At 37.5% G+C, this 288,358-nt stretch overlaps 11 protein-coding genes and 3 non-coding genes across 23 annotated transcripts in view; 8 read left to right on the top strand and 6 right to left on the bottom strand.

Moving 5' to 3' along the window:
* Positions 1 to 19, top strand: part of LOC125806260 (small nucleolar RNA U13) — a 96-nt gene extending 77 nt beyond the window's left edge. The window contains exon 1 of the small nucleolar RNA XR_007441546.1: positions 1 to 19. This exon is cut by the window's left edge and continues 77 nt beyond it. This is a non-coding gene — a small nucleolar RNA (small nucleolar RNA U13).
* Positions 20 to 2,040: 2,021 nt separating this feature from the next.
* LOC125806262 (small nucleolar RNA U13) lies at positions 2,041 to 2,139 on the top strand. The gene has a single exon (XR_007441548.1). It is a non-coding gene; the product is annotated as a small nucleolar RNA U13 (small nucleolar RNA).
* A 474-nt stretch (positions 2,140 to 2,613) lies between these two features.
* Positions 2,614 to 2,712, top strand: LOC125806261 (small nucleolar RNA U13). The gene has a single exon (XR_007441547.1). It is a non-coding gene; the product is annotated as a small nucleolar RNA U13 (small nucleolar RNA).
* A 1,408-nt stretch (positions 2,713 to 4,120) lies between these two features.
* Positions 4,121 to 10,389, top strand: mak16 (MAK16 homolog (S. cerevisiae)). The gene is made up of 10 exons (XM_007229340.4): positions 4,121 to 4,315; positions 4,651 to 4,700; positions 4,842 to 4,951; positions 5,997 to 6,061; positions 7,151 to 7,302; positions 7,587 to 7,641; positions 7,742 to 7,816; positions 7,957 to 8,070; positions 8,388 to 8,453; positions 9,872 to 10,389. The coding sequence occupies exons 1-10, from the start codon at positions 4,301 to 4,303 to the stop codon at positions 10,097 to 10,099; spliced, it is 930 nt and encodes a 309-aa protein (XP_007229402.2). The 5' UTR covers positions 4,121 to 4,300; the 3' UTR covers positions 10,100 to 10,389.
* Positions 10,390 to 14,072: 3,683 nt separating this feature from the next.
* Positions 14,073 to 15,964, top strand: LOC103046271 (uncharacterized). 2 transcript variants are annotated; one of them, XM_007229341.4, is made up of 3 exons: positions 14,073 to 14,341; positions 14,435 to 14,557; positions 15,639 to 15,964. In XM_007229341.4, exons 1-3 carry the CDS (start codon positions 14,126 to 14,128, stop codon positions 15,738 to 15,740), a joined length of 441 nt encoding a protein of 146 aa, XP_007229403.2. In that variant the 5' UTR covers positions 14,073 to 14,125; the 3' UTR covers positions 15,741 to 15,964. The 2 variants fall into 2 exon arrangements, with proteins under 2 accessions (XP_007229403.2, XP_007229404.2); XM_007229342.4 differs by having other exon boundaries at positions 14,077 to 14,341; positions 14,435 to 14,551.
* A 4,299-nt stretch (positions 15,965 to 20,263) lies between these two features.
* On the bottom strand, positions 20,264 to 25,785 carry tti2 (TELO2 interacting protein 2). The gene is made up of 7 exons (XM_007229343.4): positions 24,710 to 25,785; positions 22,763 to 22,949; positions 22,560 to 22,652; positions 22,036 to 22,220; positions 21,796 to 21,939; positions 21,541 to 21,697; positions 20,264 to 20,585 (listed from the first exon to the last, which is right to left on the bottom strand). Exons 1-7 carry the CDS (start codon positions 25,357 to 25,359, stop codon positions 20,499 to 20,501), a joined length of 1,503 nt encoding a protein of 500 aa, XP_007229405.3. The 5' UTR covers positions 25,360 to 25,785; the 3' UTR covers positions 20,264 to 20,498.
* Positions 25,786 to 26,769: 984 nt separating this feature from the next.
* LOC103028146 (chromaffin granule amine transporter) lies at positions 26,770 to 45,070 on the bottom strand. The gene is made up of 16 exons (XM_022670500.2): positions 44,887 to 45,070; positions 42,559 to 42,688; positions 40,587 to 40,923; positions 39,401 to 39,459; positions 39,134 to 39,217; positions 38,741 to 38,833; positions 38,432 to 38,521; positions 38,277 to 38,320; positions 37,355 to 37,415; positions 36,988 to 37,083; positions 36,279 to 36,357; positions 35,204 to 35,255; positions 34,437 to 34,500; positions 34,231 to 34,350; positions 32,187 to 32,320; positions 26,770 to 30,905 (listed from the first exon to the last, which is right to left on the bottom strand). Exons 2-16 carry the CDS (start codon positions 42,671 to 42,673, stop codon positions 30,801 to 30,803), a joined length of 1,533 nt encoding a protein of 510 aa, XP_022526221.1. The 5' UTR covers positions 42,674 to 42,688; positions 44,887 to 45,070; the 3' UTR covers positions 26,770 to 30,800.
* A 4,858-nt stretch (positions 45,071 to 49,928) lies between these two features.
* Positions 49,929 to 54,951, top strand: LOC103029092 (dickkopf-related protein 4-like). The gene is made up of 4 exons (XM_007229372.4): positions 49,929 to 50,357; positions 52,883 to 52,984; positions 53,629 to 53,713; positions 53,828 to 54,951. Exons 1-4 carry the CDS (start codon positions 50,253 to 50,255, stop codon positions 54,055 to 54,057), a joined length of 522 nt encoding a protein of 173 aa, XP_007229434.2. The 5' UTR covers positions 49,929 to 50,252; the 3' UTR covers positions 54,058 to 54,951.
* A 1,826-nt stretch (positions 54,952 to 56,777) lies between these two features.
* ppiaa (peptidylprolyl isomerase Aa (cyclophilin A)) lies at positions 56,778 to 61,173 on the bottom strand. The gene is made up of 5 exons (XM_007229345.4): positions 60,994 to 61,173; positions 58,484 to 58,514; positions 58,303 to 58,391; positions 57,946 to 58,118; positions 56,778 to 57,172 (listed from the first exon to the last, which is right to left on the bottom strand). The coding sequence occupies exons 1-5, from the start codon at positions 61,060 to 61,062 to the stop codon at positions 57,040 to 57,042; spliced, it is 495 nt and encodes a 164-aa protein (XP_007229407.2). The 5' UTR covers positions 61,063 to 61,173; the 3' UTR covers positions 56,778 to 57,039.
* Positions 61,174 to 65,534: 4,361 nt separating this feature from the next.
* ogdha (oxoglutarate dehydrogenase a) lies at positions 65,535 to 105,235 on the bottom strand. Of its 5 annotated transcripts, XM_049486007.1 has the most exons (25): positions 105,124 to 105,235; positions 101,709 to 102,141; positions 95,272 to 95,460; positions 92,897 to 92,999; positions 86,021 to 86,065; positions 84,274 to 84,324; positions 78,460 to 78,575; positions 77,089 to 77,243; positions 76,725 to 76,871; positions 75,688 to 75,778; positions 75,401 to 75,580; positions 74,409 to 74,537; positions 73,957 to 74,136; positions 73,701 to 73,853; positions 72,116 to 72,218; positions 71,804 to 71,932; positions 71,332 to 71,482; positions 71,045 to 71,172; positions 70,176 to 70,354; positions 69,497 to 69,568; positions 69,188 to 69,313; positions 68,993 to 69,065; positions 68,655 to 68,818; positions 68,124 to 68,278; positions 65,535 to 67,249 (listed from the first exon to the last, which is right to left on the bottom strand). In XM_049486007.1, the coding sequence occupies exons 2-25, from the start codon at positions 101,931 to 101,933 to the stop codon at positions 67,129 to 67,131; spliced, it is 3,165 nt and encodes a 1,054-aa protein (XP_049341964.1). In that variant the 5' UTR covers positions 101,934 to 102,141; positions 105,124 to 105,235; the 3' UTR covers positions 65,535 to 67,128. The 5 variants fall into 5 exon arrangements, with proteins under 5 accessions (XP_049341964.1, XP_022526222.1, XP_022526224.1 ...); XM_022670501.2 differs by lacking the exon at positions 84,274 to 84,324; XM_022670503.2 differs by lacking the exons at positions 84,274 to 84,324; positions 86,021 to 86,065; positions 92,897 to 92,999 and adding an exon at positions 93,329 to 93,422.
* Positions 105,236 to 107,210: 1,975 nt separating this feature from the next.
* adam9 (ADAM metallopeptidase domain 9) lies at positions 107,211 to 163,693 on the bottom strand. Of its 2 annotated transcripts, XM_007229346.3 has the most exons (23): positions 163,264 to 163,693; positions 156,244 to 156,344; positions 150,979 to 151,037; positions 144,193 to 144,271; positions 130,982 to 131,058; positions 126,006 to 126,228; positions 125,778 to 125,843; positions 123,988 to 124,059; positions 122,997 to 123,166; positions 122,815 to 122,896; positions 122,549 to 122,682; positions 122,251 to 122,422; positions 121,084 to 121,176; positions 120,740 to 120,935; positions 118,750 to 118,855; positions 117,791 to 117,977; positions 117,275 to 117,355; positions 117,050 to 117,155; positions 116,081 to 116,222; positions 115,786 to 115,867; positions 114,085 to 114,114; positions 111,833 to 111,909; positions 107,211 to 110,687 (listed from the first exon to the last, which is right to left on the bottom strand). In XM_007229346.3, exons 1-23 carry the CDS (start codon positions 163,343 to 163,345, stop codon positions 110,627 to 110,629), a joined length of 2,478 nt encoding a protein of 825 aa, XP_007229408.2. In that variant the 5' UTR covers positions 163,346 to 163,693; the 3' UTR covers positions 107,211 to 110,626. The 2 variants fall into 2 exon arrangements, with proteins under 2 accessions (XP_007229408.2, XP_015459852.2); XM_015604366.3 differs by lacking the exon at positions 114,085 to 114,114.
* Positions 163,694 to 165,547: 1,854 nt separating this feature from the next.
* Positions 165,548 to 170,182, top strand: nudt18 (nudix (nucleoside diphosphate linked moiety X)-type motif 18). The gene is made up of 4 exons (XM_007229348.4): positions 165,548 to 165,765; positions 165,902 to 166,151; positions 167,498 to 167,711; positions 168,927 to 170,182. The coding sequence occupies exons 2-4, from the start codon at positions 165,993 to 165,995 to the stop codon at positions 169,559 to 169,561; spliced, it is 1,008 nt and encodes a 335-aa protein (XP_007229410.3). The 5' UTR covers positions 165,548 to 165,765; positions 165,902 to 165,992; the 3' UTR covers positions 169,562 to 170,182.
* A 727-nt stretch (positions 170,183 to 170,909) lies between these two features.
* On the bottom strand, positions 170,910 to 184,627 carry fhip2b (FHF complex subunit HOOK interacting protein 2B). The gene is made up of 17 exons (XM_007229347.4): positions 184,404 to 184,627; positions 181,976 to 182,054; positions 181,000 to 181,169; positions 180,699 to 180,803; positions 179,916 to 180,035; positions 179,599 to 179,778; positions 178,591 to 178,787; positions 178,053 to 178,176; positions 177,595 to 177,671; positions 177,072 to 177,270; positions 176,628 to 176,791; positions 176,401 to 176,523; positions 175,028 to 175,118; positions 174,758 to 174,901; positions 174,504 to 174,644; positions 172,882 to 172,982; positions 170,910 to 172,507 (listed from the first exon to the last, which is right to left on the bottom strand). The coding sequence occupies exons 1-17, from the start codon at positions 184,452 to 184,454 to the stop codon at positions 172,381 to 172,383; spliced, it is 2,193 nt and encodes a 730-aa protein (XP_007229409.3). The 5' UTR covers positions 184,455 to 184,627; the 3' UTR covers positions 170,910 to 172,380.
* Positions 184,628 to 202,624: 17,997 nt separating this feature from the next.
* On the top strand, positions 202,625 to 282,740 carry kcnip3a (Kv channel interacting protein 3a, calsenilin). Of its 4 annotated transcripts, none has more exons than XM_007229357.3 (9): positions 202,625 to 202,758; positions 234,525 to 234,699; positions 278,873 to 278,997; positions 279,312 to 279,381; positions 279,499 to 279,569; positions 279,736 to 279,843; positions 280,097 to 280,201; positions 280,302 to 280,364; positions 282,281 to 282,740. In XM_007229357.3, the coding sequence occupies exons 1-9, from the start codon at positions 202,753 to 202,755 to the stop codon at positions 282,326 to 282,328; spliced, it is 771 nt and encodes a 256-aa protein (XP_007229419.3). In that variant the 5' UTR covers positions 202,625 to 202,752; the 3' UTR covers positions 282,329 to 282,740. The 4 variants fall into 4 exon arrangements, with proteins under 4 accessions (XP_007229419.3, XP_049341921.1, XP_007229421.3 ...); XM_049485964.1 differs by having other exon boundaries at positions 234,525 to 234,704; positions 278,875 to 278,997; XM_007229359.3 differs by lacking the exons at positions 202,625 to 202,758; positions 234,525 to 234,699 and adding an exon at positions 263,077 to 263,902.
* The last annotated feature ends 5,618 nt before the right edge of the window (positions 282,741 to 288,358 follow it).

Below are 288,358 nucleotides of genomic sequence, written 5' to 3'. Positions count from 1 at the left end.
ACGCATAAACCGTCTGACTGGACTGGACATATAAACGTGTGTTTTTGAATAGTGTGAAAGTCATGAGATAATACATTATTCATGAAATTTTTCTTTTGAAGTTGTTTGTTTTTGAGATGTTTGCGTATCAGACTTAAGTAATTTCTTATAAAATGTTTAGGGTCTTTGTTTGTGTGATAATTAATTTCCTTATATATAATGAAATCATAGGAACATGATGAAATTGGTCAATTAAATTACCATTAATATACATTAATTAATTAAGTTTTGATTTATCTGTCTAACATTTAAAAAAGTTACTTTGTATTTTGCTATTATGAACACAACTTTTACATAACACTAGTCAGCTAACCCTCATTCAGAGTCATGATGCCTGAGACCGTGTCTGTTATAAGAAAGCTCTATGTTTTTATGATCTTTCCAGTTCATACAAATGATGATTGGTTTATTCACAGTTGTTGTGACATGCGTGGCTTTTCTTGTTGCGCAAAACGCATAAACCATCTGACTGGACTTGGAAGTTAAACTTGTTTTTTTATATACTGTTCATAAGAAAAAAAGGGGGTTATGAAGCACTTTCTGTTCCTGTTAACTTTTGTTGGTAGAACTGCTTGAAATCCAGTGTATTTCATTTATTTTATAGATGGTGAGATCTCTGCCCAATTGTTTGTTAAACAGGTTTAAAAGACAATGAATACACAAAGATATCTTAAGTTTTAATAAACTTGTGTAGCATTATAAAAGTTACTTTTTATTGTGCTTATATGAACACAAACTTTACATGATACTACTCAGCTCACCCTCATTCAGAATCCTGATGTCTGAGACTGTGTCTGTTTTAAAAAGTCCTACATCTTTATGATCTTTCCAGTTCATTCAAATGATGATTGGTTTGTTCACAGCTACTGTTGTGAGCTGTGTGGTCTTTCTTGTTATGCACAACCCATAAACCGTCTGATTTGACAGGCTATCTAAATACAGTTTATAGGTGATATGAAAGTAATAAAAAATAAGATTTTCTTTGTTATTTTAAAAGTTTATGCAAATTATACAGGCAAAAATATTGTCTGTTTAGTGTGAAATAATTTATTCTGAAAGGGTATAAGTACTATATTGTTGTAATTCTGTATATATGCCAGCTGTGATTGAATATTTTGATACTGTTTTGCAGCTATTTACAATAAAACTAAATCTTTGCATTATTGTTTGATAATTTTTAATGTTGACATCGTAGTAATATAATATAGATTTAATGACAATTAAATGACAATAAATGACAATTAATAAATATATAACTAAAGTTTAAAATTGTTGGTGTAAGATGTTAAAGGTTTTTTTCTTTTGAACAATTTTGAACAAACTATATATAAATCTAGTCAGCTCACCCTTATTCAGAGTCCTGATGCCTGAGACTGTGTCTGTTATAAGAAAGTCCTAGATCTTTATGATCTTTCCAGTTCATTGAAATGATGATGGGTTTGTTCACAGCTTCTGTTGTGAGATGCGTGGCCTTTCTTGTTACGCACAACGCACAAACTATCTGATTTGACAGACTACCAAAATACAGTTTTTAGGTGATATAAAACTAATAAAAAGTAGATTTTCTTTGTTATTTTAAAAGTTCATGCAAATTATACAGGTAAAAATGTTGTCTGTTTAGTGTGAAATAATTTATTCTGAAAGGGTATAATACTATATTGTTGTAATTCTGTATATATGCCAGCTGTGATTGAATATTGTGATGCTGTTTTGCAGCTATTTACAATAAAACTAAATCTTTCCATTATTGTTTGATAATTTTTAATGTTGACATCGTAGTAATATAATATAGATTTAATGGGGCTCTTGACTTGACTAAATGAAAATAAATGACAATTAATAAATATATTACTAAAGTTTGAAATTGTTGGTGTAAGACGTAAAAGGTTTTTTTCTTTTAAACAATTTTGAACAAACTATATATAAAACTAGTCAGCTCACCCTCATTCAGAGTCCTGATGTCTGAGACTGTGTCTGGTGTAAGAACGCTCCACTTTTATGATCTTTCCTGTTCATTAAAATGATGATGGGTTTGTTCACAGCTACTGTTGTGAGATGCGTGGCCTTTCTTGTTACGCACAACGCATAAACCGTCTGATTTGACAGGCTGCCTAAATACAGTTCTTAGGGGTTATAAAAATAATAAAAAGTATTGTTTTTTGTTATTTAAAAACTTCATGTGAACTATCCAGGTGAACATATTGTCTGTTTAGTGTGAAGTCATTTTTTCTGAAAGGGTATAAGTACTACATTGTAGTAATCCTGTATATATGCCAGCTGGGATTGAAAATTTTGATACAGCTATTTACTATAAAACTAAATATTTGCATTATTGTTTGATAATTTTTAATGTTGACATCGTAGTATTATAATATAGATTTAATGACAATAAATAAAAATAAATGACCATTAATAAATATATAACTAAAGGTTGAAATTGTTGGTGTAAGATGTTAAAGGTTTTTTTCTTTTGAACAATTTTAAACAAACTATATATAAAACTAGTCAGCTCACCCTCATTCAGAGTCCTGATGCCTGAGACTGTGTCTAGTGTAAGAAAGCTCCACCTTTATGATCTTTCCAGTTCATTAAAATGATGATGGGTTTGTTCACAGCTACTGTTGTGAGATGCGTGGCCTTTCTTGTTACGCACAACACATAAACCGTCTGATTTGACAGGCTGTCTAAATACAGTTTTTAGGTGATATTAAAGTGATCAAAAGTAGTTTTCTTTATTTTTTTTATAATGCCTGAGACTGTGATGATTGGTTTATTCACAGCTACTGTTGTGAGATGCGTGGCCTTTCTTGTTATGCACAACGCATAAACCATCTGACTGGGTTGGAAAGTTATGCTCTTAATATTTGTAGTGTAACGTCAGAGGAAAGCGTAGCTTTGTTTTGTAAAATGTTAGTTTAAAAGGTTGTGTAAATGTGAAATTGTAAGAAATAAGTATGAAATGTTACATTATAAATTTAATTTAACGAGTATAAAAGCGTTATGAAGAATTTGTATTCTATAGTAAAAATCTATATGAAACTAAGCTGTTAAAACTGAACCCCATCAAACCGGTTTATGGAGAGATAACCGTGCTGACCGCTAGAGGGAGCCCGCGAGTGAGTTCTCAATGAATGGGTATAAATAGAGCTAAACGGCTAAAAACTCAAAATAAAAAGAGTAATTACCTACTAATCAGGAACATTCCTATAATTTCTTAGAGTAGAATGAAGTGTTTTGCTATGAAGGTAAGGAAAGTGTATCTATATGTTTTCGTTTTTCACAGTAAACTGGTTTTAGGCAGTAAAGGCGCTGCATTACTGTTCCTGTGAGCTGATTGGTTGGTGAGCTGATGGTGGAGTTAATGCCAGAGCAAGTTAAAACTGGTTATAATAATGTTTAAAAAATTTGTCTGTTAGGGAAGTATCCAAAAACTAAAATTGTGACTTGCTAAAATGTTTGTCTGATATAGACAAAAACCTTTTGCTAAATGCTAAAGTTCAAAAACTTTTGTCTAAACTTTGGCTGGTAGAGAAGTGTCCAAAAGCCTTTGACTAAATTGTGGAATACCAATACTTTGGATCATAGAGAAGTGTCCAAAAACTTTGTCTGAATTCTAAAGCCCAAAAACTTTTGGCTAAACTTTGGCTGACAGAGCAGTGTCCAAAAACTTTTGGCTAAATGATGGAATATCTATACTTTGGCAGATAGTAAAATGTCCAAAGACGTTTGTCTTAATTCTAAAGTCCAAACATTTTAGCTAAACTTTTAGCTGTCTAAAAACCTTTGGCTAAATGGTGGAATTACGTTTGGTGATAGAGCTGAGTCCAAAAACGCCTGGTTAAATATAGGTAAAAAAAAAAGGCCTTTTCAAGCCTAAAAATGCCTGTACGAAAACCGTACAATATATCGCTCCAAAAAGACAAGCAACCCTTACGGCTGTGACACGAGAAACGTTTAATTTATTTTAATTTTTTTTAAATCGATTTCATGATTAATGGAGTGACTGGAATTTTTACAGAAGCTGCAGCCATCAGAGATTTAACACATTAAGTGAACACTCTGCTCTCTACAGGCTCTCTGGCATAACTTCCGGAAGTATCGCGAGAGTGCACGTTCTCGAAGATGGTGGCTGGTCTACACGTGTGTCTGCTCCCGGTATAGTAAAGTTAGAGTTTTAGATACGTTTCAGGTCTTTATTGATTAGAGATCGGACCGGATTTAACACTGATACCGATAAAAGCGCCTTAAAGCAGGAGGCAGAATGCAGCACGACGATGTGAGTATCGAGAGTCTTCACGCGCTTTAAAAACACCAGATAGAGAACAGCCTGGTTAACTAGCTTAGCTAGCCTAGCTAGTGTTCTCCAGTTAATTAGCTAGTGTTAGTTCTTTTTAAACGCTTCATATAAAGGATAAGTTAATTAAATGTTTGTTTGAACGTGTTTGTGGGAGTAATGACTGTGTGGGGCGTGTAGCTGCTGGATCCAGGTTAATCTTTATGTTGCTTATGTTAAGCTGTATTGGCTCTACTAGCTTCTGTAGCTAGTTATGTCAAACAGATAGAGCTAAACTACCCATCTCTACCTGTAAATAAAACCCTGCTCATTTACAGGTGATATGGGATCTTATAGGCCCTAAGCAGTTCTGCTCCTATAAAGTCAAGTAAGTACAATTAAACTTCTGTTTTTTAATAAATAGAAATGTGGAATAACAAAGTGTATAAATTATTCCCTGAGTTTCTGTCCTGTGTTTATTTTAAAACATACTCATACTGATTATACTCATTTTTCTAAATCTCTACAGAACAAAGACTGGTCATTTCTGCCGGAATGAATATAACATCACTGGAACATGCAACCGCCAGTCATGCCCACTGGCCAACAGTCAATATGCCACCATCAGAGAAGAGAAAGGTATTGACTTAACTAACAACATTAAGTGTTCATAGCTGATAGTATTGATCTAATTATAGTAGTATATTCTATCGTAGGGGTGGGCCATATGACACTTGTGTGACACCCACATATGTGGGTCCCACATGCAACCTAGGGGCTACGTTCTGGCTCACATTAAAATCCACATTACTCAAATCCGATTTTTTTTGCTCAGATTGGATTTGGCTATCTTGACATTTTACATTACAAATTTGACCTGTATCTGTGTGTAATGTGAATGAATCTGTCCCGGAACCATCTCACATGCGCACACTGATACGTGTTTAAACGTCGCCTTCTTCACCACCAAAAAAAAAGTCAAATTTGAGAGATGACTCATAGCTTTATAAAGGTGAAATGGATGCATTAGTAGCAGCTCAAATGTGGAGCATCTTTCTTGAGTGGAGAGTAAACAGTTGGTCTGAAGTACATGCTCAAGACGAGGAGGTGAAAAAAAATCTTGCTTTTGCTGTTTTTGCAGCTATAGCTGCATCAAGAGATGTGTGGGTACCAATGAGAAGTACGTAGCGCATGCGTTGCAATTTGACCGTTCACATTCATGTCGCATGTCTGTGGATTGCATACGTATTCCATGTAGGACTACATATAAAAGTGATTCAAATTTGATTTGAAAAAATAAATAAATAAACTCATTTGGCACATTCATACAGCCATAAAAAATCTGATCTGAGCCACATTGAGCAAAAAATCTTATTTGAGTCACTTCAGCCTGGTAATGTGAACGTAGTCATGGTCATAACCCTTTGAATACCAGTTGGAATACCCATACAGATCCCACATAGGCATTTAATTTGGGATAGGGTATGTTAGGGTATGTCAGCTGGATAACCAGTATACCCATGCTTAACATTGCTGGTTGACCACTATGAGCAGAATCACCAAATATTACATTTATTTACTATGCTGATTAAAATGTCTGGAGAAATCTCATGATATTCAGTTTCATCTATATTATATATCAGATTTATCTATATCGTTTGCCCTGTTCTTGTCTGTGTTTTAGGCCAGTGTTTTCTCTACATGAAAGTTATTGAAAGAGCAGCCTTCCCAGCTCGCATGTGGGAAAAGGTAAGACTCCTTCATATGTATGTTTTTTCCCTAAAATTTCAGCAAATTAGACTAATTGTGGCCGTTTTTTAAGTGCTTTAAAATTGTTTTCTCATGCCAACCCTACACCAAAATGATTTTCAAGTGATTTCAGCAATTTCAGTATAAAATCACGAGTCGAGTTGCGGTCACGTCATCTTGATCGTTCAGTGTAAGGTGGTCATGAATAAAACTTCGGCAATGGCACGGACGCCACGGTTCTCCTAGAGTGTACAAAGAGTGTCTCTTTGATGTGTCTTCCCATTTATAATAATAATAATAAAAAACAATAAAATGATTTCAGAAAGAATCTAGTTGCAAATAAATGGCTGTGACTTGTCTTTAGATTTGAGAGGGTGTCAGACTTTAGTCTTTTAAAATACTTTTTAGTCTTTTCGAAGTCGTCTAGTGTATGGTTAGCATTAGGCATCAACACTGCTGTATGATGGAAGAGGTTTGGGGGTCCAGAGGCATATAAGCAGTGCAATGGTTGGAGAACAAGTGTCATGTTGGATGCTCTTTCTAAAAGTTAAGGTGTTCTTAACACTAAAAGCATTTTCACACACATAGTTTGTTTGCGACAGAGATTTATGCATTTGTGCATATCTGTAGTAATTATTTGTGCAATATACCAGGTTCAGCTGCACCAGCAGAATGCTGAATAAGTAGTTTAGGTCAAACCTGTGTAGTACACATTATTATTGCGTCAGATAAGGTAAGATTACACAAGATCACTAAAACAAACCAATCCTGTGTTTCTTTTGGGATCTGACAAATATGTGGGATCACGTCCTCTCAAGTGTCTCGATGCTGATGACATCCAGAGTATCCAGGTCCATATTTCCTACTGCTTCTGTGATATACACTTAAGAGTGTAGCTTACACAGGCTGTTAGTTTTTTATATGTTTTTTCATGGTATAGTTGTTTTGGAGCTGTAAGCTCTTAACGAACTAAACTGCTTTGTGATCATTCCATAATGGGTTATTCAGTTATCTAATTCACTTCATGCCTTATGAACATCTTTTAATGTGCTCTTAACTGCAAGTTATAGCTTTGATATTTTGTTTCAGGTGAAACTGAGTAAGAACTACGAGAAGGCCCTTCAAGAAATAGATGAGAATCTCATCTATTGGCCATTTTACATTCGACACAAGTGTAAACAGCGCTTCACTAAGATCACACAGTACCTTATCCGCATCCGCAAACTTACACTGAAGAGACAGTGAGTACATCACCATCTGTTCACCTCTGTTTGTTTTTCCAGTTCATTTTTATTCCTACACTTTTATAAAAGCAAAATTGTCTCTTTTTAAAGAACTATGTTTGTGATACTTTATACTATTATACATAATTATCTTTAACTTGGTTGTTATTAACTTCAGGATATTGGTTCTACGAACCTTTAAAAATATAAAAAATACCACAGACATCTCTATGTGTAGTTTTAGGATTGTAGGTTGATCTTTTGTTTAATGTAATACAACTCTTCGTTTCATTTATTTGCAGGAGAAAACTGGTTCCACTGAGCAGGAAAGTAGAAAGGAGAGAAAAAAGGAGGGAGGTTTGTAAATGATATTTAATTTGTTTGTTTTCTTATGTCATTATTTCATCCATCTGGTCATAGTAACAAAAGCCTTCATATTGTGTGATTTTCATTATAGGAAAAAGCTCTTATCGCTGCTCAGCTAGACAACGCCATAGAGAAAGAGCTGCTGGAAAGGTTAAAACAGGGCACGGTAAGTTAAGCTGCTTAAATAAAATAACTATTGATTTATTCAAATTGTAAAATTTTATCTTTTAACATGCTTTCAATAGAAATTAAATGGGATATTTCATGAGCAGAGCAGTTTGAATGACGTTCTTTTCTTGTTTTCAGTATGGGGACATCTACAACTTCCCTGTCCATGCTTTTGATAAAGCTATGGAGAAGCAGGATGAGGACAGCGAGACAGAAGAAGAAGAAGATCAGGAAGGGGAGGAGGAAGATGAGGTAAACAGTTGGGGGAATGTCTTTGACCTTTTTACTAATTAATTGAACACTCACGAAGCATGAAGGGGACACAGTGCAGTTGCTGGGAGAATAATGATAAGGCAGCAGGGTTTATTTTTAGAGTACATTATTGCACATTGAAGTGTCTTGTAGTTTTTGCAAATTAAATACTAATGTTCTGTAGCTGCTCATGAGACTCATATCAAAAATATCTGATGAGTTGAGCTGAATTAAATGAAAAAATAATGTGACACAAATTAAGTCCCATTGGTGCTCTGGCTTTTATAATGACCTGATGAATTACGTTGTGTCTGCAGGAGGCTGGGAAGAGAGAATTTGTTGAAGGGGATGAGTTTGAAGAAAGTGACCTCAGTGATTTTGAGGTAAGTCGATTGAGTCTTCACATATGTTGGAACTAGACTTTGTTTTGTATTGTGTCTATTATGTATAAGATATGTGTAGAACACTATTTATAAAGTATTGTATCAGAAATGATGATGGGTTCATACGGTCATGGAAAAACCTGGAAAAGTCATGGAATATGAAAAATAGAAATTTCAAGGTCTGGAGCTCTCAGGCTCTGAAACACATCTTATTATTTAATATTATGTGTCAGATTCATTTAAGGCCTACTATAATAAATTTTGATTATAGCTTTAGTTGAGTTTTGTTTTTTATTGTCCATGTCTGCACTGATGTTTTAAAAATCGTATGGTCATGAAAATTTGCTTTAAAGGCATGGAAAAGTCATGAAATAAATCATGGAAATTTATTGGTTAAAAAGTGTATGAACTCTGAATTTAAAATTATGTGATTGGTCAGGATAGTTAAATGTACACAGTAGTGCTGAGCAGTATAAATATATAAAGAAAATAATCCAATATGTTCTAAATATCTATCTAGATAGATATTTGTATCTGTATGTCTTATTTTATATTATTATTTTTTTTTTATTATTCTTCTTGTAAATATTATTCTTTGCACATTGGTGGGAATCTGCCCCCAAGTTTTGCACTCACATGTACACCTGTACTCTGTGACGTGACAATAAGAATCTTGAATCTTGATTATGATATTACATTTACATACATGTATACAGAATTTTTGGCCAAAAATGGAAAAATTATGTTCTGCCTAAATAAGTGATAGAATCTCATTTATACCGAAAGGTTGTGTGCTTTTAATGTCTGCTGAGATGTTAAGTTTAAAATATTTTTATATAATATATTAGTTTTTTTATTGATTTTTTTTTTTTTTTTTTTAAGATTTTTCATTGAAATGCAAAACAAAAATATATTTAGGATATTTAATTAAGACAGTTATGGGACAGGCAGTGTCAAAATTAATGTAAATAATAATATTAAAGTGTTTATCAGTTTTATCCAGATATTTTTATTTTAGTGCATCCCATTGTACACATATCTATATGTATGTATTTATTATATGTTACATGGGGGCCATGTTTAAAGCCCATTTCCACAGTTTTATTAGTTTTTCTGTATGGCGATCATGCCACTAAATCATAACATATTTCAATTGATTGGTCAGATCCTGGATGTGCACATGTGCACAAAATAGAAAGCACTGCTTAAGAAAGAAAACATCATAAATATAATGTTTATATATCAATACCTAAACTGTAGATCCATACTGTCTTAACATTATGTGAAACATAACCTCACCCAGCACTAGTACACATTAAAACATCATTTGCATATTGCGATCTACTGAAGTATTACTGTGTTGCTGTATTGTGAACCTGGTTTTGAGAGCACAAAATGAACTGAATCTTGTTTTGCAGGATATGAACAACCTCCAGGCCAGTGGTGATGAAGACGAAGAGAGCGAGGAAGAGGAGGAGGAGGAATCAGAAGAAGAGATGGAAGAAGAAATAGAAGAGGAGAAAAAGGCTCCTGCCAAGTCTAAAGGAAAGACCCCACTCAAGGGACCAGTGAGAAAGAAACGAGCTTACGTGGAGATTGAGTATGAGCAGGAGACAGAGCCAGCCTCCAAGAACAAAGCATCATAGAGACTAAAGCAGGACATGTACAAGATCAACATGCTGTGGCAACCCCAGCAGTTCACAGACTTTGGGTGAAATCTGCGATTCATGCAGGCCAAGTTCACTGACAGTCAGCCGATATTTTTTATAACCTGTTAATCAGAAGATGATACATGTGTTTTTTCTGAATGGACAGATTTCTCTGTATCTATGCTGTTGTTAAGCATAAAATGTTCTGTGAAGAACACTGGTCAATGTAAACCTACCAGTCCAGCAGTAATAAAAAAAAACAGCTACACTGTTTGTGCCTCAAACAAGCAAGTTGTAAAATATGATTATTGCAAAAGAGACGTGGATTAGTCTTTTTTTTTTTTCTTTCCCCAAACATGACCACTATATATAAATCATTTTACCAAATACTACACATATAAAAGATGTTCTAATCAATAATGTGTTCACCTGTAATTCTGTATAACAGCACAACAGCTTTGCATGTGTTCAGAGTGTGAAATTCACAGTAGCCATGAATGGGGAAAGGTGCTCAGATTAACAGTACACTAACACACCTATATGAAAGTATGGGCTATATGACATTTTAAGGTGACTGTACTGTTTTAAAAAATATCTTGTAGTGTATTATACTATTTTGTGGCCTCCACATATTAAGCTGTGTGTACCAAAAGACATAGAACAGAAACTAGTGTGTTGTTACATGGCTTGCACACCTGTGAGATATGTGTGTGGGGACTTGAAAGTTGATACGATTCCTGTGAGAGTTGCTTGTCTGATCGCATGGACAATTCTAGCCAGATACCGTCGGTCAAAATGACCACCAAAATACCACCAACTGCTCTGTTATGAGCATGCTGGGCAGTGTTCAAACTCAGTCACAAGTTAATACCTCACCACAGCTTTGTTCCCAAACCATCCCTTTAATGAAAAGCTTACATAATGCTATTCCATGAGATTTGATATGACCGTGTTCTTGCCCACATATTTTTTATGATTTAACCTTGCTAAAACATGAATCTTGAGAACAGGGACAACGGATGAAAAATAGCCTTTAGGCTAATTCTGGTGCATTTACAGTAATGTTAATTACTGTACACTGTACCTGTTAAATAAACTATTAAAATAAATTCTGCTGACAGCTAAGTTTAAATTAAACATATACAGTGCTGGTGAGCAAGCTCCTGATAGGCATATTGAATATGGTATTTAATTTAGCTCATGCTGGTTGACTAAGTTGGTTGTACTGGTCATATTAGTCAACCAGCATGGTCAAGCTTCATCATGCTGCTTGTCCAGTTGGGTAATGGATGACCATACTTGTAGATTGATCAAACCATTAAACTCAAATATACCCTTTCCTAGATAAGGTGCCCATGTCGGATTTGCATGGGTAGCCCAATTGGCATTCAGAAAGTTTTGTCCATGAGTTGGTTCCATGTTGGCCCCACATATGATGTCAGTGATGGGCCCAATCAGGGTCAGTAATAGGACCAGGAGTGGTCCATCTGGGTTGTACAGGTGCTGGTCAACAAATTAGAATAATTTGAAATAGTGCAATCATGAAATTCTTTGAATTCATTTTTTGTGCAGAAAGCAAATCAGGTGTTCACCGCACCTGTCCTACTCGTTAGATTAATCACAGAACTCGTTACCTGGTAAAAAAATTGCTCAGCTGAGCTTTCCAAAAGGCCCATTTAGGCCATTTAACTGTGACACTGTTGTTTTATTGAATTAGAATAATGGAGAAACCGTTTCATTGAATTAGAATAATTTTTATTATAATTACAATCATCACTTTCTCAGTATTTTGTGGCTGCCCCCTTGGCTTGTATGACTGCCTGAAGTCTCCGCGGCATCGATTTGACCAGCTTGTCGCAAGTTTCCGCACTCACAGCTTCCCAGGCAGTGGCGATGTTCTGCTTCAGTTGGTCCAGCGTAGTAGGCTTTCTGTCGCAAATTTTCCGCTTGACGATGGCCCAAAGGTTTTCAATGACATTGAGGTCAGGCGAGTTGGCCGGCCATGCCAAAACTTCAAGCTGTTTTTTAGTGAACCAATCTTTGGTCGACTTTGCCGCATGAGCCGGTGCAAGATCCTGTTGAAATATGAAGTCTTCTTCGCCGAACTGTTCCTCAACAGTCGGAATCAGGAACGTTTCCAGAACATCTTGATATACGGCAGGATTGACAGTCTTCTTGAGGAAGCAGAGTTTCCCTACACCTCGAGCGGACATGCATCCCCAGACCATAACGCTCTGGGGAAACTTGACGGATCTTTTCACGCACTCGTGGCTGTAGGTTTTGCCACCACGACGCCAGACACGAGGACCTTGGTCACCGAAGGAGATGCAGAAGCGTGATTCGTCACTGAAGACCACTTTCTGCCAGTCTTCAGCAGTCCACTCGCCGTGTTCTTTGGCCCACTTCAGCCGTTTCTCCATTTGTTTCTTGTTCAGCATCGGTTTTACTGCTGGAACGAGAGATTTGAAGCCGAGTTCGCGCAGACGACGGTAAGTGGTTGATCTGGAGACGTCAGCGCCGGTCTGCTTGTTCCACAAGTCGGTGAGCTCGGAAGTGGACTTGAACCGGTTGCTGACTGCGATCTTTCTCAGCTGCTTGTTGTCGCGAGCAGAAGTTTTTCGGACGCCGGAACAGTTGGTGCGCTTGCTGCAGTTTTTCTTGAGAGCTTTGCAGACGGAAGACTGGCTGATGCCGAGCTGCTCAGCAATTTTAGTTTGGGTCAAGCCTTGTTGGCGAAGGGCTTGAATTTGAGCCACTATTCCGGTTGAGAGGTCGCGCTGCTTACCCATGATTGATTTTACAACTTAGAAATTCTACTCAACCCTGACTTTATACTGCACAGTGAACACTCTTCACAGAAAACAAAAATTCGAGCATTTATTCTAATTCAATGAAACGGTTTCTCCATTATTCTAATTCAATAAAACAACAGTGTCACAGTTAAATGGCCTAAATGGGCCTTTTGGAAAGCTCAGCTGAGCAATTTTTTTTCCAGGTAACGAGTTCTGTGATTAGTCTAACGAGTAGGACAGGTGCAGTGAACACCTGATTTGCTTTCTGCACAAAAAATGCATTCAAAGAATTTCATGATTGCACTATTTCAAATTATTCTAATTCGTTGACCAGCACCTGTATACGACTCATGGGGCCTATGAGATCTTGAGGTGGGCTGTAAAGATGGGGCAAATTTTGGAAACGTACTAACCTACTCAGAGCCCAGGCCCACCTCAAGCTCACTTAGACTAATTTCCACCCATGTGAGCTCCACATGTTGATGTGGATGTTGGTCAAAATCTGAACTTTTCAAATAACATTAACAAGTTCAGCTAGCCATGCTGTGAAGTGACGTGTCCAAGGGTTAAAAAATGGATCTTTAAAAGTGCTCTTTAGAGTGGGTATATTCTCTGCCCTTTTTATGAGTCTAAATTTCCTCATTCTTAAAGTGACAGTCCCTAAGTTTTGGTAAAAATGTAATTGCACTGAGCATGCTAAATAATACTTTTAAAACATAAGTTGTGATGCGTTCTCTTTTGAGAGTGGATGAATCTAGTGATTTTAATGAGGATTATTTTCCACTCTCCTTTATCTTGCCAGCTCTCTTCAGTTCTAATTGTGCATTTCTCCATGTTTGTAGGCTTGTAGCTATTCAAAGGTAAAATCAATGTGTTAGTATGTCGAGTATATTTTGCAGAGGAAGAGGAGGCTTGTGCTAGTCTTCACCCTCCTGGTGTTGGGGGCATTCACTAGTGATAAAGGGAGTCCTAATGAGCGGGTTGGGTAATTGGTTGTGTAAATTGGAGAGAAAAAAATCAGATTTTCACATGCATTAGTGTCTTTTCCATGCCTTAATAAATCGTGGCGACGCATTTTTTTTAACATGATGTCACAATAGGGGCTCCGTGTTGGTTGTGGATGTTTCCGTTATTTTGTCCAGTCTCTGTAGTCTCACCGGCGGAGGGCAGCAGAGCGCTGATAGGCTGCTTTTACGTAGAAGAAAACGAAGCACTCGTTTTTTTTATCAACATGGAGAAACTAACAGCGTTTGAACGAGGCCAGATAGTGGGAGCTTTAAGTACAGGAGCCTCGGTGGTAAAAACCGCAGAATTACTCAATGTGCCCAAAGACGTGGTCTCGCAGGTCATGGCGGCCTATTCTAAACACGGGCAGTCCGCGCTGGTGGAGCTGGTGAAGAAGAAGCCGCAGCACAGACACAAGAAACCTCCTCCCACTCAGATCGCTGTAAGTTCCCGGGCTCCGTGCTCTCTCTCTCTCTCTCTCTCTGTATTTATGGTGACCCTGACTGAGACCGCTGCTGCTGTTCTGTGTGTTCAGTGTGGAGACATCAGCATCGGCACCAGCCCAATCCAAGCCCTGGAGAAAGCCCTGGCTCTGGAGAAACAGGCTGCAGGAGACGAGGACGATGATGAGGATGAAGATATGGATGATGAGGTAAAGGTTGGTGGTGTCCTGCTGTATCTTCCTTTTAATGTGTCTTTTAATGTTATTTTGTATTGGTTCAAGTGCAACTTTGCTTTGTTTCTGTTCTCTAAAAACACTTCTTTCACTTTTTGAAACAAGCTGACTTCTAGCCACACATACAACTCTGGAAAAAATAATTTCAGTTTCTAAATCAGTATCTCTGATTTTGCTATGTATAGGTATATGTTTGAGTAAAATTAACATTGTTGTTTTATTCTATAAACTACAAAACAATTCTCCCAAATTCCATTTTTTCAATGTAGAGCATTTATTTGCAGAAAATGAGAAATTACTAAAATAACAAAAAAGATGCAGAGCTTTCAGACCTCAAATAATGCAAAGAAAACAAGTTAATATTCATAAAGTTTTAAGAGTTCAGAAATCAATATTTTGTGGAATAACCTTGGTTTTTAATCAAGGTTTTACATGTATCTTGACATGTTCTCCTCTTGATTGGCTTTTGCATTTTGTCTCTTTCGGAACTACACATTATAACAGCTGTACCAAAACATTTTAATTTTCAATGAAACTGCCCCCCCAAAAAACTGTCAATGCAGATGACTTGAGTAGGGGTGTGCTATATCACAAACACAATATTAACTCAAAAATATTGTGCTATTATTTTAGGATCATATGGGCCATCATGGTACAACTGTTGTTTGTAGCAAAAGAAAAAATCACACTCTCATTTCCTTTTAAATATCTACTAGAGACAAATTATATCTTATATTTATTTTACTTCGGCCCTGGGTATATGTAGTGCATTATGAGTATCGTGACATGTTGGATCATTGTTACACTGTTACAATCTGTTAAAAAAATAAATTCCTAGACCATATAGCACTTATATCAATACTGGAATTATATTGTATCGACTAAAATTTAAACATGTACCAGGATAGAAAGTTTGCCCATATCATCCAGCCCTAGATGAGAGTCCAAATAAGAAAAATGAATGTGGAAAAATGCTGGGGAAAATGACACATTTTTATGGGTTTATCAGTGTATCTCTGCTGTTCAAAAAGAAGTGGCACTAATCAAATCACACTTTTCACAGGATTTAAACATCAAAACTATCAATGAAGACGAAGATGATGATGAAGATGAGGGTTCCAGTGAGGAACAAAGTGAATCACACAAAGTTGAAGGAGAGCCTTAAATGTTCAGTTCTGCATGTTTTGGTTAGAGAAGCTGATATTGTGAAGTTCAACTCTCACAATAGTGCTGGTAATAACTGTGCTTTTATGTGTTTTAATTTTTTTTTACATAATACCCTCTGTGACATGGGACCTCTTTTGTATCATTTTGAAACGGTTCATTTTGAGTTGTGATTAAATAAAATATTGCTTAACAAAATTCTGTAATAAACAGTATTTGTATCTTGCCCTGTTCAATGAAAGCTAAAGGACAGTGTGTCCACATGTGTGAGGTCTTTTGCATTGAAGGTGCGTGTGATTTCTGCCAGAATCACTTGAATCTTCGCGAACAAAATGCTGCTGGACACATCATTACCACTTGCTGCATTCTCCACTGCGACATATTCATGGTACACGGGGATCGAGGAATGTTAAATGCCTGCACAACTTCAGAAATAGAATGTTCCATCCCCCTGGCACCCACAGTCAACTAAAACTCGGATAATCCAATAAGCAATGCTATGAGCACTCTGGATAATGTTTAACCTCACTCCCAAGCCATCCCCTGAGGAAACACGACTAATTTACACACTGCTATGCCATGACTCATGTGAGTGTTCTGTGAAAGAATTGATTTACAGATTCTTATACATTGATCAGCCATAACATTTACTTGCCTAATATTGTGTGGGTCCTTATCATTCTACCACAACTGCTCTTGAAACACTGGGGTATGGACTCCACACAACCTCTGAAGATGTCCTGTGGTATTTGGCTCATTAATGTGAGTGTACAAGAGCTTAGCCCATCTATTAAAAATCACTAGGTTAAATGAACATTGATTCAATCTAAGAATTTTAATATTAACTGATGCCTATTACGCATTGTTAAGTAAATTTGTTTTAAGGTTGTTTTTTTCCCATCATCAACCTTAAAATATGTAATATAACTGAAAAAGTAAAGTTTATTCAATGTTCTTCGCTGACAGTGTTGTATACACTGCTGGAGTACCCTCAGCTAAGCTGATCTAAAAAGGCAGCTCTTACTGTGAGTTTGTTCTTTTAAGGAAGCTTTTTAACCCAGAAGGTGTAACCACTTTTTGGGAGTGTGGGTAGTGTTTATGTGGGTCAAATTAAAATGAAAGGACAAACAGTTTTTAATACTTTTTATATTCCTTTCTTTTCTGAATCTCTCTCTTCTTCTCCCCTTCCCTCCCCCCCCCCAGCTCTACTCATCAACACAGTCAGAAACACTGCCTAATCAAATCACAATTCTGACTAACATCTGAACTTAAATAAAAACGTTACACAAACACATTGCATGAACTGTCATTTCATAACCTAAGCCAAACATTACTGTGCTAGTGTTGTATGTGTCACAAATCCTTTAAAAGATGTCATTACAGCAAGTTGTCAACCATTTTAAGTCATAAAGGCCCTGTGACACACACGTACTGAACATCCTGGGAGCATCACCATCACAGGACAGTGTGTCAATATGTTTTTTTAACATCTGACTTTTCGTCCATCTGACTTTATTTACAGAATGTAGGAGTGCTTGAGATAAAACTTTGTCCGTTTAAAAAAATCACATAATTTAATTTATAATTTAATTTTACACCAGGATTTTAATCTTAGTCACAATAAGAAAAAACATGAATGCTTACTAATTTTTTGTTTGATTCAGTATTGAATTTGATATTAATTTTCAGAAATGGGTCTGGGTTCCTATGGATTAGGAACGTTGTTGTGAAGAACACATGTCTGTTCTCGGTATTGAGAAACGCCCACATGTTCACTATTCGTTGGAAGTGCCCTTTAAATATTACAACAGTCTGCCGGTGGGGGCGGCAGAGCGCTGCTGGACCGCCGGACAGAAACAGCAGCGGCAGCGGCGACACACGAAGAACCAGACTGGCGAACATGAAGCAGCTTACGGAGTTCGAGAGGGGCCTGATAGTCGGAGCCCGGATGGCGGGGGCTTCTGTTACCAGGACCGCCGAGTTACTGAATGTATCTAGGGGGACCGTGTCTAAAGTCCTGACCGCGTACGCTAAATACGGACAGACCGCATCGGCGAAGAGCAACTGCGGCCGCAAATCCAAACTGACGGACTCGGAAAGACAGGCTCTCATAAGAATCGTCGCCGAGAAGCACAAAAACAACCCGAGCAAAAAAGCGACCACCATTGATATCACCTCAGAACTGAACCAGAACCGCTGCGACCCGGTCTCCACCAGAACTGTGCGGCGGGAGCTCGGGAAGGTGCTGGAGAGGTTAAAAGAGGGTCTGGTAAGTTTACATTCTCCCAACAAAACCATATTTTTGGGTTACAACCTGTAACTAGCTGTCAGCTAGCCTTAACTAACTAGGTAGTTAGGTAGTTTAATTGGCTTCCTACTTGAATTTTTCGTTCCACCTTAATAACTGACTCAGTTACTCTAGCAACACTCCGCCCCCTCAGTCACCGCAATGGAACCGATGCACTATTTTAAGGTGGAGCGGGAATTTACAAAGGAAACAAACCTAAACCCCCCTTTCGTAAACTAATCTATCAGTGTAACGTTAGCTGATTGTAACTTGTTTGTTTTGTTTTTCTCGCTTGGGTTAAGTGTGGAGACCTCCCCATTCACTCCTTCGACACGACTCTGCATGTAGAGAGACATGGTGATGAAGAAGCTGCTGATGATGAAGTGATGGATGAGGTAAAGGTGAGTGATCCCATGACATTTTAATACATGTGGTGGGGTCGTGAATGGGTTTAGTTTAAGACCTCTTGAATGTACAGTATCAGTCAAACATTTCTGACACACCCCTTCTCATTTACTGTCTCTTTCTGTATTTTCTACATTGTATATTAATATTAAAGACATCAAAACTATGAAGGAACCCATATTGCTGTCCAACGAAAAACAAGTATCTTAGTTTTTTAAATAAATAATAATTTGAAAACCAACTGTCCCGTATACTCTGACAAAATTTCCTGATAAACAGATAAAGTGAAATACTTCAAAATGATTTGAAAAACTCTTTTTATGTGGACTTACATTGAAAGTGTAAAAGTTTTTTTCTCTCTCTTGCAAATTTGCTGTTTTGGAGATAGTTTTCCTTTTTTAATGGACAAAGACTATACACAGCTCTGGGGAAAAAAAAAACACCCTTTAAAATTTTAGAGTTTCTGTGATTTTACCAAATTGAAAACCTCTGGAATATAATCAAGCTGAAATGAGGAAAACATGCCAAGTGTGATTAAAAACCAGGGTTCTTCCATACAGCCTCACAGTGTTACCTGGATAATTACAGAAATTATCTTTACAGCACACGTGTTTAAACCTGTGAACACATCTGAAACTAGGCTTTAAAACCCACAGACTCCGTTTGGGTTATATAGCTAACTGAATCCTTTATTTTGCAGGATATGAGCATCTTAAAGGTTCGTGGGAATGGAGGCACCAGCCAGGATGAGACCACATTTACAAAAACTGAAAGATTTCACTTGGCGGACCACTGCTGAAGAAACAAGCTTATGAAAGAAGGTTTCTAATGGACTAAAGCAGATTGGCCACACCAGGACCATTTGCGGCCTTCCCTCAGACTTTAGGAGGACTGTCCAGCTCTGTGTCCACATTTTTTTGACACAATCTCACTGGTACGTTATCCAAATGATATGTGCTCTGGAAGGCCTGTGTTTCTTTAAGAATGTATAGCTTTATCTTTACCTGTGCTGCTGCTGCTTGGCATAGGAAAGTTCATTTTTGTGTTCTTGTCATTGAAGCGAATAAGCACGGACTGTTATAAGAACGGTTATAAGACAGTATCTCAAGACTTTTTGTAATGATCAGAATGTACTGATATCTATTAGTTCTGTGTATTGCATTTTTGTTTCTGCCCTTTTAAATGTTTCTTTAGTCACCTTACAGTATTCAGCAGAGTAAGTGCCTAAGCTGTCACATACTGAAGAACTGTTGGTTGTTTAGGATTAGACTTGAATTTTTGTTACATGACTGACTTGTCTAAACAAGACTTTTATGACAGAGTGAACGAAAGTAGAAGAACACCTGTCACAATGTTGTTTTTTTGACAATATCCCAGAAATAATAGCAATTAACAATATCATTGTCATTTTAAGACCTTTTTTCTACAGGTGGCGTTATACAATAAAATAAAATATACTGGATAATATTGAGGTCAGCAAATATTATTGAAGTGTCTGTGTATTGTATGATAAGTCTATAACAATTATTGTGAAAAGCAGAATGTTGTTAATAGCATGTCTGTGGGCTCCAACACTTCAAAGACTTTAAAACTCCTTCCAAACACCCTGGTTCATGCCTTACACAGGACAGTTTCTACCACGCACCATCTGCTGTTTCAGAAGATCTCTACTCCAGGATTCCTGCAGTTGCTTCAGAATTGACAGCTTTATTTGTATGTGTTGTCTTAATTGTTAATGTCTGCCTATGTTTGGTCATTGCTGATTAAAAATTGTAATTACTGTGGAACAATTAATTTAACAATAAATAAATTTAAATAATTGAATTCAGAGATAACTGATGAACACATTTTATTTACCTCATATTACATTTGTACCAATATGATTCATATAAAAATATTCTGTAATACTTATATTTTAACATAAAAAAAGAAAAAGTCTATTTTCCATTCTCACCCATCCTTCAGAGCACCAGGCTCAGTAGAGCAATAGCCCAAGGCAAAATGCGTGCATCCATAGCACATTCAGAGATGCCTGCTGGCTGACTATTCTGGTATGGTGCACTTATCTCAAACACCTTGAGCTGCTCCAAGGTTCTGTATGCACTTCAGGACACTGTCAGAAACACAGCTACTGTCCACATCCTTTAGCAACACCTGTAAGGCAAAATAAGAATAGTGTAATTCACTTTTACTCTACTTCTAAAAATTCACAGTTCTAGTGCCTCCTCATAAACAGTACACATGCATCTGTTTGACAAGATGATGAGGGGGAGGGGGGAGGGGGGCAGGCAGAATCTGAAGTTCAAGAGGCATTCTGACCAGGCGGTACAGTAATATTACAGGATTTAATATGACTTGATGCAGCCATACACAGTTCAGGAGCAAAGGTTTGTGGAGCTCCAATAAAGCTTTATAATGCAGTGGCCATAAGTGGAAAGACAGAGCATGAGTCTAAGGGAAAATTGCTGCATAATGTTATTTTACAACAATATTTTAGGTGCACATGGACTGGGAGAGGTAGATTGAGTATGTCTGGTCAAGGGAAAAAAAATCAAGAACACTCTAAATTAAGACTTCTACACCTTTTAAAACCACAGTATACATACAACTTCAGTCTGTTAAAAGTGCCTTATTAATATTGCCGTAAATTAGCTAGAAATGCCTTGTTTGGCCAGTGAGCTCATCAGCTTGATCAGTTAAAGCAATGCTAGCATCCTACTGTCAATACGCTAGCCCAATTGGTATTAAATAAAAAAGGTAACACACAGGTAGGTTTTAACTGTCTTTCTGTAACACATCTTGCTGCTACTGACAAAAGTAGATGAGAGTTATTTGTGTCTGCGTTCATGTGAAAGAAGAGTTTTAACTCATTAAAATACCAGATATATTACCATGTAAGGCTAAAATACTATAATTGCAGTGACTACAATTTAAATGAGGAGTTTTTCTTTAAGGTATAGATGTGTGTATGTCTATAATGCTTGGACCTGGAATTGTTATTGGGTTAACTCCATTTACTCACTTTCAACTAAAGACTAGAGTGCCCTCTAATGTTTCTGTTCAACAGAAGAGCTCTAAACAAACAGCCCAACCAAGAAATGAGACCTACCAGCAGTTTACCCTGTGAGCAATGGTCCAGCAGTAGCAGGCAGCGTGAAGCTCTGGTCATGAGCTCCTCCCTGAGCTCAGGAGCCAGTGGCTCTGATGAAATATCTACAAGGAACCTCAGCAAACTCTTACTTAGAACATCCATCCTGCACTCCATCCTGAGGAGACAAAAATGAACAATTCAGTCATTTTTAGGCCTGTACTCACAATTAAATGGTCCCCACGGTTTTAAACAGTTATCTTTAAATTAAATAACCTTGGCCAGGCAGTCTTTATTGTTCTTTCTAAAACTTCCAGTGTGCTCAGCCTGGCCTTCTCTTCTGGACCATCGGACACCTCCAGATACCCCACAATGACCCTCTCCAGCCTCTTCAGATGGCGAGCGATTCCTATACCCATCCTACACAAGCAAGAACAGCACATTTCCAGTCAATGCAAACAACAAATGCTACTGTACTGTACTATTAGAATTACACACCATTAATCTAGACCTCACTTTTCAATAAACAGAAGGAGGCTGCTGGCATAGATCCGGCGCAGTGCCAGCTTGTGTTCCATTTCCATGTGTGTTAAAATGAGACGGAAAACATCGTCAAAGTGGTTAGGCTTCCTTGGTGGTCCTGATTGGACATGGGGCTTTTCAAGGACTGACAGCAAATCTACCATACAGGGCAGAACCACCTGCAAGACAAGACATACAAAAAGGTTGAAAAGCCTTGTTAATAGAATGTAGTGAAACTAAGACCAAATCATTTGACTAAAATATGGAGTAAAATGCTTTCCAGTAATGTTGAGTTTGGAATAGGGCTCGACGATATGGCCAAAATGTATAGCACAATATATTTCAGGTTTATACAATGTATTTCTGATATTGACTTTCTTAATATAAAATGGAGATAACGTTACAAAAATGACTGTTGTTGTAAAAATGTGTATTTAATAAACATATCACTGTTGCTGACAACATTTTCTATTGCAATATAAATATAGCTTGGAGTATACCATTAGTTAATTTCATACCTGTATAAGTGGTGCATCAGATGTGTACAGGTGATTAAATAGGGCATGGTATAGTACCTGAGCCCTGTTGAATTGCCTAAGGTCAGCGGCAGGCTGGAGAAAAAGAGAAATAAATATGTTTCTTTATGACATATGCATGTGTGTCTGATTTCCTCTTCCTGATTTGCTGTTTTTATGTTTTCTTGAAATTTGACACTACTTACCACATTAAGTACAATGTGGTGAAGACAGTGTACTCCCAGTATTTTGTTGTCTGTTCTGTAATCATCAGATATAAGCAGAGAGGGAGGGAAGACCTTCTCCAAGTAGTCAGCTAACCATGGGCGTCTGACCTGAACCAGCACCCAGGAGAACACATGCTTGACAGCCTGGTTGCGCTTCCAGATGTCCCTACAAGCAAAGAAAAACATCAAATTTCCCTGAAATGTGATTAATAAGGGGGAAGTTTATTGTGTCAGCAAAGCACTGGCTGACTCTCCACTCCTTGAAGACATACCTATTTAAAGGAATACACAGAAATGCTACTGCTGCCAAGTGTGACTACCTGCTGTGCTAATGGTATGAATGCTAAAGGGAACTTTAAAGGTCTTATTCCATTCAATTTAAAATGTCTATTTGTGATCTGAATAAATGCCATGTGAGCAGTTTTTGTAAAGAAAAGTGCTCCTGTGATCCTTTATATCGCTGCTTTAGTCTGGTGGAGAAGTGGAGGGGAGAAATGATAGGATTTTGGCTCTTGCTCTTGAATATTCATACATGCAAAAATATTGCCTCTGATTGGCTAACAACACTGTGAGGCCGTGAGAGACAACAGTTAGAAACGTTTTAAAATAGACATTTAGACACTAATAACAGTATTTGCAATGTCATTACATAACAATGCATTACATTTGGTAGACACTTTTGTCGAAGCGACTTACAATAGTAAAAAAGTAATAGCAGTTAAAGGTAAAAAAACATCTTTAGATAGGGCCTAATGAAGGTAAAAGGGAAATATTGGGATGGAGGAGTGAAGGAGGGGAAGAAGGAAATGAGGTTAGAAGTAGTTAGTGTTTTAGAGGTGTAGGAGAGTAAGTGCTCTTTGAAGAGCTCTGCCTTCAGGAGATTCTTAAAGATAGCGAGAGATTCTCCTGATCTGGTAGTGGAAGGTAGTTAGTTTGAGGTGTTAGGAGAGTATGTGCTCTTTGAAGAGCTCTGTCTTCAGGAGTTTCTTAAAGATAGCGAGAGATTCTTCTGATCTGGTAGTGGAAGGTAGTTTATTCCACCATTGGGGAACTCTGTATGAGAACAGTCTGGATTGCTTTGTGTGAATGTTTGGCAAAGCGAGCTGACGTTCATTGGAGGAGCACAGCGGCCGGGAGGTAACGTACGCCTTCAGGAGTGAGTGCAGGTAGGAAGGAGCCTGTTCTGTCATCACCTATGTTACTTTACAACATATGCTAAGTGAGGTTCAGACACTGAACTAGTCTTAGAGTCTCTGTAAAATGTGAAATCCACCGGAGATCCTATGTAAACCTAGTTTCTTACACAAAGGTAAATGGACCAGTGGGTAGTCCAGTCGCATTTTAATGCAATTTTCAAAATGAGATAATTGAGACTGTACATCATATAGACGTTTTCAGAGGGAATCTCAGTAGATAATACTTGTGCTCCTGTCAGAATCCTGTAAAGAACTCTTCTATGTGGCAGTAATTTTCATGTTTTACATTTTTCCTTAAAGCTGATGTCTGTAATTTTTTGGATTTAGGGCCCTCTCTGGTGAGAATGGGTAATTGCACCGAGCATGTGAAAGAATCTTTTTAAAGTAAAACTGACCCGGATCATCTTTTAGAGGTTGTACATGTGACGTAACTCCCGCAAAAAGTATTCTGTCTGTTCTCCATTCAGAAATGCTTCTGCTTTCAGTTTAGAAACAAAATAACACAGACTGCCACTTTAAAAAAAATAGAAGGGGGTTACATGTGTATCAATGTTTAATTAAAAAGCTGAATGTAAGGTTAAAATTGCATTATTTATATTTAATATTATAATTGAATGTCATATATTTGAAGAATGTCGAGGGATTTTTTTCCAATATTGCCCAGCCCTATGGTCTATATAAATATACAGGTCTATTTGCAGGTAATACAGATAGATTTCGTCGCACTCACTTGGTCAGCTCTGGCTGCAGCGTGTCCAGAATCGGACCCAGCATTCCTGTTTGATCTCCATCAGTCTCTTTACCACACAGCAGCTCCAGCAGTGACCCGCTGCCTGTTGCTCTGACTGTTGAGTTGAGCAGCTTCAGAGCGCATGTTCTGGAAACCTCGCTGGTCCAGGGCTGGAGTTGCAGGTGTGTGATGGAGAAAACACAAAGTGTGGGTCCAAGAGCGCGAAGGAGAGCCCTGCCGGTACCTGAAACTGCAGAGTCGCTGGAACGGACAGCCTCTCCAAGCTGAGCGGTGAGAGCCAGCAGCACAGACCCTACAGCCTCAGCTTTAGGAGGGATCTGCTCGTAGCTGCTGGCGGGTAAAACCCCGCTGTCAGAGTCACACACAGGCAGAGCGGCGTATTCAGTGAAGCAGCCCACCACCTCCACATAGGCTGCCCGAAAATCTGAGCTCCACTCCGGGAAGAGCCAGCGCAGCTCCCGGCCCTGCAGGAGCTCCAGCGTTGTCTTCAGAAGACTCGGCTTTACTGACTCTTCAGCCACAAAGCGCTGACGGGTCTGAGACAAAACCCTGATAACAGAATTAGCTCCGCTGCTGTTCTCAGACCCTTCAGCGAGACTGAGGTCTTTAAGAGTATGAGCCAGCTCCATTTCTGTGATGTTTTATATCTATCTGGGTTAGTTATTAGCGATTTTAGACATTAATCTATTAGCAAATGTAGACTAGTCTTATAGCTTTGAAAACAATTTAATGAAGAATTTGGTCCTCGCACTACACAAAATGTTTTTTTTTCTCACAGATTTCGTTGTGCGCACTACCTAGACGTTTGAGACACATCCTTGCACACTCACCGCGGTCTCGCTTGGATTCCAAGGACTTTCTAGAGCGTAATGTTTGATTGCAGGCATTTTATCTTCGCATCTACACTAAGAGCGGTGCAGTACGTTGATTGCAGGGGTTTAGCTCAGCTATTGTACAGTAAACTTGAGCCTGAGTGTAAATGTAATAGCAGCACTCTTCATCCAGGCACCTTCCAGCAGAGTTTCAGTGTGCAGCTATAAAATAAGTCTTACCAGAAACGTCAGCCACACGCCGCAGGTTCTGTTACCGTCGAGATCTTCTAAGCTAACTGTAGGCCAGTGTTAATGTCGTGTTGACGAATAATACTTTTTGTCATAGTTTTCACCAACGAACCTTTTTTCCAGACGAAAACGAGGTGATAACTAAATAAAAACAACATAAAATGATAAAACGATTTAAAAAATTAAGTGGCATTTTTTTCGTCAACGAATAAAAATGATTCAGTTATAAAATGTATGGTTTTTTTTTGTGTTACAGCAGGATTGTACCCTCCACAATATTTAAAGTCAAGTACACACAATAATAATTATATAAAAAAACATTTATGTACTGCTCAATTACTTTTTTTTAACTAAATTTTGGATCAATATTGAAAAAGGGTCTGAGCTATTATGGGGTAAACAAACAGAATAAATAAAAGGTAAATAAATATGTTGTGTAAAATACGGTAAATCGCATTTCACATTCAAACATTAATAAATTACACAACTGGATAATTAATATTTTATTTTGTATACGTGTATAATCCAAAGAAGTAATGAAAAAGTGTTTACATTTACACCATTTACATTTTAAGCAACTACATTGTAGATTAGTTGACTATATTCTTATAATTAGTCGACTTAAATTAGACAAAAACTAAAAACGTTTCAGATGACTAAATTATGACTTAAACTAAATTAAATCAAACATTGCTGTAAAAATTAACACTGCTCTAGACTATATTGCTATGAAGCCATAGAGTGCTTAATAAAACCATAACCCACGGCCAAACTTAATTGCCGACCCCTGCCATAACCCTTTCTGGATGAACACATATAAAACAGCCATGACCAGGGCTACACAGTATTGGATTTTTTTTATGAAAATGACAATGTAATATATGACTGAAATGTGATGTATATTGTGATGTTTAAAAAATACAGACATATTCAACAAGTCAGTAATCCAATGTATGATATGCTAATAATGGATGTGGATGTGGATGAATACTTTATTGATCCGGAATAAAAAAAAATAAGGCATCTAGTAGCTGCAAACAACATACCTTCTACATCCATGTTTACATTCTACGTCCTGCAGTCTGACTACTGTGCATATAAACACTATGATGCTGATACTAAAACAAAGTATTGTGCAGCCGTAGTGACAAGGAAAATGTCACCAGCTTCATAAATTTGAAATTTGAGACTGGACTGCTGTTCGGAAACCACTTGTATCAACAGAGAATGACTAAAGGGAATCTTCAGACAGACTAAATAAATTCCTATCTTGAGATTTACAGGAATATTTGAAAAAAGGAAAACTTCTTTGGGTGCTATTTACACAGTGGCAAATTTAAGAATTCAAGGGTTCTTACATTAAAAAAATAAAATAAAATAAAATTGTCTGGTAATAAACAGCTACATTTTAAACAAACTACATTTTAAAAATAATAACTTATTATCAAAATAAATGCTAATCACCAGTAGTAGTAGTAGTTGTCTTCTGCCAGCAGCCAGTAGTGTCACATTTGTGTCCCTTGTGCAATAAAGACAGAAATAATCTCTTGAGGAGCCATCTTTCACCTTCGCTGTGCATCTGGAAACCAGTTTTAACCTGAATGTGTGTAAGCTACTACTGGAGAAAGGAAATGAATGCCTTCAAGGCACAATGCCGGTTGCCATCTGTTAAACATGGGGGTGGATCCATCATGAGACATCAGGCCATCTGGTAGGAGGCATGTTGATTAAATGCCCATTGCTGTAAATGAGGGAACAGGTCATTTCCATGACAAGGTACACAGTTTTACGTGCACCTTTTTTCTATTTATTCACATATTTTTAGAAAGTAATACTCTTATAGCCCCTCTTAATACCTTTAAATATGGTTTTACAAACATCCAGACTAATACAAAACAATCATTTTTAGTTTAATTTATTATATTTTATAATTTTATACTTGCAATTAATGTCGGTGTTATAGGAATAGTATTATTTCATTGTACAGAAACCAAAGGGACACATTGTAAATAAAAATCTCAATCTGCAATCATGATTATGCTTTCTGTGGCTTCTAGGTAGAAGCAGCCAGGTGGCACTTACACTTGTTAGAACATCAGGAAGAGAACTGAAGACGTAAGGCTTATGTTTAACCATCAACATACAGTAACAGACTTCCCAAGTCTCCCGGACGGTGCAGGAGTCTACTGCATATCAATAACGAATCACTGATGCCCACAAGTCAGATAAAATCTCCCAGAATCTAGAACAAGTGGCCCAAGAGTGAAAACAAATGCACACGCAGGGGACGCAGACTTTTTCCATGTGTGAAAGAGAGGGAGAAAGAGAGAAAGGCACTCCACCTTGTATGCATATATTTATGTAGTGCATTCGAAACAAAGAGGGTTCTGATTGGCCTGTTATCTGCAAAAAAACCTGTGAGACAGCCAATTAGTTTTAGTGTGTGGGCTTTGTTTTTTACCCCTCTTAAATGTGATGCAATCAGTGAGTAAGACAAGGAGCATCATGGCTCCCATTAAAACTCATTTCACCTCTGACTACTCTAAAGTATATCCATGCCTGGTAAAAGTAAAAAAAAACAAAACAATGAAAGTCTTGCCTGCTGTGTGTTTTTTTTTTTTTTTTGGCAAGGGATGGGGGTAGGGTCCAAGTCCAGGTTACCTCCATAAACATAAATTTGTTTCTGAAACTGACAGAAATTTGGAACTGACATAGAATGCAGTCAAAAATGTTTACATTTGAAAGAAAAACTGTTAGATCTTATTCTTCACTCTCTGTCTGCAGTAATTCCTGATCCTGCCTCTAGGAGGCCTAATGGTCTGCATGTTAGAATGTCTACAATTTGTTAAAGTAGTCTTTGCAGTGCTTTGTACCCTCAAAGAGGGTCTGTAAAAGCTTTGTACCTCTACCTGTGCGAGGGCTGACCTATTTGTGAAGACAAGATGTTTGTGCATACAAAGCTTTTAATAATTATGGAGGATTGAAAAGAGTTTATTAAAGCTGCACTGCAAACAGTGTTTAGTCACATCTGTCACTCCCTTTGTCCATCACATCCTTTCTGTTATTACAGGGTGTAAGATCTGTTTGATGCCTATCTGCAGGAAGGGGAGCGTCATCCTTGGACTGAGTGCTTTGATTGAGAGGATATTGGATTTCATCATCAAACCACCAGCATCCTGAACAATGCGGCTTGTATTGGCAAAATAAACATTTCGTTAAAAATAGCGCTGGGCAGACAAAAGACTGATGGTTTGCTGAGCTGTAGATAAAGGAGATTCATACTATGCAAAGGTTGGATAGATTCTGATCAAGATATGACAAATCCATTCTCCACCAGGCCAGCCCATACTAAGCTCAGTTTCAGCTCATTTTAAAACACTGCAGCTCCGCACACTTTTATTTCTTTAATGGTACTTGTATTTTACTTAATAATGTTAATAATGTTTGAATGATGTTTTATTTATGCTTCATTCTTATTTTATTTTTTATTTCCATTTTATCGTTATTTTTTACATGTTTTTTTATTTAACTTCTCTTTCTATTTTTCAATTTGTAAAGCACTTCAAATGACTATTATGTATAAACAGTGCTATATAAATAAACTTGCCTTGCCTAATATGGAGGCAACTTTCAAAACCTGATTTGTACCAGTCCTTTAAGCTTCAGCTATGGCTCAGCTGTCCGAGCACCCAGATGGTGAAACTAACAACTAACCCTGTTTAAGACTGTCTTTAAATACCTAACAAAACCCATCTGTGGTTTTTAAGCACTTAACTGAGCACTAATTTCACACTGAATAAAGGTTTTTGCAATTAATGTCTTATATCTTCATATATTGATTTATTTGTTATGGAGAAATATATATAAAAAACTATAGCTGATTGGCCTGAGATGTTGAAGAAACTACTTAAAATAAGGTTTTGATTTTTTTATGGAATTAGTTACAATTATTTTCTTGTTTTCTTGAAAATTTGAAGGGTTTGCCACAATAATATATATACAGCTCTGGAAAATTTAAGAGACCACTTCAGTTTCTTAATCTGTTTCTCTGATTTTGCTATTTAAAGGTATATGTTTAAGTAAAATGAACATTGTTATTTTATTCTAAAAACTACAGGCAACATTTCTCCCAAATTCCAAATAAAAATATTGTAATTTAGAGCATTTATTTGCAGAAAATGAGAAATGGCTGAAGATGCAGAGCTTTCAGATCTCAAATAATGCAAAGAAAACAAGTTCATATTCATAAAGTTTTAAGAGTTCAGAAATCAATATTTGGTGGAATAACCCTGGATTTAATTACAGTTCAATGCCACCCCTTGTGCTAAAATTCAAGCAGTTCAGCTTGGTTTGATGGTTGTGGTTACTTATCTTCCTCTTGATTTTATTCCAGAGGTTTTCAATTTGGGAAAATCAAAGAAACTCATAATTTTTAAGTGGTCTATATATATTATACAGATTTTGACTAAATATGAATAAATTGTTGGTTATTTACTTCAGAGTAACTAAATATTTAAAACTAATTGCGTAATCCTTTTGCCTAAATATTGCTGGTGAATTTGAAGACATAATGGATTTGTGATAAATTTGACTAAATATGTTAATATACAGTAACAACATTCATATATGCTATATCTACCATGCACCCCACTTACCATTACATGGTCACATGACCATAAATACATGTGGAACAGCAGAACAAAAGAAGACTGCTGCATTTTTAATAAAGTGTACTAGACCCAAACCCTTATTAAAACTATAACTAAACCAATGTATGCTGTTAAACAAAGTTTTTATTTCAGTCAAACCCATCCAGAATGTGCAGCAAAGCATTGTTATGCTTATTTTCGTACAGTGAAATCAAGAATCATGAAAATGACTATCAACACAGAGAATAAAAAATAGAGCCAAAAGGAAAAATTGCGCTTTCCCATTTAATACAGTTTAGGAATGAGAGTGTTTGTGTGTGTGTGTGTGTGTGTGTGTGTGTGTGTGTGTGTGTGTGTGTGTTACTCCGTGTCTTCCTCGCTGTCATCACTCAGTGGGAACTCCCTGCACTCACGCTGTGTGTTGTAGCTTTTCACTGCCATGGGACACTCCTGGTTTATAATGGCCTGGAGAAACACACACAACATCAAAAACCAATAGAAGATAACTATATTTCCAAAGTGAGACACATTTGTTAGCATTTATTTATATGTATCTTCACATTAGACTCTTTCTAACAAAGTAGTGGACCCACTATTTTAACACACTGTTAAAATATCAACAAAAATGTAACCAATAAAACGGATCATACAGGAGCAGCCACAATCATTCAGCCGTAGCCATTGTGCACATTACATGGCATGCTGGGGATTGCAGTGTACGAGCCTGAGAAACTTCCAAATATTCTAGGAATAGCAAAATAATTTGGCCTTTGACACATGGGCTCTAGGGTGATGAAGCTTCAAGCAATACATCTGGGATGAGTGTAAGGCCTTCCCCATAGAAAAGAAGCTGTCACTGCATCAAACAGGGACAAACTGTGTATTATTAAATCTCAACAATGATCCAGGGGTTCATAGACATACAGAATTATGATAAACTGAGATAAACTGGTGCTGTTTGTGGATGGTGTGGTGGGTGGATGCCAGTGTTTCAGGGTGCCTCCGTGTCTATGTTACCTTCTGGCTCTCTTCCATTAGTTAGGCTGTTTTATTCAGATCTGTCGGAGTCATTATCCACACTCTGATAATGTTGCACACTGTCTGTTCTCTATAAATCCATTCAAGACTAATTTCATCTCTCTGCCTTTCTCCAAGTTACTGACTGCCCACCTGTCTAGCCCGATTGTCCGGCCCAATACAGATGGATGTTTGACCCTCAGACTTTCGTGTCTCTCTGTCCAGCCAGACTGATGGAAGTTTCTGGAAGTCAGGATCACTCTATCTGCTTCCATTGCTGGTATTGCTATACATCTGAATATATTAGACCTATGTGGATGTAAAATATTTTTTAAACATTAATTTAAAGGCTGTCTGACCAGTGGTAGGTTGGTCCCCCTTTTTATGTGAGTCTTGGGCATCCCAAGGTTTCTTTCTCCTTTCTTTCTCCTCTGTGGGAGTTTTTACTTGCCTCTGTTGCTCACTGAGGGTTCTCTATTGTATGTAAAATGATTTGCCTGGTCTCTATCCTGCAATCATATTTCTGTGAAGCTGCTTTGTGAAATTATTAGTTGTAAAAAGCACCATACAAATACATTTGATTTGATTTGATTTGATTTGATATTATTACTCTCAATTTTAGAAGACATGTTAGTGTGTGGGTGTCTATAAACATTTGAACACACATAATGTATTTAATGTAAATCAGCAATATGCAAACATTTTCAATTATAATTGTGTGTGCATTACCATCTTCTCTTCCCGGACAGCAGGGTTTTTGAGGAAGTAGCACAAGGGGGCATAAAGAATGTTGACAATTCCGATCATCACCATAAGGTATGGGAAGCCAATCACTCTAACAATGGCGCCCCCTGTAGATGGGCCTGCAGGAACGGCACAATAAAGGTGAAAAGGTCAATTAATATGATCAAACTTTCTAGACAAGCTTATGCTAGTTGAAAATGACACATTTTCACCAAATAAAGCACAAATGTGGATTTGATTTCTGCTGGAATTGCTTATCGTTTTACAGGGATGGTTCTAGCCAGACACGACTTCTATGGCATATTCCATATATACAGCTCCAGAAAATTTTGCTATTTCTAGGTATATGTTTGAGTAAAATAAACATTTTAAAACATTAAAAACATGTTTTTTAATCCCAGTTTTCATGCATCTTGGCATGTGTTGTAGAAAAGAAAATGAAAGGTGGGCTACCCCCACCTCTCGTCCGGGGTACAACTCCCCTAAGTGTTCGTTTGATAGAGTCGTAGACAGGTGGAGTGAAGTTGAAAGCAAACCAAGTATTTATTACTGAATTCAGGAGAACCAATACATACAAGACAGTTAACAGCCGTCCCAGTAAAAGTTCTGACCCCCCTCTAATCTGACTCCATGTTTATACCCAAAATGACGTGAAACCTGTTGATGAGGCGTTGCTAAAATCATCTCATGTTAGCATGCGTAATTTCACGTGTTAGCACTCAAGTTTCACAGGTCTGACCGGACCACTAGTGTTTGACCTTGACTGTGTTCTTCCAGGATGGAACATCATGGCACTATCTGTGTGTGTGCGTCACCCCCCGCCTTGAAGCAGAGGTTTTTAGGGAGGCACTCACTCACCAAAAGGCCGCTTTGATCTAAGAGCCTCTTCTGTAGCAATTTAGCCCCGTACCGAGCTTACCAGACGAAATCATACAGAGTGTACCAGCCGATGATTGATGGCCGTTAGTTAGGGTCATGCAGTGAACGAAATGCTTCAAGCATGAGCTACGCAATAGTCACTCCATAGATTTCATATGTTATATGTTAATGTGTTAGTAACGCGTGATTAGTCCGCCATATAATAGGTCCTATGTGTTAGTATACGCCTTATGTATCATGTGGATTAATTTGTCATAATAAGGTTGGTGTTAGTCACATGCCTGATCAAACAATGTTTTACTATATATGTAAAGAATATATTGTGATTATTGGTTAATCTTTTATATAAATGCGTGTAAAATACACTGTGAGTAATAAAAATGATCAAACACAATGTGAGTATTGGTTATGCATATAGAATACAAGGTTTCACACAATGATTATGTAATTATAGATACTAAGATAAGTAATCATAACTGAAAGATATTTGTCAATACACTCAAGGTAAAATAAACAGTTACTCTTCACATGTTAATTCCACCAGTCTTACGCATTGCTTTTGGATAACGTTATTCCACTCCTGGTGCAACAATTTAAGTAGTTCAGCTTGGTTTGATGGCTTGTGGTCATCCATTATCCTCTTGATTATATTCCAGAGGTTTTCAGTTTGGTAAAATCAAAGAAGCAAATCATTTCTAAGTGGTCTTATTTTTTCCACAGCTGGATATACAGATGTGACATTGTGGATTGATGACAACTTTGGAAATTAAATGTCCCATCCATCTGACACCCACTAGCGGGCCTCCGTCAAATTACAATAATTCATATTATTGCCATAAGCACACTGGCCAGAGTTCAGCCTCACTCACAAGATAACACCTCACAACTATACAGGTGTGGGCATTACCAAGTCATCACCTGAGGTAACATTAGTCACTATACAATTTGATATATATCACTATAAAATACCATGACTTCACAGTCACTTCACTTTTCACACTGAACTGTATTGAAGTATAATTAAACATACACAAACAAAATGCATAGATTTTGCCATTGTCCACCACTTTTACTAAATAAATAATACACATAAAGTCTGTTATGCAGAAACATATTATTTTAAGAGTTAATATTCAATAAACATAATTACCTATAGCAAATCCCATACAAAGTGCCACATCTGCTATAGCATAAACACTTCCATAAACAGAACTGTGTCTGATATCCACCAGGTAACCCATTATTGCCATCATAGACGAGTCTACCATTCCTAAAAAACACAAACAGAGAGACAGAGCCTTAGTCACATATAATTGGTACAATAACAGCACTTCATTCATTAACAGCAATAGTTACCAATGGCGAATCCCAGTCCTCCATTGGGGCCAATTAGGCCATAGATATTACTGGCCAAGGGAACCTGCAACATATACACATTACATATATTTTACCAACATGATCAACATTATTGATACAAACAGCACTGTTTTCTTATTGAATGTATGAAAGACCGTGAAAAGAAATCTTAAATCTTGATGTTTGTCCATTGTTTAGTTTGTAGACAACAATATGTCATAGGTGGGACATATTGAGCTAACAAGCTAACAGGCTAAAGCTAGCACTCAGGCTAAACACACGCACAGTCCCACACAGACTCACACACACAACGAGTCTCCCTCTCTCCACCTCTCACACACCCACACACACACACACACACACAGTTAGCACCCCTCTTTCTCCACCTCACACACACACAAACAAACACACAGCGAGCTACCCTCTCTCTCCACCACACTCACACACACAACAAGCTCTCTCCAAGTCACGCACACACATTTTTGGTCGGCAGCTGCAAAATAAATTACTAAAGTAACTTTGTAAGGAACTTAGTTACTTTTAAAATCTTCCTTTAAAATAATTTTTAAAGAAGTAATCAGTACTCAGATTACTTTTTCAAAGTAACTATGCCATCACTGGGTACAGCACAAAAATCGCTAAAGCAGACATCCGACACTAGACCTGTCTTGTCTGGTTGACTACATGTGACTGCATTAGATTGTGGAAATCTAATTTTTTGATCAAACCATTGCTGCAGAGAAGAGACTTTTGAGGCTGGTACTCACACAGATAAGACTGATGCCAACAATGAACATTCCAATCATGGAACACAACCACCTAGTGAAGGGCAGAAATATATACATATTAATGGATATATAACTGTCAACAACTGTCAACATCAAATTGTAGGATCATCATAACACTTCTCAAAGTGTTTATCTTTTCTCAAGAGCATCATACCCTACCTAGGATACGTAGTAAGAATAATACAGTTTTTCTGGATTGTTAACACACAGTTTCTGGTACTTGTACACAATGACCACAACATGTAACTTATGCACCAACCCCTTGAACCAGTTCTGCTAAACTACAAGCACAATTCCTGCTTTACACTCAAAATGCAGTTCTAAAACATACATTTTCAAAACAATACATACACAATTTTCTGCATTTGGCACAATTTTCATGAAGAAAATCTCTTGTTTTCACAAGGAATACACTGTTATTCAAAATAGGTGTGCAATCAGAGCTTTAGCAGACCGAAACAGAGGACAGGATGTAGCATAGTTTTTTGTTTACTGTAACTTTATACAATAAATTCTTCTGTTGGTTTTTTATGTAAATCTCTGCATTTTTGTGTTGGTTGCATTGTACACTGTGCACATTGTTTTTGTTTGAAAAATAAAATATATTTTTATTGTGCATTTGTGTGTTATACAGTATAAAAACAATATTATGAAATATTTTACAAAGCACTTATGTATTTACTGTCTGTGGTAAGTATAACACTGAACAACAAATTGACTAAGTCATTGTGATGAATGGAGAATGGTGTTTTACACTGAGCACATCAGTGTTCAACCGATTCTTTTGATTGTCTGTTCATATGATGGTTTGTGTGTGTCATCTGAACACAAAATAGCCTTTTGTTTAGAGATAAAGTTGATTTGAATGTAATGTTTCATTTTGCAGGAGAATTGAAGGGTTTTGCCCATTGTGTGTGTGTTGGATTTGTGTGTAGAGTTCTGAGAATATGAGGTATGTTTTCAGAAAATGTGTGTAAACAATCCAGAAAAACTGTAAAATAAATACATACAATATGTGCATAAATTCTGAAATTAACGAAAAAACTGATCATACCTGCCCATTTTATTGGCCAGTAGGCCAAACAGGTTGGTCCCAATCAGATAAGACACACTTGCTGGTAGAAAAGCCACACCTGTAATATCAGCACCTTCATCAGTGAGCTTCAGCAGTTTAGTAGGTATATTTAGAAAACAGCTAAACCAATGAAGCAGATGGGGAACACACTCTAACCCAACTTTTAATGTCATCAATGTATGTCAAAAACCCTTCAGCATCCATTTCCAGACATATCAGCTCTTCATCATCAGGTGACCAAGCCACATAAAAGACATAACTGAGGTAATATCCTGAGGCACTGACGTCTTGGCAGGGTCATACAGACGTCTGGCGTCATATAATCTGCTTTGCTTTCTTTTAAGTGTAACATGCTTGTGATAAGTAGCATGTCTTTTGGATTCATTTCCATAGACTTGTTTCTAAACTTAGTGTGCATCTTTTCAGCTCCACTGACCATATAGAAACATGTTGTAGTCCTATAATTACAGAGTGTAGTCCTTCTTTTTTCCTGTATACTTTATTATCCTCCTTAAAACTGTTCTTTAATGGTCAGGACAATGGTCCTGTGGGGTTCTGATCAATGTAGACCAGGGTGGAAAAAGGACAATAAGAACTTCAAAGTGCTCCTATATGCTTTGTAAAGGAGTTGGTCATAATACTGTGACCTGACTGTGTAGTTACTCAGTTGAGGGGAAGAAATGCTTACCAAGCTGCCATTTTTGTGAACACATGGTCTGCATCATCCATATGGGGAGAGTGGGCTCTAAGATGGCCACGCCCATGTTGGCGAAGCACAAGGACCCTGGGATTCCATATAGATACAACACAATCATTATGTAAATAAATATATCACAATCCGACACTCAAATACATTTAAGATGGACCCCAAAAAGCACAAAAAAAGTCATTATATGTGTACAGTGATCAGCCATAACCGTAATTAAAACCACCTGCATTATACTTTATGCAACCCCCTTGTGCTGTTAAAACAGATCTAGATTCCAAAAAAAATGCAATCTTGTGGAGATATACTAAACAAGGCTGATTATTTACAGTAATACACACTCTCACACCTGCACTGATGAGAATATAAGGGTCTTTCAGCAGAGTTAGCAGTGGTGTGCCCTCCACACTCTGAAAAAAAAATAATAATAATAATCGCATCACATAAATCACCTAAAATGTTATAATTAAATGTGCAACGTTTTAAAAAAGTCTTTGTTGTCACAGAGATTACTGCCTTTTTAACCCTTAATTTTCTCTTAATTGTGCAATTAAATGTTCCAGTAAGTGGAATGTGCTTGTAGAATGTGACTTATAATCGTTGGAAAGAGCAAAAACGGTGGTTATAATCTTCTCTGTTGTGTTCAGAACCACACTGCTGGGGATATAAAAGAAGTATGGTAGGAATCAAAAGTTTACAGAGCAGGAGCTGCGGACCTCTCACCTCCTTGTCTGTGATTGGTCAGAAGAATTTGTTTGGCCAATCAGTTTATAATGTTGCTTTACTCTGTCATAATTCGTTTGTATAAAGAAATCTCAACTCCATTTGTCGATTGCCGCTTTATCGCTTGTCGTGTACAAAGCCCGCCCTCCGGTAGGAAATGAATGGTCACCTGTCACAAGCTTGTGAATGTCTACATCTGTACTGGATCAGATGTCTGTTCTGGGATTTTATTTTCCACAAATCACAGTGTTGCATGTGCACTGAGAATATACCATAGAAGGCATTACTACCCACAGTGGACAGTGGTAAAGGTAACGGTAATGATTGTGACAACATCTGGCTAGAATTGTCCATGCGAACAGACAAGTAACTCTGGTAGAAATCACATTGACATACAGTACAATACAGGAGCCTCTACATTTATATCCCACAGGTCAGTGCAGCATTCTTTAGGTTTTATAGGACATGGCAAAAATCATGGGAAACAATACTTGGCCCTTGTCTCATATGTAGCATATTAGTGTAGAATGTAATATGAAAGTGCTTACCCCTGGAGAGATCTTAGATGGCTGGAGAATACAAAGCTGGAGTGCTGTGTTTGAAAAACATTCCAAAAAAGTAAGTCTAATTCCATTGATCACATTTTTAATCATAGCCAGTCAATGATAATTGGCATCATTTCAGCTGTAATATTTGAACTCACCTCCATCAAATAGAGCCAGGAAGGCCAGGATGAGGAAAGGAGAGCTTTTACCCACAAACTCATACATCACACTTCCAAATGGAGCACCAACTGGAAAACACACACACACACATTTGTGATTTAATAATAGTAAGTAAGTGTTTTTATGAATTTGTAACTTCAATAATTATCAGTTATTGTGACACATTTCCTCACACATGGCAAAGAACAAAAAGCTCATTCATTTAAAAACAATTATCTTCTGCCTATTGGCTTTCATTGTACTGCTATTGTATTGTTTTAATAGCTTCTACCAGGTCAGTCACTCACTCAGCACACCCATGGCCAGTCCTCCCAGTGCTATACCCATTGCGATCCCTCTTTCCTCATCATCTGTGTACACACTGGCCAGCATGCCCAATCCTAGAGTGTCACACACACATGCACTATGTTATTATAAAAAGTCAGGCATTACATTGCATTTTCACATTTTTATTTAATATTTTCTTATTTCTACATACTCACATTATATAAATTATAATAACGTTTAATAACAAAACTAAATGTCCAAAAGTGTTGACCAAATCTCAAAACAAATACTTTGCCAGACAATAAACAGAAATAATTTAAACAGTAAATAATTTATGTTTATAATACATTAATTAATCATTCTTTAATGTATATATGTTACAGTACTTAAGAAGACATTCATATACACAGTACCTGCAACAGAAGAGAATGAGGAGCCAATGCCCTGGAGTGAACGAGCAAAAAACAGCAAAGCATATGTTCCTGAGAAAGCAAACACTGAAAGAAACAGAGAGAGATTCTGAGCCAAACTCATAATATTTAAAATTAAAATGCACATTTAACATGTTAACCTATTATTATTAGTTTATTATTAGTTTTATAGCTAATAGAAATTTTGTAAACAAATGTTGTAGATAAATGCAAACATAATCATTATGACTGTAGCCAAGATCTACTTACTTATTGTGGAGACAAACATAATAATAAACCCAGCAAACATTGGTATATGGTATCCAATCCTGGAAATAAAATTTAGTATTCAATATCATAGTATTTAAAGACATTGTTGTTAGTATTGTAAAATAAGTACATTTGTTCATTATTGTATCACAATAACCCGCTTGAAATTTCTAAAAAATATTTCACACAATAGTATAAATTAAAAAACTAGACGTTCTAGAATATTGTAATTAGGAATGAACTGTTTAGAATCAACTGAACTGAGTAGAAATTTCTAAAGAGGATATATAGCTTTGGAAAAAAAGAAGAGACAATTTCAATTTCTAAATCAGTTTCTCTGATTTCTCTGGTTGGACAATGAAACTGAAACACCTGGTTTAAGACTACAATAATTTATTGTCCCGACGGACAGTTCTGGTGGAAACAGGAGAGTTGAGGTGCACACTAAATTCTGCCGTGATTTGGGCAGCTGTGGTTTTATCTTTTTTGGATACAATCCGGGTTAGCACCCGAACATCCCTTTCAGACAGCATCCTCTTGCATCCACAGTTAATCCTGTTAGATGTGGTTTGTCCTTCTTGGTATGCTGACATTACCCTGGATACTGTGGTTCTTGATACATCACACAGACTTGCTGTCTTGGTCACAGATGCGCCAGCAAGACGTGCACCAACAATCTGCCCTTTGTGAACCTTCACACTCTGCTCTTACTGTTGTAATGTGCAATTAAAAATTGGCCACCAGGCTGGTCCAATTTACACAATGACAGGTGTTTCAGTTTCATTGTCCAACCCCTGTATATGTTTGAGTAAAATGAACATTGTTGTTTTATTCTATAATGTTCTATGAGAACATTTCTCCCAAATTTCAAATAATAATTTTGTCATTTAGAGCATTTATTTGCAGAAAATGGGAAATGGTTTTCAGACCTCTAATAATGCAAAGAAAACAAGTTCATATTCATAAAGTTTTAAGATGTATGTGGGAGAGCATAAAACATTGTCATTAAGAATGAACATAATGAGCACAAAATTATATATGAGCAATGTAAATGTTTTTAAAAAATGTAGTATTTTTTTGATGAACATTTTAGAATAATTTGATTTTATAGCATTGTAGAATAGATTGACTTTAGCAGAACCTCTATAATGAGCATTCTAGAGTATTTGTATTGTAGATTATGCACCTGTTGGTCAGAGGACCCACAAACGGGTTGACCAAAAGCTGCACCAGAGCTTTGGATGCAAACAGAAGTCCCACTCTGACATTTTCCTCATCCAGAAACTCTGTGTCATCTTTGCAGTCCGATTTATTTCCCTTCAGGCCAGTTTCAGGCGGAGAGGGGGTGGATGGGTCGCTCAGGTTGCTAGGGGACTCTGTGAGGGTGTAGGCTGTGTTATCGTATAGAGAGAGAATAGAGGAGAAGGCTGGTTGTTCTGTGCTGGAGGAAGGGAGGGATGAGGTGGAGGAGAGGACACTCTTCGGGTGTTCCACTGTGTATAGGAAGGTAGGGACGATGGGAACTGGAAAACATAAGAGGAAGTGTTGATCATAATGAACAACAACCAAATCTGACAGATTTTTATCAGACTGTAGTTGGATTGAGACAAACCTTGAGATTTAAACAGATTACAAGCAGACTAACACATAATTTTATCAGGTTTCAATCAGAATGAGACAAAGTGAGACTTAAATAACTAAAATTAACCTATAGTCAGATTGAGACATAATTTGATTTGGTTGCGGTTGGATTTAGATAAAATCTTAATTTTATCAGGCTACAGTCAGATTGAGACAATTTTATCAGGCTATAGTCAGAATAAGAGATAATTTTACTTGGTTACAGTCAGATTGAGACATAATTTTATCAGGCTACATTCAGACTGAGACATAATTTTATTAGATTACAGTCAGATTGAGATATAATTTTAATAGGTTACAGTCAGATTTAGATATCATTGTATTAGGTTGCAGTCAGATTGAGACATAATTGTATCAGGCTACAGTTGGACTGAGACATAATTTTATCAGGCTACAGTCAGATTGAGACATAATTTTAAAAGGTTAAAGTCAGATTTAGACATAATTTTATCAGGCTACATTCAGACTAAGACATAATTTTATCAGGCTACATTTAGACTGAGACCTAATTTTTTTTAGGCTGCAGTCAGACTGAGACATAATTTTATCAGCCTACAGTTGGATTTAGACATAATTCATTACGTTACAGTCAGATTGAGACAATTTTATTAGGCTACACTCAGACAGGCATAATTTTATCAAGCTACAGTTCTATTGAGACATAATTTTATTAGGCTACAGTCAGATTAAAACAATTTTGTTAGGTTACAGTCAGATTAACACATACTTTTATCAGTCTACAGTAAAACAGAGACATAATTTTTATCAGTCTACATCATTTTTATCAGTATATCTCAGATTGAGATAATTTTATCAAGCTACAGTCGGATTAGGACATCATTTTATCAGGCTACAGTTGGATTAAGACATAATTTTATTAGGCTACAGCTGGAGTGAGACAATTTTATCAGGCTACAGTTGGATTTACAATAGTTGGTGACAATAAAGGCAATTCTATTCTATTCTATTTAGAATCTACATGTTGTGGTGTGCATCAAACTGAGATAAAACCTTATCAGATTACTATCCGTGTGTGTGTGAGTGTAAGCAGCAGAGGTCAGAATATGAGCAGGCAGGTAAATGCCATGGTCAGATGCTTTGCAGGGTCAGTTTCCTGAGCTTGATGGTTCATCAATCGAAAACAAAGTTCAAAAGAAGAAAATGTTAAATGGTAAAACAAGGAATGTAATTGGTATAATGATTACATATAATTTTTTATATAATTTATAATATATAATAATGTAGCAAAGATAATTCCATTGGTTTTGGATTTGTCTCAAAATGTTTTAAAGGGTGTATAAAAATACAAAAAGATTCCGTATTACTGTGCGGCTTTCAGTTAGACAGTTTCAGAGTCAGATAGTACTATGGGATATAGGAAAAATTTGGGGAGCTTTTTTTTTTTTTTTTGCAAAATTGTAGTCAATTTGTCATGCAATGCTTTCAAATACATGACAATGATTACTTATTTCCCTTATTTCCAAAACACCTGTGAACACAGAAGCCCATACACTCACCCACAACAGTCAGCAGCATGTTATCAAGTAGCAGGGCTACACAGACCACCACGAGCACCAGCCGGGGGGAGCCCCTGCTCTGCCTGATCCACTCCATAGGGTTCATCACAGCCATATCCAAAACCAGTTACTGCACACACAAACACACAACTGTGTATTTACACACAACAATCCTTTATGAAACAACAGTGTTTATGCATTTGAGGAAATAATTAAAGCACTTTTCAGTGGTCATTTTTTGAGGGGTGGGGAGGGTAAGAGATGGTTATTTAGTTCAGGATGTACATTGTGTTCCAGAGAAGTCATTATACAAGCATGTGATTGAGTTTCTGCAATAGGATTACAGCTGTTTCAGGACAGGCAAACGACTTTACTTCTTCTACCTACTGGATTCTGTTTTTTTCTTACAATTGCATTCATTGTGTTGTACACTGTTAGGCAAAAGTCTTAATGTCTCAAATGTTTCTTAGACAGAAAATACTCACTCACAAAATGTTCACTGAGAACAATAAAAACAGAGATAAAGAGACCTGAATCTTTCATCTTTAAAAAAAAAAAAAAGATCTGTGTCTGTTCTTCCACTATAAGAAAACGACTCAGCTCTGTGGGTCTTTCAGAATATGAAGCTGATCATGATACTCTCACTGAAAAACTTCTTAGAAAAGTAAAAGCTGCTGCTGCTCAAAAATCTAAATACATTAATTATTGAAGTTACACTTATATAGTGCCTTTTTAGAAACCCAAAGACGCTTTACAAACATGTCTGCACCCTGTCTATTTGGCTATTTTTAAGCTGTACACTCTATTGTATACTGCTAAATGCTAATTTCTTCATTAATTTCATTCAGCCTATACTACTACCATATTGATTTCAGTATGTTTTCCTTTTGGTTGTTAAGGGGCTAATCCTGGCAACATGCTCCATTCACACACACACACAAAAGCAAGCAGACATAAGGTGGTCCTTAATTTGTCAAATCAACACCCTTTCACACAAAGCAGCAGCCGTGGAAGGATCACAGTGTCAACACCAATTACTTCTCACTTCAGCCGTTACATTTAGCAAACACACACCCCACACACACACAAAAGCACTGCCTCACACAAGAGGCTAAGCTAACCGCTAAAAACATACACTTTTAAAAGAGCTAGTCAACAGGGTCAGATTACTGTTTATAAAAAAGGCAGATGTTTACAGTTAGTAAATTGACTTTTTTATAATCAGGTTAAAATTTTGCTCAGTAATGCCAGTTAACTTTAGCTTTTTTTTAATCACTGACGTCACAATTAGCACTTAGCCTTTATGGTCTGAGGTAAACCTTCTATGTCCAGAGATAATACAACTGGTGTCATCAAAAAGCTTACACTTATAACCACATAAACAAAGTCAAATAAGTGTACAATACAGCTTTTACCCTGTAAATTACAATGTTTTACACAACTTTCATTTTAATTATTATTATTTAATAATCGTAGTATTATTTATTGTGATATACCTAAGCTTGATTCAACAGTAGACACAAGTGGACATATGAAAATGTTGTCATATGATATCACTTAAGATGTCTATTATGGATATGCTAATTATCTTTTTTTCAGTCTCCCGAATTCATGTAAAAATTGTGTTATATATTGTATTATAATTCTAAAAGGTATGTTTAAAAAAAACAACAACAACAACAACATCAGCACATCAGCAAGAATATACCATACCCACAGTAAAGCATGGTGGTGGTTGCATAATGATGTGTAGCTGCCAGAACCTGGGCTTTAATCAAGAAAATCATTAACAGCTTTAAATAAAAGTTAATTCTGGGGCAAGAACGTGTTGTCTGGTGTCTGTTAGAAATGTCAACAACCCAAAAAAACAACCCAAATATTACAATATGTTATTTTTAAAAATGTACACAGAAGTTTTGGCAGTGTCAATTTAACATAAATTTTATTGCTCACTTAACTTGTTAATGTAATACTAATAGTGTTGATTTAACATTGCCCAAATCCTTCTTAACGTTAGAAAAGATTTTATTCCTAGTGATATTGGTTCATATCTATTGGTCCATTCAACATGAATTTTGGACACAATGTAAAGAGAGTCTGTTAGATTCATTGTATGGCAAAAACTGATATATTGAAAAATTAAGTGTGTGCATATGAAAGTACAAAAAACTACCACTGATTCTAAATCAATAAACAATAAATAAACTAGCTAGCTCTACTGAAACAAATCTCAGAATAATTTAATTCAAAAACACTGCCACAGTAATGCACTGAGTAAAACCTCCAGTTCTGTGGCAGTGGTCAACAGGATATCTGAAGTGGTCTTACCTCCAGCTGCATGATCTGGCTGTGTGTGAGGCAGAGAGAAAGTGGAGAGTGTGTGTGTCCAGGGCAGGTGTGCTGTGAGCTAGTGGGCGGTTAGTAGTCAGTTGTCTGGCTGTATATGTGTGTTCTGTTCAGAGTGGGAGGAGGTGTCTGTGTCCACTATTCTCAATCTGAATGTCCCAGCAAGAGATAGCTCTTAATAGGTCCTAAACACACACACACGCACGCACACACCACACACAATGCGTCAGAGAGAGAGTAATTGTTACATCTGCTGCTCTTTATTGGTTGGCGGATGACCTGAAGGCTTCTGTTGGTAACAGTTTATCTTTAATATCACATTCAACCTTAGACACACACACACACATACACACAAACACTCACTTAAGCAGCTGCTTTTCCAGTGCCTGCGTGTGCTTTGCAAATAACTCTAAATGTGTATATTTGTGTTTCAGGTGTGTTTCAGTGATGGAAAAATCAGCCTTTAAAAAAAGAAATTGAATCAAAAAGAGAAACATAAAAACATAAAAATATAAAATTTTTCTTTCAATATTTTTAAATCTTATTTATTATTATTATTATTATTATTATTATTTAATAAGTGTGGTTTTATTTAATGTACCATACCAGAGCTCGATTCAGTTGTTGTCATATGATATTGTTTAAAATTTCTATTATGGAAAACCATTTGAAAATTGTGTTATGACTTTATCAATATAATTCCAAAAAGGTACATCAGCAAAAATATACCATACCCACAGTGAAGCATGGTGGTGGTTGTGTCAAGAGGTGTAGCTGCCAGAACCTTGGTTTTAATTAAGTAAATCACAAACAGCTTTAAATTCTAGTTGATTTGGGGCCAAAAACTCCTTTTTTGTTGTCTGGTGTCTGCTAAAAATGCCAACAACCTAAAACTCCACAAAAAGAAATGTATGACAATACATTAAAAAAAAAAAAGAAAATCCAAATTTTGGAATTGTACAGTCAGACTCCACACCTGAATAGAGCTAGAAATCTATGGGGGACCTGAGTGAGGAGGGCTTTTAAAAACACTGGAAATAAAACACTGGGTTTTAAGTTCTCTGTGGCTTGAACATCAACATAGGGTTTTGTCGTCTGAATGCTGCAATGAGCCATTTCCTTTTTGCTGTTGGCTTAATCCATTCAGCCAGTGAGACACATTGGAAAATGTTACATGACTCAACAAAGTTCACCTTTAGCCTTTGCCATTTCAACTAGAAAAATGGCAAAGGCTAGAACACATGTATATAAATTTAATAAAACATTAGTTATTGGTAGTTTTTTTTTTGGTACATTATTTATTTTGTTACATTATTGTTATTTTATACTAAGACTACTGGTAAGTTACTTTTGTTCACAAAAGAGACAAACATTTACATATTTCTTTTGTTTTTGCTGAATGTTTGAAACGGTTATATATATTTTTTTGAAGTATAATATTCTTAAAATAAAAAATATATTTAGTGCTAATCGCAAATATACCCTGAAACATTGTGATATTATTTTCAGGCAATATCACTCACCCCTAATATGAATATATCTTACATTAGTTAAAAAAAAAACATTTAGAGACAGTAAGCTTCAAAACTTCAAAGGTTTGGATTTCATGGCCATTGTTAAGGACATATTTTATTGGAAGTACTTCTCAACTAAACAAGCTGTGTGTGTGCATGTATCCAAATGGATGGATTAGAAAGGGGTGGCCACAATATTTGGACATATAGTGCATGAAAAAAATAACACACAATACACTATCATGTGTACTATCATGCACTTTACATTGCACAAAAGCGCACACACATACACACACACTTCATTCAGTTGGAACACACACCCTCATGCACGTTCTATCTGATGGACGTTGGCTGTTTCATGCAACAGCCTCAAGGCTCTCTCTAGAGTCTCTCTTCATCCATCACCTGCTCTCTGTGCTCAGAGTGTACTTTATCTACACACACACACACCGACTCAAACAATCAGCTCTGCATGAGCACACATAAATACTGGGCTTCCACACCACACAGAAGCTGGTGATGGCCATGTTGGCAGTGAAGGCTATATCAAGGCCCGACTGTGTCTAAGCCTTTTCTCACTCTTCTAAACGGAGGACGGACTGTTCCTATCATGACTGTAAATCAGTTAATCCTCCTCTCTCTTTGAAGAAGTCTCTATTTGTTCTGTTTGAACAAGTGCTTGTAGAAACGGGACACGTGTGTAATTGCTGCTAACCCTACTGGGCTGCAGGCCGGAAAGCCCAACATTTAATGCACGTTTGATCAGGAAATGAGCGGAAACTTCCTTTAGTGAACAATGATGCTTTTCATCTCGCCACGAAAAAGCATTGTGCCAAAAAAGAGGAAGAGGAGACTTACAGGCAGATGTAGCAGCTTTAATGAGACCTGCAGCTGTATTACATCATTTTAACAAGCCCTTTATGTGTGTTTTTATCTGTTTATGAGTTTTTGAGTTTTGTAAATCTCTTTGTCTTAGGACAGAATGTTTTTTGTCTGTTAAAACACTACAGGTTATGTACATCTCCAGAATCTATGTCGAGTGTGACGGATAGTCCTGCACTAGGCCCGCTGTCTGTATGGACAAAAAAAACATTAGAATAAACCCAAATAAACATAAAGTCAGTGGTCACTGAGTGTGTTTATACCTGTAATTAACTCTATATAATATAATAACCACAAATAAGATGATGATATTGATGGTGATGATACTGATGATGATAAAGATGAAGCTGGTGATGATGAACATAATGATGATGCTGATGATGATGAAGAAGATGATGGTGAAGATGGTGATTATGCTGACGATGAAGATGATGGTGATAATGATGAAGATGATGCTGATAATGATGATGATGAAAATGGTGATGATGCTGATGATGAAGACAATGATGATAATAATGATGAAGATGATAATGATCATGAAGATAGTGATGATGATAATGATGGTGATGATGATGAAGATGATTCTAATGAAGATGGTGATAATGGTGTGTCCTGGTGGCAGCTGCTGTAGAGCAGGGGCAGGTCTAATCTCACAGGCAATTACTGAGCTGAGTAAAGTGCAGAAGATGATGTTGCTGCTGCTGATGATAAAGATGATAATGGTGATGATGATAAAGATGGTGACGAAGATGATGATGAATATGGTGATGATAATGATGAACATGATAATGATGATGAAGATGATGCTAATGATAATGAAGATGCTGATGATGAAGACGATAAAGATGATGAAGATAATAAAGACGGTGATGATGATGATAATGATGAAGATGAGGATAAAGATGATGAAGGTAATGAAAATGTTGATGATGAAGATGGTGATGATGATGATGATGATAATGATTATGATGGTGATCATGATAAGGAAGATGGTGATGATGATGAATATGATGTTGTTTAAGATAATGAAGATGAAGATGATGGTGATAATTGCTGTTTATTGCTGTGTCCTGGTGGAGCAGGGGCAGGTCTAATCTCACAGGTAATTACTGAGCTGAGTAAAGTGCAGAAGATGATGATGATGGTGATGATGATGAAGATGATAATGAAGATGGTAATGATGATGATCGTGATGATGATGATGATGATGATAAAGATGATGGTGATAATTGCTGTTTATTGCTGTGTCCTGGTGGCAGCTGCTGTAGAGCAGGGGCAGGTCTAATCTCACAGGTTATTACTAAGCTAAGTAAGTGCAGAAGATGATGATGCTGCTGCTGATGAAGATGATAATGATGATGGTGATAATGAAGATGATGTTGATTAAGATAATGATGATGAAGATAATGATGAAGATGATGATGAAGATGATGCTGATGAAGATAATGATGATGAAGATAATGATGAAGATGATGATGATGAAGATGATAGTGATAATGGTGATAATTGCTGTTTATTGCTGTCTCCTGGTGGCAGCTGCTGTAGAGCAGGGGCAGGTCTAATCTCACAGGAAATTACTGAGCTGAGTAAAGTGCAGAAGATGATAATGCTGCTGATGATGATGAAAATGATGATGTAGATGATAATAATGATGAAGATGATAAAAAATAGTAATGATAATGATGATGAAGATGATAATGCTGATGAAGATGATGCTAATGATGAAGATAGTGATGATGATGAAGATGATGTTGCTAGTGATGAAGATGATGAAGATGATGAGAAAGATAATGTTGAAAATTGTGATAATGAAGATGGTGATTATGAAGATAATGAAGATGGTGAAAATGATAGTGATGATGATTTTAATGTTGATCGTGATAATGAAGATAGTGATGATAATGAAGATGATGTTGATTAAGATAATGATGATGAAGATAATGATAAAGATGATGGTGATAATTGCTGTATATTGCTGTGTCCTGGTGGAAGCTGCTGTAGAGCAGGGGCAGGGCTAATCTCACAGGTAATTACTGAGCTGAGTAAAGTGCAGAAGATGATGATGATGATGAAGATGATAATGAAGATGGTAATGATGATCGTGATGATGATGGTGATAAAGGTGATAATTGCTGTTTATTTCTGTGTCCTGGTGGTAGCTGCTGTAGAGCAGGGGCAGGTCTAATGTCACAGGTAATTACTGAGCTACTTAAGTGAGGCTGAGTAAAGTGCAGAAGAGGATAATGATGATGATGATGATGGTGATGATGATGATAATAAAGATGATAATGATGATAATGGGGATGAAGATGGTGAAGATGATGATGAAGAAGAAAATGATGATGAAGAAATTGATGATAGTGATGATGCTGATGATGATAAAGATGGTGAAGATGAGGATAGTGATGATGAAGATAATAGTGATAATGGTGATAATCACTGTTTATTGCAGTGTCCTGTTGGAAGCTGCTGTAGAGCAGGGGCAGGTCTAATCTCGCAGGTAATTACTGAGCTGAGTAAAGTGCAGAAGGCCAGGCGCGCGCGGGGCCGCTTTAGTGTTTTTTCCCCTCAGTCCCGCGCGCTAAAGGAGCAGGTAATCTCTTCCGGCGCAGGAAGCGTCCCCACATCCGAGCCCACTGATGCGGTTAACCCGCGGGCTGCGTTCAAAGCGCGGCGGAGTTTAGATCAAAACAGGCGCTGGAGGAGGACATGTGTAGAAGAAGGTCGGTGATGATGAGGGTATCTTTTCATCCAACCCGCGCGGGTAATTACCTCTTTAGCACGCGGGCCGCCGCGGTGTGTATAAATACAGAGCGCGCGCTCAGCAGCAGCAGCAGCAGCAGGAGACACTGATGAATGAAGACACGCCGCTGTGACCCTGCTCTGCTGTATAACACTGTGACATTTACTGAGCAGAGCTGAGACTGCAGTGTGTAGATCTGAGGGTCAGACATGTGGACGCTGTTCTGTGCTCTTTTCCTCGCCGTGACCTCCGCTGTTCACTGCCTGGACTCCAACATCATCCGCTCCTCTAAAGAAATCATGGATTCTCCGCAGGTAAACTAACATCTACATATATTTATTACCGTACACACCGGATAATAAGTCGTTTTCCAGACAGGAATGAAGCCTAATCTTGTACTACACAACATTTTTAATAGGTATTTATTTAGGTATAATAATATAATAATAATAGGTATAAAAGGAAGAGCAAGAGTTGCCTTTGTTGCACAGCTTATCAAGATCACAAGTTATTCAGAGTTACCAGCCAGTATTACCAGAGAATTTTGACTTTTAAGTTACTACATAATCATTATGTGTTCCTTTATAGGCTGGATGATTCAGTATAAATTAACATTCATGTAGGGAAAATAAATAAAAAACATTGAATGACAAGGTGTGTTCAAACTTTAAGCAGACTGGTATTGTATATGTAATTTGTATTTTTTTTGTGGTGCATTGATTGTGCATAGAAGATGTCAATAATTGATTTAATCTTACTAAAAATCAGAAGTTTTCAGGCACTTTCTCAAGTTCTGGTGTAGTTTGATCCCACATTTGAAAGTGACCCCACACAAGGAAAATTGGATTGCATTCAAAAACAATTACTTATGGTAGATATGTACATAAATGCAATAATTAATGCATTATTCTTTACCCAAAAGAGAGCTTAGCCCAACCAGAATTTTATGCCTATTAGGTAATGTTAGATAAAACAACATTTATCTAACATTACCTAATAGGCATAAAATTCTGGTTGGGCTAAGCTCTCTTTTGGGTGAAAGGTGCTTCCCACTCATAATAATATTAATATAATAAATACTTTTATGTTTAATTATATCCCTTTCTACAGTGTAGATCACAGTACAGGCAATAAGCATAGCAATATACAAATATAAATATATGCAATGTACATATTTAATGCAAGAAAAGTTTAATGCAATATAATACTACATATAATGCATATAATGTGAAATCAATGTAAAAAATTATGTACACAAATAGATCTATTCTGAAATCGGAGATCAATGTTCTTTTAAAGTATTAGCGATGGAAATTTAACCATTGATTCTACGTCCATTTACTACCTGGATAAGCAGATGCCCTTATACAGAGTGACTTAAAAACCTGCCAAATACAAATGTTTGGATAATAAGATGCACAACGCTCATATAAGTACACTTCCTTTAAATGTCAAAGTACAGCGGAGAGCATAAAGTCATGAGTAGCCAGTAGCAAAAAAAAAAAAAGGGCACCTACTTTATGACAGGAGGCCCCATCAATTCACAAACACTTTGCTCCAGCAATGATCAATCAGAGGAGCATCTAAATGGGCACTTCATAACGTGCTCTCTCCTGTAGGAGAAACCCACACAGCACTGCATTCTATTATCTCTACTGGAAAAGGCACCCCTTGTGTCACTGTCTAGAGGGGTAGCACAGAAGGCAACTCATAGCGGAAGTTTGTCCAAATTATCTCGATCTAGAGGGCACACAATTAAAATTTATTGTAAGAATGTGCACCCTAGAAGGCACTTAATTACTTTCTTTCACACTAGGAAACTTTGGGCCCTATCTTAAACCCTTGTGCAAGGTGCGTCTCGATGCTCATTGCTATCTTATACCTTGCCAACAGTCTATTTTCGCACTTTGTACCTGCATCTTTTAAATAGCAATAGTGCTTGAAAATATATCTACACTGATGGGTTTGGTGGTCTTAAAATGTGGTGTGTTCAGCTATATTTTGACATATTGCTATCTTGGCAACAGAAAACACAGGTGCACCACTGACTAAAAGAAAACCTAGGTTTTGATTGCTATCTTGTCAGTCAATAAACTGTCAACACAGACGTGTGCCCAATGTGTATACACCCCCACTTGTTACGCAGACATGGACACTGCACCATTGAAATAGCAATCCGACAAATTTTAGGTGCATCTGGCTCTTCAAGGGAATGGCAAGTAACACGCTGATGGATTCACCCAAAACACGTGATTAATTAAGAGAATTAGTACATGCCTCTCAAAAGTACTTTACCCATCTTTATGATAGCAAAGACACACTTACAAGGCCTGAATTATGTTGCACAGTGCGCTGTTTTTATTTTACTATTTAAAATACTTTAAATATATTGACTAAAAACATACTATTTCCCCCATTAATATACTTAATATATTATTATTAGAAAACATTATCATTGTGGAGGTAATTATTTATTCATTATTTACCATATGCTCTTGCTGTTTTACCTGTTCTTGGCCTTAGCGTGAATTCTGAAACCACTACCAGAGTGTGTATTAGAAGGTCTCACAAATCACAGAGACGTGTGCAGATGCGCAAGTGCACGTTCTCTAGGATTTATTACTTTTTCATTTCTTTTAATTATTATTTTCATGTATTTTTACTCTGAGCTGGACCCCACTGTAATATAATAGTTGGCTTTCTGTCAGACCCCTGTGAATCAGCATGTAAATAGTAATTAAATCCATTTTTAAATGCAGTCTGCTTCTGAAACACTATAATTCTCAGGCTTTCTCTGTGTCCTCTGACTGAACTATTGAGTTTTTTCACCTTTCCACAGACAGCGCCCACCTCACAGAGGGAGACTGTAGATGTGAGCGCCCATAACACCATGAGACGGAGGCAGAATCGACAAGACAGAGTGGAGTGCTCTCTGGAACAGGTCAGTGCAGAATAATTAAATCCCCTTGGTTACTGTGCTCTCTTTGACCACTCGTTTGGTGGGGTTGATCTAGGAGAACAGCTTTAATAGCTTTGAGAACAGTTTTTGATGACCCTTCTGCTTTTTGGCAGGTTTTAGTTTAGGATTCTGGGGGAATGGCTTAAACGTAACTTGCTCGATTAATTGGACCTGATATGGAGATAGATATGCACATTGGTGATCTAATCTGACCTGTGAAAAAATACTTGTATAGGACTAAACTACATTTTGAATGGTCTATAAGAGGGTTTATTAACCTTTTTATTGTACAAAATATTTCACCCCCTAAGTTAAGTTAAGGCAGGTTTATTTGTATAGCACCTTTCATACACTGGCAATATATTAGTATGTAAAATATTTTCTGTAACAGACCTGTATCCTGTGTAAGGATTTAAGAATGGGAGTACTGGTAATGTGTTGATTGGCATACTGTGAGTCTGCTGAGAAGGGCCTAGGGCCCGAAACAGTTTCGTTAATCTGAGTCTAATAAATATATTGAATATATTTATATATATTGAATGCTGCCCAATTTTCACATATTGGATCTCTTTACCCACTTTTACCCTTTATAACTCTCCCACTCTCTCTGTTCTCTCTATTTTAAGGTAAATGAATGCAGAGGGTCAAAAAAGAGACCGAGTCAGAGTGGTAAGATTAAGCTGTCCCCAGTAGACACCAGCAGGAGCAAAGGTAAGGACTCAGCTACTGCAGAAATGGTAAATGTGTTTATTTTTATTATAATATTGTAAGTAATTATAATACTGTAAGTGTAACAGAACTCTGTTCTTTCTTTCTGGTCATCAGTTCCCGAGATGGGTGAGTGTCTGCGATCACGTGACTGTGAGGAGGGCCTATGCTGTGCTCAGTATCTTACCGGACGGCGGTGCCAGCGTATTCCCAAAGAAGGAGAAGTCTGTCTTTTGCGGGGCCGATCCAAAAAGAGGCGAAACCTGGACCGATGTGACTGTGAAGCAAAGCTGCACTGCAGAGCTCAGAAACAGAGCGTGCGGGGACAGGGGGTCTGTCACGCTTAACCCTTTCACACCAGGGACTTTTTGAGATACGGAGAACAAATCTAATTCCAATCTAATATCAAATACACAGTCGCTTCCCAATAGTATTAGCTAGAGGGCGCTCAGGAGACTGCAAATACAGCCCCATTTTTTTTTTTATTAATTAAATGAACATATATATATATATTTTCGCAGTAGCTTAGATTTCTAGATTTGCACTAAGGCTGGGTGCAGCAGCATAAGCATTAGCAGCTAACCGCTTGTGCTTGCTGTGGTTAGTGGCTTAACGCCACCCGACAGCGCTACACTGAGGAACCCTGATGTTCCAGTAAGCCGGGGCGATATTAACTAGCGGTTCGACTCACGTAGCTTGTTTTGACATGAAAAACATGCAGGCTTCAGACCAATAATACTGGCTCAGAACAGTGAAAGAGCTAGCGCTTAGCGCATAATACTTATGTTGCTTCAGCAGTGCTAGCTGCGGTTAGCAGCGGAGTGCGGACGATAATACTCACCTTTGAACAGAAAAAAGCTAGCGGTTAGCGGCTAATACTGCTTCAGGCTCGGTGCTGGAGAACTAAACTGAAACTCCTGTATAATGCTGTACTTCAGCCGAGTGCCTTTACTGCTCCTTACAACCTGACGGGCAAAATTCATACATAAGGCACACATTTAAGTATTTTAGGTGCGTCTTACAGTGTGAGAAATACGCCATATATATTTATACATATCCACTTATTCAATCCACAGCAGTAGCCCCACCCATTTACACATTAAAGAGGTCATTTACATATAACAGTCATAACGGCACAGTAACAAAAAAGGTATTTTTAACTATAATGGATAAAAGAAGATTGAAATAGTGTTGTGTAGGAATAAATGATAACTGTAATTGATTCATAAACCCACACATTATAATAGTATGTGGACCTCAGGGAAAAAAATAAAAACAAGATTATAGGACCCTTATGTAATATATTTTGGCAATTAGGCTCAAATCAATTAATTTACATTTTTTATTTTATGAGATTAGCTTGATATGAAATATTAAAATTAATATTTTTTTATATATTACTTGTCAATAAGTGTGTAGTTTGATGTTTTATATACTTCTCTTTGTCATAATAAACGAATGTAGTTCCTATGAGAAAATGTTAATGTTTCTTGTGTATGCTGGATTGTATGTTTTATTTTATTTTTAAGTATTTGAAATGTACAGAAAAATACAGCACACTTAAACTTACTTCTACTAAACAGAGGCCTCTAGTGGTGATTTGTATCAAATGCAGACACTTCCGCACTGATCACAAGTTTTAATAGCATGTCCTCTAGTGGTGGTTTATAGGACTTACATATTCTATTCCAGTAGTATTTCAGCAGGGCGCCTTATTGGGGTTAGTTATATTTATGCACTTCGCCCCCTGCTGGTGGTGCCTCAAAGGACCTACACGTTTTTTGGCAAAGGTATTCCAATATCAAGCCCTTTAGCCTACAGGAGCTTTTCTACAGAATACACTTTTGTACCCCTGGACTTAAGGTGTCCTCTTGTGGTTATTTAAAATAGTTACAGGCTCATTCATTAGAAATAAAGAAAAGGACCTCTAGTGATCAATTTCAGTTTTATGCAGACCTAGTGCCTTCTAGTGGTGATTTAAAGCAAATACAGGTATCTTCTCTAGCATTTAAAATCAACCCCACCCAAAGCACTGCTCCTTCAGCTGCAGAGGCCTCTTTCTGGCAGACTGAAGAACAGGTCAAGCTTTTTTTGATCAGCTCAAACTGGAAAGGTAATGCTCACTGGTCTGTTGCCGTTTAGCAACCAGTGTCCTGAGAACACCTTTTTCTCTAATGCACTCGATATTTCACAGCAGTTTCATGCTTAGTAATCCCCACTGGGTTGATCAATTAGCACCATCTATTAAAAATGCATTAGTGCAACCACTTCCCTGCTGGAGGACACACCCTGTAGAAAGATGACTACACTGGCAGATGGGAAGTAGACTCTAGATGTTAAGCCTTTTAGAAACATTTAGTTAAAGTGCTTGAAGCAGACCTGTCTAAAGCTCATGAAAAATGGCATCCCCATCACCCGACTACTTCCAACAAGAAACCAGTTTGCTAAATAAAGAAACAAAATGTAAGGTGCAAATGTAGTGAAATGAATCACTGCATTGTAAAACGTACCAGGCCTGTGGTGTGCACGTCTTTAAGCGATTGGCCCACCCAAAAGAAAGAAAAAGAAAAAAGAAAGTGGCCTCTCTGGCGGCTTAAAGACGAGGTGACTCAACGCCCATTCCTTTCAGTACGTAGGTTACTCTAGTTCATTAAGGGTTGGTTTCCACACCCAGATTAAGGAAAAGCACGACAACTGGAAACTTAACACTAGAGTCACCACTAACACCATGCAAGATTTAGTGAAATTATAATTAACTGCACCACAGCAACACTACAGCTTAAGGTGCCAAATTTAATTAGCAAAACCTCAGTTGTGTCAGAGAGTAGCAAACTAGACCACACATCTGCCTCACATCAGGTGTGCAGTGTGGGGGATTCCAAGCATGTTCTGCTCAGCCAACATATTGTTAAGTAGCTCAACAACAAACAAAAGCTTAAGAAATTAAGTAGAAAGGGACAAACTTTACAATCTTCATGTTAAAAACATGCTTATTAATTTTAAACAACGTCTAGCACTGATCAACCCACCCATTCCCAGCTTTTAAAAATGAGCAAATACAGCAAAGTACTTGTTCCCCTTTATTTTCAGATTTTGATACACAAACCTTAAAGCCCACAGGCTTCTATTTGCAAATGAAAAAAAAAACAAACGAACAAATGAACTGATCGAAAAGGCAACTCGTCAAAAAGGGACAAACGGGTTTAAATGGGTTTTAAGGATGGGTAAAGGGAGCAAAACTGGAAAGGAATGTTGCTGTTCCAACCAGGATTAGGATGGACTAGATCATGATCTGAAGGAGAGGGGTTTGGGACGGGGAGAAGGGAAGTCTACAGCTGACCGCTGTTGGCAACGGTGATCTTGGCACTGGTTTTGCCGCTGCTGGAACCATAGCCCTCCACCTTCTTGATAATGTCTAAGCCCTCCACAACCTGGCCAAAGACCACGTGCTTACCATCCAGCCTGAGGGAGAGAGTAAAAAGTTTTAAGTCAGTTTACATATCAGCTAGAACAGACCCACACAACCAAACATCATGTACTTTATTGTCTGGTACAAAGTATATTGGCTCAGTATACTGTTAATCATTATGAGTTGGTCAGCTGCAATACTAGGACTGAGGTAAGCACATTATACAAGAAGCCCTTCATCAAATCAATAGCACTGGTGAATGCTGCAAGGAGTGCAATTTGTAACATTTGTGTCAAGGGTACTGACATTTCTACACCAATGCTTTAAAATACTGCAAGACACCATTTGTAAAATGTTTGACTATCAGCAGTCATTTGGGTTTTGAGCACAAGATCAGCACTTCTAAAACTCTGCTCAACCAGGTTCATTACAAAGATAGAAGCAGGCTTTAAAGCAGTGCAGTTTGTGAAATTTTACATAAAGTGCTTAACATAACTTTTTGTCCATTACAACACAAGAGCCAAGTAACATGAATCAAAGCTACTTATGTCAGACTACCCAACCGAGAACTATATGCAACAATATCTAGATTTCAAATTTGAAAAAAATTCTAAATAATCAGGTCCAGACTTCATGGAGCTGCAAAAGTCATGGCATGACTAAACTTTACATATTGCAGGAAAGGTCTGGGTAATGTCTAGTGCAACTGATCATTTGTGTTTACATATACACTTGTGTAATATTCACAAGAGTTCTGGGTTACTGGGCATGTATAAAGGATCTCGAATCACAGTAATAAAGTTAGAATTAGGGGGTTAAAACTGACCAAGAGGTGAGTGCTGTGCAGATGAAAAACTGGGAACCGTTGGTGTTGGGTCCAGCATTTGCCATGGACAGGCAGCCAGCACCAGTGTGTTTCAGGTTGAAGTTCTCATCCTCAAACTTGTGGCCATAGATGGATTTGCCACCAGTTCCATTGTGATTTGTGAAGTCACCACCCTGACCATAAAACAAAGATTAATGCAAGTAACACTGGAGAAAGTCAAACTAACAACTGCTAACCTAAACAGCTTTGAATTATTTTGTTCATGATAAAAAATGGCTTCATTTTTTTTAATAGTGGCCTCTGCTTCTCTTCAACAGCCAACACACTGATAACAATAAGCAGATAATGTCTTTGTACCTGGCACATGAAGCCGGGGATGACTCGGTGGAAAGTGGAACCCTTGTAGCCAAAGCCAGGCTGTCCTGTGCACAGTTGCCTGAAGTTCTCTGGAAACAGAAGTCAGTTAGTATGAAACTTGCATGTCATGAACAATCATAACAGTTAAATCGGCCACTCAGTGTTTTAATTAAAGTCTTACCTGCTGTTCTGGGGACAACATCAGCTCTCAGCTGTTGAGAGAAAAGAAAAGAAAAAAAAAAAAAAACCACAAGACCAACATGAGATCATATTCAAAACCAACCAAAAAGCTTGGAGCATTAACAGGGATAGGGACATTCAATCAGGGCTCAAAGCTATGAGCTAAACGAAGATGGGCAATATAAGGAGGGGAACATGAACATAGGGTAAGGGTGGGTCCTGGGGAAGTGAGGGCATGGGAGAAGAAGGAGAAGGAGTCGGATAGGAACAGCTGCAAGGATGGCATGCACACCTGCTGGTGCAACAGAAGCACACTGGTGCAAAAAAAAAAAAAAAAAAAAGCCAAGACCAACTGGTAATTGGGCAACAAAATAAATGTTTGCATGTAGCAGAGATACATAATTTTATATCATTTTATTTAATTAGCTTGCGAAAAATGGTTAAACGTTGCTTCAACAAGGGGGGAAATTGAGAAAAAATATGAAAGTAAAATATATATTGCTATTAAAAGTTATAGCAGGAAAACCAGATGACCATGTGCTCAGTTAGGGAACATTTCCACTCAACAAAAAAAATAAAACCCTTTATATTTTCAGCCTATTTTCCCTAATTAAAGTGTTCTAAAAATAATTTAAAAACTACTTTAGTTAGAGAAAATAACAGTGATAAACCGGCTCGGTTTTATGCCCCCTGTTCCCGCGCGCCCAGCAGATTTCTCCGCAGCCCCTCCCCCACCCACCGGCCGCCTCAGAACTTTCCAGAAACAGATCTCCACCGACGTCCCAACCGCTTTTCCCCGACTTTTAAGACACGAATACGACTACAACGACCGTATTTTTCTCAGTCGTAGGTTATAGTTAAACCAGCTGTAAGATTAACGCATCCTGTTCCCGGCCGGCGCCTGCAAACAAAGGGAAAAGGGGTGGCCGCGCGCGGACTGCGCTTTTTCTACAGCAGTAGCGAGGCAGGTTTCAGCTCAAAGAACAGCCTAGCTAGATTACAACGGCATATCATGCACCTAGGTCCCCTAATGCTTTGTTTAACTGCGTTTTTGAACAGATATGCTTCAAATTGTGTGAGCAGTCAGGCTGGACGGTCTGTAGACGTTGCATGGTTTGTTCTAGTGTTCAGTTCCAGTCCCTCTTTATGCGCACATTATAGCCTAGCTGGGTTTTATTCCGCTCACCGAAAGCAGGGCTACTACACTAGCTAGCAACGCACACTACAGGCACAAACACTGCGTCAAAAGCTCGCAAGACAACGCCAATTTTGTTTTGCGGCGTTTCCTTAAACCTGTTCAAAATGGCGCCCGGCTCTGCAAACATGTGAGCCCGATGAGCACACTTCGTAATCTCACTCCTCGAGCGGCGCTATGCATGACCGAGATTGGTGCACCGTGTAACCCCATCCTTCATCTAACCAGCTCTGCCTTAAGATAGGTTACTGCAACTCAGGGCAGGGCTTTACCTAACCTAAGCTAACAGCTTCACTGAATCCTGAACAGCAGCAGCAGACATTTTTGGCCAGTGCGAGGTTAAGATTAGTTTAGTTTAGTAAGTGTGGGTGTGAAAAAAGGGAGTTAAAATATGCAGGGTTGCCAGGTCCAACAAAAATATCCTGTCCAAAGTCAGTCCATAACCCGCCCTTCAGAAGCTTACACTAGACCAACATATAAATCTCTTACCTTCGAAGCAAATGGCAAAAATACTACGAGACTTGGTATTTTGTGTAGGAGAACTATTAATATTGCTATTTACCTTAAAAATATTATTGTAACATTAATGTTTAGTTATTTTATAACAGTTCCACATCCCAGTCAAGAACATTTAATAGTGACACTCATTTAACGTTACGTTCCTGCCCCTCCTGAACTTTTCTCTCCTCTAATTTTATTCCCTCGCCTGGTGATTTCTGGTTGCATTTTGATAGTTTGACTTTTTTGGAGGACGCGTTCATTTTCAAATAAGCCACCCCGAATTTTCACCCGCGAATGGATTTTCAAATAACCGCAATTTGGCGGAAAAACCGCAAACCTGGCAACTCTGAAGCTAGGTTAACTAAGCTGACTAGTATGCATTTAATTTAGGAAGCAAAACTGCATCTAAAGCAAGTTAATAAAGGTCAATAAGTTGGACGGCTAACTAACAGCTACACGTGTTTGGCTTGGTATTCCAAGTCCACAAGTAAAATGGGGACAGATAAACCACCTGGGTGAACTAAGCTAGCTAAAATAAATTAAAAAAAAGGCTACACAGCAGTAATAAATTAATCTGAAGGGCTAATGACAGTTCATAGCCCATAACCGTTAACGATAATCAGCATCCCAGTTCAAGGTTATGTCACACACAGGCTGAGAATGCTGAGGAACAGGCCCGGAGACGATTGAATGAATATGCAGCGTGCTCACACACCCGAGTGGAAAATTACAGTCAGTCATTTCCTCGTGCTCCTGCAGTCAATGGAAGCCAGAGCCGCGCACATCGATCCCACCCTGCTGAACTCAAAACTCACCTCCATGACCACTCTGCCCATCGGCTTGCCGTCCGCGGCGATGTCGAAGAAAACTTTAGGGTTGGCCATGGCGCTTCTGTGTTCTGGAGGTGTTCTGATGAGGTTCGACTCTGAGCCCTTTGTCTCGCCCGGACGGTCGGTGTGGTCTTGGAATGGAGGAGAGAGAAAATCCGCCTGTTGGTCTTTATATGAAGCACAGCGTGGGCGGGACTATAGCCACTCCCAGCCAATGAGCGCGCTGAAACGCGTTCGGAGACGCCGGTGACAGCCAATGGGATTCCGCATTAGCGGCTTCCTCACCGACCCAGCCTTGAGGAAACGCGGTTTTAAGGGTGTGTGCTTGTGTTATTGATGGTAAAAAGCACCAATTGAAAGAAAGACGCGGTGCACAATGAAGCCCGTCAGCACACACACACAGCGGGGGACTAGCTTTTAAATAAAAATCAATGATTTAACAATTTTTAATTACTGTTATTATGAAGCTCTGTTTTATATATAAATATTCGCACAACAATAAATCACATTCAGAGGCAGAATCAAGCAGAATTTCTCTTTAAACTAGGGGTGGGACAATAGATATTCACATTTAAGCTACGTTCACATTACCAGGCTAAAGTGACTCAAATGTGGCGCAAATCAAAATTTTTTCATGGCTGTGTGAACGTGCCAAATCCGTTTTTTTCCCCCCAAATCAGATTTAAGCCACTTTGTCTCCGTTCACAATACAAGCCACCATACCTGTCAAGTTTTGGACTTAAAAATAAGGGAATTTTTCCGCCGCCCCAACAGCCCAACCGAGGTGAACTGCTTACAGACTACAGTTAGACTATCGAAATCTGATAGTCTACCTTTGTTGACACTGAAATGCTGTGGAAGTTCCTACATATGTAACTAATTCTTTTTATACAGCCGAATTGAAAACTCTTTTCTAGATATTTACATAAAATCTTCTCTTTTTTGGCAGGAATGCACTCTCTTATATGATATATATATATATATATATATATTTTTTTTATTTATTTATTTTATTATTGTTGTTAAATTGAAGGGTGCACAAATTACCAAAAAGGATATATTCCATAAGTAAATAATAGTCCTAAGGGGCTACACAATTAATAATCTTTCATTAATACTTCTTTCTATTGATCAGTCCAGTCCTAATCAGTTCAGTTAAATTCAGCCCTCTTCACATTTTCTCTCTCTCCAGCTCAACCATCTCTTCTACCCCTTCTAAAAAATAAATTACACCACAATACTTGAGATTTAAACAAATTCTAACAAACCCTAAAACTAGCCCTGAACTAATAAAATAGAGTTTGGAAATGAAATAGTTATTGGCTGATCAGGCACATCAGGGCAGGGCATTATATATATGTAGATTTTTCTCAAACCCTGACCATCTATCTAGCTCATTCTAAAGTTAAGCTAACTGAGTCACTAGCTGTATTTTATTAAACACACAGTGGGTTTAATTTATGTTTTGATTCAGAGAAGAGTCTTTTTAAACAGCTATCAGAAACAATCTCATCACAGTTTACATGGTTATTTACCTTTCTTTTAGAAAAATCTCTGTATATCCAGATTAGTTTAAACGTCAGCTGCTCCGACTAGCTGCCTGAACTCACAGCGAGGGAGGGAGGGGGGTGGGGCTTCCCCACACTAAACTGCGCTCCGCAAAACCGATTGTCTGTTTCTTCTGAAAGGCGGGACTTTCTCCTTGAACCGGCACCGCGATTGGTTACATAGCGGTCAGTGCCCTGTCGCCTGTGGTCTACATTTTTTTATTTAATATAATACGGGAAATTTACGGGAAAATCCTAATACGGGAGGACGGCGGGAAAGAGGAGTAAAATACGGTAGTTTCCCGGCCAAAACGGGAGACTTGACAGGTATGCAAGCCACATTGCTCAAATCATACCTGTCAAGTCTCCCGTTTTGGCCGGGAAACTACCGTATTTTACTCCTCTTTCCCGCCGTCCTCCCGTATTAGTATTTTCCCGTAAATTTCCCGTATTTTATTAAAATAAAAAAATATATATTATTGAGGATACAGGGCACTGACCGCTCTGTGTCTCTTAACCAATCGTGGAGCCGGTTCAAGGAGAAAGTGCCGCCTTTCAGGAGAAACAGCCAATCAGTTTGCAAGGAGGGTTAGTGTGGGGAAGCCCCGCCCTCCTCGCTGTGAGTTCAGGCAGCTAGTTGGAGCTGCTGATGTTAAAACATACATGCAGCGATTTTTCTAAAAGAAAGGTAACGGTAGTCTAATCATGGAAACTGTGATGAGATTTTTCTGATAGCTGCTTAAAAATACTCCGAAATAAAACACACAGATTAAACCTTTTAAAATAAAAAAAATTACAGCTTGTGACTCAGTTTAACTAGAAATGTGGAGAGGACAGACATTAACTGAACTGATCAGGGGTGGAGTGATCAAAAGGAAGAAGTATTAATTAAAAATTATTGTGTAGGCCCCTTAGGACTAATTTTTACTGATGGAATATATCTGGTCCATGTCCTTTTAGTAAAAGCTCATAATACCATTTTTAGGTCACCAACAGTCATTTTGCAGAATTTGTGCACTCTTTGTTCAATTTTAAATCCATTAAATAAATAAAAAATATATCATATAAAAGAGTGCATTTATTACAAAAAAGACATGAAATCTTAAATTAAAAAAAAGATATAGAAAAGGGTTTTTAATTTGGCTGTATTAAAAGAATATGTAGGAATGTCCACAGCATGTTCAGATTCTGATAATCTAATTGTAGTGTGTAAGTGGTTCACATGTGGTTATTTTAGATTTTTTTTTTTGTTTTAAAATGTAAGAGATACTGAACCTTCGTTGGGCTGGTGGGACGGCTTTAAGCGGACAGAGGAAAATATCCCTTATTTTTAAATCTAAAACTTGAATCTAAATCAGATTTGGCTATCTTGAGGATTCACATTTACAAATGTAAGTGACCTGTATCTGTGTGTAATGTGAACGTATCTGTCCCTGCTACACCGTACATGCGCACATTGATATGTGTATAAACGTTGCCTGCTTCATAAACAACAAAAAAACGTCATGTTTGAGAGACGACTCATAGCTTTACAAAGCTGAAATGAATGCATTAGCAGCTCATACATGAAGCTGGTCTGAAGTACATGCTCAGGTCGAGGAGAAAAAAAGACTAGGCGGTTTGCTTTTGCTGTTTTTGCAGCTATAGCTGCACAGCTGCACCAAGAGATGTGTGGGTACACGAAAGAAGCATGTAGCACACGTGTAAAAGCAAAAAAAAAAAAAAATACACAAATTCCAATTTGACAGTTCACATTCATGTCACATGGATCAGATATGTATTTGATTTATGACCACAAAAAAAAACCATGAAAAAATCTGATCTAAGCCACATTGAGCAAAAAAACTCAAAAACAATTAGAATTCATGTGTCATTTGCTCGTACCCACACATCTCTTAATGCAGCTATAGCTGCAAGAACAGCAAATGCAAGCTGCCTGGCCTTTTTTTTTTACCTCTTCGACCTGAACATGTACTTCAGTACTTTACACTCGAGCAAAAGGTGCTCCATATATATGAGCTGCTTTTCAGAATTCCTTTTATTCAAATTTTAAAAACCATGCATCATTTTCATTCCACTTCACAATGATGTGCTTTTATGTGTTGGTCTATCACATAAAATCTTAATGATATACATTTACAAAGTTCACCTGTCAAAAGTTTAGACACACCATGGTAGTTAAACATTAAAGACATGAATACAATTTGGAGACACACATGGAATTACATAGTAAACGAAAAAACATTTTTGGCCTCCACAATCCCCTGACCTGAACCCTACTAATATAAATGATTGGAGATGAGCTGGAGCACAGAATGGAGGAAAAGCAGCAGCTATTGTTCAGCACTTCTAGGAACTCCTTTAAGATGCTAAGGCAACTACGCAACTTTACCTCATGAAGACACTGAGAAGATACCAAGATTGTGCAAATCTGCTATCAAGTCAGATTGTTAAACTTTGATTCCAACATGACTGGATACGTTTCTTAGCCTGACTCCTGTCTGAATAATCAGCATCCCTTACGTTTCAGACACAGCAACTGACTTTGAGATCTAAGTACAACATATGCAATAAGTATCTCAATTAACCTGTTGAAGGAGAACCTAAAAAATCTGACACTGTTTATTAACACTGCAGATTCAATAAGAGCTCTGTGCTAGATAACATTTTTGGAGAACATTAGGTGTAGTAAAAATACATAGTTGGGAGAAGTGCTAGCCCTCCCTGAGAAGTAAATCTGTAATGTAATTTAATTCTGCCTATAGGTTTAACTCTCTGTTGCTCCACCCTCTGCTAAAACAGAAGGTCTTGCTTGGTTCTGCCTCTGAACTGCTGTTGTCCCACCCCATGCTGAAATAGAGATTCTGCTTGGTTCTGCCTCTGAATTTGACTTCTTGTCCCACCCCCTGCGGAGGGATAGAGAATAACCATCTTCATAAAGCAGGGCCTATGTCTATAAAAAAATTACAACCTCCAGAGTTTTGAGAAGATAATGTGTTTATTGAATGAAGATAAACAAGGACAGGATTCTCAGTTCCCTAAAATAAAAATAAATAAAATCATCCACTTTCTCCTTGAGAAAGAGACAAGCATGATGCTGTTTCCTGTATTTTCTTTTGTAGCGCAATCCCAAACCAACATGAATCACTGTGAATTCAGTCTTGCCGGTTACCTAAAGACATTATTCCTACAATCAGAGCAGAGGTGCGTTTTCTTTATTTTTTGGCACATGGGATGTCAGAAGAAAACCAAAAGAAATGAAGTTTAGGCAGAGGAGAGGGGGGGTGTCTTAGTGTGCACATTGAGAATACACTCAAAAAACAGGACAAGGCAGCTCTCTCAATCTTCTGCCCACTGCCCTTCTGTATGCTTTTCCATTATTCTTTAACCTCCAAAAATTCCTTTTGTGCGAACATGTTTATATAAATACAATGAATTATACAATGAAAAGAACCGTTTCTGAGGAACATTTTTTTTGCCGGGGAACAGTGCAAAGACACAGGAAATTTGTCAGCTTATCCGTATCCTGCTGTACAACGTCACTTAAGAATGAAACATCCTGAGTGTGACCATGCCATTTTTTTTCTCCCTTATTACAAGTGTACAGAAACCACATTCCAATCAGTCGACTACCTGGATGTAAATAATAATAAAGCAAAAGCAAAAGAAAGAATAATAACCACAATAAAACCACAGAAGAAAAAAAACAGAACTTAAAGCCTTTCATAAAAGAAATTTGGATGTAATTAGCTCAGAGCTAGCATAATAACCCTAGACCAACAGAGCGATCGCAACAAAAATTGAGAGATCTTTCATCACCATGTTGTTTGTAAATTGATTTGACTGTTAGCTAACTTAGAAAACTCCACTCATACAATACAAATTCAATTGGGGACTTGAATAATTTCCATGTTTAACCATCTGTCACAAAATCCTGACTAGCTTTAGCCTCATATATGGAAAAAGCAACATGAAAACCAAGGAGGAAATCACCACTGTCCACAAAAAAAAAAAAAAAAAAAAAAAAAAAGTTGTACAATATTCAGAGTTGAAATTTCATAATCAGGAGTAATGAAAGCTTTGACAAGCTGTGCTTTGGTTGCCCGTCTGTAAAATCTGTGATAACTGTTAGGATATATGCTAGTTTGTGCGGTCATTTGTGACTTGGCTTATTGAAGAGGAAAAAAAAAGTCTGGTTGTAAAGACTGGAGATGACAGTAGATTGCAGGGACGCTACAGTAGAGAGAATGGATTTAGCCTAACAATAGCGAGTCCAGAAAGGTAACAAGCAACTGTTAGCTTGTGTGTCTGTGTGTGTGTGCGCACTTTTGTTTGAGTGTGTGTGCTGAGGACGGAAAGAGTGCTTTTATGCATTTGGAGAACTACCTTTTGTTTCTTGGCCCGAAGTCAGAGTGTGTGTGTGACAGATGAAGTGGGTGTGGGTTTGAAAAGCAGTGTTTTGGACAGGGCACAGGCACAATAATGAGAACTGATCTGGAGGACTGATGAGGATGTTTGCGGGCATGCGCTGGACAACGACAAATTTTCTAGGGTTTCATTTGCAAGGGCAGAACTAAACGTGATCTTTGAAGGCGTCCAAATTGAAGGCAGTGTCCAGGAAACGCTTCAGCTCCATCAGATGGGAATTCTTGCTTCCAGTGGCAGGAGCAGCGGCAGGTTCACGACCGGCGTACCTATACACGTACAGAAAAATATTAATAAATAAATACAATACAAAAAAAATAAAAATCAGTGAACATCTCTAAACACACTTCTTAAACATATTTTCTGCAGTTGGGGAAGTCAGTTTGGCACCAGAAGGTAGCTTCTGTAGAAGTTAAAAAGGCCTAAAGCTAGCTATTTTCACACTGTGCTATTCTGTTAAAGGTCTCATTCCATCGTTTTTTCCCCCATTCATTTTTTAAATGTCTAGTTTTGGTCTCTAGTATGAATGAATGCCATGTGAGCCATTTTTGTTTGTGCTCATGTTTTTGAATAGCCCTGCTTTAGGTAACAGAATTAGAGGTCTCTGAAGAAAGACAGGATTTCATCTTTTGCGCATGAATATTTATACATGCAAACATATCGGCTCTGATTGGCTAACAGCACTGCAGCAGAAAACGTGACCTGAATATAATGGCCCCTTAGGAGTTAGGAGTTATTGCAAAAAAAAAAAAAAAAAAAATTGTTGTACTTATGAGAAGTCTTAGTAATGCTAATCTACCCTGGACAACACTAGGCTGGACTAGGCAGCTGTGCTACGCCAAAAAAACAAAACAAAAAAAAACAGAGCTTATTTATTCACTATAAACTGTCCAAAACAAAAAACACAATGTGCTTTATTCTTACATAAAACAAAAGTATACTAAACAGGCTTCTAAAAACACATTTTACACCCAAACCAGAGTCATAAATTTACAATTAACACATGAATTAACAACCACAGTAAGTGAATTTCATGGCGCCTTCATGCAGTAGTTCTATATATTTTTGTTTGTCTTCTGTTTATTGATGTGTGATTGATATAATCCTTGAATATATATAATGGCGAGGATTGTGTGCATTTACCAGACAGGCTTGACACGATCAATAGTGGTACGCATGCGGGGCTTCACATAGTCGTAGTAACCCTGATTCTTATGCTCCTCCTGGCACCAGACCAGGTCAGCATTGGGGTACTTCTCAGTCTCAGCCTTGACCAGATCGAAGGGGAATGGAGACAGCTGTGGACAGAGAACCAGAGATCATTTATAATGAAGATCCTCACAGTATTCTTACAGCCAGAGCAAACTCGTCGCTCTCTGGTAGGGACACAGATTTTCATTAGGGATCAATATTGTCTTTACTAGCACAAGATAATATCGCACTCTGAATTACTGTAGCAATGAACCACATTTGCCCATATTGCTAGCACCATCATCTATCTACTGGATGAGGAAACAATGGCAGGTGTTGTATTCTAGTTAATGCAAAATCTTTAGCCTTATCTGGTTCAAAAAGATAAAACAACTAACAAATCACCATAGTGTGTATTATTAAAATATGGAATATTGCTGCATTCTAAAAAGGCATGATTTACTGAAGACATATGTGCAGTACCTGCTCGATGCGAGCGATGGCCACAGTATCCTCCATATTGCGAGTTTTGCGTTCACGAGTGAGCTCATAGTAGACTTTTCCTGTGCAGAAGATCAGACGCTTCACCTCAGACGGGTTCTGGGCTGCAGAGCCCTCCTCCACAATCAGACGCTGGAAATGGGTGCCTGCCAAAACACATACATTTAATATACCAATAAATTACTACCTTGCTTCTAAACCCTCCTATCAGACTTTAAAGTGCTCTTATATGATAAAAAGAGATGACAAAATTGTGTACAAAGAGGTGGTTGTAATAAAGTGGTTGGCCATTGCAGACAGATATAGAAAGCATCTCTTACCTGGCAGCATGAGGTCAAAGTTGGACTTGGCCTCCGGGTGGCGCAGCAAAGATTTGGGAGTGAAAACAATGAGCTACAGAAGAAGAATAGAGAGGCATAATTATTCAAATGTCTAAAAGTACAAGACTGCACTTTGCTCATGTAGACTCATGTACTCTAAGCATATGCTTGATTGTGAACATAATCTAAACTTACAGGCTTCCTGAAAGGCTGCAGGATCTGCCTCCTCAGGACATGGAAATAATTGGCAGGAGTGGAGCAGTTCACCACAATCCAGTTACAGTCATACAGCTGACGCACTGCAAAGTCATCTGTGATTTTCTGCAAACAGAATTTAAAACCTCTTAGATCTAGTCAGAGAGAGGTACAACAGCTCCTTCTGGTGGTGAGGGACAGGTTAGCTGTTCTAAATAGCACAAAAGTACCACACCACCAAGATCTGCAATACATGGACAACATCGAAAACAACAAGAAAAAAGGGTGAAGAAAAAAGGGTAATCTTACAGGGAAAACATCAGGATCATCGTTGCACATCTGCAGGAACCGTTCAGGACGGGCAGAAGAGTGCTCAGGACCCTATGAGAGAGAAAAAGTGATAGAAAGAGAGCAAAAAAATGCGAGACATAAAGAGAACAGTCCTGTCAGAACAAAACATCAGGTGTCCATTTTTGTTGCTTTTTACTTTTTGATATTTTGTCAAATCTGGCAGTTGTTATTTACTTTTAACAATCAAAATCTCACAATGAATGGACCAACAGAAATGTGCCTAATAAAATCTTTTCTACTGGCCTTCATTTTTCATTTTAAATTTTGATAGCAATGTTAATTTGTTAATTGATTCCAATTGTGCTTTCATGACAGTTCTAATTCCATGTCATTTTTGTTTGTTTGTTTGCGTTTTGTGCCATATCAGCAACATATTGGTTATTTTATGGCATTGAAAATGTTCGTAACTTGAGCATCACAGATTTAAATCAGCTTCTTCATATGAAGGACTTACAGAAAATTAAGAATTCCATTTTCAAGTAATTTTGATAATATAAATCTTGTATAATGTATTTGCTTCATAAAGAAGTTAATTACTCTTACTCTCTACAATGCTTTTCTTTTAAACTACATTAAAAAAAACTGTAAATCTTGTTTAAAATGATACAGGGATGAATTGTGGGTTCAGTAGTCTCACCATGCCCTCCATTCCATGTGGCAGCAGCAGGACGATGCCATTCTGGCGGACCCACTTGGCCTGACCAGGGCAGATGAACTGGTCAATTATACATTGGGCTGTGTTGTGAAAGTCTCCAAACTGGGCCTCCCAGAGAACCAGAGCATTTGGGCTGGCCATGGCAAAGCCCAACTCAAACCCTGAGAGAGACACAGAAAGAGATAAGAAGGTAAAAATGAAAGAAGCGAGAGAAAAAAAAGAAAACAGGAAAAAGTGTGCCTTCCTGGTTAGTTTAATTCAATTATGAGGATAGGTGTTTTTTTAGTACATTCATTCAAACTCAACCCAACCCTGTAAAGTGATCCAAAACACCTTGTGGTGTATATACATATATATATACAAACCTAACATGAAGTTAGAATATAAAACTAACAAAAGACTAAAGGACCTGGACTGATCTTCACTGTACAGGAAAGGCGTATTACTAGATTTGGAGCATTGCTAGGATTCAATGACAAAACGAACGTCAGCGAGGTCAGAATGTTACTAATAACTACTTAACCTCATCACACACTCCCAACTCATCCCAAAAGTACTGAATAGAGCACCATTATTCCAGAGAACACATTAACACTGCTAAATACTGGGGATTTTTATAACCCTCTAGCTCACACCTGGAACTAGACACAGTGACAAAAGGTTCATATTTACTATAAAAGCTAGATGTGTGTATTTGCATCTGTATCAACAATGGGTGCAACTTAAAAGCATTATAACGGGTGTCCACAAACAGCAGAAACAGTCCTTTTTGCACTAGTGATAAAATGAGCATGAAAGCGGTCAGTACAGAAGTATGAGTATATGTGCAGCAGAATGCAGAGAATACAGACCCAGCACTCCATATTCAGACAGTGAGCTGTTGCAGACAGTGTAGGGAGCCTGGTTGGGGGCAACGTGGTTCATGGGGATACAGGTCCTCTTATCCACGTTCTGGTCGTGGAGGACATGGTGACGGTGACTGAGAGACAACAGAAAAAAGCAAGTAAATTTAAAATGTGATCGATTTACATATGGTCTTTAATGTAGATTAATTGGGTCTAAATACCACAGGTTTCTGTAGCTCCAAACTTTGATTATTTAAATGTAACTTGTGAACCACTTCGAGAGTAAAAATCACCTGAAGGTTCCCCTCTCCACGTCTTGGCCACTAAGGCGGACATGGATGCCCTCTTTGAGCAAAGAGCCAAAGGCCATGTACTCTCCCAGAGCCCAGTCCACTGTCCGGTTCTTGATCATCTCACCACGACCTTTCAGAATTCGACTCAAACCTGAGAGGGATAGAGTGAGAAGGAGTGAGAGAGAGCGGGGTTCAGTGTTTCTTTTATTAGCATCTATAGCAATGAATAAACTGCAGCTTTTTGAATGATGTGTGTGTTTGTTTAGCTTCATAAAGAATATCTTGTTTGTAAAAGAGGTGTGTGCATGTAAAGAATGTTTATACCTTGAAAAGGTTCTTCCTTCACTCACAGCTTTGGCAAACATTGTTCATTCAAAAAATACCTGAGGGTTCTTAGGTGTGCACATTTTGACTTGAGTTTCATATTTCTGCATTCTGTTAGACAAGTACTGCAAACGGAAGGATTATGTACCTCCATGAATGGTAAAGTCTTCCACAGGTACGGACGATGCCACCTGTCCAATATGTGCAAGCTCCTCTTCAGTCAGTCCAGTAGAAGGGCAGCTCATGCTCTTGGGCTGACCGTCCAGAGTGAAAAAACCTGGGCAGAAACACAGTCAGGCTCCCAAACAGGAATTAAGCCTAGCCTTGGACATCAACATGTTTTAATGGAGCTTTTCTATTAAACAGAAATTATATTCTACAACTAGTCTCAATAGTTGTCATTACTTTGTTATACTTTTAGTTTTTAAAAGTTTCAAAATTCCACCTCAGACACACATACCGGGCCAGGGGGAGTCCAGCCAGTGCTTAATGTGAAGGATCTTCTCGTCCTTGGAGCGTGCGTGAGCCTCCTCACAGATTTTGTCATATTTAGCAATCTCCTCCTGCATACATCCACAGGGGTGACGTGATCAGTGGTGCACACAAGACATGCATCAATACACAACATGTCACAATACATTAAAAACACCAGCCTTTAGGCTTAAGCCCCATTCAGATGGGATTAGTTTCTCAGGGGGTCCTCTTTAATTTTATTCCGTTCCGGAACGACCATGTATTTGTTTTTCACAGACGTCCCCCTTCTGTCCAGATAGGGCTTTAGAAAAAGCAAAAAGTCCAATTCATTCAACTTTACATGGCAAAGCTGACATGGTTATAGATTAAGGAAAGACCAAGGTCACAAGAAATGCTATTCACTTAAGAAACGTATTGAAATATTAATGACCCTAGTCAATTTAGTTCATGATCTGAATAAATTAAATTCCACTCTAGGCATTCCATATCCAAGGCATGTCCACCCCCAGCCACCCTCCATTTTATGTTTTGTTGCTATTGTGTCCATGGTTTTAATGAAGGTGCTAAAAAACTGAACATATTATTATTAAGTATTAAAATATTCTTATTACATAATGAGTTTATTATATGTATTTGGTAAATATGGTTCATATTTATTTTAAAGTGGCAGTCCGTATTATTTTGTTTCTAAACTAAAAGCAGGAATCATTTCTGCTTGAAGAAGAGACAAAATATTGTGTTTAATGGTATCAGTGTGCTGGAACGACCATCCCTGCTAAGCATAATATATTCATTCTAAAAACTGGGGTGTCGGGTAACTTTTCGCGGGAGTTCTTCTGATCACATCCCACGTCTTTACGTACTTTCGTCACACGTTCAGCCTCTAAAAGAGAATCCAGCTCCGTTTTACTAAAAGTGTATAGCTGAAGTGAAGTTTCTGACTGAGCACAATCTCTCTCTCTGACTGAACATAACCTGGAATCGGATTCATCCGCTCTGAAAGGAGACCGCATCACACCCACCCAGTTCAAAATGATTCTTCCACATGCTCGATGCAATTACTCATTTTTACCAGAGAGGGCCCTCCATCCCAAAGCTTAGACATCAGCTTTAATACAAATATTTAGATAAAGTAACGATTAGATAAACAGCTTCTGCTCCAAAAAATACATTATCCAAACTCTTTACATAACCACAAATTCGTCAAAAACTATACATTTTTTTCTTCTATTGGAAGGCTCTGCAACATTTGACTTTTCCAATGTGAAATATTTGATTTAATAGTTTTTGCCCAGTACATTGCTATTAAACAAGTTTCCTCTCGACTCAGGTATATTAATTAAAGAATTACATATTACAGATTAGATTTTTCAGTTCTCAGCTTTAGGACTGAAAAAATTAACAATTTTATCTACATTAAAATTATGCTTCAGTTCTTCACATTATAAGCATTTAGTGGATAAAGATCTTGGATTTTTATCAGTAGCTTATGCTCTTACCGGCAGGCTGGGTTTACATTTATTATTTATAATCATTATTATAAAGGGTGTGTCCTGGCAGTGTGAGCTGACCTCGTACTCCTGGCGGGTGACCACACCCTCAGCAATGAGTTTCTCTGCATATTTCTGCAGCACGGGCTTCTGCTTCTTGATCTGCTTGTACATCAGTGGCTGGGTGAACATGGGCTCATCCATCTCATTATGACCATTACGACGATAAGACACCTGCGCAAGAGGGGAGAGGGGACAGGTTGTTCATGTACTGTCCATTGCAGCATATTGATGTAAGAGTATGTTAAAGGGTGGGACAAAACACAAAAATACTCACCAGGTCGACCACAACGTCCTTGTGGAAAGTGGCTCTCCATTCAGCTGCTACATTACAGACGTACATGACAGCTTCTGGGTCGTCCGCATTAACGTGGAAGATGGGGGCGTTAACCACACGGGCGACATCAGTGGGGTACGGAGAGGAGCGTGCCATACGGGGGTCAGTGGTAAAGCCAATCTGTGAGTGAGAGAGAAAGATATGAATATATTTTTATAATGTGTGCGTAAGAGAAAAAGGGGTGAAAGTGAATATTTCCAGGACATTTTATTTACTATACAATACTCGTCGATTTCCCAGACAGGGGTTAACCCAAGACATCGATTACATTTTTCTTTCAATGGAAATTTCCTTTTAAAAATCTGTGTAGTCCAAGACTCGGCCTAATCGTTGTCTGGGAAAAAGCCCAAAACATATTAATGTAATATGTATGTATGTATGTATGTGGGTACCTGGTTGTTGGCAACCACGTGCACTGTGCCGTGGGTAGTGTATGAAGGTAGATCACTCAAATGGAACGTTTCGTAGACGATGCCCTGTCCAGCAAACGCTGCATCACCATGGAGTAGAATAGACATCACCTAAACACATACAGAGAATCAAAATCCACACACAAGGCAAATAAAAACACAAAACAAATGATAATAAAATAAAAATACATTGTAGTCAATTGACCACAAAATTGTATATGTGCTGTTACTGACAATGCAAATCAGTCATTAGTTTTTTTGTATATTTTGTCCATATTTCTTAATTTCTTAATTCTTAAACAGACCGACGGAAAAGCTCCAAAAATTACGACATAAATTTTTTTCTGAAAATCATGAAGGTTTTCTTAAGTAAAGTTGCTTTGTAAAAAAATCTTGCACAACATACATTTTCTTAATAACATTTACTTATTCACAACTATAAAACAAAAACCTGTATATTGTTCTGTACTGAATTAATTGTCAGAAACTAAAAAAGAAATTTAAGAATAACATAAAAATTGTATGAAATATCAGAGCCTTTTTAAATGCATTTCAAACGAAAATCTTGCCTTCAACAGCTCATGTACAGGAGAGCAAAACACACAGACAATGGAACAATACCAGTATCTGCAGATATTTATTACATTTTTTAAACTGTTAATAAACTATAAATAAAATATCTAAACTTTAAACAATTGTGCATTTTTAAATCATACGCAAATTGAACATTTTTCCATAACGCTTCTTATAAACTTTTATGTATCTGTATCCACAAATCTGTGTATAAAACATACCAAATGTTTCTTCACCTTTACATATTTGTGCTTTTTAACCATAATTTGTAATTATGAATACCACCGAATTTACTCGAAAATAGGTACGTTTAACACAGAAATAGAAAAAAAAATAATAAAAAAAACAAGACAAAAGCAAACAGAAGTGTTTCAGTCAAAGCTGATGAATGCCTTTCTCACCCTGTTGCCATCAGTGTCTCCACAGTAGAACTGCTCTGCTTTGGTCTTGCCCTGCACCACAGGGTTCACAGCCTCTAAATGCGACGGGTTGGCCACCAGAGACAGTGTGATGTTCCGGTCCGTCACACGATTGATCCTCCTGTGATACATCCCCAAGTGATACTTCACATCTCCTGAGCCCTGACACAGATACAAATTTAAATAGACAGTAAATATTGTGATAAACTCAGTCAGTACAGCTGTAACTGTAAATGTATGCAACTGAAAACAAAGCTTTTGCTTTTTACCTCATCAGCAGCCTCCAATTTAGAGTCAAACTGGCAGAAAATCTGCTCCAGCTCCTTCCTGATCACATTGGCCAGCACATTCAGACGCCCTCTGAAGACACAAACACCAGGGTTCATACACTCTTTAACCATATACAACCAATACATTTGCATGATTTTTCCAAGCCTTCGCGGCAAATTTTCATGACCATACAATCTTTAAAATATCAGTGCAGACATGAACGATAAAACAAAAAATCATGTCAAGATTTTTTTAGTAGGCCTAAATCTTACTTAAAATGTAGTTAAAAAAAAAACATTTCTTTAAGCAATGCTTCAACGAAAAAGGTGTCAAATCCTGAGAGCTCTATTGTGTATAACTGAATTAACTGAGCTGATTCCATACACTACCAAGCATTTCTAGTTTAACCTGTAAACACTGGTTCATACTTTTATCAAAAAACATGATATAGAATCTTTAGTTTGAAACTTGAATCAATTTTTGGTAACACTTTACTTGGATGGTCCATTTGATGGCCTCTTTGATGCTCAACTGACTTTCAACTAACATTCAACTACATGTCTATTAAATGCAAATGAACTGAAAAGTGAAAGTAAATGATTCTCTATTGAATATAACCCTACATTCAACTCTAATCCAAACGCTTATCTTAATATTTTAGGATTGGGTTTAGGGTTAGATTTTAAGCTTAGGTTAAGGTTAGGGTAAGGGTTAGGTGTAGGGTTACTTTTTATGGTTGATTAAGGGTTAAGATTAGGGTTAGGTTCTATTTTAAATAATTTACATTTAACATAGGGTTAAGTTAAATTTAATGGACATTCAATTCAGTGTTAGTTGAATGTCTGTTGAGCATCAACAAGGCCATAAAATGGACCATGCAAGTAAAGTGTTACCCAATTTTTAAATAATGTCATTTGGCAGATATCTGGCTGTTGGGGGACATGTTGGCTGGGATTTCTAAACATGCTACCCAAAGAAAGAGAGAAAGAGATGGCCATTACAGCAGTAAAAAAAGCCTTAACATTGTGGATCTTACCTGTGAGGCATGCCCATGATTACGTTCTCCACACCATTTGCACTGGACCTATCGATGATGGTTTTGAGTGCTGGGATGAGGCTCTCACATCCCTCCAGCCCAAAACGCTTCTCAGAGGACCACTTCCTTTGCAGAAACTCCTCAAACCTGACAGACACAAAAGAACAAAAGCAAACATATACCAGATATCAGCATAAGATGGATGGCCTTTAGGATCCTTGAGTACAAAGTAGGAACATGTGCTTCAGCAAATTTGTCTGTGATCAAACATGCATGCCTGTGTAACCATTTAAAATACAAATGTATGTATTTGAGTAAGTGCTGTTGGGGTGTGTGTGTGTGTGTGTGTGTGTGTGTATCCTACCTGGTCGAGCGAACCATACGGGCCAGCAGTGTTCTTTTCTCCTCCAGGCTGAACTGCATGGCTCCAGGCGTCTCAAACTTCTGCCGAATCCACTGGCACTGCTCCAGATCATTGATGAACATAAACTCTACGCCTATGTGCTGGCAGTATGACATCTGAGACAAAGAGCAACAGCAAGCCATTAGTGTAATAACTATCTATATACAGTGACTTGCTAAAGTATTCATAGCCGTTGAACATTTTCACATTTTGTCACCTTACAATGACAAAGTTAAATTTAATTGAAATTTTAGGTGACCAATACACAGCAGCACATAATTCTAAAGTGGAAGGAAAATGACAGATGGTTTTAATCAAATACAAATCTGGAAAAATGAGACAGCCCCCTTATATCAATACTTACAGAGTCATTGTTCTCTGCAATTATAGTTGTAAGTCTTTGGGGTATGAGATTTTTCCCATTCCTCTTTTACAAAATACCTCAAGCTCAGCGAGGTTGGATGAAAAGCCTCTGTACCCAGCAATTTTATGTCTTGCCACAGATGCTCAATGGGATTTAGGTTAGACAGACAAATTCTGAAAACCATGTATCATTTTTGCTCACTTTACATTGATGTGCTATTTTGGTTGGTACAGTACAGGCCAAAAAGTTTGGACACACCTTCTCATTTAAATGCTAAACTTTTGGCCTGTACTGTATATCACTTAAAATCTCAATAAAATACATTTTTGTGGTTGTAAGGTGACAAAATGAGAAAAAGTTAAATACTTTAGCAAGCCACTGTAGCTAGTAGCCAATTAGCAAGCTAACTTCATAACTCTTCTAGCTTGTAGCTAACTCCACAGCTAACTCCACAGCCAGGGAAAACCCTTGTTGGTAATTCTCTAAACCAACCCAACTCCACAACACTTTCCCCAAACCACCCTCACCTAGCTTTAACTCCTAAAATAACAACCCTAATTAACTCCCTGACTAACTAACACTCCTTTGTTATGTTTCACAGGCTGAAGAATAATCTTAAGTTTTTGCATCCTCTTGATAAGAGTAATATACATATAAACACATACATATACACATTATTATAGACAATCATCAAACTAGAAAAAGCAGCAAAGTCCCATTAGCTTTTGCTGTTTGCCAACACACATTATTCTGGCTATACAGACCTGGAGTGATATACTTTAATAGGTAAAATACCGTAATGGGTACTGTTTAATTCATGTTCCTCTCTTTACCTCATCTTAACATTTATTGCAAATGTCTGAAACTTGAAAAACCAATTGGGCAAAAAAAAATTACAGCCCATCACTGGCTGTAATTTAATAATGTGCACCCTAAGTAGAAGTCTCTATGCATTTCCTCCCCCTCACCTCCAGGCGGCGGATGATTTCCCGCAGCGGCAGCGCGCTCTCCGTGCCCCCGATGAAGGTGGTGGTGGGCAGCCGGAACACTTTATCTAGGTCTGACTCATCCAGGCCATAAAAGCCTGAAGGCCAGAGTCAGGCCACAGGACAAGCATAGGAGAGGAGGAGTGGGGAGAGGAGAGAAAGAGAGAGGGGGGAGGGGAGGAAAAAGGGGCACAGCAGCCGTGAGGATGACAGAAAGCGAGAAAGGAAGACATGAATGGTGAGAAGAAGCAAAAAGATCAGAAAATGATACAAAAAATGACAGAGACAAGCATGAAGATAAACAGCAACAGAGAGAGAGAGAGAGAGAGAGAGAGAGAGAGAGAGAAAGAGAGAGTGAGAGAGAGAAAGGAGGGGGGGAACATAACCAAGTGAGTGGAGGCATGTGATGAATATAAACAAACAGCATGAGCAAACATTCAAAACATTCCATACAGTGATATGATGGAAGTGATATGGGTTAGAAAGATATTTTATTATAATTAAAAAAGAAACATTAGCAAGCCAAAGCCACAAGTGTTTGAATGGGATATTCAGGGTTAGCATACAAACGGATGGGGGAGAGCAGATTAAAAGAAATGGACAGAAAAGGAAAAAATAAAGTAAAAAAGGGGAAAGGAGGGTGGGTTATAAAATAAGCACGACAGTGAGAAGAATTTGGGGAGGTCGAAATATAACAATAAGGAAAGAAAAAGAAAAACAAGAAGGTTAACATTGTTATCATCAGTTCACTTTGATTGGGTTATTAGTGTTAATATGTCTGGCTGAAGCAGCTTAGCGCTGAGGTGTTGATTGTGTGCAATTATATGAAGCGAAAATTCAGCTAAGTTAAAGCTTTATGAACGAGATGTAAAATGGTGGTGCTTTTAGTGAACTAAATTCATTATTTAAAAAAAAAAATCCTGCAAAAGGTTCTTTTAGAAACACCACACCACGCTTTGCTTTATTGCACTAATGCAAAAAAGGGTTTATATAGCTCAGGTAAAAATAAATAAATTACTAAATAAATAAATAAATAAATAAATAAATAAAAAAGAGGCCACATAAAAAATGAAGTTTCTTTGATTTTACCAAACTGAAAACCTCTGGAATAATCAAGAGGAAGATGGACAAGCCATCAAACCAAGCTGAACTACTGCATCAGGAGTGGCATAAAGTTATCCAAAAGAAGTGTGTAAGACTGGTGGAGGAGAACATGCCAAGATGCATTAAAACTGATTAAAAACCAGGGTTATACCACCAAACATTAATTTCTGAACTCTTAAGAATTTATGAATACGAACTTGTTTTCTTTGCATTATTTGAGGTCTAAAAGCTCTGCATCTTTTTTGTTGTAATTAGTGATGGGACGATACACTTTTTTCAGCTCCGATCCGATACCGATATAAAACTGATATAAGATTGCCGATACCGATACAAATACTGATACTTTTAGTTTATTAATAGTACTATGATTAAGGTTAAATAATGATGCTGAAACAGACCACACAGCCCTTTTAAGAGTATCCACAGGTGCATTTGATGTAAATGCATTCAAGTGTCATTTATTTGACACACTTCATATGCAATTACACAATAGTTTCCTTTCAAATAATATGTTTGAATTTTTATTAAATATAAAAAAAAGTAAAATACGTTAAATATTAAATTCAGGGCATTTTTTGCAACGGTTGTGCAGGAGACTTTTATTTTGACAGGTAGCGTAGAGGATTAGCTGCAATAGCTAACGGCTAACTGGCGATGCTAACTGTATTTCCGAGCTAAATTAATAACTGTTTTTTAATAACAGATTGATTTCTTAGTGCTGGTTAGGGTTGGTAGGATCTGTGGTTTGATATTAGATGTGGATTATGGCTGTAGTTCCCTTAAGATAGTTATTTATTACATTCACAATGCCAGAATGATTTTGCTAGCTAGGCTAACAGACTGCAGATCTTAATGGAGATGGCTAACGGCTAAGTGGCAATGCTAACTGTATATCCGAACTAAATTAATGACTGTTTTTAATAACAGATGGGTGTGTTTGTGCTGGTTAGTGTTTGTAGATGCTGTGGTTTTATAGGATATGTGGATTATGAATATAGTTTACTCCAGTCTGTAGTTCATACCTTCACAACACCGGAATGCAGCTGCTGTCAGTTCAATGCTAGCTAGGCTAACAGACTGCTGGTGTTAATCTGTTTACCTCTCAGACGCACAGCGTTTCCAAAGTGAAAACTCTCCAGATAATGGACTTTTTTTGTAGATAAACAGCTAAAGTTACTCAGTCAGCCGCAGACTGAAGCTGCTGGGGGTTCAGGGTAAACTGTTAAACTGGAATCCTGATCAGGGATGCGTTTTGTGTTAACGTTATGGCGGATTTATTGTTCAGCTCAAGCTTTGGACTGGAATATGGATCAGTAAGTGGATCGGCAGCGCCCGCCCGATATCCGATTCGTCGGATTACATCAATATCGGCCCCGATACCGATATTGTATCGGATCGGTCCCATCTCTAGTTGTAATATCAAAATCAGAGTAACTGAGTGAGAGACCACTTTAGTTTCTGAATGTTGTTTCAATTTAAAAAATGTGCTGTGAAGTTCCTTTAAATTTGCTATTCTCTTGAACCACCAAACAAAAAAAAGTTGTAGAGGATACATAAAAACAATCAGATCAATGTTAAGCCATTTAAATGTTTGGACAAAATCACTTTTACACCATTATTCCAGCATTATTATTGAGAAGAGTGAAGAAAAATGTGTGATGCAGAAAGCGTTAAATCTTTCACCAAATGGACACTGCTCTTGTTGGTATTATGGAATGTATTGCATGGGAAAGAAAGCAGCAGTCATGCACCATAGTGCGCATGAAGGGAATGCTGGGAAAGGGACATTTAACCCAATGACACTAATAAACAAATGCAGACTTTTGTTTTAGTCAACTTCAAGATGAGAGAAAGAGCAAGAGAAAGAGAATGAGAGAGAAAAGGTGAGATATAGGCCTGTGTGTTGGTGTATGTTCGTGCAACTGGGAAAACTGACAGAAGTGATTATAACTCACCATGTCCCAGACCAGAAAAACAGCAATAGCCATTCAAAAGCCATTGCAACCAAGACGTAAACCTGGCCATTCAACGCAACAGTATTTAGAGTAGAAACGTCTTCAGCTCAAACAAGAAAAATCTCATCCGCTCTTTATTAGAAACGATGGAGGAAGAAACCTCATTTATTAAAAGCAAAAAAAAGGACCTATCCGTCTGAAGCCAAAAGCACTGCTCAGTGACTTTTTATACCTTACTGCAGGCAAACAGCCACATACTTGTACTGCTTCAACATCCTGAGAATTGCACACATACACACATTCATAATTCACAGTTCATCTATGTTTCCACTGGAGAGCACAGTAACATATAACAGTTTGTACTAGTTTACTATTACAAAATGTATTTTTCTTATTATCATTGTCTACATTTTAGAAAAAAATTGAGAATACTGTTTAGCTGGCTGGGGCATCCAGAAGAAACACTAAACTCTTTAAATATCTTAATTACAACTACCTTTTTTTTTTAAAGGGGGTTACTCTAAAATAATGTACAATTCAGACTAGTGTTGTCACAATACCAAAATTACAACTTTTAATACAATACCTGCCTAAATACTGATACTTAAACGATATCTTAGAAAAATAGAAAAAATAGAACATCAGGAAAAGTAATGGAATAACAGATAAGTGAACTTCAAATTAAAAATTCAAATTATTTTATTAATAGACAAAAAACACTATGAATGTGATATTTATTCAGTGTTTGCTATCTGTTGAGCACAACCTTACAGTCGGAAAACACTTTTAACTTAATGAATCAAAATAAATAAACTGCATTATATTATATCGAAGCTGCTGAGTTATTTAACATATCTGCACAAAAATAAATAATTATCTGTTGCAGCAGCTGAGCTTTATGTCCATGTTATTTAAAAAAATAAACATATCCTCTTTTCTCTCACTGACTTATTTTCTGGACAGGTCTTTTGCCACTTTACACATATCTGAACAAAGATAAAATAGTTCTCTGTTGCAGCAGCTGAGCTTTATGGTCAAGATATGAGGGGAAAAAACGTGTTGTCTTCTTTTTTTTCTCACTGACTAATTTTCTGGACAGTTCTTTGGCCACCTCAAGGTTCTAAGCCAGGAACATAAGCGTGTCAATGTGCCCACGACGTTCCCTGACTGTCAGATGTGTATGCCAAATAATTACATCTTTTGTTTTGTGTGTGTAGTTTTTCTACAAGCTGAGGACCGTCCACAAAATTGTTCATATTAGCAGCTATGCTACGCGTTCTCTTTTGACTGAGAGGAGAGGCCAGCGCTGGAGTGCTGCGCGCGCACACCGCCCCCTTGTGGCACTTTTGAAATACCGCTCTTATTTTAAAACAGCACCAGTACTAAATGAATGGGGTTTTGTACCTGTTTTTAATCACACAATATCGAGATACTTTTTTAGTATTGATATATCGTCCAGTGCTAATTCAGACATGTGTTTTTTTTAAATATAGTTTAATAAGGAATTAAAACTTTTAGGAAACATAAATATACCTTTAAGAAAAGCAAAAATTAGGGCTGTGTATTGGCACAACCTTGCCAATATGATATGAACCAAGAAAAAGGGCTTATGATTTACTAAATTATATCCTGATATATTGCGCTATTCTAAGCAAGGTGATATATTGCGAATATTTTTAATCAACTTTTTTTTTTTTGTCACAGAACAAAAAGCAGATATAGTACTGTTTTTAAAAGAAAAGTTAACTTTTTATGCAATTATAACAGTGGGCTCTAACAACAGAGTACAACACTGCTATCTGGTATGCTGTTTAGGGGTGGGCAATATGGACCTAAAATAATATCATGATATTGCATGTCATTTTTGCAATAACAATACTCTTGGCATACTACTGAAAAAATATATATATTATTGAATACAATAGAATATGGCACACCCCTAATTTAGATATTAAAAAATATTTTTTTTTATCAGATATGTAAGACAATGAACCAGAATGCCTAAATACTAATAATGCTCTCCATATTTCTCCATATATCCAAGTATATGAATGATATTGGACAGATATAATCTGTCTCTAGTAGATTTATTATAGGAAATGAGAACAGTGTGAATTTTTCTTTTTTGCTGAAAACAGGGTATAATATTTTTTGAATATCTTAAACATGTTGGTGATATTATTGCATACGATACGATATGGCACCCCCCTAATGCTGGTATGTAGTATTCAGCTTGCAGCTTTGTAATGATTTTGTATGAGTAATTTTATTTATTTAGTCTGTAACTGATTTACTTAAATTTTGAAAAGAAATTTTTTTGATGGTACTGTACCCTCCAGTTCGAATACCAAATCCCAACAACTCATGCTAAAGAATATTTTCTGAGCTATCTGATCAGCTGATCAGGTTGTGTAAGACTAGAAAACTAACATAGAACTAGAAGAAAATGTGCCTTGAGAGGGTGTGTATAAAAGAGAGCACGAAAGCGGAAGAACAGACTGACAGGGTCATTCACACCCCAACACAGAGTTCTAAAGGCAAACAAAAGGCCAACATATATGCCAAGTCAGGAACCAGCACTGAGCATTTACGGTCCAGGCAGATCGAGACGTCCGTCTGTGTTGTTAAGCTTTTGAAACACTGTTAATGAGCAGTTCCTCCAAACCAGGCACTGATTAAACCACAGTGCGTTTTAAGAACACACAGACTCGCTCTAGTTACAAGTGTATTAATTTACCCCTTTTTATGGCTTGAGAAATTTCAGTAAAGTGAGATTTGCAGTCAGACTCTGCAAAGCAAAGCAAAAAAGAGGAGAGTAAACACATGAAACACAGAAGAATTAGTCATTCATTCTTTTGCAGCAGTGAGTTTTGCTACTTTACAAGATTTTTAAGACTTTTAATTCTGGTTTAAAAATCTGACCACAAACAAATGAGAGTAAATCAGGGTTTAGTTGTTAGCCAGAAAACAAAAGCACCCTACAAATCTTTATTAATTTAAAGGGACATGTGATCTTATGTTTATCTTAGGGGACTGTTTCAGAGACAGGGATTAAACCTAGTCCTTGACCACACATCATTTAGAATGCAGATTATTTATTAAAAGAAAAATATAGTCAACAACTAAGGCCCCATGCACACAAATCTGGATATTTTTAAAAACAGCGTTTTTTGTCTACATTTTAAAAAATATCTTCATCCACACGGAAACGCCATACCACTTAAAAATGCTGAAATGAATATGAGATTCTCTAGACATTCAGAAGTTTTCTTGTTCCACTCCTCAGTAACAACTACTTAATTTTAAACCAGGTGCTCATTCCAGGCCTGGTCCAGAATATCTGTTCATGGTAAAGTTTGTACCTCCAGACAGGAGGATCAGAAAAAACTGCACACAGCGTATTTTGGTGCCTCTGTTGTAGTAGATTATGTGAGAGTAACATTAAATTAAGGTGTAAACATGTTATTAATCCAAAAATCAGAGAGAGAACAGAACCAATCCAGGTCATGTCCATGTTTCAGGCTCATTCTGAACAGGCTAAGGTAATGTAAATAAAAAGCACACAGGCGCAGAATCGCTGTGTGTAGTCAGCGTTTTCAGAAAGCTTTGTTTTCCCCATCCACGCGGCTCTGCTGATAGCGGAGTTTTAAAAAATCTCCACCTTGAAAGGTGTTTTTGAAAAGCACCGTTTTCATGTGCATGGAAGGCCAAAACCAAGACAAAAATCTCTTCTTTTTTTTTTTAAATATCCGGATTTGTGTAACGAGGCCTGAGCTTAATCCCAGTCAAGGAAACAGACCCATAATGTAATAAGTTGAGAAAATTAAAACGACTTTTAATTTGAAAAAACAAAAACAAAAAAACAAACAAACAAAAAAAAACACATGATGGTCTCCAATCATCATCTTCAGAGATATCAACTGAAATTTATAAGATACAAAGAAACACACAACATCACGAGCTGAGCTTTAAATGAAGACTTGGCTCAGCAGCACACCAGTGGCCACTACACTAAAGCTCCATTTGCAAACAACAAGGAAAAGCAGCAAATCACAGGCACTAAATCAAGGGTCTACAGAGTTGTGCTTATAATCATATAGACTGTCCTCGGGAATCAAAGCCAGCATACTAACACTCACCAGGGATGCTAAAAAGACTCATTTCAATCAGGTAAGGTGAAAACATTTAGTGAGCATACACATGTACAACTTTCAGCTTCTGTTTAGTCAGAATCTGATATTTTCCAGGCGCTCTGGACTGTGTGTTGTAGAAGTTTCACACTGAAGTGAACATGTTCAGCTCACAGAGATGTTTCCACCTTACAAGCAAATCAAAGGGGCACAACATATGCAAGGGCAGCTGACTAACTGAAACCTACTTCCAAAAAACAACTACATCCCAGAAAAGCAAAAAAAGTAAGAGAGCGATAGAAAGTGAGAGGGGGGAGATCGACAGACACAGTGCTGCCTGTTCTTGAAGCCTACCTCCAACCGTTAGAACACTCAGACGCTCCTTAAAATGTGTGAGGTCTGCAGAAGCAGTAACAGGGAAGAAAGATCCGGAAGAGGTTAGAGAAGTACATCATATGAGACACCTAAACTTCATATTGCCAGGTATGTACAGTCATGTAAAAATTGAGGACTCCACATAAAAAACCTTTGCTTTGAACATATTTAAATTTGAACAATACTGAGAGCCGAAGAGTCATAACTAATATACAACTGAGAAAAATACATCTAAAAATTATTTATAAAACAATTTACAGAATTCACAATTTATCAGCTGCAGATGATCAGAATTTGGTGACCATATTTTTCACACTATAGGGCGCACTTAAACTCCTTTCATTTTTCCAAAAATCGTCAGTGCACGTTTTAATACGTTGAGCCTTATGTATGAATTTTACCAGTCAGGTTGTAAGGAGCTGTAAAGCCACTCCACTAAAGTACAAAGTAATAAAGTTTTATTCAAAAAATTCAGTTTAATTTTAATGTCTCCAGAACTGGAACTGGTGTCCAATAATCTTAAAATATCATTATAGGACCTAGAGGCAGCTCCTGAGTTACTATATTAAAGTATCAGAGCATCTGCATATATATATATTTTTTAAATATAGATTTCTTATTTATATTTCCACAATCTCTCAATAATGTTCAAATAAAGATCAAATGTCCCTATGTTTGTATTTATTAAAGATTTTCATGAGGTGTCCTAATTTTTTCACACGATCTGGTACCACAGGCACTGATGAACATCAACTCATTATAAAATACGGATAAAGCACTCTACAGCCAAATAACAGCAAAAGCAATCCTGATTTTTGATTGATTAAGTGAGGGCAATGCCTCAGTCTTCCTGGCTAATGGCTACAACTGTAACCACACCCGATTTCTACAAATCACACCAGGCACCACATCACAAAGCAAAGCTCGCCAAAAGGCCCACAAAAGAAAAACACAAGCTACAACCAAAACACAAATCAAGGCCTTAAGCCCTGCCATAGCATAGCACCCATTACAGCTAACATGACTGTGCAAGATAGAGCTCTTATTTAAACACAAAACACAGCTGCTAATGCTAGTTTTCTCCAAAGCCCAGAACTGCCTCTCTGTGGAATAAACTGGTGAAAAAACAAAATCAGATATTTTAGATGTTCTAAAAGTTGCCTCCTTTGTTTTGCTCTGCAGATTTAAAGCACCACACACACTCCTCAAAATGTGTGGAAATGAATCTTCCTCTCTGTGCTTTTGCCAGATGTCAGTGCATGGGCATAGCTAATTTTAATATACTATCAACAAGATTCGACTGATTGTTTGGGATTTTTTATTTTGGGTTTTGAATAGGGCTGTCAACGTTAAAGCGTTAACGCACGCGATTAATTTGAAAGAATGTACACATTATTATTTCTTTAATACAATTAATTACGCCACCAAGTCTGACCCCACCTTCTGCCGTAATCTGCACCGTACAAGGTGGGAACTTTTTTTTTTTCCTGGAGGGTTCGCTTTTGGTGAGAACGTGATATGGTCTGGAGCTGACCTAGCTAACAAACATACTTCTAATTGAGGTAAACTGCTGATAAGGTGCAGTTTAATCTGATATGATAGCCAGATAACATACTGCTATGAACGAATGCTTCATGCTGTTTACACACTAAGAGCGCGGTTTGTGCGGTGTTATCAGCGTAGCTACGCATGTGCCCGCGTGCTTGGCACCCATTGAAAACACCAGTTTGGTCTTTTTAAAATCCAGACCATAGAAGCAAACTACAGGTTAAAAAACACGTTTATACACAGCAAATTAAGTTCTAATTCAGAAAACCTTATTAACAATAAGGGAAAAAAAGTTCCTCTATCAAATGTATCATGCATTCTTTATTTCAGTGCCCCACACTTGCTTTAACTCCCCTCAAACATACAAGTATATACTAGTACTTTAATTGACACCACAAATAACAATATATTTGCATTTAACATTTCTTCCATTCATTCTTTTGTTTACATTTAAATATCCAATATTAAAAACCTGCGTCTTAAGAACAAATGTGATTATAATTGCAGTTAACCACAGAACATTTTTATGATTAATCAGATTCAATTTTTTAATCGATTGACACCACTAGTTTTGAATAATGTTTTTTTTATTCAATAACATTAGCCAAAATAAATATTATAAATGCCCATATTTCAAATAAATTATTATATATAAAATACATATACATATGTAATATTCTATGATATTGTAGTAGTATATTAACAAATTCTATGTCCATTGCACTGACATCTGGCAAAAGCACAACCAAGATTTTAAAGTGTCAAAAAAAAAAAAAAAAACACAATGAAGTAAGTCTATTACAGATTTCTAAACATCTTCATACAGTCTGGGAAGAGTGTGTGATAAGCAACATTTAAACACCAAAAAAACATGCAAACAAGGTTGTTCACCAATCTGTTCACCACATGCTGCCTGGGTCTCCACACTGGGTGTACCCATACTCGTTAAACTGTCGTTCCCTGCTAAATGTAGGAAGCACTGCCCACACAAACACACTCCGACACAGCCGAGCTAAAATCCCTTTCCTGCCCACATGCCCTATATGCAAAAACAGGCTCTGCCAAATGAACAAAAGGGCATCTGCTATGGACGCAGATTGAAGGCTTGTACTGCAGAAGAACGGGACTACACACAAAATAAATTAAAGAAATTCATATTCAAAAGTATCAATTATAATTATATTGTCCATGTTTTGCAAAAACCTTGCATCTCCAAAATGGTGGTAACTTTACAGGAAAACAAAAAACCTTCTGAACTTTTAATGGAAATGAATATGTATTACAAGTATTTTTGTAGCTTTCCTATTGGTCCATTTATCCTAACCATTTGTTTTACACTATGTCAAAGTGAAAAACAGCTAAAATGGAGACACAAGGTTTTTGCATAACAGCAATGAAATTAAATGTATACTCAACGTTAGCTTAAGGTTTAGGAGGTTTCAATTTCCACTGGAAGATCACATCTACAGGTGCTGGTCAACGAATTTGAATAATTTGAAATAGTGCAATCATGAAATTCTTTGAATGCATTTTTTGTGCAGAAAGCAAATCAGGTGTTCACCGCACCTGTCCTACTCGTTAGACTAATCACAGAACTCGTTACCTGGAAAAAAATTTGCTCAGCTGAGCTTTCCAAAAGGCCCATTTAGGCCATTTAACTGTGACACTGCTGTTTTATTGAATTAGAATAATGGAGAAACCGTTTCATTGAATTAGAATAAATGCTCGAATTTTTGTTTTCTGTGAAGAGTGTTCACTGTGCAGTATAAAGTCAGGGTTGAGTAGAATTTGTAAGTTGTAAAATCAATCATGGGTAAGCAGCGCGACCTCTCAACTGGAACAGTGGCTCAAATTCAAGCCCTTCGCCAACAAGGCTTGACCCAAACTAAAATTGCTGAGCAGCTCGGCATCAGCCAGTCTTCCGTCTGCAAAGCTCTCAAGAAAAACTGCAGCAAGCGCACCAACTGTTCCGGCGTCCGAAAAACTTCTGCTCGCGACAACAAGCAGCTGAGAAAGATCGCAGTCAGCAACCGGTTCAAGTCCACTTCCGAGCTCACCGACTTGTGGAACAAGCAGACCGGCGCTGACATCTCCAGATCAACCATTTACCGTCGTCTGCGCGAACTCGGCTTCAAATCTCGCGTTCCAGCAGTAAAACCGATGCTGAACAAGAAACAAATGGAGAAACGGCTGAAGTGGGCCAAAGAACACGGCGAGTGGACTGCTGAAGACTGGCAGAAAGTGGTCTTCAGTGACGAATCACGCTTCTGCATCTCCTTCGGTGACCAAGGTCCTCGTGTCTGGCGTCGTGGCGGCGAAACCTACAACCAGGAGTGCGTGAAAAGATCCGTCAAGTTTCCCCAGAGCGTTATGGTCTGGGGATGCATGTCCGCTCGAGGTGTAGGGAAACTCTGCTTCCTCAAGAAGACTGTCAATGCTGCCGTATATCAAGATGTTCCGGCTCATGCGACAAAGTCGACCAAAGATTGGTTCACTAAAAAACAGCTTGAAGTTTTGGCATGGCCGGCCAACTCGCCTGACCTCAATGTCATTGAAAACCTTTGGGCCATCGTCAAGCGGAAAATTTGCGACAGAAAGCCTACTATGCTGGACCAACTGAAGCAGAACATCGCCACTGCCTGGGAAGCTGTGAGTGAGGAAACTTGCGACAAGCTGGTCAAATCGATGCCGCGGAGACTTCAGGCAGTCATACAAGCCAAGGGGGCAGCCACAAAATACTGAGAAAGTGATGATTGTAATTATAATAAAAATTATTCTAATTCAATGAAACGGTTTCTCCATTATTCTAATTCAATAAAACAACAGTGTCACAGTTAAATGGCCTAAATGGGCCTTTTGGAAAGCTCAGCTGAGCAATTTTTTTTCCAGGTAACGAGTTCTGTGATTAGTCTAACGAGTAGGACAGGTGCGGTGAACACCTGATTTGCTTTCTGCACAAAAAATGCATTCAAAGAATTTCATGATTGCACTATTTCAAATTATTCTAATTCGTTGACCAGCACCTGTACTTACTTAGTTGTATATATTTTGAACAAAAACTTTATGGATTAATAATTTTAAAACAACGTTTTAGCTGATATTAGAATCAAGTTAGAAAATTAGCAAATAATTATTTGTAAGTGCATTTATGCCCCATTTAAATGCTACTCTTTAATAACTCTCAGGCTGTTATTATACACATGTATAAATGTCAATGTTTTAATTAAAAACTGAACCTTTAAATATTTAATTTACATTACAAATGTAAATTTGTACTGAATATTCTTTAAATATAAGGAGTGTATCAAGAGTTCACAGTTATAATGTTTTTATATTTATAACAAAAAAATGTGTAAAAATGTAATAAAATTGACTTTTTTTAGCAAACGGGTCAAAATCTGGCAGATGTGTGTGAAGAGTAAAGGACAATCAACAAAAAAAACCCTAGTTAGTGCAGCTCTACTAAATGTAGTAAATATCCCTTGGTTTATCAGATTATTTAGGTTGTGGGTTTAATCAGAGTGAGTATCAGTAGACAAACTCTAAAAGAGTGTTAATTTCAAAAGTGCAGATCACAGTTAGTACATCTAGCAAGCACAGGTCAGTTCTGGAAAGGATGTCAGATTTAAACAGGATTTGCCAGTCAGTCACATTTAATCTGTAATAAGACCAAGTCAAACTAATTCAGCTTTAGGAGGACATGTCTGAGAACTTCTTCCAGGCATTAAACTGCTGACATACCAATTTTGGATATATCAATCCTATGCTAAAATACTAAAGAAAGCGAGCTACCCTTTATCTATGGTATAAGACTCTGTAACATTAACCTATCCAGCACCACCCCACACACTTCTACTATACAGAAAGTCTTCTCTTAGGTTAACGGAAAGGAAAGAACAGCTTATCTCGACGCAGTTAGGAGAAAGAATCTGTGCAGGCCAAGTTTCAAAGACCAAAAAGCTGAACATCGTGAAGGGCTCGAATCTGGCAAGAGACAGTGCGAGCGAAAGCAGCCGTCTAGAGAAGAAGGCCAAGCTTGGCAGATCCTCAAAAGCAAAAGTGCTTCATAATAGAGCCTTGGCATTGTAACCTTCACCCAGAAGTCAGTGTCTGTTAGTTTAGGGCTAGAAATCCAGGATGACTGGTGTTCATGAATGTGTCATACTCTCAATTACAATCAGGCCTAAAATAGGTTAGCACTAGGACCTAACTGATATCATTAAGATTAAGAAAGAAAGGCTGACATTTGAGAACTGAATCATATTTGACAACAAGTGTCACAGCACCAGGTTAATTAACAGGATTTGAAACATAAAAAGAAACATAAAAAGTGCAGCAGAAGCTTATTAAAAAACACTGTTTACAACCCATAGCGCAATGTAATCTCCGGGCACTGCCATCACTGTACAGATCATGACTTAACTTTTAAATGGCGGCACCCGGAGGTTACGCTACGGGTTGTAAACAGTGGATTTTAATACGCTTCTTGTGCACTTTTAAAGTTATTAATGCCTCATTTAAAATGTAAGGGCTCTCCAGATTCTACCAATGAGGTGTGGAGCTAATTTGAGCCTGGATAACGGTATAAACTACTTATCTGCAGGGGCAATAATATGCCCTGTATTATCCATTCTGAAGCCTGTTTTGACAAACTTGACCTAATTGCTGGATTTTGGAAAGCTGCGGGAGAACTGAGGAGGGCTCTTCAACGAAGTTTAGTACCCTTTATCATGTTTTACTACACAAAAAGTCAATTTTAAACCAGAGTTCTCCTTGAATGCCATTAAACGAGATTCTTTCCAACCCACAGCTGTGGTAAAAGAAAAATTTAAGTCTGCCGTGTGGAATTACTGTACAATTAAACATTGAAACCTTACATAATGTGTGCTATTCTAGGGCTTTGACTATTATTTGGTCAGCTTTTTATCCAGACGTCCATTGTGCATTTTCTGCAGTTTTTGCTTGTGCTAGCAAATCTATGAGGGAAAATAAATCCAAACATCTTTAATCTGGCAATTCGGACAGAAAGGAGACTATGATAGAAACGCTTTACAGACTTTATCTCAGTGGCTGCATGGCTATGGTGTTTTGTTTTGTTTTTTTGCACAATTTTAAATTTTGAAATAACCCAGATTTTTTTTTTTATCAGTCAGGCCCTAGTTAATACGTAATAAAACTCTCAATGGAGATGTAACAAAAGCAGCAGGACTCCCAGCCATCCTGGCATGCTGTTTCACACCCAGCTCTCAGCACTCGCTGAGAGGTCAGTAAACTTTGGAGGTTCAGTGGTCGTTCTTAACTTCTCACCAAGTTTATCCGAAGACGTTATAATGTCGGTGGGGACTGATGAGTCCAGATCAGCATCCATGATCCCCAGAGGGTCCAGCTGAGCGACATGGTGACCCCGGATCTACAGGAGACAGGCGCTCCCCGACAAACGAGGGGGACAACGTAAAACCACCCACAAGGGAAAAAAGGGAGGGGTGGGTGACGCAGTGAAGAGTTGAAGCAGGAGATGGAGCAGATGAAGGAAGTGTGATTGAGGATAGAGTATAAAAGTATTGGGAGGTGAAAGAAAGGTGGTGTTGAAGAACACAGAAGAGGAAAGTGAGAGAGAGAAAGAGTAGGTGTAAGAAAGAGGGAGATAAGAGGGAAGGGAGGGGGAAGTGACAATAACACAAAACAGCCTCATTAATGGTGTTCTGCTGAGCTGTGGGGAACAGAAAACACATTTCTCACCAACATGCTGGTACCCAGTAGCTACTGGGGCCTCGTCAAAATTTACACAACTGATGCCCAGTGGGTCGAGGTTGGCATTATGATGCCCCATGACCTGGAAACAAGGCAACAGCAGTCACAAGACAGGAGGAGGAGGCCATTACAGACAGACACTTACCATGCAGATTTAGGTAAATCCAGAAATACCTGAAATTTCCTTCTGAGAAATAAATCTACTATGGTTAAAACTAAACTTGTAGGTTTGGGTTTTATAACCATCATATTTTTCGCAATGTAAGGCACCCTTAAAATCCTTTAATTTATCTGTTTTGCCATTCAGAGGTGCGTATTATCGGCCTGTAGCCTACTGCTAACCCTGGCTAGCGCTGCTGGAGCAACATTAGCATTACTCGCTAACCAAACTGAGCACTAGCTAGCTCTTTTGCCATTCAGAGGTGAGTATATAGGACTGTAGCCTTCATGTTTACCGTGTTAAAGCTATAAGGGACACACTGCTGGCTTACATTGCCTGGGTTACCGGAACACTCAGGGTTCCTCAGTGTAGCGCTGTCTGGCTAGCCTTAGAGGAAATCTGGAAATCTAAGCTTACTGTAGATAAACGATAGCACTTTACTCACCCAAAAAAACAGAATTCAGGAGAGAAATCTGTGTAGATTAACTTCCAGTGCTCATCTGACTTTGTTGTGCGCATTATGATCTGGTGCGCCTTGTATACGAAAATAGACCAGAAAACGTTTATTGATAGTGCTCCTTATAACGCGGTGCGCCTTAAAAGTGCGAAAAATACGGTAACTGTTTTTCCAACTGAATATCCTACTGTTCAAAAACTTGGAATTACTAATCATATTAACAAATAATTTACATATAATACTCGCAGAAAGACAGTTTATGTAATTCTACAATTCAGTTCAGTTTACTTTATGTCTTAATCAGTATCATTAAGATTTAGGACCTAAAAGTTATTCAATAATATATAATCAACTACTGATTTACTGGCATTATTTTATTGAGATCTGATTTTCTTTTGAAATATGTCATTCTGGAAAGTAACTTTTTTCTAGATGCTCTAAATTTCAACTTTTTTCATTTCACTATTATTAACAGCTATGTTGAATGTTTTTTTTATGTATGCATGTTATAGATTTCCATTCTATTAATAAATTCATTTTTATAAATGTTACATGTTCCATTTATCTGCAACCAATTTCATTCATTTTATTATTAACAGATTCCTAACAAATTCCAAAGTTTTGAACAGTAGCTTTGAAGATATTTTGTAAATAGAAAAGCTGGAAAGTATATGTATATGTCTTACCTGATCAGAGTTTAAGATGAGGAACACATTTACGGCAATGATACGAGGATATGATCAAAACTTTTAACTGTGTGTGTATTATACAATGTACAGGATATAAACATACAATAAGTCGTAACATATTAAATATCACATAAGAACTAATTACATGCACTAGTTGAGCTCAGTTTAGCTTAGCATCTTTCTAGGATTAATATTTACTATAAAATAAATTACTAGAAACCTCTATATTAAGTCAGGGTATTGATAGCTTTATATTAAAATCTATTAAGTTAAACTGTGTTTCAACAAATGCACTGTTATTTATCATGTAGCAAACATACTCAAACTAGTGAGCTATGACAAATAGTAGCTTTTAAAATCTTTTAAAGAGGCCATAATAGAGGCAGTCTCCATAAGGTACCAAATAACATGCTCCTACCTTTGGCAAAACATGCCACCCCACACTAGATTATATCAGTGACATTCATTTCACAGCTATGACATTACGGACCTTTCAGCATGCATCCTGTCAAGAACAGCCAATTATGGCTTGTGTGGATGAAGCTTGATAATGCAAACGCCTAATGTAAAAAATGGTAAAATTAAACTGGTGCTCTTGTTTTTAGCACTGGTAAACTGGACTTGCCTGGTAGGCCCTGATAAGGGACTGTACAGCCAGATGGTCCTCCACCAGTTTCTCCACATTGGGTTGAGCCCCAACCAGAGACTGGGCCTGGGTCAGTTCGGCCAGGCTCACCCCCAGCGGAGGCGGACTCTGGTAGGCAGTGCCTGGAGGAGCCCCAGCATTAGCATTCCTGAAGAAAATGTCCCAAGACTAAAGAAGAGGGAGGAAAAATATATCAATTTTAGTGTTTTAATAACTTTTTACAAAACCTCTCATTGTCAGTACTTTGTAATTTTAACAGACATTTTGAAACTGAAGAAAGTTCACAATTTAAAATTCCCAATTTAGATGGCTATGGACATGGCTGAGTATTGAAATTCAATACCAAAAAGGCACCGAAATGTCTATGTTCTACTTGAGTACCGAAAGGTCTAAAGTAATTTGATGCCTGTTTTCGATATTTTGCATGAAATGCGCATAAAGGCGCCAAATGTGGAGAGTACGTATAGTGTGGTAAAAACAACCGCTAGGGCAAACACAGAAACATGGGTGATACAGCTGTTGCTCACTTTGTCTCTCTCTCTCTCCAGCTCATTAGCATTCCGTCTCTTGCTCACTCGCTCCATCTCTCGCACAAATTATGCTTCTAGCTTTATCTGTATAAACATTAAGTGCCTTTGCTGGCTTGTCTTTCCCTTCTCTTGTTTGTACAAGACAATGATATCTTTTCTGAATTTGGACAATTCTCTAACACCTGATACTATTAATAAAGCTCTTGATTTGCCATCTGACTTGCATTTTTCTAATAAATCTAATTTGCAATGAGTGGTGAATAGTTTTGATGGCAACTATCCTACTAACCTATTCTACATCAATTACAAAAGGAAGAATGTAGACTACATAAACAATCCACGTCTGTCTGTTAAGTACATCTGTGGAATGTTCGTATAAGGCAACCTTTAAGGTGTATTAACTTGTTTTTAATTGCAAACCTTTACAGACTGCTAACAAAAAAAAAACAATATCCCATTTTCTTAATAGTTAATACAATTGAAGCACAACTGTGTGTAACAGGACTCTTACAACAAATCCTGGAACTGCAAACACCACATGGCAAAGGTGTCACTTTGAGAAACTGGCAGCTGTAGTAATATTGAGGCCTACATGCATGGAGAACATTATCTGGCAGGGTATATGTCCCAGACAGTTTATTATTGGAACTATTAAGAAATCCTGGACCTGTGTCAGCCTAAGGCTGGAGTGAAGCCAGAGATATTTAGCCCATATTGTAGCCAATGAATGAAAATGTGTTACAAATCAGTTTGCGTCCAGGTTGAGAGATTTGGCTTAGATTTAAACAAGATTCAACACAAAGAGTAGATGACAATTTCAAGGAATAGTGGAATACTTTAAAAGTGAAACTATCTGCTTTACAATCAATCTGGGTTAAATAAATAATGGTAAACCAACTCTTTTAGTCCAACTCTGAGTCAACAAGCTAACCCTCTCTTATTAGAAACACAAGAGAAAGCTGGAAATATGTAGGCTAAAGTTCAGTACATTCTATTGCCTACTCTAAGATGTAACGAGGAAACTATGCAGGGCAGAATATTCCTTTCTCAAGCTGACAGCAGGATAAACCCTGAACATTAAACAAGCTCCAAACTTGTCTGTTTTTAGCTTAAAACAGAATAAACTATTGCTATTGATTCTACACTTTAAATAAAGTGAGAATCATTTACGTATGTCTGGCCACCTACATAAAAAAAATAAAATATAAGGAAACATAATAGTAAGCTTTACTAAGAGGTGTTATCAATGGTCTACACACTTTTCTGGTCCAACTTCAGAGCAAACATTTGACTGGTGCAGAAAAAAAGCCCTTTTTTATCCACATTCATTTTGTATGCAAGTCGGTTTCCAGGAGTCTCTTGTCTCGAGTGTGTCGACCTGTCTCTCTTTGATCTTGGCCAAAACTAATGAACTGAACACCAGAAGGAAACAAATTGCTAATATCATTAATAGAGTTGTGTACTGGCAAGAACTTGCCGATATGATACACATCACAATACAGGGTTAAGATTGTAAAACACTGCAATACTATAGGCAGACTGCAAAACATTTTTCTCAGTAATTTAAGTGATGTTTTTAAAACGATAATCAAATCTTCAGGTTTAAATGTTTTTCATTGAGATGCTTTCAAGCATCATTTCATGCTTTCATGCTGCACCATCCAGTTAAACAGGATCTTTACACTCTCTGTTATGAAATATACAGTTGGGTCTAGGCCTGTCACAATAATACTTTTTTGTGGACGATATATTGTCCCAGAAATTATTGCGATACACGATATTTTTGTAATTTTAAGACTATTAAAAATACCACTGATATAATGATAGGAGAATAGCATACAAAAGCAATTATACACTTTTAAAGACAACAAAATTTGAATTAATCATTTTTATAATTAGTTTTTAGGGAATTATATACTTATTTCTTCACCTACTTTAGTTCACACTGTGTGTATGTTATGGAGTCACAGTTATTGAAGCAAGACTGGCTAAAATAAAGTAGAAAAGTAGACGATATCACGATTATCAAAAATTATTGATCATTAATCATTTTTCGTACAATAAATAGATATTGCAATTATTGCGACAGGCCTAGTTGGGTCAGTGTTCTTTAAAATCTGACGATGCCCTCAATATGCTTATTGTTGATGCGGTAAGAACATCTATCACGATACAATAAATTATATCGCTTTACTGTCTAGATCTATACGCAACCAACTGAGACTTGCTAATATGGACTTCATCTTGGATTTAACAGGAAGGCTAATTGGTGTACTTCACAATACAAATCATAATTTTTGAACATAATTTTCATGGATGTTGTCATATTATTAAATTCCATATTATGTGCTTGACATTAAGGCAGACTGGCACCACAAATGTTATTTACCGGCCTTGGTGATCTAGTAGTTAATGTAGCTGGGTGTGGGACCTCATTCCTGACAGCCTCAGATTCACTCAAAAGAACAACGGGAACAGAGGAGTGGTCAGAGAAACCGGAGTGGGAGTAAGCTATCTGAACTGTTGCGGGGTTTGTTAAGGGGGGCTTCAGACCACTGTGAATCATAACGAATGACTCAGCTCTCAACTTCTATTTAAACACGGCCGACAAAACAGCTGGCTGTGGAGCACTGTGAGCTAGAGGCAGAAGATTTTTCCTTCTCCAATTTGTTGAAAATGTTAGCAATGCAGCAACCATATATGTTTAGGCTATAGCACCCAGTACTACAGTAATTTTGTGTCAAACACGTCAGAGACTCACACAAGCAAGTGTCAAATCTTACTTGTGAGCAAATTTGTGAGCATTTTCTCAGGCTGCATGATGCTAGTCGGTGTTTATAAGCTTTCATTACACGTTAGCTACACTAGCACAAAGCTAAACTTTAGACAACAAACATGTACTGCATGTCTATGTTTATTGTTAGGAAATAAATTTGTTCACTTCGGTGTCTCCCTGCTTACGGTAGCCGAATTAGCCAGCCTGCTATTGCTAATTTAACTCCTAGTTAAGTGCAGCTTCAAACAAATGCTAAGCCACAGCAGTTCTACACTGTTTAGCTCTGACTGGGTGTGCTACACTCAGCTCTCACCAGTATTATGTTACCAGACATAGTAATGCACTTTGCATTTTTACTGCTTCTGGCTGGTGAATTAGCAAATATTAGCATGCTAACAGCATCAAAAAGAACAACTTTGTGGACAACAAAGTCTTTTGGTACAGTCTCAGTCATATCCATTTTAAAAATGGTGAGTTTTCACCCTGCTGGGGGTCATGTTTAAAACATTTGGGCTTTGTGTTATTTAGATAAAGGCAATGTTATTAGAACTGCACAGAGTGCACAGTACAGCTAGTAGACCCACAGGACTAACAGAGGTAATGGTGTACTGCCTGTGTGTTCTGGGACGGGTACACTCCCGTGACTGCTCTAAAAATACCCAGCAGGGATATTAGCAATGTGACCCAACATATTACACACACATACACATACATACTGGTTTTCTAACAGAGACATATGGCCCATCTATTGTTTGATATACAACAGATATCAGTGGTCAAACAGCAGCTTATATTTTTAACAGGTCATTTAAACAAGTCTGGTGTCAAGGGGTGTCCTGTAAAGACTTAAAGTTACAAAAAATATTGCAAGGATGTTTAAAAACAGTAAACCTTACACAGCCTCTTGTTTTACAGCAATGCTAAATCCTAAAGTCCTTACTTTAGTCATTCCAAGATAAATATAGCTCTGGAAAAAAGGCCACTTCAGTTTCTGATTTTGCTATTTATAGGTTATTTATGTTTGAGAAAAATAAACATTGTTGTTTCTATAAACTACAAACAACATTTCTCCCAAATTCTAAAATAAAAATATTGTAATTTAGAATATTTATTTGCAGAAAATGAGAAATGACTGAAATAACAAAAAAAAGATGCAGAGCTTTTAGATCTGATTTTTAATCAGTTTTCATGCATCTTGGCATGTTCTTACACACTGCTTTAGGATAAATTTATTCCACGCCTGGTGCAAAACTTCAAGCAGTTCAGCTTGGTTTGATGGCTTGTGATCATCCATCTTCCTCTTGATTATATTCCAGAGCAATATTTGGCAAAATTATAGAAACTCATCATGTTTAAGTGGTATGTTATTTTTTTCCAGAGCTGTATGTCAAAATGAACATCCCAGCAGTAGAATAGAAGTGTACAACTAACTAAGTCACATGGTTTGTTGGCATATTTAGACTATTTATTTTATGCAAAAAAACGGTTCGGGATTCTGACAAAAAATTGTTTATTTTGTTTGGGTTTAATGTTGATGCTTATAAATGTTTTATTTTTTCGTCATTTACCAATGTAAAATACATTAGACACAGGTTACAGCAGAATTTTGCTTGATCTATTGCAGCTTAAAATTGTTTCACTGTTTCTTCGAGTTCCACTGACCGAAAGAGAGGGCGATTTGTGTGCATGAGTGGACGTGTCACTGCAGGCGTGAGCTAATGTACGTGCTAGCCATGAGTTTACATGTTAGCCTTGAGCTCACATGCTGTCTTGCTTCGCTTGAACCTAAGCTTATGTATACACATGTATGATGACATTGTTTGTTTCACCTAAACTTTAACAGGGCCAAAAAACTGGCTTACTTTAGCAATATTCAAAATATGGAACCAATGTCCTGCTACAGGTTATTCTTCTACTGTCATGACAAAACATTTAGGAAAATTCTCTGAAATAGCAACTTTACAAGTGAAAGACTTTTTTTAATTTACTTTGGTATTTACTTATGCAACTCCTGCAATGGTGTGGAACAATTTAATCTGTTCTTTGTCACAAAACTGCTACACTAACTAATGTCAGTGGTCTTTCTTAAAGTTTATAAGAATTAGTCCTTGAACACATTTTCTTTTGGGTTACCGACTGGTCTTTTACAGTAAAGACCAGAGTTTTGTTTCTTAACACTAAGGGAGGTTCCTACACTCTGACCTGTTTGATGGAAATTCTCTTGAATGAAACACCTAGTATATGTGTGTATATATGTATATATATATATATATATATATATATATATATATATATATATATATATATATATATATACATATATATTCTCCAGAATATAAATATACAGCTCTGGAAAAAAATAAGAGATCACCTAAAAATGATGCGTTTCTTTGATTTTACCACATTGAAAACCTCTGAATTATTATCAAGATCATCACAAGCCATCAAACCAAGATGAACCGCTCGAATTTTTGCACCAGGAGTGGCATAAAGTTATCCAAAAGCAGTGTGTAAAACTGTTGGAGGAGAACATGCCAAAATGCATAAAAACTGTTACTTAAAACCAGGGTAATTCCAACAAATATTGATTTCCGATCTCTTAAAACTTTATTAATGAGAACTTGTTTTTGATTTTTTTTGGAAAATGTTGTCCGTAGTTTATAAAATAAAACAACAATGTTCATTTTACTCAAACATATACCTATAAATAGCAAAACCAGAAAAACTGATTCAGAAACTGAAGTTGTCGCTTAATTTTGTCCAGAGATGTACATAATCCCTTATGATATTTACATGTTGCATACTTATAATCAATTAATCAAGATAAAAAGCATACCTTAGAATTGGGTTCTTTTATCTACTCCAAAGTAAAAGTTCAAATATTTAAATCTATTGTAGCTGCCACAAGTGTAAAACTGTAGTGATCACGGATCCAATAAAGCCATACTATAGGCCCATCATCACAGTCCTCCTTCTGTAATACTGGCTCTACCTTAACTGAATGAACATGACCGACTGAAATGAGAACAAAAGGGCAGAGTTTGCATTTCCTTAAGAAGAACCATTCATTTTATCTTGATAATTCCAGCTGCTTGTCTTCTTCCTCTTACCTTGTGCACACTCTTGGGGTTCTCCAACCAGGCGTAGTACATTTCCTCCACATAGTTCGAGCTCGTCCCATTCAGGAACGGCTCGGCAGCCACCGGTGCTGTATAGCGCCGGCTAGGCTGAAACGTCCTGAGTGTGGTCACAGGCCTCTGCTGTGATGGATTTTTAGCAGTCTGAGAGGCTGTGATTGGCCGAAGCCGCGCCGCACAAGTCCTTAAGCGGTGCATTGCAGTCCGAAAAAAAAAGAGCGTTACACTCTCAAACGCAGCAACGTGTGCTCCCGGGTTTCCCCACCAGCAGAGAGAAGGAGAGAAAGATGTCACACCCCCCTTCAACTCCCCAAAACGAAAGAGATGTCTCTGATGTCCCAGAGAAGGTATTTTTCCTTCTGTTGCAGACGGCAGTGGTCAACTGTCTGGACAGATTTTCACCAACCTGGAAAAGACACAAAAAGCTTTTAGAAACAGAACTATAAAAACAAGCAAATGTTACAATGAAATTAATGTTAGAATAAAGAAAAATCACTAGTCAACCAGTCAAGTCAACAAGTGAAGTGAACTGAAATAAAATAATAAAAATATAAACATTGATGATCTGGTTACAATGGCTCCTGTAGGCAAGCAGATATAACTGCCAGCAAGTGAACAGAGAGTTCTTAAAGTTGGTGTGATGAAAACAGGAAAAAAGGGCAACCGTCATGAACTGAGCCAAACCGTTATTGGTTCAGATAGCTGGGTCAGAACATTTAAAAATCTCGTCAAGTATTAAACTAGGTTAGTATTTAAAAGAGGTGTAACAGCTTTTCTAAAGGATATAATATACAGCTGGTTATGTAACTTTACTGGCACTCCCTGACTCATTAGTCCTGGTCACCTTAATCCCTGACTCAGCCCGTGAAGTTCAGTGGCTGAGTGACTTCTGAAGTACAGAGTGAGCTAAAGCTTTCCGGACTAGAAAGTCTCATGTGTATAAAGGTGGGGTCACTGGTACGGTGTCCTATTCTAGCTACCGCACTGTGCCAAAACATGCACACACTTTCTTGTAGAAGTTTATAGCTACATAATTATTTGAATCTATGTAACAATAACAAAGTTATACAGTCATTTCCATTTTAAATATTAGCTTCCGAATCATAGTGACAGTACACCGAATGCATTAGAGATAATGGCAACTGTTGCTGAGACTCTGGACGCAACACTGCTACTGCACTACGGAACTTTGGTGGAGCTGTACAATACTTCACTTAAGAAATGTTCCGTGTAGGTTGTTCCAAACAAACTACTGAGTGGTTTATTTGTGGTGAGAATGTGATCGGACCTCCAATCGACCCAACTATTAAACATTCCCCTAATGGTTGAGCTAAACTGCTGTTTAGGCAGAGTTTAACCAGATTTATTGCACAGATAAGTTTCTAAATAATTCCAATGCTGCCCCATGCTAATCTGTTTTCACACTGAACACGGTATATGTAACACTCGCAGTTGTGAACAAAAAAAAAAAAACAATTCTAACATAAGGTTGTTTTAACCCTGCAATAAATATATGTGCAGATTACATTACTAGTGTAAGTTGTTCGTATCACATTCTGAAAGCAGCAGTACATGAAAATTGGTATTTTTTCATTTCTGAGCTCCCCCTACAGGTTTAGAGTGGCACTACGTTTGTACGTTGTAACTTGCACATGATAATGCAACTAATAATATTACAGGTATTAAAGTTATTCCAACCAATGACCAAAAACAAACAAACCCAAATAATACTGAAAGTAATTATGATACTTTCTTCTATATATTATCACCCCTATGTTGGGAGAAGATGAGGCTTTAAAAGACATAACATGCAAGTTTAAAGGAACTTTTATCCCCCATGATGCTAAATCATATAACAAATATACAGTTCAGTCATAATATAATTACTGTACTGTTGTAAATATGTCTCTAACAGGTAGGTTGGGTAGGAAGTTAGCAAGGAGGTTGGTTTAAAGTGCAGAGTACAGATACAAAACAAATTAAGTTCTTATTTTCGGGTTAAACTGCATTTTGCTGAGCATGTTTAACTCCTGGACTGAATTACTGTTGCTCACACCTCTCACTGTAGAACAAATTCCCCAAAAATAAGAAGACCAGAGACTAGAAAACTCTGTTGCTAAACTAAAAGGTACAGTATGTACTAAGTTGTTCCTTCGCAGTTTTATGGCAGCTTTGACTCTAGTTCTGCTTGAGTTCTGTAGTTTGGGAGTTTTCGAGTAAGGAAGTCTAGCTAGGCTATTACTCGACCCACCTGTTTACGTTTGTTGAGTTGTGTTTATACAGTGGACCATCTGCTTTACCATTTAATGAACGACTCCATTAATTAACTCCTACCATCACATACCAAACCCGGTCTTTAGGCTATTTAACACGAGCAGTGTTTAGCTATATGTGAAAAAACACTTAATGAGAGTAAGCTTTTAGAACTTTTGAAAGACTGGGAGGTTTGAGAAGTTTAGCTAGACCTTCCTGAGAAACCCAAAACTGTACACTATCCTAACGCGTCATAAAGGCTTATAAATGCTTTGTCAACACTCAGGCTGGAGCAGGAATTTATGGAGGGGCTATTTTTCATAAACTGGCCGAGAACAGCGAAGCGGAATAAACACGAACTTCGCTCCACACCTTTGTTTTGACCTTGTGTGTTCGTTCCACATTTCTCCGCTCTCACCGCTAACTCACCCAGCCACCGGGCCTCGCCCACTGGAGCTGTTCCAGACACGCTGATTGGCTGTTACGTAGTAGCCCCGCCCTCGGAGCGGCTCTACGATCTCAGCGATTGACCTCCAGCCCTGTCAATCACCGTGTCCTTACTCCGAACATGGAAAACACTAGCAGCCCCGCTAGCTAAGCTAAGCTAACTCCCAATTCCACCTTTACAGGACAGTTTGGAAGCGTTTAAATGCTCCCAGCTGCGGAAACTTTGGCTATTGTTGGCGCATTTCTCTAATACACACCTAACAGTTATTATAAAACCGTGTTTAAAGCAAATAAACTCCACTGCGACATGAATAACTAGCTACTAACTGACCATGTGTAACTGAGCTGGGCAGCAGCTAGCTCTGATTTTGCGCGGTGAACTGAGGACCACACACACACATACATAACTACATAGACATACATACACAACTGCCCGTTAATGTTAAGCTAGCTCATACCTAATGTACGGATTAATAAATGTATAACCTTAACTCTATATATTGAGCATTCTCAGCTCACCCAGCTGTATAAGCTAGTTAAACACACCCGGCCGGTCGGTCAGTCGGTCTACAGGGCAGATCTGTGAACAGCGCACTGCAGGACTGCGCCTCCAACATCACCTTTACAACCCCGCATCTCCTCCCCTAAGCGAGCCTGTATTAAAAACATGCGACAGTAATACACTTACTCCTGCGAGCTCACACCGCGCTGTGAAGTTATTCGCAACCCCGGGCTGCAGCTGCCCCCTCCGCCGTTCTCCTGCCCCTCTGCTCGGATGGAAATGACAGCAGCGCGCGCCGGAAAGCAGCGGTTTCCCAGTCTCGAGCCCGGTACGTCACGCGCAACGTGACATCACGTTCCGGCGTGCATTTTAGCCTAGCCGCGTGCTGCTCTGTACCATCTGTAATATCACTAACTTACAGTAATGGTGTTATAGGAGGAATACTGTGCTGAGTCACTTATTTAACATACATTGGTGGGGTAAATTTCAGATACATTGTTTGGAAATATGGCATACAGCGTTATATATTTTGTTTAATACAGTGTTGTGTAATTTATTAGACAATACTGGGTAATTTATTTAAGACAGTTTGAGGTAATATTTGGGATACAGTGTTGGGTAATTTATATAAGTTAATGTTGGGCACTACTTGGGAAACAATGTCATGTATTAAAGACGGTATGTATTAAATATGTGGTATACAATGTTGGGTAGCTATTTTATTTAAGGGAGTGTAAGGTAATATATGGTATACAGTGTTGGGTAATTTATTTAAGACAGTTTGAGATAATATTTGGGAAACAGTGTTAGGCAATATGGGAAATAGTGGTGGGTAATGTATTAAATACTGTTAGATAATATTTGGGATACAGTGTTGGGCCATTTTTTTTCCCTTTAAGACAGTATTAGATAATATTTGGGATACAGTGTTGGGTAATTTTATTTAAGACAATGTTAGGTAGTATTTCGGATATGGTGTTGGGTCATTTTTTCTTTAAGACAGTATTAGATAATATTTAGGATACAGTGTTGGGTAATGTTATTTGGGTAATGTACTAAAGACAGTGTTAGATAATATTTGGGATACAGTGTAGGGAGGCTAATATGTTTAAGGCAGTGTTGAGTAAAACTTGTGATTTGATGTTGGGTCATTTTATTCAAGACAATGTTAGATAATATTTGGGATATGGTGTTGGGTCATTAATTTAGGATTGTCAGGTAATATATGGGATACAGTGCTGGGTAATTTAAACCAGGTTTGGGTACTATTTGAGATTCAGTGTTTAGTCATTTTATTAAAGAAAGTGTTGGGTCATTTATTTTAGAAAATACTAGACTAATATGTGACACAACATTGGGCAATATATTTAAGATATCACTTGTTAATATATGATTCATTGTCGGGTCATTTTATTTAAGGCAGTGTCAGGTACTGATATACTGTGTTGGATCTTTTAATTAAGTAGGTGCTATTGCCAGATCAGTCCCTGGAGATGCCTTTGTAGGTTTGTGTCTGGGTGGTTATCTGATGTAACAACCTGTATTTAACATGCGTGAGGACATAGACAATTTGACCATATTCTGATGTACACCTAGGTCTTTAGCAATGCTTCGTCTCTGTAATATCTTCTAAAAGTTGTTTGCATTAAGGCACAGATCATATTAAACTTTCTTGAAAGGAACAGATTTTTAAGAAGGTACATACTATGTGCCTTTATTTAACCATCAAAGCACATCAAAAACGAGGTGTCAAAATGGAATATTTTTTTTTATATTTGAATGAAAAAATGCCATATACATCACAATATTTACACAAATGGATAGGTTTATTAAGGAAAGCTGTATAACTGAAAGGCAGCTCTAGTACCCTGGTGGGATACAAAATGAGATACCTGGGTATGGAGGGATACAGGTTCTGTATGGTGTCATGATTCACGTTTGCCCAGGATGATGGCAGGCAACTAGTCGAGGTGACCATCCTGTTTCTCTTAGTAAATGCGCCCTCTCTTATTCTTTGAGTGTGTCATAGAGGCATGTCTAGCGGTCAATGATTTCTCACCAAAACGTACACTACCCAAATGAAGTCCCACTTCTATACCCTCTTGTGCCAATACACAGTGTCCGCTGTAATCATTTACATAGCTGCCTGAGACATGCAAAGTTTGATTGAGTAATCCTGGGTGCACTTTTTTAATCAATAAATGTATAATGAATGCAGCAATAATACAATGAAAAGTATAAAAAAAAACAAAAATAAAAACTTACAAAGTTAATATAGAAACATAGCAGTAATTTTTATTATCATCATTTGCAATACCAATATCAAAACCATCACCAACACACCACAAAGCGCAAAGAGTCTTGAGCTTGTACTTTAATTGTGAAACATTGGTGTAATATCTCACAGTTCCCTTCCATGCACGTTATAGATACGTTTGTAAGTTTCTCTTGACATGGTTCTAGGTCAACTTGTGACTCAAGCAACACTAGAGGGCCTGGAAGAATTGGGAACACAGTGCAATCAGACCATATCAGATAAAGACAAAGAAAAAAAAAAACATATGGATCTATAAAACAGCTCACTCATAATAAAAGTTCAGTCATTTAGGCTTCAGTACACAGCAACTCGAATTAGACATAGACATTCTGGCAAGTAATACAGATGACATGTATAATACATGTGTACATTATCACACTAATGAAAAACAAAAAAAGATGTAAAGAATACTCAAGATTATTCTGAACACATCTTATGGCACTTTGCTCATAATGGGTTGTCTTAGTGACGAGTCATGTTCAGTGCGCTTTTTAAACACAACAACCAGAAAATAATAAATCAGCAGGAGCATGTCAATCAACAGAGCAAAGTGTATGTATGTTTGTGTGTGTGTGCGTGACATAACACACTCTGGATTACATCTCCATTGTGTGTCAAACTTATTTATCTGCATATCTGCTGTCACAGAGGAGCCGTTTATTAGGCTGTTATCTTAAACACATTCCTCTGAGAGCTACGCTGAGGAGGATATTGCATTGGCTGGATTTGCACCCAATGAACCGTGTTTTTCTTCCACACGTAGCATAGTGAGTATCATCAGCCTCAATGTCAGGTAGCCCTTGAAGATGTATGAAACACAGCTGAGTCATATTAATGGCTTATTAAAAAACTAGGAAAGAGAAAAGAAAAGAAAAAAAGAAATCAAGGTTGCACGACGACACAACAATCATACCTGATTGGTACCCAAGGACAGTATCCTGGTGAATGTCAAAAAGTAAAATATAAAAGTTCAGTAGAACTTAATGCAGGACACAAGTCACAAACGGATGGTGTGATTATACTGCTGTGGGTTTAAAGCACTTGATTACACAGTCGCAAAGCAAACACAGATAACAATGCCAGAAAACACAGATAATAGAACGTGTCCTCGCCTGTAATTAAAGTACACTGAGTTGAACGTGTAACGTATTGCATTTTGTTGAACTTTGCCTCAGAGGAAGCAATGTGGTGCTAAAAACCTGAATGGAATTATTGATTTACCTTTGATTTACACTTTGATGTGTGTTTGAGTGACGTGTACCAAAAACGAGGTTCATAAAAATGGTGTCATTAATCACTAATGTACGCTATGAAATTGGCAAATCTCCCATTATAACAATATGGCAGTTTTCACATGGCTTCATAGTAGGATATATAATGGAAATGCTCCAAAATGTTTTAATTAAATCTTTTTACAGTGACCACCATAGAAACATCAGATTTTTCTTCCCCTGTAAAATTGGCTTATTTGGAGATACAAGGTTTTTTGTGTGACAGCGATTAATACATATGCATCATATATAGATAAAAAAAAAAACATGTAAGACAGGTCAAAGTTAAATTATTAACAACTATTTTTAACATTGTTAACAGTAGAGTATTAGAGTATTTCTCTAGTTTAACACCCATCTCAATCCCAGCTTGAGGCTCAGTTGATAAGCTCAAAGACAATGAGTGTAGAAACATGGTGGTGGTGTACTCAGTATACACTATGTAACTTGTTTTTTTGCAAAACATGGATCCTTGTTACATTAAAGGCTGTCGAGAGTTGAGATTTGTTCAGAGTAGTCTGCTGAAGATGCAAAAGGTATATCTTTAAAACATACTTTGTAAAAGCTGTGTTTAAATGAAAGAATATACACGTATGGAGCAGCTTAGGGTTAAACTACAGAAAGAGTGACCTTTAATAGGGATAAAAATAACAGTGTTAGTAATTTGACAAGTTAACTTTGACAGTCTTATTTATATACAGTTCTGGAAAAAATAAAATACCACTAAAAATTATTAAGTTTCTTTAATTCTATCAAATTGAAAATCTCTGGAATATAATCAAAAGGAAGTTGGATGATCACAAACCATCAAACCAAGCTGAACTGCTTGAAATTTTGCACCAGGAGTGGCATAAAGTTATTCAAAAGCAGTGTGTAAGACTGGTGGAGGAGAACATGCCATGATGCATTAAAACTGTGATTAAAAAACATGGTTATTCCACCAAATATTGATTTCTGAACTCTTAAAACTTTATAAATATTAACTTTTTTGTTTGCATTATTTGAGGTCTGAAAGCTCTGCATCTTTTTTGTTATTTTAGCCGTTTCTCATTTTCTGCAAATAAATGCTCTAAATGACAATATTTTTATTTGTACTTTGGGAGACATGTTGTGCGTAGTTTATAGAATAAAACAATAAAGTTCATTTTACTCAAATATATACCTATAAATAGTAAAATTAAAGAAACTAATTTAGAAACTGTAGTAGTCTCTTCATTTTTTCCGGAGCTGTATATGTATATACTGCTGTAACAAAAACCTTGTATCTCTTAAATGAAGATGGACAAATGTTTTTGACTAAGAACATTAATGTAATTATGTTTAAAAGTAGCATTTTGAGAAGAAAAAAATACTAACAAAAACATAGCTACGAAATCTGTTATGATATGAGGTGGTACAGTGTTGTGTATATATGAAAACCATATAAAACAATAAACTGCATTGACATCTCATGTAAATATCTCTGTAATGAACCACGCTTGTTGCCGTCTGTAACAACCTTTCAGAATCATATAACTTGCATCAAATTAACTGCAATAAAACAATGTCTCCAAAACTCATAATAATATTCAATCTTTGTCAACACTTCAAAAAAAAGGTCTATCTAAGAAGGGTTCTGCAAGTTTCTATACATTCTTATATGCAGTTAATATTATTGAAGTGCAATCAGTTGCAGTGGTCCTGGTCCTTTACAGCACATAAAATAATTCATGGTCATAATAATACAAATAAAAGATTGTTTTTGCCATAGACGCTGAAATTCAGAAGTGCAGGGGGGAGGGGGACCCATATCAGTGAAGTTTTCTAAGGTCCCACTTTGTACTCAGTGACATAATGCAGGAGGTTCCTTGCAGAACGGCAGCTGTAACCTACAGCTGACAACTGTTCCAAAGCTGAGGGGTTACAAAGTGGGCTGGTGGGTCAGGAGGGGGGGGGGGGCGGGGGGGGTGGAGCCATCGAGGAAGGGCAGAGTGGCGTAAGCAGCTGAATCCTCCTGGACACGCCCCCAAACGCTCACATTTCACACACATCACCTAGCCTCCCCCACATACACACACTCGAGCATGCACACACCTGTCTGGCCGGACGTGTGTAGTGTGTGTTATACAGGGGGAGGTGGAGCTGGTCTCTGAGGCAGCAGTTGAGCAGCAGGAGGGGGTGGACTGTGGAGAAAGGGAGAGAATCAGACGCATGGTATTTAAATAAAACAATGTAGTTTTAATTCATTTCTCTGCTTATGAAACTGGATAAGCACTGGAACTCAAACTGAGAAATATTAAACAATAACACTAAACAGTAAAAGAGTAAAGCAGTTTCTGTGTTGAAGCAAACTGCCCACAGCAGTGCATTATGTAAAGCCTATTTTTGGTGCCGCAGCTGAGGTTCTACAGTGCTGTTATATTTATTTGGACAGTAAATCTTTATTTGTGTTAGTAAAACACTAATATTAGAATAAAATAACAAATAATATTCAAATAAAAACCAGTATTTTACAACACTGTGTGGAGAGAAAAAAAAAAGCTCTCGTTATGGGAGTCTAGTGTTATTTATAGTTCTCACACCTAGTTAATTGGTAAATCAGTGCCTAAATGATGTTAAATCAGGTGAGAAAATGAATGAACTTAACACATTAACTGGGGTGCTGACTGGTATTGTTCAGAAGAAATCTGAAACCTTTTGGAAGTTTGTTCTTTAAACTACTTTCTTCAAAAAAAAAAACATGTTAATTTTGCTTTATCTTTTCTAATGCAATCTAGAATTTTAACAGTAAAATTAATTTTAAATAATGTGATCTGACATTACTTACTCTACAGTATATGGATAGATCATATGCATGTATGTCCTTGGTGAGCAGGAATATGTATGCTAGCCCACCATTGCTAGAAAAATATCAGTACTAAATGTTTGCGCAGTTTGTGATGCATTAAAAAAAATATATAGTGTATCACAAAAGTAAGTACACTTCTCACATTTCTGCTAATGTGATATTTGGTTCAGATGGTCTCAAGCATTGTAGCCTTGTACGATCGCCATCTTCATGTAGCACAACAATTCGTCTTTTAAGATCCTCAGAGCGTTCTTTGCCATGAGGTGCCATGTTGGAACTTTCAGTGAGCAGTATGAGAGAGTGTAAGAGCTTTACTACAAAATTGAACACACCTGCTCCCTATGCACACCTGAGACCTAATAACACTAACAATAACAACACAAACACTAATAAAATTGCAAGGAAGTTAACTTGGATGGTAAGCATCTGAAAGTATAAAGCTAATCTCATATTGATTCATAATTGCAAGAGAGGGTTTACCGTGTAAATGCAGGACGTGGTGGTCTGGTAGCGTACGCTGGCACTGATGCTGATGAAGTCTTGCTTGTCTGAACCACCTGTAGGGAAATAAAGAGTCATATACTCTTTTCTATTCATTAAAATCAATAAAAAAATTAATTAAAATCCTCTCCCGCTCCACTCCACACACCCACACTTACACCCACAACCACACAGTTTCTTTTTTTTCCACTAAATGAAATGATTTGTAATAACTGGCAAGGCGATCTGTACCAGAGGCTTTGTAGCAGTTATAATGACTATAATAAGGACATTCAACCAAATTCAAAGACTATTGCAGAAAAAACAGCACACTGTACTCAGTGGAGAACGCTTAAGGCTTATTTCCTTACTTGCTATTACTTTGGAGAAAAGTTACTGTATTTCAGTAATTCATTTCAGAATGTGAAACTCTCATATATTATATGAATGTATTACAAACAGAGTGATCTATTTCAAGCATTTATTTCTTTTATTGTTGATGTTTATGGCTTACAGTAAACAAAAACCCCAAATGAGTGTCTCAGAAATATAGAATATTATATTAGACCAATTGGAATTTTTGCAAGTATGGGCAGTGTGCAAAGTCCTGCTGGAAAATAAAATCCGCATCTCCATAAAAGTTGTCAGCAGAGGGAAGCATGAAGTGCTGTAAGATTTTTCAGGAAAACACTGCATTGACCATCAGTAAATTTAGCATTTTATTTGGAAATTAAGGGACCAGAATCTGGAGAAAGAATGGAGAGGCTGCTGGTGTTGCTCCAAGTCCAAAGTCAGTGCAGTGTTTTCCTGGAAAATCTTAAAGCACTTCATGCTTCCCTCTGCTGACAACTTTTATAAAGATTTATTTTCCAGGAGGACTTGGCACACTGCCCACACTACCAAAAGTACCAATTGGTCTTATATAATATTCAAATTCTAAACTTCTGAGTCACTGATTTTTGGGTTTTCATTGGCTGTAAGCCATAATCATTAATACAACAATAAAAGAATACACACTTAAAATAGATCACCTTGTATGTAAAACATATTATATATAATATATGAGTATCACATTTTGAACTGAATTGCTGAAATAAATTAACTTTTCTATTATATTCTAATTGTCCAAGACACACTAATATGTTTTAGATATAGTTTACATCATTTTTAATTTAAATTTACTTTTTTAATTGATATGTTTTGTTTGCAAAATCCACTAATAATTAGCTTCACATTTGTGAAACGCTAAATTAAAAACTGTCCTATCAGGATTACTTTACCTCAGTGGTATCTGGGTAGATGTAGCCAAGCAAGCACTCCCATTGGTTAATTAAAAGTGAGGAACCAAATTAACTAAAACATAATTAGGAAGTGACTTCCAGGGATTTCCAATTGGCCTTCTGAAAGTTCCAGAATGTTTGTTTGGGACACACATTTAATGAATGGCTTTAGCTACAGTAAGTTGCATCCACTGCTGATGCAGATGTGCAAATAAACACAGAGCACTTGGTTCATCACTGTAGAGAAGTAATGCCAATAAAATAGTTCTCTCTGAAGCAGATCAACATGCTTTTTTATTTTTTATTATACTGTTGATTTTACCTTTCATCATCCTCTCCTGAACAGGAGTCAGCCACTGTTTATAGTTTCACAATAAAAGAGAAAGGTCATGCGCAAATTCTGTTAACCTGTGACCCACTGTGAATGTCCTCATTATAGTACAGCTGTTGACACAGTACTTGTGTACTGTATGAAGCAGGAAAGACCAACATTTACCCTGAGGGATGAAACTCAATAGTTACATAAAGGCAATACAAACAACCAGGGTAACTTTCATGCTCAATCAGAAGAATGCAGATGTTAGTTAAGTGCATGCTCAGTAAAGGTATGATTAGTCAGAATATTATCAAGATTACCAGCAAAACAACACTAAATTACAACCACAAAACCCCTCAATACTGGTGTGCATCCAGTTTCTGTGCCTTAGCAAATATAATGCAGTAAGTATGTTTAGTTAAAGAGCTGAAGCTGCCTCAGAGGGGTTTTGTGGTGTGTTTTTTTTTGTGGTGTTGAAAGTGATACCCTTTCAGCGCACAGATAATTGGATGGACTGAGGGGGAAAAAAGCGCAAAGGAGAGACGGAGCAGAGAAGGAGCAGGAGTGGGATAAGCAGCTGCACTTTCGTCCCATGGAGCCAATTAAAGCCTGACTGAGTTTTATTTAAATATATATACACAATTAAAACCATTTACCTCCTCAGGTGGCAATAATTGAGCCTGATGCTTAATAACAAACAGAGAGAAAGAAAGGAGCTGTCATTATTTAAGTCATTTTAAAACTATGGGGAAAATTGAGATGTTACGGTAGCAAGCAGTTTAAAAACCTTTAAAAAACCAAAACATTTATTTCACGTAAATAAAATTATTTGGCTATTGGTCAGTGAATAAAAGTCTGAACTGCAATCTGACTGGTGAGATAATATACTACTCATGTCATTAAATCTAGTAAGAGCATGTCTTTACCATACCGGTATAACTACACTCAACAATAAACAAAAACACATGCAGCTTTAAATCAAGCTGATAGAACTATTTTTTGTTGAAGAATCTTTGCTGCTGGAACTACTTTTCAATGGAATAATATGTGGAAAATGCTGGAATTAATATATTGGTAGATGAATCCATACTGCTCAAACAATTTTTTTGCAAGAAAAATCTGTACTACAGGAACTACTTTTTAGGTGAAAGAATCTGTGTTACTGGAACTACTTTCATTTTTTGGTGGAAGAAACAAACAGTATTAAAACACATATTTAAAACAATGTGAAAAAAAGCTACAGTGCATGTCCAAAAGTATACAGACACCTTTTTTAATAGTACAACCAAGTGTTTGCCTATTGCAGCTTGTTATAATCTCCACAGTGACGTACTGACCAGCAGAATTATGGCGTTTTCACACCTATAGTTTCTTTCTTTGGTCCAAAGAAAGTTTGTTTAGAGCGTTTTCTCCCCCGTTCGGTCTGGTTTCACACAGGCATTCCAATAAACTACGCAAGCACGCTGTCTCCTCTGATTGGTCAGAGCTGTGTGGTGTGGGAGCAAAAAAGTAAATACAGCGAGAAAATTCTGTGTTCCAGCATGTGTTTCCAAAGAGACATGCGCAGATGTACATGTAGTAAACGGAGTCGTGCGGCTGCGAGCAGTGAATGCAGCACACACAGCGTGTGTAAACAGCAAACGCCTCACATGCAGTGTTCAGTGTGAAACTGCTTAGCACTGAGCAGAGACAGTGTTTCAGAGCACCAGAGTGTGATTACTGTTTTCACAACTGCTCAATAAAACCACACTAAAGGGTACAAATGAAGCAGAGTCCGTTTTAACCGGACCAAATAGTGCTGGTGTGAAAACACTTTTAGAGGTTTTTCTGGAGCAGCTGCACATTATCAGCCTGTGCTTGGTCTAGACTCTAGAGGGGTATAAAGCCAACCAGCATTGACATGTAAAGCTGCCTTTTGTAGTTTGATGCTCACCCAAATCATTATGTTTGACATGAGCTGGCTTTGGATGAGTCCCCTCACTAATGATCTCATGGCTGAACGCCATTAAATCCTTACAGCAAACATTACAACATTTATTGTAAAGCCTTTCCAGAAGTTTACATGCTGTCACTGCAGCAAATATGTACAAACTCACCATTAATTCCCTTTATTTCTAGAGTAAATGTTGGACAAGTAGGTGTCTACAGACTTTTGGACATTCAGTGAGTTAAAAATAAGACAAAGCACACTTCTAGATTCTTTGTTATAGATGGGAAAAATTCTAAAAGTGTTATTGACTACATCTATGGTTAATTATGGGTTAGCGGTACATTCAGTATGTTCTCTGATGTCGGAGTGTTGAATAAATGAGCACAGTGTGCAGACGTGGGAGGGATTAGTCTATTTGCTGACTCACTCCATCTTTCACTATGCTGCTGGGGTTTCCTCGCTGGTTTGCAGGCGTTCGGCTGTTATTGGTCTGAGGCCTGCTGTCCGTTCTGCAAAAGCAGGTGAACACACATGAATGACCATGAAATGCATCAATATTTCAACTGAAAGCAGACTTTACTCAACATATTGTAAAGAAATATCCTTTTCTTTTACTTTCCTGCAAAACTTTAGTCATCAAATTGCAAATAGGCTATTATAACATCAGTTTCTGCATTGATTTTCAATAATAAGAGTGATTATATGGCTGTAAGCTGACTCACTCGTAACCCTGAGAACGTTTTTTCCGGCAGAAGCGCTGCTGAAGCTCATTTCTCCTGAAGAAGGCGAAGAGTCCCAGAGCTAAGAGAGGAAGAACCAGGAAGAAGAAGACCAGAAGACCATCTCTTGTAGAGGTGTCTTTATCTTGGAGACAGAAAATAAGAGAAAAGAGAGCGAGAGATTAAACATTAGGGTGACGTAACATTTCAATTTTTTAGAACATGGCTAATCACAGAGCATTCACTGGAAATTTACTAAAAAATTGGTTGGAGCTGCAAAAAGCAGCTGTAAACATTTCAGCAGCAGATGCTCAGCAAGAAAAGTCCACCACAAGGGGGTGCTAATGGGAAATGTTTGGCACAGTATATAACTGCATTCACAACACAACTTCAGTGGTCCTTTTTTAAACTTTGTGAGTAACCTTATAAAGCTACATGAAGAGTTTTTTTATTCTCTTTAATGTTGAAAGCATTATTTTAAGAACCATGGTGTTCACTGATCCTACCTACAGCTGCATTACATTTAACAGATGTCCCAAATGTCCCGGAAGTTGCGGGAGTCTACCGCAAATCAATAACGGCTCCCTGATGCCCACAAGTCAGATAAAATCTCCCGAATTTTAGAACGAGCGGCCCAAGAGTGAACACAAACGCGCACACAGGCGGCACAGACTTTTTTCCTCAATCGTGTGTATAAAAAAGAGAGAGAGGGAGAGAAAGGTGCGCCCCTTGTGTGCATATTCATTCAATGCATGCAAAACAGAGAGGTTTCAACACATAAACAGTAGTAAAAGCAGTAGTATTGTACAGTTTATTATCAATTTCTCATGAAACCATCATACAGACCAGTACTGGCCAACCAGTATTTGTGGGCATGTTTCCATGATGTGTTGCTGACAAAGAAAACATCAAGGCAGTGCTAGTGAAACGCTGCTGAAATGTAGACTGGAATATGTATACATGTATACCTACCATTCCAAGTTGGTCCACTATCTATGCTACCACCATATCCTGCTTTTTCACAAAATGGCGGTTCCCAGCCATTGTCACAATGGCAGTTTTTATTGCTGTTACACACCTACAGTGAGAAAATCAAGAACCCGCACAGAGTAAACAAACAGGTGTTATGGTAAAGTTTACAAGTGTTACATTTTAAAACAGGTTAACAAAACAGGCAAATAAAAAATGGGCACCCACCCCATGGCCGTGGCATTTATTTTGTACATCGCAGTCATAGTTCAGCACGTCTGCACTTCTGCATTCAAAGTTCATGCAAACCTGTGAGCCAAGCCAGAATAAATAAATCAGTAAGAAAATCACTGTATAAAAGACTTTGTGACTTTGTGTGCTTGTGTTTAGAGTTAGTAGGGGTTCCAAGTACAATACAAAAAAGAGAAGTCTGATTTCTGTTTGATATCAATAACACCAGTAATTATTTAACAAAAAATAAATATTCATTATTTTTTATTTGCAGTCTTGCTGAGAGTACACACATAGAAAGCGTACAGTATTTTTCATGGTAACAATGAGCACTTTCCACCTGCGTTCAGGCTTTCTACAGTTAAACAGGGCACTTTCCACCTGCGTTCAGGCTTTTCACAGTTAAACTGAGCACTAACAACCAAATTAACAGTCTTTCTCACCACAATAGGTACTAGGTGCTGCAAGAATGAGGACAAACATGTGCAGGTGGTGTTTTTTTTTCTGTCTAACCTTGTTGTCTCCACACTTGGTGCCCTCGTTGACCATGCCTGGGTCAGGGACGTCCGAACCCAACAAGAAATCTACCCCCCAGCATGTGGTTCCTCCAATTTCTGGAGTCTGGATGATGGAGGGCTTGATGCCAAATATAACATTAGACTGAACATTCTTACACTGCAGCTTGCCACACATGGCATTCCTGAGAGAGGGAGAGAGGGAGTGAGAGAGAGAAAGGAAGGAAGAAAGAAACAAAGATAATAGTAAATAAATTGTAGAGCCTCTTTATACAAAACAATTAAAAATATATATAAATTTCTTGAATTAAAACTACAAGTGTGCTTATCTGATGCTCAATATTGTTACTGATCAGACACAGGCCAAAATCTTTCGATTAAATATAGGAAGAAAAAAAAAGAATAATCTTTCATTAGCCTATCATGTAATTGCATAGATGTGTTTCAGCCTACGTGCAAGTATTGTAGGCTTCACAAACTTTTTCCAGTGTGAGCTTGAACGAAGCCAGAAATTATTGTGTTAGATTTTATTATTGTCATTTTAGAACAATTTTATGCTACAGATATAATGATAATATAATTGCATAATAATGCAGTTACAGCCATTTTAAAGTGTAATAAATAGCAAATGTATATTAGAATATTGAGACAGTGGAATGTATTTAGGAATATATGTTTTTATTTCCTAAATAAATACAACAGAAATAATAATCATAAAAATGTTTAGAACTGCCATACTGGCTCAATGATGTTGGGCTCTCATTGCTATAAAAAACAATAGACATTATGAAAAAGATGGGATAAGATACTAAAAAAAGGACGTGGTAAAAAAAAAAGTGGTAACAAGACATTCTTTTTTAGTAATTTACAGCTATGAAAATGACAGAAATCTACAATAACAGTACTTGTATTACTCTGTAATGTAATGAGATGTAATGAGGTTTTGTTCTACTGTACCTGCTCTCACATCTCTTAAAGCCATAGCTTTGGTAGCCACAGTTTCCAAAGCGGTCACCTTTCGAATTGACATCCTTAAAGCAAGCCTCAGGAGCAACCCTCGCCTCTGTTTGTCAGAGAAAATCCAAATTTAAGAAACATTATTTCTGCTTAAAGATTAACATTTCCAAAGCTATAACTGCTGTTAAAGCCAAGTTCCACCAGACATTCTTTCAGTAAGGGTCACCCTGATCTTATCTTAGCTTCATACATGAGGCAGTCTTGAGGAATCTGCAGTTATTACAAGAAGCAGCAGATGGCGCAGCTGAGTCTTATACTACAGGGCTGGAAGTCCACAATGATCTGTTTGTATGCATCCTACAACTCACAATTGAGATAAAAAGCTCGGGTCTATTGTGCAAGGAAGACAATTGACATTTTGAGAGGTCCAAAGTAGGATTGTGGCACAGAGATCATGGGTAACACAACTGCCTTTATTGCATTTCCTATGGATGAGAGTGTTTATTTAAAGGGCATGAAAACCTCTGAATTGTTATGTTCTTTTCAATATGGGAATTACTTTCTTAAAAATAAAGGTACTACAAAGTGTTCTTTAAGTGATGTCTTAGAAAAAACACCTTTGGTTTGATAAAAAAAGCATATGAGTGTTGATAACCTTTACATTTGAAACTTTACATTAAAGCCCTATCTGAACAGAATTAGTATCTCAGGGGTTCCTGCGGTAATTTTCTCTTTCACCGGTGTCCACTATGAGTTTATTCCCATCCAGAACGACCATATAAGTGTTCTTCTCAGATGTCCTCTGAGAAAATTACAGCTTGAATTACCTACTGTTTTTCGCTGACCAGTTTTAAAGTTTAAAGATCTAAGAAATATTGTTGTTAAATATTGTTAAAAAGTATTTTTTTAGTATGAAACTTCTTTTACTTTCCCTATGTAGTCTAATCAACATATAATATAAAAATGGTTCATGCAACCACCCCCTGCAAAAACAAAAAATATAACAAAATTACAATGTTATGTAAAACTATTGTGTTATATATGTTGCTCTTTCAAAATTGACATTTTCACGGAAATCCACGTAAACACAATGGCGAGTAGAAATGGAGGAGCTACTGAATGCGATGTCATGTGACCTAGAAAGCAAAAAAACCTCACTGGTCCTCCTGTTTTTTTATCACTGAGTAGAAGTGTGAAATATTTTTCACAGACGTCCCCCTGAGTAGCTAATCCCATCCAAAGAGGGCTTAAGTCAAATTTATTTAAAGCTTTTAAAGGTTCTATATACTCACCCATATGGCAGTGTATTGGCAAGAACCATACAATATATATGTATATGAATAATTATACATGGGTTATGATTCGATATATTGTGATACATTACGATACTGTAAGCAAGGTAATATATCGCCATATTTTTTAACCCAGTTTTGGAAAAAATCTATACACTTCTCTATAGTGAGAATGTGTAATCGCAGTAAGAATGTGAAACAAATCTTTTATGAATCTGGTAAAGATAAATCTTTATAATCCTTTATAAATCTGGTAATTTTAACTCATTTCTCTTTTTCTTTTAGTGTGCCAGCGCTCCTCAATTCTAATACTGTGTTTCTTTGGTTTAACGATGTGATAATGAGCAGATGAAGACTTGAGTTTGCCATTCTAATACCACTTTATTCACAGCAGCTCTTGTATCAGCACCATTAGCAGCACTAAGGTTTCTAGAATGAAAATATGTATTTATGGGAATAAATCATTGATTACAAATTAATACTGTGTTCTTAAGAACCGTTACACTATTGCACTTACACTAATTGAAACACCGCTATATTACACACCTCTACTGTAGAATCAAAGATGGTTCTTCTATGGCATCACTCAAAGAACTGGCATCACTCTTCATAGCACCTTTATTTTTTAGAATGTAGGCCAGTGTGCATACAATAGCATCAGTATAATAAGGACAAATTGTGTTGCAGGTTGTACTCACTGGGTCCGAATATGGCCTGGCACTGGGTGTCGTAGTGCTGGCACTGGCCGTTGTAGCAGTAGGCCTGGTCCTGTTTGCATGGATGGCCGTTCTGTTTAAAAACGTCACTCTGACACAGAGATGAAGACCCGTTACAATACTCAGCCAGATCACACTCATCTGTACTGCTCCTGCACACAGTGCCACCAGGAAGAAACTGACAGAAAAAGAGAGATGGAGAGAAAGAGAGAGAAATAAAACATGCATTTTTGACATTTTTAATTTTTTTGGGCATCTGTCAGTTATTGATGGAAGTTGACAGTAAATATATATTTTATATACACTCATGTAAATAATGTGACTACCCTGCAGTGTTTGCAGCAGACTCCGAAGGCACACTCTGCTCCAGCTCGAAGCTTACAAGTCTTGGGCTCACAGCAGGGATCCTTCCTACACTCCTGCAACACACACACACACACACACACACACACACGCACAGATTTATCAACATTCCTTTTCCTACAATAAATCTACACACACTCTCACTACATGAAAAGCCTATTTTTTGTGCTTTGCACTGAAACGCTCAACTCCCCCTACTAATAATCCCATAGTCACATACAGTATGAGTATGCATGGTGTGTAGTTTTCACAGTCTGAGAGTAGTAACTGTGGCTTGATTTTCATGATAAACGTAAAGTGATATTAATCCACAATTTATCTGCAGTGTATGTCATTTTTACAGTCTAAATACCCTATTTTAGTGATTGATAGGCGAGCTATCAATCACATACAGCACAGTTTGATTTACGGTGTTTCATTGTGTCCTTGGTATCATGAGTATGCCACGTAAACACACATGGGCATGAACTAATTTTCTTAATTAATCATGAATGTCTTTGGGGCAAAACATGAAAAAAACTAATCAGCACCTCTCTTTAAGAGTTAGGTGCATTCTGACCCTTGGCAGATTGGTATTCACAGTGTAGCACTCCTGTGCTTCTCAGCAGAGGAAAATGACTTGCTTGTTCACGTCCTTTGGCATACATATATTCATAAGTGTCTTTGCTATTTAAACGATGCAGGCGCAAGGCATGAACATAGACTATTGACGGGGTATAAGATAACAATGAGCATCGCAACGTGCCTTCCACAGGGTGTAAGACAGGGCCCTAAATGTAATAATTTTGGATTAATCTGGTAAAAAAAAAAAAAAATTAAGTAAACGTAAAGTCAGTATGAATCTAAATATGTTCAGGTTTTCAGTCTGGAAAAAAAATGTTATTAAACCCTGACAGTAATAAATGTGTAATGTAACCCAGTATAAATCTACTATATAGGACTAAAACACAAATATTTTGAGCTGATCATTTTCTTAATGGTCACACATGTCAGAACTATATGAAACTGGCTCTAATTCAAAAGGAAAAAAAAACTGTGCCAAATAAGGCTAAACAAACAAAACAAATGTGATATTTGTGTCTCCTAAACTTTGCAATTTTGACACAGCATTGTGTTATGAGTGGACTCACTTCCTCAGAGCCACAGTCGCACTCTTCTCCCACGTCCACCAGCTTGTTGCCACAGAAGGGGGCACTGTATGCCTCGTCTGGACGTGGGATGTTCAGCAGGCATCTCCCACCAGCATTTAGAATCATCTTCTCGAAATCATCCGCGCTGCAGCTACTGAAGTTCTGAGAGCCACTGAGAGAAGAGAAAAGCCATGTTGACACAGGACACAATATGAAAACGTATTTCATTAAGAGATTCTGTCAATATTAATAGTAATAGTTAACATGACTATAACTATTAAAACAAACTTCCACTCACGTTGCCCCTGAGTTCATGATGCAGTTGCCCACGTCACATTTGCATGATCGCCCGTCATCGTGGTTCATCCCCAGGTTGTGCCCCAGCTCATGAGCCACGATAGAGGCGAATGACATCACGTTTTTATTGGTGAACTAAAAAAAATACACAGAGAAGAAAAAACAAAACAAATGGCCACTATTATTCAGAGTATTAAAGTGGATCATCCAACAGATGAAGCTCCTGGCAACAATATGCAAAGGGATGAAATCAGCTGAGAAACAAACCGCATTGATCCCGCCCCCATGACTCCTTGAGCAGGCTGTTCCCACAAATGCCATCCCCGCTGTTCCTCCAAAACCCTTCTTCCTATAGTGAAAGGGAGACGGAGAGAATACCAAATATGAGGCAAAAAGCTTATGTGATGAGGTTGTAATAGTAGATTGTAAGAGTTTATGAGGGCACTTACAGGATAAGCTGAGCACTGTCATGGCGACGCCGGGGCACCAGCTCCTTTTCCCTCCACTGAGTGAACCTGCCGAGGACTTCACCCGCACTGCCCACTGTATTTATGGGGTTCATCACTGACCAGATCTCCAACCCCACTAACACCACACGGATATTCAGTGGAATGTACATCTGGGAGTGGAAGAGAGAGAGAGAGAGGAAGAGGGAGAGAGAGATGGAGAGCAAGAGACAGAGTGTCAGGCTTGTTTATTCCCCAGCATTTAACATGCAGTTTCTATCCGAACAGTATCTGGATTTGACTGTATTCTATTTACACTTGTCATTAAAACTTGTCTCCAACGAGACCTCATTTTACTTTCCTGTAAAAAAGCACACTATTCTATACATCATTTATCTTTGCCTTATTGATCCAAGAGACTGTAAAAAGTTCTACACTGTTGAATAGGGCTGGGGGTTATCAAATTCATGTAATAAATTGAATTCTTCTTTAAATTCATTTTGATTTTCAAAATGGAATAATTAAGATTGCACATCTTTACATATAGAAGCTGCAGAGGGAATCTCAGTAGATAAGGTTGCATTTCTGTCAGAAATCCGTAACAAAATATATATATATATGTTTGCATCATGTTTAATATAAAAGCAGCTTATAAAGATAAAGGGGGCTGCTTACCATTTGTAAATTAAATGTAAAGAACACAAAGTCCACATACAAGAGAGAGAGAGAGAGAGAGAGAGATTCCAAGAGTCTTTTAAAGGTGCCTTCATACATAATTTCTCTAAAGAAAACACTTTTTTCTTAAATACTAAAATAATTTTTTCAGGTCTTAGTTCGTTGGGCCCTGGCAGTTTACTGCTATATTTTGTACCATATATAGTTATTGACTAGACCCAAAAAGTGTAAATAGAAAAAACAAGGGGAAATATTAGGGTGTTCTTAAACTTTTGACCGGTAGTGTTAATGCTATAATTGCATCTCACACTGAACTTACACTGTCAACATAGTTGGCGAGCTGCACCATCTCTTCTCTCACAGCCGTATGGTTCCTGTTAGTGTAGTTATACTAGAAAAGGGAGAGAAAAATGTTAGTAAAGGCCACCAGGAAAAAAAAAAAAAAACATTAGCCCTTTAATCGTCGTTCTATAGTACAAAAGTGGTGTTTTCTCAGCTAAATGAATAGCACAACCAACCCTGGCTTCACTTTCAGCTTTCTGTACTTTTCTACAAGATGTACAGCAGGTTCTCTGTGTTCTTATCAGCAGTGAAACTCAAGCACCTTCAATGACAGATAGTGAGTAGACAGTGATACGGCCATGAAATGGCCACAATCATGCTAGTATAAAGTAAGCTCATGGATCGCTGACAGAGAGAGTCTGTCGCCTGAGACAGACAACAAAATTCAGCCTTATTCATTATCATAAAAAGGCCATTCAAACCTTAATTCTCCTTAATGGATTACGCAGCGACACAACAGAGGGGTGACTGGAGTTCTACAAAAGCTCAAGCTTAACCAGGTCATACAGAACATGCACAGGGCAGTCTGGCTGGAAATGCTTGGAGGCCCACCACCACTGCACACACAGCTGTTATTCTTCTAATTTCAATAAGAACATCAGCGCCCCTTTAGACAGAGGTTCTTTTAGCATTAGCAACTTGGAAACTTGTTTTTTTTCTTTCAGAGAAGTGCAGCTGTGTGGCCTAATTACGATACGTCTGGTCAAGGCAGGTGTGGTCTCTGAAATATTTGTAAATGTATTTTTGTCTGTGTTTATAGATTGATTATAATGTGTCAAGGTTTTTTAAGTTTTATGATTTAGGCATCTACTAATATCTACTACATCTACCACACTGCTAATCAGTTCCTGCACTTGTGAGCTACATTTAAGGAGCATTAAGGGTTATATTTTCTGTAGTAACTTATAATATTTGATGATACCTCCTGATCATGTTCAGAAAACATGCTGAGCATTGGCAGCTGTGTGGATTGTGGCCTCCGAATCTGCCCACCATCATTCTCCCAGTCCCATTATCACACTCAGGGTTGCGAGGTATATTCAACAGTAGGGCTGTACGATATATATTGTTTAAGCATAGTCATAGCGATGTGCGCATGTGCAACAGTCACATTGCAGGACATGCGAGGTTCCCTAAGGCACTTAATTCAAACATGACATGTTGCGATGTTTTAATTTTTGACACAAGAAGTAGATACACAGCATTGTCTCTGTGTCTGCTTGAGTGACAGGCTGCTGCTGCCTGAGAAACGTGAGGGGGAGGGGCAGCACTTGTAAACCTGTGGTAACCACATGGCTTCCACATGGCTGGGCACGTGTTTGTAAACTCAGTAGCAGACAGCCTGTCGAAAGCTGTGCACCTCAGTTTGGCACAGTTTTGCATAAATATATCTAGTTATATTAGAAAACAAGCTTTTAATCCCACAAAATCAACAGCATGAAATATTGTGCTGCAGCCATGGAAATGGGCTGGCTGGCATTTTATTTCTCAATAACAGACAATCTAAAGGGCTGAGTGCAGCTTTGAGATTTCAGGTCTGCACCATATTATCGAAATTAATGAAGAAAAAAAAAAAAAAAAACAGTTTTGCCACTATTTCACCAACATCAGCAAACCATATGAAACAGAAGGTACCTGTAGGTTCACTGCTAGATTAGATGGTAAATTAAATGTCTGTAGTCACCAAACCCCAATTCACATTAAATGCCCATTCATGAGATACACAGTACATGTAGAAATCTCCTTTAAGGAGAACGGAGAACTCACTCTTTCCACGTCCACCACGAGCACAAGCTCCACATAATGTGTCTGGTGCATTATTGCCCTCTTTTTCTGCAGACAAGACACAAACACATGGACGTAGCGTTAATTAACCAAAAAACTGAATAAATACTTATTTGAAATAATGATGATTATTACATTATTATACTCTTATTACATGCACAAACAATCTTGTTGCTGACAATATAATCAGTGTTATTCTCTCACACTGACCCTGATCAGATGACTGACAGGTAGCCCAGGAGCGATGTCATGGGTGTGGCTGCTCTCTGTGTGTTCTGGTGACGACTGGTGGTCCGTATGATCAGAGTGGGGTGTTCCACACGTCAGAGGTTCTGCCTTTACGTCCTCCAGCCGGTAAACCAGGTGCTCGTTGTGTACAGAGCCCTGCAAAGGCTCAATGCCTAAACTAGTGTTCTCCAAGTGGATCACACCCCTGAAACACATGCAGACCCCGTTTAAACATGATCACTTCAGTGACTACTATCTGGATCTTGTATTCTGAGAAGATTTTAACCACATTTTAATGCATTTACACTTTGTAATTAAATGTGTCTTCCGTTAGACTGACTGAAGACTGAAATTCAATTGCTGTGTTAGACAAAAAGTGCGAATTCACTCAATTATTACTGGTGTTTCGGTTGGTCTGAATGTGTTACTGGATAAATAGATAAATGTGTTTACACTGCTATAATGAGTCTCAAATGTGTCCTAGACCAGCTCTTGAAGTGATTTGAGTTATGAGATTCTCATCGACTTTAAATACGGCTTAAATCCATTTATAAATACAGTGTGGCTTGTATGTGGACCAGGTGCAATCAGGGTCACAGACACTTCTTATCAGATTTTGGAAAAAAGAAAACAATGCCTTATATTACTTATATACTTAATTAATTCCTTTCCAGAATGGCTAAGTAAATCTTACTCCACTGCCATGGAGATGTACAGTACCAGTCAAAAGGTTGGACATGCATTCTCATTGTTCTTTATTTGTATTATTTACTATATTGTAGATTTATATAACAGACTTACAAACTATGAAGGAACACATGCAATAGGTAGTAGACAAAAAAAAAAAGCATTTGGCCTTTTTTATTATATAAAAAAATAAATAAATAAAAAACAGATGGTCAAGAGTCAAGTCAAGAGGCTTTAATTGTCAGTACAAGTACGGTACATGTTCTTACGGAACAAACAGTATAAAACATATTGGTAACACTTTATAATACTGTTCCATAGTTGATAGGTAACTAAGCAGGAACTAAGCAGTAACTAATTAATAGTGCTGCATTAACACCTAAATATTTTCTATTAACTACCAGGGAGTACTGAATAATTACTCAGTAGATAGTACTGAACTAATGATTATAGTAGTTCACTATTAACTCCACAATAATTACCGAGACTTACATATCTCTCAGAGAACTACTTACTAATGATGTCTTCTTTATAATAACTACTTATTAATTACTGCTCAAATCAACATTAACTACTGAAAACCCTTACATGCCACCTGGGGAACTATAGATCTAAATCAGTCTACACAAACAATTATTTGATCAGTGGTGATATTAAAGGCATATTTGAAGCCAGTGACACCATTTGTAGTAGTAGTGACATTAATTACCTTATAATCATCATTATCTTCCAAATATTAGCAACATATAGTAAAATACTACAGTGTGTTGTAATTATTATTACATAGTAGACATTATTTATGTTCTCCAGAAGGCATCTAAGACTCTAAGACTGACTGTACTCAATTTTGTTTTAATGGTCACTGCTTTAATTTTTAGCACCAACCTTATAAACGTTCATCTTTAGCCTTGCAGTCTCGCAGACTTTTAGTGCCCATTATTAGGGTAATTACGGTAATTCCACAGCGCCGGACCGCTAGCCTCTATCAGTGTGTTTATCTGCTGCTGCAGGTTATTCTATCAGTGGTGATATTAAAGTCAGTGACACCACTTATCATATATTAACCTTACTTACCTTAGTATGCTCAATATCTTCCAAATGTTAGACACACTGAAATGTGCAGTAGTCTGCTTAACCCCCATTTTTGTAATGTTCTGTCAGTGTGTTACAGGTGTTTATTCTAAACCTGTGCTCTTCTTCAGTCCTCCTGGAGATGTGCTCAGTAGAAGTGATGGCTCACATACAGCTTTACTGTAGGCTGTGTCCTACATCCTTATTCTGGAGGAAATCATGTTTAAATGAATAAATATTTGTGTTAGATAACGGACTAGGTGTCCCTGTGTTCTTCATAGATAATTAATAAGGGGTCCCTGTCTTCTTTTTTCGGGAGTTAACAGCAGCACATGGTAACCCATTACTAATTACTGAGGGGTTACTGTGTTCTTCTTTAGGAGTTACTGCAAATCATACCACAGTATTATAAAGTGAGAAACATGGTAACTAATTACTAATGACTGAGGAGTTACTGTGTTCTTCTTTAGGAGTTACTGCAAATCATACCACAGTATTATAAAGTGAGAAACATGGTAACTAATTACTAATTACTGAGGAGTTACTGTGTTCTTCTTTAGGAGTTACTGCAGATCATACCACAGTATTATAAAGTGAGAAACATGTTAACTAATTACTAATTACTGAGGAGTTACTGTGTTCTTCTTTAGGAGTTACTGCAAATCATACCACAGTATTATAAAGTGAGAAACATGGTAACTAATTACTAATGACTGAGGAGTTACTGTGTTCTTCTTTAGGAGTTACTGCAAATCATACCACAGTATTATAAAGTGAGAAACATGGTAACTAATTACTAATTACTGAGGGGTTACTGTGTTCTTCTTTAGGAGTTACTGCAAATCATACCACAGTATTATAAAGTGAGAAACATGGTAACTAATTACTAATTACTGAGGAGTTACTGTGTTCTTCTTTAGGAGTTACTGTAAATCATACCACAGTATTATAAAGTGAGAAACATGGTAACTAATTACTAATGACTGAGGAGTTACTGTGTTCTTCTTTAGGAGTTACGGCAGATCATGTCACAGTATTATAAAGGGAAATATACATTAATAATAATAATAATAATAATAATAATAATAATAATAATAATAATAATAATAATAACACACATTTAACCTAGCTTACTAACACACACACATTTAACCTAGTTAACTAACACACACACATTTCCCCTAGCTAACTTAGCTTGCTAACTAACACACATATAACCTAGCTAACTAACCCACACATAAAAGTTAACTTAGCTAGCAAACGAACACACATAACCTAGCTAACTAACACACATTTAAACTAGCTAACTAATACACACATAACCTAGTTAACTTAGCCAGTTAACTAACACACACATAACCTAGCTAACTTAGCCAGTTAACTAACACACACACATAACCTAGCTAACTTAGCCAGTTAACTAACACACACATAACCTAGCTAACTTAGCTGGCTAACGCTAACTACACACACAACTTAGCTAGCTAACACACATCCTAAAACTGTTTAACAACCCACAAAGAGTCCTCCTCTGATCCGGGGGTAAAATCAGCTGGAAAAGATCTCAATATCTTGATTACTAGTTTATTTTCAATCAAATACAGAAATATGAAAGCAGCAGAGTCTCTCTTAACCCTCCTCCATCAGCAGCATCAGCACAGCTGAGAATTTACACGAAGGACCAGGAGAGCTGCGTCCGCTGTGAAATTACCGTAATTACCCTAATAATGCGCAGTAAAATAAATCTCTGTGAGACTGCAAAGGCTGAAGATGCACTTTTATAAGGCTGATACCTAATATTAAAGCAATGATTGTTACATTATTACTGTCTCACAGTCATTCTTAGAGTCTTAGATGCCTTCTGGAGAACTTTCATCAATGTCTTCTATGCAATAATACGTTATAATGTTGTTTTTTTCTTCCAAAAATGATGGTTAATTAGAGTAATACACACTGTAGTATTTTACTATATGTTGCTAATATTTGGAAGGAACTGAGGATAATAAGGTAATTAAGGTTACCACTACTACAAATGGTGTCACTTGCTTAATACAAAGATGCTTTCAATTATTATGCATTTAACTCAAATATGCCTGATTTAGATCTATAGTTCCCCAGGTGGCATGTAAGGGTTTTCAGTAGTTAATGTTGATTTGAGCAGTAATTAATAAGTAGTTATTATAAAGAAGACATCATTAGTAAGTAGTTCTCCGAGAGATATGTAAGTCTCAGTAATTATTGTGGAGTTAATAGTGAACTACTATAATCATTAGTTCAGTACTATCTACTGAGTAATTATTCAGTACTCCCTGGTAGTTAATAGAAAATATTTAGGTGTTAATGCAGCACTATTAATTAGTTACTGCTTAGTTCCTGCTTAGTTACCTATTAACTATGGAACAGTATTATAAAGTGTTACCAACATATTTAAGCTTGTTTAAATCTTTTTTGTATACTTCATATTTTTATATGCAACCTTTTGTAGTTTTGATGTTCGTTATATTATGTTGAAAACATGCTGACTCCGATCTGTAGTACTCTTGAAAACTTGTTTTAAAGAATATAATAGGACACTCCCTTGCTGATGATGTATATTGAAAAAAAAAAGTTTTAGGCAGAAATGCCCCATAATACATCAACAAGCAGTGTGGAACTTTAACAGTGCAGCTTTAATATATCATACAAATCCAAGCGCCTGAGTCTCTACTTCAAGCATTAGAGTAACTCAAAATATAAAACTGTTTTTATATTTTAGGGGCGTTTTTTTTTTTTATGAGGCCGGGAGCAGTTGCCTCTTAGGTTCGTTATGTTTGGTGAAGGGTGAAAGCTGTTTCCGAGCCCTGGAGTTGTCCAGAGTAACAATCTTGAGTCTTTCTGAAATTGGTGGTCTGTGGTTCTCTTTAAGCGGACACTGGTGCAGTTCACTGTGGGTGTGGAAGTTATTCATGCCCGGGCCCACTTGTGGGGTTGTGTAATTGGTTCATTTTGAAATGCTGCTTTAACTCATTGCATTACGTCCCCTTTCTATGAGTATGTCCTTGTAAAACCAGAATTTTATAGAACTGGAGTTATATTCTAATAAACCAATAACAAAAAAATGATGCATGGATTTACGCAATTGATCCACGGTTTAGAAGAAGTTTATGAACCACTTATCCAAAACAAGCTAAAAATCACAAAAAAAAAAAAAAAAAAATTACCGTAACCCAGAGCACAGGCTCAGAGCAGCTGAAGAGCCCTCGATATCCTCCACATAACCTTGGTAATGGCAGTGATCCTAAGAGAGACACAAAGGAAAAAAGACCAAGAGAGAACCATTTAATAAGAATATTGTACTGATAATGTTGTACAGTAACATAGTCAGTGACTTTTGCTTTATGTGCAAAAAGACAGCTAAAAAAAAACCTCCATCACAGGCATGTACACAACACGCTCTATTCGCAAAGCCACCAGTATTGTGGACAGCCTCACGCATTCTTCACACATTTTTTTGCTGCTGCTGTCTGGCAGAAGATACTGGAGCATCTTAGCCTCCACCACCAGACTCGGCAACAGTTTCTTCCACCAGGCAATCAGTCTCCAACACACAGAGATGGAACTGCTACTCACTGGGTGTATTTTTATTATTAAAACATTCTGAGTAAACCTTAGAGCAGATGTGGCCCGCAAGCATGAAACATCTGGCATGTGAGGTTGTTTGAACTATAATAAACGATAATTTAAAAAATACAATGCTTTTCTGCTGAGCTTTTGTTTACATTCCTCCTCTGTATCTCTGGTTTAGTTTTTAGTTTCTGTCCATTCTAGCTTTTCTGATCGTTCTTGGGCTCCCTAAGACGTGTTCCAATTCACTAGCCGGGGCAGCGGTATTGTATTGGACCGCGACCCTGATGACACGGGTTCGATCCCGCATGAGGAGTGGTATGTATATTTATATATATTTTTTTCCTTTTTTCTTGTGTTTACCTGCTTTGAGATCAACTGTTCTGCAATTAGATTCAACAACCCTCTGGGCTGGAAAGCTACTAGTCTGTAGCACTCCATCCCATTAGACTTAATTTTCCAAAACTGAATTTTTTTTGTGGCCCGCCACGTAATGCTTGGAAAATATCTCATGTCTCATGGCCAAACTTAATTGCCGACCCCTGCTCTAGAGACTGTTGTTTGGATCACTTATTGAGTTCAGCGGTTCTAGGAAACCCTCAAGCACTTTTGACACCAGTAATCAAATCACTCCTAAAATCACCATCCTATTTTTTCCCCTTATGATGGTTGATGTGATTACCTTGTCATTTGTAGGCCCATATCAGTATACCTTTGCACTGCACTGTTAACACTTGATTTGTTAATTAGAATTGGATAGTGAGAGTGTGTGTCATTTAGGAGACAAATGAATGGATTTGAAGGTGTCCCCATTAAAACATAGTACAGAATTCAGAAAACTGTTGTTGCAAACCATTATGGGCTTCCACATACAAACCCATATCTTAAGTAGCTACAGCACAACCGAAGCAGAATTCATTCATCAGAAGCTTGTGATGCTCTCTCAGATAAATGGATGTGTGGAAATTGGTCAGCGGAAATCTTTAAGTGCAGTGTCATTTTAGCCTTTTAACCTTATCATTGCTAAAGAGAAGAGGCTGTAACTGAAACATGCACCAATGTTATTACACAATGTTATTTCTATGTTGTGCAACACTAGTTTCAAATTCTTTTTTATTTGCATAAAATGCAAACTTACAACAGTAACAAAAATAACAAATACTGTGTAATTCATGTTAATATTCTTACTGTCTTTTGGTGTTATTGTTATTTATTATCACTCTTGCTGTTGTTGATAAATTATTATTATTGACTTTATTATTACTGTTACAGTGACTTATTTATTATCACAATTTTTTATTTCTTATTTTCTCCCAGTTTTCTCCCAACTTAGCTAAGCCAATTGTCCCACTCATTCAGCTGTATATCCCCATCACAACACAAGGAGTGATGCCACAACACAAGGAGGGTGAAGACTAGCACATGCACCTCCGATACATGAGAAGTCAGCCATCGCCTAGTATCCAACTGCTGCCGATGCAGTATTGCCGAGTAGCATCACAGCGCGCTCTGAGGAAAGTGCAGCAACTTGGTTCTGATACATCAGCTCACAGACGCCTTGTGTTGAGCGACATCACCCTAGAAATGATGAGAGGAAAGAGTGCGAATGAGCGGAATCTACCCCCCAGAGAGAGCAAGGCCAATTGTGCTCTCTCAGGGCTCCGGCAGCTGATGACAAGCTGCATGACTGGGATTTGAATATTTATTATCACTCTTGCTGTTATTGATTAATTATTATTGTTATTACTGTTATAATAATTACTATTGTTGTTGTTGCCATTATGTAGCAGTGTATGGATACGTGTGCAGGCCACTGTAACTCCCCTCTGTCAATTCAGTCACTCCAGCCAGCTCTCAATAATGCATGTCCATTAGCAGTGGATAATAGCCCGTCTTCTATTCGAATGGTTCCACACGGCTGAGCAGGAGACACATTCAGAGCCAGATCCAGAAGAGTTTCACTAATAGGATTGTGGATTGTCCCATGGCTTCTGTCTCCACAGTGTTTACAGCTTTCTGCTACCAATCACATTACATAACCACGCCAACCCAGCCGCGCTAATGACAGCACCCTCCGCAGGATGAGTTCTATTCATACTGTTCTCCAGCTCAGAAACGGTACCAGCCTTCACACACACACTCAGATCCCCTCTCTAATCTCACGGCTGGGTGCTACAACTATGTCAGAGCTGTGCTAAGCAATAATTCTCATGTATATTCACTATTTGCTCATGTATGTACTTAAATATAAAATAAATATTAAAAAGATCACTAATGACTATTGTCTCCATCATTGGCGTAGGAACCGGGGGGGATGTTAGAAACAATATTAGAAACAGGTGGATTTGTCCCCCCCAAAAAAATTATATCAGTTCGCGCAGATCAGCTGTACTATTAATGAGGAGACAGACCGGACCAATCACGGAGCCGGTTCAGGTATTAAGTCCCGCCTCTCAGTAGAAACAGCCAATCAGCTTGCTGGTTTTGTGGCGCGGAGAAGAGGCAGTGTGCTGTTTGGGAAGCCCCTCCACCTCGCTGTGAGATTTAGTAGCGGGATCGGGACACGCAGCCGCTTCAGCTGATTTTAAAACAGAGACGGATATATGGTGATTTTTCTAAAAGAAAGGTAACGGTAGGCTAACCACGTAAACTGTGATATGTTTCTGATAGCTGGTTAAAAATACACGTCTCTGAATCAGCACACAGATCAAAACCCACTGGAATTAATAAACTGCAGCTGTGTTAGTGAGTTAGCTTTACTTTGGAATTAGCTAGATTGGGAGTCAGGGTTAAAGAAAAAAATATATATATGTAATGATCAACTTGCCCTGTACCTGATCAGCTAATCACTATTTCATTTTCAAACTGTGTTTATCAATTTAGGATTACAGGACTTACTGTGAGCTATAATGAACGAAAATTCATTTAGCTAACTAATTAGCTAGAAGCTGCATGTAGTGGATAGCCAGAATGTAGTACAGTACTTTATGTTTGTAGTTTAAAGCAGTTTCTTAACCCTGATCACTGCCCTGAAATAGTGTTTTCCACCTGATCCAGCTGATCAGCTAATAAACAGTAATTTGCTGAGTTTACCTGTTAAATCATTTAGCCCCTTATGGAGCCTAAATTAATCATGTATATCAGCAGTGTATTAAACACATCATACCACCACTTACTTTATTAAATGCCTTTAAAGCAGAGAAATCTCTAGAATATGCAGAACAGTGTTAATATTCAGTAGAATATGTAAGAACAGGGTTGAGAAACACTGACCTAACCTGACTTCTGTTCATTTGTAGTTCACAGTAAGACCACATGTCCTGACGTTTATAAAAATCTCTATGAAACGTAATTTTACATTCTTTTACATAAAAGGACACCATCTTAAGAAGAGCTCTCAGTAGAAAAAAAAGCGCAGGAGAAACTGTAAATATACGACAGAATTTACATGCCAGTACATAATAATAATAATAATAATAATAAACCAAATCTGTTATATTATTTTAAATATTAGGTGTTAACTGATCATTTTTGTCATATGTATATAATTCACACATTGCATGCATCATTTTTTCTAACCACAGTACCTGTAACGTGGAGTAACATGTTAAGGTTGTAAAATCACCTTACAATAATAATTACTATTAATAAGTACTTTTAATTAAAAGTAATTTCCACAAATGATGTTCTAGGAAACTATAGGGTAGACTTGGGTTCATACTGGCAAATGTGTCCCCCCCCCAATATTAAGCCCGCTCTTACGCCCTTGGTCTCCATCCAATCTAGTGCAATAAGAATATCTTAATTCTGAGTATCAACAGATACTGATAGAGTGCAATGCATGTGTATTGCATGGCGTAAGGCAACAAGCCAGACGTCTGCATGGAGTCGAAAGAGCTTTCTATTAATGCCAATTGATCTAGCATTGTACAAAATTGCTCCCTACACATGAAGTGGTCTTTTTTTTTTTCAAGAGCTGTATTTCTTAACTCGTGGATGCATTTAAAATTAAATACCTTACTATAAAAAAGAAAATTACTGATTTCACTCAAAAAGGAAAGATGATTGATACAATTGTTTTTTTGTTGAAAATGCTCAATCAGCATTACACAAAGGGCGCAGACCCATTTCCTTCCTCCAAACTCTAATTACTCACGACATCACATGCTCTATTAGGTAGCAACCTCCCTTTATCAGTATTTTGCAGAATAAAGCCACAACACCTCTGAAAGGCTCAGTACTGAAGTCTGGCATACCAGAACCACTCCCCTCTAAGCTCACTTCATGGAATTTTACAGAATTTCACTCAGAGCCTGAATAATACTGTAACAAACAGCGTATGTCCAAAATAGCCTGCATTTCTCATCATGCTACACACTGAATCACACATTTTTTTCAGTGTTGTAAATAAACTATTTTAAATACACATACTTTTTCCAAAATTATAGACCACAATAAACAAATCAGATCAGCGCAGAGTGTTACTAATAAACATTTATCTTATGTTGTTTGTGGACTACTTACGAAAAACAAACTACTTTATAGAGTCATGAATGTTTTATGATATCCTTTCTCTACCCTGTGCATTACCTGCACCTTCATATTAGAGCTTTACACTTGTTGTTCAATGCTGGATTAAAACCAAAATAGCTATGCAGTTGGCTTTCAGAGTCATTTAAAAAACAAGATAGGGCATAAAATAGCTAAATATGATTGGACCAATCCCAGTCCTAAGCCACTGGAGGGACCCATAGATCCAGTTGAAGGAATCTTTACAGTCAGCTCACAGAAAGTGGAATTCTTATTACTGCCAGAGAGAGCTGAGAACTGCAGTTGACCCTTTGCCACTGATTCACATGATCATCAAGCAAAACGCTTACTCAGAGACATACACACACTTCCTGCATCATTCCCAAAGGAGTGTGACCAGGACTTCCCTCCATGTGAGCTGATCCTTTAACAGCTTCCAAGCTTCAGCTTTGAAGTGTGACATTACTTACAGAACTTTTCCTGACCCTGATTTTCATATCTCGTCTCATCTGCAGGAAATGTTGACCCAGCAAATGATACATAAAGGTAAAGATGCAGATTTAGGAGCTTTAAAGGAAGTGCAGTGTTGAGTCATGTTCAATGTGATTTTTCACTGAACTGTTTTCAAAGAACCATTTTCATATAATTGTGTAAGGGCTCACCCAGCTTAAAAAGGTCATACTGTTCCCAGCAAAGCTTCCTAACTGGGTGAGTCTCGTAAAGTTAGTTAATTTGACCCAAGTGCAGAGTAGACAAGACTGAGAGCAGATTGAGTCAAACTAAAAATACTAACTAAAAACAGGAGGGAACCAAAATAAATGGCCACACCTAATGTGGGGATTTTGGCAGGAAAAAAAGAAAGGATGCCAGGGAGAAAAGGAAAATGGACAAAATATACAATATTGCTCCTTCAACAAAAATAGGAAACTAAGAAACTGAAAAGTGGAAACAGAAAGAGAGAAGAGGAAGGCACAACCTTTCTTCCACAGTTAAATGTAGCTTTTGAAACTTAAACTTTATTTTCTCTTTTCTTTTGGTAAAAGGAAATACAGGAAAGAGGTCCAAGAGACCAGAGAGCTCGAAATACAGAATAGCACATTCATACACCCACAAAGACTACAGGTGTTGCTGGTTATGCCTGATTGCCTCCAGAATCTACCTGTTGCCCCCCTCTGGTGGCCGGAGGCCGCCTAGCCCTGGAGCCAGCCCTTACAAATTGTAATAAAAAACTGGCGCTGAGTGGTTCAGCAGTCTAAAGTGCTGCCACTATGAGCGAGAGGTTGCAGGCTCAAACCCCCACTCATGCAGCTGCCAGTGCTCAGATGGAGGAAAATTGTCCCTGCTCCCTCCGGTTGGGTAGATGGTGCTCTCTTCCCACATCACTTCTAGGGTTACCCAAATTGAACTCGCCTCATTTACCTCTGAATGCAAAATCAGAGTTTGCTCTCCAGGATAAAAAGTTGGAGACCACTACTGTAGGTGTTTGTGGCAAACCTCAAAAGGGCTCCTTTGTCCTTCTTTAAGCTTAACATCGCAACCATCAACATTTAAAAGACTTTCCACCAATTCCAACCCACTTAACCTCATACAACCTCACTCATACTGACCTCATTCCTGACCACTGCAGTCTGATTCAGCTGACAGAGCAGAGCATGGTACACTAGAACGCTATAAAAACACTCCCGATTGCAGTATCTGATGAGACATCCTTGCTGATCTGCATATCAAGCATGACTGATGCATCTGAGCTGCGAGGCGTGGGATCAGACTTAAAATACAATGCGAGATGATAAGGAGACAGGAAATACCCACAGCATTGCCTGCAACTAAACAGGAAATGTTCAGGATGCTTTATTTTCACTGTGATGAGTCAGGAACGATTTTAGGAATTTAAGTGCTGTTCTGGCTTAGGGATTTTTAGGTTTACTACATAACTTATACATACATCATTCTCGCATAACATGAGCAAACCACATTTAAATTACATACTTGCATTTTAAAAAGTCAATAAATTAAAGTTAATTAATAATACTGTAACAATTTCAATACTTCACTGAGTCAAATACAACAAGACTTGTTGGTTGCAAATCACCAGACGGTTACCAAAAATAGCATCATCTTTGGGCCAGAGAAGTGGTTTCTCCGACCCCGGTTTTAGACTGCTTTGCTTGGGGGGGGGGGGAGATACTGGCAGTACTTATGATACTGGCTAAAATTGATGTATGAAGTAAAGAAATTAAAATATTGCATGTCTTCAACAGAAAACAACTCATTCTAGGGTTTCCTACAGATTATATTTATTGAATGAAACATTCATTAAATAAATGCAGAGGGGTATGTCCATGTTAGGAGAGATTAGCTGCTACTAACCAAGTTAGTTGCTTGCTTAATTGCTAGCTGCTAATACTACAAGTTAAGTAACAAAAAAGCTTACGATTAGCAAGTAACACTGAGCAACAAATCACCACAATTTAGCAAACGTTACCATGTGGAAATCTGTTAAAACTGGAAGAAATTTTTTATTCGCCCTTACATACATCCCCCTCAGCCCCCCACTAGAACAGGCCATGGGTTTCTCAGTTGTTAAGAATGTCAAGTTACTGTAAACAGGTTTGTGGGTTTAATTCTCAGGGCCAAGACTGGACACCCCTGGCCTCAAGATAAAATAATTAGCCTGGGATCAGAATGTTGTTGGTTCCACACTTGAAAAAAGCCATTTCCAGTAACACCTACTTCATTTGGCTAGAGAAGTTGTGATGCCTCAGTGGTTAGAGAACTGAAATATTGTTCACAGGTTGTGGGTTCAATATTTGAATCTGCAATCCAGTTCCTGCTCTAACGTAGTAACTGCATACGGCGTGGGCGTGACCAGACCAGAGCGGGTCCAGGTCTATCGGACTTAGGTCTGGGCTTTGACGTAGTCAGATATATTCTGGGCTTTGAATCTTTTTGAATTTCCAATCAATTACTCTGTTGTATGCTTTGGGTCATTGTTCTCCCTGATTTAAAAAAAATCTTAGTTTTTACAGTCCTGACCGAAAAGATTTTTTTTTAAATGGCCTTAAAACCAAAAGTCTGCTAATTCAATCCATACAACACTGCTTGAGCCTCTTCTTTGGGCTAAAGCACGCAGTAATGGATCAAACATTTCAACAAGCTGCTTGTGCCGGGCCCTTGAGCAATGTCTTTTATCCTCCAAAGGGACTATAGCATGATGGTGTATTGTTGTATTGGGCAGCCATTGCCTAAAGATTTGAGAAGCAGGTTAAGGGCTTGAGGGATATTTGTTTATTACAACTGAAGTGAATTCATAGCCCTTGAGAAAGGCACCTAACGCCCATGTTCATGCTCCCTGTGATCCGAGATGGCTGCAGGTGTGTGTTCTCACTGCTCTAATCACTACAGCCAGTATGTGTATTCACTGCCACAAACGGGCTAAATTCCCTAGTTTAAATAGCTGTGCAATGGCTCAAAGTTGTTTTTGTTCCCGTTTAATATTTTTCCACAGAAGTTATGAAACTGATCCTAACTGACCCAGAACGTGATCTGAACAGTAACTTATAAGCATAAGAAACAGGTATTTGATTATAAGGAGACTAATAGTTGTGATCAGCAAATGGACATTTAGAAATTGCTCTCATTTGGGGCACTTGGGGCCTGCTTAAGTTGTTTACTGCCGAAGTACAGCTCCACACAGCGAGCCTCGTTTAATACAGGAGTAGAAATAACTCTGACATACTGTAACACACTGCACTGCTTCCATTGCCTAATCCTCATGGCTCGGTGTGGGTGTGGATGTGTGTGTGTGTGCATCTGTGTGTGGGAGTGAGTGTGTGCAAACTGCCAAAAGAGCTGAATCACATTCCGGTCATCTCACACTGGAAAAACTGGGGGGAAAAAAGGTTGCAGCACAAAATCCTCATCAGTCTATATCAAGAGGTGTATTATTCTATACCTATATAAACTACATGGACAAAAATATTGGGACACCTACACCTTATACATTACAAGGAGCTGTTTTTATGACATCCCATTATGTACAACAATAAACATTATGACTACCTCCTTCTGTAGTGTGTGTTGTGCTGGCGCAAGTGGATCAGACAGAGCAGTGCTGCTGGAATTTTTAAACACGGTATTCACTCACCGTCCACTCTATTAGACATCATTGCTCACAGGATGTTATTAGCTGGTGGACTATTCTCAGTCCAGCAGTGACACTGAAGTGTTTAAAAACTCCAGCAGCACTGCTGTATCTGATCCACTTGTACACCCACAACACACATTACGACAACACCACCATGTCAGCTTCACTGCAGTGCTAAAAATGACCCACCAGCCAAATAATACCTGCACTGTGGTGGTCCTGCACTCTATAATTGTAGCACTATGAAGTAGGGGTGTTTCAAAAACAATGTATTGTTTTTTTTATTATTAGTATACATGTAAGGATAAGTGGCAGATAGTGGTTAATTTTAATGTTGTGTTTAAACCCTACCACATAAAGCAGTGTTGTATTTTAGATCCTGTTCTGACTGAATAAAAAGTAAACTTTTCTTCTACTGCCACTTTACAAATACAATTTTATTTATAGGTGTCCTTCCAATAAATACACATTTTCTAGTTTTTTTGTGAAATATAATAGGTATCTGAGTTGTATATGCATGCTGCTTTTGAAACCGTTCTTCAACCTCCAATCAGAAGCGATATGTTTGCATGTATAAATATTCATGAGCAAGAGCCGAAATCCTGTCTTTCTTCAGAGACCAGTAATTCAGTTAACTAAAGCAGGCTTATTCAGAAACACAAAAAACGGCTCACATAGCATTCATTCATACTAGAGACCACAACTAGACATTTTAAAATGAATAAAAAACAATGGAATGAGAGCTTTAAACAACCGCATATATAACCTGGCTTATATTAAATCGAAAGCCTGACATAGTTATGTCATATATCATGTATCAAGTTCTTGACAGTACACAGCCCTATAACAAAGTGCTCTTTTATACTTAGTATAGCTAAAAAAAATGCCTAATAGGTGTAGAATTGAATATACTATAGCCAAAACATAGCCAATCTAGATCATCTAGATGTCCACACTGTATTCCAGACACATTTGAAATAAATAACTAGACTGCAGCTCCCATGAGGCCCTGCAGAGTCAGCTGTGCTGTGAGGCCGGGTAGGGAGGCTTTGTGTTCGTGTGAGGAGAAGAGGTCAGCAGGATGGGCTTGGCACCAGTCACACTGTTGATTCAACTGCTGCGTAAAGATGCAGTTTCACTTTCCTGTCTGGAGAAATCTGGACTGCACGTAGCCAAACCACAGAGAGAGAAACCATGAGCTCATACTGCACCAGCTTCAACACCGCCATTCAATTCTCTCTGTTCACACTCACAGTCAGTCAAACCATCATCTTCTTTTTTTTCCCCTCCCTTTCTCGTTCACTCTAGTCATTTATCTAGTGTCACATCCTCTTACAAACACACAGATATAGAAGGCTACATCCTCTTTCTCTCCTCACTCTCCTCCCTCAACAGTTTTAACATGAATTCCTGTAAGAATGACTAATTCAGCTCTTACGCAAACAAAGCGGTTTTGCTGGAAAAATTAGACCTCAAAGTGCTGAGATACTGGACAGCCACTTTCAAAAACCAATATACAGTTTTTATTTTACAGTCTGGAGAATTCTGGTCCCTGGGTGAAAAGCTTTATACTGAAAATTTGACATACAGCAAAAATGAAATGCAAAGTAATGGCACTTAAAGTGTGTTATATAATTTCAGTAATTAAATATAAATTATGTCCAAAATGTGCAGATTTATTCTAAATTAAGTCTGTTCTCAGTAGAGGATTAGTTTATTTATTTACATTTACAAGCTACAAATGCATCATTTAACTAGCAGTGCCCAAACTTTTGCAACAAAAATATAAAAGGTGGAAACGCATCATATAACCACTACTTAGCACTGGGCAATATGACGTCAAAAAAGGTGACGATTAAATAAACCTTTTTCCTCGATGATGATTAGTGAATTAGTGATTCTTTAAATGAGACATTGCATGCATACAACCTTTCTAACTCCTGCTTTTTTTCCTCTTTCTTTCCTTTCTGTTTTCTCTATCTATCACTTCTACATGTATGGAGATGCCCTGTTCCTGATGTTCCCAGCCTGGCTCTCCACTGCCCGTTGTGTTGTACTCTGGCTCTGTGACCCTGCACTGATCAACATTAACACACTCAGAATCTGTTTCTATATTAGCCATAGCTCTATTGTTTGTGCCCATCACATTTTTATACTCATAAATTAGTACCTGTTACATTAGCTATAGCCTTACATTAATTGTACTGAGCGGGTCAACCCGAGTAGGATGGGTTCTTGGTTCCTTCCAAGGTTTCTTCCTCTTAAAGGGAGTTTTTCCTTGCCACTGTGTCACCATAACAATTGGCATCTCTGTAGTGCTGCTCATAAGAGGCGTGGACCTGTTTTTCTCTGTAAAGCTGCTTTGTGACAACCTTTGATGTAAATAGCTCTATATATAAATAAAATAGAATTGAATTGAATTGAATGTTTCTTTGATTTCTCTTGCTGGAAAAGTGTCAGCAGTCAAGTCAAGCTGTGTGGACTGATATACGTTGTGTGTCAATAATTGATGTGAAATAACTTTTAAAAAAGGGCTTCACAATGTAATTTCAACATAGTATTCAGAATATGCATTAAATGCGCATTAATCGCATGACAAAATGCAATGACAAAATGCAATGACATCTGCAATGTCATCTGCAATGTCATCTGCAATGTCATCTGCAATGTCATCTGCAATGTCATCTGCAATGTCTAATTAATTTTCTTTAACTTTTTGGTGCTTAACATATATAAAAAAAGAAAATCACAAAATTAATTTAATTAATCAAATTAATGTTTTAATGCGGTATAAAATGAGATAATCAAGATTGTGTATCTTTCCACATAGAAGCTGTTGGGGGACTCTCAGTAGATAGACATTTGGTTCTGTCATAAACTTTTAACGATTTTCATATTTTAAACTTTTACTTTACTGAAATACAAGGCCATTAGGTTTGCACAGTGTTTAATATAAAAACTGCATACAAGATTGAAGAGGTCTGCCTACTATTTATAAACAAAAACGGTGCTATCTGTTTATTAAAAAAAAACCCTAAAGGTGTTATGTAAGAACTAAAAAGATTAATTTAAGAATAACTTAATTTAATTAAGAATAACTCATATATTTGAAGAATATCACAATTTATTTATTAATATTGCCCAGCCCTACTGCCCAACATTTTTTTTTTATTTCAGACTTTAATACATGGTTTCTATAGTGTGCGTGTATTAATATTAGTGTTAGCCTCCAGTTCTCAGCACAATGTTCAATGGTGTGGAGTGTTTCAGCAATAGTTACATATAATTGTAGAAATTATGTCATGTTTTAATGCTGTACTCAAAAATGGTTCCATATTGGAGGCTCTTATTTACATTCTGAGAATTCTCCTTAGTGCTGCCGGCTGAACAATAATGTCTGTCAAAGACTCCTTGAGGATACCAGATGGCACACAGAACACTACACTTAAAACAAAGTCTCGGAACTGGATTTATTTAAAACAGCGGACACCCAATACATTAAAATATAGCTGGATCTGCTCTGGTTCAATTCACTGGATCGGTTTGGGACATCTCTAGTGATTGTGCAGTAAAATCTACAGTGTGTTTTCTGTACAGATAATGTCAACATATTTACATAAATATGTATATACACAATAAATAATACATATCTTTAGACCAGAGCAGTTTTTGTGTTATTTTTCACAATCACAATAAGTCTTCAGATTAATTGTTTGAAATGTAACATTCTATCCCAATCACACCTCAACAAAGAAACAATGCTGTTTATGCAAGAGTATCCTGATTGAAAGAGTGTTATATGTCTTGCTTTTTTAATTCCTGGCAATTTAAAAGTAAGTGGCTTCCAAATTTAAATAAATTATACTGTCAGGAATGAAGGCATGTCACTCACACAGTGTGCGCACTGTCAGTCTCTGATACAAGTCACTCCTGATGGACTGACAGGATGTCTGGCTGAAGCAGGAAGAACATTTAGGAGTCTCTTTAGTGCTGAAGAGAAGCTAAAGTGTCTGGTTTTACATGGGATAAGCTGTGCTTTCATGTTTTATGGAAAGCAGGTGGTTTATAGGATGATTTAACATGCTGCAGGCTGGTCAGCAGCTGGGCTGAGTTGAGGAGAGAGGTTCGTACCTTCATGTTGGGCCTTTCTGTGACCAGCGAGCCGTCCTTGGCGTAAGAAAACACAGTGAAGTCATCTGGCAGGAGCAAGCTGTAAAAAAAAGAATGTGTAGTATTGGAAATGTAAAGCAATTACAACAAAATACATGTGGATACAGTTACAGATATGTTTACTGGCTGGCTGGTTCCCTATGGTTGCTACTTGCATAGCTAAATCACACAGTGCCCTCAACCTGTAAAGCTAGGTTGCATATTATATATTTGATTATGTGGTTTCTGACACCCTGTTATCACTATTAAAAGTGCACTATGAGGAAGACTATGGTGAAATAGCTGAACACTAGAGGTGAAGCATTTATCTGTAGATAATTGATTCTCAGTCTCATCACATGGTTCTGGCTGGGTACAACGGTTTGAGTATTTTAAAAGCTTCTACAAATGGCTCAGCTTCTGCAACAAGTCAAAGAACCTCGATTTAGTACCAAATATTAGCTTTTCTGCCAAGAAAAAAATGGAACTTGATCAGAAGCTAAAAGCAGATCCTTAACCTAATCCTTAAAACCCAATCCTTAAAAAGATCCTGAATCAGCTGGATCGCATTGGGAAACACTATGACAAACATCCCTAATAAAACATAAGTTGTAGGTGACTGATGTGTGTATGATGTGGTGTGTCACTTAGCTAGCTTTCAAATCTTCCAATGGATCATATTACACAACACCAAGTTCCTTTTTTGACCTGTGGGTGTCACTGCATCATTTTAACACTTTTTTTTATTGTTGCTCAGAACCTGAACTCTGACTGTTCCTTATATGAGCAAGGTCAGTTGTTTGGCTGATGAAAAACTGTCAAACTGTCTTCTTCTTGTTCCACAACTTGGGCACACTAATCAGTTATTGTAGTCCTTTTAAGGGTCTCAACAAAAGTGTAAGGGCCCATGACGAGGGGCCATAGCCCACACTCAGAAATTCACACTTTTATAAAACACCACAAATTCTTTTTTGCAAGAACTGCTTAGAAGAGTTTGTGTTTCTTCGCTAATTTGCATAGAAATAATCGCGATAAAATATGTTAATCATTTTGAGACCATTATGTGTGACTAATATTATAAATAAAAAAATAACAAATTAAATGCAGTTATTTTATTTACATTTTTATTACTAAGACTACAGACACTGGAGTGTATATTTCCTGCATACTGCAAATTAGGTGTGAGCGATATGGCCCTAAATAATATTACGATTTTTCATGGTAATTTTATTATTGCATGTGATAGGCTAATGCACACCCCTAAACTGAGATATTAAAAATACAAGAATTTTATCAGATTTGTAACAGAAGTCAACGATGCAGAATTTCATGATACTAATAATGCACTCCACACTCCACAATTTAAGTAAAAAACAAAGTAAAATAAACAATAATGGACAGATATAATCTGTCTCTAGTTGATATATCAGGGAAAAAGAAAACTGTTAATTTTTCTTTTGTTAAAAACTGTAAAAAAAAAAATAAAATAAAAGTAGTACTTGATAATTAGGGGAGGGTGATATGGCACAATATTTCAGGGTATAATATTGTTCACAATATTAAAAAATGTTGGCAATATTATTGTGTTCGATACGATATAGCACACCCCTACTGCAAATAAAACCACACATAAAATCACACATCCAAAAATTGGCAGAGTAAAAGGAGACAATCTAACATCTCCTTTAGAATAATGTCCTCCAGTTGTTGGTTCACATATTGGTGATAATAATTGTTATGTAAAAAAAAAATCACTTACTTCCTGAGACCAGCAAAACTTTGTCCATATATTGTACAATAAATTATTAATGTAATTATTCTGACAGGGCAAGCAAATTTAAATTAACTTGATGCAAAAGCTATTTATTATATATTATATAACTTCCTAATGACTAGTAATTACTAGCAATTGTACTCATATTTCAGAGATCTCCAAGCTTTGAACTATGGAAATAGCAGCTCTGACTGACAGTTTAAAGAACAGATTGTAGGTACAGAAGTGAATGTGAACAGAAGCATGTTAGATGTAACAGAAGCGAATCAGGGAAGTGCAATTCTCTCTTTCGAGGCACAAATCCAAGAAAACTCTCGTGTCTGGCTCTTCAAATGACAACAAGCTGTCAGCCGGAGGAGTGGAGAATGTTTTGTGCTAAGAGCAGCTCTACTCTCAGAGCAGAGAGTGTTACAGAAATGGGAGTAATGTTTTAGTAAAGAGCAGGGCTGGGTCCCGGCAGGGTTATTACCATGCAAAATTCAGAGGAGTTTTGACACATTCTTAAACACAATGTCAAAAATATGCTCCCTGAATACGCATCTTGAAGCTAAACAAATAATCAGATTATTCTGTCACCTCTCTACGATTGTCCAGAACACTGAAACAATCCTGTGTGTCTAAACTAGAATATTTATACAGAAGATCGCAATTGCACTATACTGTAAACATAAATGGCAATAAAAAGAAATGAGAATGTGCCAAGTTTTCACAAAATTTTGTAAGCACAGTAATCTACTACTTCAAAGCATTTGTTGTCAGTGACTGCCGTCTTGGGTAAACCATGGTAAAATGTGCCTTTTCATTTATTAAATCATTAAATAAATAAAACAACCTAAACATGGAATAATCCACCATCATGAAAAAGACCAGATAACTCATTGGCTGATTGACTACACTTATTGTAAGGGGAACATCTGCATTATGTGATTTATTTCCTATCACGTTAAAGCTCTCCTTCCGCTAAAATCCACTTTTTCTTGTTCTATGTGAAATACTATAGGTCTCTGAGTTGTATATACATGCTGCACATTGTCCATTGTCTGCAGTAGCACACCAGTGTTATTTGCTTTGCCCAGTAATTCAGAGCTAAGGAATAAATGGTTAGAATTTGTCTATGGAACATCAAAAGCAAAGAACAATTGAGATAGGTAGTTGTATTTTTAAACAGTTTTTTTTTTTTTTTTTTTTTTTTTAACACTAGTTTTAACACTATTTTTACTTTTTTGACCTGGACTACGCACCTCTCTGTGTAAGTAACTATAGGTTTACATCGGATCTTCGGTGAATTTAACGTTTTACAGAGGCTCTAAGACTAGGTCAGTGGCTGAACTGCACTGTTATTAGTGTAAAACGTCTTTATTTTAAAATGTTTCTAACTTTTGCCATCTCGCTGGTGTCATAGTGCTGTTAGCCAATCAGAGGCGATATGTTTGCATGGATAAATATTCATGATCATGATCAAGAGCCGAAATGCCATCGTTTCCCCCGCACTCCTTCACAGGGTCTAAAGCAGTGTTATACCAGATCACTTTTTTTTCTCAAAAAACAGCTCACATGGAATTTATTCATACAGACCAACTAGACATTTTTAAATGAATACAAAAAAAAACAATGGAATGAGACCTTTTAAAACAACTCAAATAACCCACAGTAAAGAAGTGCAGAGTCTTTCAGTTCCATATATTTTAGTTTCAGCTCCTTCAGTAAAGTGTAGTGGGAGGACTTTACAAGTCAAAGTGAAGCAAAGGCACTTTTTTTTTTTAGGGCAGACTCTGCCAAGTCTCAGCTTTGGCAGATGAAACTCAAATGCTTCTTTGTACACAATCCAATCAGTTCTAAAGCTGCCTTAGATCAGACTAATGGAATCATAAGGGAGGCTGGCTTCCTTTACGGTTTCATTAGCAGGCTTGCTGCCTTCCCTATTTGACAGAAACATCTGAGTAGATCATCTACATTTTTTTATTATTATTATTATTGAGAATCAAAACAGAAAAATAAGTGGTCAGAAAAGGATCACAGTACTGATGCTGACTGGGCTCTAAGTGGTACATGTGTTGTTACTTGGGTATTGGGTTAGGATCATAAGTTGCCTGCCAAATAAAATTCTAACCAAAACAGTAGGCAACACCTGGTCACTAATAAGGGGCTAGAAATAGGGCTGCACAGCATCAGAACAAATTATATTTTGTTCTTATGCCATACATATTGCATAAGAACTCTGAATGTCTCGCTATCTTTAAGAAACTCCTGAAGACAGAGCTCTTCAAAGAGCCCTTACTCTCTTAACACCTCTAACACACTAACTACTTCTAACCCCTCCTTCACTTCTCTATCCCTTTATTTCCCACTGACCTCCTTTAGGCCCTATTTAAAGATGTTTTTACCTTTAACTTCTATTACTTTTGTACTTCACTATTGTAAGTCGCTTTGGACAAAAGCGTCTGCCAACTGTAAAGTAATGTAATGTAATATTGCAATATAAAACAACAGAGATTTTTTTTTCTTCAGAAGTCAATTAATGTCTCAATATTAATAATGCCTTCTCTGAATTAATAATTGCTAAATGAATAATTATACTGATATTGCACATTATATTTTGCAGCAATAGCTACAAGATGAAGTAAATGAGCAACAAATGAGATTTTCTCAATTTTATGCAAACAAATGATGATGCAGTGAAACTGCTGAAATTGTATACTGGTTGGCGGACAAAAAATTCGGACCAATAACAGACACGAGGGTCTGACATCCCCACTTTCTGCTCTGTGAACCTTTGATTCCTACCATACTTAATTTATATCCCCAGCAGTGTAACCTTGGTTCTGTCTGTCTGTCTACTATTCTAATAAAACAGTGTCCAGGGTGTGTGTAGGTGTGTGAAGAGTGGGTGTTCAGTAGGTGATAGTGCTGAGTCAGATGGTGAGGAGGGAAAAAAAAAAAAAAAAAAAAAAAGAACACTGTTACTCTGTGGTGGGATTAATAATTAAGACTGTCTCTTGTGTAGTCATGGACTACCATTAATCATCCAGCTGTCTCACAGTCTAGACTCATTTACTGTTACAGCAAGATCAAGAATCTATTAATCAAACACTCCATATAATCTGTGCATGATATTCAATCAAAAGCTGAAGTGCTCTGAACACTCCAGCACCAAAAGCACAAAGCAAACTCTGCATCTTCAAGTAAAATTGTGTCACATATAAATTCATTTAAACTGTTGTTTCACTGCTTTTTAAGGTCATTGGACATAGTGCTGGGCGATATGGGAAAAATCATATATCACGATATGATTTTTTTTTTATATCATTGCTTACTTCTTTTCCAACTTTATTTCAAAGTGACATTAAACCAAACTTTCACAAATGAGAATTACTACCCTTTAGTGCAGCAATATATATGTAGCAAATTAAAACAAATGAGGTAGATGCAGTAGCTAATTTATTCAAAAGTATACAGGTAATTAAATTGAGTTATTAAAATAAACTCAATTAACATGTCCGTCAAATAACGTAAAGCAGCGTCATGTCGCAAAACCACATTATGAAGCTTTTTTTGCGAAGATTACTTTATTATCACTTATATATAGTGATAATAAAGTAATACTTATAGTAGAGTTTATGCAAAGTGACCACGTCAATACATTTAATTTAATTTAATTTAATTTAATCGTAGCCTACTTTATATATTTGCATGAATAATTGATGAAATTACTGTAGAAACGATAGGGACGATAGAAGGTAAGTAGCACAATAGACACTTTTCTATCATCCCCACGATATTTATCGGCATATCGCATAGCACTATATGGACATCAAACATTCCACACAACCATTACAAATCTAGACCCTTGTTACACACACCAAAAAGCACTCAAAAAAAACTAAGTTGCTATTCAAGTGAGGGAACTAATACATTGTAAGTAAGGGACAAAAATTATTCGCTGACCAAGTGAGTGAAAGTATGAAACACTTAACGTGCGAGTGAAAGACGCTGAACAAATTGCTGATCAATTAAGGGAACAAACAAGACGCTAATCAAATCAGATCAGACTGAGCGACTGAGTAAATCCTTGAGTGAATGAGTGTGTGGTTGGTGTGGCGCAGTGGATAACGCCACTGCACACCTGTAAGCTACCACATCATGTGGGAGCCTGGGGTTTAATTGATAATCTGGATGACTATACTGCTCTATACCAATAAGAATCAATGGGTACGAATCCTAACACTACGCTGGCCCAACTCTGTAATATAGGGCTGCATCGATTAGTCGGTGCAGTAGGTGACAATGTTGACTATAAAAAAATTGTCAAATCCAAATTTCATTGTTGATGCATCATTAATGAGAGAGAGAGAGAGAAAGAGAGAGAGGACAAAAAGGGTGAGAGAAAGGAAAGCACAGACATAATGAGAGAGTAAGTGTACTGATTGGCCTCTCCTCATGTGCTTAGTTGGCCAATGAGGTTTCAGTGTGGGTAGGACTTGCAGTCCTATATTAACATTACATTACATTAGGGAGATGCTTTTGTCCAATAGTAAAGTACAAAAGTAAAAGAAGTTTAAAGGTAAAAACATCTTTAGATAGGGCCTAATAAAGGTCAAAGGGAATTAATGGGATAGAAGAGTTGAGAAAAGTAAGAAGGAAATGAGGTTAGAAGTAGTTAGTTTGTTAGAGGTGTTAAGAGAGTAAGTGCTCTTTGAAGATCTAACATTACTAACATTAGTTAAACTATTAAAATGTACTGCAAAATTGTTCTTGGGGCCTAAATGTTTAACTCTCCTCACCAGTAGGTAGTACAAATAAAGGACATGACAAAAATAATTGCAAAAAATTGACTAATCGAACAAATAGCCAGCAGATTATTCAACTACTGAAACAGTCATTAGTTGCAGCCCTACTGTAATATGAATAACCTTGTAAATCACTCTGGATTAGAGTGTCAGCTTTATGCCGTAAATGTGAATGTGTTACTGAGACAAAGTGAAAACAGTACTCACTTATTCTTCTCCAGGATGACAACATGCTCTTTCCCCTGGGCTGGGATAATATAGGACACCTTTAAAACACGCAAAAAATGAAAGAGAAAGAAAGAGACACACAGTCAGTCCAGAGTGAGTTTACTTTACAAGTAGCCTGAACATGCTGAGACAGGAATAAGAAAACAACACCTTGTATGTTGCCTGTTCCAACACAACCCTCCTTAAAACCCCTCTATATTTAATACACCTAACCCAATTCCACATTTTTATGCATTGCTCAAAAATAGGATTTGGTTTGCATAAAAATATATACAGGTGCTGGTCAACGAATTAGAATAATTTGAAATAGTGCAATCATGAAATTCTTTGAATGCATTTTTTGTGCAGAAAGCAAATCAGGTGTTCACCGCACCTGTCCTACTCGTTAGACTAATCACAGAACTCGTTACCTGGAAAAAAATTTGCTCAGCTGAGCTTTCCAAAAGGCCCATTTAGGCCATTTACCTGTGACACTGTTGTTTTATTGAATTAGAATAATGGAGAAACCGTTTCATTGAATTAGAATAATTTTTATTATAATTACAATCATCACTTTCTCAGTATTTTGTGGCTGCCCCCTTGGCTTGTATGACTGCCTGAAGTCTCCGCGGCATCGATTTGACCAGCTTGTTGCAAGTTTCCGCACTCACAGCTTCCCAGGCAGTGGCGATGTTCTGCTTCAGTTGGTCCAGCGTAGTAGGCTTTCTGTCGCGAATTTTCCGCTTGACGATGGCCCAAAGGTTTTCAATGACATTGAGGTCAGGCGAGTTGGCCGGCCATGCCAAAACTTCAAGCTGTTTTTTAGTGAACCAATCTTTGGTCGACTTTGCCGCATGATCCGGTGCAAGATCCTGTTGAAATATGAAGTCTTCTTCGCCGAACTGTTCCTCAACAGTCGGAATCAGGAATGTTTCCAGAACATCTTGATATACGGCAGCATTGACAGTCTTCTTGAGGAAGCAGAGTTTCCCTACACCTCGAGCGGACATGCATCCCCAGACCATAACGCTCTGGGGAAACTTGACGGATCTTTTCACGCACTCCTGGTTGTAGGTTTCGCCGCCACGACGCCAGACACGAGGACCTTGGTCACCGAAGGAGATGCAGAAGCGTGATTCGTCACTGAAGACCACTTTCTGCCAGTCTTCAGCAGTCCACTCGCCGTGTTCTTTGGCCCACTTCAGCCGTTTCTCCATTTGTTTCTTGTTCAGCATCGGCTTTACTGCTGGAACGCGAGATTTGAAGCCGAGTTCGCGCAGACGACGGTAAGTGGTAGATCTGGAGACGTCAGCGCCGGTCTGCTTGTTCCACAAGTCGGTGAGCTCGGAAGTGGACTTGAACCGGTTGCTGACTGCGATCTTTCTCAGCTGCTTGTTGTCGCGAGCAGAAGTTTTTCGGACGCCGGAACAGTTGGTGCGCTTGCTGCAGTTTTTCTTGAGAGCTTTGCAGACGGAAGACTGGCTGATGCCGAGCTGCTCAGCAATTTTAGTTTGGGTCAAGCCTTGTTGGCGAAGGGCTTGAATTTGAGCCACTATTCCGGTTGAGAGGTCGCGCTGCTTACCCATGATTGATTTTACAACTTAGAAATTCTACTCAACCCTGACTTTATACTGCACAGTGAACACTCTTCACAGAAAACAAAAATTTGAGCATTTATTCTAATTCAATGAAACGGTTTCTCCATTATTCTAATTCAATAAAACAACAGTGTCACAGTTAAATGGCCTAAATGGGCCTTTTGGAAAGCTCAGCTGAGCAAATTTTTTTCCAGGTAACGAGTTCTGTGATTAGTCTAACGACTAGGACAGGTGCGGTGAACACCTGATTTGCTTTCTGCACAAAAAATGCATTCAAAGAATTTCATGATTGCACTATTTCAAATTATTCTAATTCGTTGACCAACACCTGTATATAATATGTGAATACAGAAAAACAAACCATTAATAATGAGCTCATCCCTCAAACAAGCCCAGAATCGGTCCTAAGTGCAGACTAATTTATTCCAAAAATGTAATGGTCAATGCATTTGCTTAACTACAGTATTTTGCTGTATTTAAGCATGTGTAACATTGTGCTGTTTTTTTTTTAAGCCACGACCCTGAATTCATGTTCTGCTCAGGAGGTAAAGCCAAAAAAAAAAAAACCTCCTTCTGCTTAGACAACTTCTGTCAAATTACCATTTCAACTCTACCAGCCTTTCAGAGACCTCTAGATACACACAGAGATACAGATGTAAAAAAGGAAGCTTCTGCTGTTATCTCCGCAGCTCCACCTCTGCTGGCCCTGGCCTCTGCACAGCGGCCCTGTGACTGTGACCGCTCTAAAACCCGGGTTGCTATGGTGACCAAATCAATTCCTGTGACTGGGGTTCAGAGAGACCATTAGCTGGATGGAGATTTGCATCAACTGGTGGGTCTCCCATTACATACAAACAAAACAGCAGGAACTTCATTCCATTAATGTAAAGAGCTGAAATTTGTCACATCTGTATCAGCAAGAAGCGCAACTTGAAGGAGGTGGATGTTCCATGTTTAAGTCCACAAATATGTGCACATATAGGGTCAATTTCCCAGACAGGGAATAAGCCTCATTGTAGACTATAATTTCCTTTAAAATAAGAATGTCCACTGAAAATACAGTGTAGTCCCTGCCTGGGAAACTGTATCCATAGTGTATAGCAGGGGTATTTAATTAGAAATCAGAAAATTTCATCAGTCCAAGGTCCGGACCGTCGCCATTTTAACTTGTGTTATGATTCAGTGCTATATCCTATATATATAATTATATATATATATATATATATATATATATACACATCTGACCCGTTAGGTTGATTTTTGTGTACATTCCTCCCCTGTGTCTTTAGTTTCCACCTATTAGTGACCCATGGTGTATAGCATAGCTGTCAGGCAAAAATATTATATTGACAAAATGGAAACCTCTTCATTAGAAGAAAAAACGTCCTTTTTAAAGTTCAAAAGCAATGTTTTGTCAGGCCAATTATCTTACCCACTCATTAGGACTCCCTTTTCCTGATGGACTCATTTTTCTGAACATTTTCTTTTACTATTTACTGCAGACAATAAAGTTTGAGGAAGAGTTGTCATGTGCAGCATGTATATACAACTCAGAGTGACCTATTGAATTTCACAAAGAACAAGAAAAAGTGGATTTTAGCAGAAGGACACCTTTAATGCGACTTATTGCTCTTAATATACCCTGTAAATATTCCAGTGTAGTCTCCAACTGAACCACTGGTTTCCACTGTTTGTTTTTCTGTGTGGTTCAATACTGAGTTTGTGTACTTCTAAAATGTGGACAAACTTTCTCAATGACACAGAGGTGAGAGCTGCTGTGTGTGGGAGTGTGTTTGGACTAGGTTGATGATATGTGTCTCTTTGCTGCGCGGGGGTGCCCATGCTCAGCGCGGCTCTGGCACAAGCACACTTTTATTAGGAACGCTCCTGCTGGCTGGGCATCTGGGCAAGGCAGATGGTTCTTGTAGTATTATCTTCCACACACCACTGGAGAATGAGGGAACGGGGGGAGGAAAGACGGATATGAGAAAGTGAGGAATGGTTCATGAGTGACAAGATGAGGAAGAGGAACAGGAAGAGAGTGCATAGAGAAAGAAGGCTTGGAGAACATGGAGCGTGGGCAATAAGACCAACTCCATAATAGTAACAGACCTTAATAGTGAGGATAGTGACTTAAGGTTAGTGTGAGGGTACAGCTGTTCAAATTATTGAAATCACAGGTTACAGTGATATACAGTCCCCTCCAAAAGTGTTGGAACAGTGTGGCTGATCTCTTAATTTCTGCTAAAAACATTTGTGTTTAATGTTAAAAGACGATTACAAGAGATAATAACATTTCAGCTTTTATTTAAAGGTATTTACATCTGGATTTGATACACAGTTCAGATAACAGCACCTTTTGCCTGAACCCACCCGAATAAAGCATGCATTTTGCTTGCTAAAGAGAAGACTAAAGGGAGTTACCACCAAAACAAACACCAGCTGAAAGAGGCTAAAGTGAAAGCCTGGAAAAAGCATTGCAAAAAAGAAAGGTCCTTCAACGTCAGTGTGTCACAAATTTGATGCAGTTATTGCAAGCAAAGGATTTGCACATAAATATTAAGTCTTATTCACTTTAATCTATTTAAGTTTATCTGTTTCAATACTTTTGCTCACAAGAATCATTATGGGTTCAGACAAAAATAAATTAAAGCTGAAATGTTTTGTGAGCCTACAGCAGAAATAAAGGAATTGGCCTCACTCACTGTTTCAAGACTTTTGGAGGGGACTGTACAATCACCTCGTTTTACTTTGTGCAATTTTTACATGTTTAAAAACTTAGGTCAAATTACAAGTGCTCTATGCTTAAATAAACATTTTGTTAATTTTCTGGTTTAAATAATATTTAATTTGCAAATGTCCTATTTTATGTTTGTTTCTAATGTGTTATGTTAACACACTAATTATGCTTAGATGCACAGACGTGTGTCTTTATAGTCTTAACACTACTTTACCTGGGGTACACAAGCTTTCACAGTAGGCTAATGTGTATTAAATTTAAATTTTAACATTAATTAATGTCACAGGTGTCTTGAATGATGAGAATTATTGCACTGGCAGAGAATTTACAAGCTAGGTTTCCAGCTGGTGCAACTGTTTATACACTGATTCTGTCAACAGGAGCATGAGAGTAGCCACAGTCTTTTAGGAGTGATGTGGATGTCTATTAGTTGATGTAAAAGAACTGTCTGCTAGTGTTCTCCTCCAAGCACATTTGCACTGCAACAGCATTGGCTTAGTAGGAGTTTAAAAATAGTGAATAGCTGGCTGAATGTGATATAGAGACAGCATGAGCCAACAGAAGTGCTGGAGGAGTCCTAAAAAGTGGGTGGGAACTGGTAATTGCCTTGTACGATGTATTTACAGTATACAAATGACACTGTGGACTGAAAAATTTTACATGTTCACACAATTTCAGAAATGGAATGCCCCTTCCAGTTCCCACCCACTACGACGCCTTGCTCTTACGCTGATAAATTATGTTGCTATGGTATGAGCATGCTGAACCCACAAAATAACACCTCAACATACACACGTGAAGGTGTTTCCAAATTATTGCCTGAGGTAACAATTCAGTACCGGTAATTCAATTCCTTTCATTTTACAAACTGCTATCCAGTGAATTTTGGCATGTCTGTGTACTTATGGGTGTGTCGTCATGCTTCACCTTGTTGGCTACTGCAGCATCCTGCTCTCTCCTCTGTCTGTTGATGCGCTTTGGTATGCTCACTTCGTACGAGGAGAACTGAGACGTCTGGGATGCTGAGCCTACAGAACAAACACACACACAGAAATCATGGTCAACATGAGCAAGAATACTAAAGAAGCCCATATCTAGAGTTGTGCAGATCAAACCACATAATAATACTCTATGCAACAGTTACATACAATGACTCTAAATGAGTTAACAGCAGGGTATTATTATTATGACTAGGGATGAGTGATATGTCCCTAAAATAATAAAATTGTCTCAGGCTACAACCCAGTTACTATATTCACATGAAGTAACCAGGTGTAAACATGGTCAATAAGATTTGGGCTCCCGTAACCCTTATGCCAGTTCACCAGTTGTACATCCAAGACATGTGTAACGTTTTAGAAGTGATCTGACCATCAAGTCATCTAGGGATCACAGTTTGCTTTTTGTCAAAGATCTATACGTTTGCCCTTTTTCATGCTTTCAACTAGAGCTGTAGTGTGGATATACTGTATCTTATCTTTATCACTGTACGTTTTCACAGTGCACACAACTCAAACTGTATTACCCAAATGCAGCAACAGAGGGAGCTCCTAATACTGCAGCATGCACTTATGTGAAATAACTGGCTGGAGGCAGAGCGAGGTAGAGATCTACAGAGAACACACACACACACACAACACAACAAACTACTTCGTAGCCTGCAGCTAAGTGCAGCTGTGCCAGGTGCTGACAAATGTGCAGGAAGCTGGAGCTCTGAATGGTCCAAAGGCACTGCCACAGGGGATCACCAGTTCGAATCCTGTTCATGTAGCTTGCCATTGGCTACCAGAGCCCTGAGAGAGCACAATTGGCCTTGCTCTCTCTGGGTGGGTAGACGGCGCTCTCTCCCCATATCACTACAAAGGGTGATGTTGATTAGCAGAAGGCGTCTGAGCTGATGTATTGAAAATGAGTCGCTACGCTTTTCTCCGAGCTCGGCAATGCTACATCAGTAACAGTTCGACAAGAGGTGGTGGCTGGCTTCGGAGGAGGAGGCATGTGCTAGTCTTCACCATCCTGGGTTGGGGCATCACTAGTGATAGGGGAGTCCTAATACGTGGGTTGGGTAATTGGCAGTGTAAATTGGGAGACAAATGGGATAAAACTTAGAAATAAAATTCAAATTCAGACAACTGAGTTTGAATTATAGAGCAGTTCAGGACAGCTTGCTCTTTTCTATTCCGGTTCCCTTTGTATTCTTCTTTACTGGAACAGGCTGATCTTTTGTCCACTTACTGCATTAGCGAGATGAGCTGAACAGAGAGCAGCCATACTCAGATTAAAGCAGGTGTAGTCAGAATTCATCTCGAGACACGTCAGATCAGACAGGCCTGCTCACTAATTGACCACAGCTACACAAGCAGACAGCTACAATGAAAGCTTGTAGTACATGATGGATGCTGAGTCATCAACTGAAACTTTGGTGTACAAGTTCAATCAAACCCTAACTTCTCTGTGTGTGTGTGCGATTAAATCTAGTAAGACTTTTGAAGGACATGCAGACTTAGGCTGATATCCATGATGATTCCAAAAATAAATAAATAAATAAAAAAACACACACGAGTCAGTCATGAGCACTAGGTTGTGCAGATGTCCTTCAAAGATTCCAAGTGTGCTATTTAGATCTCCAAAATGTTTTTCATGCTTCTTTTTCATCTTGTGCTGGATGATTTGGCCAAAATACATATCACAATACATTTCTTTGATACAATTTAATTCTGATATCGATATGAACAGTATAAAAGCTGCCCCCTGTGGTGTACATCATCACACTGGTTGTTATTCATTAGCCTAACATGGGCTCTGGCTCACTTGTCGTGCTTCCGCTTCCAAGTTCTAAAAGATATACACCATTTACAGCATCCGTCTGTAACTGATGTTTATTGCAGGATGCTGGCTTCATTAATTCATTGCATTCAAGCTGAGCATAAAGGGCAGAACTTGAAAGGCTTCCATAGCATGGTAATGCCAGTGCCAAGTCAGGAGGCAATATAAACTGCACTTTGATCAGCTTGAACGCACCCTGTAATACATTAGAGCAGGATTAATCAATGTCACTGACAGATTGGTTAGATTCTTCACTGCTATGAAAACATTTTTTCATGATTTTCCTTAATAAATCATTGGTTGTTTGGATCAGCATTTTCAGTTAAATTTACCATATAGCAGAAGAACACAGTGATATTTGAAAAGTGAACTGAAGTTTACAGGATTGACAGAAAGTGTGCAATATTTCTTTAAACAAAATTAGGCAGGTGCATTTATTTCTCATCAAAATTTGGTAGATACTCCTTTTGCAGAAATAACAGCCTCTAAATGCTTCCAATGAGAGTCTGGCTTCTGGTTGAGGGGATTTTGGACCATTCTTCTTTACAAAACATCTCCAGTTCAGTCAGGCTTGATGGTTACCGAGCATGGACAGCCCACTTTAAAATCACACAACAGATTTTCAATAATATTCAGGTCTGGGGACTGAGATGATCATTCCAGAACATTGTAATTGTTCCTCTGCATGAGTGCTTTAGTAGATTTTGAGCACTGTTTAGGGTCATTGTCTTGTTGTAGTATCCAGCCCCGGTAAAACTTTTATTTCTATTATTATTTTTAATAAGCCATTATTATCCTAGTACAATATAACATTTTTAATAAAATATATAATAAAAACAAATTCACAATATTATTTTGTCAGTATTGCACATCCATATTGTCAGCTGAATTCTGTCCTCTGGCAATGGTTTTAACATTATTATACTATTTCCTTTCGCTATAAATAATGATGATAAATTATTGTCCAGCACTACTTACATCTCTACCGCCTAAAAGTGTCTAAAAAGTCTGTGGACACCACTTCTAATGAAAGGCTTGTCCAATCTCTGTAGAGAAATACTGCCAGTAGAATAGGACTCTCTGAAGCAGATAAACAAGCATATTAGCACCATGCCTAAAGCCAGACATGATCTAAAGGGGTTCAAAGATTCCCAGCACTTAGCTGTGAAGCAGTGAAACTGTGGTCGCTAAAATGATGGTGCTCTGTTATTTGGGATGAGGTAGTGTAGTGATGATCTCACTAAACACAATTACATCCCCACAGAAATGCTATAAACCTGTCCTCTGTTCATAGCTATCCTGCCGCTCTGACAGAGCTATTAGTCAGCAGTCAGAGGACCGGGGTCCTGCTGTTTTCCTGGACAGGGCAAAATCTAGATAAAGCAGCACAATGCATTGTATAAACCCTCTGAACAAATTTAAGCATTTTTCACCCCAAGCAATATACCGCTCACATACCTAAACTGCAGTAATCATGACACATGTCAAGTTCTATACGTTTCTACTCCAATTTCATCTACTTTACAGCCCACTGCTCCACTGTCCTTTACTGGAGAGCTTCACAAACTCTGGGCATGATGACCTCAGACTCGTGCCCAGCTCCCCAGAACACCCCCTATATTGGCAACACTTTTTGGCATTTTTGTCTAAACATACTGCATAAAATGACTACATAACAGTGAACTTTTCGTTTAATTAGTAAAGAAATAGGTGATGATTTGGCCCTAAAAAACATGCACAGTAAAATGGACAGTGTTAAAATCACAGTGTAAACATTTTTCAACTCTAGGAGTTTGTTTTTCTAACAACCCTCAGTAGTAAACAATCCACAGAGTTGGTGGTAGTATTCAGAGTTATTCAGTCAGCATGTGTGTGTGTTGTAGTGGTTGTCCTGATAAAGTTTTATCTACCCTCTTGGTTTTGGGTTAGATGGTGGATAAGGGTCTTCACCCAAGAGTTATTGTGTTACGGAAGAATCACTGCTTTTTTGGCAGTTCTCGTCTCTTTTATTCTAAATAAAGCTTAGATAGGATAAAAAAGGAATTTATTCTATGGTGTAGCTCACATTTTATGCTTTATATATACTGTAATGTTATGGTATATACTGTATTTTTGGGTGAAGTTCAGAAAATATACAAAAATAAATTAAAATTAACTTAAAAAAAAGAAAGTTAATATATGGCTCCATATGGTGTTGAATTAACTTTCGAAGAGTTCATTTAACACTGTCAATTTTGCTGTGTGTTCATTTAAGGGTACTTTTTTTATAAATATTTATTAATTTATTAATATTTCAGGAACAAACAATTGCAACAAAATAAATGTTACTTATTGTTTATTTAGTATAAATGTAACTGCATAGAAAATCTGTAAACCTGTAAACAACAGCAACTTACAAATACAAAATAGACTGCTTCTAAGACTCCAATACACAGCCCTGGTATATAGTTTTAAGGTGTCCTACAGGTCTGGAACAATAGAGGCAATATCCAGTGATGAACAACAGACAGCAAAGCCTGAACATGTTCTTTTTTTAAATGGCTCTGAACGCTTTAACATGACTCAGTTTCTCCACGCATTTATATATAGTGTTAAGAGTGCTGTATGCTCATTTTGTGTAAAGGATCACTGCTTGGGACAATTTTAAGGCTAAATGTGAGTAATTGAATGGTTGTGTCCTGTCATGCTGAGAGAAAATGGATAATGTAAGCAGTAAAGTGTCCCAAAGTCCCCTGCTTTCATTACCACACAGTGTGATTTACTGGCTATGGAAATGCACCAGCAGCCAGCCATCAGCCTCTTTCTCACTCTAATCCCAGACTATGTGCTGGCATTAGTACAGGAAAACAATAACCCCCACTTTGCAAACATTGTATTAAGAATGTTCAATTTCTGTCTTGTTACACACGGTTTCCCTCAGAGACGAGACTTAAGTAAGTGATGTCCAACTTTCACTTTCTGTGAACTAATCCTGCAGTTACAATCAGGATGTGCACAGCAAGTGAGAGGATGCTACAGTCTCTGCTACCGGTAGTAGTGACACTGTTAAATATTGTTAAATATTACTGTTAATTCATCACCAATCTCTGTAAACTTGGTCACATGATATGATTTCTCATGATTTTCAGATTAATCATGAGAAACATTAAGCATGTATGAATGCGTAATCTTTACTTAACAATACTAAGGGACGGAGGCAATATAACTAAACAAATACAAATATACATTTTTTTGGATTTAATGGCATTCTGTTGTTTTCTGCCGCTTTATTGTTTGTTGTTTGCACACTTTAACTTAGAGCTTCAGGCTTTTATCTTTATACCAAAAGGATCCACAAAGAGAACAACAAAGCCTAATAAACTTGCTGACAGACGCAGGATAGACTAAGAAGTTCCACTTCCCTATTCTCTGAAAAACACTGGTGATAAGGTTGTAGACCCCTGTTCATCCACCATTTCTTAAATTTCTTCTTAAATTAAGGAGTTTAATAGTGAGTTTGTCCCAGTTTGCTGCAATAACAGCCAGTATTCTTTTAGGAAGGCTTTACAATAGATCCTGAACCTCTGAGAGGATCAGTGATGTTGTTGGATGATCAGTTTTGCCACTTCATTTATACAAATAGCAATGGAAGGAGCTCCATCAGAGCAGATCACCACAAAATGCAGATCCACTGCTTCACAATGCTGATGTTGCTTGGCATATGACATGGAGAATTTCCCATTTTATTTGCAAAGCATTTAAGTAGAGCAAGTTCACGAATTAGAACACCGTCAGTATTCTTTTCGACATACAGCTCTGGAAAAAAAATAAGAGAGCACAGTTTCTGAATCAGTTTCTCTGATTTTGCTATTTATAGGTATATGTTTGAGTAAAATGAACATTGTTGTTTTATTCTATAAACTACGGACAACATTTCTCCCAAATTTCAAGTAAAAATATTGTCATTGTCAGAAAAGGAGAAATGGCTGAAATAAGACCTCCAATAATGCAAAGAAAATAAGATTATATTCATAAAGTTTTGAGAGTTCAGAAATCAATATTTGGTGGAATAACCCTGGTTTTTAATGACAGTTTTCAAGCACCTTGGCATGTTCTCCTCAACCTCTTACACACTGCTTTTGGATAACTTTATGCCACCTCTGGTGCAAAAGTTCAAGCAGTTCAGCTTGGTTTGATGGCTTGTGATCACCCATTTTCCTCTTGGTTATATTCCAGAGGTTTTTAATGTGATAAAATCAAAGAAACTTGTCATTTTAAGTGGCCTGTTAGTCTTGTTGTAAAAATAAAAAATAACACTGAGACACATTGGGTTGAATCTGTTGGTCTGGCCCTCCAAAACAGTTTCAGTGTATTTTATGGCCCCTTGGAAAAATTAATGACCACCCCTGGTCTCTCTTATATTACAACAAATTATCAATACTTTACAAAAAAATGAAATACAGGATATGTGTGTCCTTAGTCTATGTGTAGTCTCACTATGCAGACATTGAGCATTAACACACATAAGCTTTTACAGAGCACCTGTAAGCTTCTTAAACGTGTAGGTTAGATAGTTGCTATTCCTACAGTCAGAGATAGCACAAGTCTGTGTGTAGACTAGACGTGATCCTGCTTACAGTAAAAACATCTCTACCATACAAAAGACTAAATGGTCAAATATATTTAAATATATAAAAATGTACAAACAAACCTAAAAAGCAATTTTCCCAATTTGTTCTCTCTCTCTTTTTTGTCTTGGTAAAGGTATTTCCAGTCTTCAAAATGTTACTGTTAACGTAGCTAGTTAACAGTTAACTATCCTAGATATATAAAGTGTCCCAAACTTTTAGTTTAATACAAATTAAAATAACAGCTTAATATTCTTAAGTTTTTACTAAAAAATGTTTCAGAAAGATGGAACAGAAATAAAACCTCGTCATAATAACAAAAACACTGATTTCTGCAAACTGTAACAGTGTTGAGAAGGTTCAACTTCGAATGTTCCGTTCCACCTTAAAAAGCGCTATAGTAACGGTCTGGCGCCTTGACGCGAGGCTGTGTAAAACTGCTGCACTATTTAAGGTGGACCGGAAACTTGTAAAAAGCCGACATGGAGCTCCCCAGTGTTTACTGTTTACTTACCTTCGCTGCAGTCCCAAAGCTGGAAGAGCATAAACAGGACACACGCTGCCTGAATGCGAAGAGAAGACTGTAAAACAGCCATTATTTCTCCAAAATAATTCGGTGAATTGAGGATTTTTAACAGTCAGTTTCTGGTAGCTTTTCCTTATCCAGGCGTCGCCTTCCCAGCAATGGCAAAGAGCCCGCTGGACTCCACATAACGCTCCTATCAGGAGGTAAAAAATTAAAACAGCCGTAAAGAACTTCAGCTACCTGCTCATTTTCATCTCCGCTCTGCCTCTTTCAGTTAAAGCTTGCTGAGATAAGCATGTTCCTCCACACAGGCGACTGTTTTCAAAGTAATCCTCTCAGAAATGGGACTGCTGGCTTATCCGACAGAAAGCTTGTAGACTCATGAGGGTCGGACGTGAATTTGCAATGAAGCCCAGACCGACGACAGAGGTCGACAATGGGAACATCTCATTTAACAATGCCCTCTACACAAAGTGGCTCCCTACGCCCTAATCCCTACTCTCAGTACTGAGTGAATGTGTGGTTTTAAAATACAGTTATGAAAAAAAAAGAGACCACTTCAGTTTCTAAATCCGCTATTTATAGGTATATATCTGAGTAAAATTAACATTGTTGTTTGATTCTACAAAACTATGCACAACATTTCCCCCAAATTCCAAATAAAAATATTGTAATTTAGAGCATTTATTTGCAAAACATAAGAAATGGCTGAAATAACAAAAAAGATGCAGAGCTTTTTGACCTCAAATAATGCAAAGAAAATAAACTTATACTCATATTCAAGCTTTAAGAGTTCAGAAATCAATATTTGGTAGAATAACCCTTGTTTTTTCCACCAGTCTTATACACTGCCTTTGGATGACTTTATTCCACTCCTGGTGCAAATATTCAAGCAGTTTGATGGCTTTTGATCATTCACCTTCCTCTTGATTATATTCCAGAGGTTTACAATTTGGTAAAATCAAAGAAATGTATCATTTTTAAGTGGCCTCTTTTTTATTTACAGAGCTGTTTGTAAATATCACGATGCTTACTGTATTGCAATATATTAAATCATAACTGCAATGACACCTATTGTATCTCTAGGTTTTTGCTAATACACAGTCATAAAGATTATTGTACATGAATACCACCAAAATTTTCTAATTTTCCAGTGAAAAACAGGGATTTTTTTCTCAGTACCTTTAAGAGTTAGGGCTGTTTCAATAACAGCAACTGCAATATGCTACTGATACTTCTACTGGATACTTTGCTGTTTATAAGTTTGTTTTGATTACATTAACTGAACATACTTGTTTTTTGTTGGTAAAAGAAAAACACAGATACATAAAAGAAAAAAAAACAATATATAGGATGTTTGTGTTACCTAAACTACTTGTAAAGAAATCATGTCGTAAATTTATGAGCTCAAAAGATGTAAGAACCAAGCTTCCTAAGTGAACCTGAATGCAACATTAGACTGTTACTAATATTTATACTTAACAGTTCATGGATTTTCATGGGCAATCAAATACCTGACTGGCTGATAATTATGTGATTGCATGGAATTGGACATTAATGTAGAAAATACAGCTTAGGCTAACTTTTGAGGGTGACTGACTTCAGATGATCATTGGTTGAATATTTGCTGGTTCTTCGTCAAACAGATATTTAGCTGGACCAGGCAAAAATATCACTGGTTTAAATATGTTCAGGTAGTTGAGCAGTTGAATTCCACTACTGTAGCCAACAATAACTGGAACATCATTTAGGTGGTCTACCATGTGTCCACAAGGACACTACACCAATAACTTCACATTTACCTATCAATGTAAATGCATCAAATAAGGCTCTAAATGTATCAGAAGCTGCAAATAAGGATCCAACTACACTCCCATACAGTGTAAATGTAAGTTTCTCTAAATAAGAGTGTCTGTCAAATCCTTTAAGGTATTATCAGTTACACTTTTACTTCAGCTTGTTAACTATCTAGGGAACTACACGCCAATTTGACATGCACCCATCGGTGTCCCTAACATTTTTTTTTACTTCTCTAACGCAGTTTTGGTACAAAACTCCTGGGCTCGTTAAGTATAAGTACAGATAAATGCATTTTAACCCATGTCCACAAGCGTTATAGTTAACGCTACAGTTGTGTTTGCGTTTCTGCGGTAAGATCTCGAAAAGCTAGTATGACTAGGTTTCTTCGCCCCAGTTTGTTTGGGAAAGTAGGGGTGTACTCAAAACTATGTAAAATTGCATCTAGCGGTTCGATATTAGATCCGTCTTATAACTTTGCTAAAGCGTTGTTTCTGTTTAGCAACAGTAGTTAATCTCTATTATCAGTATTATTTTCCGATATTGAGTACGTATTTTTATCCCAAAATGAAAATAAGTCATAAAGTATGTGCGTTGTTTAAAACAAGTTGGTCATTTAACCCCGGTCCCTTACTCTTACAGCCAATAGCATTGCAGCTAGCAGCGCTTTGCGTACAGGCAGGCTTGTTGTGGGTACGTATACACAGCTATGCGCATTTCGCTTTTTATGGTTAACATTTTGATAACAATTTGCTGATATAACTTTTAATTCGTAATAAAAGCGATATAACATATATTTTATGCTCTTGTTTTTTTTATCGGCGAGCAGAACTGGCCGGTGGTTGAGGCATTAGCTCAGCACGGCGCTGAACCAAAGTGAAACTGAATTGGCTGTAGTTGGCGGTGTCCCAATCAGCAATATGGGCTCTGAGGGACTTGAAGAAGAAACCGTGGAGAAGATCCTGAACGGTGAAGGACTGGAGGTCACAGAATATGACTGGACCCCCGAGGAGCCGAAGCCTGTCACCCTTAGGTCGAATGTTTGTTATATTGTTGCTGCAGTCATCTTCAATGCCAAGGTAATGTGGGCTCATTCTTTAGGATGTAGATGTTAAAGTATGTTTTAATACATGAAATCCCCTAAAATAAGAGTGGTGTAGAACCTACATCCATATTTCCAATACAGGGGGTTCTAAACTGTGGCATGCCAGATAACCTTAGAAAATACATTATTTTGTGTTCAGTACTAAACTAGTTCAGCAGCCCACACTTCAGTTCTTCGGCCTTGTACGTCCTTAACTAGCTACAGTTAAAACATGATTAACATCAGTTTAATAGGCCCTGGGCTTGATGCCATTTGCTAGTAGCAACTCTTCTAAATTTAACTTTATTTAACTATATTATTTAACTTTTAACTTATTTTCTTATCTTATGTTTTTTCAACATTAAATCTAATGACAACTCACGATAAAATAATCACTATATATGCATGCACAGTTTTTTTCTAAAATATACAAAGCCATTTTTATCTTAGACCCAAACCTGAAATTGATAACATTTATTATCATGCAATTTATTAAACAAATGTGTAAATGTGTCCTGTTACTCTTTATATAAGTTAAATGACCGAAAGTAACAAGACTTAATAGTAAAAAGTATTTTACAGTTATTTTTTGTGCACATTTCTACATGTAATTTACTGGGGATGCAAATAGCACAGATTCTGCAGAATATACAGTAGAACCCTTTGGAACTCCACCGGCTATGCTAAACAAACCATTTCCAAGTAATGCACATTAGTTTCAGCATTAGGATTACTAGCTAATTATATAACATTGGTTAATTAAGTAGACACTCTAGTTCACAATATGGCACTCCTGATATTTTCCTTTGTGTCATGCTTTATAGAATAAGTGTATTGACCAGAAACACAAAAAATTTCGCCCTGCTAGCTTAAAAAATTATAAAGTGTGCAAGCTCCAAATAATTTGTGAAAAACACTGGCAAATGTGTTCCTGTGTAATTAGTTGCAGGTAGTAGGAGATGGCAAATCCCTAAAAACTAAAAACTAGTGTTATACATAGGGCCCATTTCCTTCTCCTATACTCTACTATCCCACTCAAATTTAACTACATGGCACTAACAAGGTCCTACACCTAAAAGCAACAATTAAATTACAAATGAAGACTTCATCTCACCCACAATCTCATCCTCAAATGGTCACATTGAGGTCACTCTGTCCATTTGCTGTCCAAGAAGAACACAGGTTTGATAAATCTGGCCTCAGATTAGATTAGAGTTACAGATCTCATAGTCCTCAAAAGCATCCAGATGGTACACATTTGGCCCAGTCTTTGATTAAAACAATCTATAATGCACTCTAAAGAAGGCTCTACATATAACTGTGTGTGTTAATGGGTTGTAGGGGGAGGTGCTGATGGTGCAGGAGGCGAAGAAGGATTGCTATGGGCAGTGGTACCTTCCCGCAGGCCGCATGGAACCGGGGGAGAGTATTGAGGAGGCTGTGCAGAGGGAGGTGAAAGAGGAGGCTGGAGTGGACTGTCAGCCGGTCACCATGCTGCAGGTGCAGGAAAGCGGCCCGCAGTGGATCCGCTTCACCTTCCTCGCTGAGATCACAGGTCAGGATGGTGTGAATCATGGTACCAGTACTAGAGAGGGTCTCTGATCTAGCTGAATATCTTTGGTCTATGATAGGTGTGGATCAGCGAGCAAATGATGATGATGATGACGATATTAGTTGGTAGGTTGTACATGTTGATTATTGTAATGGTAGTTAAAACAAAATTTCTAATAAGTTATAATATTATTATTCTATTATGGCAGATATCCCATTATTATGTCAAAAATCAGTACATGTTCCAGAGGTGGGAAATCAAAAAACCTTTAAAGGGTTTTTTCTTCCAACATTCATGTCAAAAGCCAGCTGACATTGTTTATAATGAGTTGGCTATTAATCCTTTATTAGCTTTTCAATTATTGTTAACCTAATAGTAATAAGCAATTTGAATTACTCTTCCGCATGTAAACATAATGCTTTGAGCCCTTAAATGGTGAGTTTAACTGTAGAATTGTGGAAATTAACAACCTCTAGGCTTAAAATACTGTACGTCTAGTGTCTAAACATTTAAAATACTTTTTATTCAGTACTACTTTTCTTTTAAATTAATCACAGTGGTATTTGGTAAGTGGAAGGGGACAAGTGGCGAAAACAGTGTGGTGTCTGGCAAGTCTTTACGAGAGTTTTTTCTGGCCACAACAGTTTTTGTTGGTTACCTGAGCAACAGTAGCGTTGCTAATGCTTCTACTTTGCTAGAGTGATTGCTAATGTGGAGAAACAGAACAGCAACCTCAGCCTCTATCTGCATATTCATGCATGGTTAAACCAAAGAAAGATGATAAAACCACTGCATTCTTCTGCTATGAAATGCACATTTTAAAAGTACTCTTATGTATGCTCAGTGCAATTGCACTTTCTCAACAAAAAATTACGGACTGAAAGTGTTTGTACATTGACTTACCATGAATGTTGGGTAGGATTTGTCCTTCTCCTGTGAAGTTGCTGTTTGGTATTTAAGGTTATTGATTGGCGCTGATGAAATACATTGCTATATACAATGAAGCTACAGTCTGTTGATCGAATGATTGATTGGTCTTTCCAATTCGAACCCCTGGGTATAAGGTTTCATTATGTTTCATATCTCTATAATACACAACTACTGAATTAAATTCATGCTAAATAACTGTTTGGGATGATTCTTGGCTGATTTTTGATTTTGTCCCGGTGTGGTCAGATCCTTTTATTCACACCAGTCCTACTGTCTCTCCTCCATCAGGTGGCAGTCTGAAGACAAGGGCTGAAGCAGATTCTGAGTCTCTGCAGGCTCAGTGGTGGGATCGAGAGGCACATCTTCCTCTTCGTGCCTGGGACATCCTGACCCTTATAGAGGCCGGCCTCAAGTACCACCAGAAGCCGTGGTTCCCAGTGTGTCTGCCCACTGACCTGCCCTGTGAAGTGGTCTGTCAGAGAATACTTCTGGTCTTTGCCCCCAGTGACCCTGACAATGAAGAGAATGTATGGTTGCTGCTGTGCAATGGTTCTGCTGACAGTGATGCTGAGACACACCCTCACCTTCCTGTTTCACTAGCAGTGAAAAAACACACAGTCACATGGGCAGGCCGCAGATTGCTCCAGGAGTGCATGGTCCCTTGTGAAGCCTTGCATGTCGACATCAGCGGGATCCTGAGCGTGCAGCATAATGGGAGGGTTCATGGCAAAACAGACGGGCTCTGTTTGAACACACTAGTGACGGTGGAATATATAGAAGGGTTTCCAGGAGATCATCAAAGTCCACCACCACTGGAGAATAAGAGATATAAATGGCATAAGGTGATCAATCAAAGGCTGAGGACAAAGATACTGCAGAGAATAAAATATAACTCCCTTCTACCTTTATACAGCCTTCGATGATGGGATGGACTGAGATCTTCTGACTGTAAAGCATGGTTGGACATGGCCTCCGATGTTAGTTTAAGATGTTTTTGGGAATAGCTGTTGCAGAACGACACCTTATTATCTAAGCCATTTACACCATTCATCTGACCAAACTAATGAGCAATAGACTGCATATTGATTTCAGAGTTCTATATTATCGGAGTTTATAGTGGATAATGGGATAAGGACATTTTAGAAATGTTGAAGACTTCTTTGCTGATTTCAAAAAAATCCATCACTGCTTTAGAATTGTATAAAAAAAAAAACAATGAAATCACAGTTTTTATGAAAAAATATTTATGTAATGTATACAGGAAAAGGACACAGAAAGAAAGTTATATTATAATTATACCAGTGAATCACATACTGACACTAGAACCGCATGTCAATGCATTGACTCCAGGCACTGTTTCGATTCCTCAGCATGCCAAAATGCGCTATGCAGCATTACTACACTGTATTAAAGACATAAATACCTCTTTACCACCAACAAAGTGCTGGTGCCGGAGCCGGTGTCATTCCATCGTTTTTTTATTCATTTTTAAATGTCTAGTTGTGGTCTCTAGTATGAATGAATGCCATGTGAGCTGTTTTTTTGTGAAAGAAAAGGGCTCAGGTGTTTCTATTTAGCCCTGCTTTAGATCACTAATTACTGATCACAAATTACTGGTCTCTGAAGGAAGACAGGATTTGGGCTCTTGCTCCAGAACATTTATACATGCAAATATATCGCCTCTGATTGGCTAACAGCACTGCAGTAGAGAACGCCTACCTGCCTTCCCCACACAGTCAATTTTACAGCTCTAAAACTCAAAAGACAAAATGTTTTCAGAGATACAGCCTTATTTATAAAGATATAGCACTGAGTGCAAGGTAAAGTTAACCCTTAAACTTCACTTAACATCAGACTCATGGCACGTGGCTGAGAAATGTTATCAATGCTGCGCCGCTGCTCTCCCCGCAGCCGGATTCCGGGCCCCCTCCTCTCGGCTTTGATAAAGTTTCTTTCACCTAAACTAATGCTACAAAACTCTTACCTCAGACTTGGTGATTCCGTGCTCAGATCAGTAATTCGGCATTTACTTGCACATTAACTATTTAGACCTGCTATATGAATGTAGATGCCATATACCTAGCATCAAATATTGAACTGATTCATAATAAACCAGTTCACTGTAACAGACTATTTCAGCCTTTTCACAGAAAACAATGTTGCTGTAGTGTAAGTGGACTTATGAACATGATAATTAACATCACTGGAAATAATACGCAATATTGAGACAGCAATAGAAGGTTGCAGAATAAAGACACCACACATCTGCTGTTATCTCTTCTCCATACAAAGTCATCTTCATTGAGAAAAGTGGTAAAGAGTGGAAAAAGAGTACAGTCAAATTGACCATACATACCACATAGTCCAACATTTAAACAAACAGTAAGAATAATTGCACACCCCTTATCTGTTGGTTCAGCTATACAATGTAAAATTAAGATGAAATTGATAATTATTCATACATAAATTACCACACATGAAAGTTGATAGCTTAAAGATAAATAGAAAATTCTGTTTTTGCATACAAATGTTAAGCTCTATAATAATAATAATAATAATAATAATAATAATAATAGTAGTACAAGCATAGAAAGGGGTTCAGTGTCCCAATTATTATTCTTTTTTTTTTTTCATTTGAACAATAAAAACTCATTAAAAGTCATCACCACCCCACTGATCCTAAATAAATGACTGCTGTGCTATAAGTAATCAGCATGTAAAAAAAAAAGGAGAATATGTGCAACAGCTCACAACCCTAACTGCATTATTCAGACCTATAAGGTTTAATACAGGCTTTCATCGGGACACTCGCAAGCCTTTTTAGAGCCCTGTTCACAGTTCTCAAGGCCAGGAAGGGGCAGCAGCACTGTACAGTTTAGTCGCCAATAAATTAAATTCTAGTAAATTGCACTTGTTTTGTACTTGTGCATCATTTCCACGTAAGAAGTAAAATATATATTACATCCCCATTTTCACCCAGTAAAGTATTTAAAAAGCAAAAATGTGTTGATTCATTTGATTCTTGTGAAAATTACAAATCTAGTTTAGTTTTATGTGTTGCTGTAGGTAAACAGTACCTACTAAAAAGTTCTATCATTCACATTTGAGCACCCTGCTTTTAATTAAGACTAAGGACATGCCATCCATTATATCTCATGCCAAAGACATAAAGGCATTTTTCTAGACTAACCAGTCAATCAAAAAGTAAAATATTTCATTTAATGAGACTACCAGCTTATTGACCAGTACATTCTTGGGCAATAAGCAGCTCTGTGAAGACCCCAGGTCTGAAAACTGGCATTCTCCATTCACCACACTCATGGCTGCACATGGCTGATGGCAATCAATATTTACTGCTCTATAGTAGCATGCAGCCTTGTGATATTTTAAATGAATAGATTACTGGTAATCAAACACGCTAATGTGGCTAACAGCTCACAATTAGCATGAAAATGCCGCTGGCATGATGCTAATTAGTGGGTGCTCATTTATTCATAGCATGATTATCTTTTTTTTAGGAGTCAAGGCCAATGAAGAAATTAACTCTCTCATCAAACATGTGACCAACAACATGGCCAATTTTATACTTACCGTACCTCAGTATTTTCAGAAAGTCACGGCAGTACTGTACCCTGCCTAGCAGTGTCAGTCTCACCTTAATCTGTGCAAACAGACTGAGATGACTGCTCAACTGATTCAGTCCTTTAGAGAGATGACTATAAGAGTTCAGTACTGTCCTTATTTAAGGGCTGAAGGCAGCAAGGTGTTCCTGATCACCCATGGGGAGTTTTACGAAAGCGATGGCTGCAAGCTCCTTACAGAACTCTTCTAGTACAATCACTCCTTTTAACAGGGTTGCATGATCGACCCTACAGAAAGAGAAATAGAGCTTGGTCATGTCTTGCAAGAAATCGAATAGAATAAAGGAATACTCTAGCATTAGTTGATTAACTGCAATACAATACAATAATTTTGACACATTTGTCTGTACAGAAAACCTACAAATACAATCAGAATCAAATTGTAGTTCCAATATCCAACCTTATTTCTGTTATGTTATCATCATTTATACATTTTAAAAATGTTAAAATGAATCAGAAATATATGATATAGGGTAACGAAAGTAAAGAATGGAAGTATAAAACAAAAAAAGAGAAGATTATGTTAAAAATGGAGTATTCTTTTAATCTAAATCAGCCAGAGAAAAAGTTATAATCACTCCTAGAAATAATCTTAATCTTACAAGGTCTCCTCCTCCAGGCCCATCAGTTGTTTCCTAACCAGGATGAGTCTCTGTGTGAAGTTTGGGATGTGCTGGATCCTCTGCATCAGCTCTCCTATCACCTACAGAAAAAATAAAATGTCTGGCATGAAGATGTTTAAATATATATTTAAACATATATATTTTGGTCAATTTCTAACTTAATTTTCCAACTTAAAATTATAGTATTAGTATAAATTATAGTATTTAATTTTAACAGTCATGGGCTTCTCGGTTAGATCTATTTGAGAACATGCACTCCATTTGCAGTCCATGCCACAGCACAGAACAGCACACAGCACTGAGTTACATATCAACCTATGTCACATGTGCAAGAATGTAGAGAATTCTATTTGGGGTAGAGTGGCGTTTCATCACTGCGCTGTCACACCCGGCTCTGAGTGTTACTGAATCTCTGCCTGCACAATTTGACAGGGCATTCGTCGGTTTTTAGACTTCCTCAGATCTTTACTGGGCTTCAGTGTCAACACAGTCTACATGTCTGGATGTTCCTTCAACACGGACTAAAGGCCAGTGTGTATTGGGAATACCACATCACACAAAACTTTAATACTTCAGAGCAGTGTGTGATCCTGCACACCTCCCACAGCTCCGATAAACACAACAGCGAGTGGAAATAGAGGAGCTACTGAATGCAATGGCATGTTTTTTCAATTTCAGTCCGGATGCAAGCGTTTTATCACGAAGTAAAAGTGTGACTTTTTTTTCACAGACGTCCCCCTGAGAAACAAATGCCATCCGGATAGGGCTTTATATAACATTAGCATATTTGTGCAAAGCACCAGAGCTCTTGGGACCCTGTGCCTGATAGGCCTGTTTAGTATTCAATCCCTGCTTTTAACTAGTCACTTACCTGCCTACCTATTGCTTGTATAGCAAACTGAGACTACAGATAGTACAGTCATACCACAAAAGGTCAGTAGGTTGCAATTACAGTACTGCAAAGTAAGCTAGATTCATTTTTCTTAAAAAAAATAATAAATATAATTGGTTGTTGTTAATGGCTGAGGTCATTGCCTGTTCCTGAATACTACACAAATAACTAAAAAACTTTAACCTGAATTTCTCAATCAGGATTAAATGGTCAACTGCAGCTGAATAGCTTTGCTTTTTTAATGTTATTTTAACCAATAAAACCAATAAAGTAAATCAATAAAACCAGAGTGAAAACGAATTCATTTAGAATTTCATTCAGCATGTGCTGTGAGTTGTTTATTGTATACCACAACGTTTGATTAAGTTGGTAACCTGAAACCTTTTCTCTCCTCCAGAGATGATGCTAAAGAAACACTCTGCTTTCTAAAAACTTTGTTCACCATTTAATTTCAAACTGATGTATAGTGTGGTATTTACATTACACTTCAGCCTTTAAGGCTGGTTTACACTTGACGTGTTGTAAAAGCTGCAGCCATCCATGCGAAATAAAATTGCCTCAAAAACAGAGACACATCCTGGAGAAACATCTAGACATGCTAGCAGTGCACCAGAGATCCAGTGCGGCAGCCCTGCATGTATCCTGTTATCAATCTATTGACAGTAATTGTTTCACTAATCGTTGAAAACCAATCTTGTTAAATGCTTACTCTAACAAGGGTTGAGAACAGCGAGCGGGCTCCAGGGCTCAGGTTGATGTAGGGGTCCAGCAGGTACTCATGGAGATGAGGGTGAGGGAACACCGCCAGCCTGGACAACACAGACGTCACCTGCAGGTTCAGCTCATACGGCTGACATGGACACAGAAGAACAGAGAGAACATTTTTTTTTATGGATATGTACTGGATTTAAAGTTTGCTGTTTCGATGAAAAGTGTTTAGAAAATGTGAAATGGTATGGCTACCTGCTCTAGTATGCGTGATGCCCTGTCAAACAGTACTTTGAGAAAGTGGCCTTCATAAAAGTGTACACTGGAGGAATGGGCATCAATAGGTTTGGGATTATCTGGCCAGCCCCACTCCAGAGACACAGCTGTGCATTCTTTTAGCTGAAAAGAGAGCAAGAGAGAGAGACAGAGAGAGAGAGAGAGAGAGAGAGAGAGAGATATTAGGGGTTTAGAAACATACTGTACCACTGTTCCTCAATAGTAAGACTGCATGAGGTCTGTACTTACTGATTTAAGAGCATCGTGGACATATGTGTCATATCCTGCTCCTTGCACATGTTGAGTTGTTTTTGCTTCTTGAGGTACTAAGCAAAGAAAGCTAGAAAAATAGAGCACAAAAATCAGCACCTTAAAATCAGTGTAATTTGTCCCACACACCAATAGGATTTCAATCTGAATACTTGGAGATGCAGTTGGAGTATCAATGCATGTGGTTAAATTTTTACCATGATACAATCCAGATACTGGTCACATAAAGTGTTCAGGTGTAAAAGATACCCAAATACTGCTTTTTATAGCTGTCAGAAAGCTCATGGACTAGGAAAACATTAGGCCACCCCATGCCTCAATAACTGGAATTTCTCCCTTTGGCTGAAATAACCCCAATAAAATGTTTCCTATAACCATCTACCATATTTCTCACACTATAAGGCGTACTTAAAATCCTTTAATTTTGTTAAAACAAGCTATGTGGGACGAACTGCTAGTTAAAATCGCCTTGGATTACCGGAACACTAAGGGTTCCTCAGTGTAGCGCTGTCTGGCTATCCATAGTGGAAATCTGGAAATCTAAGCTTACTGTAGATAAACAAAAGCACTTTGCTCACATAAATGAACAGTTTTCAGGAGAGAAATTTGTGTAGATGAACATCCAGCACTCATCTGACTTTAAAAATAAATTACCTTATAATCCGGTACACCTTGTGTATGAAAACAGACAAGAAAATAGACTTTTATAGATAGTGCCCCTTATAATCCGGTGCATCTTATAGTGCGAAAAATACAGTACCAGTTTCTGACCATTTCTGAGAAATAATTTCATGCAGAGCCCGCTTCAAACCACCCCACACCATCTTAATACGATTAAAACCTGGGTTCTGACTTGGCCATTCCAGAATTAGTCATTTCACTTTACCCCAAAACTAGCTATTCCTTGATGGATTATAATTTAAGAAATTTTTAAATAGTAGGCCGTGTGGTGATCTAACTTTTGCACTTTAAATTAAATACACTTTTCAAACAGATGGATAGATACTTAATTGATCCCAAAGGGAATGTAAGCATTTTATTACCTGTTCCTCATCAATTTGATTAAATGAGGACCAAATATTTTTGTTTAATTTTATTATTTTATTTAAATGCTTTTATGAGGTATTTTATTTTTTTAAATAAGACTGCAGAGCACAAGTTTCATATTTGAGGGAAAAAATAATAACATCATGAAAATATGCAGACTAATATCACTACTGTTCATAATCTAATTGATCAACAGCAACACATCAGTTAAAATCTTCAATGTGAGATTACAATCCTAAACAGCATTTAATAGGACATGAATGTCATAAATGCCTGAAAATAAAAAAAATCTGTATTGGTTTTACCTGTTAACAGTTTCTGCAATCTGTGTGCGAGTACTGGACCTCCTCTCATCCCTGGACAGAGATAGCAGAGACTCAGAGCCACTGAACTCACTGTCTGTGAAGAAAGGATCCTCTTCCAGCTCACTAAGTGAAAGAAAGATAGAGAGAGAGAGTGTATGTAAAGTAAGTACAGGGGCTTTTTATGACAACACTCACACTTTCTTATTAGTAGGATTAATTATCCGCACTCAGACTCTTCCAAGGCATCACACTCTGCACCAGGTCTGTCCTCCCCTGATCCTGGAAGCCTGTAGCTGCGGCCCTCCAGGTTCCTCAGTACCAGACTGTTTAGGATGTTTCTGTCTGGCCTCTTCAAGAGCTCCTCAAACATCCGTAAGGTAGTGATGCTAATCTACAGAACAAAAATAATAAATTAAGTAAAATGATTAAAAGGCAGTGGACATATATTTTACAATTGTTCATAATTACTTTAAAAAAATATATGTATATAAACGTAAATTGATGTTAAATAAATTATATTTTGGTGAAAAAACAGTTTAAATGGTTATAATCAAATTAAAATGTATTCTGTTTTGATTTATTCAGATTTAGCAAGATTGACTTTGGAATAATTAAAATGAGTCTTGCATAGACATGAATCTTAAATAAACCAATTAAATGTAAATATAAACCTCGTCTGAGATGTGGTCACAGTGTTCGATGAGATGGTAGCGTAGTAAGTGTGTGTGAGGGGGTGTGTCTGTCTGCTGCTCATGGTGTGTGTCGTTGCCCAGCAAAAAGTGCACCAGCTCCTGCAGCAAGGCCGATGAGTGTATGTGACGCACAGTGCATGACAGCAAAGCAGTGTGGACCAGGACCCCAGCCTCTGACCTGCATAAAAACACACAAATATGCATGTAGGTACAAACAAAGAAAGCACAAAAATGGTGGCATGGTGTAATTGAACATTTTAGACCATTCGTTTTATATTAATTTCCTGGTCTGGTTGGGATCATCGTCTCAATTTTGACCCAGCATATTAATAGGACTCCACCACCACCATGCTTAACAAGTGTAAGATAAGATGTTTGTGGTGATATGCTGTGTTCTCACCAAACCAGAAGCTGTGCATCTGTGTTGGTCACAGGATGTATTTTTGTGAACCCAGAACCCCCAGAGTGATATATTGATTTATATAAAGATTCATTGACTCACATCTGTAGCAGCTGAGGCTGAACAATTCCTGTAAGCCACTGCTGGTGAATAGCTTTGGCAAGTGTAACAGCAAACACCTGCACACAACACCAAGAGAGAATAAATGCATTTTAGATTAATATGTTGTTCTGTGGTACAGACAAGTAACAAATAGGTTAGGAAATACTCAATCAAGTAAAATACAAAATTAAACAGTTACCCATCAACCATCATCCATTTAAATACATGCTAAGCATTTTGTTTAATTCGATCAATGTATACATATTAAAGGACATTTTAGGGCTTTACAGAGGAAAACAAAAGGCAACGAAAAAAATAAATTTAGGGCTGGGGTAATGCTAATTATGATTTTCATTTTTAAGCATACACACACACTTACTATATAGTCAATTAAAATATAATTAGGGTGCAGCCCTGAATAAAATAGAAACATGTTTAACACTAAAAATGAAGTTTACCATTGGTGCTTCTTTAATGATTTCATCACAGTAGTCTAGCCAGGAGAAGAAGTTGTCTATGTGTTCCTGAGCAGAGCTTGAAGGGCTCTCCTCTGTAGCAGAACAGTCTGGAGCAGATGGAGTCCTGTCAAAACAAAGTTCAGTGTCAGATCCTGTCTATATTTAGTATAAAGAAAACGTTAATCATTAAATCACTCCTCTACCTTAGTCTGCAGAACTATAATTATTATTTTTAGAAATGCAACAAATCATACAGTATGTCATTTGTTTCAAATTGAGATATTTTTTAGAGATATAACAGCAACCAGCAAATAGCCTACCTTGTTATAGCTATTAGAAAATTAGTAATTTTAGTCATTATAAAATTAAGCACTCATAAGCTTCATTCAACTGCCTTTTTAATGTTCTTAATAAAATAATACCTTGGGTGCTGCTTGCATCCTCAGCATATGCTGATGAGGGGCACTAACACTATATGTTGATGTCCAATTTATTAAAGAAAGGAAATTGTTATTTAATGTTGGATGAGACCACTTACTTCCATTTTTTAAGGGGGTAGCTGTGCAGGTCTGCAGGGTGGAGTGTGGTGGGGATGGTGCAGTAAAGTTCACACAGTCTCTGTGACAAAAGGGCACACAGTGGAGTTTCCTCTGCCAGCAGCTTGGCCGTATCCTCCTGAGCGATACTGGTCAGAAGCATCACACTCTCCATTGCCCGCAGAGCAACACGACTTTTCTGAAACACACACAAACAAACAAAGTTTATTAAAATGAGATGGAACAATTTAAAAGCACAAGAAAACCCTTTACATCACATAATTTTGAGCTACTGCAAACCACAGCCATACTTATATGACTTTTTATACATTCAATTGTCTGCTTTTCATCCTGCACTGTTCTGGACAATAAATAAAACAAAATTAGAATTATTTGCAGGTAAACATAAACGCAATAAACAATAGAGATGGGCAGATCAGTGTTTTGGGGTCTAATACTGATCACCCATCATCATCTTTCAGTATGCCACATTAAGTTTGCCTGAAAAGGTTAGTGATTTATCATTGTCAGGGGCTTCTGCAAAGTACATAACAATTTGGATTCAACCCCACTTAAAAACGCTGTTAAACTCCTGAGAACCTGCTGAGAGAACCTATGAATTCCTGTGTAATATAACATAAATGAGTATAACACACACTTCCATGGCCTACTGCAACTTTAGCTTTATATGACCAAGGAGCCTTATAGAAACATAGAGCTGACCTCATCAGGTCTAGGGGTCAGCTAAATCAGAGAAATATCAGCCAATCACATCCAAACCATTTTTCACCACTAGTAAAATGTAACAATAATTCTCTCGATTCCTCTTTGGGTTCCTAAAGCTAAATAATATCATTTATAGCATATATCTAACGATACCTTTGCATAAGCTTTAAATCATTTTTCTGGTAATGCAGTATCCAGTATCAAAACCTACCACTTGATTAATATAATTTCCAAATGAGACTCATTAATTTCCCATCAAAAACAGAACACAAGACTGTGCTTACCTGGCTCTTCATCAGCTGTGTGAGGACATCGATGATGTCTGGCTGAGACGTGTTTTGTGGAGGTGATGAGGGAGTGGATGGAGAGGGTGAACTGGCTGGACTGGACACTTCACTGAAACTCTCCTCTGTACTGTCCTCTGAGACAGAGCTGGATCTTTGGGGATTGCCATCCTTGGCAGTCTGCATCATGGAAAATTTCATTTATATACCAAAAAAAATTCTACTTCTATAAACAAAAAACAATGTTTATCATGTAAAATAAAAAAGTATAGAATGAAGAAATTTAGAAACTACAACGGAAAAAAGAAAAATTGTACCTCTAAGATGTAATTGAGGACATATGGATCTTTTTTTACTCTAGAACAAACAAAAAACATAAATTGTGCCTCCTCTTTTTCTGTGTTGGAGTTGGGGAGTCCACACAGACGAATAAGTTTCTGCAGTATAAAAAAAAACAAAAACAAAAAAAACAAACATACATAAAAACATCAATCAATCTTCCACCAAAATGTCTGATACATAAAATCTGCATCTATGTAATTATTTTCTCACATTTGGAAGGTGCTAAAATCATCATAGGGTAAGTGAGCTTATATTATCAATGTTGTGGTCATGACTAGTGATAGTATATGACAGTGATCAAGAGAATTATAAAATGTGGGCCAAAGCCATCTTTGGACTGAATTCGTTTATCAGTTAGACTGCATAAAAAGTTACAGATCTGCTTAGTAATAAAAAGAAAACTCATCACAGCGGAAATTATTTTTATGTGAAGCAGCTTCCAGAAAAACTTTAATGTAACACGAGATAACACCTTCCTGGAATTTAGAGAAATGCAAATCCAAATTGGGCTAAAATTATCAAACCATAAGGCATTTCGACCTGTAATTTTATTGAAAGGCACAAGGGCTTTTTTGAAGGATCTGGGTTAAAAAAAAGGTCACAGTGGAGCTACCATGTTTTTTTAATCTTATCTGACTAGGGCTTAACAGCGCTTTTTTATACACAGTAGATTTGAATCTGGTACAGTAGAGACATAACGAGCAACTCAGTAATACAACTACTACAGTAGAACATATGTATGTAATTGTGTCTTTCACCTGTATCGGTCGATGCACATTAATTAGATGGAGCACTGGCTTCTGGATTTGTGCCAGGACCTTAGAGAAGAACACCAAGACCTGCTGGCTCATACCAGGAGGATACTGCGTAAAGAAGAGAACATCGAGTTGGTGCTGAGGAGAGTTTTATATTTACATAAATTAACTATTAAATAAAATGCAAATTAAGATATATATAAGCTTACCTAGATTTATTTTTATATTCAATACACATGATTATCAAAACTAATTGTATCATAGCCAAATTAAAAGTTTTTTTGTCTGGGAATGCATGCGTTACCTGAGCCTTTCCCAGTGTGCAGAGTGTCTCTAATATTTTATGTTGAAGCAGGTACTCCATGCAGGCCCCAGTCTCCTCCACTTCCTGCTGCTTCTCCTCATACACCAGGATATCCAGCATCTGTTTCAGCCTCCATGGGATGTCGGTCTGTTTCACTGGTCTAGATTCATCTATACAGTGTAGACAATGACAGCAGTGCAAATGCAAATAACTGTGCTCTCAGTTACATTCAAAGTGCTGAACATAAATAAGCCAGCCTTTTTTGCATTTTTGTCATTGTAGTTACTAAATCCTTACGGTGTAATACAGCTGGCATTTTAGAGTTTAAAAACACTCTAAAGAATGGCCTATGATGATGTCTGAATACTTTTTAATTATATTTTGAATAAATAATAAAATGTTATGTTGTGTATACATTGCTTTTCTTTTTCTTAAACATATATCATCTTCTTAAGCTCTTTGAGTTTCCAGTACGTCATAAATTGACCTAACATCCCTCAACTCCCATAAAAGACAGACTGTTCTCTGTCCTGGCACCAAAGTGGTAAAATGAACTTCCACTGGGTGACAGACCAGCAGAGTCACACGCTGTCTTGAAATGCAGGCTGAAGACTCATCTAAACTAACTAACTCATCATTCCTAAACTAACACTTTTCTCTGAAGTGTCTAAACATTATTGAAGCTAGATGTATCTTTCTAATTTTTGTCTCTACAAACTATATATGGATATTTTGATAGTAAACAATAAAGCAAGTAAGTTTGTAAGTTATTCTGGATAAGGATGTCTGCTAAATTAGAAGGAAAACATTGCAACACCCCTGTTCCATACCAGTGTTTTATAAAATGTGCCTTATAATCTGGTGCACCTTATGTATAAAAACAGAACAGAAAATAGACATTTATTGATAGTGTGCCTTATAGTCCGAAGTATACTGTACTTGCATTTGCAAATGATGTTGTGTTCTCAGACATTACCTGTAGTTTCTATGTAGTAGTTGGTTATTCCTTTCCAGTGATCTATGAAAGAGTCAAGCAGATTGATTGACGGCTCCCTCTGAAACACAAAAGACATACAAAACAAAGATAAGGGAAGTGTATTGTTATTATCAAATAGTGGAATACTGGAATAATGCATTTTTAGGGCCTACAAATGGTAGTCTTAAGTGTTTCAACTTGGATCCATAAAAATAAATTCAAAGACTTCTACAATGGGAATACTTTAAAATGACCAAAACACGACCTAAAGCTACTTGTACAGTCTAGTTCAGACTTGCAGGACTTGATTAACATTGCAGGAATGTTGAGCTTTTTTTTCACCCTGGGGGAAAAACGCACACAACAGCAGATCCTTTAAGAGATTATGAAGATATGTGACTGTAAAGTGAAGTAGAGTAACAATGGATTTACTTTGTTTAATGCAATTAAACCTAATTTCAATGTTCTTGTACTTTTATGGGTATTTAAAGTAATTCACTTTTCTTAAAGTTTGCATGTGTGCTACTTTTTATGTCAACTAACGATATGATTTTCCAATATTTGTTTATTTCCTAAGGTTAAATGACATCATTCTGCACTTTGACTGCTTTCCTTTTATTCTTTGCATTTGATACCGCAATATTTAAGACCAAAATGATTCAAAATGAGAAGAAACATCTAACAAGCAAATCTAAACAGAATAAAAATAGCTCAAAAATATTCAACTGCTCCACTGAAGGTCTATAGAGCAAACAAAAAGTTTAAGAGCTTGACTCTTGAGTTGTTTTGACTGGAGTTGGGATTTGGAAAATGCTTTTGCCTCTAATTAAGTCCTTATTTTACTATGGTTAAGGTAAACAAAGCTCAATCTAGTTTGTTGTTGTTAAAGTCTTCCTTTCACCTTAAAGGGTACAGCTGGCACTATTTAAGCTTGGAACAGAGAAGTGAAATAAGAAGCAAACTTAACTGAAGGAGCTAGGGTAAAACCCCTTAACATGCTTTGTGGAGTATAGGTTTAGGAGTAGTTGATACAAAACCATTTTTCTCTGCAGTAAAATAGGTTATTCACATTCTGAAAACTTTTAGAGCTTTGAAATCTCCTACAGGAGACTTGGCTGCGTGTCCACTCTTTAAATCAGTAACATAAATCAAACCCAAATTCTGCAGGTTTGAAAATAGAAATGAAAACGAGACCCTACCAAAATAAAAGGTTTAGAGGACGTGAAATGTTTGATTTGTATTCAGGAAATTACTGATTTTAAAATTAAGTTTATGAAAGTGCCAATTTTATGATTGTTTATTATATTTTTAAAGTTGCAGATTTACTTACATGTTTTTTTTATATATTTCTAGTACAATTACAAATAGAATTTGTAGTAAAGTTTATTATCAAACATGATTTTTTTTTTTATTTGAACAAAAATCTTCTAATTTGGGTGTGTAATATCAGGTAGAAAATTGACAAAACCTCTGGCCTGTTAAGGTTTAACTAGTTACCCATTTTACTGCAGTAAAGTTTTATTTTAGGCTTCTACCACCTGTATCTCCAGTTCAGAGAATTATAAGGTCATATCCTAACATTTTTCATACCCAAGCTGCCTTTATGTACCTAAAATACATCAAATAGGTTGGTTATTTAGTTAGCTAACGCTAGCTAGCTTAAGGTTTCCTCCACTTCTAAACAGCAGCTAGCTGGCAGTCAAGCTAATATAGCACACCTTCACGTATTTATAAAATGTATCCAATAGCTCCAAACAAGAGGTTAAAGAGCTCGACTCTGGAATTGTTTTGAAAGTTGTTTTTTTGTCTCTTAAGTCTTTATTTCACTGTGGTTAAGGTAAACAAAGCTTAATCTGGTTTGTTGTTGTTGAAGTCTTCGTTCCACCTTAAAGGGTACAGCTGGCACTATTTAAGGTGGAACGGAAAAGTTCAATAAGAAGCAAACTTCAGCCTTAGTTAACCAGGTTAACCAGTTAAATTAGCTAACTACCGATTTTACTGCAGTATAGGTTTATTTTGGGTTTCTACCACCTGCATCTAAAGTTTAAGGAAATATAAGTCTATTTCTTAACATTTAAATACCTAAGCTGTCCAAAACAACAGCCAGTTGGTTAGCTTAGTTAGCTAACGCTAGCTAGCTTTAAGTTTTCTCCACTTCTAACCAGCAGCTAGCTGTCAGTCCAGCTAATATAGCACACCTTTAACGTATTTATAAACAGGTAAACTATATGACAACTCGTTAATAATGCGTTTGAGAGCGTATACACAGAGTACCAAGCTGTGACATCTGTTTAAAATCGTTACACGCTGTATTCTGAGTGTGTTAAAGCGAACAGGCGACTGACCCAAATATCCCTGTTTTCTGTACTGAAGCTGCTAAGCTAACGCAGCCTATAGAGACTCGCGCTGAAGTAGAACTTTAACTTACTGTTTCCAGGGCCTGCTGGAAGAGAGTCGTCAGTTTGTTTAAAACGTCCATTATACGGCCTCTTTCAGCTTTCTAACCACCATAATTCGACGATATGCACATCTGTAATCCCGTATTTAGCTTAGCGCGCGAGCTACTTGTTGGAAAATGTAACTAGTTCGCATTTTAGCTTCTTTAGCCTCCAGCCGCTCCACGGCGCCGTCTGACGGGCACAGCGCGCACACGCTCACTCACTGTGTGGCGCAGAGCTGCTGGGCTCCATACAGAGAACTGAACTAGTGGAGGAGTAACAAGTCCTTACTTAGTTTTTACTATTAAAAGCTCAAATTCAAGATAAACTATAATTTTAGATATTAGCTAATTGATCATATCTACAGATCTATGAAGTCGTTTTAGTGTAATTTTGGCTAGGTAACATTATGTGTTACGATTGATTTATATGGAATTCCTCTCTCTCTTTACTGTAATTACATTTTTAACAGTAAAAACTCCACTGTATTGTATTTGTGTTGCTGGTGTGATTTTGGGCTAAATCAGCTTTAGTTTTTGTCACTTTGGAGAAGCGCTGAAGAGCAGCTCATACCAGCTCTGTCCGGGTATTCAGAACAGTGGCCACGAGAGGGCAGCACAGTCCAGAGATTAGGAATATACAGGTTGAGGACCTGCTGCTGTAAATTAACAAGTCTACTACAAACAATTCAGTATCATCTATATATGAATTAGTATAAAATATAAATGTTTCAGTATCATGTGTACTTGATTTAGTATCTAATAAAAATATTTAGTAACTGCTATAAATGATTTAGTAACAGCTATAAAATATTTAGTAACTACTATAAATTATTTAGTAACTGCTATGAATGATTTAGAATCTACTAAATATATTCAGTAACCGCTATGAATGATTTAGTAACAGCTATATATGATTTTATATCTACTAAATATGTTCAGTAACTGCTATAAACGATTCAGTAACTGCTATAAATGATTTAAAATCTACTAAACATATTCAGTAACTGCTATAAAGGATTTAACATCTACTAAAAATATTCTGTAACTGCTATTAATGATTTAGTAACTGCTATAAATTATTTTGTATCTCTATATATTTAGTAACTGCTATAAACGATTCAGTAACTGCTATAAATGATTTAAAATCTACTAAAATATTCAGAAATCGCTATAAATGATTTAAAATCTACAAAAAATATTCAGTAACTGCTATAAATGATTTAAAATCTACAAAAAATCTACTAAAACTGCTATAAATTATTCAGTATCTACTAAAAATATTCAGTAACTACTTTAAATTATTCAGTTACTGCCATTAATGATTTAATTAATGCTATAAATGAAGACAGTGTGTGAAATGGACTTGCTTTGCATGTAAAATAAAAACAAGCACTTCTAAAAAAAATACAAAAACCTACAAAAAATAATCAACAGTGATTAACAGGCACTGCTTTTACCTCCTCCACCTGTATTAATACTGTTTCTAATTATACTGTATGTTGCTTACATGTGTTGTATGTTGTTTTCATGTGTCAATATTTGCCACTCTTCTCCAGGAAATCCATTAACCTTCAAAAGGATCTGCAAACATAGAGTCACCAAGCTGCTTTCAAGTATTTATGGCCTCAAGACTCGTCAACATCAACGTCCAGCAGAGAGTGCTGTGGTGATGGGAATTTGCATTTTGATAGAAGACTGGTGTGGAAAACTAAATCTTACTAGTATTATTATATTTATTGGCCATTTTTTTAGGTGCCACCTACGTATATGCTTAAAAATGCTTCATTATTGTTTCAAATTGAGAGTAATTATTATCATATTATTATCAAATAAACATCATTACAAACAGGATTACCCGAACTTGTGCTTCTATTTTTGCATAAGACAGTAACTCACCTAGTAGCGACAGAATATTGTTTACAAAAAAGATTTGTAACACTTTACTTGGATGGTTCATTTTATGGCCTTGTCGATGCTCAACTAACATTCAACTAACACTAAACTGAATGTCCATTAAATTTAATTTAACCCTATGTTGAATGTAAATGATTTAAAATAGAACCTAACCGTACACCTAACCCTAACCTTAACCTTAACCTAAGCTTAAAATCTTACCCTAAACTCAATCCTAAAATATTAAGATAAGTGTTTGGGTTAGAGTTGAATGTAGGGTTATATTCAATAGAGAATCATTTACTTTCACCTTTTAGTTCATTTGCATTTAATAGACATGTAGTTAAATGTTAGTTCAAAGTCAGTTGAGCATCAAAGAGGCCATCAAATGGACCATCCAAGTAAAATGTTACCAAAAAAACTATATTCCTTATATATTTTACACTTCAGTGATCTAGTATTTGTTTGTGGTGATATTTTTGTTGCTGATTGTGGCTCAATTGTATCACAGAATATCTCCAAACACTATCCATCCATTCATCAGTTAGACTATTTATCAGTTTTTCTATCTATATATGTTGCTAGCCATCTATCTCTCAATCCATCCATCCATTAAAGTCAGGCCTGTTAAGGTCGTTCAAGGTTGTTCAGGCTGCTCTTTTGGTTACATTTACATTTATTTGTAAATTTATAACAATTTATAACATTTATTTACATTTACGCTATTTGTGTGGGACACTAATTAAAATGTTTCTTCTGCCTTTAACTTTTTGAGGGGTGAACACACACACACACATACACACTAGTGAGAGCACACACTAACACACTCAGTGATACAGTGAGCACATGTGCCCGGAGCAGTGGGTGTGCCTGGTTACCAAACCATAAACCACTTTGCCATAAATAAGCTGATGGTCTAACTGCTGAGCCACCACTGCACATGTTTTAAGTGTGATGATCCAGTACAAAATTCAAAAAGCATTCCAACATGTCTTGGATGGCTGACAACCCTTTGCGTTGTTCCTAAGAACCCCTGAGACCTGAAATAAAATCCCTGCAACACACGGCCTGTCATGACTTACTGTTTCAGTAAACTCTTAAGAATGATCCATTTTATATCATCCACATTACAATTCAATAAAATACTGTAATATGAGACAACAGTGTTTTATTAAAAAAAATGTAAAATTATGAGTCTAAGGCATTGAAAGCCTCTCTGACATTGAAAACATCAGCTGTGCATAACAGGGGTTACATCAGTGCCAGGGCCGAGGCAAATTCATTTCCAATAAAACCTTTCTGTTCACAGGATTACAAGCCCAACACATCCCATTAGACGATGTAGCTGTTTGTGGCGTTACCGCAGCCTCAGGGCCCTGAAGGCACACGCTGTTTTATCTGTCCAGTGCTTCTGTTTGTTGGCACTGCTCGCTCGCCCTCCTTACCCAGATGCCCTCTGAATAATTGAGGAGATTAAAAGGATCCCTTCACATGTCTGAGGCATGCTGCTTCTACACAACGGCCTGCCTGCCAGGGGCCAGGGGGTCTCTGTCTCTAAAGCCTGATCATACATCTTTCATAAAAATTCAGCACTTATTATCTTCTCTGCGTCTGAAATATTCCGTGAAGAAAACTTGTGTTAGTGCTTAAACACACACATGTTCAACATTTGTCCAGAATATGACAGTGCGCTTAATCACAGACTGCTGAAATCGTCCCAGATCTTAATTAAAATGTCTGCCATGGTCTGTCTGTCTCTTACTTTCTCTTCAGATTTTCCTTCCCGTCCTTTTCCTACCTTATTCTATCTCGATTGTTCAGCTTTAATAGTATAAAATGTAACTAATGGTAATGAACTGTTGCCAACGTAATAAATAAAATAATATTAAAGTGACAGTCCGTATTATTTTGTTTCTAAACTGAAAGCAGGAGCATTTCTGAGTGGAGAAGAGACAAAACATTGTGTTTAATGTGCCCGTGTGCTGAAACAACCAACCATCCATGAAAGCAATGAGTTGCTTCAGTATTAACCCTCTGTGGCATAGTGCTGCCCTCAAGCAACAAACCATTATTTTGTGTTATTACTCCTTTCATACCATTTTTATTTACTTACTTATTTATCTTTAACATAATGTTACATGGATTATCTATGTCCAAAATAATGAGGCATTTAAGAGGGTCATAAATAAAATATACATATGTTCAAGAATATGTAAAAAAGCATATTTGGCTTTCTTGTATTCTTACTATATTCTTACATTCTTGTTGTAAACTGTTTAAGCAGTGGTTCTCATCTCTTCTCCAGAGAACCACCTACCTTGTACCTTTTTTGGTGCTTCCTTGCTCTACAATACTCTAGGGGTGTCACGATTCTCCATATCCTCGATTCGATTTTAGGGTCACAATTCGATTTGATTCTCGATTTTCTTTTTTTTTACAGTAGAGAGGCATATGCCAGTTTTAGATTAGTCTACAGTCAGTTATTGGTTTGATTCATCAAATGTACAATATCTTATTTCAAAAGGTGGGCTTGATATAAGTGATGCAAAGTGATACAAGTGATCTGTAATACACCACATTAGGCACTAATGGTCAAATTTAAATAATTTAATTAAGATATATATGTAATTCCATCTAGTGGCTTTTTTTGGTAGCATCAGTGTGCACTATTAAAACAGCAATTGTGCAACATGAAATAGATAATAAAAAACAGGAACAGTCATGTACAAAATAATAGAACAATTAGAGCCTTAACAAACTGAACTCTATCCTACTATAACAGTTAAACATGAAAAATAAGAGTTTTTCGGTCCCTGATAATTAACAAAGATATATTATTAACTTTATCTGAGAGAAAGATGCTCCTTAAGGTACCAAAACTATTAACATATTTGAGGCTAGACAAAACAACTGTTATTTTTATATTTTAAAGTTTTTCTTTAAGAAGATGAGAATGTCCACATTCTCTGGAGAAAGGGCTGCGCCATTTGCGTAGCGCACGCGTGCTTGCGTAGCGAAGAGGGAGAGATCGTCGATCCTCTTTTTGACTTCGAGGCTCTAGACCATGACATAATTTCGATCGATTTCGATGAAATATCGAAATCGTGACACCCCTACAATACTCAATTTCAAATTTTCAGCTTGTTATGGAAAGTCAAAGTCTTAATTTAATCGCTATATCTACAGGGACTCCAAAGCATCCAAAACAATATATTTTTCCCTGCCGAAAAACATAATTCATGCTATTAATAACAATGCAAAATATTCTTTTGAAGTTTTCATTGCATTTTACTGTTTCACCTTTGTCTCAGCCTTAACTAGGGCTTGCAGTAGGTAATAAAAATGTTTGGGCTAAGAAATACAGCTCCGGAAAAAAATAAGAGACCACTTAAAAATGATGAGTTTCTTTCATTTTACCAAACTGAAAACCTCTAGAATATTATCAAGAGGAAGATGGAGGATCACGACCATCAAACCAAGCTGAACTGCTTATTTTTTTTTCAAACCAGGAGTGGCATAAAGTTATCCAAAAGAAGTGTGTAAGACTGGTGGAGGAGAACATGCCAAGATGCATGAAATCTGTGATTAAAAACCAAGGTTATTTCCACCAAATATTGATTTCTGAACTCTTAAAACATTTTAAATATGAACTTGATTTCTTTGCATTATTTGAGGTCTGAAAGCTCTGCATCTTTGTTTTTTTCAGCCATTTCATTTTCGGCAAATAAATGTTTTAAATTACAATATTTTTATTTGGAATTTGGGAGAAATGTTTATAGTAGTTTATAGAATAAAACAACAATGTTAATTTTACTCAAACATACACTTATAAATAGTAAAATCAGAGAAACTGATATAGAAACTGAAGTGGTTTCTTATTTTTTCCAGAGCTGTATAACAACAAGATTGTTTGGAGTTTCCAGCTGTTATGGTTCTACTGATTTTCCATCTGAGGGAGGAAAAACAGTGCTTGAGGTTCGTGGTCTGTCACTTCCATGTACCGAACTCTCATTATTCAACTTTGGCAAGGTAAATACAGGTTAACTTTCCAGGGCCCATTTAATTTCTTTCTTTATCTCTGTTTATTTCTCTCTGTCCACACTGATGTGTCTCTCTTATGGTATCTCTCGCATGCCCTCCACTCCCCTTCCCTCCTATCTTTCTCTCTCTCTCTCTCTCTCTCTCTCTCATAATTAAACCTCAGAATGCCTCTTGTCCTCTGGGGGGTTCCTCTCTGCACCCAGAGAGCTAAAAATAGCTCCTGGTCATTCCAGTTGCGTCTGGACCGAACCCCTGCCCACCATCTTTGTGTTAATTGCTTTCCTGATCTCCGTCTGAATTCCTGCCATGTACTCATCTAATTTTACCCACCGCATACTCCCTTGTTCTCTGTCTTTGCTAGGCTACTACTAGGCATGCCTGACATTGCTACTTAGCAACAGTCTCCAGGGCTACAAAAATCTGTCCCATCTTGTCTTTCCTTCTTTATCCTCTTCTTCTTCTCCTCATCCTCTTCCTCTGACAGCTTCTTTTTATAACTATCTATACTTCTTTTTTTTCTTTCTTTCAGTCACTCATCTTGTCACTTCACTTTGTTTGGTAAGCAAAAGTTGAATGACAGCATCTCTTTTTCTCTCTCGCTCAAACCTAAAATTCTTTACTGTCATAAATTATAGAGTATAAAAAAAAGCATTTATGTACACAATCAGCTATACCATTAAACCACCTGCTCAATACTGATCCACTTAGGCATGGACTCCACAAGACCTTTAAAGGTGTCCTATGGTATTCTGCACCAGATGATCCTTCTTGAGGTCGTGTAAGTTGTGAGGTGGGGCCTTCATCAGTCATGAATCCTTGACCTATCACCGGTTCACTTTTGGTAAGTACTTACCACTGCATATAGAGATCACTCCAAAAAACCTGCCTGATGAACTAATATATCTACCCCTTGACAGGTGCCACTGGAACCAGATCATCAATTTTATTTTCTTTAGCTGGTAATGGTTCTCTTTTTCTCTCTCTCACTCTCTCTCTCTTTCTCTCCCTCGCTCAGCCCTACCAAGGATAAGCTGTGTGGAATCCCTTTGCCATGACCAAATCCTGATGCTGAGGCTTTAGAGAAGGCGTTTTCTGTGAAAGATTAGCACACAGCTTTCGGGATTTTACCCATTCTCATTATATTCTGTGGATCTGCTTTGCGCACCCATACAAATGTTCCAAACCCAACTTGACATAATCGCTCTCTTGGGTCTCAGACCGTTTGATTGTGTCAAACCCAAAGTCAAGCTCCCACAGTGCTGACAGCTGAAAAATTAAACGCTTTATCCTCCCGTCATTCTTTACACAAGCTATAAATTCAGTATTTACAACCTATTTAACAAATCTTTTCTTGATATTTTTCTTACTAAGTTTTTTCCTCAGTTTAGTTATGTTGACTCAGGGGTTTCCAAACCAAGGTTCACGTTTTTGGTACACTGCATACATTTGGCCTGGTTAGTTTTGGCTTCACACTACACTTCAGTGAAATGTCTAAAGACTTTTGCTAAGTCCTGTTGTCAGTGCCTACATACATTAGGCTGCGTGAGAGATTATGACTGCTGTATGAATGGGATTTCTCGTAAAGCCAATCTTGGTGCTCGTTTATTTATAAAATGCCACCCCTCAACAACAAGAGCCAATCAGCTTGCTGCTTGTGCAGAGAGCGGAAGAGAATTCTGGGCTGGTGGGGAAGCCTCCCTCGCTGTGGAGATATGCGCACGCTCAGTAGCCATAACAAGCCAAAAAATCATGTTTTTTGTGCATTTTTGAGCTAAATGTAACAAACTTATAATTATGCTTTTGTCAGATTTTAGCAGTGATGGTAAATTTGTTGTTAGAATGACAATTAGACCTTTGGTTTTAAGTATTTTGGCCCTTCCTTATTCAAACAGATAGGAGCCTGGTCTTGCATGAGGGGATAAAAGTGCCCGGCCGCGTTGCCAAGACGGCCGCCAAGTGAACTTTTCATACTTGACAATGACTGTTTTGTAAAATGTTGTCTTTAATGTTGTTTTTTTTGTGTAGAATGTTGTTTTTAAAAGTGGTCAAGTGCCAAGTGGTCCAGCGGTCTAATGCGCTGCCACTATGAGCGGGAGGTCGCAGGTTCGAAACCCTGCTCATGCATCTTTGCCATCAGCTGCCGGCGCTCAGAGGGAGCACTATTGGCCTTGCACCCTCCGGGTGGGTAGATGGCGCTCTCTCCCCATCACACTTAAAGGTTGTGCCAGGTGGCACAGGGCGTCTGTGAGCGGATGTATCGGAACCTAGTCGCTGTGCTTTCCCTTCGAGCACGCTATAGCTGCTTAGGCAATGATTCATCAGCAGCAGCTCGAAAAATGGGTGACTGACTTCACACGTGTCGGAGGAGGCGTGTGCTCATCCGCATCCTCAAAGGGTTGCAGGTACCACTGGTGATGGGGACACACAAAGGGGTGGAACAATTAAATTGGGAGAAAATGGGGAAAAATCAGAAATAAAAATTATAAAAAAATATATATATATGCAGCATCATAGTCCATCATTAATATATGTGTGTTCTATATGTGTGTTCATTTTTAAAACTTGACATGACTTTTTATTGTGATTTTTTTTTATATCTAGCCAACACTAGCCTGAACTGTCCTAAGCCACTTAGGCAGAGTGAGGTCAATTATGCTCTTTTGAACTTCTGGCATCAGCAGAAATCAATAGGACCAACACTTAGAGGCTTGTGCCACCTGGGCATATTTTACAACACTTGAGCTGCTACAGCTCTACAGTGATATTCACTTAATAAAGTGTTTTCTTGAAAAGAATGGGGATGGAGTGGTTGCCAGTTGTAATGATATATAATAACAATTACAATGTTTAAGATTTACAATAGATCATTAACAACTGCAATTGGGCATAAAGATAACAGAAGCTTACTGTGTTTATCTTATCTTAACTAAACAGATAAGAAGCACCTGGGGGCAGTGATGAGAAGGCGTGGCTACAAAACACACAATGGTAAATGGAATGACAGGATGAGGCACAATACAGAGCAGCCAATCAGAATATCAGTCTTAGCAGTACAGTGAGAAATATTCACTTAATTAAAAATACCTTTAAATATTTTTTGTCATACATTTACATAAATGCTATTTATGTATTTGTATATATTAGACTTATTATATATAATATGTTTTTATGCTTTCTATTGTGTCATCATTAGAACAGTATGAGGAATCTCTACATCTCAACATAACATTTTTCAATCAATTTTCTCCCTCACTGCTGGACCCTGAGGGTGGATCTTATATGTCTTGTATGTTGATGGATATATCACTATAAATCACCTGCCAATAGCAGCCAAAGGACACCACCTACTGCAAATCTATACTAACCAACACCCATCCAACACGCAGATAACAGCTGTTGACACCCACATAAACAATCATAATTATGTGGAAAGTGCCCATTCTGAGTAAACTCTGTGAGAGCTGTGTGTTATTTTTTCATTTTCACATTCAAAACGTAGCCAGCAGGAGTTTGCAAGGAATGCAAATGGAAGTATACAGGCTATTTTTAACCTGCTTCTAAAATTAGTCAAACTGCTCTCCCTAGAAACGGCTCATCTCCATACGTACGTTGTCATATGAACTGGCTTTGCTGGTTATTATCCACACAATGCAATGTGTAATAATCAGTATGGGTAGCTTTAACTTCACCAGCATTATATAGACATTTATAGGAAAGAACATAATTACTTCCATTTGCCTTTGAGTATCTCCAATGTGCTGTATGATGGATTGGTTGCCATAATTTAAAGGCCAATGGACATGAAAGCATATTATATAATGCGATGCTCTCTGTCCTCTTGCTAAATTGCTTTTCAAGTTATAAAACAAGTGGATCATGAAATATCATTTCAGTGCTGCTTATGGACATCGCTCCAGAGACTACAGAGCCTTTGTTCTAATAAGAGTTACACACTGTGAGCTAAACAAAATTTGAAAATGGTTGAATTGTCAAATTTAATTTAGCTAAAGCACGCACAGGCTCAAGCTCACAGAATGTTCCAGCCTTTCACTGTGTTTGCACTTATTAAGCCCTCAGTGGGAGCCATTTTACTGGCTTGCGATTTAATTGGATCAGGTTGGTGACCTCTAATGCTTGGTTCAGATGATGATGACAACTCAGTGTGCAATTATATGGAATAGAAACTGAAAAAAGAAACTCTAACTACAGCCAGAGTTTTAAAAACTTTGCTGGTATGCCTTTTCATATACTTTTCCTTGTTATTAAAAGGAATGGCAGTCCAATTCTAAGGAAATGACTAAAGCTGAGAGCATATTAGAGTATATTGCCACTCATGAAATGTTTTTTAAACAAGCTTTGGGTTCAACCTCCCTCACTGGTCATGATTTGTGTGGAGCTGCTTGCCGAAAAAACATACATGGAAGATGACTTGCTAAATTGGTCCTATGCTGGGACAAACAACCCATTTCAAGAACTACCCTACTTACCCAGGTCAATTATGCCACAGATGTCACTTTAGCATAACAAGCTTGCTAAAGCTTATTATAATATGTATAATTTAAATTGCATGTAATATGGCTAATACAACTACTACTTGCATTGTGTTCCAAAGTTGCCTACTACACCACACTAGACTGTCTTAGAACCGTCCCAAAGTTTTCTGGTGGCTGTCCCAAAAAACTAAAAATTTTCTGTCCCGAAAAACATATTTCTTTTGTCTTTTTTTTTAATAGTGTTTATTTTTATATGTTTATATTTATTTGTGCATTTTTCTACAAACACAATGTCACCAGTTATTTAGACTTTCTTGACTATATGCTCCTCCTTTTCTTGCAGCATTACCAGTAAGCTGATCTATGTTGAAAGGCACGACTTTATCAGTAATCAAATACTGTGCCAGGCATTAGGAAAGTTTCCAATCATATTTCAAACACCAAACAGTCTCCTCATAAACTACTCATAACTGGTTTCACTGCGCACAGATTCTCCTTCCCAAAAGAGCCCTAAAAGAGCTTTAATCTAATGCCATGTTCTATTTTTACTGCACCTGGGACGGTGGGACCATCTTAGTCTGGAGAGCCTCAACACATATGTTTTCTCCTGTCACACCTCAGCCTGTGTCTGTCTTGTGTTTTTCCCTCTTTTGGTTCCATGTGCTCCTGTCCTCTGTTTTAAGCACATGGACTTGTTTTGTTATTATCCTGTAACAGCCCTTGCCCGCCGTTTTTTTAACCTCCCCATGTCATTCATGTGCTTCACATGGCTCTGTTTTTGTTTTGGTCTTGTGTTCGCCTTAGCCCCGCCCTGTCATCTTTAACCCCTCCTTTCTCACTTCTAACTCCGCCCCCTTATTACATCCACAGGTGTCCCTAGTGTGTGCCTGTGTATAAATACTGCATGTGCTTCTTTGTTTTCTGTTGTGCTTTTTGTTTGACCTTGTCCTGTTACTCTGGCTGGATCTTGTTTATCTGTTTTGTTTAGCCTTAGACCTGCTGCGTTTTTTTGTCTCCAGTGTTCCAGTGTTTGCTTTATGTAGTTTGTTTCTTTGTTTGTTATTTTTGCTTGTTTGTTTCAGTCTTTTAGTTTATCCTCTGTTCCATAGTGTTTTGTTATGTTACCTTTTCTTTATTATTCCATAGAGTTTTGTTCCTGCCTTCTCTTCGATTCATCTGCCTCTGAATCGTTACAACTTCACTATCTATTAGGCAAATTAACAGTCTTCATATGATTTTCAGCTTTGTTTCTATTTCTGTCTTTTATCCATTAACCCAATGCTAGTCCTGACTGTGCTAAGCCACTCAGAAAGTGAATGAGCTCAGTTATGCTCTTTTGAACTTCTGGCATCAGCAGAAATCAATAGGACCAACACTTAGAGGCCTGTGCCACTTGGGAGCCATATTTCACAACACTTGAGCTGCTACAGCTCTACAGAGATGCTCATTTAATCAAGTGCTAAATTGGTTCTATGTATGAGTGAATGAATGAGTGCTTAGTGATTACGGGTAGCTTCTAGAGCCAAGTAAAAAGATCTATAGATAACATTATAATAATAATGATTGCTATTATTATTGCTTTGTATCTTGTATTTGTCTCCTGATTATATATAAATATGAATCATAATAACATTTTAATCAACATTTCTCATATTCTCTTCACCCCTTAGAAATAAACTGCCTGTTTTTATTATTGTGCCTTTAAGACTGATGCATGTAAATGAACACTGTTCTGACTGGCTGCTCAGTTTTGTGTCTCGATCATAAAGAATTTCGTCTGAAACATAGTGTAACACCAAGCCCCTTTTCATATCCATTGTCTCTGTCTTTTGCTTTTTCTTCTATTCCTGTCATTCCCTTCCTTCCCTAGTGTGTAATATGAGTCACCTTAGAGTAGGTTTTTGTTTGTGTCTTTTTATTAGATTTACTGTTTGTCAGCATGGACTTTAATAAGGTCTCCAACTCAAACTTCCATCCTGACTCTAACGTTGCTTATGTTACACAATGTTTGCAGCTTTATGCAGCTTATGATATAGCAGTATGGCGTTTTAAAACTAAAAGAAGTGTGCCAATACTAACACAGGGAGAAATGACTGTTGTAATTAGACACTGATGGTGGAAAGACAGTTTAGAAGAAAAATAAATGATGGAAAACTGGCTGTTTTGTCAATAATGATATGAGGATAGGTGTAGTTACACATCATACTGCAACCAACCAGCAGAAGTGCTAGACCTGTGGTTGTTTCACTTTTAAGAAATATTGTGCATCCATTGTTTTCTACAGTCAATGGTTCATACATTTTAAAACATGTGACTTTTGCGTTTAGATTACTATTTACACTAAAGTAATGTTTTTATTTTAATATTGTCTATTTTGTGGTGAGTAATACAAACAGTACATGTTTTACGAACATATGAAGTACAGAAAGAGCAGAAGCAGATAAGAACTTGAGACTCGGCATGGTTTCTGGCAGGCTGCCTTAATGGACCTACGCCAACGCCATCATCCTACCCTCATAAATTATAAGTGGCTTATTAAAGCACTGCTAGTGCTAACTTACATCTCATTGCCATGATTGTGAACCCGAAGCTGTACTGAGCGCTGATGGGTAGATTTTCCTCCCGTTTCCAACCATGTGCCATAAATCTCAGCACACGTGCCGCCCAATTCAGTGCCTTGATTTGTGACCTGTGTCCCGTTTTATTGGTAAGTGGATCTTTCATCCTAATGATTATTGACCCAAGCAGAACTGCCAAATTAGAAAGAAAGGGTGAGTGGGAGAGAGAGAGGGAGAAAGTAGGAGAGAAAGGTACACTAGGAGAGATAAAGTAGGAGAAATAAAGAGAGGCGAATAAGAAAGAGACGGGATTAAGAGAGAAAAAAACAGAGAGATGGTGAGAAAACAGAGGGAGTAATTGAGTGAGTGGGAGAGAGAGGAGAGATACAGAAAGAGGCAGAAAGAGCACAAGAGAGGGGAGAAGAAATAGTGGGAGAGAAAGAGAATAAGATGGACAAAAAAGAAGATTGCAAAACAATAACAGAGTGGGAGAGAAAAGAGAGAGAGACAGGGAAAGTAAATGAGTGGGAGTGAAAAATACAGAGAGAGTCAGATAGTGGGTAAGTAAGTGAGAGGGAGAAAGAGAAAGACAAGGTAAGTGAGGAAGTGGAAGAGAGAAAATGATAAGAGGATAGAAAGATGGGGGATAAAGTGTGTAAGAAAAAACTAAAGAAGAAATCAGGGAAGTGAGAGCAATAGAGAGATTAGAAGTGAAAGAATAAAATGTAGAGATAGAGGGAGAAATGGAAAAATGACAAGTGAGTGAAAGGGAGATAAAGAATAAGAAAAGCTTGAGACAAGAAGGAGACAATTAGAAATAATGGGACACAGAAACAGAAAGAGGAGGAAGAGAGTGAAAGAGAAAAAGATGGAAAATTAAGTTTAAGAAAAAGAGAGGCAAAGAGAGTCGGAATAAAAAAAGAAAGAAGGTGAAATGGAGAAAAAAGTGAATTAGTAGAGAGAGAAATAGAGAGCGAGAGAGAGAGAGAAACTAAACAGAGGGCAGCAGAGTGAAAGAGTAAATAAAAGAGATAAAATGAGGCAGAGAAAAATTAATGGCAGTAGAGCAAAAAAGAATGAGAGAGTAGAAGAGAAAGAGAGCGAGAGAGAGACAGAGAGCAATAACCTTCCAGCAATGTGTTCATTAATTTAAATTCTCCAATTAATAATGAAAGAACAGAAGCTAAGCGCTAATCGCTGAAATGAGGGAGCTAATAGCAGCTCCAGTGACTGAGCGGTAAATACAGTCTCTTTTTAAGATTTTCGGTCAAACAAAGAACCCTCCTCTATATTTACCAAGCCTTTTAATGAGGAGCCCACAGGGCCTGCTGTCCATTTAATTATGCAGAAAGCAAACACAGTCTAAAGCTGAACGCAGCCCTTAGAGAGCAGCGCCTCAGACAGCCCTCAGCGGATGACAGCAGAACAGGTACAGACAGGATTATGCTGTGGAACGTAGATGCACAAGGCTATATTTAGATAATGTCTTCTCTCTTTTTTATTTTTTTCTCACTGCAGAGCCGCCATGAGGTTTTAACCCTGAGCACCGGAGGCTGCGAGGTCTCCCGGAAACCTTGAGGAAAAGTTTAATTGGTGATGCACCTTCAGCTGGAGAGAGTGAGAGCGAGAGAGCATTTGAATGATCAATGCAGTCTAGTCATTAAGTCTGAAATAAAGTCGAATGGTGTGGGAGAAGACGTGCCACATCCAGCTGGACTGCAGTCATTAGCATACATTACACCTATACCTATCCAAACAAGGCAAAGCCTGAAGAGAATAGAGTGCATTCATCTGTGCTCCTAACAATTCATGGGTGGACAGTTAGGCAAGGATAATTCTTTAATGATGGCACATCAGACCTTGGGGCTGAGTTAGAGGAATGTTTTTTTTTCCCTCAAAACATTCATGTTAGGTTTTATATAGGGATGCTATAATCAGATCAGTCAGTAAAAGCAAAACAATAAAGATCTATGGGCAAATGCATTCTGTTGACAAAAGAAAAAGCATAGTGTATCCAACAAGCACTAAAACCTCACGTACTTTTATATAGTGTATGCTGATGCATATGTGCAAATGCATACACACAGCATGTTTAGAACCTATGGAGACATACTGCCAATAAATAGGACTTTATGGAGCACAGAAACATGAACCTATTGGCACCATGTCTAAAGCAGGCATAAGATAAGAGTTGGACTGGCCAATATGGTAAAAATATTATATCATATTATTTATAGACAGTGGCCATATAGTGTATGCTATTTGAAAGTAGGTAACCTGTGAACAGCAATGAATTTTCTCAAATTGTACATAAAACAAGCTCAATGATGAAAAATTAAAATCACAACAAGGCTCCACAGGTCATAACAAGAGAAGTAGCACACTTTTTGGAGCTATATATATATATATATATATATAGCTCCAAAAAGTGTGCTACTTCTCTTGTATATATATATATATATATATATATATATATATATATATATATATATATATATATACCACCATACCCACCATAACCATAAAAAAGAACCATCAACTAAAATGTCAGGATTGTACAGAACTACTATCTGTATTAAACAACCCTTGAAAACCCTCTTTTGTAAAAGTGTGTGACTCTTATATGCTTTGAAATTTTATAATACAATCGATATGTTGACCTTTACTTAAACCGATGGACACATTCAGTGACAAGGCAAGGCCATTTTCACAGTCCGCTAAGGGAAGTCACTGGTTGTCATCCAAGTTGACATGTTTGATTTCTGTACATTGGCAACAGCTACAGCTAAGGAGAAACTATTAAAAATGGATGCATGACGTGACCCAGATCGCTAAGCTCTGCAACCTGGATGCTACAGAGAATGACCTTCGTTCCTGTGAAACTGCTGATATCTTCCAGTTGAATAGTTCGGGCATGTCAAGGACAGATTGAAAGTCCATCAGTGCAGCACCATGCCACTCTTAGCCCTTTAGCAGTTTCAGTTTTTCTCCTCAGAATACACTTTGTGTTCTGTCAGTTTTCTATTAAGATGTTATCAGACTAGGATGCTAGATGCATTAAAGAAGTGCCACATTGAATTTGCTTCATTACATTTTTTTCTACAGGAAATAGTTTTTACCCCTACCCCTTGTTTTAACTGTGTACAAGGGAAAGGGGTGAAATCCTCCCCCTAAGAATTGGGACAACCCTTTAAAATCCTGTAGGCGACCCAGCCTCTGCTGTCTTTTGCACCATTTAAAGGCCCACCTCCTTTCTCCTGCAGCTTTCCGAGATCCAGCAATTTTTTGCAGTTTCTCCAAACATGCTTTAGAATGGATGATATGGGGCATAATTTGCCTTGCAGAAAAATAGCTTTTTGCACCATTATCCAGGCTCAAATTAGATCCAAACCTTATTGGTAGAAGCCAGATTTTAATGCTTAATAAAATCCACTCTTTACAACCTGTAGCATGACCTAATCTCCGGGTGCTGCCATCACTGTACTGATTGTGATTTTACTTTAAGATGGTGGTGCCCGGAGATTAGGTTATGCTAGAGTGCTGGGCAAAAAGCACAAAATAACGGGATCTCGGACAGCTGCAGGAGAGTGGCGGTGGGCTATTCAACAAAGGTTAGTACTCTTTATTATGTTTTACTACACCAAAAATAAATTTTACACCTGAGTTCTCCTTTAAGGTGAAACAGAAAATTTCACTAGCTAGTTCTATTTTTGTTATAAATAAAATTTCCATAAAAAAACAATACCACACATTCCACTATGGTAATATTATGGTTGTTGTATTTTTAACTAGGAAAATACGTAAACACATTTTTGGGTCACTTTTGTCGCCATCTTTCCAGTGATTTCTCATAGCCCTCTGTTTGAAACATGTCTTTGAAAATCTGTCACAAAAAAAACAAAACAGTCACAAAACAGTACATTTACACCACCAAATTGTACATAAAACATGCCTACTAATTAAAACCTTTTTACAATTTAAGCCACAAACTGAAACAGGGAAAACAAGCATATATTAATGCTAGGCTAAAAGCTACCCCCTGGCTGACCAGCTGTACCATTTCATCAGCTAATTACTGCTGAAGGATTTTGACAACTCACAAACTTGCAAATCACAGCAGATCTCACACTTTACGTCTTTACAGATATACGTATCATTACTAAACACACAATACAGGCATTTAAAAATCATAACCAATTGTAAAACATCTCACATTGTTCTCAAATATTCAAACTTCCCTATATTTGTGCATCATAGTTTTTGTTTAACACATTGTAGGGCTGTATGAGTGTGGCTTCCCTTATATCCATGGCATATGGCAAGGAATGGATCTCTTTTCATCTAGGCTGCTGTTGGCTAAAGCACATCCACACATCCACGATTGCGTCATGTCACCTTATACTAGAGGAGCTGCTTACAGTTTTAGTTGTAAAAATCAAACGTTTTAAATATTGTAGGGACACCAATCAGCTCAAGAGATTTATAGGAAGGTTGAGGATTGACCCGTTGCTCCTCCTACACTTTCTCCAATATTATGCATCCTTACAGTATATTATTAACATGGAAATAATGCACACACTGGTCTCACAAGCCAGTACACTCAACCCAGCACCTTTTTTTCCACCATGATGGCTGTTAAAGCTGTCGCAAATGGTTTAGTCTATTTGCAATGCTGCGCTGGTCTAGCAACACACTGTGGACATGTAGAGGTAGCAGTTGGCCAGCTGTGATTGCTATTCAGCCCTGCACCCCCCTTACAACCCTGTCACAGTCCAAGGCGAAGCCAAGGTCATTTAAATTAATGTGAATCGACAGAAGCAAACAATTTCCTAGATATTTTCTGAATTCCTCTCTCAAATTCTCAAGAAATCTCCTTTTTATAAACATGGCTGCGTCCAACTGACTGGAAATGATGGTTGAGGGAATAAGCTGGGTTCTACAAGAGTGCAGAGTTTTCCAGTGTTATTGATATTAATTTAATATGAATTAATTTCCCTGGATTATTCATTGGGACTAATTGGTCGACACAGCAGAATGTGGTATAATAATGAGCATCATTTGTAAAATATTAAAGGGTAAGTGGCAAAATGACAGCACATCTCTCTCTCTCTCAGTCCCTCTTTCATCTCTTTCGCTCCTCTTGCTCCCTTTTCTCCCTCCCTCTCCCCCTCCTCTCCCTCTTCCTCCCTCTCTCTCTCTCTCTTTCTCTCTGTGCTTGGGCATTCCCTCTCTCATTTCCTCTCGCTCCTCACTCCGGAGCACAGTGAACATACCTCAGGTCCTTCTACAGGAGAATCCACAGGGATTTTTTTTCCTCCTCATCACTTCAGGATCCTCACAGTCAACAGCAAAATGCAGGTGAGTTACAGCCTCTATTTATTCATCTGTAAAAAAAAACGTAAAAAAAAAAAGAAGAAGAATAAAGCAGCATCTACTGTGAATGATGGCCTTTTCATACATATACTGTTCTGTAGTATTACCTTATGTATTAAGCTGTAGATATAAATGTTACTAAAGTAAAGTACTAAAGTGGCACCATTAGTACTGAATAACACTGGTACGTTTCAGAAGAGGGCATTATTTGGTGTAACACTTTTTTATGTTTTCTCTCCAAAAATAAGACCTTTTATTGAAGCTCCTCAGCCATGGTCCCACATTAGACTATCAGGAGATTGGGTTCCTGTTAGACTACTGAAAGGACTGAAGGTCTGAATGGGTGTATGACATCGTATTCGGTTCCTACGTTCATTCAAAAAGAGGTTCATGTTGGTGAAGATGGAAAGGATTATTTCACAATGATGGGAGTATTAAATAAGTTACTGAACTCATACCTGAGCTTAAATATGAGAGATTCAGCTTTACTGAAGCTTAAAATACGTGTTAAAATAACAAATAGCATTGTCGCACCCCGCAGAAACACAAACATGTGAGAAAGCGACGGGAAAAAGAAGTTAAACAGCCCCGCTGTTAGTTAGTTAGCCTGTTGATAACACGGACTGTTGTGTTAGCTCGCGCCTGTTCGGTTGAAGTTGCTGAGCTCCTCAGTCCTCCGTTATTTTGAATCATGCTCAGCGCTTTCAGTTATCTCCTCAGCACCAGAACATCTCCCTCCGCTCTTTAACATCATTATAATTCAAACTGAACCGATTCAGGGACTTGATTTAGGCTTGGTTGTTACATAATTTGCCCTCAGCTGTCACAGAGCAGCGATGTCCGAGTCCGAGTCATTAACGAATCGACTCTTTGAACCAGTTGCTTTCAATACATAAATCGAACCGATTCTTAAATCCAATAGAATTCGAGATTATCAAGTTTTTAGTATTTTTTTAATAATCGTTGTTTTTTGGTTGCACTATATTTTTTAAGATTTGTGAAGAAAAAACAACCATTAAATAACATTTATTTAACATTTACTAATTGGCATTATCGGATAGTGTTGCAATTCTGACGTTGAATCAATGTTGCTTTTTATGGTTGCTGAAGAAAAAAAAAAAATTAACATTGCCTAATAGGCATCATATATTAGTGTTGAAATCCCGACATTGAATCAACGATGCTTTTTTTGGCTGCATTGCATCTTTTAAGGTAGGTGATTGAAAAACAACATTTAAACAACATTTATTTACATTATTACCTAACTAGTTAGTATTAAAATTCGGACGTTGAATTAACGTTGCTTTTTTGATTGCACGTTTTGCATGTTTTAAGGTTGGTAAAAGAAAAACAACCTTTAAACAACCTTTATTTAACATTCCCTAATAACATGAGCATCAACGTTAAGTGTTTTTTACACTGCAAGAACACACTAAGGCTGTAAGAACAAAATACAAGTAAGATATACATATGTAATGCAAGTGCATTTTAAGCAATACACATAAAACCATACCACTAAATCACTTTTGAATTAACCTACAATCAATTTGCACTAATAAATCAATTTTAATTTCAGTGACCAATGTTGTTTCAATGCAAGAGAGAGGGAAACTGAATGTTGATTTAACATACTTCTGCTATCTAAGTATTGATTGTATTAAGGTGTGTCAACTCAACTGTGACTCATATAGACCTTACAAAAATTGACTCTAGATGTCTTTAGTCTTTTTAATGGCTTGTTCATAATTTCTCTGGCTGGATGAATCTACTTTGGGCTGCTGGTCATATATTTTTTTTATTTACCTCATGCTTTTTCACCTGATAAGCTTGAGTTAGCTAGGTACAGTATCTTGTCTTTGAATGAGATTTTAAGATTTGATTTTCTCTGGGGGCCAAGGTGCTTTCCAAAGCTGTTGAGCAGAAAGGAACGTCATAATGACATCATGACTGGTTTCATGTCATGCCATTGACATTCTTATGATGGGCCCCATCAGGGCCAGTGATGGGTCCAGGAGGGATTAAACAGGGACTTCATTTGGGTTGTACATTGCTCATGGGCCTAGATTAGACCAATATAAGATTAAGGTGAACCCACTCAGAGCCCATGTCCACCTGAAACCCACCTAGACACTTTCCACCCATGAGAGCCACAAGAAAGAATGAATGTGAGTATGACATAGTGTTGTGGGGTTTTATATGCATTGTTGGTGATGGTAAAATAATGCTAAGTTTGTAAAAATGTGCTTTCTCTGTGGATTATTTTCCCTCCCAACACATTGCATGTATCCCTTCACTATAAACAAGATTTAAAAGTCATTCTCAAAACTGTTGTAAAATAATTCACTGGGCATTGTTTTCTAAATCATTTGATGTGTTGTTGACTTTCTGGGAATGAGTTCTTAGAGGTAGAAAACTCTTCAGGTGTCTGGATCAATTCACCACCACTGTAAACGATTTATTGTACCCCACAGTTGTAGAGAATGGATTTGATAAACTGGGTCCGCCGAAGACTATAAACTGATGCTATTACTAGGCCTGTAAATCATATTGTTTGACACTTCACTCAACCAACAGTGGGTGTGTAGAGTTGCAATCATCTTAAACCAACAACACTACTTAAAAAGAAAATGAGAAATCAAAGGTGGGTCACTTGAGGTGAAGTAAGCAACGTTGACACGGCATGCCTGCTCACAGTCACCCAACATAAGAAGCTTATGCAGTCTGAGATTTTGATTTGATGAGTGATTTTTTTGGGCTCTTCTGTTTGGGTATAAACACATAATCCCTTTGCATGACAGTCCTTTATCTGCACAGATGTTTTTCGCTTTTTTTTGCAAAAGTCACAGTACCTCAAACAGCCTGTTTCATTCTAATGGCTAAAGAGAGGTAACATGGCCATGTTTTCACCTGAAATATATAAGTTTTTGGTACATAATTCACACACAAAAAAGCCTGAATTCCATCCACCCACTAATTACTTAGACCCTAAAAACATCTGCAGTCTCCTTAGCACACTTTCGTTTAGTCCATTTATTGTTTTAATGTCATATGGATGTTCCGGTGTTCCCCACAACTCTGAAGTTACCTCGTTTCAGACATTCCAGGGCTTTTTCCACATTTACAGATTTTATAAATAGATCAGTACAGACCCTTTGCTCTTCATCAGTTTGAATAATTGTGCTGTCTTTTTGTGAAATTTGTTATGTCATGAACCTGGAGTAACTTGGAAAACCAGGAAATTCATAGACATTTTTCCAGCCATGGCAATCATATAGTTTAAAGACTCTTAAAAGGTTGAAAGTTCAACCATAAAGCCTTTGGAACCACACATACTCAGCCGCTAATAACATCCAGATTAAATATTCGTTCATGCCTATTCATAGTTGCTATGCCATGCTAAGCTAGTGCTACATATCCAGCTCTGAAAAAAAATTAAGAGACCTTCAGTTTCTGAAATAGTTTTTCTTATTTTACCATTGATAGGTATATGTTTGAGTAAAATGAATATTGTTGTTTTATTCTATAAACTACAGACAACATTTATCCCAATAAAAGTATTTGTCCAAATAAAAGTATTGTCATTTAATGCATTAATTTGCAGAAAATGAGAAATGGCTGAAATAAACAAAAAGATGCAGAGCTTTCAGATCTCAAATAATGCAAAGAAAATATTCATATTAGAAGTACAGAAATCAATATTTGGTGGAATAACCCTGGTATTCATCACAGTTTTCATGCATCATGGCATGTTCCCCTCCACCAGTCTTACACACTGCTTTTGGATAACTGTATGCCACTACTGATGCAATAATTCAAGCAGTTCAGCTTGGTTTGATGGCTTGTGGTCATCCATCTTCCTCTTGATTATATTCCAGAAGGTTTTCAATTTGGTAAAATCAAAGAAACTCATCATATTTAAGTGGTCTTTTGGTTTTTTTTTTTTGGTTTTTTTTTTTCAGAGCTGTAAATCCTATTGGATATCAGCTTTTGCAAAGTGTGATGAATACTTCAGAATTTGATGATTTGTATTAATGAGTCAGTAATTAATTGTTAGGAATTCATTAATGTTGCCATTTATGTCCAAATTGGAGTATTTTAATATGACAGCTTGATAAGCAGCACTGACACAAAACTGTCCTAGAAAAGTCATGGAAAATGTCCTAAATCAAATGTGACAATGACCTTATATGGTCTTCTATGGGGCACTGAAATGAAACCCATTTTTTGGTTCCAAGTGGCCTCATTAACTTCAACCCAGAATTCCCATCATTTCCAATCAGTACATTGGTAATAAAACTAGTATTCTGTCTGCACTGGCTTCTGTTACATATGTGTTACATACTGAAATGGATAAAACCGTGATACATAGAAATACATTACTACCCACAATGTTTACACGAGCACAGCCAATTAAAATAGTCCTACTTAAAAGCATGCCTGCATTCTGTTGTTTATTGAGTTTGGCAGCAGTTTGGAGAACATTTTATTGCTTCATTAGCATTTATAGTAGTTTCTGGTTTATAGTGATTCTAGAAATGTCCTAAATTAAATGTGAAAATGACCACTATGGGATACTGAAATGCACCCATTTTCTGGTTTCAAGTTGCCTTATTAGCAACAAGACAGAATTTTTATATCAGTGCACTGGTAATAAAGATGAAATTGTGGCTGTAGTAGCATCTGTACATGAATTCCTTAATATTAAAACAGGGACAGGACAGGGACTACTAATATAGGGCTGCCATAAAGCATGCATGGTCTGGCAACATAATATGATATCGCAGACTTTATTTTGTATAAAAAAGATATTAAAAATGTATATTCTTTATAAAAAAATTTCAAAACTACATGCTGAGATGACATGAGTCATCAGATCCAGTCCGGATTAGCCAATATAAAACACTGGTGATCTGGATATTTCTCTGCTTGAACATAACTAATTGCACTGATTTGTTAATTTTCATGTCTAGTAGTTGTTCAGGCAGGAAAATCACCAATCTGTGCTAAAAAACATAACCCTAAGATGCCAGATGTGATGATCCATAATGCACACTGTTGTAACCCTTGTTGAAACTGAAGATGTAGGCAGATCAGTCAGCAGCAAGTTAACGTTTCTGAAAGGTTTAGACACTTTGTTCTTATCAGCTCTGGAATAATTGTCTGGAATAAACTGTCTTTGCTTTTGACGAGCGAGTGCCTGTTCCCTGCAGGGAGCTGTTTTATGTATTGCACTGAGAGCTTTGATCTAATATGGGAACCCTAGATAGGCTATTCCCTCGATAATTAAGTGTACTCATACTGGAACAGCGATAATCTATTATGCAGGCCCGAGACGCACATCGTAAATGTTTGTAAATCTCCAGACGCAGCAGCAATAACACAAGTTAACTTGCTGCGCTTTGGTAATGCATTTTGTTTGGGCCTACAGCAAATGGCCCATTTCATGAAAAAAAAAAAAAAAAAGCAGTAAGGCTATTTTGCAATTAATGACTCGTCACATTCCTCGCAGTTTTGGATTTCCTGGGCTTGAGGTTCAGTTTGAGAATGGAACTTTACAATATCTCCAGTCTTTCATTTGTTCTCCTTAAAAGACCTTTTTGAGAACGGCTTGAACTGATGATAGACACTTGTAACATCCAAAAGCTGTATTAAGAGTCTGAGCCACTTTTGCTGCAGTACCTCTACTTTCTTCTAGGAAGTCTTTACACTAGATTACACTCTAGAACACTTGTACTTTGAGGACTGAGGATTGCATTTAGTCAATAAGAGCATCAGGAAGGTTCACTGCAAAAAATCCATTTGCAAAAACTAGACAAAATATATGCAAATTAAGACAAATATATGTATATTAAGCAAACAAATCTGCCAATGAGGTAAGCAAAATTTTCTTAGTAAGATTTCTTACAAAAAGCAATGGCAAAGTCTGCCATGCCATGCTTCACTCAAAAATGAGTGAAGTAACACCTAAATCAAGCAAAAATGTCACTGTTTTTGGACAAAAGAATCAGAATAACTTGATTGCTGCTTGATTGTACTTATTTTGAGTTCAAATTACTTTAAATAAGGTACAAATTCTAAGTAAGAATGATTAAGATAATTATCTCTAAAATAAGCTAAATAATCTAACACTTACAATGCCTAGTAAGACAAACATTCTTATCAGAGAATAAAATAAGATTTATAGATCCTCTTATTATTGGGTAGATCCCCCTCATGTCACCAAAACAGATATGAGCCGCTGAGTCATGGACTATGACAAAACCTATGAAGGTGTCCATGGATTACATCAATGAGCCCCAGATGCCTCCGACCCTGACAATGATTCCCCAGTTGTCCTTCCTTGGAGATGATTCTATAGATGTAAACTGTCTGATTCCTTAAAAACAGCCCAGAAAAGTTTCAAAATGATTATCAGTCAGTACTGTTCTGTGCAGTTTTTTTTCTAGTGTAGAACTTCTGAACAGTGTAGTGTTTTTGAACTTTAAAAAGGTTCTTCTGGGGCTCCTGAATTGTACAACTGTCTAAGCTTTGAACCCATTATCTAGAGATTTTGGGCCCTATTTTTGTGATCTATAGGCAAGATGTCAACTGCGCATCATACATACTGGATTTATGACATGTCTGTGTGTCTTTGGTATCATTAGAATGGAAGAGTATGCCTTGCGCAGCTCGAAACGTGCAAAAGGCTTGTACTAATTCCCTTAATTAATCATGGGTGTTTTAGGCTTAATGTAGCAGTGTTGCTATTCCTTTTAATAGCCAGGTATCTTAACAGCGCAGCGTTTTGCACATCTTAGCAGAAGAAACTGACCTGCTCATTCACACTGTGAAGGTGCACCAGCAGGTAACTATGTGTGTTTGTAAGGAGCAAGGGTATATGCACGCCTAGCACATGCCTCATGGACAGTGTACCTGCGTAGCTAAGATATGGACGGGTGACTGTTGACTGTTGTCAGGGTTTTAATCAGTCAGTGGTGCACCTGTGTTTTCTGCCGCAAAGATAGAAACACGCCAGAAATTTACCTGAACACTCATTAACATGCATTGAAGCATGTGAGTTGTTCTTGCTTGTCTATGATGTGGCAAGTTTTTAAACAGTTATGCTTACAACACAGCTGGCTGTCTAAGCGAATACATGGCTAAACAACAGGTATATATTCCTAACCTAAACACTAAGGCTCTGCTCCCTTTCAATTGAAATGGTTCATCCATCGATTGAAAGGTTATTAATGGAACAAAGAATGTAGATGTTGCCATTGTTAGCTTTGTGCTTACTTAAAGAGGCTTGGACCTGTATCTTTTTAAAGCTGCTTTGTGACGACATTTGTTGTAAAAAGCTCTATATAAATAAATTATGAATTTGATTGAACTGAATTGAGTTCCTGGACCATGAAAGCAAAACAACATTTTTTTTTTAGCATTCACACAAAACAGAACAGAGTTTGCTAAATGCCATGCAGTGAAATACCACAAAGACTGCAATTGCCTTACGTTTATTATTTTAAAATATTTATTACTTACCCAGGTAAAATATAGTAAAAAATAACTCTGGCCAAATACCACATGCCAAGCCCAATTTCCAATTTAAATCCAGGCCCAATTCTGGCCCAAATGCTCGACTTACATCTGAATCGAGTGCTGCATGTGCCAACAACCCTGGTTGCTGAGTATAATATGAGAATTGGCTCATAGTGCTTTTGGCAACTGTCTGGTTGCCGAGTATTATACACATTTGACCCAATTCCGCATGGCCAATGCTCAGGACAATTCTTCATGCTTCATCTAAGTAAATATACAGTTAGATATTTACTGCTTAAAAATACAGCATGCTCTGTTTTCAGTGTTACAAATAAATAATTATGAATAAATCTTAAAGTCTATATATAAACATAATAATGTCTTACATTGCCCATGAAATTTCGTTTTTTGGTCATACTGTCCAGCCCTACGTTCTGTATGTTAATTCTCATACACTGGACACATGGCACCAGCCAGACGTGGACTGATGAATAATTTGGGCTGCATGTAACCAACACTATTGATAAGTGAACAAAGAAAGAAAGAAGCTGAAAGAGGGATGAAAAAACAGAAATGTGACCCTAAGATCACGAACAACAGAAAATCCCACAGCCAGCAAAGACTTTATTTGTACAAGAACACATCTAACTGCTTGCTGTGCTTCACAGTGCTTTCCAGAACTTTCCATAAAATAGCTGTAAAATAGCAGCTTACAAAACTGGGCATCACTGCACTTTAGCATCCGTAAAGTGGATCAAATGTAATTTTGTCTGGGCTGATGTTCTCACAAGGAGCTTTTTTTAATAAGCGTTTAATGTCTGAGAGCTTTGATGCGGAGCCTCAGGGCCGAGAGGAACCCCTCGTCCGGCCGGCAGTGGACGTGAGTGTTGGACTGCAGCTGCTCTCCTCGCACAACCCGCCGTTTGATCAGCCTGTGGTTCTGAATCCCGAGCGAGTCTTGGTGCTGGAACCTCGCAATCGAAGTGGAAACACAAATTAGCAGGATGTGGATGGAATGTAAAGTAGAAATCAGCGGAAGAGGTTCAGGCGGCACCCCGCAGGATGCATACATTAACTCATTTCCATTACCTAGGGATTTCAGCAGGGGGTCTATGCGGTATGTCTGTGTGTTTAACGTATGGATGCTGGAGCTTGGGGAATTGCTCTGTTTGAGAGAGTAGCAGGATTCTGCACCTCATTAGCTACCATGCAGCCATCGTAATCTAGTCCTAGTGTGCGGTAAAGTGACGCCCCTATCTAATAGTAGGCAATCTGACAGTTTTATACCTTGATATATTGTGCCAGCATTACAGATCTGAAACAAATTAGAGACCACTTAATAATGATGAGTTTCTTTGATTTTACCAAAATAAAAACCTGTGGAATATAATCAAGAAGAAGATGGATGATCACAAGCCAACAAACCAAGCTGAACTGCTTGAATTTTTGCACCAGGAGTAAAGGCATAAAGTTATCCAAAATCAGTGTGTAAGACTGGTGGAGGAGAAGATGCCAGGATGCATAAAACTGTGGAAAAAAATCAGGGTTATTACACCAAATATTGATTTCTGAACTCTTAAAACTTTATGAATATGAACTTGTTTTCTTTGCATTATTTGAGGTCTGAAAGCTCTGCATCTTTTATTTCAGCCATTTCACATTTTCTGCAAAATAAATGTTCTAAATGACAATATTTTTATTTGGAATTTGGGAGAAATGTTGTCGGTAGTTTATAGAATAAAACAATGTTAATTTTACTCAAACATATACCCATAAATAGCAAAATTGAGATGGTCTCTTTTTTCCCAGAGCTGTATGCTTTTATGAGAATATTGTGGAAATTTTCTATAAAGGCCTATGATTTTCCACCTTGGCTCTAGCACACCTCAAAATACTGTCAGGTCCTATGTCTTTTTCCATGTCCAAAGAGCTGAAGAACTTTTCATTACTCTGTAAGATTTGTGTGTGTGGCCTGCTTCACTGAATGTGGATGTGATTGTCTGTTCATATAGACAATTGTAGCCAGATGCCACCATCAGTCACAATCTTTACCACCTACTGCACTGTACACTGTGAGTGGTAATGCCTTCTGCGTTGTAAACCCAGTACACACATGATGCTGTAGATCGAGAATTGTTAACTCTTGCCCTCACAAAATTGTAAATGGAATTTCCTGTCCATCTGCCACTCACTATCAGATCTTGCTAAAGGTCTCAATTGATAACACTGCTCACAGCTTATAAGGATGTGGGCTTGCTCAAGCTGTCCTTTGAGGTAACTCAAATAAATTACCAGTACATACATAATTTGACTCTTTGTTGACATTGATAATCTGGTTCCAGTGGCACCTGTCAAAGGCTCTGTATATTAGTTTGTTGAAGATTAAAATTGGCAAGTGTAAGAATCTGAGCCATATTGACAAGAGCCAAATTGTGATAGCTAGACAACTGGGTCAGAACATCTCATAAACATCATTCAGGCCTTGTGTGGCTTTCCAACAACTGGCAAACCGGTAATAGAGAGTCATTGGCACCCAAGGCTCATTAATTTTCATGGACGACCTGCCCACACTTTCGAGACTTAAAAAATATGCTGCTAATGTCTTCAGAAATCTTGTGAAATCCAAGGAGTTATCTTTACAATGTTAGAAAAGTGGTTTTAATGTTCAAGATCAAGATTGGAGAGAATTCACTGCACTGATGCCGTAAATATCAGCTAAGCGTTTTGTTGTGGCAGTGCTGACCTGTCTGCTGTCCATGGTGGAAGAAAGCTGGAACCTGTTCTCTATCGTTTCTGAGCCGTCCCTGTGGGCCCATTACAAGAGCATGCAGCCAGACTAAGAGGAAAGGCAGGGGCATCACCACTGCAACAGGGCACTCAGCACACACACACAAACACACACACACACCAAAACACACACATGTCCTTCGGGACTCAGCTTCCTCCATATGAAACATTTACAGCCATCCATGGAACAGGATGTGCAGTGGCACGTGTGCACTTATGGACTGAACGTGATGAACACGTGCGCTAGCACGCGAATAACAACGCAAATGTGAATGTACAGGATGTGGAGTTTATAGAAGTGGTTTGGTCAAGGGATTAGGAAATACACAGACATATAACAGAAGCAGACATGAATTTGACATTTTTGGACAGACTTTTGTCAAATAGACCACCTCAGTTTGTCCCCAGCATTCCAAAATACAGAAAATGCTTTTAGATGATTCTCCCGACAGACCTACAATGTTAGCGATAGAGGCTAGTTTGTGTTGCCCATGCAAAAAAATCACTATTTTTACACCATTAACAAGCTCAAAGTAGCTTCACACTTCATTCGTAGAATTATGAGGAATTCTACTGAATGAATAGGTAGGATCTAGGGAACATATAAGTTCAATTTAGTGGAAATGCATGAATATTATAGATGTAACAACAGTTGGAATTCATGCACTTTTCATATAATTAATTTAGCTGTATGTTCAATTATCCTACCTATTCGTTTATGCCCCTCAGTCGACTTATCGTGACTTAAATTAGAGATGACAGCAGACAGAAAACTACCAGAAGGTACTGTGTGTATAAACAGTGTATTTTAATAAACTTTCTGTGCACTTTCAAAGATCTCAGTATCTCATTTTATATGTCCGGGGTCTCAGATTTCTACCAATGAAGTTTGCAGCAACGTTGAGCTTATTAATGGTGTAAAAATAGCCATTTCTTTGCATGGGCAGCGATATGCCCCTATCACTAGCATTGTAAGCCTGTTGGGAACGTTAACTTAAAGCGCTGTGTTTCAGAATGCTGGGGGCAAATAAAGGTGGGCTATTTGATACATTTTTGTACTCGTTATCATGATTCACTTTACCCCAAGTCCATTTCACAATGGAGTTCTCCTTTAATAGAACATTATGTAAAAAATGGAAAAACTGCAAAAAAAAGGTGATATACTGTTTTATCAGATATTGACAGTACTCAAATTTTTTGACTCATCCTTTGTTTGCTTGCTAAATCACACAGATCAAATTAGAGCTAAGCATGGGTTTAACACTGGTCTGGAGGTCAAATCTATGTGCCTTAGAAGGTTTTAATACATATTTTAATACACTGTAATACTATAATAATTTAAAAGTCGTGATCTAATGAGGCACTGAATCATTTTCTTAAGAAGTGTAACATAATCTAATTGTTCTGAGGTGACACTCTTTCTCTAGTAACACAAGCATAATGCACACTCACAAACACACACACACACACACTCACACAATGGCTCGCAATAATGAATAGATGCTCTCTCCTATCAGACCTGCTGCCCTCCTTAGCAGTGGCTATGGAGCGGATGTCCACCCACACACAGATGCACCGCCAACTCTCACATGCACACACTCACACACACACACACACACACACACATAGACTGCACAAAGCTTTCCCTGGATACTTATCTGAACTGTCTTTGTCTAAGGTCTGTAGAATATCTGGGTAGGTTCAGCTCTTTTATTCAGCTTTTATTGTACTTGTGCTAATATTACATTATTAAGCATTCCCTTTTAAGCATTCACTGATGAGCCAAAACAATAAAACCACTCACAGATGAAGCAAATATTGTTGATTGTACTGTAAAATCAATACCTGAAGATGTGGATAATCTGTTATTTGCACACCGGATGTGTGACACCACAAAGTGCCCAAAAATATGAAAACATTGTTTTTTTTAGCTAATTTTGGGAGCTTCGGCAAAAAGTATTTTGTATTTTGGAATGCGGGAGGTGAATGGAGGTAGGCTATTTGACAAATGTTTGTACTCGTTATCGTATTTCACTAAACCCAGAGTCTATTTCACACATCATTTCCTTCTTTAATGCCAGTTCTGTATAATTTGTTAGTCTTCCTTGACTGTTTCTGGTTCATGTTCTGCTGTATCTGCGAATGTGTGAGTTGGTGATGAGTTGGCTGTGAGGACTGAGCAGCTTTTGGAAAGTTTTTTTTGGGAGTTCTACTTTTTTACTAGTGTTTTTTGTTATTTTACCACATGTGGATACTTTGAGTTGGATGTATGAACTCTTTGAAGTTGGTTGAGGAGTCGCTGAATTGCGTGCTAATGATTTGCTGAGCTGCTGGGGTTTAATCGAGTTGAGACCGCTTTGTCTTTCCAAACTCACTCGCTTAGTGCTCTCTCTCTCTATCATTAACAAACAAGCCAAACGTGACTGTTCTCCTTCTGGAACGACAGTCATCAACGACAGACCTGCGAGGACACCGGGACGCACAAGAGACTGGAGCTATTCTCGGAGTGTAATGCTGCATCATCTGAGAAGCTCTGGGTTGAGACTAAAGCTTTGTGGCGTCTGAGTGAATTTCTGAAAGGCCAAAAGGACTTATAAGTCTCGCTCCCTCTCTTTCTCTGCCTCTCTCCCCACCTGAGGGAGCGCAGAGCATCGTTTCAGTGCTCATCAGGCCAGTCAGTCGCTGATCTGAGCCTCATTTAAGCTTGATTTAGAGTAGAAAGTCAGAATGACCTCTCTCAATCCAATCAGGCCTCACGATTCCGCTGCGGAGCACTTCAGAGGCAGTGGGAGTAAAGCTGTACTCTGGGATTTTTAGACAAGGGAAGCTCCCTCATTGTTTCATTTGCATAAATCCTGCAAGCATGTCGGAATGAGACATGTGAGGGATTGGCTGGCTTTTAGAGACACTACTCTAAATATGGTTAAATGGGCAATTTATTCTCCATTTAGTCGCTTTGTCTGAAGCCTGAAAAATATGTGTTTTATGTGCTGAAATAATACAATTAAAGGGAAATTCCACATATTTTCCCTTGACTTTAGTAGCTAAACTGTTGTAGTCTATAATGGGAGTGGCTAAACTGCTGCAAGCATACTGGATGGATTAGTGTGTGAGTCTAAACTGCTGTAGGGTTATTGATTGGGTTAACTTGCTATGGATTTAATGGGTTGCGCTAAACTGCCGTATGAATTCTGATTTGGTTGACATGCTGTGGATTTAATGGGTGGGGCTAAACTGCTGTATGAATTCTAATTTGGTTGACATGCTATGGATTTAATGGGTGGGGCTAAACTGCTGTAGGTCTACTGGTTGGTTTAATGCGCTATGGACTTAATGAGTGGGGCTAAACTGCTGCAGATTTACTGATTGGGTTACTGTGCTATGGGTTAAATAGGAGGGGCTAAACTGTTAAGGGCTGTATGAGTGGGACTAAGCAAAGGCAGACTTAATGGGTGGGTGCTAAACTGTTATATAAGAGAAAGGTGGGGTAAACTGCTTTAGTCTGTAATGGGTGTGGCTAAACTGCTGTAGGCTTACTGGTTAGGTTAATCTACTATATATATTCAGTGGGTAGGGCTCAATCTTTTGGCTGAATTTAATGGGTGGGACTAAACTGCTGTAGGCTGAATGGGCGGGGCTAAACTGCTGTAGGCTGAATGGGTGGGGCTATACTGTTGTAGGCTGAATGGGTGGGGCTAAACTGCTGTAGGCTGAATGGGTAGAGGGCTAAACTGCTGTTAGGCTGAATCGGTGGGGCTAAACTGCTGTAGGCTTAATTGGTGGGGCTAAACTGCTGTAGGCTGAATGGGTGGAGCTAAACTGATGTAGGCTAAATCGGTGGGGCTAAACTGCTGTAGGCTGAATGGGTAGAGGGCTAAACTGCTGTAGGCTGAATTGGTGGGGCTAAACTTCTGTAGGCTGAATGGGTGGAGCTAAACTGATGTATGCTGAATGAGTGGAGCTAAACTGCTGTAGGCTAAATTTGTGAGGCTAAACTTCTGTAGGCTAAATGGGTGCGGCTAAACTGCTGTAGGCTGAATGCAGTAAGTTTACTGGTTGGGTTTATTTACTATAGATTCAGTGGGTGGGGCTATTTTTGGGTGAGGATAAACTGGCTGTGACATCACAACTCAAAGAATTCAAAGAAGACCATTTTCTGCTGCTTCTTTTATAAGAACTGTCGAGTAGCGGGTACATTCTGAAACTTTTATATTGAAACTCTTTTATTGCATAAAGGACATTTGTTATAAGGACACCATGTATTAGCATTGCCCAGAAGCGTTCTGTCTACAGAGGGATCACCATCCTGCATATCAAACGAGCTTCTGCAGACAAAACCGCTTGCCGCCTTTCTTCACGTTGGCATGTTATTGTTTGTCCTGAGCCAGGGTGATACGGCTGATTGACGGCTCATAGATCAGAGGGGTTATATAAGAGGCTGCGAGGAAGAAGCCAAACAAGCTCGGGGTGTTCAGAGAGAACACAGCTGAAAAGAGAGAGACAGAAACTGAGAAGGAGAGAGAAAGAAAGAGAGAGGGGGAATCGGAGCGCTTGTCTGAGGGAGGACAGGTTAGCGGAGAGGAAGGAGAGGTAATTAAAGTGCAGAAAGCGAGAGGGTGAGATAGAGAGAGGTAGAGTAACAGGCAGCGAGTGGGAGGACAGAAACGGGAGGTGAAGGAAAAGATTGACAGGGAGGGAGATTGGTGGGGAAGGAGAATGGCATTAGTGGAGGTATCGGGAGGGATGGGGGAGGGAAATGGAGGTAGTGAGATTAACTCTTACAGTGGGAGTAGAATGCAGTGTCTGTGTATCTGTATTTATATATGTGTGTGTGTTTCTTTTACAGTAGAAGATATGAGATATGAGAGGTGGATGGACTGGAAGACGAGCAGCAGGTGTTTGAGCTGATTGAGGGATCTTTTCTTTCAGTTTCCTCCTCCTCCTCTCCAGTGTGTATCCAGGGTGGTCTCAACTAAAAATAACCCACGTCAGAACCTCACTGTGTGTGTGTGTGTGTGTGTGCCTCAGGAACGCCAAGAGCTTCCAATCAGCACAGAACATGTTTAACCACCGGCTGTGGTGTGAAATAATCACGCCTTACGGTGACTATAAAAAATGTGGGCTCTCCATATACATCACACATTATATTCCTCACTATAGAGTGCCTGCGTTTCTGTTTCTATTTCTATTTCTTGGGTAGTGTCATCATGAACTGAACATCTTGCACTCACTAGGAAAACAGCACATCATTAAATCACGCTAATATGTTTTATATTTTCTTAAATTTAATTTTAATTTGATGGTTGCTAATGACAACACCCTAGATTGTAGATACTTTTGTGAAACAACCATCCTGCTTCCCAGTTCAGTGATGTTGGCGTTCTCTAAAGGCATGTCTAGCAGTAAGCAATCTCTCACCAAGAGGTATACTACCTAAAATAGTCTCTGAGAGCCTTTTTATAGGGCAGTGGGGAAAGCACTTTAGCGCCAAATTGTGGAGATTAGACCCAGGGTTTAATCAAACCACACATGTAGTCATTTACATATCTGCTTGAGACACGACTGCATGCAGAGTCTTGCAACGGTCTGGGGTGCATATATTATGTTATAATGTTTCTCAATGAGTGTTTAGACAAGTTTACTGTCCTATAAAATGAAGACTTACTCATATAGTAAGTAGCAGGGTAATAATGTCTACCTATTACCAATCAACCTATCTAATTACCAACTAACCGACCTGATCACCTATCCATATGTTTATCTAATAAGGCATGTTCTTCAATGAATTCTCACCAAGAGGTACACTGCACAAAAGTAGCCATTTTACAGCCTTTTTAAATCTGTCATCAGTTTGTAGTCGGTCCCCCTTTAGACCACTGTTGGTAGGTACAGATGACAGAAAGCACATCTGGACAACCTCCAAATCATCCGGCAAAAATGACTGGCTCTAGTGTCAGTGTAGTCAGCATAAAGCTCTTATAACTCTAATCTTATAACACTGTTTTGATAGTGCTGTTGGTCCAGGAGTGTGTTAACAGTGCTGTACTGCACTTTAATGTTTGTGTGTACTGAATTTGAATGGAATCGAATCTATGCATCCTGCCTTTCCATATCTTTCCCCTTTCTCACAGATGCTTTTAATCTCCCTCTCTCCTCCCTCTCTCCTCCCTTCATTCGTCTTTATTCCTGTCGTCTCCCACACCGACCACCCTCCGCTCTTTAACACATCATTCATGGCTTTCCAGGACGGGTGCGCACAAAGGCGCTGAAGAGGCAGGTGTGATGGTTAAATCACACCCTCTCTTCGCCTGTGCATGACTGTGCGTGTGTGTGTATGACTGTATGTGTTTGTGCACCTGCATATGTTGTGTACATGTGTGTCTTCGCCAGAGTTATGTATAATAAGTGTGTCCATGTGTGGCTGTGATTATCTCAGCCATGATCTAAAAAGCGTGCACTATATCATCCGGCCCGTGACTAATAGTGAATAATGGATCTGTCCTGCAGCATCGCTTTCTCTCTCACTCTTCCTCTTCTCTCTCTTTCTCTCTCATTGTGTCTCTAGTGCTCCAGTGAAAGTGAGGCCTTGTAGTTTGTACCTTAAGGTGCCACAGTAGCTTGCTGGGGACTATGAACTGTCTCATACAGGAATTAACATGTGTGCTACTTAACTGAATGACACATTGTTATACCCAGATATTAAAAAAAGAAAAAAGTGAAACAGCATGCCTATAAATAGTCATAGCTTCATATTTATAAATAACAGAAGTTCAGACATTCTTAGAAACCACAGAAATCAGGACTAGTAGAGACGTGTCCACATAGCTTTAAAGCTCACCTTCCGCGAAAATCCGATTTTTCTTGTTTTTTGTGGAATACAGTAGGTCTCTACGAGTTGAATGTGTACACCTGCACATTAAACTGTTTTGCAGCCCCCATTGTCTGCAGGAGCTAAGCAAAGAAATCCCCCCTCCCCCCCTCCGAAAAACGGGTGAATTTTGAATTATCTTTCTGCCTACGTAGGCAGAAACTCACAGACCAGCCCACCTTGGCTCGAGAAACTCCTAGAGGCGGAGCTGAAGCGACGCAACATCACCGCTCATCAGTTAGGAGGTGGGAGGCAGTGAGCGGCAGAGCGGTGGAGGGGCGTCGCAGTGCTCCTAGCCAATCAGAGGAGAGATATTTGCATGCTGTTTGCATGTATGAATATTCATGAGCAAAGCTGGAATCTGGTCATTTTGGACACACCCCTAAAACAGTCCATTAAAAAAGAGCTATACAGAGACACCTGAGCACTTTTTTTTTTTACAAAAATGGCTCACATGTCATTCATTCATACTAGAGACCACAACTAGACATTTTAAAATGAAAGAAAAAACGACGGAAGGTGAGTTTTAAACATACACTTGGTGCAGGTAGCATCAAGCAAATTGTTAGGCTATTTACAAGGCATAGACACTATTCAACTATTCAAGACTCTGATAGCTGGGGTATCCAGTTTAGTTAGTGAATTACACACAGTTTTTGGGATAGAGATGACTGGATAGAAGTACTTTTGTAAATTGTAAATATTTTAGTAATTACTTATCATCTAAACTCTAGCTTTGAGTAAGTCAAGGGTTTTTCCAGTGTTCCTCCATTTCCTATTCATACTGACTATACTGACAAGTCAAAACATTGACAATTATTACAGATATGAGAACATCATGTTTTTCTTGTTATCGCAGCAAATGTAAAGACAGTGAGTTCTGGTAGTCGACCTATTATGGGATGTAGAAGAAATGGATGGCTTGAAGACTAGAGCCGTTTTCACATGGCCCAATCATTATAGCCAGATGATTGAGAAGTTTCGGTCTTCTGTACCTACCAACAGTGGTCTGAAGAGGGATTGACTACAAACTGACGACAGGGTGTTAGGCACACAGAGCCTTACTCACTAAGCAATAGAAGGACTATGTGTACCTTTAAAATTGCTATAAAAAAGGCTACTTCCTGATAGTGTTACTCTTTGTGAGAGATCATTGTAGTACACGTTGTATTAGATAAACAGAAGGATAGGTGATCAGGTCAATTGGTTGGTAGTTAGGTAGGTAGGTTTGTCAGTAGTAGGTAGGTATCTTTACCCTGCAATACTTAATACTGGTCTAAAGTCTCAATTGTATAGCATAGAAAACACGTCTGAACATTTGTTGCTATTCTCACATACAGCACAGAGATGTGCCATCCTGGAGGTTCTGGACTATCTGTGCAACCTAAAATAGATGCAGGTGCCACCTCATTCTACCAGTAGTGACAAGAACAATAGGAAAATGGCAAACTTTTAACTGTCAAATTTACAGACCTGCTAAATTAGCTAGATCAACAAATTAACATAACACAATTTAATGCTAATAATATCAAATGTTCTTATTTCAGTCACTGAACATAGTAAATTATAGATAATTCGCTTGCCAAATAATAACCCAGTGCTGGCTTATGATGCCATGATCTGTCATTTTCATTGAGAGCCAAAAGTCTATTGCTTAAAGCTGATGTCAGTAAGTTTTGGGATTTAGGGTCCTCTCTGGTGAGAATGGGTAACTGCACCTAGGATGCGGAAGAATCATTTTATACTGGGCGGTTGTGATGCGGTCTCCTTTCAGAGTGTATGTTCAGTCAGAGAGAGAGCGAGCACGCTCAGTCAGAAACTTAACTCCAACTACACACTATGCTTTTACAAGAGTGAATGAGCTACTGAGCTGTAAAGTTCCCCTTCTGAAGTCTCCATTGCTCCACCAGCAGCTTGTTTTTAGTAAAACCGATCCTTTTTTAGAGGCTGTACATGTGACGTAAATACGTAAAGATGCATGATGTGGCCAGAAGAACTCCCGCGAAAAGTGATCCGACACCCCTTCTCCGCTTAGAAATGCTTCTGCTTTCAGTTTAGAAACAAAATATTACGGACTGACACTTTAATTTCTAAAGATATTGTTACACATACCATACTAGTTAAGATACATAGTAAATTTCCTAAATTGAGGCTCAGAGAGTGACTCTAAGCGTGGATTTAAAGGCAGACACACTCAGGAGAAATGTGAGCGCTTCCTAGATCTTTTTTTTTCCACAGTCTTTGAGCTTCAGCGTGTTTGATAAGGGCACAGTGTGTTTGATGGTGTTTTAATGGAACAGACACAGTCTGATCTGGCGTAGATTTCTCCCTACACACTTCCCCGGGCCACACACACACACACACACACACTCCTCTATCTCCTCATTCATTATGCTGCTTCTCCTCACGTTTAATCTATCAGCGGTCGATAGACACAGGCCACACTAGTAGGGGTAAGACAGCATGGGTGGGCTTGTGGATGTGTATATGTTTATGATAAAGAATTTTTTAATAAGAGTGTACAGGTGTGGATGCTTCCAGTGTTTTGAGACACTTGCTTTAACCCTCCAATGAAAGCTGACTGTTCTGTATGTTAGTTTTACTGTTTTTAATGTGTTTTTAATGTGTTGATACAGAAGGTGTGCGTCTGATTGAGGAAAATGTTGGTTTGTTAATGAAGACTGCAGGTTTTCTCTAACCACCAGTGGATGGGCCTGTGAGCTTCTCTGTCATGAATTAAACACCACTGCGTCCTTTTAAACTAATCTACATGGAGGGTTGAGCATGTGTGGTTAGGAATGTGTGTGTGTGTAACTCAGGGTGAGGTGAGGATAAGCCTGTTTCTGAAGAGAGTTTGATATTTTATGATGTTTTCACCTGTTTCACCTGTTCCAAAATCTTCATATGGGTCTCTTTTTCATCCAATGGTTGTTTTTGAGGTCTGTTTTCTCCCCAATTTACACGGCCAATTACCCAACCCACTCACTAGGACTCCCCATATCACTAGTGATGCCCCAACACACCAGGAGGGTGAAGACTAACACATGCTTCCTCCGATACATGTGAAGTCAGCCACTGCTTCTTTTCGAGCTGCTGCTGATGCAGCATTGCCGAGCAGCCAGCATCACTTGGAGGAAAGCGCAGCGGCTCGGCTCTGGTACATCAGCTCCCAGACGCCCTGTGCTGTGGACATCACCGTAGGAGTGATGTGGGGGGAGAGCACCATCTACCCACCCAGAGGGAGCAGGGCCAATTTTGCTCCCTCTGAGCGCCAGCAGCTTGATGGCAAAGCTGCATGAGCGGGGGTTTGAACCTGCGGCGCTTTAGACCGCTGGACCACTCTGCGCTGTGTCATATTATTTTAAGGCCATATCGACCATCCCTACTATAAACCATTCATAAGTTTTTTTTTTTTTTTATCATCTTGCATTAGTGATTTATAATATCTGCAGTGTTTGTGTCTTTCCATTCAAAAAGGTCACATATTACTTGAGCTAATGGCTGGTGAGTGAACAGACTCGCCTCCTAATGATTTTTTTCTAGTCAGGTGAATTAAAATATCTGCAGAAGATCATCACATAGATGGAATGGTAAAATTTTGGGTTAGCAGCTTTAATCCATGGACCCAATGTCTTATGTCAACACTCCAGGCTGGTGGAGGTGATGTGATATTGTGTGGAATGTTTTGAGTCCTATTGCTGACCGTGTTCATCCCTTCATGTCCACAACTGACCCATCTTCTATCAGCCACTTCCAGCATGATTATGCAGCATGTGTCGTCAAAAAGCAAAATTCGTCTCATTCCGGTTTTGATGATTGTAACATTGAGTTCAGATTTCTTTTGTGGGGATTCTACCCAGTGAACAGATCTGAATTCATCAGAACACCTTTGAGACATTCAGAGCATGAAAGTGCTCCTAAAAGATCTACAGGAATTGCACGATGCAGGAATAACACTTGAATGTTTCCAACATCTTGTGGAAACCATCCCACAAAGAACTGGATGTAAATGATCATGACAAGGATAAAATAACATCACACTGTGGATTGCATTAAAAACACCCGAATGTTGAAAACAAAGGAGAAGGCTTGGATCTGAACGGTGCTGGACCGTCTTTAGATATTTTCACCTCAGCTTCATTGTCTTTAATAAAACATCTTTTGATGAGATATTTTTATCCTCCACATGGGGTCATTATGTAATGCTCTCTCTCTCTCTATCTCACTTTCACTCTCTCTCTCTCTCTCTCTCTCTCTCTCTCTACCTTGCTTTCTATTTTTTCTCTTTCCCTCCGACTCTCTTGTGTGGAACACAGAAATAGTTATGCTAATTTTTGCCTCACCAAGTTGTTTCACATGATCTTGCCCCTAAACCACCCCTCAAAACCTCCCCCCACTTCAGCCAGCCATTACCTCCAGTGCCAGCCTACCACTCCCCCTCTCTCTTTCTGCCTCTCTCGTTGCCTCTGCCTCTTTCTCTTTATTTCTCTCTCTCTTTTTCTCCCTTTATTTCTGTTTACCATTCTTTCACTCTATTTCTCAATCTCTTAGTCTCTGACTTTCTTTCTCAAAATTTTCTCTGCCATCTTTACTCTATTCCTTTATGCCTCTATTTCTCTCTGCATTTCTCTCATTTTCTTATTCTTATTTTTTCACTCTGTTGGTTTATGTACCTCTCTTCCTCTCTCTCTGCCTCTTTTTTCTCTTTTTCACAATGGCTCTTATCTCTTTCTTTCCTCTCTCTTTTTTGCCTCTATTTCTCTGTCTCTCTTTTTGTCATTCTTTCTTTCTCTCTGTGGCTGTCATGCTCTCTCTGTTTCTCAATTTTTCTCTCTCTTTCTCTTACTCTCTCTGCCTCTTTTTCTGTCTACCGTTCTTTTACTCTTTCAATCTGCCTGTCTCAGATTTTCTCTTCTTTCTAAACTTTGAGTTCTTTATCTGCCTTTTTTGCTCTATCTGTGACTCTATTTCTCTTTGCATTCCTCTCACTCTCTCACTCTGTTTTGTCTGTCATTCTTATTCTTCACTTTTTCTGTTTCTCTCTGCCTCTTTTTCTTTTTGCTTTTTGAACACCGTCTCTTCTATCTGTATCTGCTATTTTTTCTTTCTGTCTTTCTCTGCTTTTGAATGTTTTTCTCTGCCTTTTTCTTTCTTTCATTTCTCTCTGCCTTCTTTTCTCTTTCTTTTCTTTCTGCCTCTCTTTCTCTATATCTTTTTTTCTCTGTCATCTTTTCCCCTTTCTTTTTCTATTTCTCTTGTCCTTTCTTTTGCTCTCTCACTTTCTTATCCTTTCTCTCTGTCTCTCCCTCTTTCTCTCTATCCCTTGTTCTCTCTGTCTTTCTCTCACCCTTTTTTAGCACAACTTAAATAAACAGATGGATCTTTTCATGGTTGGAAAATCTTTTGAATATGGTATATTATGGTTCTATAAATCTATCTAGAATTAAAAAGGCTCCACTATTTTTATGAGTTAACATTTTTAATACTTTGTAGATCCCTTTTTGCTTAAAATGCATTTTTTTATTATTCTTTTCCTTTCCCTACATCTATCTCCTTTTTCTGTCTTCCCCTTCTTTTTTTCTTCCAGTTTTATAATTTTTCCTTTCTTTCCTTCTTTCTTCTACCCATTTTCTTCCCCATTCTTTTCCATTTCCAATTTCTCTCTCTCCTATTTGTTAAGAGTTTGTCACTGTGGGAAAGATTATATTTAAATGTATTTTATCTCTCTCTCTCTTTCCCTCTGCCCCTCTATATCTCTTTATCTGTCTCTTATTCATTGTGTAATTTGTCATCAGTTTATCTCTAAACCTTGTTCCGTGTGTTTGTGTGTGTCTGTGTGTGTAGGGTCTGACCATCTAAACGTCTCCTGTCCCCACGTTCCTCCTCTCCTTCCATCGCTCTCTCGCTCTCTCATGGAAAACAAACAGTGCTCCTCACTTTTATCTCATTCCTTGCTTCCTCAGAGCTCCATTGCATATTCCCTTCACATCCCTGGAGCTTCTGAAGCCTGCCGAGCGTTCACACACTCTGATCAGCGAGCTGGGTGGAGTTAAACTGTGTGTGTGTGTGTGTGTGTGTGTGTGTGTGTGTGTGTGTGTGTGTGTGTGTGTGTGTTCATGCGAGTGTGTGTGTGTGCTTAGCTTTGATCTGATCACACATGCCCCCTGCATAGTGATGTGTGTGAGGGTGATAAATGCTCAGATTATCCTGCAGATCCTGATGATTTGCAGGTTAGTAAAATGCTGTTGGGTCAGTCAGGAGATTTGTGCTGGATTAATAACGCCAGTATCATGAGATAAAGACAGATTAATGATCTTAGTGCCAAAAAGATTTGTAACTTTAATGTATTTTTGTAGCAATAATTTAGTGAAAGAAATGAACGTATGTATAATGAATCAGTTTTATAACAGTTACATTAGACTTTTATTGTCATTACATCTGAGTACAGGTACACAGCATAACGAGTGTGCAACGTAACGTGTTTCATATTAATGGTGTAACAATGTGGAATATGTTATGAATGAGTGGTGTAAAATTGTGAAGTGTGTAATAAATCAGTGTAACAGATGAAACTGGAAATTACTTTATGAGTCAGTGGTGTCACAATGTAGAGCAGGGGTCACTAATAGGCGGACCGCGGTCCGGGTCCGGGCCAAGACGTTGTCCAATCCGGACCCAAACCTATAAACTACTGAGAAGGATTTAATTCTGACCATGTTCATTTAAAGCGGGGGGATGTTTATTGTCTTTATGGTTAACTTGCTTTACAGCGCAGTAAACTTACAGACCAATTACGTGTGTTGTAAGATCACCAAACGCTCTCCTCTGCCAATCAGATGTGTGCAGATGCGAGCGCGTGGAGCCACACAGGCGAAGCAGGCGATGAGAAGTCAGAGAATAATGCGAGAAAAGCTAATACAGATGGTGCGCACCAGAAAAAAAACATTAAAATACTACAATTATAAAACATACTGACAGTAATGTAACCTCGCTGTGTTACTTGGAGGAATTAAAGATAAACAACCGAGACAAGAGTGCAAAATATTCCACTTTACTCCACCTGATCAGAACTCCTCAGCAAGAAAAAAAAAAAAACTCCCGAGCTCGCAGACGTGCTCTCTTTGCTCCCAAAACAACCCTTCTTCAACACTAAGGCAACCCCCAGAGGACAAAAAGCATTGGCAACCCCCCCCCATCAGTTTTACCCACAACATAATAAAGTCTGATACAGTAATAATATTAAATAAAATAAAACTACTGTTAAAAAAAAAAAAAGCTGACCTTAGCCTGATGAAATTTTCTCTAACTAGACCAAACTGAATTCTAATTAAATACCCCTGATGTAGAGTGTAAGATAGTATACTCCTTTATTGGTCCCGTCGTGGGGCAATTCACAGTATTACAGCAACAAAGGGATAACAAGGCACTCAGTACAAAAAATAGATAAAATAAACTGTACAATATACTCAATATCAATAATACAAGTCAAGTTAAGATTAACTTTAAGTTGCACAGAGGTAATTAAAAAAATATTTTACATTATGGTACACTGAAAAAAATCTATTTTCTGTTAGTGTGTAGGGTTTACGTGTGTTGTTATGAAGTCCGAAGGAAGAACTTGGGGTGAAGCAGCCTGTCGCTGAAAGAGTTGTCTCCTCAGTAGGTAAAGTCTGCTCTGGCATTTTTTGTAAGGTGAAGTGGTGTGACCAGTCCAGCTTGTTGTTTAGTTGAACACCCAGGTAATTATAAGAGTACTCTCTTGGTGTCCATGCCCTGAATATTCAATGACGGAGGGGAATGTCTAGACCTGCGAAAATCCGGTGTGTTACGAGTCATTGTTGTAACAGATGCAACTGTGGATTGTTTTATGAGCCAGTGGTGTAACAGTGTGGAGTGTGTTACGTGACACTGGTGTAACAGTGTGGAGTGTGTTAGAGGTCTGTGATGTACAGTGTGGAGTGTGTTACGAGTCATTGTTGTAACAGTTTGGAGTGTGTTATGAATCAGTGTTGTATCTGTACAGTGGGTTAGCTAGGAAACAGTGGTGTAACAGGGTGGAGTGTTATGAGTTAGTGTTGTGGAAGTTTTAAACGGGGAGTGTGTTACAGTGTCACCGATCAATGGTGTGACGGTGTTGAGTGTTTTACAAGTCAGTGGTGTAACAGTGTTGTAACTGTCCTAACTGTGGAGTGTGTTACAGATCAGTCACCTCACAGTGTGGAGTATATTAAGGATCAGTGATCTACCTGTACATTTGGGATGAGTTGGGGAGTTAGGGTGACTTTATCAACTCTCTCTAAATGTCCTTGAATACATGTGAATCCTTACAGCAATGCTGTGATAAAATCTAGTAGAAAGGTTTCCTTGGACAACATTAAGTGTAAGGTTTGACAGTTGAAGCAGTTGAATTGGCTCAGTCAGACTGATAACAGTGACTCGACTTCCCTCCCTCCAGGCTTTTCTCCACAGCTTTTTTCTCTTCCGCCGTTCAGAGCATTTTTCCAGACGCTTGTGCATTGACTGGACTGGGCTGCCGCTGGTTGTTGGCATTTGCTGGTTTTGTTCCAGCCTCCCCCTCAGAGCTGAATCAATGTGTGTGTTTATCTCCGTAAAGCTCCTCTCAGGAAAGCTTTTGTGAGGTTTTTGTTCGTTTGTTCGACTTACGGGGGAAAGAACACACTGCAGCGTTCCACCTGCAGCACCATTGTGTGACAGTGGAAAAAGAAAAAGACTCTCTCTCACTGTCTCTCTCTCACTGTCTCTCTCTCTCTCTTATATTTTTCTCTCAGTGTCTCTCTGTGTGTCCGATCTTTTATTGATGTGTTTTTTATAGGCTTAGTCTCTGAATAATTGAGTTCTGCTATGAAGGAGTGCGTGAAAGGGCTTGGCTGTGGAAGTGAGGCAGCGGGGGGATTCCTGAAGTCAACACACACATACACACACACACATTGTCCTGCTTTGTAGAGCAGCTGGCAGGTCCACTGACTCTTTTATGAGGTTGTACACACACTTTCACACACCCAGCGCTTACAGTGTAGTCGGGAACTAGACTCTAAACACTCTAAATCTAAATCACACTAAATCTCAGGAGGAGGCATCAGAGTGTGCTCACGTCACTGTTTGATTTATTGACGCTTTCTGCTTGGTTTGACATTTAAGGCACTAACCTCTTGCTCTTTTTCTTTCTTGAGTTCTTTTGATCACATGCTCTTATCTTGTAGCTCTCTTACCTTGTATGTTATGGGTTGGTAGTGTAACAGTGTGGAGTGTGTTACAGGACAGTGTTGTAACAGTGTGGAGTGTGTTACAGAACAGTGGTGTAACATGTATTGAGTTTCTGGTCAGTGGTGTAACAGTGTGGAGTGTTATGGATCAATGATATAACACAATGGTTCTCGGTACCACTGGTGGTACTCGAAGCATCCCAAGGTGGTACACTAGATGACCTTAAAAAAACATCTGTTTGCACTGAAATATTAAGGACTGAAATCTATAAAGTTTCCACCTGTAATTTTCCTAACATTACATCAGTTAGTGTTTAGTTGATGTTTAGGTTACTGTTAGAACCTGTATGTTAGCCTACACTTCAGGCCTTCACTCTCAGAACTACAGTTTTATCATTATTAACTTTAGTTTTATTGGTCCTAGAATAAAGCCCTGTGGAATACCACAAGATCTGCTCTACTAACCAACGGTTATCATCAACGGTTCACTACAGTTTCTCCACTACAGTTAATATAGGGCAGTAAACGCTGTAGTTCACTGCTTGGTTCTCATAATCTCTCTTTGTCTCTCTCTTTCCTTGTTTCTCTTTGTCTAAATCCTTCCGAGACTCTCAGTAAAAATACGGTATTAACCAAAACAATAACCAATCAAATAATTTACCTAATTATAATAACTTACAGACTACAAAAGCGAGCAAGCTCCACACAACCAGTGAAGAACAATGCAGTATTTTTGTGTCTTTAGATGCATATTCTCTCTCTCTGTCTCTCTCTCTCTCTCTCTCTCTCTCTTTCCTTACCTGTGCTGTAACAGACACTGCCCTTTCCCTCTAAATGTGGTCATTTCTCTCTGTCTCTATCCGTTCCTGCACATCCTGAATGATTCAGCAGTGTTCTGTATTCTGACCCAATTCTACCCCAAAAAACGTTCGCTGCTCATTTTACACACCAAGCTGAAATCCACCTTTCATACGCCAGGGCTCCAGTAGCCTGGTCTCCATCAGCACTTAAACCTTAGACTGTGTCCTCAGTCATGTCTGAAACTTTGACATGCCAGTTAATTTTTTTTTTGTTTTGCAGTTTTCAGTTTTACAAATAAAATACATACACAAAAGAATCAGAAAACCAATAACAAAAGAAAAGGAAAACAAGAGATAGCTAAACTGACATATTAGCGAAAAACAGAAATACTAAAGCCATATATAGACATATATTTCATAGACCAGTATTCTATGGCCATATCTGAGTGCATTCAACAATACTGTGTATATGATGTGGGAGGCTGGTAAGGAAAGGGGACCAGGTCCATGCAAATTGTGCATCATTGCCTTTAATCCTGGCATACAAGCGCTCAAAAAATTTGGTATGCCAAAGACTAAATGTGGGTGCTTTATCCTCAAGCCATTTAATTAGGATACATTTCCATGCAATAAACAATAACTTACTACTTAGATAAATTTGACATGATGCAAGATTGACCTTGTCTTCCCCTTGACCAAGTATAAAGAACCATGAGTCACACTTTATGGTGCAGTGGAATATTTTCAAGCTTTTTCTTTACTTAATTCCATAAAGAGGCAATAACTGGGCGGAACTAAAACATATGTGAATAGGTACCCACCTCTTTTTATCACTTCCATTTTTGATATGCCAGTTCAAACTGATCTGACCTGTTCAAAAATGTCTACAGCTTGACGAATTTTGGTCTAACATAAATTCATATAGATGTCTTATATAGATGTTTTTATTCTGACAGTGGCCTGACCAGATTCTGTCTGACCTCAACTCTAGTCCAAAAAAACTAGACCTTACTTGTACTTGACTGTAACCTAACAAATGTCTAGCCAAATAAAATTCACTCAAATCCCAACAGTTGCTGAACAACACTTTTTCTCATTTTAACTGAACTCATTCAAAGTGTATGATTCTAATGGTAGCTCCACAAAGTTTTGTCTGAACCAGTTTGTAGCCCAACAATATTTGATCTGATGTTGAATTTAGCTCCAAAATTTTCTCCGGTTCCTGACTGTAGCTTAATATAAATCTGTCTTCTTCCGACTGTAGCCTGACATAATATCTAGCTGATCCCAATGTGTTTTGGCTGACAGACTATATTTTGTGTGGGGGTAATGTGAGAAGTTTGATTTTTGGCCAGATCATGTTTTTTTTTAGCAGCAGAGAATTTGCAGCTATTAATGAATCACTTGTCTGATTCCATCTTATTGGTTCTGATTTGATCTGATTTCCACACATTACACATATCAATCACACTATAGTGTTAAATCACTAACTGCTGCTAGCAAATGGCACCCATTTACACAGTATTGTATGTTCAATAGACTTTTCTAATGTATTTTTATGTAAATTTCTAATGCATTTGAATTTATAGCATTACATTTTTTTTGACACAATGTTAATGCTAACAAATTGATGTCATTTTACATGGAAATAAAAGTACTGTTTTAGTCAAATACAGAACATTTCTGTTAAGGTTTACACAGCCAGATTTTGGGGCTCACTTTTGGGATCACTGTTGGGGCTGCTCTGTCACAGAAATGTGGCAAGTTATTTGTATTTGTGCATTTCAACATTTTCTAGTACATTATACACAATGTACATCTTTCCTATTGGCTTCCCTAACCCTCACTCATCATCAGTGTGCACTTTTGCCCACCAGTGCCACCTTCCCTTGTTTTTATTTATTTACTATATTTTATGTTATGTCTGACTGCCTGGGCAGAGTGTTGTACGCCATAAGAGCAAGTTATACAGTACTGCACTGTAAAATAACAGTAAAATATTGTCAAAACTGCAGCTAGTTGCTGTAAATTTACATTACAATTTGGTACATTGCACCTACTCATCGCTCTTTACACTCCAAATGTCCAAATTTCATAATGAATGGATTTTATAAATGTAACTAAATGACTTTCATTGGAAGTTTCTTCCCCTTTTCTGTCCATTTGGTATTGTGGGACACAATATCTGTTTTCAGTATTTTGTTGCTATTGTAGCTGTGCAGGAGACGAAAAATACATATTCCTATCATTAACGTACATCAGTCTGTTTTTTTCTTAGATCATTACTCATAAAATGAATTATACTGAAGCTCATTCCTCTGCTTGTTTTACAGTAAGTATTTTGACGTGACTTATGTAACGGGCAATGATCACGGTGAGTGACTGTCATTGACATGACATAAGTGGTTATGTCACGGTGGCGGGGTGCAGACTGTGTGTGACGGCCGCTGTGTTTCATGGTCCATCTCTTTCTGTATTCACCGGCTAATTTTAGACTCTCAGGCCGGTGCAGAACGCAGTCATCTTCTCCCTGAGAGTATAAGGTGACAGCCTGCTCTGGAGATCTGTATTTGTCGCTATACGCAACATAACATTTTGTCACATTAAGATTTTATTACGTTGTATTATTCTTTTCTTGTAACATTTATGAAAAATGAGCCGCCTGAAGGAAATGCTAATATTACATTGTAGGCAGAGATGGAAAAATGGAAAACATTAGTGGCTGGTGTGGTGAGACTGTGCAAGGCGTCCTCGCTCTGTTCTTTTTTAGATTCTTCTTTTTCCTATGTTTGACCGTAAGTAGGAATCTACTTACATCAGCTCAGCAGCATTCATTTTTCACATCTTTCTGATTTAATCATTTTTGTTTGTGCATTGCAAAAGCAATAAACCTGTCACACAAGTTTTTTTTTGTCTTTTTATAAATTTTCTTACAATTAGTAATCTCAATTTGAAGAAAACATATAAATGTACAAGGAAATAGAGAGTATATTGTCGCTTTCAAATGAAAAACAAGTATCTTATATCTTATATTAGTACATAATTTAAACAGACAAACTGTCCCTTAGACCGTGCCAAATTGTTTTGATGAACAAACCAACAGAAAAAAGACCTGAAATACACTCGTTTTACATTGACAACCATTGGAAGTTTAGAAGGTTTTTTCTCTCTCCTCTAAAGTTGCTGTTTTAGAGATTACGGGTGGGTGATATGGCCCTAAAATAATATCACAATATTTCATGGTATTTTCATAATAAGGATACTCTTGGCAAAATGACAAAACACTGAATTAACTTAAATAATAAAACATTATTTCAAGAATACACTACTGCAACAAAATGAAATTTAAATGTTATTATTGCATATGATATGATATGGCACACCACTAATTGAGATATTAAAATATACAAGAATTTTATCAGATTTGTAGCAGAAGTCAATAATCCAGAATGTCATGATACTAGTAATGCACTCCAAGGATTAAAGTAAACTAAATGATAATGGACAGATATAATCTGTCTCTAATAAATATATATAGGGAAATGAGAACAGTGTGAATTTTTCTTTTGCAAAAAAACAGCAAAAAAGTAAAACCCTAAAGTGATAATTAGAGGTTGGTGATATGGGACAATATTTCAGGGTGTAATATCGTTCACAATATTTGAAAATGTTGGCGATATTGTTGCATACGAGATGATATGTCACACTCCTATTGAAGATACATGTTTTTCATTGGACAGCGATGACATAAAAATAATAAACATATGCATCAGTGTTTACAAAGCTTTATAGTTATTTAGCCAGTTTTTTTAAGGTATATACCATTAATAATTGCAGGTACCTTGGTGTCATGCTTATGTCCTCTTTGTCCATTTTGTGGTCTCTCTCTTTGTCAGTGCTCTGTTTTGTTTCTGTCTTCTCCCTTGTCTCCGCCTTAGCCCCGCCCTGTCATTAGTGTTTCCTGCTGTGTCTTATTTGTAACCCAGCCCTCTCGTTAACTTCTCCGGGTGTTTCTTGTCTGTCACTGTGTATATAGTTCCTTTGTTTCAGTCTTACTTTGTCTTGTGTGTTTTACATGTCTGTTAATGGTTGCTCCCAGTTTGTTCTCAGTCTTATTATTGTATTATTCCTGATTTAATTATTCCTGTTTGATTCTTGTCTCTTGTCAGTTAGCTCTAGTCCAGTCAGTTTGTTTCTCTTGTTTTGTGTTTATTTTTAATTTGTGATTTGTTTTGAGTTAAAATTTAAAATGTACCTGCCTTTTTGTCCTGATCTGCCCTCTTGTCCTTGCTGAAACCGTGACCCTAGGCCTCCAAAGCAACCACCTGGAATATCATAACATCCACCTAGCAACACTATATAGCAACCACCCAGAAACCACTTGGCAACAGCACTAGAAACTACCTTGGATGCTAAAGCACCAGCATAGCAACCTTTAAGCAACACTATAGCAAGGAGTGGTCCATATTGTATTCTACATGATAACAGCATTATATACATTTTACACAAAAAGAATAGTAATAAACGCATCTCTCTCTGTCACTCTCTCTCTAGGAGGATGGTAAGGTAGTGGACGGCAGTCTGCTGGGAGATGCTAACGGAGTGGAACCAGTGCCCAGCAGGCAAAAGGCCAGTGGGAAATGGCAGAGACCCCGTTTCACCCGAAAAGCCCTCATGAGATGCTGCCTGGTTCGCTGGATCATCGCCAGTACTGGACCCAAAGAGCAGGGTGAGCTGTGGAATGGGGAGAGGGATCCACAGCAGCCAGAAGGGTGCTGGCTAAAAAACTTTGTTGTTTTTTTATTTTAGCTCTAGATAGACAGTAAATCCTGGAGTTGGGACTGAGAATAGATATATTATATATAATATTGGGGGGGGAAAAATCAATATTACTGTATTGTACTATTTTACCTACAGAACAAAGGGCCATTCACACTGTGTCTCTTTGTGAAAGGGCCTAAAAATAAAACAAGGGAACATCAAGTAATTTGAGTTCTACAGAATAGCTTAAATCTAAATTAACTTTGATTTACCTTATCTGTTAATGACTGACAGATGTGTTTTACATACATACAATATATGGACAAAAATAGTCATTTTTTCTCATAAATCAATGGTATAAATATCTGTCTTTACTATCCAGAAAAGACCTTCTACTAGATTTTGAGCATTGTTGTAAGGATTTAATTGCATTCAGTGACAAGTGCGTGAGGTCAAGGTGTTGAATCACCTCATCCCCAACTGGGTCTCCCGATCTGGTCTCGAGCTGACCCAACTATCAAATATACTCCTATATTTCAGCTAAATGGCTGTTCAGGTGCTGTTTAACTTCGATTTATTACCCAGATAATCATTACAGCCAACTGTACACAACACATTTTTAATAAAAAACTTGAACGTGAATTAGTTCACATTACAGTTGTGGTCAAAAGTTTACATACACTTGTAAAAAAACATAATGTTATGGCTGTCTTGAGTTTTCAATAAGTTCTACAACTCTTATTTTTCTGTGATAGAGTGATCGGAACACATACATGTTTGTCACAAAAAACAGTCATAAAATTTGGTTCTTTCATAAATTTATTATGGGTCTGCTGAAAATGTCACCAAATCTGCTGGGTCAAAAATATACATACAGCAACAAAATTTGTCAATTTTGGTGATGTAGCGAGTTGTGTCAATCAAATTAGCTTCATGTCATGGCCTCTTCACTTCTTGTAAGTGATTCTGATTGACTACAGCTGTTGACTTCTCATGAGCCCATTTAAATAGGGCTCATTTGACCCAGTGATTAGACTCAGCTACAAAAGCTACAATGGGAAAGTCAAAGGAACTCAGTGTGGATCTGAAAAAGCAAATTATTGACTTGAACAAGTCAGGGAAGTCACTTGGAGCCATTTCAAAGCAGCTACAGGTCCCAAGAGCAACTGTGCAGACAATTATACGCAAGTATAAAGTGCATGGAACAGTTGTGTCACTGCCACGATCAGGAAGAAAACGCAAGCTATCACATGCTGCCGAGAGGAGATTGGTCAGGATGGTCAAGAGTCAACCAAGAATCACCAAGAAGCAGGTCTGCAAGGATTTGGAAGCTGATGGAACACAGGTGTCAGTCTCCACAGTCAAGCGTGTTTTACATCGCCATGGACTGAGAGGCTGCCGTGCAAGAAAGAAGCCCTTGCTCCAGAAAAGGCACCTTAAGACTCGGCTGAAGTTTGCTGCTGATCACATGGACAAAGATAAAACCTTCTGGAGGAAAGTTCTCTGGTCAGACGAAACAAAAATTGAGCTGTTTGGCCACAACACCCAGCAATATGTTTGGAGGAGAAAAGGTGAGGCCTTTAATCCCAGGAACACCATGCCTACTGTCAAGCATGGTGGTGGTAGTATTATGCTCTGGGGATGTTTTGCTGCCAGTGGAACTGGTTCTTTGCAGAAAGTAAATGGGATAATGAAGAAGGAGGATTACCTCCAAATTCTGCAGGAAAACTTAAAACCATCAGCCCGAAGGTTGGGTCTTGGGCGCAGTTGGGTGTTCCAACAAGACAATGACCCAAAACACACATCAAAAGTGGTAAAGGAATGGCTAAACCAGGCTAGAATTAAGGTTTTAGAATGGCCTTCCCAAAGTCCTGACTTAAACCCCATTGAGAACATGTGGACAGTGCTAAAGAAACGGGTTCATGCAAGAAAACCATCACATTTAGCTGAACTGCACCAATTCTGTCAAGAAGAGTGGTCAAACATTCGACCTGAAGCTTGCCAGGAGCTTGTGGATGGCTACCAAAAGCGCCTAGTTGCCGTGAAAATGGCCAAGGGACATGTAACCAAATACTAATGTTGCTGTATGTATATTTTTGACCCAGCAGATTTGGTGACATTTTCAGCAGACCCATAATAAATTTATGAAAGAACCAAATTTTATGACTGTTTTTTGTGACAAACATGTATGTGTTCCGATCACTCTATCACAGAAAAATAAGAGTTGTAGAACTTATTGAAAACTCAAGACAGCCATAACATTATGTTTTTTTACAAGTGTATGTAAACTTTTGACCACAACTGTATGTGTCACGAACGGCAGACATGCCTGTAAATGAACGTTGGCAAGAGAGCGTGGAGTGTGAGGGAGAGAGAGAGAGAGTGAGAGACACCAACGACGAGAGCGCGAGGGCGAGAGAAAGAGAGAGAGAGAGAGAGAGAGAGAGAGAGAGAGAGAGAGGGGGGGAGAGACCAATGGCTGGAGAAAAGCGCTGCAATTAAAAAAAATAAACTAGTTCAGAATTAAAATTGTGAACTTTGAATGTGAACTGTTCACTTTGAGCATGTATGAACTGAACTTGAACTAGTTCAGAAAAGCTGTGAACTGGCACAACACTGACCAAACCAAGGGGAAATGCTTCAAGTAACTCATCAACTGATACAGACCAGAGACAGAAACTACATGTGTGAAAACGGCCTAAGGCAAGGCCTAATTCCTGTCTGGGAATCCGACTCAAAGTACATCATAACAGTTTTAGGAAGCCAGCAGACAGTTAGGTTAACTGAGGAAATTGCCCATTCGGGGTAGAAAGCAAAGGATAACTAGAGCTGAGCTCCAAGTTCTATTGACTGCTTTTAAAGAGTTGTGAGCATAAAGGAAGTGAAGAATGGATTGTTCTGCTTTGCCTATTTTGCTGGGTTTAATTAGTGAAGCAGAATAGCGGGATTAAAGGTAAACCTTGAGGCCTCTGTAGGGCTCGTCGTAGATCACTCAGCCTGTGATCAGAGCAAAGATTAGATCAGAGCAGTGCAAGGCTGTCACTGATTGTGCAGATACTGACAGACGAGTTGCAGTACTTCAGGCATAATCCACTGTATGATCGCTGGGTTCTGACACCACGGGAAAAAATCATTGAGAGTTTGTGAGTGTGTGCTGGAGCGAGACTTTGAAGGCTTTGAGGAATGGATGAAAGCTTTCTTGAGTAGTTGTGAAGAGTCAGTGTTAGATACTGCGAACCTGATATCATTTTACCTGACGGAAAAGTTGAGAAAAAGCTGTGAATAGCCTACTTTCATTTATGTTACTTACCAAAATGACATCTTTAGTGAACTTAATCCTCATTCCTGGCTATTAACAGCAGGGCTAGATTTAAATCTGTTTAGTACAGCTTTAGAGAGAACCTTTTTTAAAGAGCTTTAATTTCTAATAGTATAGCAAACCAGCTTTTAATACATTCTAAACATTCCATTGGAAAATCTGTGATGAAAGACTCTGCTTGTCGATGCAAGTAATTACCATAAATCTTCCACCCTGAAACTCTTCTGACAACCCGTCTATAGGTAATGAGACTAGCCGTGAGTTTTAAGACGTTGTGGCTCCCTCTGGACGTGACCCCTGGTCAGTGTTATTGATTTACTCCGCCTCAGCATACGTTTCCTCCGGCTGTAGATCAGAGGTATTGGTGGCATTTGAGGTAAAATGGTTTTAGAAAGATCAGTGGACTGAGTCTGGTATAGATTATAGTATACTGCTGTTAGCGTATTCACACACAGTTATCGTGACTAGCCTAGCTAGCACATAGCCACCTAACTGAAACATGCACCTAAAAAAGCTAGAGAAACACATTTAATATATTAACATTACACTCATTGTGTAATTTAACTACATACATCATTTTCAGCCCAGTATTTTTCTATTACTTTTCATTAGTCATGACTAAAGCTAGTGAAAAAAATAAGCAGCTTAGCTAACACTAATGTTAGTTGACAACTGTCTCTTTTACACACGGCAAGTTTTTTTCTGTGTACCTTGCCATAGAAGAGAATACATGTAATACATTTTTGAGTATTTAATTACAGTTTATTACATTTAGGAGTATTTGAGTATTTTAATATTTTATTTGTTATTTAATGTAAAAATAGTATGAATATAAATTTGTTTACCGTAAAAATGCTGAGATTCAAGTCTATTTTACCATCCTGTTATTTACCTCAAAAAAGAGTGTGCCAATTTTCCTAATACAGAAAAAATAACGAGCTCTGATTATGAGCTTTGTGGCATCACTACAAGATCCACATAGCATAAATTAGCCTAGCATATCTTAGCACATGATGTAACTATTTTTTTGTATATATTTCTTCTTCCAGATAGTGTTGTTGTTCACCTGGAGTCCTCTCAATGTTGTATACTGTATAGGTACTGATTGGCTGGGTTAGCTTTTAGCCTGGCACCCTGTTAATCCTTCCACTTTCCCCAGTCAGGCTAGTGTTAGATTTTACCCATTTTAGACTCTCTTCTGTGACTTTTACATCTCCTGCTTTTGGATGACATAACCAATACTAAATGTACCTCACACAAGTCAGCAAACACAGAAAACGATTTAAACAGACTGAGTTTTGCACATAGTTGCTTTAAAAATGTTTCATAATAATCCAGTGGAACCTCAAGCTGCAATCTGAGAATTGTTGCACTATAAGGTGCACCAAAATACAGGGGCAGTGTTAATAAATGTCTATTTTCTGGTCTATTTTCATATATAAGTGGCACTGGATTATAAGGCGCATTATGAGACACTGGTGAGAAACAGGGCTGTTGACATGTTTCCCTTTTAATTTAGCAGTTCTCACCGCTTAGCTAAGCTAAGTTAAGTAAACAAAGTAAAAATACTCACCTCTGAATGGCGAAAGACCTAGCGCTTAGTGTGGTTAGCAGCTAATGCTAATACTGCTTCAACAGTGCAAGCTGGGGTTACAAGTGCAAGCTGCAGGCTACAGGCTGATATATTCACCTCTGAACGCAAAAGAGTTAGCGCTTAGCGTGCTTTGCGTCTAATGCTAATACTGCTCCAGCATTTAGTGCTACCACTGGACTACAAGTAGCCTTCACTTGCTATGGTGCTGTAAACTAAACCAACTATGTGTTGTGTATAAGCAGTCCAGTTGGCTAGTTGGTGGTTATTATGATAATGGCAATGGCTCTAGGACACAATAATTTCTTCTACCTGGTCCACCCCCAACCAGTAACAAGCCCCTCACCACCCCCTGTACTCTGCTTCTTTGTGAAGCTGCTCGGTTGGTTGGCTTTTCCCCCTGTGTAAAGATGCCATGCTCACTGAGTTCAGGGAAAAAAAACAACAGCACAGATGGCACACAGTCAAAGCTCACAATGAAGAAACTGCACACAACAAACAAACAAACACACACACACACACACAGTTATGGCTTTATGATTTCATGAATTTATTTGGGCGAGTGTTATTCAGGGACAAACAGCCACAGTTGTGCAAGCACACCAAATGCGTGCAAGTGAAGTGAAGCCGCTCAGAGTTGTGTAATTTTGGATTATCTGCATCATCTGCATCAGCTGTGTTTGTACAGTGATGGGCAAAATAATGGAAACAGCAAATGAAAAACAAATGAGTTAGGCCCGAGGTTATTATATTCATATCAAACTGTTTTTTTTTTTTCATTACCAGTTCTAATTACTGATTTTAAATAGTTTTTCCATACATACAGTACATTTCTACATTCACTGTATTGTAAAAACATATCAGTTTGTCACTCCTAGAAACAAAATTCCCCAAATGGTTCTTGGCTTGAACAGTGCTGTGCAGACATCAGAGAGAATATTTTATTTGTTGTATTTCCATTCAAAACAGGAATTAATACAGAAAAAGACAATCTTAACAACTAAATCTAACTACAGCATTTAATACAGATGTCCTTTTCTTTTTTACAACTGTTCTCTTTTTCAGGAGAAAGTTTCAATTTCAATGTTTCTGCAGATCATTTTCCCAGGCCCTTTTCCCAAGATTCAAGGCATATTACCACCTCATCTGTTAAACATGGTGGTGGGAGTGCTTTAAAAAGTCTAAGAAGCATTTTTTGCTTTCTGCAACCAGTGGTCATTCCAAACTCATTTAATTACATTATAGTTTCCGCAGAAACATCTACTGAAAACTGATCAGCCTTCAGAAGGCTACACCTGCCTGCTTGTTTTTGGATTGTGAATGCCATTAGTCCCCATTAGCCAGTGCCATCTGCTAAACATGATGTCACTTGTTCACAGTCATCGCCCACCGGAAAGAGGCTGAGACGTGTAACAGGAGTCTAAAATTATAAGGAAAGGCAGCTCAAAGCAGGCGAGTGTTACTGACGCTAAGCAGTTTTTTTGATTTGCCCATCATAACTTAATTCTCTCTCTCTCGCTCTCTGTCTTTATATATACACCTCTGGAAAAAAGAGACCACTTTGGTTTCTGAACTAGTTTTTCTGATTTTGCTATTTATAGGTATATGTTTGAGTAAAATTAACATTGTTAAATTAACATTGTAAACTACGGACAACATTTCTCCCAAATTCCCAAAATATTGTCATTTAGAGCATTTATTGCAGAAAACGAGAAATGGCTAAAATAACAAAAAAGACGCAGAGCTTTCAGACCTCAAATAATGCAAAGAAAACAAGTTCATATTCATAAATTCTTCAATTTTAAGATTTTAGAAATCAATATTTGGTGAAATAACCCTGTTTTTTAATCACAGTATTCATGCATCTTGGCATGTTCTCCTCCACCAGTCTTACACACTGCTTTTGGATAAATTTATTTCACTCCTGGTGCAAAAATTCAAGCAGTTCAGCTTGGTTTGATGGCTTGTGGTCATCCATCTTCCTCTTGATTATATTCCAGAGGTTTTCAATTTGGCAAAAATCAAAGAAACTCATAATTTTTAAGCTGTCGTCTTTTTTTTCCAGAGCTCTGTGTGTTTATTATATGTATTTGTATTTGTGTGTGTGTGTGTGTGCGCGCGCGCTTGTGTGTGTCTTATATATACAGATATGGTTTAAACAATTGTGTCAGCAGTGCATACAATTTCAAGTAGCTCCAGGCATTCATTAGTTGGGATATCCACAAACATGAAGTGAAGTGAGCATGTGTAAATATACTGCATATATAACAAGACTGACCCACTATCCAAGGGATAGTAAGGGATTCTTGGAATCTTGATGCATAATATTGTTTTGAATACAAAAAATGCATATCTTTCTATTTGTTGATGTGCTGTTAAAGTGCACACATATTAGTATTTTTTTTCTTTGGTTGGCTGTATGAAGATGAGGAGAAAAGTAGGTTCCTCTCTTTATGGGAGAAGAAAAATGGCGCCATCTAGAGTTTATAGGATGTGAACATTCTTTACTTGATATTTTTCAAGTATGAACATTCTTGATATTTTTCTTGTTGAGGTCCACTTTATTGAGCAATTTTATGTTCCAGAGATGCTCATAATTTGTTTTATGTGGCAATATGTTCTTAAACGATTGGCCCTGTATTGTACCTCATTTTATAAACACTTTAAGTATGTATGTTCTGATCGTGTATAAAGAATGTGTGTTTGATAGTAACCTCTGAAATGTATAGAGAGGAAATACTGAAATGTTTAGCACAGAAACTACTAAAATCCATAGCATCTGAACCACTGACATTTATATAAGAACTAATAAAATGAGAATAAGAAATATATAAAAAGACTGAAATTAATAGGATAGGGTTTACTGAAATGCATATATTAAATCTAATGAAATGCGTAAGATAGAACCCACTGGAATGTATAGGCTAAGACTATTGAAATGTGTAGCAAAGGAACAACTGAGATGCACTAAAGGGGAAATATATAATGTCTAGCATAAAAACTGAAATGGACAGTAACTGTTGAAATTTACAGGATATGAACCACTGACATGTTTAGGGTTGGAAGTAATAAATTGTGTTAGAAATGAACTAATAAAAGGTGTAGGATAGAACCCAAGGATGAAAGGGTAGGGAGTACTTAGATGTGTTAAATATGAACCCGTAAAATGTGTAAGAGAAGAACTTCTGAACTGCGTGAGAAAGGAACGACTGACATGTGTAGGAGAGGAACTTCTAAAATATGTAGAAAAAGAACTACTAAAATCTGTAGGAGAGGAACTACTAATGTGTAGGCGAGGAACCACTGAAATATTGGAGATGAAGAGCTAAAATGTATAGAAATAAAGGGCTAAGATGTGTAGGAGATGAACCATTGAAATGTGTCGGAGAGAAACTACTGAAATATATAGGAGATGAACTACTGAAATTTATAAGAGATGAACTACTTAAATGTGTAGGATATGAACTATTGAAATGTGTAGGAGATAAACTACTGAAATACTGTATATAGGAGAGGAACTACTGAAATATATAGGAGATGAGATAATAAAATTTGTAGGAGAGGAACAACTGAAATGTATAGGAGATGAACCATTAAAATGTCTAGGAGATTAAGTACTTAAATGTGTAAGATATGAACTACTGAAATATATAGGAGATGAACTACTGAAATGTTTAGGAGAGGAACTACAGAAACGTGTAGGAGATAAACTAATGAAATGTGTAAGAGATGGACTACTAAAATGCGTAAGAGATGAACTATTGAAGTGTGTAGTAGAGGAAATACTGAAATGAGTAGGAGATGAACTGCTAAAATGTGTAGAAAAGGAACTACTGAAATGTGTAATAGAGGAGATACTGAAATATATAGAAGATGAACTACTAAAATGTGTAGGATAGGACCTAGTGAAATGTGTTGAATAGAAACTGCTGAAACATATAAGGTGGTTAATACTGAAATGTGTTGGATATGAAATAGGTTTTCCTTGGTTTTCACTGTCACTCTTTTGCAGAGTGTGTAACTGAAATCTGGAGTCACGTCGCTGGTGTAGAGGTGAAGCAGACAGAGAGGTGAAGGGACAGAGGAAGCAGAGTGCAGAGAAAAAGAGGAAAGACAGGATGGGTTTCATTACTGAGCATTAACTACATTCCAGCAGTTAAATTTAAGACATGATTTTTAGCCTGTCTAAATATGGAAATGAGGGTTTGAATGGGATTTCACGTATGGTGCAATTGTCTTATCAGCTGAAACCTGAGCAGAGTATTCTCTCTCTCCCTCGCTCTCTCTTTCTCTCTCTCTCTCTTATTCTTATTCCTGTCATAAATCTATATTGGGATATTAATGAGGGAGACACTCTAAGTGCTACACTTGAAGAATAAGAGCTGCATTTAGCCGCTGTTTGGTCATTTCCTTGCTCAGTTAGGTTGTATTGAACTGTTAATTTGTTAATAGAGCGTGTGCTCAAGCGTGGCATTCATTCTGGACTGTACTGTCCCATTTCCTACTGGACACTGGAAGCACTTCTATTGTCAGGGCAGGCTGGTGAGTTGCATATGTATGCGTGTGTGTGTGTGTGTGTGTGTGTGTGTGTGTTTACCATTGTCCCATGGGACTTATTTTCCGCCTCATGTGACTGAAAGAAACCTGCAGCTTCAGAGGTTTGTGTTTGACTGACCGGTGAAGACTGACCAGAGCAGTGTGGCAGGAGCAGAGGGGAGAAGTACAAGTGAGCTCTGAGTGCACAGTCAAATCACTGGATCAGGTCAGAGGAGGTCAGCAGCATGGAAATGGTCAGCAGCTGCAAGAACGAGTGTCAGAAGGAGCTGGGTAAACTGCTGCGCTGCTTTTTTGGCTTCATCACCGGCACTCTTGTCCAAGGTACTACTATCATCTCACTCGACCCCACCCTATGACACTGCACAAAACACACTCTTTTCACTAGAAAAAAAGTGATAAATTTAATTTATGACACACTTTTAAATCAAGTAAATTCAATACAATATGGTTTTCAGCATGTCTGTTAAATTTAAACAATGTTGTAAATCAGTAAAACAAAAAATACTGCATATTAACTATTTCAAGTTTAAACAGCGATAAGGTATCGCTGTTTATTTCCATTAAACTGTAAACAGTATATACTATTTACAGCTGTTCAACTGTCTATAGTATACAGCACTACTTATGATTTATAAATGTTTAAATGTATATATATATATATATATATATATATATATATATATATATATATATATATATATATACTGTATATAGCTGTCAGATAAAAAAAAAAAGTAATAATGATGAAAACAACTGTTATAGAAATATTAACTCCAAAATTCTTTAATTACCATCTACTTCATACTCAGAGATACTGCATGGTTCTGACTGCTGTTAGCAAAAGCTAATAAACTGAGCTACGCTTTGAGAAGTTCACTTTTATCAGATGTGAAGCGACTGGCTGAGAGTGGTCAGGTTGGGTTACAGGCTGTGAAAAAAGAGCAGTAAGGTGCTCCACTGCAGTGTTTTCTGTCCTCTGTGTTATTTTTGATATCTGCTGATGATACTTTCTGTCCGTCCTTCCGTTACACATTGATTCAGTGTAAAAATATCTTTAGGCATTGCTGCTGTAATGCGTCTGTGCTGTCATCTGTCATCGTCCACATTTGTGTGTCTTAAGTAGCTGATCTCAGTAAAGGCTGTATTCTGTCTATCAGATTTGTAGATTGTGTGAGATTTGTTAGAAGCCAGGCTGGGTCTGAATGTTGCCAGAATGTGAGTTGTAATAAATTGGGAAACATATTAGATTTTATTAAAACAGTTGCTTTAATTGTTATTTTTAGAATAGCTTTTTGTTATTTAATTATTATTGTTTTATCACTGGCATAACTGATATTATTTTTAGCATCAACTTGTTTTAGCATTTTTACTTATTACTGTTTTTTTTTTTTTGCAGCAAATTTTCTGATAATTCCTCTATTTTTAACAATTGTAGTTTCCTTGCTGTGAATTTATTAATTGTTAGCAGTTTTAGCATAAACATTTCTGAAAATTCCTCTATTTGTAGCAATTGTAGATTAATTACAGTGTTATCCCTTTATTGTTAGCAGTTTTACATTTCATTACTGTGAATTCCTCTATATTTAGCAGTTTATCATCTTCATTAATGTGAATTCTTTTATGTTAGCTTATTTGCATCAATATTTTTTAGAATTTCTTTACATTTAGCAGTTTAGCATCTTTATTACTGGTTATTTCTTTATATAAGCATTTTAGCCTCAACATTTCTGAGAATTTCTCTATTTTTAGCAATTGTAGTTTAATTGCCATGGTATTCCTGTTTTGTTAGCAGTTTTAGCATCTTAATTACTGTAAATTCTTGTATTTTAGCATCTTTAGTACTGTACATGTCTTTATCATTTGTTTTTAGCTTTTTAGCATTTTAGCCTCTTCATTGCAATGATTATTCTTAGTATTTGTAGGATTAGCAGCATTCACGGTTTATTCATTTGTAGCATTTTAGTGCTATTAGCAATTAATTCCTTTTGCCTTTTTTAGAATGTATTTATGCCTTGCCCCAAATGACCCCACTGTGACCCTGACCTGGAAGAAGCATTTAAAAAGCATATTTTTGTTTGTGTTTTAATATATTTTTTTACATCACTGTTATTAAGAATTTCCATATTCATACAGTATCAGTCTAAAGTAAATTTACTGGTTTTTCATTATTTTTACATTTTCTGCATTGTAGATTAATACTGAAGTCATCCAGTATTATATTTTATTATATTTTAGATTTTCGAAGTAGGCACATCTTGCTTAGATGACAGATCTGCACATCTTGGCTGGATTTTTTTCTGTCAGATTTATGAGGTAGACTACCCTGGAATGGCATCCAGTTAACAGTTGTGTTGAACTCATCAAGAGTAAATTACTTTTTATTTCTTGATATGTGTTCTTAATGTGTTTGAGAGCATTATTTGTAACATTGTGAAGAGGTAGAATTGGAATACAGTGAATATAACTATGAGCAATACTCTAATCCATATTAAGGCAAGAACTTCTCAACTAAGTGTAGGAAAAAACTGACTTTAGGAAATGAAGGTCAGTCAATCTAAAAAAATCAAGAATTGTGAACGCACTCTCTATATATAGTGTTTACCTTTTTAAGATTTTTTTTTCATTTTCAGTTCCAGCCATGTCCAACGAGCAGAATAAAGCTATTCAATATTCACAACAGAGAGAGAAGGAGAGACAGAGAGAGGGAGAGAGAGAGAGAGAGAGAGAGAGAGAGAGAGAGAGAGAGAGAGAAAAAGAGAGAACGAGAAATGAAAGGAGGCTGGTGGAGATGTTGAATGGTTGGATGCTTGTGTTATTACACACTCCGCTGAACACAGAGGTGAAGGCAGGGCCAGCAGGGAGCGAATTACTCTTAAGCTCCCCAATATGAGGTAAAAATCCCTCCACTGGAGAACCGCCAGTGACGTAACAGGCCAGGCAGATCGGAAAGAACGCTCCCATTTATCTGCAGTGTGGAGCTGTAAGAATGACTAGGACTACAAAGAGGAAACACACCAATAGAGAGAGAGGTTTAGAATGATCCAGCTTTGTGGGGAGCCCAAGATTCAGAGAGTAATAAAGAGGATAATGAAGATATGACTTCTTACTTTAAATGGTGAAGTTCAGGTTTTAGGCCTGATTCCAGGGGGTCCTGTGAATACAGCAAATATAATGTCGTTAATCTGAAAGCAGCATTTGCTTCCATTTGGCTTTATACAGGACACTTGCAACACTGGTGCAAAAAATGTACACTGCAGTGATTACAGTCCAGGAGGCAGTTAAAACAATAATAAATAATGAATGATCTGTATGGGTTCCTTACATTGTTAGAAATACCTAATATGTGTTCTCAAATTTCCCTTATATAATATGTGAGGTTAATGCCTAGCATGACCTTAGGTGACCTTAGATTGAAAAAATAAAATAGGATTTGTAGCACTGCCCCCTAGTGAACAAGCTGAAGCATAACATTAAAGGGAGATTTACAGACCATTAAAAAGCTTAGGAAAAGTACATTTTAACAGTGCAAAAAGAGTAATTTCGAGAGGTCTGGTGTAAAATGCTCTGTTCTAGAGAAACTTAGAGTAGAGTTAGAATTGTTCACAGTATTGGGGAATTGAACCAGATCTTTTAAGGGTTTGATGCCTTTCTGAAGTACACAAAAAATAAAAATAATATATTCTGTATTCTGTAGTTCTGTAGTGTATTATGTTCAGTGTTTTAAAAGATTTTGGACTAAAACGTATATGTTTAAATGGAGCGTGTATGCAATACAAATATATTGTACATTTATGCTGTTGTACATTCAGGGTGTTATGCAGCACAATAGTCCCTGGCAGGTCTATGGGTGGAGCCACAGGGCAAAAATTCATGGAAAATTGATAAGGAGATTTTTATGGAGTTTTTTTGTGACAGAAGTTTTACACAAAAAAAAAAAAAAAATCCTTAAAAAAACTGTTAAAATCCATTGAAATTATTTTAAAATTATATTAGATATATTTTTTCTGTTTTAAATTTCAGCATTTCAACACTTTTTCCTTAACCTAAACTTTGTTTTGCATAAAAAAAACTTTTGGGGTAGAACTTTTGCACAAAATTAACCCCCATATATTTTACTGTAAACTTTCTTTTTAATTACATTCAAGTGTGTGAACATGGTGTGACTTAAAAAAAAAAAAAAAATCTTGGCCCCTCTATGAATATTGTGGCCCCTTGAGGGTCCCTTACTTAGACAAAATTCTAGATCTGCCACTGAAAATATTCCTTAAAAACAGATCTTATTAATTTGCATCTGTTTTACTCAGCAGACACATGTAGGTATTAAAAAATGGCTATATTATTATTTTTTATTTAATTATTCCAAACCCATTCTGATATGGTTTACATGTTTTAATCATCAGCTGTTCAGACAGAGTTACTAATTTAGCTTATTAAAGTACTTATTTAAGGTCACTTTTACTACATTTATTTTTAGATGTCACCTGATTGAGCCCAGTGGGTGTACCCTACAGTATGTGATTGGTTTTAAAGTGGTCAATTGTTCTGATTGATAAATTCATGGTTGCCTGGCAACATTTTGCTTAAATTTAGGCCTCAGGTTTGAAGAGATATCTTCTATAGCAGATGGACAAACATGCTTCAAAGGGAAAGGCAGAGGATGAGATAGGGTGTATGTTTTAAGTTAAAGGTCACGACTGGACAGGCCCTTTGATGTCTGTATCTCAAACGCATATACACATAGATACACACACGTACACACACACACACACGTACACACTTGTGAGTTTGTGTTTCCACCTGCAGTCACCAAACAGACTTTCCAATTTGGCCTTTTATAAGCTGTAGACACGTGCGTGCACACACACACTGAAGAACTCCTCTTCACTGATTCAGTTGTGAAGAGTGAAGCTGTTTACACTCAGTACTGTTAAATACAGTGTTATACTGTTGTAGTCTATATATTACATTTATACTCTATAGAGTAGTGCTTGCTGTTTCTGGACATTCTAGTCTTCAGTAGTTGGTGATGGGGAGCGTGATGGCCACTCTGTCTTTAGAAGCTCGACGGCGTTTCTCTCGTCCAAGCTTTCTGTCTGAGTGTCGGCACAGCACGGCACGCTATCAGCGCTCAGGTAACGCACCCTAACACTACAATCTGGCAACCGCTGCACACCTTTAGCTATGATGCAGTACTGCATACACTGCTAAAAACAAAAATTACAGTACTTTTACAGTATTTTCCTGGCATTTTTTTCTCTGGAAAATTACCTTGCAAGAATACACTGTTTATTACAGTGTGTTAAGTGATTTTCCAAAAAAATCTCTATTACTGAATACAGGAATGTGTGTTTTTGTAACAACTTTTATGTGGCAGCGTACTGATAAAAAAGCAAAACATTTCATTTCAGTTGTATAGTGGATATATATGTATATGTATATATATATATATATATATATATATATATATATATATATATATATATATATATATATATATATATATATATATATATAAATGTATATAAAAAATTCTGACTGCAGGGGTGCCAGAAATAAAAAAAGTTAATGTTTCCTACACTATTATTATTATTATTATTAGCAGTGTAGGCAGTAGGCATTGTCAGCTTGTTGATGTACAGCTTTATAGATCTCCAGAAAAAAGCCAATCATGTTTTAAAGCTGATCACAGTAAAATTAGTTACATTTGAGATCAGTTATGACAATCATATGCAGCATATGCAGCTTTATAGGCTATAGAACTACAGATTATACTGTAGCTACTGAAACCACAAGACTGCAGTGGGAGCTTATATATAGTTGCACAAAAATACTGTTTCTAGTTTTTAATGTGTCAATGTCATTATTAAATTGAGACTTGAGATCAATTGAATTGCTGTATACGATATTTCTCACGCTATTTTGTTAAATCTAATTATGTTAAAATAGCTTTTTAAAGATTACAGATGCTTTTTGAAGCATACCAGTCCAAAGTTATTGGGTTGTTGTTTTTTTAATTATTTTATGCATATTTTAAAAGATTGTAAAGGGGATATATATACACAGACAAAAATAATGGGATAGCTGTATGTAAAGTTACACCTTAGAGGACAGCTTAGGAATGCTCACACTTGTATAGGTTGTGAGGTGTTATCTTGTGAGTGAGGCTAAGCACTGGCCAGATGGATGAGATTTCTGAAACCAACAGTGGACAGCACAGTGGATGGTAATGATTGTGACCAGCGAAATAGTAACTCACACGGGTCAGTGGTTTTCATAGGGACATGATCCTAGACCGGGACTTCTAACATCAGTTTTATTCTCTCTCTCTCTTTCTCTCTCTCTTTTATCCTCTAAGAAGACACACTTCTGCGCAATGTAAAGCATAATTTTTGTTTATTTACTGCACAAAACATAATGCCACATTATACATGTTAATGTTGAATTCAGAAAATTAACAAAATGTGTAATATACATATATTACACAAATATTTTTCATGTATTTATTTATTTACTTAATTTAAAAAGCTGGCCTATTTAATGTCAAAAATGAATTATTGAGGATTCACAGAAGTGATTGGGATTTACTGTTGGGAAAGCCTTTATCTGTTTTACTGAGTGTGGGTGTACCTGCGCTCCTGTGCCAGTTGTGGGTGCATCTTGAAGTAACTGAATTACAAAGGCTCTCTAGATACTTTTGAACATACACTGTATGGCTAAAAAAAAGTCACCACCAAAAAAAAAAGCTCACAAACTATTTCATTGGACCACCTTTAGCTTTGATTGCAGCACACGTTCTCTTTGAATTGTTTCGATAAGCTTCTGCAATGTCACAAGGTTATTTTCAATCCAGTGTTGCATAAAATTTTCACCAAGATCTTGCAGCAGCATTGATGATGGTAGAGTCTGACCGCTGCACAAAGTCTTCTCCAGCACATCCCAAAGATTCTCAATGGGGTTAAGGTCTGGACTCCATGTGTGCGACTTTTTTTTTTGTTGGCCAGGCAGTGTATAATAGCATAAAAATATATATGTATATGGTGTTGAGTCAATTTTTAAAAATCCTGGTAGATGGGCTCAGGCAGGTCCTCAGTGTCCTCCATGATGTTGTATATTGTGTCCGTTTGCCTGGCAGAGCAGTCTGTTTCCTCATAAATGCACTCGGCCTCCGCTATGTTATGATTGATTTGTTCATACACTGCATTTTGGTGGTCAGTCAGGTTCAGACTCTGGTACACTGTCTCAGAATCATCAGTCTAAAAATGAGAGAATTGATTTTGTAAAGTTACTCTGGCTGTATCAGAATTAGGGTCTGCGTTTATACGCTGTGTTTTTAAGCTCTACTGTTCATACCTCTGATTTTCCTCCGCTTCCGTCTGGCTTAAACGAGTCGTTGGTGTCGGGAGAAATGAGTGCTTACATGTAAAAAACAAAGAGGAAAGGTGTGTTGGGTGAGTTAGAACAAACCAAATGCACCAGCTAAAGAACTGTGCCATGTTTAATAAATGTGTATTTTATATTCAGAATTGACTATAATTGACTATTGACTATAATGGCTAAATTAACTGTGTAGGGTGAAGTAAATAATTATGAAGAAAGCATCACAGACTTTCTGAAAAACAACTTAACAAATGAACAAATTAATTAACGTGATGTTATAATGGACTGATATCTAATCAACTGTTAGATGCTGTCCAGTTTTTAAATGTGTAAATATGAGCCTGTTTGTGTAAATATGTAGATATTTAATTAAACATTTATTTAAGCCCAGCAAACCATTTAGAACAGTTTTACACAGTATTTAGTTCCCTTCAACTGTGACAGTCTTCTTGTATGATTTTAGCAAGAAGTGGATCCAGTATTCCAATATATCTGTCACTCTCATTATTAAGTGTTAGGTGTGTGTTCACCTGTTGTTCTGGAGTGTGCTCTACGCAGGCAGCAGTAGATTAGGCAGAGTATGGGCAGTACTGCAATCGTCAAACCAGCACAGACAAGGATGGCGTAAATTCCATAATGCTGCCATGCTAATAAAAATACAGTAATTAATTTAAAGTACTACAGTGACAATGAACCTTTAAATATCAGTATTTACAAATAACTCACCTTTCAAATAACAGTCTTTACAAATAACTGAATTTTTAATCAATGGTCTTGATAAATAACTGACTTTACAAATAACTGAAGTAACTGACAATTTAATTAGGAGTCTTTATAATTAACTGACTTTTCAAATATCAATCTTTAAAAATAACTGACTTTTCAAATAACAGTCTTTATAAATATCAGTTTTTACAAATGACTAACTTTTACAAATAAATGACTTCAATAAACAGACTTTATAATTAACTGACTTTTCAAATTACATTATTTATAATTAATTAACTTTTCAAAGTAATTGCCTTTAAAAATAGTTTTTTTTTTTTTCAAAAAGTAACTTTACAAATAATTGTTTAATTTTTATTCATATAAGATTTAAAAAAAAAAAAACTGACTTCACCTTTACTTGACTTTCCAAATAATCCTTTACAAATAACCGACTTAAAAATAATAAATTTTACAAAACCAAAACTCACTGAGGTCTCCGGAATCGGATGTTTGCAAGACAACTGAAAACCAAGTAGGCGAAGACACTAAGAGAGAGATTAAAAGCATGAACTGTACAATCAGCCGATACAGACAGAGCAGAGCATGTTTATCAAAAGAAAAAGAGAGATTGAGAGAAAGAGAAAAATTAAGCTTCCAGTGATTTTTAAAGTGAATTAAGCTACATGAAAGCATGATGTCTAGCATTCATCACCTTTTGTTGTTGGTGTTACTTATATTTAATTTGTGTTTGATATATATTATATATTATATTTACAAAATTGATATTCTAAGGCACAACTTACTTGTGGTGGTTTCTGAAGGTGATGGTGGTCTGAACTGTTCTTTTCCTGTGTAAGCTCTCTCAGCTAACTGTGGGTGTGTCTGGAGCTATATAACTTTTTATGTGGTATCTAAAAATGTGAAAGCATGATTGAATGCTGCTGCTAGACTGTAAACATGTTAGCAAGAAACCAACCACTCTTGTGTTTGATTTAGAAAGAGTTTTGTCTTATTTAAATTCATTAAACTTCAAGGAGCCATAAATTCCTCAGCATTAGAACTTTATAACATACACATTACTTTCAAATTTGTCACTAATTGTTCTTAGCTACAGAGTAGTTCATTGTTACGTATGAGGAAGGTGGACGTAAGTGCAGATATATAGATATTCTAATATTTATTTAATAAACAAGATAAAATAAAAATAAAACAGAAAACAAAACACAGGTAGCGCACAAAACTCACAAAATCAAGACTAGAATATATATATTAACAAAGACTAAGAAAAACTAAGGAAACATGAAACACTAAACCATAACTCTTAACATAGAATAACTAGAGAACACAAAGAATACGAAATGAACAAACTTGGAACACTTACTATGATAACAAAACAGACCTGGACTGAAGAAACAGAGATTCAAAGATTACACAAAAAAAAAATACAAAACTGGTAAACATACATACAGAGGACAAGGATACAAAAGATTCAACCCTGCACATTCAAACAGAGGGGCTTATATACACAAGGAGAGTGAGAAACACCTGGGCTTGGATGACGAGGGGGCGGGGTTACAGACAAGACACAGGTGAGAACACTAATTGCTAGGGCAGGGCTGGGGCGGAGCTAGGGTGGAGACAGGTACAAAAACACAACAGAAGCACATGGCTGGAAGACACATGACAGGTAAACAGAGGGGCAATGAGGACAAGAGACCAAATGAGGGAGAAACAGAAGACAGACATGGGCCTAACTGTGACATTCATAGTGTTGCTACATGGGAGGAAGACCAGACAAGAGACTGGAACGGGGACAGGACAAATGCCCGCCCAAGGATGGGAGACTGAAAAGAGAGGGACCAAGGCAGGAACCAAGACTTTCACAGTGACTGGGAAAAAATGCAGTATCTGCCCTGTGCATCTGCCGCACCAGAATCTGTTTACTATTGCTTGTCTGCACCACGCATCCCACAAACAAAAAAAAAATAGTTGTGAGGAAATTCACAGCAAATGTGCCACATTCAATGTGAAATCAGGATAATCCATAAAACTGTTAGTGGGAAAAAGTTTTAAAAAATGGTGAACACATACAAGCAAATCATCAAATACTTCAATTACAGGTCTGAGAGTGGGAGCTGATGGTGCTAACCCAAAGCAAATGTAATATATCCCGTTTAAGCTATTGCTCAAACAAATATCAGGTTTTCATATTAGGCTCAATATCAAATATCAGGTTTTCAGTAGCAACTCTTAGGAATAAGAATGAATAAAGAAACATAAAAATATTTTTTGTTTTCTTGTGGGCCATTTGAATCAATTGTAGTCTTTACTGATTAATTTATAGTAGGACCCAGATAATTTAATAATAATAATTATTACTAATTAATTTGTTGAAGACACTGCATAGCGGCTGCTAAATAGTGTAAAGTAGTTACTGACTAATTAACAAACAGTAGATACTCAATCATTTGTTACTGAATCATTTGTAGTTGTTAATAAATAATTGATAGTATGCACAGTCAGTATTGAATCAGATAAAGAAACAAAAACAGTTAAAGACCAAAAAGAGCAACAGAATAAAATGTGTATATTATATATTGTTTTTTTTTTTTCAGTTTGTTTCTTGGTAAATAAGCAAACTGTGTTGAGTTCACCTCATGTTTCACTTGTGGCAGCTTTAGTTCTGCAGTTCTACCACATAAACGTTCAATACAGCACAGTCCACATTTAGAAACACACGTCTCTCAAGTGCTCACAAAAACCAAAGACATGCTGGCTTTTTTAAAAACACAGCTTCCAGCTGACACTGAAACAGACTGTGCAACTGACTTCCTGTTACCTATATTAAACTGTTTTCAGTTAAACACTCAAAACATTTAAAACAGAGTTTTTGATGATTCAAATTCACATAATTGGAAACATCTGTTTGCATAATGTTTCAAATTTACATTACTCACATAACATTCATTCATTTTTTTTTTTTGCATATAGCAAAAGAAGCATTTTTTAGGCATCTGTCATGCCCACCCTAGTAGTTATTCCTTGATGATTCTGAGTTGATTTGTTCATTTTGTTCGAGTTGCAGAAGCTCCACTACAGTCCACTGGGGGGCTCTGTCTGATCTGGGAGAAAATCCTGTGGGCCAGTGTTTCATTCTGCTCCTGTTGTCACCCAGATAGTTTTACTTCTCTCAAAACACCTTAAAGCACCTTTAATCTCATGGAGAACATAATGAATGTGCTGAGTTGAGACAGGAGAACCCTGTAATGTGTGCAGCAAGGATTCTGCATTACTACTGAGGTTTACTGGTCTAGACTGGTCTAGGTTTACTGGTCTAGAAAGTGACGTTTAAAACCTTTGGTGAAGTATTGTTGGAGTAGAGTAGTTTGGTCATTGTACAAAAAAAATTAGTAATCAAACAGAGGCATACGGCTTGATGTGAGACTACACTACAGACTGCGTGCAAAAAGAATTAAACATAGTATTTATAATAACAGTTAAGGCCTGTATAGTGGTGCTATTTAGTAGCACAGTGATTAATAACGTCATTTTTTCATAAAGTAGAAGAATCACTAACTTGCAGCACTATGAGAATAGCATTTTGTCTATGTGAGAGGTATAACCTGCCCAAGCTCCAGATCCCATTTTAGCAATACACACACTTGCATACTACCCACATGTTGAGAACAGGCCTAGTTAAACCCCAGTCTCTCTTTCACTTTACCTACACAGGCCTGCTCTCTGCCCACAAGTTGATAAATAGATAAATAGAGCTAATGTTATTTTAAAAAAATAATAATAAATAAATAAATAAATAAATATATATATATTTTCCCCAGAAAAGGAAAAACAAGAGTTACCTCTGTTGTGCAGGATAAGTTCATAAGTTCAAGAGTTACCAGCCTCAGAAACCACAAGTTAACAACACCCTAGATAAGACCAACCTAAATGTTTCACACTTGAGTATTTTGGTTAGTTTAAAGCTTTAAGTTGCTACATGATTCCTTATGTGTTTTCTTTCACAGTCTGGGGGACTTTAGTATTCATTCAAAATGTTGGAAGAAAAGAAAAATAAAACATTGCATTAGAAGGTTTGTCTAAACCTTAGACTGGTACTGTACCTTGTCTGGTTTTGCAAATAAACATGTCAAAGGCTTATAAATACACTTACATGCCAAAAGTGATAACATGATAAGGCAAAGTTAATTACTGGAATTTGATCATTCACATTGGCAAACAGAAAAAATCATGGGACAAAATTTGTATTTCTATGTTTTGTAATAGTTCATTAATGTATTTCTCCTTTTTATCCAATTTTCTCCCCAATTTACAAGGCCAATTACTCAACTCACTTATTAGAACCCTATTACTAATAATTCCCCAACACCAGCAGGGTGAAGACTAGCATATGCCTCCTTTGATGATGTGAAGTCAGCCACCGCCTCCTTTCCAACGCCTTGTGCTGATCGACATCACCCTTTGGACATCCCCACCCAGAGAGAGCAAGACCAATTGTGCTCTCTCAGGGCTCCGGCAGCAGATAGCAAGCTACATAAACAGGATTCGAACTAGCGATCTCCGGAGTAATAGTTTTTAAAAAGGCTTGAAATGCATTTTCTTAAGCAGTTCTAAAGATTGCACTGGAATTATATGTGCTGGTTGTCTAAAAAGCATTTTCATTATAATCACTACGAAATGTATTTTTTTTATATAGACAAGCTGTTTGTAAACACATATAATTGTGTGTGTGAGTGCGTTTATTTGCTGCAAGCGTCCTGGAGAGCGTGTGCAGTCTGATTTCCCCGTTAGAAAGTCGATCAGTCATGCCCATTAGTGGAAGAGATGGATGCTTTCTCATCTGGTGAGTCAGCACTTACTTATGAGTTTTCAGACTACAGCTGCCCACCAGGTACTTAGAAATAAGATCAGGGTCTAGATTCCCAAAAGCATCACAGTGACCTGTAGAGTTTTTGAGAAACGGAGCCCTCAGCTTCCCCTGTGTGGGCTTGTTTAGGTTCTTATAATACACCATAACAGTATTAGGTACACATATGCTGGCCAACCACTTTATTAAAAACACCTACTGTCCACTACATAGGTGTACAATTACAGACTGTAGCTGGTCTACTGCAATATAATGTGTCACCCACCATGTAGCCCATTCATCCTTTAGGCTGTTCTTGATGTTTTTGGATGTGGGGCATTTCAGCACACTTTTTACCCTCTCATAACTGATAAAGAAAAAGAACAGAGTCATTTACTCCGGGGATTATGGGGTTTGTACCCACCAGTTTTTGAAACTGAAGCTCAAGAAGGAACAGTATGGTCTTTCTTCTGTACTGACTTTGGAATTATTTATGCTAATGGACAGACTGTAACGTTAAACAATCATTACGAATAGATTTCCTCAGTACAGTTTGTACAGCTATATAATGGCAATGGTTAAAGTAAGTTCCCATGGTTGTAAATCAGTGATTAATCCAGAGCATTGACAGACACTGCACTGAAGCCCAGTGGTGATTCTAGACTCTGTTGGGACCATCAGCAAGAGTTCACAGGGGGCCGTTCAACCACTATTCATCACTTTGTTATAAATCTAACACTAAGGACCCTATTTCAGCGTCAACCGTGCACCATGCAGATCAATTTAGGGTGTGTCAGTGTGTCTTTGCTATCATAACGACGGGAAAAGCATGCATTGCATCACTCGAAACACGCAAAAGGCATGTACTAATTCTCTTTATTAATCATGTGTGTGTTTTAATAGCCACGGGAAATAAACCAATTAGCATGTCACTTGCCACTCCCATTAAGAGCTAGATACCCTTTGACTTTGGCGGATTTCTATTTCAGTTCCACTCAATAAATTGCAACATCAGTATTAGCAGCTAACTGCTAACGCTTGCCCACAGAGCTACACTACGGAACCCTGAGTGTTCCAGTAAGCCAGGGTGATATTAGCTAGCAGTTCGTCCCACGTAGCCTGTTTTAATATGTGCTAATGCTAATACTGCTCCAGCCGTTGTGCAGGAGAAACTTTACTGAAACTCCAGTTCATTTAAATGTATTAGTTAGCTGGTGCAGCTAATGTATGCTAATGGATTAGTTACTACAGTCAATAATAAGCTTATGGAATCTTTTGTACAGTAAAGTAAGGTAACTAACATGAGTTGTTTTTAAATTAGCAATATATTTAGTTAATTAGTTAATTTAGTTAATTAGGAATATTAGTTTTGTTTGTATTCAAGTGAATTATTACTACTCTTATCACTCTTTTCTTGCCCTGCTGCAAGTGAAGTCCGGTGTATCTAAGCAATGTTGGAGAGACGTATAACGGGGATAAAGTGATGTGTCAGCAGACGCTTCTCCCCGCAGCCCTTTTAAAGCTGCTGATGGTTTAATGGTCTTACTGGAACCTGCTCACACCACTCAGTTTCACTTCCTTTCTCTTGACGCCAGTCATAAAAGTAGCATCTGCCTACACATTCAATAACAATCGAGATGTACAGAGGTCAGAACCGTTAGCGTTGATGTCGCTAGCCAGCAGTCCATCAGGCCACGTTCATCCACATCTCGTTAGGTAGGGCTCTCCCTTAATGTTAATGCTGAATTCGATATTGTAGAAATCGATACGCATTCTGAATGCTCCAGGTGAGGTATTTTGACGTGGAGCCATTTGTCTTTGGACCATTTGAGATGGACAACAGAGCAGCAGATAAAGCATCTGATTTTACCTTTCGTAGGATTGACTTAAAGCTCACTCTATTGATCTTTTTATGTAACTAAACTACTGGAACACTCACACTCAAAACCCTTATTCTATTCACTGCTTCTTACTTTTTCTTTCTACTCAGTTTCTCAGTTTTGGGCTTTTTAGATGTTCTGTAGAAAATTGCAATTTTGTGTGTGATGCAGGATTTTTTTTTTATTACAACCTTTCTGTAAAGGTCATATTTGTGAAGGTGTTGCTACAGAACAGTAGTCCAGTCCAACACCACTTCTAAATCTGAACATTTTTGTCAGTTGGGGCGGAGCTTGGTTTATCACCTACCTTTATTTGTTCTGACTTTTTAATTTTTAGTTTGGTCCAAACCAAAATAGCTGGTGTGAAAGGTACCGCAGACCACGCTCCAGACCCTAATTTGGTCTGACCAAAAGAAGTGGTCACCATGGGTTTGTCTGTTTGCATTGCAAAAGCATTCTTCTAGATAGTACAGACATTAGGATACAGAACATTTAAACATGCTGTTGTCGAACATTCAGGGACAGATGGAAAAAAAGAATGAGTTTTGTGTTAAAATCTGACTCTACTTCATGTATTACTGCATCGGTATAAGGTCAAACACTCTGTATCTACTGTAACTGTAGACTAACTCTTATTAATAAACATAAAAAACAGAGGCTGAGGATAATCTGTTCTGCTGTGTGATGTGTGTACATGGGAAGTAATCCCAGTCAGATCCTGGAACAGCAACTCACCATGCACCATGACAACATTATACAAAGCAATCACTGTCCACTATAGGGAGATAATGCTTATGTAGGTGACATAGGACATAGCAAAGCTCTTTGAATCTTGTGGTCCTTCCAGTAACCCTAGATACAGGAGTCACAAATGTAAGGGTTTGAGCCCATGACTCTGTGTGATGCACAATCATAAGAAGGAGAGTTGGATTTTGGCACAAAGCTGTTAATCTGTTTTTTTTATATGTGATGATAGCCTGGCTCACCTTCCTTTAAATAGTCAAAAAGTCCCAACCATCAAAACCATAGTTCAGTTAATCTGAACTGAGCGCACCTCTTTTAGTTTGAGCAAATTTCGATCCTGTGGTCCAGACTGTAGCTCAAAGGCACCTCTAACACCTGCTATTTCGATTTTGACCAAACTAAATAAAAAAAAGACCAGACCAAAAAGGTAGGGTTGAAAGCATTCTAAAAAAGAAGATATCAAGTTTTATTTCATCTTTCTGTTACATAAATAGTTTTAGTAGTCATTTAATTCTCCATCTTAGTGCTCTTATTGCAGTGCAAAGATTTCAGAGCCATTTTTTGTTGTATTTATCTGTGATTGCTATAAGCTTAGATCATCATGTTGTGCTTCAAAAGTGAAATTAAAGCAGATAAGAAGAAAAAATCCTGCACTAAATAACCGGGGTTACACCTAAGGCCCAGTTCCTGCATCCGTATTCTAATCACATACTTCACTGTGAGTTTTTTTCAGCTAATATTATTTGGTTATTGAAACATTTTTTTAACATTACAGTTAACATTCTTAGTTACTAAAACATAAAGTTGAAAATGTCAAGCTTTCTGGATGTTCTTGGAATGTTTTTATTTATGGTAACGTTGCTGTAACATCACTTCACTTATGTTAATGTTCCAATGTTAATTTTAACATTTCCATAATGTTAATATTCATATAGCTGGGAATGTTATGTAAGAAACATTCTAATAACATTTTGATTCATCACATTATTATATCAAAAATTTTTTCTGGAACCTTTTCAAAGCGTCGCTAAACGTTCTTATAACGCTCACAGAGGTCATCTTGTTGACACTAGGTAAGCCCATGGAACCTCTTAAAGGCTTGACAGTGAGGTCTGAGGACCTAGCAGACGACTGTCCTTCAAAGAAGATGATTCCAAGGTCTCGCCGCATTCTTTTACCACTGCAAGATACAGGTCACATGACTAAAACAAACAAACACTGATCACATATCCAGTACTGCTGATGGCGCAGTACAACAGTTCACAACGTTTACTGGCATGGGGAACACTTGAGTGTGGAGATCCCAGAGGTCAATAAAGCTTTAGGAATATGAATGGTGATCTGCTGAGGAACCACGTTTTTTTTAGGATCAGACTGGTCACACTGCTGAGAAGTTATACAGCTCCAAGCCATTGTGGGACATCGCTCAGCCTCAGGTTTACCCACAGAGGCCCCTGTTCTCTTCTGTGTCCTGGGCTGTGTTATCCGAGTCGCTGTGGCGTGTGAGGGAGAGGAGAAACAGTCTGGAGGAGGTGTGTGGGTGGATAGATGGAGGAGGGAGAGAAGGGGAGGATGTCCCTGGAATCTGATCTTCCCTCTCTCTCTTTCTCTTTCCCTCTCACTGTCTCTTCCATACTCAGTTTGGAAATGTGACTTTTCTCCAGGACCTCAGACAAAGAGAGATAGAGAGAGAGCAAGAGAAAAAGAAAGAGAGAGACAGAAAGAGAGAAAGAGAAAAAGATTGGTCAAGGCCTGAAGGACGAATCAGGGTGCTTAATACCTGAATGGATGATCGGATGATCATGATGGACTGATAATTTGTAGTCAGAGGAAAGTAAGAGATAGCTAAACAAATGCAATGGTCAGATGAAAGGTGAGAGAAAGCAGAGAAGGTAGAGGCAGGATGATCGAGAAAGGATAAAGAAAAGAGAGGAATACGTAAAGAAGAAAGGTAAAGAATACCAGCCAATTGCCGCTCTACAGAAGTGCTGTCCAGGTTGGAAGGAGAGATAGAAGCCTTCCTGCTGACGAGGTGGAAAAGAAACGAAAGAGGACTCCAGCTGACCGATGGGAAAGCCCAGAGGAGGAGGAGGAGAAGGAGGAGGAGAAAGAAGAGGAGGAGAAGAAGTCAAGACACATTCAGTCCTCCTTTCAAAGTTCTGCAGTACCCCTCCCAGGATACAACTGACTCGATCATCAAGACCCAGAACCAGGTTTTGGAGGCAGAGCACAGGCGAATTGAAAACGAATCCAGGTTTTAACAATCCCAGACGCTGACTTTGCAATTGTCGCAGTCTTCAGTCTGGACATGGAGAACTAATGGGAAGAGTTGGTGGGACGTGGAGGACTGATTAGAAGTTTCAGCTGGATGTGGAGGATTCACGCAAAGTTTCGGTGCAATTTTGTTTGTTCTTACCATCCTCAGAGTTAGACAGAGGAAAAACTGCTTGTCAGAACTGATTCAGTTTATTATCAACAGTATAAATGATTCAATTCATTTTCTGCAGGACAAATGATTGAGATGATTACCTAAAGGATAACTGATTCGATTTTATATCAGCATAAGAACTGATTCAGTTCATCAAGTACAAGATAAATGATTCAATTTACTATTTAAAGTACCATTAATTCAGTTTACTATCCATAACACAATGATTCAGCCAGTTATATGTAGGATTTAGCTTATTACCGAAAGGATAACTGATTCAGTTTATTATCTAAAGGATAAATGATTCAGTGTGTAACCTAAAGACTATCTGATTTAATATATATATAGATTGATAGATTCAATTTGCTGTTTTAAGTATAACTGATTCAGTTCATCTTCAGGACAAATGATCCAGCCAATTATGTATAGGATTACTTATTCAGTTCATTATCAAAACGACAACTGATTTATGTTATCAACTGAATAAAAACTGATTTGATTTAATATTATCTGCATGATAACTTATTCTACTTACAAGCAACAGAATAACTGATTCAGTTCATTCATTCAGTTTACCTGCAAGACAAATGATTGTGTTTACAACTTACATGGGAACTTATTCAGTCTGTAATCTATGGGTTAGCTAATTTATACACAGGATATACAGGATTTGTGTATATTATATAATAACAGTAAATATATTATGTGCAAAATTAGTGATTCAATTTTTTTAAGTACAGGTTAAATAATTCAGTTACTTATGCTACAGGATAAACTGATTACATTTATTGTTTGCATGTAAACTGATTCCGTTATTTATCTGCATAATTAATGATTCAGTTTATTATTTGGGAGTTAACTGATTCAGTTTTTATCAGCAGGATAGCATAGTTAGTTTTTTATATGCTAATAAATGATTCAGTTTAATTTTATAGGATAAATGACTCAGTATACTAACAAGATAGGTGGGTTATTTATCACATAATACTAAATAGTCATTGGTAATCATCTTTGATAGGTGAATTTACATGTTTCCATTTAGCTCAGTGTCGTTCTGCCCTAGCCTTTCATCTCCTTTGAAGTCCATCTTCTCTGTCCACCCTCCTTTTGAAAGTTACTATCTGAGCCTACGTGCCGTGACCATCATCATCTCTTGAGTTGCGGTAGCAGCTTTCAGCGGCACAGTTTAAAAAGCCTCTCGTCGGTTGTTGACACTTGCAAATAACATTTCCAGCGCATGATGGCTTTTACACGTCTGGACTGTGTAAGAGCACAGCAATCCGGCCCTTTATTTATGCGCCGCTGCTCTCAAGAGGAATGACCTAACATGGAAAGACTGACTTCTCCGCTCATCACCAAAATAAATGCAGCTGGACAGGACTCCAGAGTTCTGCTGGACTGACTTTGTGGGGTTGTTTTCACTTTATGTGCTTTTTTTCTTCAAAATTCAACCACTGAGCAACCAATGAAAGCGTCCGACCCTTTGAAATCAAAGCTGTGCTTCAGAGAGCTTCAGTAAGCCGACTGCCATGGCCCTGGCTTGTGCACCATAGCTCGTTTCCTTCAGTCCTTCACTTCACAGGCCAAAAATCTCCCAGTCATGAGTATCCAGGGTATGGAACTGTTTGCCATAGTAGTGGTCATTATCCTCTTCGTGGCCGTTCTCAAGCAGTTTGGCATTCTGGAGCCCATGTCTCTGGAAGGTAAGCAGTACAACAACAATTCATTAAAAAAAAATTACACTGCAGGTGAAATGTTTGCAAATTAAAACATGTCAAATGCTGAAAATGTAGACTTCCCCTTTAAGAGAATGTTTGAAGCTTTTTTGCCTATTTGTATTTATTTTAGAAAAACAAATTGCTTAGCTATATTGAAATTATATTGATGTCAATTTCTGATTGACCTTTTTTGTATGAAGCATCAAAATCGCATACATTGAAAGACAATGGGTGCATCTCAATTGTGTGTTAAATGCTAACTAACTATTTTTTGAGAATGCATTATACACTACTGATAAGTATCAAAGTTTATTATACTCACATCTGGAGCAATATTAGAAATAAATAGCAATTGCATGTAGAGAACTTGCTGTCATGTATGTTAACATAGCAATGCTTTATCACTTCCTGTTAGTATAAAATGGTTACATTAATATTTTGTGTTTTAATTGGACAAAACCCACAATATTAAGATTAGTATTTAAAATATTTCCTATAGTTTAAGGTGTATTATGCATTTTTAATCTTCTAGCAAAGTTGAAAATACTGAATTCCATATCAGAAAACTGATTTCAGAAGTTAATAAGAGGTAGATAAGGATAATATACACACGTACAATTCTATAAATTAATATGACTGCAAAATGTGACAATTTTACTAATAACAATTAAAAAGTAAGAAAGTTTACACTGTATTAGTACAGATGCATTGCTAACATTGGCACAGCTTTTCGCTAACAACACTAGGCTAATTACCCAAACAGTTAGCTCTAGGTCAACAATCCTAGCTGATTACTGAAATTCCCTAGATGTTACTGCTTTTAGCGGTTGTTAAAAGGAGTACAACATATGACTGACATAGTTAACTTCTATTAAATATCAGCTAGAGAAGTTAACATCAGCTAGAGTAGTTAATATTAGCTAGAATAGTTAGGATAGATGTTTGCTACTCTAGCTGATAACTAGCTGGTAAATGCTAACTGCTCTGTCTGATTTTAGTTACTAATTACTATAGCTAATATTAAATAAATGCTAACTGCTCTATCTAAGGTCCTTAAAATCCTTTATTTTTTCCCAAAAATCGTCAGTGCGCCTAATAATCCGGTGCGCCTTATGTATGAATTCTACCAGTCGGGTTGTAAGCAACAATAAAGCCACTGTGCTGAAGTTCAGTGTTATACAGGAGTTTCAGTTTAGTTCTCCAGCACTGAGACTTTAGACTGGAGCAGTGTTAGCATGTTAGGGCTTGCTCTTTCACCGTTCAAATATGAGTATTATCTGTAGTATAGTCTGTAGCCTGCCGCTAACCCTGGCTAGCACTACTGGAGCAGTGTTAGCATTAGCCGCTAATTGCGCTAGTTCTTTCGCCATTCAGAGGTGAGTATTATCGGACTGCAGTTTGCGTGTTTACCATGTTAAAACAAGCTACGTGGAACAAACCGCTAGCTAATAACATCCGGGCTTATCAGGACACTCAGGGTTCCTCAGTGTAGCGCTGCTGCAAACCGTGCTAAAATACTGGAAATCTAAGCTTACTGTAAGTAAATGAAAGCACTTTTTTCACCTAAATAAACAGTTTTCAGGAAATAAATCTGTGTAGATTAATATTCAGCACTCCTTTGACTTTGAAAGAAAATGTTTTTTTTTTTTTTTAAATTGCAATTTTGAGACGTGCAAAATTTAGAAGGGAAACATGGCGACGCCCTTGTTTCTTACTATTGTCGCTTAAAATGCACCTTACAATCCAGTGCATCTTGTGTATGAAAATAGACCAAAAATAGACTTTCATTGATAGTGCCTGTGTTAATAAAGTCAGATTATTCTGAATTCACATTCTTTCTCCATAACTTCATCCATAACATTGGTTATATTCCTTTTTTCAAATTATACCACTCGAAGGAATTCAAATGCTCTGCCAGATCCATAAGATCACTGTACTTGGTATAAATAGTAGGCATTTGAAGCATAAAATGAAGTATATTCCTAGCAATACAGCAGTTTATTATAATAATATTATAGTCTTGTAATGAGACAGATTAAATGTGCCGCATTCATTCATGGTGTGTTCACTGGCTAAGATATTAGTTTCAGTGCGCACTCAGCACACTCTCAGGCAGGTTGACCGATATTTGGCCTGCGTTTATGACAGCGAGCTGCTCGGATAGATTCACATTATGCTCTGCAGGCGTGAGACTGGAATTCACGGCAGTTCAAACACATGGCAAATAAGGGATGAAATAGAGAGTGCAGGCGGCCATGTATCTCTGCTGTTTACATAACCTGCTGGAATAACAACATTAGCAATGTTAATAGTAGTTTTACCTCTTATATATCAGTAGTTCTACTGGCATTAATAAACAATTCACTTGTCCTCATTTGTTCTAAATGGAAGAGGGATATAATAACACATTTTTATATAAAGGTCCAGCCTACATGTTTAATAAACAGCATTTCTCATGAATTATTTAAATACTATATAGAACCATGAGAACTTAAAGGACTGTCTGAATGTGGAAATTATTTTTTTGTATTACCAACAGAAAATATCAGAATATATTATGTAATCCAGATGAATGTCATAATGTTGGACAAAACCTTTGCCAGGCTCTGTATATCAACCTGTGTGTTGCTCTGTATGTGTACGTGTGTGTTTGTGTGTGTGTGTGTGTGTGTGTGTGTGTGTGTGTGTGTGTGTGTGTGTGTGTGTGTGTGTGTGTGTGTGTGTGTAAGGCCTGTACCTAGGATAAAGTGGTATGAGCAAAAGTATGAGCAATCCTGATCAAAATATCTGTTAATGTTAATTGGGGCTGAGTGATATGACTGTGTTTACCTGAAACACAAAAAACATAGTATGTTGGTCATTTAAATTTTAAATATTTAACTGTAATTAATATATAGCAAATTGTGTTGGACTATGCTGTTTGAGATTAAATAGGGTAAGTGTACCCATTAAGCCCATGCACCCTTTAAGCCCACTTTCAACTTTGATGTCAATTTACAAACAAAGGAAAACATATATTTTGGCATCCATTACTTTATCCAATCAAATGGTTTGTTACTTCCATAACATTTTTTATTGCATACAAATCACATTTTCCATTGTTGAGTTAGCCCAGCCCAAGTGTATACAGTCTCGGGACCCCTAAGAAGAAGACACTTAAAAACTTTGGTGTTTTGAGACCTGTCAGGAATCATCAATCTTCAGCAATTTTCAGCCACATTTTTGGTAGGTACATTAATATAATGTAAAATAAGAGCTAAATGTACCAATTTTGATATGTAAATAAATAGTATTTTGCCTAATTATACTATTTCCCTTCAAATGGAAATATGAGTTTATGAGCTAGCAAACATAGCTGATACTAATGCTAACACCCCTAGCCCTGTTAATGCTACACTTCCACAATAATTAAGGTTGTCAGCTACAAATAGTAAGCATTTTGTTATACATTTAACATTGATATTTAGATAAATGCATCATAATTTGTTCTGTGAAGCCGATTAATTTAATAAATTAGCTTTTTTTACAGGTGGGCTTAAATGGTACATCCCATCAAAATGCATGCAAACTGCAGCAAGCACATGTTAATATTCAATAACAAAAACATTATATTTCTGAATGTGGGGATAGTAGTAACTGCTGTAATGTTTGATGCAAACTATATTTAAGCTTCGTGCATGGATTTGTGAGCATATCTTAGATTTTGAAAGGAAATCGTTGTCTTTTTTTAGCGTTCTTTTCTGCGGAACCATTTAAGCCCAGTATGCTCCATTTAAGCCCACCTCATATATTTCAATAGGGAATTTCCTCTAGTACAAGTTAAATACATTTTCTGTTCAAAAGAAACAGTTCACTGTGTGATTTTTAATTACTGATCTACTTTACTAGATAGATAGATAGATAGATAGATAGATAGATAGATAGATAGATAGATAGATGGATAGATGGATAGATAGATAGATAGATAGATAGATAGATGGATAGATAGATGTCTGTGTTAGCAAAACAATGTGGCGTAGACAGAAAATCTTTGAGGGAAAGAGTGAAGGCCAAGGTCAGAGTTGAGGATTATCAAGGCCAGGATGCAAATGGTTTAAACGTTTCATGTGAGATCATCCTGAGCTTACGATTCACAAATTGGAACAGTTTTCTGTGGCTAGATGGGAGGCCTCAGCCAATGATGACATACTGAACCACTGGTTCGAGCTTCTAATAAGGGAAATGGATCTTGCCCGTTCTACCTGAGCAACCACATTGAGGTGGAGACTTCATATAAAAAAAAACTTAAAATGATCAAATCTACTCATTGAATTGCATGAAAGAAGCTCAGATAAAATAGGTAAAAATGGGTTAGAATGTTAATAAGGCTATATTGGAGATTTTTAGACAATTCTGCTTCTAAACTGTTTTTCATGTACAACCTTTTTTATTAGACTAAAACAGAAACAAAATGAAATGATTCATTGTTCCATGTTGTGTACTACACTGTTTGTCATGTTCAATGTTATTTGTTCAGATGACGATTATGTTTAAAAGGGGTTTTAAAAAAACATTTTCACTGTTACTGATAAAATATATTGCTATTTACTTTAAAACAAATTATTAAAAAAGTTTATTTGATCAATAAATTATGTTATGGGCTTATTTGGAACACACATGGGCTTAAATGGTACTATGGTACCAATTAAGCCCACGCCAGACTTTTGACGTTTTCCCTAAAATTTCTTAATTTTGTATTTTGAAATGTACATTAACTAATTAATAAATATTCAAATGAGAGGTAAACCTTGCCCTTTAACAAATTATGTCACTTACAAATTATGTCAATATCTAGAAAAAATTGCAAAACTTAGATATTGGTGGGCTTAATGGGTACACTTACCCTATAGTCTTCAGGTTGCTTTTTTATTTTGTATGACATAATCTTCACAAGACTGTACTTTAATGTGGTGCATATACATTTTTTGGGATTATATCACTTACAGGTGGTAAACTTCATAGCAGGTGTGATATTACAAATATGGACATCTTGTATAATTTTTTTTTAAATATGTCTATACCTCAAATAAAAAAAGCATTTTCAAAAAGGCAAAACCTAAAAAAAAAAAAAAAAAAAAAACAGGAATGGAAAGTGTGGGTGCCTTAAATGATCAGTACTTAGTACCCAAGATTTTTGTAGCAGGTAAGCATCTTTTGGTTCTTGTTTGGACGATTGTCACATTGCTGCATTGTTTTGCTGTATTGCTTTAAAGGTCTAGTCACAGATCTGTGAGGGCCATTGAACACCTTTAACATGCTCCTCTGGATGGAATATACTGTAAAGTTTGTGTTTTGTTTTGCATTCTTATCTTTCTGTAGAAACCATTCTATTCTCATCTTAAATAGTTTAACAGAGGTTGTAATGTTTGGTTCTGAAAGATTTTGTGTAAAATTTGCACTAGATTATTTTTGTCTTCAAAGTATACTATACCTTAGCCCAATTAGTCCATGTTTTTTTTGTTTTTGTTTACCCGTTACTTTGAAATCCTCTGCTATTGATTTTTGTGGTGAGGATGCAGGATAGATTTTTCTGCGAAGGTCATATTTGCGCAGATGTCACTGCATAATACAACAGCGCACCACCACTCTGCTAAATCTGCTAAATCTTTCTGAAGGTCTTTTACATTCAGGCAAATATTTTAATTATTTGCCTGGCTGTCAATTCTGGCTATGAGCAATTCTCTCTGAAGGATTTCTTGGGCTTCTAGACATCAATTTTGCCCACACTATTTATGGTGATTATAAATATTCTCTTATTTACTAAACTGATGAAATACTTTAGTTAACTGTGCAGTTCCAATCTATCTATTTTCCAATAGCCTTATCCTGCTTTTGGGCATCTATTATTTTAATAAAGTTTGTGGGATCAAATATAATATTTCTGGAATGTTTATGAAACGCAAAGGCATTTCTTAATGATAAGTGTGTTGACATGCACTCAAAAATCCATCAAAATTAGATTATTCAAGTATACATGTAAACAACATACTCAAATTTTTTAGATGGTAGTAAGGTATAGACATCTATATAGACATAGTGCGTCTGGATTTTGGCTCATTAACTCTTAACCAGAGTATGCTTGGATTTATCAGTTTGTGCTTTATTGAAAACAGACTGTGGTACCAGGACTAATGGCAGCAAATTATTCTTGTGTTTAAATAATCCTCATCTTCTAGCTGTTATACTGTTTGCTCACATGTTGCACATATTGCGTTAACAAAAAGCTGTGGAAGTGTTTTACATGTTTTTTTCTTTTTACATCATTTTAATTAGTATTCTGCTACTGTTAATGTAAAAGTTGGGTTTTCTTGCATTTTACACAGCAATGAATGCCTGACGGTTAACTGTTGTCAGGGTTCAAATTGGTTAGTGGCACACCTGTGGTTTTCGTTGCCAAGATAGCAATACGCAAGAAATTTACCTGAACACACCTCACTTCCATACCACCATGACCATCAGCCTAGATATATTCATAAGCTTAGTCACCATTTAAATGACACAGATGCAAGACATGAAAATAAACTGTTGACAGTAAGTAAGATAGCAATGAGCATCGCTTTTCCACCATTTTTTCCACATTTTTTTGTTTACAGCCATAACAAGTTAATTAAGGTGCAAGACCTTGGCAAATGTTACTAAGAAATAAAAACTCTTGGGTTGCCCAAATATATATTTTTTAAAAAACTGAAATAATACATTGGTCTTGCTTTAAATTGTGAAAATAATGTTTTATATTTTTCGTAAAGCCTTTTGGATATCAGTTCATCTACTGTTGTTCCAGTTATTGACAGAAACAGAAATGTTGTACCTAAACATCCAGGAAATGGGAACATGCTGTGCTTACTCTACAGTTTTGTAATGTGATAACTTATTGTTTACTTTTCTATTGTGAGTTATAGTGACTCTGAATATAAAATATCCAGGATAGTATCATTCACTCTGTGCATTAAACAGTTCTTTTTAAAGAATGTTATTAGTGTTAGTATATGAATCACTGCACTCTATTGCTTAAAGGGCCCCACCTTCCTGCACTGAAACATTGCAGTTGTAGAGCCTTCTTTATCACGGTATCACTTTCTCTACCTCTCTCTTTCTCTTTCTCTCTCTTTCTCTCTCTCTTTCTCTCTCTCACTTCTCTCATTGAGCCAAAAAAACAAGTCTAGCATTACACTTCATTCATTATGCATGTAGTATTGACTGGGTTTATTTTACGGCCACCTAAATATGGCTGGCTTCAGTAGCGGGTTCTGAAGGACACTGTCCATTCCCCAAAATACCTTTTACACACATACAGACAATCACACACATACACACACTCACCTACACTCACACTCGCCACACCCAGAAATGATGTCAGCCCCAGTCCGGCCTCTGCATTTCCTACAGTCCAGTCCCTTAGTGGGTATACCCACCTCTCTACTCATACTCTTCCCATCCCAAAAATCATCGATCGCACCGCAGTGTGTTGCTCTTACAGCGGCTCCCACTCCTCTCCAACTGCGGTTCTTCACCATACACTTCTCTCCATTGGCCTAATGGCAGTGTGTGTGTATTTATTACATTTTATACACAAGAGCTTACAACTGCCCTGCCCCGTGCAAATATTGACAAATGGCAGTATTTAAGATTGCAGGACTTTTTACATGTATTTTAAGCCATGTTCAAAAACACTGTATTCCTACAGTTTGTTTAAACAGTTTGTTTGAAGTCTCATTTACATAAAATGTGATATTTCCTAACAATACTCAACTATTTTTAATGTGGCCACCTATTAAATCAACTCATAACATTTCCAATGATCACTTTTTCTGTTGGCTTTAACTACAGATAAGCTTGTATACCATATATTATTATTAACTGCCTGGTCTCTATATTGTAGGCTGTAAGAGCCAGCATAATTTTCTGAGCTGCTTGTTCTGTGTTGGCTGTACTCAAATCCAATCCAAATCTAAAGGCGGTCAAACAAAATATTAGAGTGTGAACTTTTTTGTGCCAGACAGTGTATATAACTGTGAAAATATAGATGTCCGAAATATAGATAGGTTAATATAACGCAAAAACTTGAATTCCTTTAAAAATACTAATAACTCATAATAACTAAACATTTTAGTCTGAATAACTTATGGTTACCTCATGGTCAAGTTATGGTTTCAGTAAACAAATTCCCTTAAATTATGTAAGTAAATTCAATTTATCCAGGCTTACAGTGCTTGTAATAGCAAAAATTTACATTTTGTACATCTGATTGTGCAGCATTACGTTTAGCCCTTTTAATAAAGCTGTGGTTGGTTAACAAACAATATCAGAAGGCTACAAGAGATAACAGTAATCTATGCCCAGCCAAAATATCCAGATATATAGACAGCTTTAATAACCAGTTAATATAGTTAGTAATCCTTAGGGTACACTTGCCACTTTGCTGTGCTGCATCTAGTCAGTTGTGGAAGAGTAGGCTGTTACATCATACAAGCTTCATGCACAGAACAGATTTTACACCAAAATAAAGTAAGATTGTTTGTTGTTACTGGTAAATGCAGTGTGTATGTATGCTGAGACATATCAGAAATGCCAGAGATAGAAGAATATAACAGGAGTGTGAGACTGATAGGATAGTGTTGTAAACTACAATGTCTATATGGCATCCCTATTGAACCCGAGGTTAATTATACAGCTATTATGCGTTTACTCCTAATACAGAAACTAATAGGACTTCCGACAGGGCTATAATTAACAATAATGCAATTATTTAACTATGATATTAATAATTCCTGAATTGTAGTTGTGAGGAATAAAGTACATAAGTGTGGGCTTATTATAAAGTTAAACATTTTACGGCATATCACCTTAATATGCTTTGTGTACCACCATTAATGGACATACAGATCACAGTTTGAGATATTTGACTATATAGAACCACTTTGCTCAACACTTTTCTGAAAAACCTTTTTTGTTAACTGTTTTTTTTTTTTTTTTTTTTAAATAAGAACAAGTAAACCAGTGGTGAGGGACGGTCCTCTGAAAGTGGGGCAAAGTGCAGTGGTAATATCAGTCATGGGGGAAATTAGTCTTAAAAAGTGTGCAATTCAGCATGTCCATGGGGTTCTAATCATTTGTACTGTTTTTCCAAACCACTGGTCCACTGAGTCCACTTCTGCATAACTCACCCTCTTCTCTGAGAGCAAATGACAGAAACAAATGCCTTAAATTACTTAAACAAACTGCATACAGTTCACTGCAGTGGTCCAGCTACACCTGAACACTCTGCGCTTCTGGAGTTACATCATCACCACATATCAGTTAAAATGTCAGTAAATCTGAACATCTACCCAATGATGATCGTTTTAACAGAACTTATCGGCTGATACCAACACCAGAGATGCGAGATTATTGTGCATCCCTATCAATTATTCATTGCTTAGCACCATGCCACCAAACACGTTTCCATTCCAGTAGGTGCTACTAAATGTGTGAGTGTGTGTGCTAATTGATGTGGTTACCGAACTCTTGGGCCATTAGATGAGAGGTAAACTGCTGACTGCGGCTTCAGCTAAAACTCTTGGCTTAGAATAACTCTCTACCATCATGTCTGATAAAAGCACAGCTTATCATCTCTGTGCTGAGCTCAGAAACAGTGCAAAAGGAGATCTTTGTTCCTTTCACATTATACACTACTACTAAACATAAAGGTGCTATAAAGAGTTTCAAGAGTTTTTAAGGCTGCAAAAAATCTTTTGAGAAACTTTGCCCCAGTGCATTTTAAGAAAAATGCTTACAGGACATAGAAATTAGTTATTTGTCTTGCAATGATGGAAGAACCCTTATGATACTCTGAAGAAGCATCTTCAATCACTAATATGTAGCCTGTACCTGTTTGCACAACGTGTTTTCTTGTCTTTTCCAGTCTTCTTTTCTAATAATAAGGATATTATTTGGGATATTTTATTTGAGTTTGCACGCCTTTGCTTTAGTGAAAGCGCAAGTCAGTATCTTCTGCTGAGACTCACAAAGCACCGTACTATGAAGATAAAAATGTGCCCAAGTCAGAGCACATCTGGCTCTTAAAGAGAATGACAAGTGACACACTGATTGTTTCACATGGATTATTTTATTTTCATTTATTTTCATGTTACACCCCAAACACACCCATGATTGATTAAGAGTATTACATGCCTTTTGTGCATTTCAAGCCATGCATGCATATTTTGTGCTCTTACGATATCAAAGACACTCTGACATGCCCTAAATCTTGTCAATTGCCAAATGAACACTTGACCGCTGTGCTACAGATTGCTAAAATTGGGCTGTACATGTTTCTAGTGGATTTTGCCCTTTTTATGCATCATATAAACATTAGTGTCTGGGTATTTGTGGATGCATTGAGTACTGTTGGAGCCCTAGATGAATTCTAGTAGTACTAGTAGTAGTAGTAAAACACATCCAGTCACTTCCGCTTTGTTCCACTAGAGGGAAGTACATTATTGAAGATATTTTTAGAGCTTTAGAACTTAAGAGTTTGCTGACCATTTGTAGCAGAGAATGCACCGACCTGGGGATTATTTCATAAATACATATAGGCTCGACTCTGTCCCAGTAACAACACATATACTAACCCAGTCAGAGACTATGCACATCTTTACAGTTCACCTCAAACTGACCTTTATTGACCTTGGTCTTGGTTTAGGGCTTTGATTAATTAACTCGTTTCATATAAGGATTTCATTTCACGTTTTCCACCTATAAACATTTAAAGATTGTTGTTGACATCATCATGCACTAGCAGGTTGAAGTGTGCATGTGTGTGTGTGTTAAGAAAGTGGTATTTGGTGTCGCCATTCTCAGGGGATGTCTGGATGTAGCTAAGCTGCCAATAGAAGGATAATGGATATGCAGGTTCTGCAGATGGCCTCACAAGAAAAACAGTCAGTGGATGAAAAGAAATTGCAAGAAAGCAGAGACAGATTTAGAACAATTGCACTTAAGTGTATAATTGACTAAATGGTGGGATAAAAGTTGTTATTTCTGTTGTGTTTTTCAGCACATCGTAATAAAGGTTTTGTTTAATCAGCAACTGAATTATCTAGGTTAAAGTCTGTTTAGAGTTTGTAGATTGTATTTTCCTTACAGACTAAATAGTGTGTGAAATGTGTGGCATGATTTAATTCAGTTGTGGTATATTTATGGTATATGTAAGGAATTTAAAGCAAGTTAAAGCATGATCATGTTTCAATTTTGAACCTTAAAACAGTAGTTTCAGTGGAGTGGATGCTCCACTGACTGTAATAATTACATTTGGCCTGTCCATCATTTCCACACCTGGCCAGAACGCTGCTACTGCGCTATGGAACTTTAAGAGGGGCAGGCAGGATAGTTCTTGCAAAAACTTGTATGTATAATACTGAGTAAGTCATGTTTGTGTAAAATCCACTAACATCATTCTACTGCTTTAGTACATATGCTTCTTTCACTTCAATTGCCTCTTCTGTAGCTCTTAGCTCGTCCATAAATGCATGTGTAATGCGTGTCCTTTAGAGGTGGCACACAGGTGAATTACACTTCCCAACTGTAGATAATGCCCAGAAGCAAGAAATACCAATTCAGGTCATTTGCACAGTGCTGCTTTTAGAAATAAAGAATTACAGTTTTTATAAAGATTTTTTTTTCACTTTACAATGACAATTCTACAATTAAAAAACATCTGACATTAAACTTTTTGTTAGAACCTTCTTTTCAGATTACATTAAAAAATATATTGGTGAATATATATATATATATATATATATATATATATATATATATATATATATATATATATATATATAGCTCCAGAAGAAGCTAGTAATAGGTATTTACTGACTAGGTTTTATTCTATAAACTATGGACAACATTTCTCCCAAATTTTAAATAAAAATATTGTCATTTAGAGCATTTATTGGCAGAAAATGAGAAACGGCTGAAATAACAAAAATAATGCGAAGTAAACAAGTTCACAAGTTTTAAGAGTTCAGAAATCAATATTTGGTGGAATAACCCTGGTTTTTAATCACAGTTTTCATGCATCTTGGCATGTTCTCCTCCACCAGTCTTACACACTGCTTTTGGATAACTTTATGTCACTCCTGGTACAAAAATTCAAGCAGTTCAGCTTGGTTTGATGGCTTTTGATCATCCATCTTCCTCTTGATTGTATTCCAGAGGTTTTTAATTTGGTCAAATCAAAGAAACTACAGAAATATAATATAATATATATATATATATATATATATATATATATATATATATATATATATATATATATATATATATATATGTGAGGCACATCATGATGTTTGATTTCCAGTTTAACTGGGACAAACCTGTTCCCTGGGCGTCTGTCACAAAGCTGTACTTTGACAGTGTGTGTAGATAGGCTGGAATTTCCTGGGAGGTTTTCTCCAACTGATGGCAGAGCGAAAGGTTAATTAGATCACAGAGGAAAAGAGTTGGAAGGAAGGAAGACGAGAAAGATGAACGAGGACGCGAAAGATCCCTGTTATCGGGATTATTTTGGATCCGTTTCAGGATAAACGCCAGCACAATTCAACTGATTTAATTTTTGATTTCTTGGAGAAAGAGAATTTTGGTGGCTCACAAAGACTTCATGGTTTTGTTTTTCTACTTTGAGAGAAGTGTTTGTTGGAGGTTGGATTGTTCAGAAATAGAAGTCAGCCTTCTTTTTGGTGGGATTATTTCAAACTTCTCAGGATTTACAGCCCTTTTAACCACCTAATGGTCATCGGCTGATCTTTATGGTGGCAGATGATTCATGCTAGACCCAGTCAGAGGAAGGAGTGAGGTGGAGGAGTTCATTGTGAACCTGAAGCTGAGGAGAAGATTAAAGTAAGGTTGAGGAGAGAGGATGAGTGTAAGATGGGAAACAGAGGGCTTACAGACGGTGGGCATTGTCTGCCTGGTGTTTATGTTCCTCAAACTCATGCATTTACTCGGACTTATAGACATAACTGAGACAGGTGAGAGAGATTGGACTTTAAAAGCCCCTTAGGTTGCTTTGATTAGTCAATAAGGGACCCTGAGATTGCTTGTATTAATCTGTGAGGAACCAGAAGAGTGCTTTGATTAGTCTTTGAGGGACCTTTAGAGTTCAGTTAAGTAATATTGATCGGATAGGGCAAATATTTAATATAGCAGTACTTGAAGATGAATCATGATATTTAATAACACTTTTTTAAAATAGACACAAACACAGCAATTAAAAACTGTAGCATGTATTGTACTTTATTATATTACACTATATACTTTACCATACTATATCTACCTTACTATACTTATTTACTATTCATCAAAATATAAAATGTGTTTTAAATAAGACAAAAAACGCTTAACCACACTCTTTGTTAGTTATCCTAATACTACCCATAAAAACAGTTATATTCACAAAATTTGAATTAATTTTAACTTATATTTAACTACCTTTAACTGATTGTAATATGTTTATTACTGCTGTACAAAATTTATCCACTACACTGACATGCCAATAGTCATAGGATATCAGTATATTTTATTGATTATTATATTAATACTGACAGATATCAACACATCCTCATTGCAGGAGACCCAACTCTTATATCCCATGCACCCACAAATGAGTGAATTGTGAAACTGAATTATGCTGTTTTCTATGTGATTCTAACAGGGGTGAATCAAGTAGACTGAGTGTTTTTAATAATAATCACAATACTGATTATTGCTGTAACGCAAAAGCTTTGTATATCCAACTTCTTAACTTCCAGTGGAAGTCAGTGTAACTAGTATAATACCGTATGATACTGTATGTTATTACCATGTTGCCTCCTACTCTCCTACTGTAATCCTGCTACTTTGATGATCCCGGCGTTCCAAGCTGGAATATTTGAAAATAAGTGTATAAATAAAATGACAACAACGGTTTCTAATATTTTTTATGACTTAAAAGGTCCTAAACATTCCTGACCATTACTTCTTATTATTATTATATTTCTATTTTTACTGACTTTTTGGGCAACTTTTCATTTTTCTCTTTTTTTTTCCCTCTTTTCACTCTCTCTTTCTATCTCTCTGTCATCCTCATCTATCCCTTCCTCTTTCACTTTATGTTTTGTATATGTATTTGTGTATGTGTGTGTTTATGTGTGGGTGTGTGTGTTATGTGTATTTACATACAAATTATGTAAAAAGATGGTGAGTATAAGCACAGTGAAAATCAGCCCAGCTGGTTTTCCAGTTTTTAGGTTTTTCCTTGTCCTCTCTGTACCATTCTTCTTTGTTTAGTTGTTTTCAGTGTGCTTCAGTTCTTTCTTTCACAACGTGATTGGTTAAGGCAGATCAGTTACCTGATTAAGCTCAATTTGTTACCTTGTAAGACCCCACATTATAATGTATAACTAATTACTAAGCATTTTTTTGAGTTAACTCAATTTAGTTACGATAAATGTTCTCCTAAAACACACATTTGAACTTTACTGTAAGATCGCCTCACATTTAATGGCAGCAATTAGACTGTAGGGCTGCTCTAAAGCTCCATTACATAATAAAACACAGTTCTAAGTAAATTTACTTTTCAGAACACAAACTTAGCATCTTTATATTAACCTTACTTAGCCAATTTACCATGAACCATTCACACAAACGAAGAAAGCACTCCCCTTTCTGTCAAGTTTCCACCTCTCTCTGCCACTCTTTTTCTACTGTTGTGCTAACTCTCTCTCAATCTCACTCCCCCTCCTCTCCTCTCCTGCCTCCTTCGTTACCACCTGCTCGTTTACCCAATCCTCTCATTTTAACCTGCATCCCATTAACTCACCCCTCTCCCTGCCCTCCCTCCTGCCCTCCCCATTCCCTCCCTCTTCTTTTGCTGTCGTCCGTTGCTCTTTCTCTCCATAGACAGCAGCGACAGTGACCTGGAGCTATCCACCGTCCGGCATCAGCCAGAGGGCCTGGAGCAGCTGCAGGCTCAGACAAAGTTCACCAAAAAGGAGCTGCAGTCCCTCTACAGGGGCTTTAAAAATGTGAGAATCTGTGGGAAACGGTGGGAAATAAGGGCTTTACAAGTGGTGTAGTAAAGTGAGTGGGTTTACTTTGAGAGTAAGTATTGTGAGTACTCTGAGTGGGCTGGGTTTGGTAGTATTGTGTGTAGTGTACATGAGTACTGAGAGTGAGCATGGTTTGGGAGTATTGCGAGTACTAGGAGTGAGCATGGTTTGTGAGTATTATGGGCTAGCATGGCTGTAATTCAGAGCAAATGGAGATGTAGGACAGGGAGCAGTGCTGCTGTCAGTCTAATTAGACTTTTAATGAGTCCCTCTTTTTCTTTCCATTTCAGGAATGCCCCAGTGGGCTGGTCGATGAGGAAACTTTCAAGACAATCTACTCTCAATTTTTCCCCCAAGGAGGTAATGAAGACCTCATTTCATCCTCCTCAAGTTTATTCAATCAGTCGATTAAGCTTCTGTTTTCAAAGCTAGAAAACACATTACATTATTTATGAGTTTATGTTGTCTGGTTTTCAGATGCCACTACTTATGCCCACTTCCTGTTCAATGCATTTGATCTGGACAGAAACGGGTCCATTCGCTTTGAGGTGAGTTGGTCTTAAGTTGTTTGATTTAAACATGAACTTTATTTGTTTTCCATATTTTTGGATGATGTTGGTTCTATGGGAGTGAAATAGATCTTTAGACTTTTTTGTGTTGGGTCAGATAATATTTTTTGTTTAATCTGACAAATAGTTTTTTTTTGTCTGGCAGGACTTTGTGATTGGTCTTTCTGTTCTCCTGAGGGGCTCCGTTACAGAAAAACTCAACTGGGCCTTCAACCTTTATGATATCAATAAAGATGGATACATCACCAAAGAGGTATTTTTATTCTTTATTATGTTTCTAGTCTTTTTTTAGGTTTCTCCTCTGTTGCATTATTAATATGAGCCAGAAACCTGGCTCTAATCTTACCTTCTCAGGGATTTGTGAAGAATGCTGAAGACAAATTGCTTTCAAGCACTTTGCAAAGCAGCATGCAATGGGTGGCTAAAAGCTTCTTAAGTCATATATATTACTTGATACAGCAATTTTCTGTATGTGTGTGTGTGTGTGTGTGTGTCTGTGTGTGCAGGAAATGTTGATGATCATGAAGTCTATCTATGATATGATGGGTCGGTACACTTACCCCAGTGTAAGAGATGAAGCGCCGTCTGAACATGTGGAAAAGTTCTTCCAGGTAATATAATGTCTAACAGACACTCACAGGCAGTATACACTATCATACTCACACACAAAAACACTGCTTCATATTGTGGTAATGTTCTTTTCTCCTGCAGAAAATGGACAGAAATCGAGATGGTGTGGTCACAATCGAGGAGTTTATTGAGACGTGTCAGAAGGTATGAAAAGTGTGGAGCAGTTGAATTTCAATACATTTTTAATTAAAGCAGCAGTCTGTATTATTTTGTTTCTAAATTGAAAGCAGAAGCATTTCTGAGTGAAGAATGGATAAAATATTGTGTTTAATGGTATCAGTGTGCTGGAACGACCATCCCTGCTAAGCCTAATGTATTTATTCTGTAAACTGGGGTCTCGGGCCACGTCACACGTCTTTACGTACTTACGTCACAAGTTCAGCCTCTAAAAGAGAAAACTGCTCAGTTTTACGCTACGTTCACACTGCAGTGATGCGAAGCATTTTTCGCTCCACCTCCCACTGTTTTCTATGGAGACTACAGTGGGGGAAACTCAGACCTCTGTAGCTAATTTTTTATTAGTAAAAACAAAGAAGAATCTGCGCTAAAACCCGGGATTAATATTGGACTGGTGTTTGAATGGTAACGAGAGAGTACTGTGAGCAGAAAGGGTTTAATAGGAAAGAGCTATAACACAAGCGGGGGAGACTACGGGAGGGTACACTTAGCCGCAGGATAGACAGAGTGTAGACACTCCCTCTCCCTCACACATACAGATACACACTAGGTCTAACTCGCCTTCTAGTGGCTACAGAGCTTTCCTATAATTCTGAACGTGCAAATACAGAACATATTAATATAATTAACATTGTAATTTTATATATAAACAAATAAAGAAAGAAAAAAAATTATATAATAAAATAGATACTAATACATATAATATGATTATTGCAAACAAAATAAATAGCTACAGTCTAACTGTCTATTGGCACTTTACACATGCTTAGTGAAGGCAAATGTTTATTATTCTCACATGATTGCTCATCAAAGAAAGCTATCAAACTGCATTTCGCTGTGACAGAATTTCATCCAAAATGTACAAAATATGCTTTACAACATAGAATACAATTTCACACTGCAATTTATTTACATTAACCTGTATTACAAACGCTTTTACCTTAAATGAAAAATCACAATATGTATCTGAATTAAAAATATTTTAAACTAATATGCAGTATTAGTACACCCGCTTAAAATGATTCTTCCGCATGCTCGGTGCAATTGCCTATTCTCATCATAGAGGGCCCCCAATCCAAAACCAAATCTCAAAACTTACGGACATCAGCTTTAAATATCACAAATATAAGTTGTTTTTGGTCAGTTTATCAGAAATCCCAAGTTTACAGCTGAATTCAACACCTGAATGTACACTCAGAATGCTATTTGCTAATTTGCTTAAACTCCGTTAATAGTCTATTTTCATGCCTTGCGTTCCCGCCATTGAAGTAGCGTCAGAGTTTAGGAATAAATCTACACTGATGGGTGTGGTGGTCTGGAAGTGAGGGGCGTCCAAGTACATTTTTGGCGGTGGAAAACACAGGTGCACCACTGACTGAAATGAATCTAGACAACAGTCAGTCATCAGAATCCCACTGCAGAGCACAAACCTGACTTTTAACTCAACAATAAACAGAATAAAGAATAAATCTTATTTAAGGGAAGAGCAATGTTATTTTTTCTTTATTCTGTTTATTGTTGAGTTAAAAGATGGGTTTGCAACACTGACTAACTGAGACCATTTTACTTTCAAATTATGGAAACAGCACACCAAAATCTGACGTCAGGTGAGCAAGGTGGGAAAATAGACTGTTGACGGGGTGTAAGATTTTGCAGGGTGTACGATAGTGCCCCTAGTCTAATCACTGTAGTCTGTCACACTCAGTAACTGTAACCCTACAATTTGCACTTACATGCACTTACATGCACTGTACTGTACGTGTTTCTGATAAAATGTCGAACAACAAAGATAACTGATAGAAAATTCTTGAAACTGGGTATCTCAGTGTATGTTTCAATGTCATTTCAGTTGACACAAGCTTCTCTCTCTTTATTCATCTCAGGACGAAAACATCATGAGCTCCATGCAACTCTTTGAGAACGTGATCTAGTTCAACTGAACCGAACACTCCTCCAAACTCCAACCTCTCCACACCTCCCACCTCTCCAGCACACAGCAGATTAGCCCATCTGACTAGCATAGAGCCTTGCACTCCAGCCAGCTGCACTCCAATAGAGCGTGTAGAGTAGCACACCAGGGTTAGTAAGGGTGGGGGGTGGTGGGGTGGATGGGGGGGTCCTGTTTTTACTGCACAGCACAATGAACTTTGTGGACGAGCTGGTGGAGCTGACCTCTGCCCTTTTGCGAACCTCCACGCCACCAGCCTGCCTGGGTCGGCCTTGACCGACCATCTTCCTGCTCATCTGACATATAAGCCCCAGTCTGAACCTATGGATTGTCTTGGTTGTTCAAGGAACATTCAGGAGGGGGCTATCAAAGACTTGAAGAAGAAGAAGAAGAAGAAGAAGAAGCACAAGGATGGAGAAATCCTCACCAAAAAAAAAGACAAGACACAAAAAAAAAAAAACGACACACTGAAGTTAAGCATGCTCATCCAAAAAGTGTGTGAATTTACGTGGTTTGCTTGCACTGAGAATGACAAACACGTTGTACAATTTCTTCCTTTCGTGGGCCAGTAGATTCTTCCAGAGACGTCACGTAGACGACACAGAGCTGTATGTGTGGCGTAACAAAAGTAGTGTAACATATCAATTACAAGTTCTGCACTGAAGGTGAACAGGCCATCTAGAGTGATGTGTTGGCTCACTGTTTGTTCTTTTGTTAACAAGCGCTGAGATAGTGTAGATATCGTTAGTGAACGGTAGCTGTTGTATCGGATACATTACGACAAAAATGCAGGGTTGTTGAGATTGCCAGGAGAGCCAGCATTGTGGGAAATGTGGTTTACACTTATGTTCTTAATTTACAAAGTTCTGAATTCATGCATATCTTCACTGTCCTGCAAAAACGCTGTATCTCTAAAGTAAAGTTTTGGCAACTTTACAGTATAGCAAAAAAACCTTCTTAACTTTCAATAGAAATCAATGTAAAAGTACTTTATTTAGTACCACTTTAAAATAACTCTCCTTAATAAAAGGTTTAAACATTGTTTATAAGTGAGTATTTAAATGATTTTATGTTGCAAATACTTAAAAACCACTAATAAGCCGTTACAACAAATAGAACAAAATAGAAAAGGAAACACTGGCCTGTCATTTGCCAAATAGTAATTCCACATTATTTTTTTCTGTTAATCTTTGTCTTTTCCATCAGTCAGCATTAACCTATATTTTATCAACTGTACTCATTTCAGATTAAAGATGTATCCAGTAATCATAATGTGGTTTATACTTACATATTACATTACATGTTGCCTGTTGCCCTTTCTATTGATGTGTTGTAACTGCTTAATAGCCATTAATAAACTCCTTTATAAACCCTTTATAAACTCTTTACTATAAGGAAGCCTTGTTTTAAAGTGGCACCCTTTATTTAAAGTCATTCTGAAGCACAATACAGAGAACAACTGCCAGATTCATACTATGCCAAAAAGTAAACAAAAAAAACCCCAGCAAAAATGGAGATACAAGTTTTTTTTTTGCATGACTGCTGCACTGATATACTGTATTAAATTGAGAATTTTATCTTTTAGAATGAAATTCTGAAACATCATTACATATACAGATGGCTTGAGAAGTTCCAATCAGTTCCATACAAATGTAAATGTGTTCATATTATTTATTCAGTGTTTATTTGATAGGGAATTATAATCTTATGTTGATACGATGAATAAAGAATGCACTTCTCTTATTCAGCCTGATGGTCTGTGTGGATCGTGTTTTTGTGGATTGTCAAACAAGTGAAATTCTGAACTGTTTTGGCATTGCAGAATTTTAGAATGTAGTTAATATTGGATTTTTCCAAATCCAAAACCAGTTAACAGTAAATATTTGGTTCTTTTAGAAGTAGAAGTTCTTAAGTTTTTAAGTCAATGACCACTTTATTAGAAACCCCTCCCTTGTGGGTCCACCTTCAACTATTATATCTTTAATTTGCCATTAGAACAAGACACTTATGATTAGATATTATTAATGAAAAGTATTAAAAAGTTTCATTTCATCGTTTTTTCCATTCATTTTTTTAGAGAATGAATGAATGTCATGTAAGCTGTTTTTTGTAAACCCGGTATAATGCTGCTTTGGCTAACTCTGATGCCTCTGATTGGCTGACAGCATTGCGAGGCAGCGAGACAGACAACAGTTAGAAACGTTTTAAAATAAAGATATTTTTACACTAATAACAGTCTTTGCAATGTCCTATGTTATTTTGCAACGTGTGTAATGATCTGCTAAGTGCAGTTCAGCTGCTGACCTAGCCTTAGACTCTCTAAAAAACGCAAAATCCACCGGAGATCCTATGTAAACCTATGTAAACACACAGAGGTGGGTGGTCCAGGTTTGGGGTGGATTTTTACTTTTAACTAGTGTAAACAGAACTGTTTTAAAATACAACTACCCATCTCAATTGATTGTACTTCGCTGGTTGTGTTCCATAGACAAATTCTAACCATTAGTTCCTTAGCTCTGAATTACTGGGCAAAGACATAGAACACTGAAGTGTTATTTGCACAAATAATACAGGAACAAACTTATGATGTTATGTTATGCTGTTAGCACCTATATGTCGAGCTCTGCCTGTGGACGGTCGGGAGCCAAGGTGAGCCAGTCCATGAAATCAAGAGTTGACGTAGACACGGGTGCTTTTTCTGATCAACTTGTTTTTTTTTTATAATTTCTTTTACTAGCTACTGCAGACAAGAGGTTCATGTGCAGCATGCATATACAACTCAAAGACATATTTCATAAAGAACAAATTTTAAAGATTTTAAAGGGAGGACACCTTTAAAACAAGTGAAAACATCTAGAAATAACTTTTTTTAGGAATCTTATAATGTGAAAGTATTTTATGGACTGACTAATTTTTTTTGCTGTGCAACTGATATATGGCATACTTTTCTATATCAATCATACATGACTATGCTCCATGTATTATTGCATGCAACCACTGGAGGGAGGCATGGCTACATCTACCCAGAGCCCTTAAACCAGAGTACAGCCTATATAATCTGTTGATTTTCTTGACCTGGTGTTTTTTTCGTTATGTAAACCATGATGCTGTCTAAACAGCATTTCCTTTCTTGTGTTAGCATAAAGTGTTGCCTGAGGGAAGATGTGTAGGCATTTATCATTCTTTGATCCACAGTATAGTTTTTAGCATAGAATTAGCAAAAACATGATAGATAGCTAAATGGCGGCTAGGCTAATAGCATGAGGAGACTGAGCACATTCAAGTGATTTTCCCAAAATTAGTATTTTGAAAATAAACAAATAAGATCTAAGAATACATTTACATAACAGGAAAGAGTGTTGAGATTGACCTCCTCAGTCAGAGTTACAATGAGATCAAATATACAGAAAAACAAATGAGGGAACTTAATTTTGGTCTTCCCATTCCAAACTGATGTCACTTCCTGTTGTAGATGTGACTTGTAGGGTAATGCATTAAGGTTACAGGACTTAGTGAAACCCAGGGACACAGCTAAAATGTGTATTTTAACTGAAATATTATGGATTTTTTATTATGAAAATATTATTTTTTTAAGAATACATGGAATTTGGAGTCACTCAACAATGCAAAAAAAATGTACATCTCTGAAGGATTTTAAGAATTATATTAGATTGTAAAGTTCATCGGTAGAGAGTCAGGACAGCTAACAAATGCTATTTTTTCAGTGTTTTCAGCGTTAAGTAGTTTTTATTTATTTATTTTTAATTACATACAGTATCTTACTTTTGCAATTAGGACAATGTTTAGGACAACATGCTTAATAATAATAAAATAATAAAAATAATGTATTTTAAAGCTTTTTTGCATGCACATTTATACACGTCATTTTCTGGGGACAGAAATGGCACCAATTCTGCGGAATACGCCATATATTTTGTGTGCAATTATTATTATTTTTTTTTTATCATCACTGCTCCCCTCACCAGTTTCGTAACACTTCATAGTTTCCATACTGAATGCTACAATGACCTACAATGAGTTCATTCAGCATAACTGAGGTCAAATGATCTTGCTGGGACCTGTTTAATTCTGTATGGTTTGGTTAGACAAAACGTTTCACTAGATAAGGCTGTAGGATGTGGTAAATTACCCTCTTAACTGCTGCCACAGATGGTTGTGCAAGCGGCCCTGCTGAGATACGAGCTGAGCTCTGAAGAGGATTACTCTCCCCTCACTGATTCATTCAGACAGACGTCCTGATCTTTCCAGCTGTTGCATCATTTCCTGCGCGTCGTCAGTGTGAATGGAGAGGGATGGATGGGCTGCTTCTGCGTTTGACTCATGCATCCTCTGCCCTCAGGCTGGATCACTGCCCTCCTGTGATATTGATCAAACACACACTCTCTTTCTCTCTCACACACACACTTAGACACACTTAGAACTGATCTGATACAGCAGGACCACTTGACATAAGCATCATGGGAAGAGACCAGACAAATTTGAAACCACAGGGCTTCAGGCACACAGAGAATTTTTCAATATGTCAGATTTACTGATCTGAACAAATTAGAAACCATTAAACTAAAGCAGATGTGGGTTGTGATTTTTGATGTGCAGGGTCAAAGGTCATTACTGAAGTGTTTTCTCTGAGTTACCACCATGTAGTTAGTGGTGTTGACTATATATAACTTGTTTTTTTTATTTAATAACAGTAGTTTTAACCCTAATATCCCTAAGGACGGATTTTACGTCCAAAATTGCACCTTGTGTTCTCAGCTTAATTACTCAGCAATGCCTATGCGTATCAGCATAACAATATATGGTTAGAAAGGGCGGATCCTCTTTATAAAAATAGTGGTTATATCCTAATGCAGTAAAGCATCTGCAAGAAATCCATTGGGAAATACCTTAAAAATAAGATCTCTTTTAAAGGGGAAATATTATATAGTTAGAATACGCCTATGGGATTTACAAAACATGGTCACGAAGTTCTTTGCACATAATCAGCCGTTTAAGGGCTCTGTCACTTCTAAGCAAATAAAAGTTTTGCCCCTTAGTGTTAGTTTGTGCTTAAATGGCAAAACACACACAAGCTAGTTTATGCTTAACTCTGATAGAAGCACACAAACTTTGTATTGTGCATTATTTGAAAGTACTTAAATCTCCCTCATCTGCTGACTTGCCACAGATCCCTCCATCAGAAAAAGTCTGCTGGTTAACCTTGCTGTTGCAGGTGATGTTCTTCATAGCATTGCGGCTGTCCTGCTGCAAACTTTCAAACTTTCAGACGATGTATTGTTTTCACATATTGTTAACTGACTCAATGCACAACTCCACAACATCTCTCAAAATTACTCTCATGTGCAAAAATCTCACTAGCTCTATTCCTCCCAGTTTCAGTGCCTCTCAGAATGAGCCGTTTAGAGGCTCTGTCACTTTTATGCAAATCAAAGCGTTGCACCTTATTGTTTGTTTGCGCTAAATGGCAAAACACGAACAAACTAGTTCATGCTCCAAGAGCATGAACTAGTTTGTTCGTGTTTTGCCATTTAGCGCAAACAAATTTAGCGCAGATGAGGAAGATTTAAGTCTTCCTCATCTGTTGACTTGCCATAGATCCCTCCATCAGAAAAAGTCTGCTGGCTAACCTCGCTCAGGCCAGCTGCTGTCCTTCATAGCATTGCGGCTGTCCTGCTCCAAACTTTCAAACAGTGTATTGTTTTAACATATTGTTAACCGACTTAATGCACAACTCCACAACATATTTGCGTAGACATTTAATGTTTGCTGCTATATTAATGTTAAAATTGTTTGCTTCAGCTTAATAAAACCCACTCTGGACCTTATAAAGGACTGAAGGATAGCTAGTTAACCAAATTAGCTACCAAAGTCAAGGGCAAGTGTAGTTCATAAATAAAGTTATCTATAGTTCTTATTAGTAATGTGTTAACTAGTAAGGAATATGTTTGCGTAGAATTAATTAAAGAGGCGGATTTTAGACACCAAGCATGTC

This window comes from Astyanax mexicanus, chromosome 12 (genome assembly GCF_023375975.1).
Source record: "Astyanax mexicanus isolate ESR-SI-001 chromosome 12, AstMex3_surface, whole genome shotgun sequence".
NCBI lineage: Eukaryota > Metazoa > Chordata > Actinopteri > Characiformes > Acestrorhamphidae > Astyanax > Astyanax mexicanus.
The sequence above is the reverse complement of the archived record's forward strand: the minus strand, read 5'-3'. Positions and strand labels throughout refer to the sequence as shown.

Coding starts and splice junctions, on each gene's coding strand:
- LOC103028146 (XM_022670500.2), bottom strand. CDS start 42,673: ATGGCTGTGATGAACCCTATGGAGTGGATCAGGCAGAGCAGGGGCTCC. Junction 39,460..40,586: donor GTGGGTCCTCTGACCAACAG/GTGCATAATCTA, acceptor TTTTATTTCCAG/GATTGGATACCATATACCAA. Junction 38,834..39,133: donor CTCATTCTCTTCTGTTGCAG/GTACTGTGTATA, acceptor GTGACACTCTAG/GATTGGGCATGCTGGCCAGT.
- LOC103029092 (XM_007229372.4), top strand. CDS start 50,253: ATGTGGACGCTGTTCTGTGCTCTTTTCCTCGCCGTGACCTCCGCTGTT. Junction 50,358..52,882: donor AAATCATGGATTCTCCGCAG/GTAAACTAACAT, acceptor ACCTTTCCACAG/ACAGCGCCCACCTCACAGAG. Junction 52,985..53,628: donor TGGAGTGCTCTCTGGAACAG/GTCAGTGCAGAA, acceptor CTCTATTTTAAG/GTAAATGAATGCAGAGGGTC.
- tti2 (XM_007229343.4), bottom strand. CDS start 25,359: ATGGAGCTGGCTCATACTCTTAAAGACCTCAGTCTCGCTGAAGGGTCT. Junction 22,653..22,762: donor ACCACATTGTACTTAATGTG/GTAAGTAGTGTC, acceptor CTTTTTCTCCAG/CCTGCCGCTGACCTTAGGCA. Junction 22,221..22,559: donor CTGATGCACCACTTATACAG/GTATGAAATTAA, acceptor CTTGTCTTGCAG/GTGGTTCTGCCCTGTATGGT.
- adam9 (XM_007229346.3), bottom strand. CDS start 163,345: ATGGCTGTTTTACAGTCTTCTCTTCGCATTCAGGCAGCGTGTGTCCTG. Junction 117,156..117,274: donor ATAAATGCCACGGCCATGGG/GTGGGTGCCCAT, acceptor TTCTCACTGTAG/GTGTGTAACAGCAATAAAAA. Junction 111,910..114,084: donor AATTATTGCCACCTGAGGAG/GTAAATGGTTTT, acceptor ATTTCCCTACAG/GTGGTTCAGACAAGCAAGAC.
- kcnip3a (XM_049485964.1), top strand. Junction 234,705..278,874: donor GACCCAAAGAGCAGGGTGAG/CTGTGGAATGGG, acceptor CTCTCCATAGAC/AGCAGCGACAGTGACCTGGA. Junction 279,570..279,735: donor ACGGGTCCATTCGCTTTGAG/GTGAGTTGGTCT, acceptor TTTGTCTGGCAG/GACTTTGTGATTGGTCTTTC.
- mak16 (XM_007229340.4), top strand. Junction 6,062..7,150: donor CAGCTCGCATGTGGGAAAAG/GTAAGACTCCTT, acceptor ATTTTGTTTCAG/GTGAAACTGAGTAAGAACTA. Junction 7,642..7,741: donor GGAGAGAAAAAAGGAGGGAG/GTTTGTAAATGA, acceptor TTTTCATTATAG/GAAAAAGCTCTTATCGCTGC.
- ogdha (XM_049486007.1), bottom strand. CDS start 101,933: ATGCACCGCTTAAGGACTTGTGCGGCGCGGCTTCGGCCAATCACAGCC. Junction 84,325..86,020: donor GAGTGTTCTAACGGTTGGAG/GTAGGCTTCAAG, acceptor TTTGCTTTGCAG/AGTCTGACTGCAAATCTCAC. Junction 71,173..71,331: donor GTGGAGAGGGGAACCTTCAG/GTGATTTTTACT, acceptor GTTGTCTCTCAG/TCACCGTCACCATGTCCTCC.
- nudt18 (XM_007229348.4), top strand. CDS start 165,993: ATGGGCTCTGAGGGACTTGAAGAAGAAACCGTGGAGAAGATCCTGAAC. Junction 166,152..167,497: donor CAGTCATCTTCAATGCCAAG/GTAATGTGGGCT, acceptor AATGGGTTGTAG/GGGGAGGTGCTGATGGTGCA. Junction 167,712..168,926: donor CTTCCTCGCTGAGATCACAG/GTCAGGATGGTG, acceptor CTCCTCCATCAG/GTGGCAGTCTGAAGACAAGG.
- fhip2b (XM_007229347.4), bottom strand. CDS start 184,454: ATGGACGTTTTAAACAAACTGACGACTCTCTTCCAGCAGGCCCTGGAA. Junction 177,672..178,052: donor TCATTAAAGAAGCACCAATG/GTAAACTTCATT, acceptor TGTTGTGTGCAG/GTGTTTGCTGTTACACTTGC. Junction 174,645..174,757: donor CATCACGCATACTAGAGCAG/GTAGCCATACCA, acceptor TGTCCATGTCAG/CCGTATGAGCTGAACCTGCA.
- LOC103046271 (XM_007229341.4), top strand. CDS start 14,126: ATGGAGAAACTAACAGCGTTTGAACGAGGCCAGATAGTGGGAGCTTTA. Junction 14,342..14,434: donor CTCCTCCCACTCAGATCGCT/GTAAGTTCCCGG, acceptor CTGTGTGTTCAG/TGTGGAGACATCAGCATCGG. Junction 14,558..15,638: donor ATATGGATGATGAGGTAAAG/GTTGGTGGTGTC, acceptor CACTTTTCACAG/GATTTAAACATCAAAACTAT.
- ppiaa (XM_007229345.4), bottom strand. CDS start 61,062: ATGGCCAACCCTAAAGTTTTCTTCGACATCGCCGCGGACGGCAAGCCG. Junction 58,119..58,302: donor TCCCCGGCTTCATGTGCCAG/GTACAAAGACAT, acceptor TTTTATGGTCAG/GGTGGTGACTTCACAAATCA. Junction 57,173..57,945: donor TGCACAGCACTCACCTCTTG/GTCAGTTTTAAC, acceptor TCTCTCCCTCAG/GCTGGATGGTAAGCACGTGG.